Here is a 234,034-nt window from a genome sequence, read left to right on the forward strand (position 1 = left end):
TAGACACTTTTTCTCTTAGGACCCTCGGCCATTTTCAAAGAACTTGGTGAGAAAGGTGAGCTTCAATGAAAGTGCACATGCGCAGAAAAAGATAGCTAACAGAACAAGCATGTAGGACCGTCTTACGTAAACATATAATCAGAATGATCGACAATTAGGAAGACCACTTATTTAGATGATCCACCCAGATATAAAATGTCGTCCTCTATACCTTTAAAGCTGATTATTTTGACTTAATGTTGATATTTTTAGGTGAATTTTTGGAGCTGATTTTTTTTTTCCTTCCTCCATTTACAATATAGAAATTATACAATGACAGCAAATGTTGCACGTCTCAAGTTTTTTTTTAAAAATCCATTAAGAAATCAACCAAAACATAAGAAAAATAGCAAATGGAAGGAGTGGCAGTGCATGTGCTTCACTTGGCCTCAAGGCATTGATGCTGAATGCACTGATGAATCAGTCAACGCATGCACGTATTGGCGGCTACTGATAAAAGAAAGAAAAGTTAATATTAGCCAATGTATTGATCTATTATACTTCTGGGTGCCTGAGCTCTGGTTCCACTCTTAACACACAATCATGACTGCAACAGGGTGATCAGTAATAGATTCAGCTCCTTCATGCTGATGCAAAGATTCACCTTCAACCTGGCTGAAAGTAAAAACAATGTCTTGTTGTGGCCCAGTGCTTAATCTGCTTTGAAACCCGAAGCTAGGAATTAAGATAAAGTAACGAGGGCTTACAACCTTGAAGAGCTTTGGTTCATCATAAAAAATATGTTTTAAAATCTCAGTGGATCCAAGAAAGAAAGGATTTATTTTTCTTAGAAATATAAGAGGTTGGTGATATTCTTTTATTTCCTCTTGAGGTTTACGATAAGTCCATATATTGTCTAAGAAACTTAGTTTGGTATTTAAAGCCTCTATTGTTTACTTTAAATCAAATCACACAGTCCTCAGCAGGTGGAAATCAAAGAAAAACCTAATCTCTTATTGGGAAGGTGCTCAATGCATTCCACCAGCTGCTAAATAAGTAAATACTAAGCTGGAGGGTACTGAAAATACTGGGAGATTTCACTCCTAAAGGTTTTCCCATCATGTCTGTGACTACAAATACTCATCTCACATTCGCTGGCATTTATGGAAGATAATCCTATTTTTCTGTGACGGGAGTGAAATCTCCGTCTCTGTGAAGCTGGAAGGACTGAAAGACAGTGGGTTTGATGTCACCGACTCCCTGCTCAATCGATCCGCTCTGCAAGCCTAAATGAATGATGAAAGCTTGTTTTTAACAAACAAAAGGATCCCTGGGCCGTCAGGCACTCCAGCAAACATCGATCGGTACATCTGAGGCTAAAATCCCCAAACATCCTCTAATGGATCTGATCGAACACTCAGCTTCCAGTCAGATGTCTTATTCATCATCTCACGACTGTTATGACACCTCTTGAAATTATCCTCAGATACTATTGAATGAGTTTTTTCTCTGTTTTCAAGCTACTGTCTGACTAGTGATTAAGGACGAATAAGTGTCGGAAAAAAACACTAAAATCATTTGTCATAAAAAATCATATCAAGCTATTCCAATTTTAACTATAGCTGTGAGAAAAACACAAAGGCAGCTGATGCTTTGTGAGATTTAGGTGAAAAAAAAGCATCTAGGAGCGGCTAATTGTATTAGATAATTACCTGATCATAAAGTCGGTGGGGCACCTCTATAAAAGCAGACGTTTCTGCAGTTTGCTCTGGAGGACACAGGTTAGTGTTTGCAAAAATGCCCAGATGGAAAGGCAAAAGCATTAACCTTCAGAGAAGCATCTGTTGCTGGCCATCAATCTTGGAAGGGTTATGAGGCCATTTCCAAACTAAATCAAGTCCATCATTCTACAGACAGAAGGGATATTAACAAGTGGAAAACATTTAAGAGCTCTCAGCCTTCCTATAGGAGAGAAAGTTTTTCAGATCCACCCCAAGGCCAGACTTTTCTATGGTCACAGAAATGACAACCGAAGAACAACTCAGACACTACAGCACTCAGTTAATGCCTTAGTTGTTCAATACTAGACAGGAAATTGTGTTTAAATTGAATTCAGTTCAATAGGGCTGCTTGGTGGGGCAGTGGGTAGCACTGCTGCCTTGAAGCAAGAAGGTTCTGGGTTCGACCTCGGCCCGGGGTCTTTCTGCATGGAAATCTTGTTTTCTGAATGGAGTTTGCGTGTTCTCCCTGTGCATGCGTGGGTTCTCTCCGGGTACTCTGGCTTCCTCCACAGTCTAAAAACATGACTGTGAGGTTAATTTGCTTTTCTTAATTCCCCTTAGGTTTGAGATCATGGTTGTTTGTCCTGTTTGTGTTTATGTTGCACTGCGATGGACTGGCGACCTGTCCAAGGTGTACCCTGTCTCCCGCCCGTAGACAGCTCGAAATAGGCTCCAGCAACCCCCGCTTGGAATAAGCATGACGGAAAATGGATGTATGGATGACCTTTATAGAGAGGGATTTTTTTTTTAATTTTGTATTCTATTCTATTATTATAGTTAAACCAGAGACATAATCTGGGGGGTTTTACTGTCTAAAAACTATTTTACGCTACATTAAACAGACACTCGTGGAGCACTAGGACCAAGCGGAAAACCGCAAGTCAAGCTGAAGCCTGCATCCCTGAATTTAGGATGTTCTCAAGCTCCCTATTGGCCCTCCGTCTTTTCTTGTGTGATTGGCTGTCACTGCTGTCACTCCTGAGAAGCTCTCTTTACAAACGTCTGATACACCACTGAATCGGGTCTGTCAAAGGTTTAGTAGAAAAAGAGGACCGTTGGTGGGGGAATCTGCTGCTGTAAATTAGGGATTTTTTCTTCTCTTGGATCACATAATCTGGGTTGCAATATCAGGTGTATCAATTTACACAAATCTTTGAATTGATGAAATGTACATGAGTTTGTTTATTAGAATCGCAGCCAGGAATGTCTGAGAAAAAACATAGACATATGAGTGTTCTTTAAGAGTCAAAGTGTAAGTTACATTCAAAGAACAGTGTAGCACTCTGCCTTGGGGGGAATGTGCGGATTGTGGCGGCTGCGGGGGGGTTGTTAGAGTGGGTCGCTTACCTGGACTGCCAACAAGAAGCGGCCCTGAGCCATCCAGAGCGTACCTGATGCAGCAACCCAGAGAGGGATTCAGATCAGACTGGAACAGTATTGGAATCAAAGAGTCTGCAGTACTTTAGTTCTTACAAAACAAGTCTAAATCATCGCCCCCTCCAGCAACACTTACGAATCAGTTTGTTTATTTTTGGACAATGCAGCAACATGCATGTTCCTGATCACTGATATTGATGTGTTGATGTTGGCAAATACCATGAGCACAGAAAAGAGCAAAGGACTGAGTACACACCCCTGAGGTACGCCTTCATTAATCATGGTGTCTTCAAGCTTAAAAACAAGAGATGATCTCATAAATTATGATGGAAGTCTTCAGCCTACATATAGGGACCTTTACAATGAGCCGCGCTGATGTTTAACATCATGATAACACCAAATTTATCATATTTTATACACTAACACATTTTTGAGACCTCTATTTAAATCTTGTACAGAAACAAACAGAAAATCTATTTTAAAAAATTACATGGAAATCAGAAGTTATATAAATTAAACATTAATTTAACTTACATATAACTGATGTTTTTTTGTTTTTTTTCATTTTTCCTGGATGTCTAGTTACTAGTTAACTAGTAGTAGAAAATACTGGAAAAAACTATGACCTGTAAAGACATGAACACCTGATTTTCAACTTTAAAGTATATGCTGGAGTCAAACAAAAATATTATTAATATAAAGTGTCTAAAATCAACTTTAAACTTAATGAATCTTTCTTTTTTTTACGTTATCTTCCAAATGTTTTCACCCAATAATTTTTTCAAGGTTATTTTCCTGCTCATAAAGCCACAAGTAAGAAATTATTGTCCTGAGTTGAAATACAAACCAGACGTCTTCTTTCTCTGATTGATTTGTGGTGGATTCATGATGTTGCATTCCTCCACTGGATGGGCGAGGTAATCTCATGTTTCACACATGGTGTGGGGCACTCAGACAGTGGGTGAAGTGATAGCTTTAAAATCCAGTGTGTCTGTGTTGTGACCAGATTTTCACAGCATCTGTTCACTCGTGAAACCAAATCCTGGAGGGAAGAAACTCCTGCCTGTTCACTAATATTTGATTTTTAGTTTTTTATGATCTAGGTTCTTTAAAGCTATTCTGCTGTTTCTCTGTTCAGTTTGACTTCCTGTTCTGGTTTACTTCTTAAAGCCTGTTTAATCTGATCTATACACTAATACAGGGACCCCAAACATCCTGACATTGTTTGTAGTAATTTCTGTTTCAGTTGTGGTACACCAAATTTAATTTATGTTAATTGACAATTAATATCGTCAGTTTTCTAACTATAAATTTAGGGTATTAAGTGATATTATTCAATACACACAATATAATAAATAAAAGAGCCAAACAGAGCCCCAATATAATGCTGCCACCACCAAGCTTGACAGCTGATCTTAATTTTTTGTCTGGACTTCTCTTTGGAATTAAAGGTATTTTCATTTTTGAAATATTGCTTAACGCTGAATTTTCTTACTTTGGTTTTTCCTATAGATTGGTGTAATTAGCTGTATTACCTTGATTACCTTTTTAAAAAGTTACTTCCCTGAGTTTATTTTACAGCACCTTGCTTTCGACTTTTACTTGAGTAATTTTGAAGAAGTTATTCTCTTACTGGACTAAAATGTTTTGCTATCTATGTCTCTAGTTAAAAGTCACCCAGAAAATAAATTAAGAACAACAAAAACCAAAGACTGCGACTACAACAAAATTTTCATGACCATTAATGAAATGTTACATTTATTGAGGAGTATTTATTTCTACATTTCTTCAGTAATTGCGTTTAGGCTCTGCGAGTTTCTGAAGCCATCATTTTGTAATTTATGGACGCTGGCCTTACTTCAACCTTTATTTTTGCAGTTTTTGACTTCATGTGAAGTGAATTAGTACTAGCGAACAGTATTTGCTGATCAAAGTGCTCCACTAGTGACATTCCTAGACTTCAAGCATTGCTAAAATCTTCCTCACATATTTAACCTGTCATGAAACGCGGACAGAAGGACCCAGTATTCAAGGAGAGACTGTCAGTATGAAAGTTCAAAAAGGTTTATTAAATTAACAAAAACTAAAGTAGAGCTGTGGCTCGCGGACACTGCAGGATGGGGAGCGGGGCACCGCCCAATCACAGAACTCAGGTAAGTGACCACGATCATCTGACAGAAGATGATTATCTGAGTTGGCCACTTACCTGGTTTAACAGTCCAGTCCTAGAATGTCCCCAAGAGCTGCAGTCCCAGAGGACATGCTGGAAGCCGATCCTGATCAGGGATCCAGAACAGACAGGAACAGATAGGGACAGGATCCAGATCAGGCAGGAACAGAAACAGGAGGCAGGATCCAGACTTCCAGGCATCCACAGGCTCCCAGGAGGGTTCAGAGTGTGACACGGTCCAAAAGCGTGACCAGGTGGTCACGCACAGGAGCAGACAGAGTCTGCTCATCTGCAGACAGGTGCAGATGAGCAGACTCAGTGGAAGAGGGTAGCCGAGACAAAACGTGGAACCAGAACTTGATGCAGGACTTTAAACTGGTCTCCTCCCTGGAGCAAGGCTTACTTGGATAAAAACTGAACCTCCCCGCATATAGAGCCAAAAACCCAGAGGACTCAGCAGGGGAGGAACAGTGGACAATTAGGAGACGAGACAAACACAAGACCCTCTTTCCACTGGCTGCCAGGATCCAGGACATGAACCAAGAAATAAACTCAACAGACAGGCTAACAGAAAAACAGGTAATGATCTGGCCCTGAATGCTCAGGCTGAACTGAATATAACCAAGAGCAAACAGGTGAGAGGAATAAATTATAATTGAGGCACGGAGGGAAAACGACAGGTGAAAGGAATGTCTAATTAAGGGAGACCAAACAGGCCAGATCATGACATAACCTTTGTAAACACATTGGGAAAGCTGAAAGATATGTCAGAATATTTTGTAGTTTTAGGTTTTATTTTCAGGGATAAGATCAATTTAATCCAGGCAAACATGAAATTCTTAAACTGTTTCTTTCTGGAATCTGAGGGTCTTCTCTTGTTTAAATCAACCCAGAGAGAGCGATCTTGGATACACCAGTACACAATAATAGAACCCCTTTGTCTGGAAAATTTTATTGTTTTATTTTTCCACAAACAAGACCAGAAAGTAAGTATGTCAATGCATCTTTTTCTAGAATCTCCAGAGACCCAACAGGGCACCACCCTCCCAGAGGGTAATTAAGGTCTTAATTGAAAAAAAATATATATACAGTTTTCTTTCTAAGTCCTTGTACAGGAAACACCCTCCTAGATAAAAATTTCCTCTTGATTGAGATAGCTCTCTATCTATGTCACATGAACTAGGAAAACCTGAACAAAACAGCAGAACCACTGCTGAGTGGTATAGGAAGGAGATCAAATGATACCCTGCTTCAATGGTGGACTGAGATGACTGAGGGAATATCTTCAATCTAAGCATCATTATATTTTAAACAAGGGGATCCACCAGGAAATGCATGAATGAGCTTGTCTCCAGTAGGCTGCATTTTTCATGAGGTCTGTTAACTTCCTTTGCTCCTCCAAAGTGCCCTGAAGCGCAGCCCTTACTGTAAGAACCAGTTGGATCATTGCCGGAGACGGGAGCATGTCTAGAACCAAGTAAGAGCCACGTATTGATTAGTTCTCCTCATGCAGCCTAAATGAAAGCTTGCATTGTCTTCATTAGCCCTGAAACCTGCCTGCTAAACACTCCCAACACTTATACCTCGGTCAGGAAAGGAAAGTCACATTGTCTGCTTTTCACCCTCTGGAAAATATGCATCTTTATATAAAGTGTTGTGGTTCATTGCACTAATCCGTCCCGTTGTCTGCGGACAGCCTGCACAAGTTTCTCGATTAACACCTCCTCAGTATTTTGGGAGTTGATTCATTCATCAGGGAGTTGATTCATGCTACCCTTCATTTTTTTTAATTACATAAGAGACACAAAAAGTCAGTGAGAGAAATAAGTCTGGGTGCTGCCAGACAGACTGCTGTGCTCCTCCCCGGCTCGGAGACGGTGCTCCAACTCGTTCTTAAACACAATTATCTCTGGACAGGAACTAAAGGTGCTCCAAGTGGATTCTGGCGCCTCATAGGTCAACCTGGAACCCTCAGTATTATTATTTATAAGATGGTAAATGCTCATAAGCTCCCTCTGACTTGTACTTGTAGGAAATATATTTAATAGAAAGGTTTTCTAAATTTCCTTTGAAGCATATTGTTTTAATGTTTTGAGTTTGTTTACAGTTTATATCCTGGCTATCTGCTTAAAGTCATAGAGAAGTCATTTTTAAATGTCAAATCATTCTGGCTTAAACATGTATATAAATGTACTCTTTATCAGACTATATTGTCCGAAAATGTAGAACATTTCTAATAAAAAAAAATCCTCTCTTTAATCTTAAAAGTTGTTTTTTTTCGTTATCTTATGCAGGCCAGTTAGTTATACGTCAGCTTGTACCCTAAATTCGGACAATCATATATCAACGGCCATCTATCAATAAAAAAATTTCGGTCATAGCATCTTGATTCATATGTCGCAGCTAATATGCGCAACGGTTGAAATAACAATGATTTACTTTCCCATTGAGTTCCGTCCCAGTGTTCACGGGGATGGACGTCTGTGTCTTCAGCAGGCGTAGAGCTAACAGAACTGGCAGCGTTGCGAGGCAAGGGCTCAAACATGTAAGGCTGGAAGCCTTCTACACCAAACCAAGCTTCTGCTCTGGCGTCCTCTTCCACAACATCTTCGTCCCCGCTTTCCTCCTCTAAATAAAAAATGTTTGACGGAGGAGACTCATCCACGACCTCCGACACTAAACTCTCCTCCTCTCGCATGTTTCCGCTGTCCATAGCGTTCCGTGACAAAGTTGTCTCTAAAGGGCGGTTTATACGTCTGTAACTGCACACATCAAATGTTGCGAACCAGTTTTGCTGGTATGCTTCTCCAATGTTGGTCTGGAATTTCTATGGACTTACAGCAGTTTCCCACAGAAGTGCAAGGGGAAGCCTATTCAAGAACTCGCGAGAACTTCTGCGGATGGTCATGAGAACTTCTTCAGCAGCGCAGGCGGGAGTATTTATTTTCCAAAAACAACATGTCTGAGGCATCTTACAATGGTTGTACTTCCCAACCTCCTCGATCAACTTTTCGTCCTGGTTATCCATTTTTGTTATTACTCCTCTTTTTTTTTTAAATGGCGCGCCTTGGCACCGAATCGAGAAGGACGACCACACAGACAGCCGGAAAGGCATACCAAGGACCAACCACAGCTGCTTATTGTCTGCGCACTTCTGCTTGAGGTCTGCGCAGGTTTGCGACCGTCCAACGTGTAGTCAGGATTTATTTGAGGTGTGCGAGACGACGGTTGCAGAACCTCTGCGCTGGGGCGTGGTTGCCCGCGGAGACAGATTTGACGGTTGCAGAGGCTATGCATCAGAAGTATAAATTGGCCTTTAGTCACCAATTTACTGCTACTTGGTCCCAATGTAATTTCCCATTGGGAACCTACTAGCACTAAGTTGCTAACTGGTTAGCAAGATGAACCGGGCACTGTTGGGATCTGGAGATCTGCCACCTGTCTCCAGCAGGGTGCGCTGTGGATCTCCTGGGCTGGAGCCCTCCAGCACAGCTGACGTTCATCAGCCCATCAGGAGACCTGCCTATTTAACAGCTGCCAGACCTTCCTTCAACGCCGCAGTGTTGACCAAGTTTTGTTAGCGAACCTGAGCCTCTGTCATTTTTAGAGAATCTTAGTTGGCTCAAGTGAGTAACTAGATTCTAATCTGCCTTTGTCTTCTTTGCTCACAGGAAACCCAGAAGCTCTGGATGAGCTCTGCCTGGAAACCTGCCAGCCTGCCCAAGGAAGCCAAACTAGAAGATATCAGTCTGGGTTCCTCCTGCAGCTCTCAAGGAAGAGCTAGGAAACCGAGTCAAGGTCAGAAACCCAGAAGCTCTGGATGAGCTTTGCCTGGAAACCTGCCAGCCTGCCCAAGGAAGCCAAACCAGAAGATATCAGTCTGGATTCTTCCTACAGCTCTCAGGGAAGAGCTAGGAAGCCGAGTCGAAGTCGGAAACTCACAGGTCAGAAGCTAGACGCTGCTGCTGCTGAGCTCCCTGCTGAAACCATAGTCTCTGGACCCAACTGGTTCCCCCCCTCTCAAAGGATCTGCCAGAACCTCTCCAAGATATCAGTGATTCCAGTCCCGGACCTGTACCAGAACCTGATTATATTTCTCTGCGTGTGTACCTTTAATAAACTGTTGAACTTTTACCCCAGACTCCGTGGTGTGTTCTGCATGTGGGTTTACTTCCTTAAACCATTCATGACAGGCACAACCAAAAAGCTTGGAAAACTTCCGCCACAACAATCCCGCCCCCTTGATAAACGACCAATCACATTCAATTTATTCACTGGTGTAAAGTCGGGCACCACTTCGGAGAATTCGGAAATGCAACAGGTGGAACAGCCGTTTCCCTACAACTTTAAAGAATCTTCTTCCTTTGAGCTTAAATGTTGAATTTCCTGGTGAGTTCACGAATAGTTTGTCCCATGAATTTCATATTATTTTAATGTGACTTCACGTCATAAAACTGCAATGATTGGGAGCAAGTAATTCAAATGATTCTTGGATTTCTAATCTACACAAATAGACGCAACATTCCCACTAACAGAAGTATAAGTGTCCCTCATTGAGTTACACCTTGATTGGACACTTTTAATTACCATCAGTAAAGCTTTGGCATAATTGTAGCTGAATATTCAACCACTCTTCTCAGCTGAAGTGGAATAAATCATTTAAAGAAATGGCTTTTAGCTGTAGTTCTCAAAGATGAGTTCCAAAGATTGCTGTGAGGAAGCTAAAGTTAAGCCTTTTAAAACTAGTTTGGATATGTGCCCTTTTACAATGCTGCTGCAAAGGTAAAGGTGAAAATGCACACTAAAATCCTATAGTGTAAGGTTGATGCAATCATTAGTTTCCACTAAACTATATCCAGGCTTAATCTACATTCTAGAAATAGATGAATTGATGTTGTTCTGGATTTATTAGTTCAGTTTTCTCTATAGTCATAGTTAATGAAGTTGTTCTGGAAGAAATAACACATTCGAAAGCACAAAATCCCCAAATAATCAAAAGATGCAGATGCAACCCTATAAGTAAGTGTTGGGGCCGGATTAGTTTAAGGGGGGCCGGCCCTCTCACGCTGAAACTGGGACCGGCGCAACAGACAAATGCCCTGTATCACAGATTTCCAGTCCGAGCCTGTATGGAGATGATTTGTGGAATATTACAGGAATAGACAGAAGAATCACACACCAATTTAGGATTAATATAAAACTAAAATAAAAACCAACAGAAAATGTGTTTTATTCTATGCATCATTACCATTGCCACTGGAACCTACGGTATGATGCTGCTTCTGCCACGTTTTACAGCCCAATGTTATGGTTCTCATTTGTTGTGACTCTGAGTTTTCTGTTATCAGTTGTTTTGTTTTTATTTTCCATAATATTCTAGCATTCTTTAGTTACTCTCTGTTGCCCCCTTGTGATTGTTTTCTTTCCCCTTGGATTCCCTCTTGCCAGTTGCACCCACACCTGCTCCTCATTCAGCTCGTTAGTCCATCCTTTGTTTTCTTCTCCTTAAATACTCCACCTCTGCAGTCACTCAGTGCTGGTTCCTTCTCGTTGCTGTATTGTCTACTCTGCTCGTCTCTCCCCGGCTCCTCAGACTCGTTTTTTCCCCTGATGTCTCCATGGTTTTGGTTTGTAATATTTTAAGTTGGATTTCTGCCTCTGCTACCTTTGGTCTGCAATTAAACCTCTCAGAACTCATCTCTGCTTCACTCGTCTCTGCATCTGGGTCCTCAAGCAACCTCACCAACCATTGTTGACACCCAAAAAGTGTTCTAAAGTTTGAAAGCCTCACCTTAAATCTCCCAAACTGTTATTATGACCAAAAACTTAAAGTTCTTGATCTGATGATTTTCATGTCAGCTGGTTTAAAACTGCTGTAAAGCACTTTTCCAGCTTGCATAAATCCTTCTTTGGTCTTTAATGAGTTCATTGGACTTTCCTACAAATTTCAGAATAGGTTTAATCCTTCCTTTTTTCCCTGACTCAATCAGTTACAGTCTTCCAAGAGCAAATTTCCAGATATTAAAAGTAGAACTGCCATTATTTCTGACACACTTTGGCTCTCTGTCAGTCAGAAGGATGACTAGCTGTCTCATATATATCTGCAGAAATATCGTACAGCACATACTGTACTCATCTGTCTTTTCCTGGGAGGATGCGTGCTCAAATATAAACACATACGCAAGCATTTCATTTAAGCTTTAAAAACCACCATCTTCCTGCATTCATTACCTCTGTTTCCTAAAAAAAAAAGGCATTTTTGTATTTATTCAAGACTAACATGTTTATTTTCAGCCTCAAAACTAGAGGCGGTTCATTAAATGTCTCACAGCTGTCAGCGCAGCGTTACTAACCAGACAGGTTTTAACTCACTTGGATGTGGTTCTCATCAGCAGGAACAGCTGCACTCTGCAAATTCTAACAAGTAGAAAGAGGAGCGTGTTTGCCACTGTGTTGCATCACCTCCTCCGTTAACAGCCCCCTGGAAATGTTCGGGAAGCAACTGCTGCACGTTCTGGAAGTAAAAAGTTCTACTTAGATTTTAGCCTCTCAGCAGATCAGACTTTTTTGCTTTATTAATTTCATAATCATTTCAATTGAGTGTGTGGAGTGCCAGAAGGTAGCACAGAAATAAAAGGCATAATACTTCAATTGAAATCAGGTTAATGAACTATAAAACTGACAAATGGAAGATATGAAATATTTAAAAGTTATGTTATAGGTTTTTAAGCAAGGCTGCTATGGTAGGAATTAATAACCTCCATCAATGGTCCACTGGTTCCTTTAGTTCTCCTCCTTGCTAATCTAATGTAGCTTTCTGGTATTTCTGCAGTAATGTCCTGTTTATTAAATGTGTTATACCTTTTTACAAAGTTTACAAAATTATTGAAAATGCATTGATATCACTGCAGTGGTTGGTTTCTTTTATGCTTTACCGCATCCGTCTGGAATCAGATGGGGAGATTAGAAGGTAATTCTCTCTTTAGTAGATCTGATCAGCATCAAAGCTTTGTTAAGGCAAACACTAGTTTTCCAACACTGGTGTGTTTCAACTTTAAGACGTATTCCTGCTGTTAGGAAAAAAAATGCAATATTTTAATGTTTAAAACTTAGGTATTTGTTTCATGTTTTTAGACAGAAACAAATGGATGGATGGATGGATGGATGGATGGATGGATGGATGGATGGATGGATGGATGGATGGATGGATGGATGGATGGATGGATGGATGGATGGATGGATGGATGGATGGATGGATGGATGGATGGATGGATGGATGGATGGATGGATGGATGAGATCTGAGCAAATACTTTTTCATTGCTCTGTATGCCTTAGACTTTTATTGTGAAGGAATAAATGAAATACTTCCTGCATTTAATCCTGCACTGCTTGAATCTTCAAAGAACAGAAGCTCCTAAAAGATGAAAAGTTTAATGTTTTAAAATATGAATCAAAATGCATCTACTAAGTATGCAGATGCTCTCTGTCTGCCAGATGACGGGATATAAACTCATTGCAGCTCTTGGCAGCACTATTGGTATGCATCATCTAGTGTAACTAAAGGTAATAAAATAAACTAGTAAGCAATTGATTTACAGAAACAAGTTAATGTGGTTCACACTGCAACAGCAGTGGGAAAACTAACCTTTATAGCCAGAGAAGCAACAAGCATATAAAATTGCTTTGAGTAAAAAAATGCTCAATGAAATTGTTTTAAAACAGACAGAATTGAACAAAATAATAAAATATCAAGCATATAGAGCTTAGATAATGGAAATAAAAAGTAGAAACTGAAATTAAATTTAGAGTTAGATAATATGCTCTTCAAATGATGGAAATATATTTAACTTTTTGTAAAAGCTCGATTTGAAAAGAGAAACTACTGTACCTCTATCCACACATATGATTTTTTTTTTATGTTACAATTTTTTTCTTCAGTTATCCACTCAATCCTTAAAACCTGAGTAAATGAGGTAATCCATGCTTTAGAATATTTTTTTCTTCCACTCTAGTAAAGATAACTTGATCTAAAAGAAACCGAGGGGCGTGGACTCAGATTTCAGCTTTCCAAATCCTAAAACGCAACAATTGAGTTGATTCCTTGCCGCTATCATCGCAACCCAAACCCCTTTACAGGGGAACAGAGCACCTCGCCTATTCATCCAGGCCAACAATTCCCTTTAACGACCCCCTTTCAGAGACATAGACAGGTATGGGGCATTGCAGGCGAACAAAGAAGCCAAACAACCTCCATTCCAAAGGGGTGAAACCGTTCAACTGTTTCAATTTGCATGTTTTCTAAGCAAAAAAAGCTTTGTTTTGGGTATAAAGCCTCGAACTCAACGCTATTCGGGACATTTTGAATTGAAAAACTTCATGGATGGGAAGCGACACGTCTTCAAACTTGGAAACAAAGTCCAGTGGATTGTTTTTTTTTTTTTTTTTTTACTTTTTTTGGAATAAAAGAAGCCCAAAGGTTCCTTTGGGGCCCTAAGCAGTCGCCTTAGTTTGCTTTTACCTTGGACCGTTCTGGACCTCCTTTCAAACTCCTGTTGAAAACCTTCATCTGACATCTGCAGGACTGTCAGAAGAACCTCTGACAAAGAACTCTAAGAAAGAAGCTCTGGATCCAAACTCCTGCATAGTGAACAGTTGTCCTCCTGATGATGCATTCACATTTCACGTTCCATTCGCTCGTTCCCCCCGGTGGTTTCCCGGTGTCTCGGCGGCCGTGTTCATCGCCGCTATAACACTCCCTCCCCTTCATCACTGTCGGAGCACAGGGACTATAATGTGTGTTTGTGTTTCAGTTAATGCGTATGTAAGCACTGTTTCCTGTGGCTTTCTATTCGCTCAGGTGGGTTATACACACACTCTTTATTCAACCTCAGGGAATCGCAGTCAGCCAGTAGCTGTTTAGCTCAAACATTCATTTCAATTACAGTTGCTCTGCCTTTGATGTGTTGAGGGTGAAAGGAATAAAACAACAAAACTACAAACACCAAGCTGCCGTTTGGGCTCAGGAAGAAGCTCTTCTGGTGAAGGCCAGACGCCAGGCTGACTGCGAATCTGGTTTGAAGTTTTAATTTGGATTGATGACAGTGGCGGAGGTGTTGCAGCTGCTGCCATGGCAGAGCATGAGCAGAGAAACTGATAAGATTCTTACAGGTGAAGGTGCAAAAGAGAGGAATAAAAACAAGATGGAAAACTCTAAACGAGAAATTATGGATCTAAGCTTCTGTTTTGACTCTAACGTCTGTTTAAAGGAGAAAATTATAACAGGGGAGATGATATGATATTGCTGCTGAGGAGGAAACCGACCGAATCCAAACAGTTTCTGCCGACGTGTCAGAGCCAGATGATCAATATTTGATTCATGAACCAAGCCTCTCCTGAGCTGGAGATTGTTCACAGATTCTCTGCTGTGTTCAGAGGTTTGTGGCAGAGCCCAGAGGAGTTAGGACGAGGTGAAAAGGAGCCGTCAAATGCTGGTACAGAGAAACTCTCAGAAGAGGAGGAAACAAAACCCAAGGAGAACTAACCCACATTACAAGAACGGCATGGGATGAATAGAAATTGGAAATGCAATAAAATGCAATTGGCCTAATGCAATAGGCCTGGTTAGGGGATAGGGCTTTGAATCCTGAGGTTGTGAGTTTGATCCCCCACTCCCACAGACTGCCACTCTCGGACCCCGAGCAAGACCCTTAACCCTGTACCCAGGACGCCACACAATGGCGTTGTTCCTCAAGGGGATGGGTTAAATGCAGAGAATTCATTTCATTCCTCTGTACAGATGAATGACTATAAAGTTGAATTCCAAATTCTAGAAGAAGGGAGGCACAGAGATCCTTCTCCTCTGCAACCCTCTCCAGTTCTTTCCAAGGTGTTTCCAAATTTTATGATTTATAGAAGTATTTCTACTCCAGCTGCAGGTCTTCTGAGGTACGTCTCTACCGGTTTTGCACATCTGGAGACTGAAATTCCTCCTCTCTTTTTTGATTTGTAAAATCTCTCAAGGGTAGATTTTGTCAGGACTCCTGTTTTGTGTCTGTGTTTCTGTGTTTGTCTCCCTTCCTCCACCAGGAGGCGCCTGGTTCTGGTCCGCCTCCTCACACACCTGCGGATGGTTTCCTCGTTAAACGGAGTGTTCTTAAGCTGCTGACTGCCACTACTTCGACCCCAGAGTGTTTGCCAGTTTAGGGCACTCTATCCAAGCTGAGTTTGCGTAGTCAAGCTGAGTTTTTGTCAACCTGAGTTTAACTTTGTTTTGTCTTTGCCTCTTGGCAGGAAGTTGTCCTGCTAACTGGATCTTTTGGACCTTCACACCCTGGAAGGATAAACTGAGCTTCAAACTGAGCTGGGATTCAAACAGGAGGTTTGGATCCATTTTCTAGTGATGGGTTGATGAGGCGTCATGAAACGTTTCGACACATTACCAAACTGTATTGATACTGTGTCGATACTGTGTCACTGAATACTGACACCTGCTGGACATTAAAAATCCCTACAGGCAACCTAGTTGACAGAGTTAACTGACACTGATTTGATGACCTATTATATACACTAATATGATGCAATTCATTGTATGATGCATTGTATTATTATTAAAACATATTTGATATTTTAGAAACAGTCAATGAATAATGAGAACCTGCATCATAATTTAATAATCTCTAATCTGTATTTATTTGTCTATCCTCATCCCCCAATACATCTTCCTACACCTTATTTAATTGATTTTATTTTTCTATTGTATATACTGTGTCTAAATATCCTCTATTTTCTTGTATGTGCAATTTTTCCTGCTACTGGAAATACAATTTCCCGAAGGGAGTAATCCCAAGGGATTAATAAAGTGAAGTCTAAGTCTAAGTCTAAGTAAACATGTAGTAAATGAAGATGCTTGTTCACTGGTATTTTTTTTTTACAAATTTTTATTAAAAAAAATAAGTTTTGAAATTCAGTCTGTTGCGCTTTTTTGATATTAGTTCTCCAGCTGTGGAAAACACCCGGTCACACGGCACAGATGAAGCTGGAGTGCACAAAAATTTTAAGGCGAGGCGGAAGAGGTTTGGATAAACCGTCCTTTAGTTTTTCCAATATACAAGAGGATCCTGGGACCTCGCAATATTGCCCTCTGCCATGTATCTCTGCACCTCAAGGATGGCATCAGCTGTGGCACTTTTGGTCTGCCTCCCCACTTCGAGATCAAAATGTTCCCAAAGGTCATCTTAAAAAAAAAAAATAGTATTTTAGTACATGAATCAAGTGGAAAATCTGAGAGGAACAGGATGAAACAAGGAAATTAAAACAAATACCTTATTTTCCGAAATGACATCAAAGTGGTCCCACACGGCAGAAACCTTTCTTTTTGCTTGAGGAAGCTCCATAATTTTTGATGAATTTTATATTCGCAAAACACGCAAGATTGTTTTGGCAGATGCATCTCGTTGGCAGATGCGCATCCTTATAAAGGCTTGTCAATCAGTTCGAAACATCGGTCACGTGACCAATACAGGAACTGTTTCGGTCACGTGACTTTTCCGTAGCGATACACACGTCGACACAGGTTTCGCTCTATGAGACAGACACATGCGCCGACGCATCGGTGTTGCCCTACCCATCACTACCATTTTCCCCAAGAGATCGTTTGAGCTTTCCACTGAGAAAGGGATTATTCTCCACAATGACCTGTTCAAGTACCGCAGGAAATCTGAGTGGCAGTCAGTATCTCCGTTCTTCAACAATCAACCGCATTCTGGGTAAAACCTGTTCCGCCCTCCACCAATTCGGACAAATACTGGAACCATGGCACACAGACAGGAGTCAAGAATACAACAAGTTCTCTGGAATCGTGAGTCTGCAATTTAAAACCTCTTCTCCAAGTTTCACGAGTCAAATTCCCCACAGAGCCTGAACTAACCGCTGTGTCTTCCCCTCACTTTGCAGTTCCGGTAGAGCTGCATTCAGAGCAACACTTCTCCCCTTGTTTTACTTCTTCAACAAAACCCGTTAAACCTTTTCCCTGGTCTCTCTGTTTGGTTTTCTGCATTTTTGGGTCAGTACTTTGTAACATCATGACAGATTGCAGTTTGCACATGGCGGATCATCGGTCTAAATCATCCTTCTGCAGCTCTGCAGCGTCTCAGACCCAGTTAAAGAAAAATAAAAACCACAGCATCATGCTGCCACCACACCTTTTCAACCAAAGCAAATATTTTCTGTGTTCCAAAAATAAACATCTTCCTACTGCTTTCTTCTTGTTACTCTTCATTAAATTACAGATTTTTGGACCCCGGGGCTCATTTCTGTGCAGCCAACAGATTCTCAGGGTTTCACCTCAGGTTCAAGCCAACAAGAATGCCGTTGGTCTTCTGCACATATTTCATCACACGACTATTTCACTCTTTTTTCATCATCAAGCCAAACCGCCGCAGTAGCACTTGCACCATCACTCTTCAAAAATATAAACATTTTAATATTTAGGACTGTCTTCTGTTTTAGATTATTTTTCCCTCTCTGAGCGTGTTTATTTTTAGGGTCTCCTCAGAAAGGGATGCCTGCTGGTCTGCAGTCAGCAGAGAGCAGTCCCCATCAGTCAGCAGAGGTGTACTGCATCACCACACACCTGCTGACAGTTATTGCCAAAGCGTCCCTTTATTAGCTTCAAATGTTGCATCAATCATTTATTTCACATTAAATTATATCTTAGGCGATTCAAACTTTAGTATCAACACCAAACAGCTGGTTTAGGGGGAGGAGGGATTTTTCAGAATGGAAAGAATGAAGAAACAGCAATTGTATTCTAAAAGTAAGGAAGCACAGCCATAAGGAATAACATTTTGAATATTTTAGATGTTTTAGCACTGTAAAATGTAAATTTTTTCTAGAAAAAAGCCCTATGAATTTATTAAAAGTTTAGGAATTAAAGCATAACAGGAAAGTCGAAAGCTATTTTTAGATCAATAATCTGATACTGAACTCATGCGTCTCACAACTTCATCGGAGTTCCTGAAAGTTTCTCGCTTGCAGGTCAAATCATGACTGGTCAAGCAAAGGATTTTTTTCGATTTTAGGTGATTTTCAAAACAAGAACCCACCCATGACAGAGAAAATCCTACATATAACAGGTATGATGTTGAATGTAAAATGGGAAAACCTCTTGGGATCAAAGGGGAGATCGGAGTAAATAAACATGGCCAACGAGGAAGAAGCGATGGCTTTACTTTGGGGAGTAAATTTAAAAGAAAAAACATTATAATATGAAAAGGCTTTGGTTAAAAGAGTGGAGAATTGGTGCTACTTTGTTAATTTGGTGATTTATTTTTTTCTCCTCAGGAACTGTTATCTGATTGGCTTCACATAACGCTACTGTAGGATGCGTCCCCGAGTCGGGACATCTGTCTGAGCAGACAAGATCACTCTTAGTAGAAATAATTATTTTAACCCCTAGAACCCTACAGACCCACCGGTGGGTCCAGCTGCTACGTGACCTCGTAATTTTAACAAACCCCCAGTATTGATGTAAAAAACACATTTGGCACAGTTTGGTGACATTTATGGATAAATGTGCCAAAATGGCCCCTCCGCCTAAGAAATTTCTCACTAATACCATTCTAAAATAAATATGATTCATCTGATTGAGTCCAAATTTGGTATATTTTTACACAACATTTAGATTTAAAAGTCTGTACTACTTTTTTGTGCTATAAATAATATTTTGGTAGTGTTTTGCAATGTTTATTTCAAAGAAAATTTTGGCGAGGTTCAAAAAATGCAAAATATTTTGTATTTTGTCCCTAATATTTCAGGCAGGGTCAAAGCTACAATGGTGCTGACACCAGAAAACCATTCATGACATCTTACCTTTACAGACGTACCAAAAGTTTCTTCTTAAATCTAATAGCTGTGAGGCTATAAGTTATTTACTTTTGTGTGTTTTTGTCAGGCAGTTATTTACTTTTGTGTGTTTTTGTTAGGGTGTAAGAGGGCATTATGATACTGTTTAAAGAAGGAGCAGATTGATTAAAAATCAGGTTTTTCTTGTCGTGTGATCCAGCCTTTTTTCACACTAAATCTTTCGAAGGCTTTTAACTGTGCAAGAGTCCTGCTTCTTAACTGGTGCAAACACTGTCCAGAGCCATAAACTAAACTCATGGTTAGAACAGGCTGGATCCTGGAGCAGCTCATTTCCACAGTGAAACCCTGCTGGGCCAGCACCACTGCAGGAGGAGAGCATGTGGTGTAGGAGAAGAGCATTTGAGTGTAAGAAGAGGAGCAACTAATTTCCAGCTTAAATCCAAAGGGAGAAAAAATGTTTGAACTTTTGTGTGGAGCATTGAACAACTACATATGAAGACCAAAGTAGCAAGCAGACCTGTGTTAGACACGTTTCTTCTTCCTGCTTTGTTAACTTCTTAATTAGCAACACACAGAGACAATAAGGCATTATTTGGCCATCTCTGAAATCTCTATGTAAAGACCAAATGGATCAAATGAAGGTGGACATTTCCCGGCTCTTACCAATCCCTGGAGCTGCCCGGAGGTGTGATTGCACCCTGTACTGGTCCAATATCAACTATCAACATTAGGCCATTGGAACTGGGGACAGTATACTGGAACCCAACCACTGAAGCCTATTTTTACCCAACTGACACATGTCAGCAGGGATTACAATGGCTAAGAACAACTTCCTGAGCATTGCTTCTTGAGAGAATCTCACACAAAGCCAATAAGTGGAGCGGAGACAAAAGCTGAGACAGTTTAAAGTTACAGATGGTTAAGCTCATCTGGAGATCTGCTCTTCTAAAAGGCCAAAATGGCAAAGGTGAACATGGAGGCAGAGAAGCTGTGGGTCAAAACCTGGTTTGTAATCAGATGAGAAAGGCAGGAATGGGATAAAACGTGAGCTGCTTGGTGTTCACACTGGAAGGTTAATGGGAGACTGAGGAGCAAATGTGCATGGAGGTCAGCATCCTATTCTTTAGGCAGGGATTAAAGTTTAACATGGATTAGATTGTTAAGAACTGCCATGATCCAGGATTTCTGGGTTGTTCAGATCAGTTGTTGGTTGGTCACAGAAGCCCATCCAGAAGGTCAGAGAGCTTTCTCTCTGAGTCTATACCCTCCATGGACCAAGTTTGATCCTTCAGCTCTTTTCCTTCCAAAGCAGCCAGTTTCTTATAGTCTTTATAAAGCATGCCCCTTGGCATGCCACTTGTATTTCTTGACTCTATTTCCACTCTGTGTTCTTGCCTTTTCATTTGCTGGGAATTTATAAAACACCAGTGTAACAGAGTGGCTCAGGAAGAGCTGTTGAGATATGCCGAACAGCGAGCGTGCTGGAACTCGTCCTGGTAAAATCTGCTCCGATCTGAGCCAGCATGCCGGCCACGTTGCGCTCAGTTCTTTTTCTACACTCCTGCAAAACATCACACTCATGTTCTAGGACTGCGAAAGGCAGAAGCCACCTCCAGGTGAGTTTGCTGCCGGAAGAAGGAGCAGCGTGCAGGAAGTTGCAGGTTTCTCCTCAAACTGTGGGCAGAGTTTGCAGGATAAACTCTGTGTGCAGGAAGAGAGGAAGATTTGACTCGACCAAGCTGAAATGCTTGGCAGTGAGCTTTGTCAAGAGTCACACATTCTGGGCTTGCTGTGAGCTCAACGAGACATTTAGTAATTATTTTTCGACTTATATAAGATGTTTTGTTAGCTGCTCGGCATTCAGAATTTGCAGACACATTTCATCATTTCTTTCTAAACAGTAACAACAAAATCACAATGTGTTCCTCAATGCAAAGCATTGCTTCAAGCGGTAATACACTCTGTGCAGAATGCACAAGGCTTTTGCCTCCTCTAAACCCACTAAAATGCAATCAATTATCAGATATTCCAGGGGGACATTATGCAGTGGAGTCCTGCAGAAAATAATTCACAGCAGCAGGGGAATACTAATACGTGACATATGCATGAAAAGTAACTGAAAATATACTGTTAATTTTCTGTCGCTTGTACTGTCCCTTTTATAATGTCGCTCTGCGCAACCACCAATATGGCCCGTTTTTAAAAAAAACACCACTGGCTGCGTGGATTATCTTTGGACAAAATGATGGCAGGTATTTGTTTGGGGTCGTTTTCACATCGATATAGATTGAAGATAAAAACCCTTTTCAGTGAGGTGGAATGTTATGACCACTTCCAGCAGCTTTGTAGTTGGTCATGGTGATTAAAAATTGAAGTTGGTTCATAGAGGAGTTGACTCAACGACTCTAAGCTGTTTAACTCCGTCTTCTCTTCAACTCTTGGTAAAAAATTGATTCCTACGACATGCTGCTGCCACCACCATGCTCCATAGTAGGGATGAAGGGTTTAAACTGTTAGTATTACTCTGTATGTTAGCCAGAAAATTCAGTTTAGGTCTCATCTGACACCTTTAGTTGTGTCTCCTTCTGGTAAACTGAAACATTTTCTTTTTATTATTATTCTACAGATGTATGGAAGCGAATCATTACCATATTTAAAATGAAAAAGCATTTTCAGAAATGTTTTTTCATTTTAAGAAAGCCCGGTCAGCAAGGACCTGAGGAAGAGCGACTGCTGACGTGCCCGCCGCTCAGAATGCTTTTACGTTATCGAGTTTTGGACAGTACTTTGCTGGCAGACCACGAAAACAAAAAAGCAATGTCTGCTATTTTCTCTTTGATTATGGCATAAAATGTGCAGTCTTGAAGAAGAAAATGCAAATGCAAATAGCATGATTGATTACTAATTTCATTTATGAGTAATGCAGCCACATTCTTAAAATGAAGAAGCATTTCTGGAAATGCTTTTTCATTTTCAAATTTTACATTTCAAATTGAATTTTGGTATGTATTTGCTGGGGTACATTTTGAAAAATAAATCTCAAAACATTTTTTTTTTCATTTTAATTAAGTGAAATGATGAGCAGTCTTGAAGAAGAAAATGAAAATGCAAGTAGAATGATTGATTACTAATTTATGAGTCAAACAATGCAGCCACATTCTTAAAATGAAAAAGCTTTTCTGAAAATGCTTTTTAATTTTAAATATGGTAACGATTCGCTTCCATACAGATTCTCCCACCTAAGTAGGACATCTTTGCTGCTCCTCCAGATTAATAATGATTCTCTTAGTTAGTGAAAGGGACTGAATACAATTCGCCATATGAAATATATGTCATGACTCAGAACAGAAGACCCAGACAGTGGGATAATCAAAAAGTTTAATAAAAAACTGGCAGATGATTAGCCTCTCGAAACCCACCGATTTTAATGTTTTAAAGCGTTCACAAATAATAACTCAGAATGCTTGAAAATCACACTGGTAAAATGTTTTCCAATATAGATGTTAAACATCTTTGGAAAGCTTAGATTTTCCACAATTCCACCACCTAGTTCATTTTATGAAATAGCGAGCACCAAAGCACAATTAACACAGATATAGCAGCATGTCAAAATGTACCATGATATAAAGAAGCCAAAAGCAATGATGTCTTTATTACTGTTGTTCAAATAATACCTAATATATTTGAGGATAAAAAAAACAACTTTGAGTCATGTTTGAACTGATGCATCTTGGGTGTTTTACTCACTCAATTTTCATGTATATATTCAGAAACTAGAAGGAGTTAGCTTTCAAATAATGTATCACACATGTAATTTTGGATTACAGTTGCTAAGTTATTTGGTTTTCCATTTGGTATGCAAAATAGGTGAGAATTCCCCAAAATGAGGTTGGAAATTAAGAGGTTAGAATAGAAGCGGCTAGAGCATCTATCACGGGAAACTCTTTAAAAGGAAAAACGATGATATGAACGCCTGAGTCACTAACCTGGCTTAACTGTTCAGCCCGTGTCCTGAGAAAAAGGTAGGATCCAGCCAAGATGCACAGGGTGCCTGTCATGATGTTTCAAAGTTCTGACCCAAAAATGCAGAAAACCAAACAGAGAGTCCAGGTAAAAGGTTTAACAGGTTTTATTGAACTGCAAAGTGAGGGGAAGATACAGCGGTTAGTTCAGGCTCAGTGGGGAATTTGACTCGTGAAACCTGGAGAAGAGATTTGGTTGCCGACTCACGTTTCCAGTGAAGTTGTTGTGTTCTTGACTCCTGTCTGTGTGCTGTTGTTCCAGTGTTTGTCCGAATTGGTGGAGGGCGGAACAGGTTTTACCCAGAATGCGGTTGATAGTTGGAGAACGGAGATACTGACTGCCACTAAGATTTCCTGCGGTACTTGAACGGGTCGTTGTGGAGAATAATCCCTTTCTCAGTGAAAGCTCAAACGATCTCTTGGGGAAAGTGGATCCAAACCTCCTGTTTGAATCCCAGCTCATTTTGAAGCTCAGTTGATCCTTCCAGGGAGAGAAGGTCCGAAAGATCCAGTTAGCAGGACAACTTCCTGCCAAGAGGCAAAAGACAAAACAAAGTTAAACTCAGGTTGACAAAACTCAGCTTGACTCAGCAAACTCAGCTTGGCTAGAGTACCCTGAACTGGCAAACACTCTGGCGTCGAAGTAGTGACAGTCAGCAGCTTAAGAACACTCCGTTTAACGAGGAAACCATCCGCAGGTGTGTGAGGAGGCGGACCAGAACCAGGCGCCTCCTGGTGGATGAAGGGAGACAAACACAGAAAACACAGACACAAAACAGGAGTCCTGGCGGCGCCGCAATGAGTGTCCCAGACGCTGTAGCTCTAACAGAACAGAGAACGAGCAGGAGACCCAAGTCAGCTCAGGCAAATAGATCAGAACAGGAACAGGCTGGTTCAGACGTCCAGGAATCAAAAGACAGTTCAGGCAAACTGTTGAGATAGGAACAGTCACACTCAGTATTTGAGAGGCAGAACAGGTCAGGATCAGGTAATCATAAACTCTCAGGTATGCTAAAAACACCCTCACCACTGGCAGGAGAGAACGAGAATAATCTGGCCCTGATAACTGGATGCAATAACCTTAAAAAGAGGCAGGAGCAGGTGGATCAGGTGAGCACTGATTAGAAACCAGGCAGAGTTAGACAGGTGAATAGAAGTGACAAGATCATAATGATATAAATTATAAGAAGAAAGAAAAAAAAAGAATTATCAACAGGCTGATGGTATGTAAGATAAAAAAAACTGGACTGATTATTCATCAGAAAAACAGGAAAATGAAATGAAATTCTGTATTCTTCAGAGGAAGAAAATGAGTCCAAGGCAGGTGAGAAATGTGACTAAATCCAAATAACAAGAAGCAGGAGAACTGATTGACAAGGAGAATAAAGAAAAGCAGGAAAAAAAAAAGCTTTTAGAGGAAAACCTATTTCTTCAAAAAGCAATAAGAGAGAAAAAGGCATATTTATTCTATGTAAATTATTCACCCAAGCTGTGCTGCAGACTGATGGCTTTATGATGAAGGTACCTGACAAAAAATAAAAGACAAATAGATTCAAGGAAGGCAGACAGATTAAAATAGAGAATCAAAGAATGATAAGGTTTGAAGCACGATCGGTGTGTGAGGACTGCAGAAAACACCAAGGAGAGGGTGACATTTCAGCTTTATGAGAGCACAGGGGCCATGTTGGGTTCTCCCAGGTTCCTGTTTATCCAGTAATCTGCTGAGAAAGTCAAGATTAAACACTGATGGATCAAATTAATGAAAGAAATTCAATCAGTTAAGGTAAATGTCAGGAACCAGATGACCTTACTTCACTTTTTTCAGATGTTGTTTGTCAAAAAACTGATGAAAATCCTTCGTCAGTAACAGCTGTGGCAAATGCTGCCTCCAAGGACCTGCTTTTTATGCAAACACTGCCTTTTTTATGCAGGTTCTGAATAGATCCTCAGATCTTTATTGTTTCGCTGAAAAATGCGTACCCAGAATTCAACCTTGGACTCATTTCTTATTCCAGGCAATTTTTTTTTTTTTTCAGTGTTTATTCAGAAACTGATTGCACTTGATAAACCATGAGTGGAAAGCAAACGGCTGAAACATCTCAAGTTTAAACATTCTGACATTTCCCAAAACAAAACAAAACCAACTCCAAACTTCGGGAAGAAAGACATGAGAAAATGTCACTCATCTGAATCTCAGCAGCTGTGATGTAATCCTTCAGTTTCTGTTGGAAACAGTTGGTCAAACCACACCTGGCTCATTTATTTTATTATATTTTGATTTTTTTTTTTTGTTCACCTGTTTTTTATTTATTCATTTGTTCAGTAAATTAAAGTTAGCTGTTTTTTTTAGAAAACGTAATTCATTTATCTTATATGAATTTATTTATTTTCTTATTTTATTGTCTGTTGTATTGTTTACGGACTCAGTTTGGGCTCCTTGTTCATTCGCCATCTTTATATATATTCATATACACATACAATTCAATTCAATGACTTTAAATATTGAAAAATTCAGTTGTTTAAATTTAAAAAATTAGAATCTTATCTATTATAATCATTCATCACACATCAAAGCTTGAAGGATTATCAGTTTTAAGGCACTTAGATTTTGTCCACATCTGGTGTTTTTGTTAGACAGTAGTTAAAGCTTGCATGTTACATTAACAGGCAAATATTTTTTTAAAAGTAGTTTTCCACCATCTCATTCACAGTGGCTGCAAGATATTATGTCTTGTCTAAAACTCGAAAAGATCAGGTACTCACTTAAACAGTCTCTAATTTTTTGAAAATTTGAAAGCAAAATGAAAGCATTTCCAGCTCTTTAATTTCTCAGACAAGCTAAACAGCACTGATTCCATCTTAGGCGGGTCCTGAATGTTGTGGAGTGATCATATAGTTTTGGCAGTGACGGGTTGGGTGATGGGGAAGGGGTTATTTTGTTTGTTTTATTGTATTATATCTTTGTGCTTCACTACTTGACTTGTTTTATTGTAGTTGTCATGCTACTTTCTCTATTTGTGAAGCTTATATTTCTTTTACTTTAACAATTTTTTGTATGAGCAACTTGTTCAACTGGTTTCTATAAGCCTACCTTGCAACATCTTATAACTGTACTCTGTTTTTTGTTTATGTAAAACTCAATAAAAAATATCTTGAGTTAAAAAAAAAAAGTAGTTTTTGATGATTTGCTTTTTGCATTTCTGTCTATTCTATTCATGTTATCCAGTTATTCATTTAATTTGTTTGAAAAAGTCATACTTTTATTAAACAACACCGAATAATACATATATATACCAAACAACACAGGATGATTTCAATCATACCTTATCATAATACGTGTAAAAAAAAAAAAAAAAAAAACTCGATTTTTTTTGTCTTCTCAACAAGTTTTTTTCCAGTGTTATCTGTTTTTTCCTTCATTTTTCTACATCTGAATCAAATGCCACAATTCAGCAGAGCTATTCTAAATCTACTGCAGACATGAAGCTTTTAACCCGTCTTTTACATTTCCGTTTTTTTTCTCTTCCCTACAATGAAACACAAATTGCAGCGAAGGATGGGGCTGATTACAAAAAGGAGTGCTGCATGTCACCTTGCCCTCAGTCAGATTTCCGATCATCATGTTCCTGCAGTCCACCTTTCAACCACTCACTTCAGATTTCCAGGCTTTCACCTGCACACTTCTTTGAAACTACTGTAATATTTTTACTCCTGTATACATCTGGCTTGTAGGAAATGAAATCTGACAGCCTGAGAGCAAGAGGCAGGAAAAACAAAAACCAAAAAGAATTAGAAATGGTTGGCTGCTTTCTGAGCCTCCTGGCTGCCAGCGAGGACTCTGAGAGCGGGCCAGGGCCAGAACCCGCTGGTGGGATAACAACTCCCAGCTGGCCTGGGAGTGACCGCTGATCCCAGACCAGGAGGTGGAGGATGTTGTTGGGGGGAAGGACATTTGGGGCATAAAAGAACTTGGATGGGTTGCTTGATTGAATATTTTCCTGGGACAATAGACACGAGAAAAAATAGCCTTCCAAGCAACATTTTCAGTAAAAACAAACGTAAAAATAGCCTTTTGAGTCACTTTATGGTGTCTTAATGCATCATTAGTATTTTTTTCCCCCCTCAAATTTTAGGAATTTAAAATGCTGCAGCTTTTATTCAGCTAACATATGTGAGACATAACATTGCTTCCTTTGCTTATTTTAAGTTTCAAAAATAATTTATACTTTTTCTGTCTTGTTTTGCATAAATTAAGTTCTGACAATTTTCGGCGCTACCTTTTGAACGGTATTCATAAAGTACTTAGCATGGGTCATATCCACAAAAATATTGAAGTGGGCAAGTTATTGAATTTTTTATGCAGTAGATCGGACGTGGATATCTGAATTAGAATTTAAACAGACCTGCAAATGTAAAGTAATGTTTCTGTGGAGCTTAAAAAAATGGACTCCAAAGTTTTTAAGTTAAAAATGTCAGTCTTCTGGTGTTTCTACCTGGTTTTCTCACAGGATTATCCAGTTTACACTGGGAAAACGATCTAGAAATAAGTTAACATTTCTGAAATTAAGTGTATTTACCCTTAATTTGAGTTGGTAAATGAGATAGTTCGCCAATAGAATAGAAGGAGTATTTTTACTCTTGAAATGAGATAATTAGATAAAATGCACTTTAAAATGAGACAATGTAATTGTGTTTTCTTATTAAATATTCTTATAAAATGTAAATTTTCTTGTTCCTTTGGCAAAATGCCCCTTTTACCTCCTCAATACAAGAACAAATTCACTTATTTTAAGAAAAAAATTACTTATCTAGATTCAGATTTTTTCCAGTGTAGCTCCATCCGTCATTAGATCATCAGCTCAGACGTCAGCTTTTCTGTCCCTGATGCAGAAAAGCATCCACTACCCATCATGCAATTTGTTTTAACCTTTTATTAATAAAAATGTGGAAAACTATGTCATACATTGTACATTTTGTCCCAATTTATATCCATATGTCACATAAAATTCAAATAAATATACATTAAAGCCTCTGGTTGTAGCATTACAAAATTCAAAAGAGAGTCATTTCACTTCACCTACGTCTTTAATAATGTTTCGAGGTCTAAATATAAAAGCCTGCTTTGAAGCTCCACCAGAGCCGCTAACTGACATCACCATAAAATAATTTCTTTTTAAAAAACACCTGGAGGTGCAGAGAAGACACACATATTGTTGTGTCTGTCAGCTCTGATGCATTTCAACCTTGAAGAAGAAAAAGAACGAGTCCTTCCACTGAATCAGCTGCACCGCACTCTGAATCTGTGTAGATTTATTAAACATATCCGCCTGTTTTCGCTTTTGCTTTCTACTACTACTTTCACATTTAATTCCAACACGGATTGACTCACTCTTAGCTTATGAAGCTCTGACTCCAAAACATCTTGCAGCAAGATCCGAAACTTTTAATGATCCTTTAAATGAAAGTAGTCTCGACTGAGAACAAAGGAAGAAGCCTTCCTATGCATAATTTCCAATATTTTCAAGGGGGTTTGACATCCTGGAGATTTCACACCTCCATACAAGATGGCAAGCCTAACGGATAGGACGAGAAGGAGGAGGAGGAGGAAGTTCACTCTTCCTCCCTTTGGTGGCGGCGAGGTGAGGAGCAGATGGTGCGAGAGATTGGAAACATCGTTTGGAGTCGACCAACGCCGGCCTGATGGCAAGCTGTGCTGGCAGCGTCGAGGAGAGCGCGAGGGGTTTAAATCGCCTTACTGAGCAGAGCTGGCTCACTTTATTCTGCGTATGCACATGGGCAGAGTTCAGTATGCGTGTGTGTGTGAAGATTTTCAAAAGTTTGCAACAGTGTGAGTGGCACTAATGAAGAGATAAACAAGGATAGGAGCCAAAGAGTTTCTGAGTCATTATTTCTGCAGGCTCACTTTAAAATTAGCCTAAAGTTCGAAATGCTGCATTGATCATAATTTGGAGTAAACACGGAAAATGTCGGTGTGAAGATGGTAAACAAGCTGCAGCGAGGCTGTTTGTGACACGTTCATTCCTCTCTGCATGCTTGTGCTTCTGGAAATGAGACTTCAATTCTTTTGAATCACAAAGACCAGAAAAACCCTGGAAGATCATCTGCATATCCAAACAATGGAGAACAGAAGACATTGATTTCTGAACTGTTTCTTTATCAAATAAATTGGGTTAGCCATTTGGGAAGCCCTCTAAAACAGTCTGAGCGTTCTTTTGTGATCACCCTTTTAGCTAGGTCTGCACAATATATCACGAATTGCATCGTTATGAGATAATAACTGTACCTAATATGCATAACCAAAGAACTATTGTGGCAGCAGTAAATGTGAGCTCATGATTTAAACATAATGCATTTAGGCTCTCTCTGTCTGAATGGGGCATTATTTGCTTAATGCAGAATAAAAAGCTTTCAAAAGTAAAGAATGGAATTTATTTCATTAGAATCCTTTTTATCCAAAGTGTTCTATCCATCCATGAAAAGCAGCATCATTTTATTCATGGCAACCATATCTGAAGTCATGGTCTCCAGCTTTTTATCCCTCTACCATGGAAAGATGAGATGTTACCCCACAGAGGGGGGATATTAATTTGGAAGCACTCAAACCTCCAAATACTACACTGACTGTTAAGCATGGTAGTGGCATTATCATACTAGGCTGGAAATGCACCTCCCACTGATTCGTTATCCTCACATCTATGTGATTGAAATTTGAACTCAGTTGGGTGGACAACAGAAAATGATCACAAAACTTTCGGTCTGGACAGATGTTTGTTGACATTTCTCCTTGGCTCTACCTTATATTTATGCTGCTATATGTTTAGGCTGCTGGATAACATAGGGGCCACTTTTCCTCATGTGTCATAAAAACGGGACATATGGACCCAGTATTCAAGGAGAGACAGCTAGTAGGAAAGCTTAAAACGTTTATTAAGACAAAACAACACAACATAACAGAACAGAAAAGGGCTGCTGTGGATCTGTGGACCTGAAGCAACTGCGGGAAATCACTGACACTCTCTGGAGGAAGAAACCCAGGTAAGTGACCACGATCATCTGACAGGAGATGATTATCAGAGTGAGTCACTTACCTGATTAAACAGTTCAGTCCATCCTCTGCGTCGAAGGCTGGATCCATCTGAACCACAGAGAGCTGACAGGAGACCGATCCAGGCCAGAATCGGACAGTTCTGACATCCAGGAGTCCTAAGCTCAACAAAGGCTTCAGATCCACACAGGAACAGACAGAAACGGGGTTCTAGAAATTCAAAGAGCTTTCAGGCAGGTTGAGAGTCCAGAGTCAGACGGGTGCAGAAGCATGCCCACACAGACACCCACAGAAGCAGAGAGGCAGGGTCAGATGCAGAGGGCAGGCTCAGTTTTTGAGGGAACAGAGACAAGACGTTGTACCAGGATTCCAGCAGGACTTTAAATTGCTTTCCTTTTTGGAGCCAGGCTTACGGGAATAAAACTGACCTTCCCGCGTTCCAAGCCAAAACCCCGAGGGCTCCAAGGGGAAGGACCAGGACATGATCTGAAGACAAGACAGGCACGAAAACCCTCTCAATCCACTGGCCGCCAGGAACAAGGACACAAACCTTGGAACGAAACAAATACAACCAAACAGAACACAAGATGCAAAACAATGATCTGGCCTCGATAGCTGGGCTGGACCGAATATAAAGCAGAGCCTACAGGTGGATGAGATCAGAGAGGATTAGGAACTGGGCAGAACTAGGCAGGTGAGGGAAATTAGCAAATAGGGCCAGCTATCAGAGCAGATCATGACGTCATGTCGCTTCATTCTATTTCCAGACACCCCAAATCTCCCAGAAGTTCCGGGGGATTGCTTGGGGGGTTCGATAAGCATCTCCCTGAAATGAGTTTTTAGAACTTGTCTGTATTTCTATTCTCAGCATTTCTTAGGTTTCTCTCTCTCCGTTTTTTTTTCTTTTTTCTGTCATAGTAGCTTTATCTGGTCTGTTTCTATTCGGGTGTGACTCCATCCTGGATTGAAATATCAGCTTTGCTGCTGCCATTGACATCTTTTTTTGAAGATGTTGGAACTCGGCCTGTTTTTCAGTGTAGTCCTGTTTCTCTGACTGTGACTGGCTGGATGTGCTCTCTTCATCCTCTGACATGGGAGCTGGCTTAGAGCTTGTCTGCCTGGCTGTGTGTTTCCTGGACAGAGCCGCTTGTGGAGCTAGTTGACTGTTAACTTTTGTATTTCTTCTTCTTTTTCTATGTCTGCTTCTGTCTCTTGAAACCCAGTCATCCTCGGTTCTGCTGGAGGTTTCTTTCCTGTTAAAAGGGAGTTTTCCTCACCCCTGTCGCTACAGGCATGCTTGGTGTGAGGGATTGCTTTCGAGTCGTTAAGTGCAATTAGCTTGTTTTCCTTTGATAGGAAATTTTGAACCAATCTGACTGGATGACCTTTTTAAATTGTTTCTAGAAGACACATGTCATGAATTGAACTAAAATACACAACATAAATAAAAGCAACAACTGTTACTCTTGGGTATTTTATATGTGAAAGAGTTAAAAAAATGTCTGAAAAGTATTCAGGACACTTTTCCAACCATTACAAAAAAATCACAACAAATAATATTGCATGAGAAAGCTGCAATAGGGAAACAGGTTTCCTTCCTAAGACCAAAACCTCCTCTAATGTTTTTTTCCTCACGGATCATTTATAATAATCATAACCATAACCGTCCATTTCCTGAGTGACAAAACAAAGTTGACATTCCTCCAAATTGCCCAGAAGAATTTCTTAATTGTTCCCCTGAACTACTTGAGTTTAATAACACCAGCCAGTAGAAGGAAATGCCAGGGCAGCTGGGAGATCCTGCGGAGATAAGTGGCGCCAAAAGGCCTGCCTGATGTCACTTTCCTTCACTCCCTCCCTGCTTTCCTTCCTTCACCTCCTCCGCTTGGACACAAAAATGTCAAGTGAAGAGTTTGCTTCCAAACCAAAGGTAACGCTACTCCTTGCAGCAATGCAGAGTCCAGCGCCGTTCACCATTAAACTACTGAGCTCTACTCATATACCAGGTTTCGAGAACCAACTTTATTTAGTAACAGCATTATTAAATTCCATTAATTCCAACAAGACCTTTTGTAGAGTCAGACTCATTTTCCAGCCACTTAAAGATGAGATTTTCCTGCAATTCCTTTAATGTAGAGGTTGACCTTCACTGTTGAGTGTTGATGGTATCACACCAGTGAGAGACTCCTCAGCGCTCTGCTACACAAATCACTCAACAACTAAATATGTTTTGGTTACTGGAGCTTAAACATTCCATTCCCTATTAGTTAGGTAATTACATTTAGTATTAAAAGATTGTTTATATATAAGTTTTTTTTCTTTTTCGATTGAGCTACCAGAGAGAATCAAGTTGTAAAAAGACTGTGAGTTGGCAGGGGTGAACCTAAAAGGAATGAGAAGAAAAGAAGCAGAGCTGAACCCCTGACAGGGAGAGAAAAAGACCAGCAGAGATGAGAGGAAACAGAGACAGAGGAGATCCTTGGCAAAGCCTTGTACAGCTGCTGAATGCTGTCACACAGGCCAAAACTATTGTGTATGACTCCACACACACACACACTCTCTGAATAAGCCTCCAAATAACCATGTGACTAGATCCAAACAGGAGGCGCTAATTCAGCCCCTCTTCTTAGTGGTGTAAACATTCCTCATGGACACAGAGACTCGGCTCAGGACCAAGTCTCCGACCCACCACAACAACACTGCCACCACAGCCACTTCATCACTGTTTACATGGACTCCGAGTGTGGTAAACACCACTTTCCCTACAGATGCATTAGCCCAGAGAGGCTCGTAGAACATGTTTAATTCAAAACACACTCCACGAGTTTCTGGTTATGAGCCTTAATGCTGCTCAGATCAGACTTCCTCTCGTTTACGGTCAAATGAAATAATTAATCTAACTGAAGATGCCAAACTAAAAGCGTAGACTTATGAAGTCTCTATGAAATTTGCAAAAATTCTCAATTTTATGGTAGCTAAAGAAGCTAGAAAACATAGACATCTTTGGATTTCTGTGGATACATCTCAATGAAAAGATTTTTCAAAGTTTAAAAAGCTCAATGAAGCCTGCAGTCGAAGTAAATTTATAGCCACTGTATTACCTTATATGGTTCTTTGGCAGCAGGGGTTTAAATGCTTATTGCTGCTTCTGTTTCCTGGTTCTGCTGGAGGTTTCCACCAGTTAAAAGGGAAATTTTCCTCTCCACTGTCGCTACAAGCATGCTTAATGCGAAGGATGGCCTTCGAGTCAATGAGTCGATGCAATCAACTGATTTTCCTTAGATAGAAAACTTTGCCTGTATGATCTGGTGAACTGTAAAATGCCTTGAGATGACGTGTTGTGAATTGGCGCTATAGAAATAAACCGAATTGAATTAAATTAAATGTTGGATAAAGTTTCGTTCAAACACTTAAGATTCCAACTCTCCAAACCTTTCTATTTCTAACCACTTCCTCATAGTTTCCTCTCAGCACATACAAATGAAACATCAAAAGCATCAAAAGTTATTTATTTTTGTCCGCTTACTGTCAGGACTCCTGTCTGTGTGTTTGTGTTTCTGTGTTTGTCTCCCTTCATCCACCAGGAGGCGCCTGGCTCTGGTCCGCCTCCTCACACACCTGCTGATGGTTTCCTCGTTAAACGGAGTGTTCTTAAGCTGCTGACTGCCACTACCTCAAGGCCAGAGTGTTTGTTAGTTTGGGGTACTTTAGCTGTTTTGTGCACTGTCATTTGGTGGTGGGTAAACAACGTCAACTCACGGGTGATCAGGTGTAACGCAGCACAGCTGATTAGGTTGGAGGTGGCACTTACCTGGTTTGGTGTGCTGGCTTGCCGTTGGATGTAGTGTTCCTAGTGATGCGTAGATAAACAGGAGCGTGCACGCACAGAGACAGAATCGAATTGCATGGCTGGAAGAGCGACGCACATCACCGGTAAGGTGCTGGGTTTTAATATTCTCTCGCTGGTTGTTTTAAACTGCTTGATCGACTGTTGTTGCCCTTTAACTAGTCGGATGTTTATAACTTTTTCACTGTGGTCGCTTGGCGAGTGCATTGTTTTAATCCGCCGATTACTGTTAAAGTTTATTAGTCTGAGTTGACTGTAAAAACTTTTGAAACGAAGCGCGTTTGACGCTATGCGCTTACTTCCTGATTCGCGGTGCACTCTGGGTGTTGTAGTCGGGCCGAAGTCGTAGTTGTTTCCTGTAATGCATGATGGGAGATGTGGTTCACCTACCTAGCATTTGTAAATGGGCTCCTGTTGTTGTTGTTTTAAGCTGCTTTTTGCAGCGGTAGCTCTGGTGTTTGTATGTAATGAAATGGATTAAGTGTAGTGTCTGCTGTTGTGCATTCTATTGTTTATATTTATAGATATTGTTGGCTATGCTTTAATTAGGAATTGTATTTATATGAATTATTTATACAAGCTGCAGATTTTTATACAGTAGTTACTGACGCTTTATGGTGTGTCTAAATAAGAGTTTATAGCTTATGGATGCATTTATGTGTATTTATATGGATTTCTCATTGATATTGCAGTGAATTTGTATTAGTTATTTATGTAAATATCTGAACATGGCATCTAATGTATAGCACAACTTTGGTGTTTTCCACAGGTTTATAACCTGCTGTGTTTCAAGTGTGAAATCAAGAAAGAAAATAAACAACATTTGGACACTGAGTTGTAACCAAGTCTCGCTCTTCTAGCGACCCTTTTCGGTGGGGATAAAAAAAAAAAAAAAAAAAAAATTAGCCAAACTGAGTTTTTCTGAGTCAAGTTTTTGTCAACCTGAGTTTAACTTCGTCTTTTTCTTTGCCTCTTGGCAGGAAGTCATCCTGCAAACTGGATTTTTCGGACCTTCTCTCCCTGGAAGGATCAACTGAGCTTCAAACTGAGCTGGGGTTCAAACAGGAGGTTTGAATCCACTTTCCCCAAGAGATCGTTTGAGCTTTCCACTGAGAAAGGGATTATTCTCCACTACGACCCGTTCAGTTTCTCCATTCACTAACTAAAACCGCATTCTGGGTAAACCCTGTTCCGCCCTCCAACGAATCAGACAAACACTGGAACCACGGCACACAGACAGGAGTCAAGAATTCAACTACTTCTCTGGAGACGTGAGTCGGCAATCGAATCCTCTTCTCCAAGTTCACGAGACAAATTCCCCACTGAGCCTGAACTAACCACTGTCTTCCCCTAACTTTACATTTCCGGTTGAGCAGTGTTCAGAGCAACACTTCTCCCTCTGTTTAACCTCTTCAATAAAACCCGTTAAACCTTTTCCCTGGTCTCTCTGTTCGGTTTTCTGCATTTGGGTCTGAACTTTGTAACATCATGACACTTACAGCCAGGCGGTTTTCCATAGCTGTAGGATCTACATGTTTTAAGTCTAATGATCTGTTAGACAAGAGAGAAACACCAGAACTAATTTATCTCTATTGTATTCCAGATCAGATCAAAACTAGAAATGACAAGAGTTTTTATTTAGCTGTTTCTCCATCATAAAGTACTGTAGATTCACACCATCTCACACGTTTGCCCACCTGAAGGTTTTCCCTCTTTTCGGTTTCGATTTAACTTCTATTTTTCACATGATGACTGTTTGTTTGAGTATATTTCTCTTTCCTCTGTTTGCTTTTACTTCCTAATCTCCAGAAAAGGCAGAATCACCATAGCAACCAGTGACTTTGAATTACCTGAGGTTATATTTTCTGTTATATATTAATAATCATCAAATTAGTTCAAATCTTCAACAGGATAGCAGGTTTAATGCCTGCTGGATTCCAGGCTCCTCCGAACCATTTCGTAATTATAAACCAAAGTTAGATTAATCATAAACATAAGCAAAAAAAGAGAGAATTGTTGCATCTCCCAAACATTTGAATGCCTACTATTATTTTCATGCTGATGCCTGGAGGGGAACCTAAACTGATGCAGTCTGTAATAATGTCACGTCTCATCAGTCAGTTTATAAAAACGCTGCTGTGGTGGAGTGCAAAAATAAAAAGAGGAGCCTCAGTCAGCCCGAGGCATGTCACTTGTGCTAATAATGACCTCATGTATGTAACCCGTCTGACCCTGAGTGATCCTGCCAGCGAGTGTAATGTTAGATAATAATTGTCACCCTGATTGACCATGGCTGGATTACAGACTGAGCGTTTCAGGTTTACATTATATAAACTCAGGGTGTAATTAGTCACCTTATAAACAACATGATCAACATCTCTCAAGACACCAAATCTTGTAATTTGATAAAGTGGATCTAATGTTTCATGAAGGTCTTTTAAAGGTCTTCTTTTCTCTGTGTTGCTTCTCTTTTTCAGCATAAACATTTAAAAAACGGCATTAGTACTAAGTATTGAAAAGCACTTTCCTATTTTCAGTAACTTATTCAAGCATCGCAAATGAATCTAATCAAATTAGCAGCTAATTTCACCCTCTAGGAGGTTAATGCAACTGATTACAGGAGAAAAACAGAACTTAATCACAGCTCCTTTAAATGCCAGGAAAGTAGAAAAAGTTTTGATACAATGAGAAATTTGGACCTGGAAACGAATTCTGATTGTAAAGCTCCCAAAATGTGAAAGTGAAATTATTTGAGGGTAGGGGGATCAGTTCCTGCTGCTTGGCGTTGCTCTCGGATGTGGAAGCGCCTCGATAATCCCTGCCGATATGTCGGTTTGGATGGTAGTGGAAGAAGGATCATTCCATTCTTAAAGTCAAGCTGCCCTCAGGAATAAGAGGAAATCCTTCAGGGGTTTTTTTTCTCCACGAACAACATTTGGATCTGCTACAGAGTGAAAAACCAAAGAGCTCCTGATTTAATTGGGTTTTAAAAAGAGAGGTTAGCCATCAGAGCATCTGATTGTTGACAGTATCTTATGGTACAAACTGTAATGTCAGCTGTTTGCCCTGCTCGCTTATCCAAAATGGGTAACACAACCTAAAAATTTTCACTTTTTGCATGTTTTCCAATCCCTCCTTTCTAGAACCTGGAGGTTACTTTTAAGAACATGTCCTAAAACTTACAGGTCACCTTCCTAGACACCGGAGACGTCCTTAAGGAGAACACGGAGGTTGTTTTCTTGGAACAGGAGGTTATTTACCATAACTTGAACATTACTCTTCAGAACTTACCATGCAGTTTCTCAAAACTTGCAGGTACCTTTCCAAAATATATACAGTTGTTTTCTTAGAGTGAGAAAATCCAACTACTTGAACTTTGACATAACCTAATAGTTCATTTCAGCAAGAAACTAGTCTCTAAAGTTAAGAGGTTACTGTGATGATGATGGCGCTGATGACTGGCTGGATTACTAATTTCTTTCACCTGCCTAACTGCCCATTTTCTCATCACCTTTCATTTGTGTCACCTGCTCCAGTCTCTATTCAACTTTCCGTAAAAGTTCAAAAAATATCCACTGGACTTGGTTTCCAAGATTTGAAGACGTTTCGCTACCTCTCCAGGAAGCTTTGTCAGTTCAAAATGAGAAAGCTGTGGATATTTTTTAAACTTTTACGGAATGACTATGACCTGGATGACTGAGAACCTCCATCAGGGTCTCTATTTAACCTGCCTGCTTCCAGTCATCAGTGCCAGATTATTTAAGCATTTGGTGAGAGTACTCTAGCATACCAGATTTTTTTCTGATTGCCTGATCCTGACCCGTTCTGCTTTGGACCTCTGAGCCTGCCTGTTCCTGTTCTGATCTGTTTGCCTGACCAGGCTTCAGACTCCTGATGGATTCTGCCTGTTGATGACCCTGGATCTGCTTCCTTACACCGACCTGGATTTTTGTCTTCGGAACCTCTTCGGATCTCTGATCTTGTTCGATCTTCTGGCTTTGGCTTCGTCCTCTGGGTTGTCCTGCCTTCCTTCGGTGGTTTTGATCTGATCTCCTGCCTGTTCTGTAGTCTTCAAGACTTCAGCGTCAGGAAATCTCTGGCCAGCATTCGCCGTGTCATGTTGGCAGCCCACTGTCTAGAATCCACCTCTTCCTCTGGGCACGGACTGAACTTTAAGACCAGGTTAGTGACTCACGGGTTAGTTATCAACCTCCGTCAGATTAACATGGTCACTAACCTGTGTTTCCCTCCTGCAGAGGTTCCTGCCCTAGCTGCTACTGCCAATTCGTTGCTTTTAATTAAATGCTTCTTGAGTATTTAATAGTCTGTCTTGGCTGTAATACTGGGTCCTATGTTCTGAGACTTCACAACTTTATTAGAAAATGGATCAAGTTCTAGAAATAAGAAGTTACTTTCCTAAAACTTAGAGGTTATATTTTTTAAACTATCAATTCTCTAGACTGGGGTTTCACAAAATGAGGGTCTGGACCCTCTGATTGGTCGCGAGACACCAAATGGGGTGTGAAAAAATGGTTTTCACCATCATAGTGAAGTGATCCAAGGGGTATGGATGGACAAAATATTTATTAAATGTTCTATCAATAAGTAGATGTCATTACATTGTAAAAATACATTATCAAATTACTAAATGCCCCACTAGTAAAAAGGACAACTGTTGAAAATGTAATTTTACAATTATAAACAAACAGAGGTATTTTAAAGGGGTTCCCAGTCTGATGCATTGTTATTTTAGAGGTCGAAGGTTGAATGTTTGGGAAGCCCTGCACCAGATGTGCTTCTAACCCTTAGCGCTGCGTTTGAACCCGCTCACTTCTGTTTTCCTGTAGAAACTGCACTTTTATTTGCAGCTGCCTTCCTGAACGCTGGCAACAACTCGTCTAAAACGGTTTTGGTGTATCGAGTTACATTCCCCGAATATCACGGCCCGGTTGCGACGTTGCATAAGAGTGGCATCACACTGCAAGCATGCGGCCACCTAGGCTTTAAGGTGGTGTTATTTTCCAACCGGCCCGGTCATGCTGACACGTATGTTTGAGAGCAACGGGCATTAAATTTAGAGCTGTCAGCGCCAATCCGACTTCATCTGAGGTGGATGGGTTCATCTGTGTTTAACCTAAACCTCCAGCTCTGATGGAGGGATAGGGGATGCAAACAAAGGAATCTTGCTGGAAGCTGGGATACATTGAACAGCTTGACAAAGGTCAGGATTTGCATTTAGATTCAGCTGCAGTGGTCTTTTATATGAGCTCAGATTATTAAAAAGCACTTGAGCCTCACAGAAAGCTTGCCCTTCTTTGGCTGACAGAGCGCATCTTGCATCATCATCCATGGTTTGTTTATTCAAAAGAAGAAGGTTGTGTCCTCCTTATTCCCAATGCCCACATTAGTTACACTCATCCACCTTCGTCTGCACTGATTTGCCGTTTCCAGGCTGAACTCACCAACCTTTGGAGCAGCAGCACAGGCATCCCCAGCCTGGCGCTCCGAGGCTCCGCTGCTGACAGCTCCAGCATGTTTGGTTTTAAAAACAGTAGCTGCCACAGATCAGCGCAGGCACGGCGAGGATTAAGAAGGCGGATGATACCTGCCTCTGTGACAGAAGCTGTCGTTGCTGATTGACGATGCCTGTGCATTGATTTGACCTCAAGTCCTTGAAAACCTCCCTCTCTCTTCGGCTCCATCTGTGCGGACAGCAGCTCCGAGCAGCTGAGGGCTCATTTTCAAACTCCCCCTTCTGAGGTTTTACAGCACAGGTTCACACAAGGACAAGGAAGGCAGCTGGGTGCCAGATGAGAGCGGTAATTAGGCTGGTATCCACCGGGCTTTGGTTACAGGTGCAGATCTGCCTGCGGGGATGAACAAAGCTGTCAATGGAAGAGATCATTCATGCTGAAACAACAGAAAGGAGGGAAAGGGGGGTTTGGCCGGCTTCTGCTACCGAGCAGCGGTGCCAAGACAAGATAAATCGCTCTGAGTGGCATCACGACAAGCCCAAAGCAGGAGTATAAATCATTTTGCCCTGCAAGCTTTCAGAGCAGAAGGAGAGGCTTTTATTTTAGCCGCCTGCTTGTGGAGAGGGAAGACCCTTAATGCTGCCCAGCAACACGGACACATGACCTTTCACTGAAAATCCGGCGCCACGTGCCTTTTTTATTAGAATCAACATTAATTTGATGGACTTCTTTGTTTCTTTTCCTCCATGGTTAACTATACTCTTTATTTTCCTATAATCTAGGCTTAATTCTGTTTTCACATTCTATGTTTTCGACGCTTCTATGTTTTGATTATAAACAAAATAAAAGTCTTGGAAGGAATCTGCTGTTACTGGTATTTTATCTCATTGCCATTGCTCACCTTCCACCCAGAAGCCAAAAGCAAAACACCCTGAATGTTTAGTATTAACTCAGCTCTATGTCTTTCCTTATCTCCTTTTGATGCCTGAGTGCAAGGGTGTTCTAGTTAATACAGATCCATCCAGCTTTGTGTCAACAGTTTATATCAGGCTTTCTTTTCCTGCTGTGAGACGAAAAGCAAACATGTCAACAAAACCACCTACGTACTTTAAAGGCTTCGCCTGGCTTGTTGTGGACTAGAAAAGCCAGATAGGACTTATAACTCCCAAGCAGCAGGTCCTTCTTTTCCAAATAGACTCTTATACATTATCTTGATAGAATTGATTCATAATTTTGTGAAAATGTTCCAGAGATTGTGTCTTTTCAACTGTTTTCAAAATATCCGATCTAAATTAGTGCATTTATAAATCAGTTTTGGACCGTTTATAAACGTTTCTCATCGGATGAAGCTACAACTCTTTAAATACAGTAAACATTTCAAGATGATTATGCACATTATTATGCATGTAAACCTTTTAAAAAAGGTATGAATCCATAATTGTATGCATTATTTTATTTCTATTAACATTTTTGTCAGAGTTTTATCATATTGCAAAAATTTGCTAAAATAATTAAAAGTACACTGATTTCCTTATAAATTTCCTCATTTTTTAGGCTTAAAATGTTTATTTTACTTATTTTTTACCATATATTAGAGTAAAGGAGGAGTTTTTTTATGTATTTATTTGTTTGTCTTTCACTGTATATATTTAACTTTTCTCTCTTGTTGTGTTTTTTTTCCTTCTTTTTAAATCAAGCTTGCTCCTTTTTTCAGTTTTAGCTTTATTATCAAATTAATTTGTGTTTATATAGATGTTTTGGAAATGCTTTATCTAGCACATTAAAGTGCAAGTTACAGATATTCAACAGAATCTTCCTGTTATGATCATTTAACATTTATTTCTTCATTTATTCTCCTTTATTTTTCACCATTCATCATTTTCCTCAATGGTTTTTAATTAATACATTATCGAAATTTAAACATACATTTAATCAAAAAGTCCATATTATTTGCCTTGTACATAAATGTATGAATAACAGAAGATGAACTGCATGTAAGATGAAAAAAAATCAACATCGGTTTGCTTCTTTTGTCAAAATATTTGGTTTTAGTTTAATCAATTTGTACATATTTTAATGTTTTTGTTGGTTTTGTAGGGTCTGTCTTTAAAATTGTTCATTTAAACTATGTGACTACAACTGCATTCATTTATTATTCTTATATGATACTTATATAATTATATACTTATATATTATGCTTATATAATAGTATTATAGTATTGTTTATCTTTTAACTCTTTACTACTATTTTAATACACAGTTCTAAGATCCGTATTTGTGTGACCATTTTTTCTATAATCTTTTTGCTGCTGTAAACACCAGAATTTCACCATTGTGGGATAATAAAGGGATTTTCTATTCTATTTTGTAGAATAAATTCATTTGAATGCAGATCTTGCAGTTTGATTTGGCTTTTTCTTTGCCTCCGGTCCTTTAGCATTCATTATTTTGTAACCTTGGAACAGGTCATAGCAGCATTAAACATGACCCTTAGAAGCAGCATTGCAGCCTGATTTGAGGTCTGAAACTCGATCTTTCCATTCATCATTCATGCTGTGTCCACTTGGCCTCAATGCCGCCCTGCAGCTCCCACGGACACACGCTACAGACCCTCGATTGTTAACATTTCACATGTATTTACATCCTTTGTATCTCTGCCGTGCCGTCTGTGAGCAACCTGCTTTTTGTTAAAAGCCCTTTGTCGATAAATTTGACTTCCCTTGACACTCAATACGGAGTCCATTAAGCTGCAGAGCCTTGGGGTTTACTCTGTGCACAAGGACCAGTGGTTCCAGTAAGGAATATCTGCTGAGCCCTCCTCAGCAAGCATCATCATACGTAATTCAGGCCTGTAATGCCATTAGAGGAGATTTGGCATCTGATAGTTGAGTAATGGGATTAGCTTCATGGACAATAAATCTCCAAGACCAGGGATGGCAGGTCTTCCCCACTCAAAGGGAGACGGATACACGCCCAACATGCCACTTCCACAAGACAGTCATACAATTGTTTCCTTCTTCATGCAATAGACTGAGGAACAATTTAAGAAAAGGAAAGACATCTGCAGGTTGTTTTCGGTGTATGTATTCATGCAGGGTGGAAAAATCCTCAGAAAGTCACCCTACCTGCAACCACATGTGCAAAAGTTGCTGTATAAGGTGATCATGAGGATATTGTTTCAATGGCAGCTTCAACCAAACGGTGAGCACAGCTTAGATATAGTAAACTGGTAACTCCCAAGTAAAAGCAGAAAAGAGACAGGGATTCCAGGAATAGTTTAAAATGTAGTGCATCTCCAGGATATGACACCACAAACTGGGCTCTGTTGGTTTCTCCACCTTCAGGAGCGTGTCTTTTTTTTTTATTCTGTCAGAGATGAAAGCCAACGCTGTGATGTAGAACAGGTGACTCAGCTTCCAGCACAGCAGAGAAATCCCCTGAGACCTTTGACCCCCTAATCGTTGAGCAGCGCTTATAGCTGGAGATCTGCTCCAGGCTATTAGGGAGATTAGTGTCACACAGATTTTGGAAGCAGGCCAAGCCTATATTTGTTCTTCATGGCATTCTCAGCATTTATTACTTAGCACCCAACCCCTGTTGAAATCCAATATGTGACCTATAGTAGCGCATAGCTGCAGGTTGTGGTATGTATGCAGATTGTGTTGAGCAGAAGGGAGATGGACATAGCCTGCTCCTGGTGGGATAAAAACAGATTTGTTTCTAAAGTAAAGTTTGCTTTCTTTGTTTTCCTTTATGAAAATAATTGCGGGGGGAAAAACAACTTCCTTATCCAAGGGTTAGGGTTACTGATTATTTATGCAAACTGCTTGTAAACATGTAGCACATTTTGATCTAGGTGAATACTTTTTCATGTTTTTTTGTTTTTGTTTTTTGCTGTTATGAGGTCTTCCAACATAGACCGCCCAGCTTTTGTCGCATCGGGATAAACCAGAGTATAAAACAAGCAGCCTTTCCGAACAAAAACAATCCCTAAGCTCGTAAAGCCGCTCAAACAAGCTCCAGAAAGGTATTTCGCACCATACCGGAAGCTTAAAGATCTTACCTCCAAAATAAAACGGAAAGAATCAGCAAGAAAAACGATAGTCTACGTCTACTTATTAATATAATCTAGGCCTACATGTTATTAAAAAAAATATACATAAAAAGACTTAACTATTAAAACAAATTCTACTGGGTCAGAACACCATGGGTGGTTCTAGACAGGGGCCCACGGAGTCCAGTGCCCCTGTAAATAATGTCCTGGCCCCTGTTATGGTCCCTGTACTGAAATAATACTTAAAAGACAATCTAAGGATGATATGCGCTGGAACAGACATGGTTACTGATAGGACCTTTGGATCTATTTAATTTTTTTCTTTACAAATTATGTTTTACTAATTATTTATTATTTCAAAACAAATAAAAAAATACTCTAATTTTTACAGCTGAGTTTATCCGTTTTTCTTGAGTTCTGATTCAGATTTAATAGAAAATGGTAATTTTAAATTAAATTAAGTGAAAAATTTATAAAATTCCTAAATTATGAATATATATTGACCTTATAAGAAATTGAATTTGTATTAAACCTAATTGAATAGAAATTTCACTTCATGCAGCTCTCTTAATATATTTGAATCCCTTGTCCTGTTTTTATTTCATGCTTTTCTGTGCCCTCATGAAAACACACAGGCCCCCTCCTGGCCCCCTGGTACATTTGGTCTAGATCCGCCACTGCAGAACACCATTGTAGATCATTCCAGTTATTTTTTCTAATTTGACTAGAAATTCAGATTCCATATAACGAATGTAAAATAACATTAACCATTATTCTTTTTAGCTTACATTTTTCAGAGATGACTGACGTTTTAAATAATTCAATAATTCAATAATTGTATTTTATTTTGAAAACCAAAGCCGGAAACAGGATGGCTCAGTGTGGCAGACTTGACACAGACCAATGACTCCATCTTGAAATTGTCCCGACCCGAGGAGGAGACGGACTTGGAAAATCCAGGTCGTCCTACACGGATTAACTGTAGTTTACGCCAAAAATTCCGTCACAAAATAGTGTTTCCGCTCCTTTCATCGACTTATTTAAGCCGAACCGGTTGTTTGGGCCACTTTGGAGCTGCCTTTCACTCCGCTGGAAGCCTTTTAATCGGTTGTGTCCCTGCTGGAGCGGTCGGATCCGGCTGTGGTTGTGGCCGGGCAGCCCCGCTGGACTGTCGGGTAAAGCTCGAGCTTCCCCGCGGATTAAAAAGAAAAAAAAAAACTATTTTTTTTTTTTAATTCACTGTTTTCTTCAAAGGAGGCTTTGATGTTTTTTATTCAGCTGGAAAAAGATATTTTACGTCTATGGTTATGAGCTCAACGAGAAGTTTGATTAAGCAGCGGAGTGCGCTTGGTTTGGAGTCCGATGGATGTTAGCCCTGGCCGGCTGTGGCTCAGCTCTCTGCGCCGCTCAGCTTGTCTGCCCAGAATGCTGCTACTGACCTCGCAAGTGTATGAAAACAGCGGGTCTGGTGCCACCAAGTCGCCCTCCATTGCTTCGCTGTAAAACCTGGAAATACCACCGAGCATTCCCCCCTCCTCTCTCACCCACTCCTGGACATTTTTGGATTTAGCTTCCATTTTTAGTATAATATGTACATTGTCCAGATACTTTTCTCCTTTGGGGAGCAAGACATTCAATTTTAGATTGTTTCTGTGTTTTTTAAAAATCTTTTTGGAGGAGTTTCTGCTTTTATAAATCATCCTTTCTGTGGACACATTCGGATGGAAAATGGGAGACGCTACAAAACTGGCCATAGCCGTTTTCCTCATCTCCTGTTCTTCAGGTGGGTATCTTATGCATGCTCCTCCAATGCAATGTTTATTACTACTGCATAAAGCAATGCTCGGCTTGTGACAGGGTGTAAATAATGCATATGCAGACGCGGGGGAAGAAAAGCAGGGTGGAAAAAAAAAAGACAAATCCCCACAACCTTTCCTGCAGCCTCCTGTGTGGCTGTGCATGTTTCATATTTAGTCAGCTCAAGATGGGGCCTTAAGGCCCTCAAGGGGCCTTTGTGGAGCTCTGAGTGAGACATGCTGCTACATATTGGGTCTGTTTAGTTTAAGTTCATTAGGAAACAATAAGGGTCTGTTTAAAGAAGGGCTGTGCAGTGGAAAGAGATGGATTATAAGATTGAATTTAACATTAGACGGGTGTGATTTGAATGAGAGTCTACAGTGAGCTTTGTTGGCATATAGTACAAGTCAGTTATTACTTTCAATATGCGCGCTTGTTGAACTAAGGCAAACAAGCAGAAATTAGGTTTAGTTGAGATTAAACCAGCTTTGACCTAAATGTGTAGCCAGGAGCTTATTGTAACCCTCACTTATGCAGTTATACTAACAGAAACGGGCATTTCCAACTGTTTTTTAAATAAATCTATCTATCTATCTATCTATCTATCTATCTATCTATCTATCTATCTATCTATCTATCTATCTATCTATCTATCTATCTATCTATCTTGTGTGTGCATATATGTATGTATGTACGTATATATATGTGTGTGTATGTAGTTATATATATATATATGTGTGTATGTGTACATATATGTGTGTGTGTATTTGTACATATGTGTGTGTGTATTTGTACATATGTGTGTTTATATATATATATATATATATTTATGTGTGTGTATATATATATATATATATATATATATATATATATATATATATATATATATATATATATATATATATATGCATATATCTGTGTATGTATATATGCATATATCTGTGTATGTATATATGCATATATCTGTGTATGTATATATGCATATATCTGTGTATGTATATATGCATATATCTGTGTATGTATATATATATATATATATGTGTGTGTGTATATATGCGTGTGTGTGTGTAGATGTGTATATATATGTGTGTGTATTTGTACATATATGTGTGTGTGAATATGTATATGTGTGTATGTGTATATACACTATATTGCCAAAAGTATTTGCTCACCTGCCTTGACTCACATATGAGCTTAAGTGACATCCCGTTCCTAATCCATAGGGTTCAATATGACGTCGGTCCACCCTTTGCAGCTAGAACAGCTTCAACTCTTCTGGGAAGGCTGTCCACAAGGTTTAGGAGTGTGTTTATGGGAATTTTTGACCATTCTTCCAGAAGCGCATTTGTGAGGTCGCACACTGATGTTGGACGAGAAGGCCTGGCTCTCAGTCTCCGCTCTAATTCATCCCAAAGGTGTTCTATCGGGTTGAGGTCAGGACTCTGTGCAGGCAAGTCAAGTTCATCCACACCAGACTCTGTCATCCATGTCTTTATGGACCTTGCTTTGTGCACTGGTGCACAGTCATGTTGGAAGAGGAAGGGGCCAGCTCCAAACTGTTCCCACAAAGTTGGGAGCATGGAATTGTCCAAAATGTCTTGGTATGCTGAAGCATTCAGAGTTCCTTTCACTGGAACTAAGGGGCCAAGCCCAGCTCCTGAAAAACAACCCCACACCATAATCCCCCCTCCACCAAACTTTACACTTGGCACAATGCAGTCAGACAAGTACCGTTCTCCTGGCAACCGCCAAACCCAGACCCGTCCATCAGATTGCCAGATGGAGAAGCGCGATTCGTCACTCCAGAGAACGCGTCTCCACTGCTCTAGAGTCCAGTGGCGGCGTGCTTTACACCACCGCATCCGACGCTTTGCATTGCACTTGGTGATGTATGGCTTGGATGCAGCTGCTCGCCCATGGAAACCCATTCCATGAAGCTCTCTGCGCACTGTTCTTGAGCTACATGAAGTTTGGAGGTCTGTAGTGATTGACTCTGCAGAAAGTTGGCGACCTCTTCGCACTATGCGCGTCAGCATCCGCTGACCCCGCTCCGTCAGTTTACGTGGCCTACCACTTCGTGGCTGAGTTGCTGTCGTTCCCAAACACTTCCATTTTCTTATAATACAGCTGACAGTTGACTGTGGAATATTTAGGAGCGAGGAAATTTCACGACTGGATTTGTTGCACAGGTGGCATCCTATCACAGTTCCACGCTGGAATTCACTGAGCTCCTGAGAGCGACCCATTCTTTCACAAATGTTTGTAAAAACAGTCTGCATGCCTAGGTGCTTGAATTTATACACCTGTGGCCATGGAAGTGATTGGAACACCTGATTCCAATAATTTGGATGGGTGAGCAAATACTTTTGGCAATATAGTGTATGTGTTTATATATATATATATATATATATATATATATATAAATATCTTTGTATGTATATATGTGTGTGTGTGTATATAAGTATATACATACAAAGATATATATATATATATATATATATATATATATATATATATAAATATCTTTGTATGTATATATGTGTGTGTGTGTATATAAGTATATGTGTGTATGTGTATATATATATGTGTGTGTGTATATATATATATATGTGTGTGTGTATGTATATATGTGTACATATATGTCTGTGTGTTTGTGTATATATGTGTTTATATATATATATATATGCATATATGTTTTTTTAAACACAACAACATCCCCTCAGTTCATTTGTAATATTTAGATTTTTACCAATGCCTGAATGCAGTTTAGACCATTTTTTGTGTGCAATGCGCTGTGTTTACTAAATGAAAAATGTCAGGGCTGAGGACAGAACCTTGTGGAACTCAAGGAGTAATGATCAGAAGGTCAGTGATTTTTTTTTTTTTTTTGATGGGACAGAGTTTAGATGAGTCTTAAAGCAAACGATCATCTTTGGAAGACTTGTGTGGGTTAGACACGATGAGTTGCAGCTTTTAAATATGCAAATTGAAACCACCTAAAAAAAAACACAAAAATTTTTTCATTTTGAACATTAGCATGTTGTTAGGAAACGTTAAGCAGTTTTATTTAGATGCAAGTTTTGACTTTTTTTGAGGATATTTCATCAAATAATGTGCTTGAAGTACAGAATTTTCTGTGGTCTTTTCGTTTTTGTTGAAAAGATTTTTTAGATAAAAAAATCTGGATTTTAGGACAAAAACAGTTTGAAACATTTGAAGGAAACCATAGGAGAGGATCTAGCATCTGATTTTGGGAGAAAGAGAATTGGAAACATGAACACTCAAAATCAGGACTCTTATCAGGACATTTTAGGTCTACATTCATCCCTGTAGAGCAGAGTGGGACCACCACAGGTTCTTTTTTTTTATTTCTGCGTCTTTAAAGCGACTTTTCACTGTTAGAACAGCTCCATGGAAAATCTTTGCTGTCTAAATACCAGCACTAACCCCAATCTGTTAGATCTTTGTAGCCTTTCACAGATTTCAGTTCATTTTCCGCCCCCTCCTCCATGGTGGTTAAAAACCTGTTTGTATGTCCTCATTTTACCCAAAGTTAAACCGGTATCAGTAGATAATAAGGGTAAAAAGGTCGACCACAAAGTGCTGGTGGGTTTTTCTTCCTTTTCCGTTCGGTTTTCTTGCGAAACCTTGTTTACATGGATGTGTAAGCCAACTCTTGTGTGACGGCGAGATCTGCCGCTACTAGTCTTGACTTTTATCCATAAGTTGAAAAACATTGTGGAAAAAAATCTGTGAGATAATCGGGTTTCTAAGATTGGTACATTTAGATTGTGTTTTGTTTTTGATTTAACTATAAAATTTCAGAAAGATGAGGTTTAGGTTACTTTCGGTTCCTTTTGAACCTAGGTTGAGAAGGGATTTCGACTTGTGCTTTTTAGAGTGAAGTTCTTGTGTTACCTGATGCTTTGCCTTGAAGTGTGAATTGCCTAATCGAAGGTTGCAAAACAGAAATTAAGCCTGCAGGCATAATTTTCCTTACTGCTTTGGAAAAGGTCATTGTCGTCATTTTATTCCCAGAAAAACTGACTTTGTCAACATAAAGGCTGCTCCTGTTGAACCTCAAAGGGTGGGATGGGAGCGGGTTCTCTCGTCGCAGCAGGGGTACGCTCGCAGTGACGCACCTCGAGTGTCTGTGAACGTTTGGGTGAAAATGAAAAGCTTTCTGAAATTGGGTAATAGTCAGGGTTGCTCTGAGTGTGAGCCAGGTGCTGTCTGTGTTTTGCAGAGTGCAGCAGATGATTATTCTACTTGCTCATTACCGTCTGAAGTGGGGAAATGAATGGTTTCCACTCAGAGTGGGATAATAACTCTCTGGGAAAGCTGAGTGGAACTGGCACGGCTCACAATGGCACCAAGAAGCCGATGATAAGGGCAGAGCACTTGGCCGGGAGTGATTTTCATCTGATGAGGTCGGAAGGAACTGGCTGGGGTGGAGTTTTTGTTCTGGTTTATGAGTCAGAGCCCGTATATCTGTCAGATTTGAAGTAAAACCTCATCTAAGGTGGTCTCCACTCCATCGCATAAACGGCGTGTGAAAGTGCTCTTTTTACGGACCTCAAACCTCGTCTGTGTCTGCGCTAAAGGTTCTTTCAGGCCGTGATACTGAAAGGACGGCTGTGCTTTAGTAAGCTTAGTATGTTTTGATCAGGAAAACAAATCAAATGTTACGTTACGTTTTGTTTTTGATAAAAAAAAATATAACCTATAGTACACATATTGATTAAAAGGCCCATACCATGAATTTACGCTTCATGTGGTGTTAAGGCCAATTTATGGTTCAACCGTCTAATATGTCTCTGTGCGTGACCACGCCCCCCGGTGCAGAGGTTCAGCAACTGTCGTTGTTGATATATATGGGTTTTATATTTTATATTCTTTGACAATCATACAAGTTTTGTATCACAAATGAAGCACTCTTATTACCTAAGCACTCTCATTATCTAAGTTTCTGTTTCCTTGAGAGCATGATATCATTTGTTTCTCTACTCACGAGCTCTCTGTGCCATGCTCTTACCATGATGTAATAATGTTTTTGGTTTCGGCTGTCCTGGGTGGGTTCGGTGGGGGTGCCAGTACCATATTTTGGTTTCTGTAATCATGCGCTCCAGGCGTGAGAGGGAGCGATCACTTTTCCTGATTGGGTGAAAGATATTTCCTTTGAAGTGTGGCATAAATGACGGATGGCGGTTGGGACTAGCAGGGTCTGCTAGGGTTGCGTAAGTACGGGTTGCTGCCCTGCCAGGATCGACCGGCCCTCCGATCCTTATGTCACGGTAGGGGTACAATATAAATTGTATTGAGACAATATAATTTGGATTCAGCACCGTGCCTTGATTGATGTGCTTGCTTTGCTGTTTACTGTGGTGGAATAAAACGACACATTTTAATTCTAGCAGAAACAGTTTGTGTGTTCTTTGTGCGCATCTTTATTGCCGACCGCAGACCTCAAGCGGAGGTGCGCGGATAAAAAGCAGCTGTGATTGGTCCTTGGTATGCCTTTCCGGCTGTCTGTGTGGTCGTCCTTCTCGATTCAGTGTCGGGGCGCGCCATTTTTAAAAACCATGGGGAACAACTACAATGGACAACTACGACGAAAGGTTAATCGGTCTTTTTGCCAACTCCATTAACAGAACCTGTTCCTCTTCGATGTCTAGCAACTCTAGATCCATCTCCGTGAGCATGATATCTTTCGCCATGGTTGTTTTGGAAGATAAACACTCCTGCAGCGCCGCCGAAGTTCTCAAAAGTTCTCGAAAAGGCTCCCTCTTGTGCTTTGCCGGGAAAATGCTCTGCGTCCCTAGAAATTCCAGACAGACGTTGCAGAAGCATACCAGCAAAACTGGTTCACGACCAGACGCAAGCGACATTTGACGTGTGCGGTTGCAGAAGTCTAACCTGCCCTTAATTGTTGGTTAGATTGTTGTATTTTTTTTTTGTCTGGGTATTATAATAATAATAATAATAATAATACATTTTATTTGTATTGCACTTTACATTTAAAAAAAAATCTCAAAGTGCTACAAAATTCATAGTTAAAACAAAACCGTATAATAAAAACAGTATACATAGTTAAAATGAGACATTACAGTAAAATAACATACGTAGTAAAAACAAAACAGTAAAATAACCATAAAACCACACAGATAAAATACTAACTAATGTTCATAGGCTTTTTTAAATAAAAATGTCTTGAGGCCTTTCTTGAACGCCTCCACACTCTGTGGGACCCTAAGGGACTCTGGGAGGCCATTCCAGAGTTGTGGGGCAACTGCCTGGAAGGCCCTATCTCCCATTGTGCAGAGCTTGACTCTTGGCTGGTGCAGTCGGTGGGTGGAGGTGGTGGAGCGGAGGGTTCTGGAGGCGCTGTGAGGTGTGAGGAGTTCCTTGAGGTAAGCCGGGGCAGTTCCATGTATGCACTGGTGAGTGAGGAGGCAAAGTTTGTAATGTATTCTGTGTTGGATGGGCAGCCAATGAAGGGACCTGAGGACTGGAGTATAATCCTGCACGGGATAATGATTACAGCCCGTTAATCGTAAATCAGTCTATAAATCTTTGTGCTTCTCTCAAGTTGCAAATTATAGGTTTTAGAAAGTAAAGAAGATTGTCAGAACAAGCCTGTTTAAAGTTACCGGTACTCTGTGTCGGTATTATGCGTCGACCTCCATCCATTTACCTGCTCATCCATGCTGCAGTCTGTGATTAAGAGGTGTTAATAATTGTAGTTTTAACTTAAAGCTCTATAGGTAAAAAATTGTAAAAAATCTTAGAGAAAGAGGTGAGAAAGACCTGTTATGACGTTGCATTTAGCAGCCACTTACTGTAACAGGTTTGTTCAGGCTGGGAGTTTCTCTCCTCCTTCCAAGTGGCTGACAATCTGCAGATCTTCGTTTCTGCACATGACCTCTGCTGCAGGCTTATATATATATATATTTATTGCATCTTCATCTCAAACAAAGCGTCCAGAGATTTGAGCCTCCACTCTGAAGATTTGTTTTAATCCTCTTGTTACCACATTTCATGTTAGGAAACTGTGTCAGCGCATTAACCAGTTTATGTAGCTCACATCCATCCGGACTAAAATGTATATTAGAACGAAGGGATAAAGTGATCTTTCTATAATCACCACTTCTTTTTTATTTAAAATGTTGCTGAGACGTTTCTCTCTGGGTCATTTTTACTGTGTTTAATCCCCTGTAGCCCCACTAATGGTCTGATAGATGTTTAATCTCCTAATAAAATCAGTATTACTGTTGCGCCAGATGACAAACTTTGTGACATCCTTGGACTGTTAATCGTTAGACGACACGACGTGACCTAAATGCTAATCTAAACTGACAGAAACTCGTGTGTCTCTGCCCGTTGAGGTAAATATTTACCTATTAGAGACCCGATTCTCCCCCCCATCTGTTTCAGCACGCATTGTTTGACTTCAAGGGGTTTATTTCTCATCTTTACGGGGCTATTTTCTGTTGTCATAGAGGATTACCAGGATATTTTCTTATAAAGTTAATTGTAGTAATATTTTTTTCCCCTCATTAAATTAAAGCAAATCGCTCTTTGGAAGTTGAGTTATTTTCATGAAGTTTTATTATTTTTGCCAAGAAGCTAACATCGAATGTCTGTGCTATGATTTATTTTCTGATTAACAAAAATATTTGTTATTTTTGAAGATGACAGGTTTTATATATATATATATATATATATATATATATATATATATATATATATATATATATATATATATATATGTATAATGATTGCAAAACTGAGTGGCACTTTGGGGAAAAACTATTTTATCCTCAAAATAAACTCCCATTTATGCTCAACTTTAATTCATCATAAAAGCATTTGGGTGTGAAGTTGCTGGCAACTTCTCTTAGGGGTTTAATCTATCACATAAATGTGTATTAAACAGTTTCTGAGCCTGCAGGCCTTAACTGTTACTATTATTGCTCAGAACCCCTCCCCAATTTTTCAAGCTGCATCTTTGTAAGGGTTTGTCAAACCTCAGTTTCTTTTAAATTTGCTTAGCTTCTTGCTAATTAAGAAAAAAAACGTCCTGTTTTATATCTGTGAAGTTCCTCAAAATTACCCAAAATTAAAGTTGGGCAATTGGTAGCATTTGAAATATAATTGCAGTATTCCAAAGCGCAATTACGGTTACATTACCTTTAACAGGAGTAAAATCATGAAATTCCAGGGGACATTAATTATGCTGAAAGTGGGTTTGAGAGTTGCAGCTAGCATTTAACCTGACTCCGCCAGATGGATTTGCTCCGCATATCCATCTGGAAACCTTCCGTTGAAGTAATTTTGGGAAGGGGTGAAAATACTGGTTAGCTGATTGGCCTATGTTGGTGATAGACGGGCCAAATAAACCAATCAGATCAACGAAGCATATGACGTACTAACAGAGCGACGACGAAAACACAACCACAAGCCAGGCTACTCTTGCCGAAACCAGTCGGGAGAAGAGCAAAAACACCTTTACTCTGAGAAAAGCCTCCAGAGCAGTGTTTTGCTCTTCTTTCAGTGAAGAAATACTCTGTAATTCCGAAAAAACTTGCTCGATAGCCACGCTAACGTTAGTTTCATCGGCTGAAGCCGCCATGTTCTTTAGACTGAACTGTCGCGCTTCTCGTTGCGTCACACCTCAACCCGCCTCGAAGCCAACGCTGATTGGACGTTCGTTTGGTGAACGGCTCCAAATTTTCTTTAACAGAGAGTCTCCAGACTGATCTGCGAGTGAAACCTTGAAAGTTCGCGAGTTCAGGATGGTCCCACGAGGCTAACTGGCATTAGGGATGGGAATCGAAAACTGGTTCCCTGTACAGAACCGGATCCTCTTAGTGATTCCAGGCAGCACCAGAGCCTAGCGCTGGGCGGCACAACTTCCATCACGTTTTTGACGCAAGTTACGAACACTGCATTCAATAAGCAAGTACGATGTGACCAGGAGTAAGTCTAGAAAAGCAAAACAAAACAAAAGCGGTCAAAGCGATCGAAGTTTGGCTTGATTTTAAGGAAGAGAAAGATGGCAATGATGCGCTTTGCAATCATTGCAAAGTGGCGATAACATCCGCAGGAGGAAATACATCCAACATGCAGAAACATCTGCGCACAGAACATGGCATACATTTTAACAAATGCCGTGTTTTTTATGCTTCCGGACAGAAGCTAAAATTACAACCAGCATGGAAGGCAACTCTGGTGGTAAGTAGCTAGTTTTATATCACTGGCTGTGCTTAATGTGGTTCCTAGTAAATCAGATGCCATTTCTGGAAATAAGCCAATTTCCTACCTCTCTTTGGGGTTACTAAGGGAGTGTGCCTTTCTCGTTAATCCAGCCCTTCATTGCTAGCATGTTTAATTAGAACTACTGGTAGCTGGAATTCTTACATCTATCTATTGCAATGGATGTAACCAAACATGCTACGAAGTTGCTCCGCAGTTCAGGGAGCAAGAGAAAGGTGGCGCTCTTTTATTTAAATCAGGGGGAGATGAGTTTATTTCCCGAAATTGTTTAGCAATGCGTTTTCATCGAACAGAATTGATACGAGAATCTAAAAGGAATCGGATTCGTGAAAATCTTATCAATTCCCAACCTCAGCTAGCATGCAGATCCAATCATGCGAGTAGACGGAACAACTGTAAAATCCTGCAACAATGGACTCTGGATAAGCAAGTTTCATGTTCAGGAATACGGTTAAACTTAATATTAAAACACCTACATGCCTTTAGTTAATGCAAAATATGAAAATAAAATTGCAATGATTCATGAAAAAAATAGCAATTTTTATTTTTTGCTAAATCTTTCAGCACAACCGACACCATCCAGTTGAAGGAGTTGCTCAGGGAACCTGTTTGGCTACCCATACTTTTGTTTGTTAAAGAGGTGTGTTTGGATTTTCGTTAATTTTTTTGTGTAAAATAACCCTTTTCTTTGTGAGTTTTTTTTTTTAAACCAAGCAACCAATAAGGTAAAAGTAAAATTTCCCGTTATAGAAAAGTAAACACTCTCTGGAGTAAACTATAAGGAATTAGGTTTACAAAGTTTGAATTGGTTGTTGATTTTATCCAATCCTCACAGGATTTAAAGTTACACACAGGATTAGATATATAGCTGTACGGATGAGAGGTATCTAATATTTTTTTTTATTTAACAAATCTGCTGAAAAAGTGACCGGTCAACTGACTTTATGGAACAAGTAGCAGCTTCTAAATGTTGCTTCACTACGTTTTTCTCCTGCCGTGTTTTTTTTCTACCTTCTGAAAGAGCTCTGTGTCCTGTTTCTTCCCCTCTATCTATTCCTAATATGTCCTCTTGCATTATGCATGGGGCTCCAGCAGCACCGGTGTATTTGTTAAGGCCAGACCTAGTCCCGACGTCCCCCACAGGGCCCAACTAAGCTGGACCGTCGTGTCTCAGGGCCGAGTATCACTGCTGCCTCATTAGGGAAACAAAGCTGAGCTCAGGTTCGATGAGGTTGAAGCTTTGACTCAAAGCCTGCTGGTTCTGGGAATGACGATCCTCCACCGGTTCAATTTAGCGGCGATGGATGAAGGATTTAGTTTGAACCCAATTTGAACTAATTCTAGGCAAATTTCCTTTTAGTCCACATTCATTGCAGCTGAATGTAAACCTGTGTAGCAACCGCTGAGGGGATTTCTGAGCAGGACAGATTTATTCCAACCTGCTGCTTGAGGAAAACCAGATCAATGGAGATTTCTCAGGGTGCTGATATCGGATGCAAAAAGGTAATGTTTGCACATGCTGTTTGCCTGTTAGGCTTTGCCTCCTTCCAGGGGTTGTGTGTGTTTGGATGAAAGCATCCTCGCTGGGAAGAGTTTTTAGATTTGGAGGACTCTTTTTATCTCGCTGCACCGGTGCCTTGGCGATCGGTCCAGAGCGGCCTTTTACTGTAATTAATGCGTACTGCAGATGTTGCTTTATGTGCATGGGAGAGTTGGAGTCTAGACTGGCTGGCTGCTTCGACCAAGGGGGCCCCGCTTTGATCCCTGATTAAAAACTGCGAGCTGTACATTCATCATGCTCTCATTTCAGGCTTTATGCTCCCCTTCTTTCTCCGTCTCTTTGTTTCGAGCCATCTCCCGGTGCGCTCCAAGGGTGATAGGGATGGGAATCGAAAACCGGTTCCTGTTAAGAACCGGTTCCGTATTTTCCGATTCCATGGCATCGTTTGGCAGCTCGCTGAACGATTCTTTTTTCGATTCCCGCAGCTCCAGAGCCTAGAGCGCCGGCTCTGGGGAGCACGACTTACGTCACGTTTTTTACGTAAGTTACGCAAGTTACGTAAGCTACGCAAGTTATGCAAGTTGGAAGAACAATTCGAGGAGGAAGACAATGAGCTGCGGTCACTTTGTGAATCAAAGCCCCGTCTTTCCTTAGCCCAGAGGGTAGATCAGGAAATCCAGCTCTATAAAAGCTTGCCCTCCATCCCCTGCAGGGATAGCGCCACACTGTGGTGGTGGAACAAGCAAGATACGCTGCCCTTGCTATCTGGACTGGCTGAAAACTACCTCTGTGTGCAGGCTTCCTCCACCCCATCTGAGAGGGTGTTCTCCACGGCTGGAGACACCATAAGCCCTGAAAGATCCCGTATCCTTCAAAGCAGATATGCTCATCTTTCTGCAAAAGAAGTGTTAATTTTCCCTACTACTGTTTTATAATTAGTATTTTTTGTTATTTAAAATAGGTTATTATCCCATAATTTGTTATTAGACATTGTTGGTTATTAAGTTTGTTCTTGTATTCATTTTTCATTTAAACACAGATGTTACTCCAGTTTCACATTTCCTGTGGACATCTTGATCTTGTTGAGTTTGTAAGATTGTGCAATAGTTAAGTAAACAAAGTTGATTCTGATAATCAAACTGTTTGTTCTCCTTTTCCCCCCAAATTGGAATCGAAAAAAGAATCGATAAAGAATCGAATCGTTTCATAGAATCGAAAAGGGAATCGGAATCGTGAAAATCTTTTCAATTCCCAACCCTACCGGGTGATGCTGCGGGCTCGTCATCATGTTGTTGATGTTGCTCTTTTCTGCTCCACCTGTAATCTAATCTCAATAAAAAATGCTAGAGAGTGTCAGCATTTTATTTTGGCTATGCATCCTCGTGACTGGCTTCTCGTTAGTTCACACTAAATATACATGAAGGCTGGAGTCAGCGAGGTCATCTGATGGCTGCATGAAGAGAGCAATTTATTGACGCCTGGGCTCTAAAAGAGACGGCATACCTGTGCGGTGACTCATAGTGGGGCTGACTTTAGGTGGTAATTCTGTAGCATGGGTTCTGTCGTGGCATCGCTGTCAACTCAGCTCAGACCTGGAGCTCTGAGGCCAAGTCGCTTCAAAAACAAACCACCCTGACTGAATGTAAGGAGCTGGTACCCTACGAGAGATAACGAGGCCCTCCATGGCTCCCCCTGTGAAGAATGTGCGGTATGCAGCACGTCATTCTTGCAAGACTGCTTGTGCACGCTCTGCAGGTGCTCTCCGGACCTGTCCGACCAGAAGCTCCATCAGCACTAATTGAGGAGGAGACCGATGGGCTCGGGCATTCCAGCGAGGATTAGAGGGATTGGATTCAGTTGCTGAGTGTGGTGGTTTTTTAATGCCCGCCCCCCCCCTCCTCTCCTCTCTGCCATGGGAAGAGTGCGGTCTTTGTGAGCGGCTCAGGCGAGCCAGCCTCCCCTGCCGTGTCACAACAACGTCTGATTGAGCGTTAATGTAGCACTCCAGAGAGTTCCAGGCTGCTCTGTGAAAACAGTGGACTGTACACCAGGCAGGCCCTCACAGCTGCTGCACCCATTCAGCTGTTAAAGAAACATGGAGGCAGTGTATCCCCTGCAGAGACCTCGATCTTATCCTACGATCCAGCTCCTCAGAGGTCGGCATGTAAAACAAGACACCAAAGGAATGTTGTAGCAGCTCTCAAGCATGGTGGCGGCAGCGTCATGCAGTCGTTCTATTGCAAGAACAATGTTCAGCAGGATAATAATCCCAAACATGAATCTAAACTTGTTTTGGTTCAGATTAAACAGGCAGGTGTTCGGCTTCTCTTTCAGCAAACGTAACTTAAGATATTTAAACAAGATGCGCCTGTTGAATCCTGCTGGAAAGTCTTTGACCGTCTCAGAAATATTGATGAAGCACTTGTTTAGCAGGATTTTACAGCAGACACAGGGGTGGTCCCCTAAGTGAAGCCTGTGATATTCAGAGCTTTATCTACAAGCTGCCCTGAAGGAAAGTGAGGGGATGCATATCTAACTAGCTTTTCCAGTCAGGAGGCAGGAAGTAGAGAAGTGTAGTTGCCTTTTCTCTGATTAACTGAGCTGTTTTTTTGCTTCTGGGATATAAAAGAATGACCTGCAGAATTACAGTAAAGTCTAACTCCTCGTTTGTGTTTTTTTTTAACACTGTATGGGCTGAAGTGTAGCTGTTTGCCTGCAAAGTGTTAGGTGTCAGCTTGTTTTGACTCCCAGGAGCAGAAAGGGAAGGATGTGGAAACCAGCAGCTGGTGATTTGGTGCGTCAGAGGTTTGTGACTTTTTACACATCATTGGTAAATCATTCAGACTAGAAAATTACGCTGGACGGAGGCTTGCTGAAAGAGCTCCAAGCAGCACCTGATGGGGGAAATCTGGGCTTTTTGTTGTGGTGAACTTTGATCCCTCTCAGCCACTCGTTAACCAGGATGCTCTGAACAGACACCGCTGCACAGGAATGAAATCTAGACTGTTTATGGCCGCTGCTCTAACCGGGCCTGACAGCTTCCAAACCAGCTCAGCCTGAACCTCTCGTGACCCGAAAGGCTTGTCAATTCTTTTTATTCCCCTTTGCCTGTATCGCTGATCCGCATCCTCTTTTCCTCTCCAGTGCTGCTGCTGCTGCGCTCACTTCAAACATCTCAGCAAATATTTATTTTCTCCCTTTATTTACACAAACAGGACTTCAAATATATAGAGAAGAACTGGGGTTATGCTCTGTTCAACCCATAACAATCTGACCTTTTTCACATCTACAAACCTATCGATTATTTTTTTAATTCATTAAGCTATTTATTTTTTTTTATTGAAAATGGGTACTTTTTGTAAATGTACATATTTAATATAAGAAAAAAAGTTTTAAATTAGTATGTATGTGTAAATAAAATCTTAAAATAAAAAAATGGTAATGTTTAGGTTTTGCCCTAATTTACGGAAGAGGATTAGGGCCACTAAAAGTTAACTGATTTTTTTCAAATATTATTTCAGTTTATCATGGGGGAAAAAGTCCGAAATCTGACTTTTTTTCCCCTCGGAATTCTGACTTTGATCTAAGAATTCTCCCTTTTTCTCAGAATTCTGACTTTAATCTCAAAAGTCTGACTTTTTTCCCTCAGAATTCTGACTTTAATCTAAGAATTCTCCCTTTTTCTCAGAATTCTGACTTTAATCTCAAAATTCTGACTTTTTTCCCTCAGAATTCTGACTTTAATCTCAAAAGTCTGACTTTTTTCCCTCAGAATTCTGACTTTAATCTGAAAAGTCTGACTTTTTTCCCTCAGAATTCTGACGTTAATCTCAAAAGTCTGACTTTTTTCCCTCAGAATTCTGACTTTAATCTCAAAAGTCTGACTTTTTTCCCTCAGAATTCTGACTTTAATCTAAGGATTCTCCCTTTTTCTCAGAATTCTGACTTTAATCTCAAAATTCTGACTTTTTTCCCTCAGAATTCTGACTTTAATCTCAAAAGTCTGACTTTTTTCCCTCAGAATTCTGACTTTAATCTCAAAAGTCTGACTTTTTTCCCTCAGAATTCTGACTTTAATCTCAAAAGTCTGACTTTTTTCCCTCAGAATTCTGACTTTAATCTCAAAAGTCTGACTTTTTTCCCTCAGAATTCTGACTTTAATCTCAAAAGTCTGACTTTTTTCCCTCAGAATTCTGACTTTAATCTCAAAAGTCTGACTTTTTTCCCTCAGAATTCTGACTTTTATCTAAGAATTCTCCCTTTTTCTCAGAATTCTGACTTTAATCTCAAAAGTCTGACTTTTTTCCCTCAGAATTCTGACTTTTATCTAAGATTTCTCCCTTTTTCTCAGAATTCTGACTTTAATCTCAAAAGTCTGACTTTTTTCCCTCAGAATTCTGACTTTAATCTCAAAAGTCTGACTTTTTTCCCTCAGAATTCTGACTTTAATCTAAGAATTCTCCCTTTTTCTCAGAATTCTGACTTTAATCTCAAAATTCTGACTTTTTTCCCTCAGAATTCTGACTTTAATCTCAAAAGTCTGACTTTTTTCCCTCAGAATTCTGACTTTAATCTCAAAAGTCTGACTTTTTTCCCTCAGAATTCTGACTTTAATCTCAAAATTCTGACTTTTTTTTCCCCCTCAGAATTCTGACTTTGATCTAAGAATTCTCCCTTTTTCTCAGAATTCTGACTTTAATCTCAAACTTCTGACTTTTTTCCCCTCAGAATTCTGACTTTGATCTAAGAATTCTGATTTTTTTCTCAGAATTCTGACTTTAATCTCAAACTTCTGACTTTTTTTCCCCCTCGGAATTCTGACTTTGATCTAAGAATTCTGATTTTTTTCTCAGAATTCTGACTTTAATCTCAAACTTCTGACTTTTTTTTCTCAGAATTCTGACTTTGATCTAAGAATTCTGATTTTTTTCTCAGAATTCTGACTTTAATCTCAAACTTCTGACTTTTTTCCCCTCAGAATTCTGACTTTTCTTTCCCCTCGGAATTCTGACTTTATTCTTAGAATTCTGACTTTAATGTCAAAAGTCTGACTTTTTTTCTCAGAATTCTGACTTTTTTTTCCTCAGAATTGCGGATCTTAATGTAGATGGGCCCCATGAAGGAAGAGATGTGGAGCACTCAGCTTCAATGACAAAGATGTGAGTTGTTTGGGAGGGCCAGTGACACATTGGTGGAAAATGACGGAATTAGGCAACTTTTTACGTGGCCAAGGGGTCCCCGGTGATGCTATTTCATTAATGGAAGAGTAGAAGGTGATTAAAACAAGAGAGCTAGTTTAGTCTCTGAAACAGACATGGCTACGGCTTGTTGCTAACATGCTTGTTAGCTGTCAGAATTCTGAGATTAATCTCAGAATTCTGACTTTTTTCTCATATTATACTGAAATAAAATTTAAAAGTCAGTTAACTGTTTAAATTTTTACAGTGGCCCTAATCCCCTTATGTACTAATTGCTGCTATAAGTAGGTTGATGTTTTTTAGAGCAAATTGCCTGTTTTAGAGTCTGTCTACCAAATTAATTGATGTTTATATCAATAATTCAAGAGGCAAATGATTGTGAAGTGGAAGGAAACGCGAGTTTTATATCTGAAAAGTGTGGTGTGCTTTTGTGTTTAGCCCCTTTAGCTGGTGCTGGCCCTAAATGAAATCTATTTTACTGTGGTAAAGCTGCTTTTCTTGACTGGATTGTTTGTTTTTTATTTCAGAAGCGTCTATAGGGTCTTGTATTTGTGCTCAGTGTGACCAGGTCTCACTGCTGCTGTGATTAAAGATTTCTCCTGAATCTACACTCTTAGTCACACATGCTGGAGCTGTATTTAGCTGACTCTTGAGTCACATATGAAGGGGGGAGTAGGAGTGTCGGATTGCATCAGCGCCAACAACAAGCGTTGCCGGGAAGAAAAGAGGCAGGCTCTGCAGATAGAGCTTTGACCCGCTGACCCCGGACTAACTTTATTATTCAAGGCTTTGCAGAAATCCTTTAAAACGCACGCTGCAGATACCCACACAGCCATACATCAGCTCGAACGTTTCGCACCCCCCCCGCCCCGGACAGAGATGATAAGTTGATCCTTGGAACAATTTCCATCATAACGAACAATCCCCGCCGCTGGCAGCCTCACAAAAACAGGCCCTTGATGAATGAGTTGTTTACCTACTTTAGTGCAGCGCAGGCCCGACCCGCCAAAATGCCACTTCATTATGAGGCTCCAGAGCAGGAAACTGGATATTGCTTCATGTGTTTTAACAGGCTAAATAAGCGATATAACATCCCAGTTTTGATGCAGCCGTCGACCGGTAATGAGCTTGTACGTACAAGCTGTAGCTTCAGAGCAACAACAAAACCTCCCCGTGTTGGCTGGCTGCCTGCCAGAGGGGCTTAGCTGAAATTTCTCAGACATTTGGCAGGTGGTTGGTGGTCATTTCCCACCCAGCATGCACCTCAGCGGCCTGGCGTCAGATCAGACCAGAAGCATCTCTCTGCTGCGGGGCCTCTACCTTGTAAACCTCTCGCTTTGCTAACAAAGAGGCATCTGCCAGCAGAGCGGATCTGATGCAGCTCCTCCCTTGTGATCTTTAGTTTCTCTCTGTGGAAGCCTGGCCTCTGTTCAGCAGAGAAGTGCAGCTTGACCCGTCCTCGCAGAGAGAAAGGGAGTTTGTGCCTCGGCTCAGTTTGGGCTACTTACCGTCTCATGAAAGGAAACCCTTCAGGGAGAAATTACTCATGATTATGTTTCACAACTGAGGAAACACAATGGGTCAGAGACATAATGGGAAGCCAGGGGGACCACATCAGAGACCTGAACTTCCTGGAGTTCACCATAGATGTTTCTTTGTTTTACTTTCTTAAAATAAACCACCAAATCACATTATTTATTGTAATTTGAATCTCCCAAGGCTTTATTAGTTAATCAACTTTATTAATCAAGCTGTTCTGCTGAGAAAAGGCAGATTAGATTAAAACTCATGTTTGTTCTGTGAACAGGAGGCTTGTTTAAGGGCTGTAGTAACTCCACTAGGACTATATTCTTCCTATTTTGTCTTCTTTTTATGATAAAAATAGAAATACTGACACTTTGATGGTGGTAAGACTGATAAATTCAGAAAAACTAACAATGCATTCAGGTAAATCTAACTGGTGTTAAATTCTTTTATATATCGGGTCGCTTCAGCTCCATCAGGTCTTTAAAACGGCTGTTTGAGGACATTGTTATGGTGTTATAAATGTATTCCTTTAAGAGGACACTAGTCCACTTTTTGGACATAATGTACATTTGTTTTGGTCTTGAGGGACGGATAAATTGCTTTAACGAGCTGAATTTGTGATGTGCAGAGTTTGACATGTGATCTAACGTGATCTCTAACTGTGAGAAACGAAAAGTCTTTTAATGCAGGCTGCAGATGATTAGTGATCTCTACTTTCCTGGTGAGTTACATCCCTTACCTTCTTTCGTGCCTGCACGCTTTAATGTGACGTTTTATAATAGTTTGTGGAGGGTTCAGGAAGGCCAGGAGAAAACAAAGCCCCAGTGAAATGAAAAGTGGGTCAGGTGTTTAGACAATTTCCAGAGGAGGTGTTGCTGAAATGTCCCAAGCCGAAGTAGGTCGCGGTACGACTTGATAAATCTCCTGTTTGAGTGGAACAGAAAGATGTTTCTCAGCGAAATGCTACGAGGTCATTTCTTTCCACCCGAGGAAGGAAAATAGACTGATTGAACTTTAAGCTTGAGGGAAGAAAGAAAACCTTTTATGGAGGAAAATTGAGCTTGGTGTATTGTTGGAGTTTCTAGGACTCCTTCTTACATTATTTGTGTTCCCACAGTCTGCCGTTATTACCATATAAGTAGACAAAATGGTGTTAAAGAAACTGAAATCCGCTGTTTGTTTTTTTGTCCTGTGGTGATAAAATGTGGTAAGAATCTGTGAAAACGCTGTTTTCATTGGAAAGCGACTCGCAGAAGTGTTCATGGTCTTTGAATGTTTTCACTTTTTGCAGCATCATGCTGTGGGACACTTCAACTCATCAACAGTAGTTAAGAAATGTGGAAGCTTTTGTTTTAAAGTTGTTTTAAAGTTCACATAATAGTTTAAAGTCTGCCACTAAAATACTCTGTCGTTTTCACTTCTGTAAACAGCTGAATGAGCGTTTAACTAAAGCGTTGGTTATTTTCTTATATCCTGATTTTCAGTCGGCGGCAACACGTGGGGGTGGAGCAGGGCCGCATTTCGCTATACAGTCTTCAGGTTCCTGGCAGAACTTTAATCTGTCTGAACAGTGTGATGAATCTTTAATCTAATGCTACGTCAGACCGCAAGCAGCTGCAAAAAAGCGCATGCTGCTTCATTTTTTATGCTTGTATAAGTTTAGTTCTGACGCGCGGCTGAAGCATATTTGCTGCTCTAGCTGCGCGGTGGAAAAAAGTGGGTCTGATGCGTGTTGGGCGGAGCTACCCTATCCTTTCTTTGCCTGTAACAATGGCAGCTATATTTGCTGTGATCAGTGGGTAAAAAGTAGTTTTAATATTTTTTCCAGTGAGAAAATCCAGTTCATCCAGATAACCATCCTGCCTTCAAATATTATTTCTATCAGAGCTGCTCAGACCCCCACATACCGGCGGTGCGCTGTCAGTAGGAATCCCATTCAACAGCAGCCTCTTGCCCGGTCACCTTTCTACGGTTTGCCACGGCGGCTGGAAGGCGTTTTTCATCTACGTAATCCAGACTGCAGGCACCAGGATACTAAAAGTGAACGTTTTGCCTGCAGATTTCAGCATTTTAAGTTAATTTAGGCGTTAATAAACTGTTTCAGAGGAGTGATCATAGTGATCTGTATCATCAGCGATGTTTCTGTCTCCCTGCCAGCTTCTCTGATTGGTTGATGTGGCGTGTCCAGCAGCTAAAGTTCAATTTTTGCAACTCAATCAGCTGCTGCGTTTGCAGCGCTCGCCGTGCGTCAGTTGCTCAAATGCTCCCGACGCGTTGCTCAAAACGTGCTGCGGGACGTTTTGCTGCACCTTGATGCTCGTCAACCATTGACTTTGCATGTAGCTGCTCTGGCTGCCTTTGCTGCTTTAGGTGTGAACGTAGCATTATAGCTGGACGCTCGTCCAGACCTGCTGCATGGGTTTCAATTCTGAGAAAACCCATACTGAGTCTAAAAGCTTTAAATGTAATTTTGCTACAGCGAACTGATTGTTTAAATGTCTTTTTTTTAAATATATAAATCAAATGATCTGATTTGGATGTAATTAGGGACACAGGCGGAGCACTGATGTGAGAAGCTGGGACATCTAGGACTGGAGCCAGACAGCATAAAACACAAGTCACATATTTTCTTAGGGATATTTCTATCTGTGTCTGCATTATTCATATGGCTAAGGACTGCTGTAATTGTTAGCTACTATATTCCAACTGTTTTCAACCTGGGAGCTTAAGCCAAGTGGAAAGAATCTCACAGAGACTAAGGCTAAATCCCAACCAGCCCCTGAGCACTAACCCTCTGTTTGCACGCTCCCACTGAGGGTCCACCAAATTAAGGGCCATCCCAAGCCACTTAGTAGGTAGGGAGAGTGGACCGTTCAGCCTTTAATAGCAAGTCTGCATCACTGCTGGCTCACTGGAATTTGGCACAGGGTGAAACAGTGAACTAGTGCAGAGGAAATACGTGCATTCAAATGTGAGCTCAGCTGGTTTACTGCATCTTCATCACAATGACAGAAAAAAAATCACAAGTTAGGACAAAGAAAATAGACATCCTTTATCCCTAAATGGAAGATCCTCTTTGAAGTAGTTTTAAATGTTGTTCTGCGCCACAGAGCTATGGCCTCGTACATGGGGCATCTCTGTGTTGCCATAGGAACGGAAGTTTTCCCTTTCCGCTGGAGGGAAGAGGCCGTCCCATTCACGTTTATACCCCTCATGTACATTCCAGGCAACTTCCACAGCTGTGAGTGGGACTTTATTCTGAGTGACACTTGATAGTTAAAGCTATAGTGAAGGTTGCAATAAGTGGTCCTCCTAATTGTCAATCATTCTAATGATATGTTTGGACGTCCCCATTTTCACTTACCGGCGGTGAGTCTGACATAGTAAAAAAATTGCAAATCTTCTTTTTGAAAGTAAGCTGGTATGAGTGATGCAAACAGTAACTTTTAAACAGTGTGCATGAAGAGAAATGGGCTCGTGCACGCTCTCGCACGTGTTACCTCTCGGGAGCGGGTACATGGTTGTGCATGTGCATTTTATTTTTTTTAAAGTGGAGAGGGCGTCTTTTCCAGGGTTCCAGCGGGTCCTTAAAATGTCTTAAAAGGCATTTAATTCTTCAAAATAAAACTAAGGCCTTAATTGGTATTAAAATGTCTTAAATCAGTCTTTTGTCTGTCGTCATTTTTAAAACATCATAAATAGGATTATTTTTATTATGATTTATTTTTGTAATCTAAGTAAAATATTAACATTGGCCTTTTTTTTATTTAAAAAAATAATGGCTCGCCATTATTGGTTCCGTCCTGATAGCGGAACCAATAAAAGCGTTGTTGCGGCCGGGACATTTGGCAGATGCGCCATTTACTTTTTTTCAGCATTCTATGGACGTGTTAAAAAATGGCAGCATCATGATCGGAGCCTTTGTGTTGTTAGGCAGTAACCAAAGCACCCAACAGTCAGGTTAAACACTCAGCATAGATCCAAGGCTGGAACTGTTAGACGCATCTAGCTTCTGATATTTTTATCTGGACCAAAACCAGCGACATGCTCTGAAAGAGAGCAGAGAAACGTCGTTCTGTTTTATCTGAGAAGCATCAGTTTATCAATCCAACCACAGACTGAAGCGGTTTAACGAGCTAAGAAAAAAACAACTCTTGAGACATGAAGAAGTTTTCGTCTTTTGTTCCACACATCAGTTCAGACTCAATCCAACAAACTGATGAAGTTTTATTTCATGTTCATATACGTCAAGGTTCTCTCCATCACTGACAGTTTGAATTAGTCTGAGAAATAATGTATTATTTTCAATGCTTTCCATTATTTGCTGATTTTCTTCTTTTTTTTCCAGTTAAGGTAAACAAAGCGAGTCGGTCCGGTTCATTTTGTCTCATTCTTCCACTCGTGGGTGGAGGCCTTCGCACAGTTTCTCCTTTAGGCTCTGACGATATCCTCTTTAGTAAACTTTAGCATAAAACCTAGAAGATTGATTCTTCCACTTTGTGTCCTTCATATCCGCCATAGCGCCGGGCAGCTATAGCTCACCTATAGCAAACGGCCGCCTCTATTGTCACCTCGTCTCAGAGCTGTGATTGATTCCAGCTCTTAGCAGCCATGTTTGCACTTCACATGGTCCCAGCTCTTTGAGACGGCTCTCTGCTTTTCTTTACATCCAACAGAAAGCAGCATGGCTGGATTTCACACAGGGAAACCTTGACGCTGCGCTCAACCTCTGTTTACTCTACATATATATATTTGCAAGATTTCAAATGTATTTTATTTGTTTGATTTAAAACATATAATGGTATTGATGCAATTATTTACTATACTTTGATAAATGCTATTTAAGATGTATTTATTGTGGATTTTCTTGAGAGCTGTAGGATTTTTTTTTTTGGGAAAAATTTGATAATTAAGATCAGATTTCCATCCATGTCTTCATTATAATAATTTGTCGATTTCTTCATATTTTATGATCTAAAAAGATACTCGAGGTGAATGAACATCTCAGTAAACACCTTGAATAAGACAAAATTCATTGAAAATTTCAAAAACGTCTTAAAAAAACTAACTTTACACTTCAGAAATGCCGCTAAGGGCTCTGGATGAAGCAGACAAACAATAGTTTTTATTTTTCCTATAAAACGTAAATAATATTTATACGGTTTTGGCTTAATTACTCCTCTGAGTAGTTTCTCCTTTAGGAGGTTTATTTATTCTTTTTAGAGTCTGCAATTTACAGTGAGCTATTTTTAAATTACCTAATTTATCGAGTAAAACTTGTCTCCCAGTTACTCAGATACTAAAACAGATAAATGTAAACCATGGTTTGCAGCTTCTTTGGAGTCCTCAGTAAATAAAAAAGGTCATAGTTTAAAAACCACCAAAGTTTTCTGAAGTAGAAGCCTTTTTTTTCATCTTCTCAGACTATAATGTTGAGGTTGGGGGCGGCGGCAGCTTCATGACCCCTCCTGCCTCACACAGTGTCGCTGCTGAGCATCCCAAACTTCTCCTTGTCTTGTGAGTAGTGTTAATTTTAGCAGCCATTTTTAAATTAAGTTTCAGTTTTAGTCCACTTTCAGCATCGCTTGTTAGTTTTTATCACATTTAGTCGACATCATCCCATTTTTATTTAGTCTAGTTTTAGTCTACTATAAGTCAGAGCATTTTAGTCTTTATTTTAGTCCAAGAAAACATAATTTTATTCGTTTAGTTTTAGTCAACAAAAACCGTCAACATTTTAGTCTTGTTTTAGTCAGGAGATGATATTTAACATTTCCTAAAATTATTTCACTTTTCAACATTTTCTCTCATCTTTTTGATAGAAAAAAACACAAATTTAAGGAACACATGCAGACATGGAAGATGTTCTGACAATATTTTCATATTTATTTTGAACATTGTTAAGGTTCAAAGACACAAACACAAATGCTTGCATTAAAACAAATAAAATACACCTGACAAAGGAAACAAATAAATAAAATAAATTGTCTTACGAACTTTACACAAGTGCTGGCTGTTTAAAGCTAGTTCACATAGAATAATAAAATAAATAGATTTGAGATCAATGTTGTTTTTATGTTGTTTATGCTGTTTTTAAATTAACAGCCTGCATTAAGTGAAAGAAATACTGAGGCAAACGGTTTGATGATTGTGCTGGAAAACCGTTTCCACGGACAACTAAATTAAAATATGAGAGTAAAGATCTTTTTTAAATCACACATCTTTTTAATTTCATCAAAATACAGTGAAAGCCTGGTATTTTTACTTACTTTAACATGCTGTTACAATTTCCCACTAGCTCAGGCCTAAAGCACAACATATATTGTGTATTTTTGTGTGTCGGCTCAGTTTTAGCATCCATCCCGCTAACATGCAGTGCTGCTAAAATTCCCTGAAATGCGTAAAAACGGGAATTATTTTAACTCTGTAGAGCTCCAGGATTCCGTTTCCTCACTTCTTCTTGCTGGAGTAAATGGCTTTAACGCTGGGGCTGCTATCTTAGCTTTAGCTGCCCTAAGGTGCTAAATGGTGGGCTAAATAACAATCCATCAACGCTGTCAGATCAAAGGAACGTTCTCTAACCTCCGGATGCAGCCGTATTCCTGCAGGGGCACATCTAATGCAGTTATGCCCCCCCTTATTGTCTTGTTCTTTCCTTTTCAGCAGCTTTTCTTCACACATAATTCCTGTTGCGGAAGTGGGTGACTCGCTTTGGGGCGTTGCGGTGATGACAGATGTGTTTTTTTTTCTTTCTAGTTTTCTCAGTATAAAGCTGTTTTTGCCTTAAGTTCTGGCTACTGTTGTACTTCCAAATGCTTTACTCATGCAGCTCCATCTGATTATTTCCCCATGTCTCCTTGCTGCACGTATGTGGAGTAATCCAATTATTTCTGCATTTTTCAGCACATTCCGCTCGCCTCGGTCACATATGAAGCGGTTCACGACTGCACCTGTTGCTGGAAAAACGCTCCTGCGCTTTGCAGTAAAACGACGTGACGAGAGAAAAGCGCCGTCAGGCCCGGATGGGCGGCAGAGTGACCTCGCTGCCCTCTGCAGCTGTTCATGCTGGCTGTAAAGGGAGGCTGCAGGGCTTTTTAGGAAGGCGTTAACCGGCTTTACTTAAAGCTGCCTTATTGAAATATGCATTACGTCCTGATTTCTTTGAGCCGCTGGCTCGTCCTCTGTGGCCCGATTTCACAGCCATCTCATAAATTGCACAATTATTCTCGTATTTATTCTAATCTTTTTAGTCGTAAAAAAAATCAGTTGGAACACAGCAAATCAAGCAGGTATAAACAACCAACAAACCTTCAGTTGTGTGGCATTTTTCCTGTTTTCATCCATTACATATGGACCCTCTGTAATCACATCTTAAAAACCCCCGTCGGAGTGCTTTACTTGAGAAACCGGTGATTTTTATCACTCGATACCTCAGCAGAGCTTGTTGGAAATCACTGATTGTTCCTCATTTGAGCTGAATGTCGTGTAATGAGAGCTGCGGGATTTGGAGAATGGTTCAGTGATTTCAGGAGCCTTTTGATGTTTGATTTGCATGTTTTAAAAAACGGTTTCACACACAAACCCAAACCCTCCAACACATCAGAAGGTCACTATGAAACGTTTGCCGTTAAGTGCGAGTGTGGGAATCAAAGCAAGAAACCTTTTCATAATTTTTTTTCTCACATCGCTTCCACAAACTTTTATGTGTTCTGCTTGGTTTTTATGAGGCAATATAATGTAGAGCATGACTGTGAGTTGGAAGGGAAAGCACTCTTGGTTTTTATGCTTACTGTGTGTCGTATTCAGTCCCGTTGGCTTGATGTGACCCAGATTGTTTAGGCCTGCATGTCAAACACAGTGAACATGGCATCTCTTCAGTGAAGTATAGTGATGGCAGCATCATGCTGTGGGAAGACTTTTTGTGACCGATCAGTGTTGATGGGGGAAAATGGACATTTAGAGTCCTGAAATAATTAATCAGTCGGAGGTGAAGGAAATTCTACACTAAAACAGTCGGTCCTGTCCTGAAGAGAAATAAAAATATGTGTGAGAAGCTGGTAAAGAGACCCCACAAGCACAGACTTGGGGGGTCTGGTTAGAGATATATGCTTTCAAGGTTTTAATCTTCTCTCTCACCTCGCTGAATTTTCAGATTCATCTTTGAAAAATTGCTGCCTTTGCCTCCGACTGTCTTTAATGCCCAAATATACAGAAAACCACATCAGAGGCAACTTTCATTATTACTTTCCTTCATCTTATATATTGAGACTATTATTCAAATAAAACAAAGTTATCTTTTACTTCATTTTCTCTTCGCAGTGCTTTTCAGTTTCCCTCTTGCAGAGCACAAAAAAAAAAAATCTGAAAGGAGTCTCTCTGTCCTCCACAGGTGCCATTCTGGGACGCTCAGAGACGGAGAAATGCATCTACTACAACTCCAGCTGGGAGAAGGACAGAACCAACCTCAGCGGCACCGATCTGTGCTACGGCGAAACGGACAAGCGGCGGCACTGCTTTGCCACGTGGAAGAACGTCTCGGGCACCATTGAGATCATCAAGCAGGGCTGCTGGCTGGACGACATGAACTGCTACGACAGGTAAACGGGAAGACTGCTGAGAGAAGATGATACTAATAACCGTTTAACTGTTTCCAAGGTTGTTTGTCTCTGTTTTTAGTTTGAGAGCTTTTAGAAGAAAGAAATATACGGAACAGGATTAGGGCCACTGGAGAAAAAAAAAAGTTAACAGATTTTTACATTTTATTTCAGTTTAACATGGGGTAAAAAGTCAGAATTCTGACTTTTTTCTCAGAATTCTGACTTTTTTTTCTTTTCCATTTAACATCACAAAAGATCACTTATCTGGTTCACAGTTTAGGCCCCGTCCACACGAAGTCAAAACGAGCACGAAACGCTAATATTTTCCAGAACGTTTGTCGTAAAGATGGAGACGTAAAATAAATGTGGTCGTCCAAACGAATGCATGAAAACGCTGCAAAATGTATGCCAGGCCTGTAAGTGGCGCTGTGGTGCCAAAGCAAAAATAGGCAACGAAATGTTGGGCATGCGCACTAATATTTATACATGGTTGCCCTGCGGGTCCATTTTCGTGGTTCAGTCAAGTCAGGTGCTGAACTATGTCGTCGATATTGCTCTGTTCTTCCTGGAGATATTCCAGAAGAGGAAGATTCTGTTGTAAGCCCGACAGCAGGGTGAGTAGCATTAGCAGCAACGGCGCCATTGTTGTTGTGATACTGAAAAAAAATGCGGTTAGAGCTTAAAGATGGAAACGCGAAAACGGCGTGTCAAAATCTTCCCACTCTGAAGGCTTAATAAAAAAAAGATCGTTTACAGACCCCCGAAACGCCGGCTTCGTATGGATGAGAGGCTGGTTTGGTGAAAAATTTGTGCGTTTAGGCCAGGGTCTGACTTCGTGTGGACGGGGCCTTAGTCCCTGATTGTTGGAATCAGCATTTTTAACAAATTCAAGGTTGGTGTCATCATTGCCTGATATTATCCTAATTTATTCTGTAGCACAGGCATAAAGAGTGGGAGGAAGAGTCACTGAAACATCTTTATCAAAGACTAACTTAATCCAGCGCTCCCTAGTGGTTTGGTCCACAGATGCAGGCAAAGTAAAAACATTTGTAGAGCAACTGACCTGAACAAGGAGTTTGGTCACACTTCCATGATGTATACATATGAGACAGGCCAAAATCTCAGTTTGTGGCGAGCTCCCCCCTTTTAAAAACGGACAAACGCTCAGAAAAACTTCTTGAGCTAATGGCTGAAGCCCCCTCAGAGCATAAAGGGCAGATTATAATTCTGCATCCGCACACATCAAAGGTCGCTTGGGTCTGGTCACAATCAAGTTTTGCTGGTATGCTTCGGCACCGTCGGTCTGGAATTTCTATGGACGCACAGCAGTTTCCCGCCAAACCTACCTACCTTATACAGCTTACCTTTCTGTTTACAGCACCATAGGTTTTGGGCTATTTTAACCCAAATTGACAAAAACAAGTTCTGTCTTTTATTGGATTGTTGGTAAGACTATAGATAATAGCTCTACACAAAGAAAAACACATATCTGAAGGGCATCTGGGAGGAATAAAGTGTAGAAAATGATCAGCTGATATAAATGGTGCATATTTAAGCTTTTCTGTCTGATTTCTGCAGTATTCTTTACTGTTTTGACAAAAACTTCACTTTAAGTCGCTGTTCATCAGCTGTAAATGGATGTTTTTTCAGGCCTTCTATTTCTTTTGTCCGCCAGTTATTCAACTTCTTCCGTTTTTAAGCTCACACTCAACAGTTGGCTGTCTTTGTTTGCTACATAAGCTGACCTGAAGAGCAGCGAAAAAGCAGCAAGAAGCATAAAGAAAACTACTTTGAAAGACCTTCATTTAACCTGGTGCAGGGGATTTGAACAGTATAGATCAGCTTTTATAAAATCCAAGGTCTAGATATGTATGGAAAGTGTTTCTTTCTTTATTATCTAAAACATGAAAAGAAAGTTTCTTTAGTTTCAAACTCATAGAACAGATATTGTCTTGGGTAATTGCTGAGTTGCTACAAAAATAAAGCACTTTTGCCCTCTTAGATGACGGTCGTGACCGTAAGCTTGAGTTCAGGCGCTCTGAACATCATCTCAGTGTAGAGCCAGGTGTCTCTCGCTTTACATTTATCACCTACAGGAATCTCTCTATCAACAAGACAAAGCCAGCACGCCATGACTCACGGTGAACTCCAAACCCCTTTAAAATCACCTTGAGCACTTTGTTTTATGGCCCAGATTGCTTTCCATGGGATTGACTTGCACAAGGCCATGTTTTAATCACTGCAGCTGACATAAATGAAAAGCTTTCCTCTTGAAACTGATTCAACTTCTAAAAGATCTTTAAAAAAAAACAGCTTCTAATGAAGTGTGTCCTCATGGTTTCCTGCTCACTAGAACATGAAGTTGATATCAGGAGCTCGTTTCAGGCAGTTTGTGTTTTCCTTTGATTGCCAAATGATAAAGTTGCAGTCGGATCTGCAGCCCGCTCCATTCGGGTACCTCTGTTCAGACGGCGCCGGCTGGACTCCCTGGAGAGTGCAGAGCAAGTCGAGGGCGGCTGCCACTTCCTTTGGCTTTTATCTGATGACTCTGAGAGAGTGAAATGGAGAGTGTGTGCATATTGGCTCACGTAGGAGTTATTTAATAAATGTTATGTTTCATTGTCCTCTGTGGCTGTCAGGGAAGAAAAAGAAGAGAAAGGAGTGTGTATCGGTGTACGTTCACGCCTTCTGCACAACTCATCTTTTATGCTTGATGCACTTTGAATAATAAGTGCAGAATGGAGGGGGCTGTGTGTTTCTAAATCCCACCTTAATGTCCTCTGCAGCAGCGAGTGTGTGGAGAGGAAGGTGAGCCCCGATGTGTTCTTCTGCTGCTGTGAAGGCAACATGTGCAACGAGAAGTTCATGTACGTCCCAGATACGCAGGCGCCCAACGACACCGGCCATTCCACCGCCTACAGTAAGTACAGATCGGTTTGTAATGTCTACTGAAGTGGAAATAAACCAAAGCATATGCAGATTGATTAGATATCCACATGCAGATCGTACTCTGGGTTTGTTTAGCCGGGGAATTGTCCAGAAATGTGTGGGTTTTGTTGATTTATTTGAACCTATCATATTCTAGGTTGGAAAATTTAGACGTTAAACTACTTCAGTGGTTTTTAGAGCATACACACATATAACTTTAAGATAACAGCCTTTAGGCTTTGGCATGTTAACGTGGTTAAAGTTAGCTTCCTGCTGGGTTGCTGTGGAGTTGAGGATTTGAAGAAGGCCCACAGCATGATGCTGCCTCTTACGATTGTATTCAAACTACAGTCAACTAGCTTTAACATATAGCCTGATAAACCAGACTAAATGTGAGATTAAATGTGTAATTTAGTCCGGCCCAAATGAATGAGACATCGGAACATTGTTCATGAGAACAACTCATTGTTTTTCAAACCATGGCTATGCCTATTGGAAAACACTCTGAGCAATAAGTGCAACTACTGTGACGTTGTAAGAGCGACAGGAAGCTGGTGGGGGAGTGTAAACAAACAGCCTGTCGGTAAAAAGGCGAATATAGGGTTCCTGCGGGTCCTTAAAAAGTCTTAAAAGGCATTGAATTCTTCAAAATAAAACTAAGGCCTTAATTGGTATTAAAATGTCTTAAATCAGTCTTTCGTAGGTCTTAATTTTTAAAATATCATAAATAGGATTATTTTTATTATGATTTATTTTTGTAATGTAAATAAAATATTAAAATTGACCCTTTTTTTTTTTTTTTTTTTTAATAACGGCTCGCCATTATTGGTTCCGTCCCGATAGCGGAACCAATAAAAGCGTTGCGGCCGGGACATTTGGGAGACGCACCATTAACTTTTTGTCTGGAAAATATGAGCAAGTGTAAATGTAACGAAAATTGGCTCCAGCCAAGAGTTTTTTCCATGGCTAAAACCAGGGAACATACATGAGGCACAGTTTATTTTGTGCAAGAAACCATTCGAGCTGGGAACGATGGGAATTAAGGCAGTGGAGTCAAACACGCGAAGCACGAAACACAAAGCGTCAAAATGGAGTTACGGAGAAACAGCCGGTATTTCTCAGTTTAGTTCCACCCTTGTCTCTGCAACGCCTCCACTTATCACCAAATCAAACATACTAAGAAAACCATACAAAGAAAAACAGCTGCAAAAAAGACTTAGCACTGGTTATGTTGGGGCTTTAAAACTGATTTGTTTTGTTCCCTGCTAAAACAAAGTTTGTGAATTCAGTTAAATAATTGTTCAAATATATCTGTCATTTGTGTGTTTTTAGCTTTCTTCCTGTATGGGAAGCTTTTCAAAGTTTGAAACATTAGTGCAGTGGTTTATGTTCTAATAAACCTTTGGGTTAAGTTGTCGCAAGCAGGTTTTTCTTGTGTTTCTTGTGAATTTGGTCTTAAATTTTTATTTCAAGTGGCATTAAAAAGTCTTAAAAAGTCTTGAATTTAACTTGCCTTATGCTGTAGGAACCCTGGAATACGTCCTTCTTAAAAATGAATGAGCGTAGAGCCACTTCCTGTTCAGGTTTCAACGTAAACCCAAAGTCTAATCCTTCCAAAACTGATTCCAAAGTTGAGTCAAACTAGAACTGTCCAATAGTTGTTGCCATCTTCCTTGTTGTGTTTTCTCCAGTGTTGCGCACCTTTGTCGTCCCGCCCTCAAAACCCCGCCCGCTTTGCTTCCAAAAACACATCTCTGCGTTATGATTGGCCAGTAGTTCGAGGGCCTGGGGCATAGATCGAGGCTAGACCACTCGCAGGCAAAAATGATTTTCGCAGCTGGTGGGTGGGGCTAGTTCATTAGGCTATTTAACACTGGGACTCCCAGAATTCTGATCCTACTAGAACTCCCACTGGCCGTCAATTTGTCGGGTGACATTTTTCCCAATGCAAAGCAAGAGTAGTGATGATGTCATTTACTGAGATGGTTCTAGTGTGCAATATAAACACATTGTGGACATGTAAACCTTAAAACAGGTCTGATATATATTTTTCAATGGCTGTATTGTATGCTACTATTATTTGTGTTCTAAATTTATATCAAAAATAAATTCGTAGAGTAAGACTGTTTTACTACACACAACAAAAAATGCCTTCTAAAAAATAATAAAAAAAATATAGTGTTTTAAGTGAATAATTGCTTATTTTGAGCAAAATAATCTGCCAGTGCAGCGAGCAAATGAGACTTCTTAAAACAAGAACATAATATCCGAGTTGTAAGCATCCAAAAAAACTTAAATTAAGTATAAAAATTACTTTTTCTTTTACTCGTTAAGATTTTTTTTCTTATTTTAAGCAATTTATTTCCATTTATTAGTCATTATTGCTTAGAATTTAATAAACTCTAACCAATTATTGCTCAAAACAAGCATACAACAGGCTTTAAAACAAGGCAAATGTATTTGATACCAGTTCATTTAAAGGCTTAGAACTAGTCTGTTTTTCTTAGCTAGAATTCATTTCATTATTTAGGTGTAGTGAATGTATTGGAAAAATACACTTGACAAAATCTTCAAAACGTTTTTTTTTCATTAATATTTTAGCAGAAATGTCACAGAATTAAGCAAAATACAAGTAAAAATGTATTCACAGTCTAAATGTTAACACGACTCAGTCTGCAATGTGTGCTATTTTAAGAAAACAGCTGCTCAGAATTAGTTGTATTATCTAGTTAGGATGAAAAAAGTGAATTGTATTAAAACAAGTCAAATAATCTTAACAATATTCAGCCCTACTAAGAAAATACTTTGAAAAACAAGTGTAATATGACCAAAATGCTGAATTCAAGTTTATTACACTACACAGATTTTCCTTTTTTGGAGTGCACAGGTTCAAAGTTTGAAATTACAATTATTTTTACAGAAATTGATTGATTCCCCCCAAACATTTCCTGCTAAGCACCTTTTCACATTTTTTTTTTTTTTTGTCCATCTGTTTTACCAGTTCAAGGATAAAATATCTGCGTGAGATGGTGACATTCAAACAGCTCTACAACAAAAACAACGCGTTTATAGCTGACATGTCCAGGAGATCGTAAAATACAGCCGCAGGCCACCTTTGCGTTGGATCCGACACGTCCACCCCGACCTTTGTGTGATTATAGTAGACCACAGGCTCTGGTTTGGCTTTTGGGCCACTGAGTGTACCGGCTGAGGTGTTGGCAGTGCTAACCAAACCTTGAACAAAAATATTACTATTGTCTGATAGGTCAGTGATACGTCTACGTTTTCCCATGGGGTGGGGGATCATCCTCGGACTCGCTGTCAGAATCCGAGCCGCTTCCTACCCAGTCCTCCTCATCGGTCTCTCCCCCTCCACCCGAATCGCTATCGTCAGCATTTCTAAAGCCTGTTTCGCTGATAGATTTGCACTGAAAGCCATTATTCCGTATTAGCTATTAGCTATCCGTATTATCTAGGTAGGATGTTGGTTGCTAGGCAACGGTACCAGGAAGAATTTACAATGCAACTAATAGAGCTGTCAAAATGATGGTTGTGGGAGATCCAGGTAAAATTAACCATATTTATTTTTTAAGTTTTTATTTTATTGAAAGAAAAGAAAAAAACGACGTGAAAATGTAAGAAAAATAGAAACAGAAAAAGTCAGTTAACAAGAGCAAAATAAGAATAATTTTAAATAAAGTTCTTTCCCTTTAAAATCTCAGAACCCTCAAAATGAAGGCTTTGGGAGTTCTATTGTTAAGGTATTCCACTGACAGCAACAGAGCCACACAGCATTATGCTGCCACCACTATGCTTTTACAGTTGGTCCAGAGTTAGCAGCTTTTAAAGTAAGCTATTCTAACTTTATTTATATAAAGCCTTGCAGGGTTAAAGATCACCGAATGCCTCACATTCTCATTTTTTCAAAAGATGTGTTAACAAATGCAGATGTAAAAAAATTGAGTTTTTAAAGGAAGCTTCTGAATCTGTTTTTAGCTCAGTGTAGGAGGCAGGCCCTGATCACAGCCCCTCTGGGACCCACTCTGGATCTTTAGATGAAGCAATGCTCTGATAAAAACCTGAAGAGCTCTCCAAGTGAGAGAAATAATCCTGAAATTAAATTCTAAACACCCTGTAACTGATCTAAATAACCCAAGGAGGATCAACCAAAGCATGAATCATTCCCAGTTCAGGATAAGAGACTGGAGCAATGTTTGGCTTTATATCTGTAAGGATAAAAAAACTGGATCAAACCAGACTGGACTGGATTATCCAGAGTTAAACTTTAGCTTGTCAGGATTAAATGTCCCTGTTACGTGAGGTTTAGGCTTTGGGTATTTCTACTGTTGTTCTCAGCATCTTAACAGCTGCTTTCATCTGATGATTACTGTTTGCCTAATTTAATGTTACACCGATTACAAAATAAAAAATGTGGGATGGAGTCATGGTGGTGGCAGCGTCATGCTGAGGGACGGGTTTGGTTCCATGGTACTGATGGCTTATAGAAGTGGGAGGGAAACCTCTAAATTCTCCATTTTTACCTTGACTTCTTACTAAAGGGAAGGAAGTTGGACAGAGTTGGGTGATCCAACAACTCAAGGATCCCAAAAATGTTAATTGTTGTAATTTTCTTGGTCTAAAGTCCCAGAGATGCTGTTCAACTGAAAGGATCTGATTTAACATGCAAGGTCAGATACTTAAACCACATATATATTACGGGGGTGTATTTCAATAGCTGCTTAATAGAGATAGAATGACACATCAGTTGTAGGATGGTGGCTGATTGAATGAGCAGCAATCCTTGACATCATGTGGAGCGCATGCTTGGTTACTCACTTCATTTGCCTTGAATTGTTAATATTTAGTTTGATTTGGTTATATTTTTTGTTTAAATTATTACAGTTTAGATCATTTTGACCACGTAAATGGAGGATGAAAAAGCAAACTTGACTCTGAGAATCGGCACAAGAAATATTGACATCAAATATGGAAGAGGGGTTAGTCTGATGCCATAATAATTGGTATCAGGATCCACCTTTAAAAGCCTTTATTGGTGGATCTGTAAACATTACCTGATCCTTTAGTAGTTCAGGGTGGGTAAGCAGGTAAGTATCAAATAATACACAAGTTTTAAAACGACAATAAAGCCTGTATTTGAGAGTGATTGTTAGATTCATAGAACTCCTTTAACTGTTTGAGTCTCAAGCAGATCCTAATAGGAAGAATCCATCTGTCTGTCCTTAGAGTGGTGTGTTCTCCTCCACATGTCCTTGCACTTGTTTTAAAGCTATAGGGCTCATCTGTCTGCTTGTATTCCTTCCGATTTGACTGAGAGGAAACCTGCAGACTTTGTAAAAAGCTCCTTGCAAACAGCCTGAGAGGCTCACAGCGCAGCCGGTGAAGCCCTCCCTTCCATCTCTGCCGGCGGTGGACGGCTTGTTTCGTAGAGGACGGGCTGAGCCGACAGGCGTCACCGCTGCACAGTCGAATGGTGCAGGAAGCTTTGGTATTTCTGGCTGCAGGATTACGTTATGTCACGAGATGGATTGGTAATCCTGCCCCATGTGTGTGTGTGTGTGTGCGCGCGAGCGCTCTGATATGATCTCTAAGCACAGCAGCAATAAGCTCGGGTTAGTGCCGCCCACAGAGATGAAGGGAGCTCAATGTCAGGCCGATCGGATGCATTTCATTTTTTTAGTGTTTTTCATTCTTTTTTTCCAACTGCTTCCTGTTTCTCCCTGCAGCCACGTCCAACCCGTTCTCCCCGAAGCCGCCGCTCCTCAGCACCCTGCTGTACTCCCTGGTTCCCATCATAGGTCTGGCCGGCGTCGTCCTCTTCTCCTTCTGGATGTGGCGGCACCACAAACTGGCCTACCCTGCGGCGCTTGTCCCCACACATGTAAGTCATTTCCAGCTCCCCTGTCTGTCAGTCAGCTGGACAGCAGTGTCCTTTCTGTTTGTTTACCCATTTACTTTTATCTGTTAACTGCGAACACTGAGGAAATATAAACCCTCCCAGTTCCTCTCAGATTAGTTGCTTCCAGCATGAAGCTCCTGAAGACAGAAGAAAAGCTCAGCAGTTAAACCAGGGATTGTTTTTGTCTTTGAAATTCTCTTTATTGACATCCTTAAGGCCAATTTATGCTTCTTACACATAGCCTCTGCAACCGTCAAGGCTGTCTCTGTCAAAAAAAATCCTGACTACACGTCTGACGGTCGCAAACCCACGCAGACCTCAAGCGGAAGTGCGCAGACAAAAAGGCTGTCTGTGTGGTCGTCCTTCTCGATTCAAGGGGGCGCCATTTTTAAAAACCGAGGAGCAACTACAATGGAAAACTACGACGAAAGGTTAATCGAGGAGGTTCGGAAGTGCAACCACTTGTACGATGCCTCAGACAAATTATTTAAAGATGCCAAGGTCTCTGCCAACTTCTTGGAAGAGATTGTGAGATAAATAGGTGAAGTTCTCGCGAGTTCCTGAAAAGGCTCCCCTTTGCGCTTTGCCGTGAAACTGCTGCGCTTCCCTAGAATTTCCAGACCGACGGTGCAGAAGCATACCAGAAAAACTGGTTCAGGACCAGACCCAAACGGCATTTGATGTGTGCGGTTGCAGAAGTCTAATCTGCCCTTTATACTTCAATACTGGAACAAAATGAAACTTAAATAAGCCAATTTTCTTTTAAATAAGATAGTTTTTCTTCAACTGAGCAGGAAAGTGAAAAAATTTCCCAATGGAATAAGAAAATGTACATTTAAAATAAGAAAAACAACTGCTTTGCCTTCTTTTAAGTGCAGAAATACTTATTCAATTGGCTAATCATCTTATTTACCTGCTCAGGTTAAGAGCAAACACACTGAATGTTGGACATTTTTACTTCTCTTTAGATTGTTTTTGCAGCGTCCAGATCTATTTTTAGAAAGACAATGATCCACACACTCTCTCTTCCATTTCTTACAATTTCGGGTTTTACATTAACCTCCATACAAGATCAGAACACAAAAAGATCAATCTATTCATCCAGACTGACGTAACTGTGTATCATAGTTTTTTCTTTCCCTCCATTCTTCACCTTTAACCTCTGAACTCCTTGATTCCAGGTCAGATATGTCCCCGGCTTCAGTCGGAGTTGGTTTCAGTATTATTTGGGTTTATTTCTCACACTGAAACTAAAGAGACTGCAAGGTTTCCACAACCTGTAATTTATCTTGCTGCACTGCCACAGCTAAATAAAAGCAGCAAGACCTTCAAAAAGAGGAAAAGAAAAGAATAAAGTTATGTTAGAGTTTAAAATGAATTCAAATGTAATTAAAAGTTATAATTTGTTTTTATAACAGAACGGCTTCTGCCAATCTTGATGTGAAGCTGGCTAATTTATAAGGCTAACTATGCGCTGCGCTGCTTTGAGGACTTTTGAGTATTTTCAAGTATTTTTTTTTCTTTAAAAAAGTGACTAGTAAAAAATCTAGTGACTTTTCTCCGTGTTTTTAGTTTGTTTATCTACTTCACATTAAAGCAGCAATTATTCTATCATAACTGTCTCACAGGCAGTTGCTTCGTCCTGAAAGCTGCGCAGTCTGCTCTGCTTTCAGCTAATATATAAGGCATTTGCAAAGCTGCCATTGATTCCATCCTGGATTAAAAAGAGGATATAAATTAAGTGTAAATATAATTTTAACCCAGACTTTTTTTTTTCCTCTGAAACTCTTGAATTCAAATGATTACCCAAAGCTTTAAAGACTTATTCACTTTGTAACGCATGAGCAAAGTATTGTGGAGTTAAAAGTGAGGCCTTCGCTCAGGTCCTGTAGGATTGGGTCTAAATTCCTCTACATTAATGTAAAAGCGATTAACAGATAACAGCGACCTTGGATAGCTGCTGCTTGAAGTGCTTTTTCAAGCTTTTGCACCATGAGCTGCTTTTTATCATGATTGCGCGCTCACACGGGGGGGGGGGGGGGGGGACCTTTGTACCTTTATGCAAATAAGAAGGAATTCCTAGAAATATGTAAAAAAAAAAAAAGCTGTGAAATGGGAACCATGACTGAACTTCCTGGTATTTGCTTTTTCAGAAGGTTCCGTTTCTATTTATTCAAAAAGTTTTCTCTCAGAGCCAGGCATTCCCCCTCCGACTTTGAACTGAAGACAAACACCAGAGAAATACTGACAAATTCTTCATGCAGGTCGAGTTCAAATCAAAGTGTTGTCGCCTTCACCTGATGGAGCTCTTTCATTCCTCCACCTCATGGCTCCCTTTAATGTGAAAAAAATGTCATCGTCTGAACCTCTCTCTGCCTGTTTGAACCTTGGAAACGTTTCAGGCAAATAAACCGATCCTCCAAAAAACTCTGGATTTAATGCAGCTTGTTTTTGCAGCAGAGCTATATTCTCAGCAGCTCGGCAGCAGAGGGAAGAACGGCAGAGCTTTCTAGCGTATGGAAGAGGAGTCAGGGGCCTCTGCATTATTGATGAGGCTTTATATAGGCAAACAAAACTAAACACAGAGAGAAGCTCGCAGCTCTGCCTCCGAGGATGGAGGTGGTGGGTGGGAGTGTGGGGGAGGGAGGGAGCAAAGAGAGACGTGCCGTTCTCTCCACTTATTGTATTTGCAGAGTGCCAAAGCTTAGCGGGAGAGAGATAAAAAGACAGTTACACAATGCAATCTGGAAACAAAGCTGATGTGCATCGGAAAAAAACAACAAGTCTAAGAGGCTTATGGAGCATTTTTACCTGGAAACAGATAAAGAAAAAGGAAAAACACACACATGTATATATATATAAAACAGCGATATGCAGGAGATCCTGTGAGCAATGGGTGAATAAAATGAAATATATGAGCAAGTAGAGCGAATGAAGTCATGCTGGGCTTCTGTAATCGAGTTGAAGTGGATTATTGCATAAAGGAGTAGGTGTATGAGAGCAGAAGCCAAGGAAAAGGAGGTCACACACGCAGGAAAGTATTTAAAATCAGCTCATTGGGAATTCAAGCCGCTTCATTAAAAACTTTTCTCTCTTCATAGTATTTTTTTTTTTAGTTTTTTTTCTCAAAGCATTGATCTTCTCGTCAGGCTCTCTGCTTCTGTTCGGCAGGTGAAATCCAAACCGTTCATTTCCCAATCCTGGCGTCGCGTTACGGATCGTCTTGCCGCGAGTCAGTGAAACGTCAAAAAGCCAGCTTTTGTTTGTTGGAGCTTTGTTTAGTTTTTAATGCTTGGTCATGACTTGGCCTGCTCCATAATGCAGTCACCGGAGCATAATGCGCTGCACTTAGTCATGTATTTTTAATGTGACAGCAACAGATTGACCACATGTGTTGGATTTAAGGCATCCGGTGCTGATGGAAAGGCCCTCTTGGTATTAATTGAACAACATGGATGGAATGGTGCTTTTTTTTTTCCTCTTCGTAGATAGAAATCAGTCAAACATCAAGATGTGAATTATCTCCATCCTTTTAAGATTATTGTTTTTGTTTTGTTGGCAGGTTTTTCTCTGATCATTTTCTCTTGTGGGGGTCAATCTTAGAAAAACTTTGATTGGGTAACACATTAGTTAGCTTATTTTGTTTCCTTTGGAAACCGGTTAGTGTCCTATTTGTAAAATGTTTTATGTTGCATCTTTTCTGATGCTTTTCTTCCACCTGCAGTTTGATTAGATTAATGCTTTTTGGCTCTTTCATTTTTTTTCCCGTCTATATATTTTACCTTCCAGCCATGGCATAATGACACAATAGGCTCGTAAGCAACATTATATGAAGTACAGCACGTGATAAAGGTTCAGGATACGGCGACGGTTCCACAAGTCGGCCAAGAAGATACCATTATGCAATTCTCAGTAGTATATGATCACACATCAGGCACGGGAAAAATAGTGACTGCGCACCTTTAATGGAACCATTGGTTACAGCGCACCATCGCATATTACAGACATCGCAATTGCTTATCGAGTATTTTTAATCACTTATTTGTTCATAGAACTCACAGCTTACCTACATCAGCAGGAAGTAGGAGGTTTTATTCATCTTTAAAACATTTTGCTTGTTGTTGTTATTTCCTGCCATTTTAACATTGCTTTGGTGTGGAGTGCTTTCAGTATTATTCTAGGGGTGTAAATAATAATCGTTTTGTATCGATGCATCGATCCAACAGACGACGATCAGATGCATCGTTACGTCCACAAGAGTGTTGAATCATGTTTGTTTTTTCCCTCCGGTCTATTTTTATCCATTTGCTCCTGGGCGTCATTCTCCCTCCCGTGCTGCGGTGGCGCTAAACCTATTTTGCCCTCCTACCTCACTTCTGGTTATACTCTTACAGCAGTGTGTTGCAGTGAGCTTGATGCAGACATTTTTGATTTATGCTCAATATTGAAGCGTGGTATGTGCTACACGCTGTGGGTCTAGATACGGCCGAGGCGGTGAGGAAGTGGGGGCGAGTTTAGTCCGACAACGGAGGGACATGAGGGCCAAAAAGAGCGGAAAACCAGGTGGAAAAAGGGTCCCAGCGTTCTCGCGCAGCTCGCTATTCTAGCGCGTCAAACTTCACAAGTTGTTTCCCGCAATTTCAGTCATAAGAACAAAACAAGCCGGCCTCCTGTCTGCTGCGCTGTCTGCGGTCAGCTACAATATGGGAGAGGAGCAGCGGAGCGTCTGTGGAGGGGGCGGGACGTCTGGAGCCGAGGTATTGCACTGATTTTGTGCAGTATTTTTTGATGCAAGGCCTTTCAATCTATAACGCAGAGTGCAACTTTTCTACTTCTGTTATTTGCTGTTGTTTCTCAAAAAAAATGCATAACAATATTACAGCTTTCACTGATTTATTTCAAATTTGAAACATTGTCTAGCCTTTAAAGTGTAAAAAAAAAAAGTTACCAATGAATCGAATCGTATTGTGGTGTATTCTCGAGTATCGAAAAAAAATCGAATCGTTGGGTCAGGAAATCAATACTGAATCAAATCGCCATGATGCGTGTGATTTACACCCCTAATGGTGACAGCACACCATCGCATGTTACAGACATCGCAAGTGCTTATCGAGTATTTTTAATCTCTTATTTGATCATAGAACTCCCAGCTTACCTGCATCAGCAGGAAGTAGGAGGTTTTATTCATCTTTAAGACATTTTTTTTGTTATTTCCTGCCATTTTAACATTGCTTTGGTGTGGAGTGCTTTCAGTAATATTCTAGGGGTGTAAATAATAATCGTTTTGTATCGATGCATCGATCCAACAGCCGACGATCCGATGCATCGTTACGTCCACAAGAGTGTTGAATCATGTTTGTTTTTTTCCTCCGGTCTATTTTTATCCATTTGCTCCTGGGCGTCATTCTCACTCCCGTGCTGCGGTGGCGCTAAACCTATTTTGCCCTCCTACCTCACTTCCTGGTTATTCTCTTACAGCATTTTGTTGCAGTGAGCTTGATGCAGACATTTTTGATTTATGCTCAATATTGAAGCGTGGTCTGAGCTACACGCTGTGGGTCTAGATACGGCCGAGGCGGTGAGGAAGTGGGGGCGAGTTTAGTCCGACGACGGAGGGACATGAGGGCCAAAAGAGCGGAGATCCATGTGGAAAAAGGGTCCCGGCGTTCTCGCGCAGCTCTCTCGTCTAGCGGGTCAAACTTCACGAGTTGTTTTCCGCAATTTCGATCATAAAAACAAAACAAGCCGGCCTCCTGTCTGCGGCGCTGTTTGCGGTCAGCTACAATGTGGGAGAGGTGCAGCGGAGCGTCTGTGGAGGGGGCGGGACGTCTGGAGCAGAGGTATTGCATCGCACTCATTGCACTGATTATGTGCAGTATTGTTTGATGCAAAGCCTTTCAGAATCTATAACGCAGGGGAATTAGTATTTTTCAGTGAATGAGGTTTTAATAGGAATAGGTGGAGTGCAACTTTTCTACTTCTGTTATTTGCTGTTGTTTCTCAAAAAAAAAATGCATAACGATATTTACAGCTTTCATTGATTGATTTAAAATTTGAAACATTGTCTAGCCTGTAAGGTGTAAAAATAAAAATAAAAAAGGAACCAATTAATCGAATCTTATCGAAAATAATCGAATGGTTGGGTCAGGAAATCGATACTGAATCGAATCGCCATGATGGATGTGATTTACACACCTAATGGTGACAGCACACCATCGCAAGTGCTTATCGAGTATTTTTAATCTCTTATTTGATCATAGAACTCCCAGCTTACCTGCATCAGCAGGAAGTAGGTTTTATTCATCTTTAAGACATTTTGTTGTTATTTCCTGCCATTTTAACATTGCTTTGGTGTGGAGTGCTTTCAGTAATATTCTCAATTAACTCCTCCTTTTTGTTGTTATGCAGAAACGCATTGTTTGCATACCCTTCAAAATCCTCTCCTTCATGAATACGTGCAGCATAAAGACCCCTTCTGATTGGACTGTTATATGTATTTTCTTCATTTCCTGCATGCTGTTAGAGTTTACTATCATAGCTCTGCCTTCCTGTTTGGCTGTAGAGGAAGAGCAACAGAGAGAAAACTGCTGCATCTTCTCTTATATCTTTGAAATTTGCATGGGGCCGGGCTGGAGGTGGATTTAATAAAGCGGAAGGCTGATTTATCACAGTGCACAGGGGGAAAAAAAGAGAGGCATGTTGGCTTTTCTTCAGCACACATTTAATTTATAGACTCTGCAGGCCTCAACAGGAGCAGATCCAGGCAGAAATTCAGAGAAAGACACACAGTAATGAACCTGGGGTGTCGTCATGATTTCACTCCATCACGAGGCGCGTTTTTGTCACCAAAGTTTCATTATTCACGCCTCGGTGCCAAAGCGGAGGCAAACTGGAATTGATTGTCTGAGCAGACAGAGCTGCATAGACTTTTAGTCCTCAAACACTAGTCTGATCTCAGGCTCCCCATGTCTAAACAATCCTTCCTGGCTGCGGTCCTTTTTCTTTCTGTAACTAGTTGGATCGGATTTGGCTGCTTGGAGCCAGAAAACTGTCAGTCATTATATGAGTTGTTGTTTTGGGTTCATTGGTTTCATACCTCAGTTACTCATATCTCTGAAGACTCTCTATTGCCTTAAAGTGTCTTAAAGTCTTCAGCTTGTGTCATCTTATAGTCTACAGATATACAGGTATTCGGGCTGCATAAGCTTTTATAATGACAAATGTTATTCTATGTGTTTAGTGACTTAAAGGTGAAGAATCTCCCTCCCTGTGCTTTCCAAAATACCGCTAACTCTCTCTGATTAGAAAGGTAACATCTGGACTTTGACTAGGCCACATCCACTGCACACATATCCTAATTGTTTCCCATTTATATTCCACTTGGTCAGCCAACCCAGGAAGATAAAAGTCAGGTTCCATTTTTTTTCCCCCTCCAAAAAAACAATGCAGGTTGTTTATATGCACACATAGATAATCTGCTCTGGAGCCCAAACCGCCTCCTTAAACAGGCTGCATCACGCAGCAAGCATCATAAGCGGTTCTGCTAACGTCATACTCCTTCAGCACAGACTGTAAAGCTGTTTTCTTCAGAGAAAGTGAACTTTATTTCCATAATGTTGGACTGACTGCTGAATCTACAGGGTAACCTATCAATAAATGAGCCCTATGATTGTGGTGATGCTGAAACCCTCTTCCAGTAATATGTAAAGTGCTTGCAGGGCGGCAGGTAGAGACAAGAGTAGCGCAGCCTGAATCTACCCCCACCCCCCCTCTTAAAACTATGAACCCTGTCATAATTCTATCCTGAGGATCCAACTCTTGCAGCTAGCTTCGGATTCACCTACAGACAGCATGCTGTCTCCTAAACTTTGCTAGCTGAAGTGATATTTAGGACCAGTCCAGTGGGTAGCGTTTAGATGCTGCACGTCTTCCAGTTCTAGACTGACGCAACAGCCCGGCGCCTCCGCACCTGCGGCATCAGGGTGGAGCTGAGCGGCTGTGGATACAAAGTTCTTGCTGTAGAACCTAAAAGATCACATGTACGGAAAGCCAAAGGTGCCATAAATAGAATAAGTTTAAAAAGTGACATTTTCAGTGTAATTAGAGATGAATGCATCACATTTGTAAAATAATCCTAATATTATTTATTTATTGAATTGTTATTTTTACTTTGTACTCATGATGAAAGCGTCACAAATTAGTTTTAATTCACTTTAAGAATGGAAATCTATTCATGCCATGTGAACGTCAGCATAATTTGGATTTGTTAGATGATCTGCTACTGACTTTCAGTTTGTGCTTTAGCACAAAAAGGTTATTTAAAAACATACAGTTTTAGTAATAATTTGACCAAATAGTTCATTGAAATGTTTATTAAATGACTACATTGATTAATTAATCAAGGCTTTGCTTTAAATGTACATTTCCAAAGTGAATTCAGTCAGAATATGAAGCTTTTGTTGTAATAAACCAATCCTTGCTATTATGTCGTGGGTCAATGCAAGCCTGCTTCGAATGGAGAGGTTTTAGGTTACAGGGTTTCCGCGGGTCATTAAACGTCATTAAATTAAAATTTTTTCAAATTAAGGCCTTAATTGGTATTAAAAGTAATTAAATGTGAATATCGTGGCATTAAAAATGCTTTATTTAAAAAAAAAAAAAAATTTATTAAAACAATTTTGTCAGATATATCAGATATAACTGGTTCTGCGTGTTTGTGCGGAACTACCTCCGGTGGATCGTAAAGCTATATGTTCGGAAAAGAAGCTCGAGGTAGAAAGAAAATGGAGAATAGGGAAAATGCGAATTTCAACAAAAGTGGGTGGAAAACAAGGAATTAGGGACATTGCTGCAGCCTGTCAACGGAAATGATGATGAAGGATTTTGCCGTGTTTATATATATATATATATATATATATATATATATATATATATATAATATTAGAGCCATGGCTACCTGGTGATGGCATTAAAATTATTTCTAAGAGCATTAAAAAGAATTAAATTAGTCATACCTGTATAAAACCTGAGTTAGTACCAAAGTCAGAGGTACTTGGTTTGTGGAAAATACTCGCATGTTTTCTGAAATCATCAAAATGGCAAAGTATTGTTTTTGTTTTGTTTTTTAAATCTCTTTTTATCAAACACAAAACAAACATTAGTTACATTCTTGGCTCAAGATAAGTTTTTTTTTTAAACATTACAAATTACACCCCCCTCCCCTGACCCCTCAGAACTACTGTGCATCTACCCACAAGATCAAAAAGTAATAAAACATTAGTGAGTCATTTATATACACATATACACTATATTGCCAAAAGTATTTGCTCACCTGCCTTGACTCACATATGAGCTTAAGTGACATCCCGTTCCTAATCCATAGGGTTCAATATGACGTCGGTCCACCCTTTGCAGCTAGAACAGCTTCAACTCTTCTGGGAAGGCTGTCCACAAGGTTTAGGAGTGTGTTTATGGGAATTTTTGACCATTCTTCCAGAAGCGCATTTGTGAGGTCGCACACTGATGTTGGACGAGAAGGCCTGGCTCTCAGTCTCCGCTCTAATTCATCCCAAAGGTGTTCTATCGGGTCGAGGTCAGGACTCTGTGCAGGCCAGTCAAGTTCATCCACACCAGACTCTGTCATCCATGTCTTTATGGACCTTGCTTTGTGCACTGGTGCACAGTCATGTTGGAAGAGGAAGGGGCCAGCTCCAAACTGTTCCCACAAAGTTGGGAGCATGGAATTGTCCAAAATGTCTTGGTATGCTGAAGCATTCAGAGTTCCTTTCACTGGAACTAAGGGGCCAAGCCCAGCTCCTGAAAAACAACCCCACACCATAATCCCCCCTCCACCAAACTTTACACTTGGCACAATGCAGTCAGACAAGTACCGTTCTCCTGGCAACCGCCAAACCCAGACCCGTCCATCAGATTGCCAGATGGAGAAGCGCGATTCGTCACTCCAGAGAACGCGTCTCCACTGCTCTAGAGTCCAGTGGCGGCGTGCTTTACACCACCGCATCCGACGCTTTGCATTGCACTTGGTGATGTATGGCTTGGATGCAGCTGCTCGACCATGGAAACCCATTCCATGAAGCTCTCTGCGCACTGTTCTTGAGCTAATCTGAAGGCCACATGAAGTTTGGAGGTCTGTAGTGATTGACTCTGCAGAAAGTTGGCGACCTCTTCGCACTATGCGCGTCAGCATCCGCTGACCCCGCTCCGTCAGTTTACGTGGCCTACCACTTCGTGGCTGAGTTGCTGTCGTTCCCAAACACTTCCATTTTCTTATAATACAGCTGACAGTTGACTGTGGAATATTTAGGAGCGAGGAAATTTCACGACTGGATTTGTTGCACAGGTGGCATCCTATCACAGTTCCACGCTGGAATTCACTGAGCTCCTGAGAGCGACCCATTCTTTCACAAATGTTTGTAAAAACAGTCTGCATGCCTAGGTGCTTGAATTTATACACCTGTGGCCATGGAAGTGATTGGAACACCTGATTCCAATAATTTGGATGGGTGAGCAAATACTTTTGGCAATATAGTGTACTTCTTAGACCAAAAAACAAAGAGGAAAAAAAAAAAAAAATGCAGTCTTCACTACAAATACAAAATACAACCACTAAAGAATATCATAAACACAGAAAGAAAAATTAACAATGTATATGCATACTAGGGATGGAACAGTTTATGAAAACCGTCCAAACTGTTCGGTTCGACTGTCTCGGTTCGGTTCGCGTGTGTTGCGTTCGGTTCATGCGCTGCTCCTTTTTCTCATAGGCGAAGCGTTTACACTCCAGAGCAGAAGGTGGCGGTACTGCGACCAAAGCCAACCACCAGTAAACAAGAAGAAGAAGCGAAGCAGCGTAGCCGGGTGTAGCAGAAAAAATCAGTTGTTGTGGAGAATTGTGTGGGTATGGCGAGTGGGAAAGAACAGGAGTTGGAAGACGCGCCAGCAGCACTTTATAGGTCTGCTGTATGGGACCACTTTGCATTTAGAGTGACCTACGATGACGGCGGAAAGAAAGTTGTGGATAAAAGTGCAACAGTGTGCAAGCATTGTGCGACACGTTTTGTTTATGCTAACAGCAACATGACCAACATGTCAGGCTAACAATCAACATATACCGAACCGAACCGAAAACCGTGACCACGAAACCGTGAACTGAACCGAACCGAACCGTGGATTTTGTGAACCGTTCCACCCCTAATGCATACATGTAGGTCTTGGCCATCAGATTCCGATGCATTACTCTTAGGGATTCTCAGGAAGTGTCTTCAGCTTTTCAAAATATTATATTAATGGATTCCAAACACCATAAAACCGATCACTGGACCCTCTTAGTGTATATTTAATCTTCACTTCACTTTCACTTTATTTTTTAGCAAATAATCCAACATAAAACAAAAATATCAAAGCAGAACAAAGCCACAAATTTACCAAAAAAAGGAATAGCCTGAAGCAAAGCCTATTATTGCCTACCCTGTTTTATACTTACAACCTTTACAACCTACCAGGTTTTCTTTTCTAATTTGAGGTACAACATTAGATCAGACATCCATTCAGATCATTTTGGTGTGTAGAAGGATTTCCAGTGTAAAACAATTAATCTTCTAGCTATCAAAGTTGAAAAGTCTATTATATCTTTGAACCTAGAGATACCCATACCATCAAGTGGTATTGTTCCAAAAATAGAGGTATACATTTTAGGCTGACATTCTTTTCCTATGATTTCAGATATCGTTTTATACACTCCAAAGGATTGCCATGACAAAAACATATATGTTAAAGTTCTAAGGGCATTATGACATCTACTACAATTTTCATCCACATTCTCAAATATCTCTGCCAGTCTAGCTTTAGAATAAGGAATCCTGTGTAAGGTTTTAAACCGGATTAAGGCTAAACGTGCCCAGGATGTAGTCCCATTCACCGTACGCACAGCCTCTTCCCATATGCCATCTGGAACTGCCTCTCCCATTTTATTATACCACTTAATTTTCACTAGATTTCTCTAGAAATGAGGCCCAAACTGTTGCATTTCCAAAAAAATAACTGTATAAAATCTCTGCTTTGATTGTGGTGAGTCACGCCGTAATGCTGCTGGAATCATATTTACAGCTTAAGGATTAGAAGTATTTACATTTTTAGATTTTTTTTTTTTTACATTATCTCATCAACTGTGACCAATTCATTTGTATGCTCTAATGAAACGCATCCTTGGATGACCCTTGGGGATGTTTTGGGATAATGTCCACTGTTAGCTCTCTGTTTCACATGGCTTTAAGTCCTTTGGTCTCATCTGACCTGTTTAGACGTCATGTTTACTCATAGAAAACCTCTACCTCTGTTGTGAGAATAAACTACCCAGTCACCCAACACACTTTTCAGGTTTTCTACGGTAAATTTAAGATATTTTTTGTGTGGCTCTAATGTGAAAAAAGGTTTTTCCAGAGTGTCTCCATTTTTTTTCTTGTTTCCATCCGACAAGCTGATGTGTGCATGTTTAACATTAATGGTGCTCTGAAGTGCTTTTTTTTTTTCCTTCCATCATCTGTGAAACATTCATGCTCGTTGGGTTTCCATCAATCATTGAGGCTGGTTTTCAGTTGCTAAATCTGCTGCTAAAATATGACCAGATCCACAAGGCGTGTTCCCAGTCAAACCTTTGGAGCCCTGGATTGAGAAGAGGGAGCAGCTCAGCCTTCGGTTTAACCTGCTTCACTAACAGACAGAACGCAGCAGTAATCTCTCTTCTTTGCTTTCCTATGCTCCTTTTCCAACAAGCACGCCTTTCATATTATGGTGGAGGTAAGAGCAGTTTAATTGACGTTCTTTCGGGTTAAGGTTCCAACCTCTCCACCTCAGTTCTGCACCACCGTTTTGTTTGCTTTTGTCCAGCACCGCCTTGCTTACTCCAGCTCACAACACCCCCCACCCCACCCTCCCTCCCCTGCCTGGATTAATTGCATGAATGGATGTCTTTTGTTTGCTTTTGTGCATGCAGGAAAGTAGCCAACACTTTGAATGCAGCCCCAAGTTTTTACTTTTACAAACGTCCACTTGTGATGTTGATGTTTGTCATGTGGCCCACTTTTAAGGAGTTTTAGCTTATTCTACAGAAATAAGCACATCTTAGAGGACAGATTAGGTTTGTATAAACTAATTGATCTCTGGGCTGGTTTAATAGGTATAAGAAAATTTTTTTGGGGTTTAAAATTGTCATAATCCATGGATTAATGTTCAGGTCAGCTCCTTTTCTTTGGAATATAACATCCACCAGATATTTCTGAAACCAAGCTGGGTGTTTTGATTTATTTTTGCATCAACGTCTGCATTAAAACCCAAAGTGGGCGACTCCTACGGAGCCTGAAGGAGTCGTTTTCATGTGACAGACGGGGGCTGTAACCCGACTCGGCCATAAGAGACGATTATCGGTTTGGGAGAACGGTGTGAAGCAGCAGTTTCTGTTTTCCTGTTTCCTGTGGTCTGCTGACTGCGTGTAATCTGCGCCCTTCGACGGCCTTGGCGCCCTGCGATCGGACACAGATCCGGTGGCTCCCTTGCCGGGCCGAGCCTGAAACCCCAAAGACGGATCGTGATTTCTAGAGGCGAGGAACTCTGGATCAGGAGCAGAAAACCAGAAGCTGAGCTGCTCACACTCAGGCTGCCGCACTGGAATTCACCATTAGGCTTAATGATGCAATTTTAGCACCTTCATGGATCATTACCGTTTCTCACATCGCATTGGTTGCACTCCATTAATAGGAATTTCTCCTGGTGGTTCTCTGGCGTACTGACGAATGATTACAATCCAGCCAGGATGCTTGGAGGCAATGGCTGTCCTTCTTGTTATGTTTTTGGAAACTCAAGTAGCACTTCAGCTGCAGCTTACATTCCTCAGTTCTTGGATGATCGAGCAAATAAAACAGCCTGGAATGTGTGAGGAAAGATGGTTTTAAAAGTGGCTCTAAGGGGGTCCATGAATACCAAGAATCCCACCATCTTCAGTGACAGGAGCTGTGCCCTTCTAGTTCATCTAGTTTTATCATTTAGGTCCAAACTGGACCTAGAAACCTGTCAGGTCTCTGCGTCATCTTTGTCTTTTGATTATAAAATCTGGAATAGAAGTATTTTCAAATGGCACAAATTAAAATGATCTAAAACTGAATTTGTCCATAAAAAGCCGATTGTAAAACGATGGGACTCCAAACCAGATAATTAATTTCAAAGGTTTCGTCCATTGTAGACGTCTTAAAATTTTACGGTCTGATTCTTTCTCTTCCTCGTGATGATCACACATTAACTCAACTCCTTTAAGTAGATCCATTTATTTGGGAGAGTAGGAACGTTATCGGTCAGAAAAATCAAAACACCTATATAAAATACTTAAACAGCTACAGTGTTGAGCTGTTTAATTAGTTTAGATTTTGTAAATATTCCCTGCTGCAAAGAGGTTTAATTGAAGGCTTAGACACGGTGGGGAAGAATTATTCCTAACCTTCCAGATATCCTCTATTTTCCCCCTCATTTAACTATTATAAATTAAGATCATCAAACAGACTGAATTCTTAAATCTGTTGTTATTAAGGGATGGAAAAATGGGAAATCGACTTACTCCCTAAACCTAATAACTAGTTATACCACCTTTAAGGTGAAGCTTTGCCAACCTTAATTGCATTTGTTGTCAGACTTTGATTTTTTTTTTTTTATACATATATTCCCCCCTGCAATTTTTTCCACTAATTAAAATGTCTTTAAATCCACATTAACATGAATTCAACACACTGTAGTAAACAGATAAATGGAGGCAGAAGATGTCTTTCAGTCATCAATGCACACATTCAGCGACACACAGGAGCTCTTTCAAGGCACCGTTTCATTCACAGCACCTGTCCCATCAACCAGGAATCAGAATCAGAAATACTTTAATAATCCCAGGGAGAAATTACTTTTGTTACATTACTTCATATAGTGACTATAAGATCAGTTTAGGGGTCCTTCGCTTGGCAAATGTTGAAGACTCCTGGACTAGGCCGTTGAAGTCTTTGTGTGATTTAATGATCGACTTGCTGATCTGCTTTGCATCACGTCCTGATATATAAACCATTTATTCTTAAGTTAAAGCACCTGGTGGAAGAATATTCTCCTTCAGGATTTCCATGCATAGAGCAGAAGTCTTGCTTCCCTCAATTTAGCTTGTCTTGAAGGTTGAGATGCAGGAAAATCAGCCCCAGACCATCACATTACCAACCCCATGTGAAGTAAGTAGGACAAATCTCATCAATCCACAAAGTATTCTCACATAAGTCTTACGAATATACAAGATGTTCTTATTTTTGGCAAAGCAGAATTGACCTTACCTGAGGCAGTCAGGTCTACAGTGCTTTAGATGCTCTGGTTTGACCTCTTGGAGAAGTCATGGAAGCGCTGTTGGAGTCATTTTGATAGGCTGGTCTCCTAAGAACATTTATCACTGTTCCTTCTTTTCTGATTTTGTGGATAATGTCTCGTAACTGAGGCTTGTCTCGTAACTGGAGCCTCAAAGTTAAGAAAATGGCTTTATATCTTTGTTTTTCAACTGGTCTTAAATTATTTTTATGGATCTTTTTTCTGCTGCTGGTTTGGCAGCAATCACGCTCTCTGATACTAATGAAGAAGTCACCTTTCTATAAAATAAAGTTAATCACCGTTTTTATTTTGTTCATGTAGGTCAAAGTTGGTTTGGATGAATTTTCCTTAAATAAAAAACATTGTTCTAGCTTCATAAAGAGGGGATTTATTTAGCAAAAGAGCATTTTTATTTCTCTTTCTAACTTAACATAGAGGAATTTAATGAGAATGAAACATTAATCTGCCTATTTTTGTCTCCTTCAATCAACCTAAGACCTAAAATCTATAGCTACATATAAAGCCAAAAGACCCTTTTTAATAGAAAGTATAATATTTAATATCAGGATGAAGGTTATGATGATAAGGCATGATTTTTTTCTTCATTGAAAGAGGTTTATGGCTATATTTATTTAAGTATGGCGTGATTTTCTGATCTAATGCGTCTGTATAATGATGAGCTGCCGGACAGCAGTTCCATCTGAATGAAGACATGACGTCAGGCCGGTTAGAGCAGGAAAACTCCACGTATCTGATTTTAAATACTTCAGAATAAGGAAACTCTACTGGAAACAGATGCAGAGAGATACTGTGTTCTTATTCCGGTAAATAAATCATGTCTGTAAAGATGATGTTTGTGGTTTTTGATTGCGGCACCATGGAGGTCGCTGTGAAACCCAACCTGCTCGACCCAGCGGGTCATTTTCACCCTGATTTGGCCTCTGTTTGGTGTGAAAGCGGCATGCAGACAGCAGGTCTGCCTCACAGCTTTCTGAGAGCTTAAATAAACATTGAAATCCTTTGCTCACCCTCACACTCACCAGGGCAGAGCTTGCAGTCCCTCCCCACTGCATCTTTTCTATAAAAATACACATAAGAGGACATTTTTATTCTTTACCTTTTGATTATTTTCTTCCTGCTTTCACTGAAGTAACGTCTCAATCCTTTTTTTTACTCGCTCTGCTTTACTTTGTTCAAAGGCCAAAACTCTTGCAAACGGTAGAATTTCTTCTTGATAAAAAGCAGTGATAAACACTCCTGCCACTGAGCTTGTTTCAGTGATCCTGTCAGGACATGCCGTATAAACTCTGATGTCTTTCCTTTACTATGTGCGCAGTTTGGCTCTTGGTGAGCAGGCACGCCGAGGTTCGGTGCCAAACTTCACCGGTGAATAAATCACAGGTCGTACATGTCGCCTGAAAATCCTCCCTTTATTTCTCTGACAGCCAAAGTTGCCGCATTGGGGGGAGTTTTTGCCATCCATTAAATCACCTTGGTTTGATTCTGAAACTGAAAGGTTTTTGTTTCTTTATGAGAGGTTTGAAAAACTGACTCTGCCTGCCAAGCGTGCTCTCCTGATATATCATCCCTGTCTCTCAGTAGATCCCGTCGAGGCCTGAGGGACTTAAAAGTTGCTCCAGTTCAAGTGAAAACACGAATGTCTTTAGAGGCCAGAAGCTCTTTTTTTTTTCTTACAGAGGCGAGGAGTTCAAGCTGAGATTTTACAGCAGTGTATCTGGTTGCATCAAAGGCCATCAGTCATGTGCTCGTCTTTCTCCTCCACCTTTTATCCCTTCGGAAATGTGACTCCAGCACTGCATGCTTCTTTTTAACCTCCCCTCTCCTCACTGTTCCGGCGTCCGCCGTCGTCCTCTGTGAAGTCACATGTGAAAGTGATCAGCCTAATCCCGATCACCAGCTGTGTTTAACCTACTTTGGATCGGGAACACTCGGCTCCCCTTGCCTTGGCTTTTGTTTGAACGGTATTAGCATGAACACAGGACGCATGCGGGAAGTCCGACCCACCCGAGTCAGAAACAATGGCTCCTGTGTTGATGTTTTGTCCTTATTTAGAGTGACATGCAAACTTTAAACCAGTCTGGTATGTGCTATTATGTCTCTTTAACATGAAGCATCAAATCTTAATCTACTTGTTGTCACTGTGCCTGCTGCTCAGTTCAGGTGATTAGAAATATAAACATGATACATTTATATAAACCTTAATAACATAAATCCTTCAATATACCCTTTAAAAACACTATACCAACACCTGTTTTAAATCTATTAACAATAGTAGTGCTGGGATCAGTCCTGTCAGGGTCTGATTTTTCAAAACTATCCTTTACGCACCCGTAGAGTTCGGAACCAAGACCCAATCCATTACCGCCAATTATCCCCATTTAAAACATGGTACATTCACACTGCAGCCTGAAGTGACACAAATCCGATTTTTTTTGCCCATATGCGACCTGGATCTGATCTTTTCATGACAGTCTGAACAACGTGGCTATGTGGTCCCAAATCCGATACAAATCTGATCTTTTTAAATGCTACCTGTGTCTGAACGGTCAGGTCGCATTCATCCGACCTGAACGCAATTAATACTCGACAAAGGTCACTTTTCTGCATCTTCAAACACAGAAACGGCAAGAAAAACAACAACCATGGCTGACGATGATCTGGAGAGCAGTATTTATGTTTAACCATATTGAAAATATTGTATTTTTATGGTTGGGTAAGATCGCTGGATGCGCTCCGAAACTACCATCCATGTTTACTTCCGTAAACACAGAGCACGCCTGTGACGTCATTGCGTTCTCTACTGCGCATGCGAGACACTTGCGTTGTATGACTGCAGTTCACACAGGAGATCACATAAAAGTCGCATATATCTGGAAATGTGAGCGGCAACGCAAAAATAAATCGGATTTCACAAAAAAATCGTAATTGAGCATTAAAGTGAAATGTGTTGGTCTGCTGTATGTATCGCACCCCAGGGTCTAAAATAGAAACTGCAGTACAAATAATTGAAAAAATGTTTTCAGGCTATCAGAAAAGAGCTATAATAACAGGTGATCTGAACATAGACCTTTTGAACCCTAGCCATAATAAAAATACAGATGAATTTATTGAAATGATATATACAGGTGCTGGTCATAAAATTAGAATATCGTGAAAAAGTAGATTGATTTCAGTAATTCCATTTAAAAAGTGAAACTTGTATATTATATTCATACATTACATACAAACTCATATATTTCAGATGTTTATTTTGTTTAATTTTGATGATTACAAATGACAACAAATGAAAATCTCAAATTCATCATATCAGAAAATTAGAATATTGTGAAAAGGTTCAAAATTGATGGCCCCTGGTGCCACACTCTAATCAGCTAATTAACTCAAACCACCTGCAAAAGCCTTTAAATGGTCTTTCAGTCTAGTTCTATAGGCTACACAATCATGGGGAAGACTGCTGACTTGACAGTTGTCCAAAAGACGACCATCGACACCTTGCACAAGGAGGGCAAGACACAAAAGGTCATCGCTAAAGAGGCTGGCTGTTCACAGAGCTCAGTGTCCAAGCACATTAATAGAGAGGCGAAGGGAAGGAAAAGATGTGGTCGAAAAAAGTGTACAAGCAAGAGAGATAACCGCACCCTGGAGAGGATTGTGAAACAAAACCCATTCAAAAATGTGAGGGAGATTCACAAAGAGTGGACTGCAGCTGGAGTGAGTGCTTCAAGAACCACCACACACAGACGTATGAAAGACATGGGTTTCTGCTGTCGCATTCCTTGTGTCAAGCCACTCTTGAACCACAGACAGCGTCAGAAGCGTCTTGCCTGGGCTAAAGAGAAACAGGACTGGACTGCTGGTGAGTGGTCCAAAGTCATGTTCTCTGATGAAAGTAAATTTTGCATTTCCTTTGGAAATCAAGGTCCCAGAGTCTGGAGGAAAAGAAGAGAGGCACTTCATCCACGTTGCTTGAAGTCCAGTGTAAAGTTTCCACAGTCAGTGATGGTTTGGGGTGCCATGTCATCTGCTGGTGTTGGTCCATTGTGTTTTCTGAGGTCCAGGGTCAACGCAGCCACATACCAGGAAGTTTTAGAGCACTTCATGCTTCCTGCAGCTGACCAACTTTTTGGAGATGCAGATTTCATTTTCCAACAGGACTTGGCACCTGCACACAGTGCCAAAGCTACCAGTACCTGGTTGAAGGACCATGGTATCCCTGTTCTTAATTGGCCAGCAAACTCTCCTGACCTTAACCCCATAGAAAATCTATGGGGTATTGTGAAGAAGAAGATGCAATACACCAGACCCAACAATTCAGAAGAGCTAAAAGCCACTATTAGAGCAACCTGGGCTATCATAACACCTGAGCAGGGCCACAGACTGATCGACTCCATGCCACGCCGCATTGCTGCAGTAATACAGGCCAAAGGAGGCCCAACTAAATACTGAGTGCTGTACATGCTCATACTTTTCATGTTCATACTTTTCAGTTGGCCAACATTTCTATAAATCCTTTGTTTTTATTGGTCTTCAGTAATATTCTAATTTTCTGATATGATGAATTTGAGATTTTCATTTGTTATTTGTAATCATCAAAATTAAACAAAATAAACATCTGAAATATATGAGTTTGTATGTAATGTATGAATATAATATACAAGTTTCACTTTTTAAATGGAATTACTGAAATCAATCTACTTTTTCATGATATTCTAATTTTATGACCAGCACCTGTAGTCTCGGGTTTTATCCGATGATCACAAAACCTACCAGGATTACCCAGCACAGTTCAACATTAATGGATAATATTTTTTTACAATGATTCGGAAGACACTACTATGAGTGGTTTACTCGTATGTGACATAACTGACCACCTACCAGTTTTTGCAGCAATAGATGGTGAGAATGTTATAGAGCAAAATGAATATTGTATATATATAAGAAAAAAATCAGAACAATTAATTGCAGACTTAAGAGAGGATTTACTAAGACAAAACTGGAGTGAGGTTTATGAAGAAGAAAACGTAGATAATGCATATAGCATATTTCTTAATAAATTCAGTATGTTGTATGACAAGCATTGCCCATTAAAAAGAATAACTATGAAAATAAATAAAAAAGAAAATGTATGGATGTCAAAGGGGCTTATTAACGCTTGCAAAAAGAAAAATGTGCTATATAAGGAATATATTAAGGCGAAAACAATCGATGCTGAAAACAGGTATAAAAAATATAAAAATAAACTCACAAGTATTCTAAGAAACTGCAGAAAAAAATATTTTAGCTCCAAATTGGAAAAGAACAAGGATAACACAAAAGGATTATGGGCAGTTTTAAATACAATTATTAAAAAAGGGAAGAAAGCACATTCTTATCCAAATTACTTTATCCATGAGAATACAACAATAACTGATACTAAATGTATTGCTAATGAATTTAACAAGTTTTTTGTAAATGTGGGTTCCACTTTGGCGGATGAAATCAAAGATGATGATGAGGCAGAAGCTGAAGCTATTAAAAATGTGGAAATAAATAAGAATTCAATGTTTTTGAATGCAATAGAAGAGGAAGAGATATTAAAAATTGTGCATGAACTTAAGCCAAAAACCTCTGCAGATTCTAATAATATTGACATGGAATCTATAAAAAAATTGATAAGAGTAATTGTAAAACCACTGAGGTATGTGTTTAATTTATCCTTCCAAACTGGAGTATTTCCACAAGAAATGAAAACTGCCAAAGTGGTTCCACTATATAAAGCTGGCGAAAAACATTGTTTTACAAATTACCGTCCTGTGAGCATTTTATCACAATTTTCAAAGATCTTGGAGAAGTTATTTATTAAAAGATTGAATAGTTTCATTGACAAACATGATCTATTAGCAGAGAGTCAGTACGGTTTTAGGGTAGGTAGATCTACATCATTAGCTCTACTTGATTTGGTAGAAGAAATTACAGAATGTGTGGATAATAAGAAATGTGCCATAGGTGTATTTTTGGATTTTAGTAAAGCATTTGACACCATTAAACATAACTTACTCATCAAAAAAATGGAGCGATATGGAATTAGAGGCATAGTGTTATCATGGATTAAAAGCTATATGGATCACAGAAAGCAGTTTGTTCAATTAAATGAAATAAGATCAGACCTACTAGAAATAAAGAGTGGGGTACCGCAAGGCTCGGTGCTGGGACCGATTTTGTTTTTAATGTATGCAAATGACTTGAACAACATCCTGAACATGAAAATTGTATCATTTGCAGATGATACAAATGTATTTGCATCTGGTGAAAATCTTAAACAGACACTTGCATTAGTCACACAAGAATTAATGAAAATAAAGAGATGGTGTAATATAAATAAACTATCGTTAAATTTGAAAAAAACTAAGTTCATGATATTTGGAAACATTAAAAAAAGTAGTGAAATAAAGTTAAGTATTGATGATGTACAATTAGGATTAGTTGATGAAATAAAATTTTTAGGTGTCATTTTAGATAATAAAATTAGTTGGAAGGGACATATACAGCACATCCGGTCAAAGCTGGCCAGATGTTTGGCTGTTATAAATAAAGCCTGGCATCTTCTGACCAAACAAGCTTTAAACACATTATATTTCTCATTGTTTCAGCCCTATTTAACCTATTGTGTTGAAGTGTGGGGCCACACTTACAAAACAAACATTCAACCACTGATTATTATGCAGAAGAAAGCAATACGAGTAACGAATAATAAACATTATAGAGATCACACTCACTGCTTATTCCTAGATTCAAGAGTTCTTAAATTTGTAGACCTGATCGATTTCAAAACTGCTCAAATTCTTTATAAAGCAAGAAATAAATTACTTCCTGCACACATACAAAAATTGTTTACAGATAGAGATGGAAAATATAATCTAAGAGGAAAATTACATTTCAAAACTAATTGTGTTCGAACAACAAAAAGAACCTTCAGTTTATCAGTTAGTAGAGTGAAGCTCTGGAACAGCTTGCCTGAAAACATTAAACATTGTAAAAGCATCCAGCAATTCAAAAAACAATATAAGAAAAGTATTTTTGATGAATACAAAAAAGAATAATGCACAAAAAGTTATACTGTTTGTCTTACTGTAATCGTCCTTTACCACCATGACTTATGTAACTGAGGGGTAGGGTTTAATAAGCTTATGCTTCATCCTGCTCCTTTTTGAAACATGCTGTATGTTTAGGTAGCATTCTATGCAAACATTGTAAAATCATGTCATGTTTCAAAATAAATGAAATGAAATGAAATGAAATGAAAGCCTGCAGTGTGAACGTAGCCATACCGTTCAAACAAAAAGGTTTATGAACCTCTTTACTAATATAATGATGCCAGAAACAAATTTTCAAGATATGTAGAAGCTCTGCACTCTGATTCTGTCTGAACAATAAGAAAACATTTTAACCTGTAACTGGGAATCACGGTCCTCTGAGAAGCCAAGCTTTTTTAAGTGGTAAAGAAGAACAAACTGTTTTATCAAGCTTCTTGCGTTATAACTAGTGTTGCACCGATACCAGTACTGGGCAGGGCCCAAGATCAAGCACTTAAATGGTGGTATCGGTATCGGCGAGTACCAACAAATAGGGCAGCGATACCATTTTGAGAGCCAAAAGTTTATTAACTATTGTCACCCATTCCAGGTAGGCAATAAAAAGTTCTACTGAATTCACTTTGTTTTAGTTTTATTCCTGCTTCACAAAGGTAGGCAGCAGCTTGACAAAGCCATGATGGCAATTATTTTACATCCAAGTAGTATGCAGTTCTTCATATATACACTCAACATCAATTTCAAAGCGGTATGGTAGCGGTATGGTATCGGTCGATAAGCCCAATATCGGTATCCGGCCCAAAAAAATGGCATCATCGCAACAGTAGTTATAATACCAACTTACATAAACTTAGAATCTCTTGCCATTTTTAGCTGAATAACCTCCAGATGTCTAACGAACAGATGATTTTTCGGTAGCGTCTCTAATTTTTTTAACCAACCCGTCTCTTAGCTTTTACTTAAACATATATTGAAGTAGCTGCTGGTTAATATTCACTGAGTGCTGCTGTGTGACGTAGCTACTTTTTACACAATTAAATGCGAAGTCTGAAAGCGACAGATCTGATGATGTTACACTGATAGGTTGGACATGGGTTCAGCACGACAAAGGGAAAAAACACAGACTCAAAATGTTCTGAACATCGTTAGCTTCACCCAACCTCTGTTACATTTGGCTATTGAAGATGATCGGAAAGGGTAAAAAAAGCGGAAATTATTGGTGAGGACCGTCCCAAACCAGGCCAAAGTTGGTGGGGACATGTCCACAAACCTGACTCCGCCAGATGGATTTGCTCTGCATACCCATCTGGAAATCTTCCGTTGAAGTAATTTTGGGAAGGGGCGAAAATACTGGTTAGCTGATTGGCCTATGTTGGTGACAGACGGACCAAATAAACCAAACCGTCCAGAGCGACGACGAAAACACAACCACAAGCCAGGCTACTCTTGCCGAAACCAGTTGGGAGAAGAGCAAAAACATCTTTTCCTCTGAGAAAAGCCTCCAGAGCAGTGTTTTGCTCTTCTTTCAGTGAAGAAATACTCTGTAATTCCGATATAATTTGCTCGATAGCCACGCTAACACTAGTTTCATCGGCTGAAGCCGCCATGTTCTTTAGACTGAACTGTCGCGCTTCTCGTTGCGTCACACCTCAACCCGCCTCAAAGCCAACGCTGATTGGACGTTCGTTTGGTGAACGGCTCCAAATTTTCTTTAATGGAGAGTCTCCAGACTGATCTGCGAGTGAAACCTTGAAAGCTCGCGAGATCAGGATGGTCTCACGAGGCTACATGTCCACACCAGTCCTTCAGAAATGTAGGTCCGTGGGCAGTTGAATACTTGACAGTTGAGTTGGGAACAATAGTCTCAGATACGAGTATATAATCTAAATCTTTTTACACCGGTTATTTATGAAATAGGTAAATTAGTTCTATCCCAGATTTAAAACGTGTGTCTATGTGCTTCATATACCTAATATTTGAAACCACAGACAGACCCATATGGTAGAATAAAATGAAACTACACTTTTTTAGATAATAATCTGTATGCATAACGTATATGTGTGTATCTGCTGGAATTATTTTTACAGGTATCTGAAATTACTTGTGGATAATTTGAAATCAGTTTATGATTTCAAAATCCAAAATCTTAAAAGAGTTGAACTTTTATAAAATGTCTAATGTATAATTAAAGCCAACCTTATATATATTTTTTTGCAAAGTAGTGTGATTATCACCTTTTAAAAGTTTTTTTTTTTCGTATTGCTTAAAATGACATCACAGCCATTGAAACAATAATAACCTTAATGTCAATTAATGATCGTTTAGTTCATGCAGACAAGTAACTCCAAATTATACTGTGATATCTAGTTATACTGCAAAATGCTTATATTGGTTTCTTTATTATTAATAACGAGGATAATTAACATTTTTCTTAGATTCAAGTAAAACTTAAGACAAAAATATTAAAATATTAAATTCAAACAGATTGTTCTACAGACAGCCAATGTCAGCATTTCATATATCTCCATTTCTAAATGGAAAATTGTTACATTCCCATGCGTAGAGTTAAAGATATCTACATGCATTTTCTCAGCAAAGGGTTTAAAGTTTCCGACGTCTGCGAGGGCTTTTAAAGCATTAATAGAGGAAATACTTGGTATCCCTGCAGGCATTTTTGCCCAGTTTGCTCCAGCATGTTGTCTTACTTTTCATTTTGAAAACATTAAATGAAACTTATAAATTGTTCAGATTTTCTTTTTTTTTTTTGGAGTTGAAACCCACAGAACATAAAACACAATGAATGAAAGGTTTTGTGCTTGGGAGATAAAGTCCGAAGCATATCTGGGACATTCTTCAGCGCTGTAACTCTAAAAATGAAAATATGTGACGCACATGGAGCAGAAGTTGGCTGTTGAAGATAATGAAGTGTTTTCATGCAGCCGTTTCCTCTGTTTGTAATGTAATTAAATGGCAGTCAGCTGGAACAGTAGAGGTCAGGCGGAGATCTGGAAGACTACATTGAGGACAGATTGTAGGGCTGCTGGAAAAACGCCACGGCGATGTTAGAAACGAAGAGAACATCTAATTTATACGGTTCCCACACAGCCTTGGAAAGCATGGACTATGATCAACAAATCTACATGAATATTCAGAACATAAACTGTACAAGTTATCTGTTTTTCAGAACATTGTTGTTATAATAAACTCCGTGAAATAAATATATTAATTATTAGATTGATTCTGCCACAGCAAGTCATTGAAACTTGTTAATTGTCTTGGTAAATTCTTTATACTGAATTCCCTTCCTGATGCAACTAGGATTTAAACCCCAGTCCCCTGCAGTACTGCAATAGACTTTAAAAAGTTTATGAATTGACTTTATTTTGAGGATCTAAACTTAGCTTCAAGAGAATAATATTGCAAAAAATTAACAGTTCTCTTGTTCCGTGGAGTTTGATCACACATTGATTTCGTCAACCATGCAGCTTTTTCAAGTGCTGATTGCATCAGTGTCCTCTCAAGAATTCAAAATGTTAATATCGTCTAAAGGGGAAAAAGAATGTCTAATTTTGACTATTAAAGCATCCTGTTAACTAACTGGATATCCCATAGAGCAGAGGTCATGGATTAGCGGACCGCGCTCCTGATCCGGACCCACCTGCTGGCCAATGGCGTAACGACACAACAATAGGCCCGTAAGCAACATTATCTGGCTGGGCCCCTGTTACCCTCAGCCAATCAAAGTTCAGCCATCATGGCTCCCTCTATAAGAGAGTTGGGTTTGAGGCTGGCCTCCTCCTCAGCAAGTTTCCAAGATGGCTTCTAAAAAGGGAACACCCACAAAGGTAACAAACAATTCAAAAACAAAAGGATCATACACACACATTCTAGAACCCGAACTTTCCAGGAAATCTTATTGCTTCTTAACAGCCCCATATGACGTACAGCACGTGATAAAGGTTCAGGATACGGCGACAGTTCCATAAATCGGCCAAGAAGATACAATTATGCAATTCTCAGTAGTATATGATCACACACGGAAAAATAATAACAGATGATGAACGGAGTCATTGGTAACAATGGTGACATCCCAAGTTTCAAAAACTCATTTCAGGGAGATGCCTATCAAACCCCCCACCCCCCTTGAGCTTCACAGCCCCCCAAATTACCCACACTCTCTCCAAATAATTTCCTGGTCGCAATCTTTACTCTTGCAGCAGCGACGTCCACCTCTCCCTCTTCGGATCTTTGAAAGAACGTGTTTATTTTGGGAAGTTTTTTTGCGTTCTTCCAGCAGCGCTTCTTTCCTTTTTCTTTTCTGGAATCCGCCTTATTACCTCTTTTTGTTATCCATCTTCGCTAACACATCGTACGTAACGGTTATGGTTTTAATCTACGCTCTGGATTATCCATAATTCCAAGTCGTAGTGTAAAAAATAAAATAATCATTCTTTTAAGATCTTTATTGCGGTTTGAAACATATTGTATGAGTGTATTTTTTACCAACCGTCTAATGAACTATACACAGATATTAACATAGTAATTAAAAGTACCACTGTCTGCTTTGCTATTGGTGTCATGTTTAAACGGCTCACCATGATGTTGAAATCTGCCATGTGTTGCGGTATAAATACGGTCCAGTCCGGTCAGCTACTTCAGTATCTGGTGGGTTTAACAGGAATTTTTCGCACCATTACCTCTGCTAAGAGACGTCCTAGTCTACAATTGCGTAGGGGACCCACCAGGTGTCAGTGATGGGGCCCCTAAGAGGTTGTGGGCCTGTTAGCAACTGCTGTCTCTGCTTACCGATATTTACCCCCTTGCTGCTGGCTAATCCAGACCCAACCTGATTTAAAACATTTATAAATTACTGCATGTTGTCCGACGACAGTGTCTAACTTAACTTGTGTGGTAAAACCCTTCGGAGCGTCTTTCACCAGTCTACAAGCGATACAAATTAGCCATTGAGCTGCTGTCAGTCTGGGTTGCTGCTGCTGCTACTTTTAGACACAGCAGGCAAACCCATAGGAAGCCTGGAAATGGGAAAGAAGGAGAAGACTATGAGAAAAAGAGAGCAGGAAATTATATACCAAACTGAAAGATTGCTGTTCTCTTTTTTAAAACATTTTTTTGATTTTAAAATTGATTTTTTTTTTTTTTTTGTATTTCAGTGTTAAATTCTGTTTAAAGTGACAGATTATAATTAAAAATGTCTCCGGACCTTTACTGGTTGATGATTTTCTTTATTCAGACCCCGCTGATTTTTAATCAGGTATAGAAACTAAATATCTCGATGAAACAATTTTGAGGAAAACTGATTAACTCAATAATATATGAAAACAAACAGCATCAATATGGGAGGAAAATGAGCTAAACACCCATCGTTAAATAAAAGCATGACTAAATAACCTTAAGATCCTTTTTCAAGATGACTTCAGACAATTTAGGAATCTAATGACAAATAAATAAACTGGAAACACAGGTTTATGGTATTTCGACATGATGAGATAACACACCCTTTGTTAGATCAAAGTAGGGCCTAAAAATAATTTCTTATCTTTTTTATTTTTTTAATTAAATTTTTTTTTTCTAATCGCCACTGAGTGAAATTTTTTTTACTCTTAGAGACAGTGTTGTATAGTAACGAAGTAAAAATACTTCACTACTATACTTAAGTATATTTTGGAGTACTTTATACTTTCCAAGACTATAAATTTTTTTGAGAACTTTCACTTTTACTTCACTACATTTACGAACTTAATTGCATACTTTTACTCCGATACATTTTCAATGTTTAGTTTAGTTACTAAGTAAAAAAAAAAAAAAAAAGAGTGAGAGAAACGCAAGTGTTTTGACCCCACCTACTGACTACAAAATCAGGTCTTGCCTGGGCTTGTTCATCAACACCAATAGGATAATCCTGTTTCGCAAAGCCAGTCTAAATTTATCCTACACTTAGCTGTTTGTATTATTTTAAGTGAATTTAACCTTCAAAGTTTACCAAAATGTAAAAAAAATGTCATTCAAACTGCACTTCCTTTTTACTTACTGTATACTTTTCACTACATTACTTGAGTGCATCTATTTTTACAGTAATTCTTCTACTTAAGTACAAACCATTTCAGATACTTTTAAAGCTACAGTGTGTAATAATTACAGGGATATACAGTCAGAAAGGTAATATATTATACATAACTATGTTATTTATCATCATCTACGAGCTCAGCCTCTTAACCTTAATATTTGCGTTGCCTTAGAATTCGTTATTTATAATTACATAGGAGCGGGTCTCGCAGCCATGGAGGCAGATATCTTTGCACTACGGCAGCGCAGAGCCAACAAACTAGTGATTGCGAGATCGCCAAAACGTCACAACGATGTAGAAAAAATAACGGGTATACAGGTGCTGGTCATAAAATTAGAATATCATGAAAAAGTAGATTGATTTCAGTAATTCCATTTAAAAAGTGAAACTTGTATATTATATTCATACATTACATACAAACTCATATATTTCAGATGTTTATTTTGTTTAATTTTGATGATTACAAATGACAACAAATGAAAATCTCAAATTCATCATATCAGAAAATTAGAATATTACTGAAGACCAATAAAAACAAAGGATTTATAGAAATGTTGGCCAACTGAAAAGTATGAACATGAAAAGTATGAGCATGTACAGCACTCAGTATTTAGTTGGGCCTCCTTTGGCCTGTATTACTGCAGCAATGCGGCGGGGCATGGAGTCGATCAGTCTGTGGCACTGCTCAGGTGTTATGATAGCCCAGGTTGCTCTAATAGTGGCTTTTAGCTCTTCTGAATTGTTGGGTCTGGTGTATTGCATCTTCTTCTTCACAATACCCCATAGATTTTCTATGGGGTTAAGGTCAGGAGAGTTTGCTGGCCAATTAAGAACAGGGATACCATGGTCCTTCAACCAGGTACTGGTAGCTTTGGCACTGTGTGCAGGTGCCAAGTCCTGTTGGAAAATGAAATCTGCATCTCCAAAAAGTTGGTCAGCTGCAGGAAGCATGAAGTGCTCTAAAACTTCCTGGTATGTGGCTGCGTTGATCCTGGACCTCAGAAAACACAATGGACCAACACCAGCAGATGACATGGCACCCCAAACCATCACTGACTGTGGAAACTTTACACTGGACTTCAAGCAACGTGGATGAAGTGCCTCTCTTCTTTTCCTCCAGACTCTGGGACCTTGATTTCCAAAGGAAATGCAAAATTTACTTTCATCAGAGAACATGACTTTGGACCACTCACCAGCAGTCCAGTCCTGTTTCTCTTTAGACGCTTCTGACGCTGTCTGTGGTTCAAGAGTGGCTTGACACAAGGAATGCGACAGCAGAAACCCATGTCTTTCATACGTCTGTGTGTGGTGGTTCTTGAAGCACTCACTCCAGCTGCAGTCCACTCTTTGTGAATCTCCCCCACATTTTTGAATGGGTTTTGTTTCACAATCCTCTCCAGGGTGCGGTTATCTCTCTTGCTTGTACACTTTTTTCGACCACATCTTTTCCTTCCCTTCGCCTCTCTATTAATGTGCTTGGACACTGAGCTCTGTGAACAGCCAGCCTCTTTAGCGATGACCTTTTGTGTCTTGCCCTCCTTGTGCAAGGTGTCGATGGTCGTCTTTTGGACAACTGTCAAGTCAGCAGTCTTCCCCATGATTGTGTAGCCTATAGAACTAGACTGAAAGACCATTTAAAGGCTTTTGCAGGTGGTTTGAGTTAATTAGCTGATTAGAGTGTGGCACCAGGGGCCATCAATTTTGAACCTTTTCACAATATTCTAATTTTCTGATATGATGAATTTGAGATTTTCATTTGTTGTCATTTGTAATCATCAAAATTAAACAAAATAAACATCTGAAATATATGAGTTTGTATGTAATGTATGAATATAATATACAAGTTTCACTTTTTAAATGGAATTACTGAAATCAATCTACTTTTTCATGATATTCTAATTTTATGACCAGCACCTGTATTTATTATCTTAAGTCTACATGAAATCTATACCCTACACAGACTAATGAAATACTATCTGTAAAATTATCTATGTAAACAAACCTCATCACTTGAGAAGGTAGGTGATGCGGACGTCGTGGAAGACATTTTGTCCCGTAACGCTCGCCGTACTGTTGGGGGGAGAAGCGGTGGGGGGGAGATGTTCATGTTGCTGCAGTCTGCAGTCTGACCGCTAGATGTCGCTAAAAGTTACACACTGTGGCTTTAAGGCTTTTACTCAAGTAACATTTCAGTCAGTGACTTGGACTTTTACCAAAGTCATATTTTGGAGAGGTACTTATACTTTTACTTGACTCCGTACTCAGTACTTTATACAACCCTGCTTAGAGAAGTCCCAACCATCTTGCTAATTAACGCTAGCTTCCACAAACATTTCCGGTTGTTGTTTGGTATTTTTCTGGTTTGTTTTCATCACCTTTCAGCTGTAGGTGCAACGTCTGACGCAGAAAACCCAAATCAGTCCCAAACAACGCAGGATTTTATTCCTTTTTTTCAGGACTAATTTCCCAGGCTCACCGGTAGCCATGATGTCGCTTGCCGAACTGCTCCGCTCGATTAATACCACAACTACGAAAGCTCCCTGAAGCCAAAATTTTGGCATCATTACAAAACATTTTTTATTTATAATTTTTTTTAAATCACCTGCAACAATAAATATGAATTAATTACATTTTTCTTTTGTTTTTTTCCCCAGGCATAAATCAAAACAAGTACTTGCACTTGTTAAACACTTCATGGATGAAGCTTTTCTTTTCTTCTGATTGCTTTATAAACATATGGTTATATACAGTTGTGTTCGAAATAATAGCAGTGCCTCAACAGCAGCAAGAAAATCACTTGTTTTATTAACATTTCAAACTCTATACCCCAGATAAGTTTCTGGGGGGTAAAATAAAGGTATAGAAAACCAACAAACCCAACAGGACAGCCATGCATACTGTGGATTCTGTGAAATTGAATGATTAACTGAAAAGGGTGTGTTCAAAAAAATAGCAGTGGTGAGTTCAATTAGAGAGGGCATCAATTAGGGAGGGTATTCTGGGAAAAAAGGGTGTTAACAGGTGATCCGTATTTAAGGATCAAGACAACTGGCATGCTGGCTGTGCATTTGTCCTGAAAAAACAAGGAAAATGGGTCGTTCAAGACACTGTTCTGAAGATGAGCGTTTCCTAATAAAAAAATTGATTAAAGAAGGGAAAACATACAAAGAGGTGCAGAAAATCATTGGCTGTTCAGCTAAAATGATCTCAAATGCCCTGAAATGGGAGCAAAAAACTGAAAAACGAGGAAGAAAAAGAAAGACAACCCCTCGAATGGACAGAAGAATAGCCAAACTGGCGAAGACTCAGCCAATGATGGGATCCAAGAGGATCAAGCAAGACCTTCAGTTGACAGTGAGTACTGTGACAATCAGAAGACGTCTTACTGAGGTTAACCTTCCAGCAAGAAGCCCCCGCAAAGTCCCACTGCTGAGAAAAAGACATGTGCAGAAGCGTTTACAATTTGCCAAAGAGCACATTGACTGGCCTGAAAAGAAATGGCATAATATCTTGTGGACAGATGAAAGCAAGATTGTTCTTTTTGGGTCTAAGGGTCACAGGCAGTATGTCAGACGCCCTGCAAACACAGAATTCAAGCCACAGTACTCACTGAAGACCATTAAGCATGGTGGTGCAAGCATCATGATATGGGGATGTTTTTCATACTATGGTGTTGGTCCGATTCACCGCATACAAGGGATCATGGATCAGTTCCAGTACATCAGGATCCTGGAAGAGGTCATGCTGCCATATGCTGAGGAGGAAATGCCTTTGAGGTGGACCTTTCAACAGGATAATGACCCCAAACACACCAGCAAGCGAGCAAAAGCATGGTTCCAGATGAACAAGATTCAACTGATGGAGTGGCCAGCACAATCCCCGGACCTTAATCCCATTGAAAACTTGTGGGCTGACATAAAAAGTGCAGTGCATGAGGCAAAACCAAGAAACGCTGAGGAATTGTGGAATACAGTGCAATTATCCTGGGCTGCAATACCTGTGGAACGATGCCAGAAGTTGGTTGACTCCATGCACCACAGATGTGAAGCAGTCATCAGAAACCGTGGTTTTGCAACAAAATATTAGTTTAGGATACTCAGCTAGGTTCACTTATCAAGAATTTCTTTGTTTGTACAGTACATTTTTGAGTTTCCAAGGAAAGATGGCAACACTGCTATTCTTTTGAACATGCCATTTCTTACTTTATTTGAAATATTATTATTATTATTTAAGTTTTGATGACTTTGCACAATTGTTTTGCTTTGGAATAGAATGTACTGTGTCCCCAATGTATCTGTGTTCATTAAAGTACAATTTCTTTGAAGAATTTTGACATTTACTCATTTTTCTAAAGGCACTGCTATTATTTCGAACACAACTGTATATGGTTATATTTGCAGCAAAACAAGCTAAAGATCTTCTTATTTAGGAATGGTTGACAAACTTTTTGGATTTATGAGATATTTTGTTTTATCTTTGGATCAAAAGCATGAAGGATCCATGCTTTTGTAAAGGTTACCTAAAGCTGTAAACCAATTAGACAAACTGCTGGTTTTTATAAATAAAATAAAAGCATAAGGCTTGTCAAACACAGGATGAATCTCAGCACCTTCTGCAAAGAGGTTGAATTTAAACATTTCTATCAGCGGATTTCTTTCTTTGTGCGCCTCGTTGTCTTCCAACTGGCAGGTTTCCTGTCTCAGCTCGGCTTCAGTAAACTTGAGCTCACGCCGCCCTCCGGGGTTTGATTTAATTTGAAGTAAATGGTTCCAAATCCTGCTGGGTCTGCAGCCTCCTCTCAGCCAATTAAACCAAATAAATAAATAAATAAATGCACATATCAATGTGATATTACTAAAATCCAGGCAACTCCCGTACTAAACTCCCACCAGTCCAAACAGTAGAAGCATGAAGCGATAAAGAGACAGAGGCTGAAAATAGCTTAAGGAACAGGAGGGAATCATCACTTTAAAGCAGCGTCTAGAGGTGAAGGAGGCTTCTGTTGGTTTAAGCTCCTCAGGCATGTTGTCTCTGAGCCAAGAGGCCAGTCACCTGCACTGTCTTAACTAAAGGAATAACACTTCCTCTACCGTTTCTCCACAGGATCCAGGACCTTCACCTCCTTCTCCTGTTCTGGGCCAGAAACCGCTGCAGCTCATCGAGATGAAGGCCAGGGGGCGCTTCGGCTGCGTGTGGAAGGCCCAGCTGCTGAACGAATACGTGGCTGTGAAGATCTTCCCCATTCAGGTATCACTCATCTGGACTGGGCCTAGAAAGGTGAGGAGGGAGCAGAGGAGTGAAGCTAACGCCTGCATCTTCTTTCTCCCCTCCACACACAGGATAAGCTCTCCTGGCAGAACGAGTATGAGATCTACAGCGTGTGCGGCATGAAGCACGAAAATGTGCTCCAGTTCATCGGCGTGGAGAAGAGGAACAACAACCTGGACCTGGAGCTGTGGCTCATCACTGCCTACCATGACAAGGTACGCCGCAGGCATACGGCCATGTTTGGGAAGCCCACATTAGGTTAAGTGTGATTTCCGTCTGCGTCTGTGCTGCGTTCAGGGGCTGCAAGTGCCCGTGTGTTTTTAGGCTTCTTACCGACCGAGTGGAGAGCAATTTCTGTGCGCCTCGCTTGACTCGAGATCTAAACCTGCATTTTTTAACAGGCTTTCTTGCGTGAATAAAGGTATGAAAAATTAAAGGTTTCTTTTCTAGAAGTCATAGTAGAGCTCCAGTGAGACGTTTTAGCCGTCAGAGCGCCACTTAACCCCCCGGAACGTAGCTGCAAGTTGTGATTTTTCGCCTCCTAAGAACTTGTGGACACTTGAGTTTTTTCCGAAGCCCCCATTGCACAGTTTGCCTTCTTCTTCACAGCTGATTTATTCCTTGATATTTGATGCATCCAAGTAGCTTTCTGTGGTTAAGCCTGCATGCAGAGGCTTGTTTTAAATTTCCTGCAAAACTCCCCGAGTTTTAATCCTCTCAGTTAATCAAAACGCGGATATTAAAGACTGGATTCAAAGAGAAGATGACTGATGGTTAATTTGAAGGGGGAAAAACCTGCAACAAGAACATAAAGTCTGAGTGCTTTTTATCCTCAGGCTGAGCTGATCACTTCACTTATAGGGGCCATCTGCCCCCTAGTGGTCAGATCTATCCCTGCATCAATCTTTGCCTAAAAGAAATTATTTGTTTTTACTCTGAAATCTAAGCTAAATTTAGTTTTATTTGTTTTTATTCACAGGATATTGAAGCTCAGTGTATTAAAGTTAATTTATTTTCATGGTATTTAAAAAAAAAATAAACTATCATAAAATATCTTTGCTTATTTATTATATATATTATAAATAGTGAACTAATCTAATTTCCTTCATTTTTTTTTATTTTATCTAATTTATTTATTTTTCATGTATAAATGTAAGTGTTGAAATAAAGTAGCAAACAACAGATTCTATGGGGGTGTGTTTTCAATATTTTTATTTTTATGAGAATTAATTAATTTACTTTCAAAGGATTGAAATATTTATTTAATTTATTTTTACTATTGGTATAATGGTTATTTTCTATCAAAATACTTATTTTATTTATCTTTTTAAAATCTTATTCAATTTATTTGACTTTGCTTTTATTTTTTCTATTTATTTCATTTTTTATGTTGTATTCAAATTTTCTCATTTGTTTTGATAAACTTAATTTTAATCTTTATTTATCTGATTGTTCCTGCAGTTTTCCTTGTTTCTACTTTGATTGATGATTAAAAAAAAAACATATTTGGCTGCAGATGGAAAATTTAAACCTTTTTAGACACCAAGTTTGCAGATTAATTATTTCTGAGCTGAAACAATTAATTGGATTAATCGATTATTAAAATAACTAACTAATTTATTAATTGAATAATCATTAACTGGAGTGTAGAGCTATAAAACATGCATTTAGCTGACAGAGTGACCCACCATGAGTAGCAATCATAATAAAAATGTAAAAAATATATAAATATTTTACATTTAAGATAAAAAAAAAACTCATCTGTGAATATGCTTTATCCAAAATCCCTTAAGTGGAAAAGTCTTGGTTTCCCCTGGTTTAATTTCATAACAACTCTTCTTTAAGGAACCTTTTACTGTTCGATTATTAATCTATTAATTGAAAAAGTAAAAAACAGATTAATCATTTGCAAAATAATCATTAGTTGCAGCCCTACAGGGTATGAACTGATCACTAAACAATGATGATAAGCACAGTTTAAAAGCTGGAATATTCGACCACATAAGCAAACTTTAGGGAGCATCTCCAGATAAAAAACAAGCCAACTTTTTTTTTGCCGGCTCTCTATGATGCCGAGCCTCTTTATAAAGATCTAAATCTCTCTGTTTGCACGTGCAGGGCTCCCTGACGGACTACCTGAAGGCCAACGTGGTTTCCTGGAATGAGCTGTGCCACATCGCCCAGACGGCGGCCCGCGGCCTGGCCTACCTGCACGAAGACATCCCCCTACACAAGGATGGACACAAGCCGTCCATCGCTCACAGGTTCGGCCTTTATCCAGACAATCCCATCCTCTCACGCTCGCTGCAAAACTAGAGACGTGTTTTTAATTGTTCACCTCAGGGACATTAAGAGTAAGAACGTGCTGCTGAAGAATAACCTGACGGCCTGCATCGCCGACTTCGGCCTGGCGCTGAAGTTTGAGGCGGGGAAATCAGGAGACACACACGGACAGGTGGGATTAACTCCGCCTGTGGTTTAATCTGTCCTTCTGCTCAATCTACAATCATTTGACCCATTTCCTTTAATCTGTCAGGTCGGAACCCGCCGTTACATGGCCCCCGAAGTCCTGGAGGGCGCGATCAACTTCCAACGCGACTCCTTCCTGCGAATCGACATGTACGCCTTCGGCCTCGTCCTCTGGGAGCTCGCGTCCCGGTGTACCGCCGCAGACGGTGAGAGCCGACCTCCTCCTGCTTGTCTTGCTGCTGGAGAAGCTGTGTTTGACCTTTGTCCCCCGTTAACAGGCCCCGTGGACGAGTACATGCTCCCCTTCGAGGAGGAGGTGGGCCAGCACCCGTCTCTGGAGGACATGCAGGAAGTGGTCGTCCACAAGAAGCTGCGGCCCTGCCTGAGAGACTGCTGGCAGAAGCACACGGTGAGACATAAAAACAATGAGGTGTCGGCCATTTGTATCTCTGATTGAAGAGGTTTTAACACTTTTTGTGGAAAAGTTCCGCGCTTCTAATGTACGATGTATGACAGGCAGTTGCTTATTTTTTTATATTTACATGGAACCAAACAGAGGAGCATGCTATTGAACTTTTTTAAGTCGTGGCCTTCATATTTAGACGCCTGCTTCTGCTCTGGAACATGTTTTACCTTTGAGATCATTGACTTACATCAGCACCACACTGCGTCCATCTCCAAGGTAGCCTTCGTTTTACCAAACAGCCCTATTAGCAGAGGAGCGGCTGCTCAGCATGTTGCTGCCACCACCGTACCTGAAAGTTGGTCACATGGTCTCAGATTTGGAAACTTTACCCATTTAAAAAGCAAAATTTATATATATGGATTCATAGAGGAAAACATTTAAATATTTTATCCATGGCATAAAATATTGAAATATAAAAAAAAGACATGTCATTTTGTTGATTATTGCTTACAGATAACAAACTCCTACATTCAATGGGAAACACTTAAATATGTTGAAGGTTTAATGGAAGGAAGACATGTTATTTTATATATACACATATATATAAAATAAGTTGAACTTTATTGATCTCACGATGGAGAAATTAACTCTGCATTTAACCCTTCCCCTTTGGGCAGCAGTGGGCTGCCACAACCTCAAAACATTAAAGGAACACTGTGTAATCAGAGTATAGCATCAAGTTAATTAAACTTCTGGGATATTGATTGGGTCAGGTAAGTAGCAGAGGGGGTTGTTAATCAGTTTCAGCTGCTTTGGTGTTAATGAAATTAACAGGTGCATTAGAGGGGCAACAAGGAACGACCATCAAAACAGGAATTGTTTTACAGGTGGAGGCCAATGACATTTTTTCCCCTCCTCATCTTTTCTGACCCTTTTCCACCAGTTTTGCATTTGGCTAGGGTCACTGTCACTACTGTTAGCATGAGTCGCTACCTGGACCCTACAGAGGTTGCACACAGAGTCGAACTCCTCCAGGATGGCACATCAATACCATTGCCAGAAGGTTTGCTGTGTCTCCCAGCACAATCTCAAGAGCATGGAGGAGATTCCAGGAGACAGGCAGTTACTCCAGGAGAGCTGGACAAGGCCGTAGAAGGTCTACAACCCATCAGCAGGACCGGTATCTGCTCCTTTTTGCAAGGAGGAGCACTGCCAGAGCCCTACAAAATGACCCCCAGCAGGCCACTGGTGTTAATGTCTCTGACCAAACAATCAGAAACAGACGGCACGAGGACGGCCTGAGGGCCCGACGTCCTCTAGTGGGTGCTGTGCTCACTGCCCGGGACCATGGAGCTCAATTGGCATCGTTAAGCATGACCGGTTTGGTGGTGGGTCAATGATGGTCTGGGGAGGCATATCCATGGAGGGACGCACAGACCTATACAGGCTAGACAACGGCACCCTGACTGCCATTAGGTATCGGGATGATATCCTTCCACCCATTGTCAGAACATATGCTGGTGCAGTGGGTCCTGGGTTCCTCCTGGTGCATGACAATGCCCGGCCTCATGTGGCGAGAGAATGCAGGCAGTTCCTGGATGATGAAGGAATTGATAGCATTGATTGGTCTGTACGCTTGCCTGACCTAAATCCAGTAGAACACCTCTGGGAAATTATGTTTCCATCCGACGCCGTCAGGTTGCACCTCAGACTGTCCAGGAACTCAGTGATGCCCTGGTCCAGATCTGGGAGGAGATACCCCAGGACGCCATTTGTTGTCTCATTAGGAGCATGCCCTGACGTTGTCAGGCATGTTATACACACACGTGGGGGCTACACAAATGACTGAATACCATTTTGAGTTGCTGCAATGAAAATTCAGCAAAATGGACCAGCCTGCCGCATAATTTTTTCACTTTAATTTTTGGGGTGTCTTTGAATCCAGCCCTCTGTATGTTGATAATTTTCATTTCCATCAAATAATGTGGCATCCTTTTGTTCCTAACACATCACCCAGGCCATATCAGTATAAATAAACAGCAGGATTTATTGCCCCATTGAGATCTGATGTGTTTTCAAAGTGTTCCTTTAATTTCTTTTTTCCTTTAATGTTATTTTATATCAGTGATTGATTTCAGAAAATCTTCTCTGAATTTCTTGTTTTGATTCAGCCAAAGATGTAGGAATGATGATAAATCTTGTTGGACACACAGAACGGCTGCCTGTGAACCCTGCAGATGTCGCTGTGAACTCTGACCCCTGTGTTGTCGTTCGGTCCTGCAGGGTCTGGCCATGCTGTGCGAAACCATCGAGGACTGCTGGGACCACGAGGCCGAGGCCCGCCTGTCCGCCGGCTGCGTCGAGGAGCGCATCGGCCAAATGCAACGCCAGGCCCCCATCATCGGACCCGAGGAGATCGTCACTGTGGTCACCATGGTGACGAACGTTGACCTCCCGCCCAAGGAGTCCAGCTTATGATCGGCCGGTCGACCCAGAGGGGAAACAAACGTCCGACCCTGGTTGGTCGGCTTCCTGTTCCCTCCCCCTTTTTATTTTTTTTTTATGTTGGTCTTTTCTCCTTCTTGGTTCCTCGCCGCATCAAGTCGAGATCCGCCTCATTTTGATACGTGTGCCTGAGGATTTTAATGTTTGGAGGGTTTTTTTTCTCTCTCGCCAGGTGGGACGACGATGCTTGGAGATGGAAAAAAAGAAAGACAAACCCTGGTTTGATCATGTATTGTTTTTATATCCACACACGAGACGAACACGGAGTAATTTCACTGAACTCTCAGCGCATTTTAATGTTTCAAAACAAGAAGAAAGGATAAAAACAAAAAAAGACGAGCGCGTGGCTCCTGAAGCGTTTGCTGTTCTTCTTCTTCTGTGGACGATCGTTCTGCCAACAAAGCAACAGCTTCTGAATGTTTATAGTGTAATGCTGCTGTACATAGTGAATCACGGAGCCGGACCACCTGGTAATCAGCTCATTGTAACGGAGGAGGGGGTCCATTTTCAAACCATAAACCTCCTTCAGCCGGCTATACCTCAGTTCAGACGGACACCGTTGTTCCAATCCTCCCCGCTCACCGCTACGACCCACCAACCGCCAGCTGTCCCTCCCTGCTCCCGTTCATTTGAACTTGTTGGTAGATCCATGAAGTTGTCCCTTTTTAAAGTGGTTTCTTTTCTTGTTGATTAGATGTTTGAGAACTGGATATCTGTTGTTTAATTCTCCTTTTTTTCTTTCTATCGTTTTTCTGAATTAATCTCCAGAAAAACACAGACAAGACAAGCCGCTCAGTATTCGGTTTCCCAGCCTGGCGTGCTGTCAGCTGAGCCAGCTTGCTTCGGATTCAGTCGCACGCATCTTTTATCGTTTCGGGGGTTTTAGTACTATCAAGAGTCTCCGCTGTCTTTTTGATACACCTCAGGAATCTTTGCTACTCGCCACGCCCAGACCCGAAACCGATTCCTCCCTCTCTTCGGCTCGCCGCTCGGCTCATTCAAAAGCCGTTCCTCTTCCATGCTTTCTTCTCAGTCGGCTCCCAGGAAGCGGTGAGTCGAAGCAAGACCAGGAAGAATCCCCCCAGCTTCCCTCCTCCATCCTGGTGCCATTTCTACCTGTCTGTATTAGTTACTCTCGTCGATGTCAGGCCAAACGGATGTACTAGACGTTTTGAGGGACGTTGAACACTGGTGCCGGCATACCTGCAGTCTCTCCTCAAGCTTCGGGGCGGTTTCCAGTGAGGCGGTTTGCAAACATCAAGAGTGAAACATGAGGAAACTTCTCTTAGAGGATCATGCTTTGAGTTTTAATAAAACACTGTTTTGTAACGGTAGAAAAGAGCCAATTTAGTCACTGTAAACAGCTTTAGGTTTTCTTAAACTCATCATGGATATAAATGCCTTTAATTTCCCGTAAGAAAGTATTTATTTAAATTATTTACAATCTACTCATAGCTTGGACAGTGTTTCTAAGTTTTAAAGTCTCCCTCAAACAATTTGACCCTCAATATTACAGCTTCTTTTCATCTGAAAGCCAACGTTTGGTTCATTTTTCAGGCCATGGCAAAGTGGGGACACTTTTACTTACGGAGCCCCTAAAAGGACATGGAGGGAAATAATCATCTTTTGCGAGATCCCGCAAAACTTTTGCAAGATCTCGCAAAAAATAAACTTTTGCGAGATCCCGCAATACTTTTGCGAGATCTCGTAAAACAATTGCGGGATCTCACAAAAGTATTGCGAGATCCTGCAAAAGTATTAAGGGATCTCGCAAAATTATTAAGGGATCTCGCAAAAGTATTAAGGGATCTCGCAAAAAATAAACTTTTGCGAGATCCTGCAATACCTTTGCGAGATCTCGTAAAACAATTGCGGGATCTCACAAAAGTATTGCGAGGTCCTGCAAAAGTATTAAGGGATCTCGCAAAAGTATTAAGGGATCTCGCAAAAGTATTGCGAGATCTCGCAAAAAATAAACTTTTGTGAGATCCTGCAATACCTTTGCGAGATCTCATAAAACAATTGCGGGATCTCACAAAAGTATTGCGAGATCTCGCAAAAAATAAACTTGTGAGATCCTGCAATACCTTTGCGAGATCTCATAAAACAATTGCGGGATCTCACAAAAGTATTGCGAGATCCTGCAATAGTATTAAGGGATCTCGCAAAAGTATTAAGGGATCTCGCCAAAGTATTGCGGGATCTCGCAAAAAATAAACTTTTGCGAGATCCTGCAATACCTTTGCGAGATCTCTTAAAACAATTGCGGGATCTTGCAAAAGTATTGCGAGATCCTGCTAAAGTGTTGCGGGATCTCGCAAAAGTATTGCGGGATCTCGCAAAAGTATTGAAGGATCTCGCAAAAGTAATGCGAGATCTCGCAAAAAATTTACTTTTGCGAGATCCTGCAATACCTTTGCGAGATCTCGTAAAACAATTGCGGGATCTCGCAAAAGTATTGCGAGACCCTGCAATACTTTTGCAAGATCCTGCAATACTTTTGTGAGATCTATTGCGGGATCTCGCAAAAGTTTTGCGTAATCTCGCAAAAGTATTGCGGGATCTTGCAAAAGTATTGCGAGATCCTGCTTAAGTATTGCGGGATCTCACAAAAGTATTGCAGGATCTCGCAAATGTTCTTTTTTTCCCCCTCCATGTCCCTTTAGGGGCTCCGTAAAAACTAATAATCGTCTGTAGGGATTTATTTAAGACTTTCCAAATTTGTATAAACATATTTTTTCATACGCCCCAAATTAAATTAATTTATGTTTGACTTGATGAACTTTTCCCCTGTTAACTAAAAAACTAACGAAGTAGAAACGGTAAGCTTGAGATGCAAACATCTGCACACGCTTTTCTCGCAGCAACAACGCAGCAAACCTGAAGGAAGTCGAAGCCATCACCTTATTTTACACACTGTAGCAAGAGAACGGCATCCGCCGCCTCCTCTCTCTGCCGCTGCCGTAGAAACGCAGCTTTTCATCAACGGTCAGGGATGAGAATCGCTGAAAATGAAACGAAAAACCTCCAGCAGCCCTTCAATAAGCACTACCTCACTCGCAGGGATTTCTTTTTGGGGTAGAAGAGTGGCAAAAAAAACAAAATCAGGAAGAAACGTAAAAAGGCGACAGATAGCTTCCATCAGAAAAAAAAAAATTAAGTTAGAAAGAAGTTTCCTCGTTTTCACTGCCATAGCCCAGAAACCAACATCATAGAGTCGTAAAATGCAAAAAGTCACGCAGTATTTGAGCCAATTTGGATTTTTAACCGCTGTAAAAAAAAAAAAAAAAAACAGAGGAGCAACTGAAACTGCGATCAGGAAACCGACCCCAGCTGATAAACACCATTCAGGGATTCAGTACTATGCTCTTCTAAGTTCTAGCGAGTTTATATGCAACCAGTGCCGCAAACTTTACCCTACGCTTCTGTAGGATCTGCTGCAGGAGTGGCTTTCAATACACAAACACACAAATACCTTGTAGCATTTTAATTTGTGTCCCCTTCTTTCTTTTATTATTTTTTAATCCGTGACCTTACATATTGATATGTCGTATTTATTTTTATTGTTTTGTTTTTCTGGTCTGAGGTTTCGGGGATCAGAGCTCAGGTGCAACTCCAGATAGAGACACGAGGAGTTGGCACGTTTTGCGGATGTTTGTCGTCGTTATTATGGGGTTGTGGGTGGGATCTAATTCAGGAAATATTTTCATTAATTCAAAAAAAACAAAAAAACAATAGATATAAACTATAACATGCTTCTTTCTATTCAGTCTATGGACAAACGACCGAAAATGAATGTTCTACAGACTCCTGGATTCTATATAAATATCTATATATATATATGAATATATATAAAGTGTGTACTTTGATGGATTGAGCCTGGCCCTGTGTAACACTTAGAGGGCCTCGTATTCGGCTGGTGTCGTGTGATTGTGCCCTGTCCTGTAGGAAACGGTAAAAGCAACCCGCCTGGTTGTTCGTTTATGCAACAAACAGAAGTACAGTCAAAAGGAGCAATTCAGTTGATCAAAAAAAAGCTTAATTAAAGCAATCTGGATGAAATAGTTTGCCATTTTGCCAAACAAACCCCTCGGTTTCCCTCAGGTCTTGTTCAATCTGCCACATAAAGGCGTACTAACGGCTTTCTGAGCGGGCAGGCTTTTACCGTTTCCCACGGCGACCTTCCTCCAGCCCAGCACCTCACATTGCTGTGCATATAAACTACCCGTGAAACATTTGTGTCTTGTTGCCTCCCACTATTTTAAGCAGTCTATGACCTGTACAGACATAACTACCCGTTCTCGACTATATACTCTGAGCTGAATCTTTCTAAGTGTGTGTTGAACTTCAGTGTTTCCTCTACATTCACTTTGTGTGTGAAAGTTGCCCTGTTACTATGCTAAACCTTTTCTTTAACATAGCATACGTTTGTGAAGCCATTCAATTGAAAGGAAACAACATTCAGCCTGAGGAGTTCCTCTAGGAGGCTGTTTAGTTACCCTGACTTTTGTTGTCAAAGAGCCATTGCAATACTTCCTAATGTGAAACTACAGTCATCTACCACCAGTATTTCCAGGGTTCCTACACAGGGCAGAAACTTAACTAATAATCTTGTCCGTTTTTCAATAATCTGGATTATTATTGCGTTAAAATGGGTGTTTGAGCCTTTTATCTTGTGAATAAACACAATAAGATGATTAAATGCCTCATTTTAGGGATTATTTTGTCAATATTCTTTTCTTAAGACAAGAAAATAAATTATATTTTAACTACATAATTTAAAACCTGACTATGACTAAATGGTGTTTATAGATAATTTTATTATTTTCATGAGAAACATGAGTTTAGTTCTGATTTTTTTCTCAAATAATCTTAGGAAACCCGTTAAATAAACAGAAGCAGGACAGATCATTTGTTTTAAGATAGTCTAAATCTTAAAAAAAGCAAAAAACAAAAAGAAAATAAGCATACGGCTTTAAAGTAATATAAATTCTGAGATATTTTATCATGACTTGATGGGAAAAAATGTACCATAATTTAATGAAATACTTTTTATAATCTCACCGATTGATTTATACCAGCACGTTCTTATTATAAGTGAATAAAATGTATTTATAAAGCGCTTTTCACAGATAAAAACCACAAATTACTTAAAATGAACACAGTAAAACATATTGGGAAAGAAAAATATACAACAATAAATGTAGTAAAAGTAAGAATCCACTATGGAAAGACTTTATATGCGATATTAAAACTGTAATTAAAAGAAAACAATAAAAAAAATGGGATTCAGATTTCACAACAAAAATTTCTATTTCCTATTTCAGTTTTACTGCTAAGAAAATTCCAGCTTTACTTCTTTTAAAAGGAAATAATCGTAAAACAGGCTCATTATCTTATTTCTAGGTAGAAAGCCGCACTAAAGCCCAGACAATAAATTTACTTTTTTACCATTTCACCTCAAAATATCTGGTAAAAATAGCCTGAAAAGAAAGATGAGTAGGAACCCTGTTTCATTCCAGCCTTGATCTCCTTTTCTTTCCCCCCCTGTCAGGATTTTAGAGGAAACATTGAACCTGGGTGACCACAGAAACACAAACACTACAGCTGTTTTTCATTTCTCCAGCCTCTGGAGCCGCAGCGCTGAGCTGAGATCTGCTGTGACCCACTCTGGCGATGGCGTCTGAGGTTCAGGGTTTTTGATTTCGGTCAAGAAAGGTTAAGAAAGCTGTGACTGTAGATTTCTTGGTGCTGATGAAATAATGTGAAGATAGAAAACATAAAAAGCTGGATTGTTGAGAGGAAGTAGAGAAAAGCGACGTAGGAACCCTGGAAACATCCCAGAGGAAATGACTGATCCCCGATCAGCGCTGTGGCTCTCTGCCAACGTTAGCAGACCATGGTTTTTATCAGCTGAAGTGATCCACATGATGTAAATAAATGTGTTTTTAGATTGTGAACCTTTCTTCTGTCTTTTTGTGTCTCTAATTGATTTGTCTGAAAACTAAAAGTGGAATAAATATTTAGAATAATTTGGTTAAATCAGATTAAACACCCATTTACATGAGCTCCTTTTAACCTTTAATTAAACTTATTTTATACAGATTTACTGTTTAAACATTTCTTATTTTCTTAATCTCACCCTTACATCCAAGCTATTATTTTAATGCATTTGTTTAGTCAGGCTAAAGGGTATAAATAAATCAATTTTTTCATTTATTTTCAAGTGTTTTGCAGAATCAATAACTGATTTTGTTTCCTATTTAATGAGCTTCATGTTCAACCAACACTAATCTGAAAAGTGTGGCCTGCACTGGAAAAAAAATCGAAATATAGATAAGTGGTTTTTGCTCAAAATAAGTGCATTTGTTGTTGAATTGAGGAGGTAATAGAGACATTTTGCCAATGAAACAAGACAATTTACACTTAAAATAAGAAAACACAATTGTATTGTCTTATTTCAAGTGCATTTTATCTAAATATCTTATTTTATATTAGTAAAAATACTCATTCCTTTGCAAATCATTTCATTTACCTGCTCAAATTAACCCTTTAAAGCCCGATCCAAGAATAAAACAAAACAGAAAATTACTTTTTTTTTTTGGTTTGAAGTCCTTATTTGGCCTTTTAGCAAAAAAACAGAAATACATTTTTGATATTAATAATTTATTACTATGCGATAAGTCAAAATTATTTTTTGTGTAGTCTTCTACTGGCTGTTATCAGGTATATCTGATTGTGCACAATAGGATTTTGAGCAAAGTTTTTACCATTAAATTATGCAAAAGGTGTCAGATGCAAAACATTTCAGAAACTGTATGTATCAAATACGATACATTTGGCATTACAGGGTTAAGGATAAATTAACACTTGATTTGAGAAATGTTTACTTATTACTAGATTGTTTTTCCAGTGTGCAGTTGTATTCCCCTCCCCCTGCGTTCTCCCTGATTCGTCTGCTGTGATCCTTAATCTACAGACGTTGTTCTAAAATGTTCTTAAACACCTTCAGAGCAGCTGAACTTGGATTACTTCATGTGGAAGGACACAGGACTCCTCTGGAGGCACCTGACTATGGATGCGAATCGTTACCATATTTAAAATGAAAAAGCATTTTCAGAAATGCTTTTTCAATTTAAGAATGTGGCTGCTTTGTTTGACTCATAAATTAGTAATCAATCATTCTATTTGCATTTTCATTTTCTTCAAGTCTGCTCATCATTTTACCGGTACTAATTAAAATGAAAAAAAGACATTTAAGATTTATTTTTCAAAATATACCCCAGCAAATACATACCAATTTTATTTATTTTATTTATTTTATTTATCCTTTATTTAACCAGGTAATACCCATTGAGATTAAAAATCTCTTTTGCAAGGGAGACCTGGCCAAGATAGGCATCAAAATTACATCACATCATTACATATGTATAAAAGACACACACATAAAAGCCAAATATGCACTTACAATAAAATTTCAATTAAAACATTGACATGTGAGGGAGTCTAACTCAAAACATCTAATTCTCAACTTAAAAGTATTCAAAGGAACCAATTTACTAAGTTTCATTTTATTTTGCAGCAAATTCCATGTAAAGGGAGCAGAGTAAGCAAAGGCCTTTTTACCCAGCTCAGTACTGACACGTGGGACAGAAAACAAGACAACAGCCTGAGAACGGAGAGAGTAATGACCAGTACTTTTTTTCATAAGAAGTGAACATAAATAAGATGGAAGCGCACCAAGAATAGCCTTATATATAAATATATACCAATGACAAAGCCTCCGTGTAGCCAAGGCAGACCACCCTACACGAGAATACAGCTCACAGTGATGGGTGCGAGCTTTACAATTAGTAATAAATCTCAATGATGCGTGATAGGCTGCGTCTATCATCTGCAGGCATTGAGCAGATGAATGCATATATAATATATCACCATAGTCCAGCACAGTTAAAAAAGTGGATGCCACCAACCGTTTTTTTACATTAAAAGAAAAGCACAGCTTATTTCGAAAGTAAAAACCCAATTTTAGTCTCAACTTTCTCACTAGACAGTGAACATGAGGCTTAAATGATAGGTTGTCATCAATGACAATACCAAGATACTTATAAGTTGAAACTATCTGTATTTCACGACCATCAAGAGTAACCACTGAAGGAACATTCAGTGGAATGTTCCGAAGGTCTGTGAAAAGCATACATTTAGTTTTTTCTGCATTGAGCACAAGTTTCAACTGTAGCAAAGTATTTTGGACCACATTAAAAGCATTCTGTAAGTGTGCAATGGCTTGTTTAAGAGAAGGTGCACAGCAGTAAATAACTGTATCATCTGCATAAAAATGAAAATTTGCATCAGACACATGCCGATTAAGATCATTTATATAAATAGTAAATAAAAGAGGGCCTAATACAGAGCCTTGTGGAACCCCTTTAAAGATTGGTAAAATACCAGATTGAACACCATCATGCTTAATGCACTGAGTTCTGTCACTAAGATAGTTTGAAAACCAAGAGACAGTTTTCTTTGAAAACCCTGATTTAAGAAGCCTAATCTTTAGAACATCATGATCAACCGTGTCAAACGCTTTTGACAAATCAATAAAAAGTGATGCACAGTGCTGCTTCTTGTCACGAGCAACAGAGATATCATGTATCACCTTCATTGCAGCTGTGATGGTACTATGTTTTTTTCTAAAACCTGACTGAACTGGGGATAAAATGTCCTGGGCGTGCAAGAAGTCTTTCATCTGATCACTCACCAGGGATTCAAGCATTTTGGCCAAAACAGACAAATTAGAAATTGGTCTATAATTATTTAAATTTGACGGGTCACCCCCTTTCAGTAATGGACAAACAAATGCAGATTTCCAGATTTTAGGAATAGTGTTGCTCTTTAAAGTAAGGTTAAAAAGGTACGTTAGAGGCTGTGCTACACAATCAGCAGCTATTTTTAAGAAATAGGGTTCTATAAGATCAGGTCCTGGGGGTTTTTCAGGAACCAGTCCTTTTAGGGCTTTTTGAACGTCAGCCACTGAAAATGGAACGAGATTAAAAACACCCGTAGTGACTGGCACATCTCCACAGGGTGTCACAGCATAAGGACAAACAGTGTCAAACAAAGAACCTGACTGAATAAAATGCTCATTAAAATGATTCAGTATCTCTAGCTTGTCATAAACGACTACAGACTCTTTCATAATAGAAGAAGGAACATTGATACTATCTTTGTTAGAAGAAAGTAATTTTATAGCCTTCCAGAATTTTCTGGGGTCATTTAAGTTATTAGTAGTGACTGACAGATAAAAATCAGATTTTGCTTTCTTAATAGAAGAAGAACATTTGTTTCTTAGCCGTCTAAAAGCAAGCCAATCAGACGAAGAGCCCGTTTTTCTTGCTTTGGCCCAAGCTAAATTGCGGTCATGAAGAATATCTCCAAGCTCAGAGGAAAACCAGGGATTATCCCGCCCCTTAACTCTAAATCTCTTTAGTGGGGCGTGTTTATTTATTACTTGCAGAAAACTATCCCGGAAAAAGATCCAGGCTGACTCCACATCGGGAATCAGCTCCATTCTACTCCAATCACAATTAAACAAATCATGGCAAAAGCCCTGTTCATTAAAATTTTTAAGATTTCTCTTACATATTACACGAGGTTTACCTTTAGGCAACTTAGTATTCCTTACAGCAGTGATAACGCAGTGGTCACTTAGGTCATTGCAAAAAACACCAACAGCAGAAAATTTGTGCGGGACATTAGTCAAAATTAAATCAATTAATGTGGATTTCTCATGGCACTTAAGATTTAAACGAGTGGGAGAGTTGATTAATTGTGTAAAATTGACAGAATCACAAAATGACTTAAATTCATCTGAGCAAGGTTTTAGCCAGTCCCAGTTTAGGTCACCTGCTAAAATAATTTCAGAGTAGTCCAATCTGGATAAGAGTTGAATAAGTGTCTGCAATGCAGTACTGAGGGCAGAAGGAGGCCTATAACACCCGACAACAGTAACATAAAGGCCCTTGGCCAACTCCACCCTCACTGCCAAAAATTCCAGCTGCTTACCAACTGATTCTGAATGGACTAACTTCATATTAAATTTAGATTTAGCATAAATAGCAACCCCACCACCCTTCCTTAATCTGTCAGTACGAAACACATTATAACCATTTAATCCGATGTCCGAATCAGTAATTGATTTTGTCAGCCAGGTTTCAGACAGCACAACAATATCTGCATCTGTTAAATTCACCCAAATTCTAAGCAGATCCATTTTGGGTAACAAACTGCGAACATTTAGGTGAATTACACTCAAACCAGACATGGATTTCACATCAGATGGCAATGAAATACACTGCAACTCAGGACCTGGATTTGGCTGAACGTTGCCAGACAAAAGCAGCAATAAGAATATTAACCATCTCTGTTTACCATCAGTATACAACAGATCTGTAGAGTTTTTAAAATGAAATGACATTTCAAAATTAATTTTGAAATGTAAAATTTGAAGATAAAGCATTTTCAGAAATGCTTTTTCAATTTAAGAATGTGGCTGCATTATTTGACTCATAAATGAAATTAGTAATCAATTATCCTATTTGCATTTTCATTTTCTTCTTCAAGACTGCTCATCATTTTAATTAAAATGAAAAAAAAAAGACATTTGAGATTTATTTTTCAAAATATACCCCAGCAAATACATACCAAAATTCATTTTGAAATGTAAAATTTGAAGATAAAGCATTTTCAGAAATGCTTTTTCATTTTAAGAATGTGGCTGCATTACTCATAAATGAAATTAGTAATCAATCATCCTATTTGCATTTTCTTCTTCAAGACTGCTCATCATTTTACTTAATTAAAATAAAAAAAAAGACATTTGAGATTTATTTTTAAAAATGTACCCCAGCAAATACATACCAAAATTCATTTTGAAATGTAAAATTTGAAGATAAAGCATTTCCAGAAATGCTTTTTCAATTTAAGAATGTGGCTGCATTGTTTGACTCATAAATTAGTAATCAATCATTCTATTTGCATTTTCATTTTCTTCTTCAAGTCTGCTCATCATTTTAATTAAAATAAAAAAAAAAGACATTTGAGATTTATTTTTTATATTCAAAACGTACCTCAGCAAATACATACCAAAATTCAATTTGAAATGTAAAATCTGAAAATGAAAAAGCATTCTCAGAAATGCTTTTTCATTTTAAGAATGTTGCTGCATTATTTGACTCATAAATGAAATTAGTAATCAATCATCCTATTTGCATTTGCATTTTCTTCTTTAAGACTGCACATTTTATGCCATAATCAAAGAGAAAATAGCGGACATTGCTATTTCGTTTTCATGGTCTGCGAGCAAAGTACTGTCCACAACTCGAAAACGAAAAAGCATTCTGAGCGGCGGGCACGTCAGCGGTCGCTCTTCCTCCGGTCCTTGCTGACCGGGCTTTCTTAAAATGAAAAAGCATTTTCAGAAAATATGGTAAAGATTCGCTTCCATACCTTAAGGGAACTGATGTCACTGGACATGATTTTCAGAGGTAATAACGCTTTTAAAAAAAAGAAACTGAACTGTTTCCATATAAACACCACTAGGTGGCAGCAGAGCGCACCTTTAAATGCTCAGAACATTATTGAAGGCTCATTAACATCTATAAAAAAAAAAAAAAAAGTTTTTTTTATTCAATAATTTATTTTGAAACATTCAAACTTATGACAGCAAAGCACATGACATCCAGAGTCTAAGCGAAGGCTGATGTTGCCCACTGCTTGAGGTCGGTGGGGCACTGAGGGTACTTCTGCAGCGCCTCCATGATCTGACTGTGGTCCAGCATGAGCCTCATCAGCTGGTACTCCCTCTGGGTTTTGGCCGAGGAGCTGTCGGCCGGTTGGATGAGCTCCAGCTGCTGCAGGTGCTCGAAAGCCTGCAGGCGAAAAGGCGCGGTGCGTTACCTCACTGCTGAGTTTGGTTTCCTTAAAGGGAGGAGGGGGCTTACCTTCATAATGACCGGCTGCTCAAAGTTGTACATGGAGTTGGACTTCCTCTGCAGGAACTTCTTAAACTCTAAACACGTAGAGAGGAGAGGAAAAACCAAAGGATCCATGATAAAAGGTTGACCAGTTATTTTTTTCTGTTGAGTCTAAGGCAACGTTTCAACGTTTTCCAAGGACCCCCTAATTATATATATTGTATGAAATTGTGTTACATCAAACTGGTCCTATAGTCACTCTATTACAGATGGAGTAATGTAACTAAAGTAATTTCTCCCTGGGATTATTAAAGTATTTCTGATTCCTGGTTGATGGGACAGGTGTTATGAATGAAACGGTGCCCGGATTGGAAGATCACTGATGACTGAAAGACTTCTGCCTCCATTTTTCTGTTTACTACAATGTGTTGAATTCATGTTAATGTGGATTTAAAGACATTTCAATTAGAAGAAAAAAAATTGCAGGGGGAATATAAAAGAAAAAGGCTAATCAACCAAATTTTTTTGGGTTCTGACTTAAGCTGGTTAAATAACCAGGACGATGACGAAAATATTTCGTTGACGCCCCTTTTTCCCGTGACGACGACGAGACGATTAACGCACAAAAATAGTTTCCGGAAAATAAAAATATGACGAGAATAAAAAATGATTTTCATTAACAAGACCAAGACCAGATGAAATTTACAAGCCATGGACTAACGGACATTAAAAAAATTTAAGTGTTTATAATTAATTTGAAATTTGTAATTATTAATATAAGTGTTTCCTGAACTTCATAGAAGATTCCGCATTGTTGCCCTGTTTGTCCCTACATGGCGCCTTCCAACAGAGCCTCGCGCCGCTCAGCCAGTAGAAGCAGAGGTATAAGGGCAGATTAAACTTCTGCAAAAGTAGACATCAAAAACCAGTTTTGCTGCACAGAGACAGATTTGACGGTTGCAGAGGCTGTGCTTCAGAAGCATTAATTGGCCTTATGTCAGTCGTTTATTGAGCAGTAGTAGCTTGAATCCATCCTGGAGAGAAATATCAGCTGTGCTGCTGCCATCAAAACTGTTGTTTATAGATGTTTGAGATCTGCCTTTTTTTTCAGTGTAGTCCTGTTTCTCTGACTGTGACTAACTGGATGTGCTCTCTTCATCTTCTGACATGGCAGCTGGCTCAGAGCTCGTCCTCCTGGCTGTGTGTTTCCTGGACGGGGCCGCCTTTTACAGCTGCTTTTTGTATCTCTGTTTCTGTCTCCTTGTTCACACTGAGCCTGGTTCTAATGGAGGTTTCTTCCTGTTAAAAGGGAGTTTTTCCTCTCCACTGTCGCTACAAGCATGCTTAGTGTGACGGGCTGCTTTTGAGTCGATGCAATCAGCTGGTTTTCCTTAGATAGAAAACCTTAAATCAATTTGAATGTAGCCCTGATGCAAGGGTTTCTAACCTAATTAGAGTTAAATCTGCTTTTAAGTCTAGAATTTTTAAAATTTGCTCAGAAACCTTCATCCTTGGATTTTTCTGAGCTATTTGGAGTTGGACTTTCTGGTGTTCCTTGGATCAGCGTCCTACTAATGAATAGTGAGACTGAGTGGAGTATAAACATGATAGAATTAAAGATCTTTCCTCTTATGGCCCTACCGTTGTGAACCATCTGCAGATTAAACGGCTCTCCTTCATAGACGTCATTGAGGTGTTTCATGGCGATGATCAGGCACAGCTCCAAGATGGACAGACCTACAGAAAAGAACATTTTAGATCTGATCCGGGTCGCAAATTCTGGGTGACAGTCGGTTGGGCTGTTTTACCGTGGAGCATGTTTGCCTGAGCGTCGGCCAGACACGAGCGACTGGCGTCCAGGAAGTCAGCCGGTGTGATGACTGGTTTAGCAACTGAGACCCGGCTCAAGCACAACATCTAAAGGGAAATTATTAAGTTAGGAAGTTTCCTTCTTTATGGATCCATACATGTTAAGGAGGGTCATCTCACCAGCAGCATGAGCAAGGAGCGGAAGTCCTTACTAGAGTTGAAGTGTCTTCGCAGGACATCCTCCACCGACTTGTCTTCACAGAGAGTCTGGAGAAGAAGACGGATGAAAGATCAAGACCTGGAAAACCCATTTCTGTTTCAGGGGTGAAGCTTATGGGCTCACAGCGACTGCGGCGTTCCACTCCCGGACAAACTTTCCGTCGGGGAAGTCGTCCGGCAGGCTGAGCTGGGTTTGGACCCGCGCCACGTACTGAGGGAAGGTCAGGGAGCTCAGCAGGTGGATCTGACGGTGGGAAAACCGCGACTTTACCCGCTTCTCCAACAGTTCCAGCACATCCTGGTGAGAAACCACAAATAAAATGTGTTGCAAGTACACGGTTCGATCCTCACAGCCTCAACTCTGGGTCCCTGAGCAAGACCCTTAACCCCACACTGCTCCCCAGGCGCCGCACTATGGCAGCCCACTGCTCCCCAAGAGGATTGGTTAAATGCAGAGGTACATTTTATCCAATGTGGGAATCAATAAAGTTAAATTATTATTAAATAAAAACCAGCAGAATGTTTCACACCACTGTTGGAAATTTTATTTTGTATAGAGGAACATTTTAAACCCATTCTATAGAGCTTTGTTTTCTTACAGAACTTTATTAAAGGGATATTTACGGACGAGGATTAGGGCTACTGAAAAAAAGCTGATTTTTAATTTTTATTTCAGTTTACCATGGGAAAAACGTCAGAATTCTGACTTTTTTCTCAGAATTCTGACTTCAATCTCGAAATTCTGACTTTATTCTCTGAATTCTGACTTTAATCTCTGAATTCTGACTTTAATCTCTGAATTCTGACTTTATTCTCTGAATTCTGACTTTATTCTCGGAATTCTGACTTTATTCTCGGAATTCTGACTTTAATCTCGGAATTCTGAATTTATTCTCGGAATTCTGACTTTATTCTCGGAATTCTGACTTTATTCTCGGAATTCTGACTTTATTCTCGGAATTCTGACTTTAATCTCGGAATTCTGACTTTATTCTCGGAATTCTGACTTTAATCTCGGAATTCTGACTTTATTCTCGGAATTCTGACTTTATTCTCGGAATTCTGACTTTATTCTCGGAATTCTGACTTTAATCTCGGAATTCTGACTTTAATCTCGGAATTCTGACTTTAATCTCGGAATTCTGACTTTATTCTCAGAATTCTGACTTTATTCTCAGAATTCTGACTAATCTCTGAATTCTGACTTTATTCTCAGAATTCTGACTTTATTCTCAGAATTCTGACTTTATTCTCAGAATTCTGACTTTATTCTCAGAATTCTGACTTTATTCTCAGAATTCTGACTAATGTCTGAATTCTGACTTTAATCTCAGAATTCTGACTTTATTCTCAGAATTCTGACTAATCTCAGAATTCTGACTTTATTCTCAGAATTCTGACTAATCTCTGAATTCTGACTTTAATCTCAGAATTCTGACTTTATTCTCAGAATTCTGACTTTATTCTCAGAATTCTGACTTTATTCTCAGAATTCTGACTTTATTCTCTGAATTCTGACTTTAATCTCTGAATTCTGACTAATCTCGGAATTCTGACTTTATTCTCAGAATTCTGACTAATCTCGGAATTCTGACTTTATTCTCAGGATTCTGACTTTATTCTCAGAATTCTGACTTTATTCTCAGAATTCTGACTTTATTCTCAGAATTCTGACTAATCTCAGAATTCTGACTTTATTCTCAGAATTCTGACTAATCTCAGAATTCTGACTTTATTCTCAGAATTCTGACTAATCTCTGAATTCTGACTTTAATCTCTGAATTCTGACTTTAATCTCTGAATTCTGACTTTAATCTCAGAATTCTGACTTTAATCTCAGAATTCTGACTTTAATCTCAGAATTCTGACTTTATTCTCAGAATTCTGACTTTATTCTCTGAATTCTGACTTTAATCTCGGAATTCTGACTAATCTCGGAATTCTGACTTTATTCTCAGAATTCTGACTAATCTCAGAATTCTGACTAATCTCGGAATTCTGACTTTATTCTCAGGATTCTGACTTTATTCTCAGAATTCTGACTAATCTCAGAATTCTGACTTTATTCTCAGAATTCTGACTAATCTCTGAATTCTGACTAATCTCTGAATTCTGACCTTAATCTCTGAATTCTGACTAATCTCTGAATTCTGACTTTATTCTCAGAATTCTGACTAATCTCTGAATTCTGACTAATCTCTGAATTCTGACCTTAATCTCTGAATTCTGACTAATCTCGGAATTCTGACTTTATTCTCAGAATTCTGACTAATCTCTGAATTCTGACTTTAATCTCTGAATTCTGACTTTATTCTCAGAATTCTGACTAATCTCAGAATTCTGACTAATCTCGGAATTCTGACTTTATTCTCAGAATTCTGACCTTAATCTCTGAATTCTGACTTTAATCTCTGAATTCTGACTTTATTCTCAGAATTCTGACTAATCTCAGAATTCTGACTAATCTCGGAATTCTGACTTTATTCTCAGAATTCTGACTAGTCTCGGAATTCTGACTTTATTCTCGGAATTCTGACACTAATCTCAGAATTCTGACTTTATTCTCGGAATTCTGACTAATCTCGGAATTCTGACTTTTTTCCCATGTTAAACTGAAATAAAAATTAAAAATCAGTTAACTTTTTTTCTTTTTTTTCAGTGGCCCTAATCCTCTTCCGTAGATATTATTTCCCATATAGCCCCGTTGATAATATCAGGATGGGGTCTTAAAACGTGATACTTTTTAAAGACCAATCAAAGGTGTAAGAATGCATAAATGAACCGAGTGAAGTGTGACCCACCAGCCTGCAGGTGAGGCCGACCACGGCGACAGGTGCCTGGGCAGACTGGGAGACGTCAAACAGGTTGTAGAGCAGGGTCTGGTTCTTATGGTGGGCAAACAGATCGAACTCGTCCAGGACGAACAGGACCGGACGGCTGCTGCTGCGATCCCCTTTCTTCAACGCATCCAGAAGGAAAGCCAAGTTTTCTGCAAAGCTTCCCTGAAACCAAACAAAACTTGTTTTTTCCTGCATTTTGTTTTTTCCTACTAGAAACGTTCATTATGACTCACAAACACTCTGTCGCCAACAACGTTCTCAAGATGCAGCTGCCTCGTTATCTCTTTCAGCGCTATTCTGTCATCCGTCTGCAGAAGACCTGGAAAAGCCACAGACGGATGCATGAAGACCTCTTTGCTTTAGATCAGCACTTAAAGCTACTGAAGCTTACCGTTGAGGTGAACCTGCAGGAGGTTTTTCTGCACCTCTGTTACCTCTGACAGCTCCCTCAGCACACTCCTCAGCAGCTGCACATAAACAACCACATGTTACGCCTCAGTCAGAATCGGTCATTTCTCTTGCCATGATTTATTGGATGCTCACCGTGGTTTTTCCAGCTCCTCTAGGGCCGACAATGAGAACGGAGTTGCTCTCGCCGTGGACCGCTGTTCGCTTCAGCAGCTCCACCAGGTGTCTGCAGGTAAACAGGGACAAGTGAATCACATCATCTGTAACGTAATAAAGTTATTCAAATGTGGGATAAATTCACTGACTTGTGTTGAGCCTCCACTCCTTCTAGTTTATCTGGAAGCTGCTGGTGGCAAAACCTCTTCCTTAAAATCAGATGGACCTAAGAAAAAAGGTCAATTAATGCGGATTTATAATTCTAAAAAGCATAAGCAAAAGGAAGGAAAGAAAACAGGTCCCAGTGTGTAAAATGTGAGGGGCTTTGTTCAGAATTTGTTATTGTTCACAATGGTGTTCCACAAGGATCTGTTTTGGGCCCCCTCTTATTTATCCTGTACAGCGACAATTTTTCTGATGCTAATACAGGCTATTTATTCCCTACAGAAAGCCTTTGTTGCTGTAAAGTATTAATTTCTTAATCTTACATTGTTTTTTAATGCTGACAAAGCAAAGTTAATGTTGTTTTTTAATAATAGGAAGGTGTCTAAAACCCTGCCAGTAGTGTCCACTCTGGAAGGGAATGTCATTGAGGTGGTACATGAATATAAATACCCTGGAATTTTAATTGATAACTCCCTCACCTTCAAACCTTTTATTGATAAACTTGTGAGGAAATTAAAAGTTAAACTGGGCTGCTTCTTCCGTAATAAGACATGTTTTTCTTTTGGAGTAAAAAAGCGCCTTGTCTCTTCCAGATTTTTAATCTGACCTTTTTAATAAGAATGCTACTTCTTCATGTCTTCAAATGTTGGACTCTGTTTCCCATGCTTCATTAAGGTAGAGCCATGACATCACTGTGACCCATACGGTCAGGTGGGATGGCCTTCCCTCCCCAATAGAAGGCGAACTAGGGAAGTAAGCCTTTAGCTACGCAGATAATTGTGCATGGAATTTTTTATTTATTTTTTTTTTTACAAAGAAACTGGAAATTGACTTTTTTTTATTGAGTTTTCTCAATAAAAAAATGCTTTAAATGCTTTTAAGTTGAAAGTGAAAGAATTTGAAGCAGCCTCAATGATCTGTAATTGTTTTACTTGATATGTTTTTTTATGTACCTGCCATTTAATTTAATGTAGCTCTGTTTATTATATAACGTTGCTGCCTCTTGGCAAGGACTCCCTTGAAAAAGAGGTTTTTAATCTGAATGGGATTTTTTTTCGTGGTTAAACAAAATATAGAGAAGAGGATTAGGACCACTGAAAAAAAAAGTTAACTGATTTTTAAATTTTATTTTAGTTTAATATGGGGGTGGGTGGGGAGTCAGACTTTTTTTCTCAGAATTCTGACTTTTTTTCCCCTCAGAATTTTGAGTTTTTTCCTCAGAAATCAGATTTTTTTTTTTATCTGATTTTTTTTTCTCAGAAATCCGACTCTTTTTTTCCCCTGAATTTTGAGTTTTTTTCTCAGAATTTTGACTTTTTTCCGTCAGAATTCTGACTTTTTTTAAATCTGATTTTTTTCTCAGAAATCTGACTCTTTTTTTTCTCTGAATTTTGAGGGGTTTTTTCTCAGAATTCTGACTGATTTCTCAGAATTTTGACTTTTTTTCTCAGAATTCTGACTTTTTTTCCCCTCAGAATTTTGAGTTTGTTCCTCAGAAATCTGATTTTTTTTTATCTGATTTTTTTTCTCAGAAATCTGACTCTTTTTTTCCCCTGAATTTTGAGTTTTTTTTTCAGAATTCTGACTTATTTCTCAGAATTTTGACTTATTTCTCAGAATTTTGACTTATTTCTCAGAATTTTGACTTTTTTCTTAGAATTTTGAAATTTTCAGAATTCTGACTTTTCTCACATATTAAACTGAAATAAAATTTAAAAATCAGCTAACTTTTTTCTCAGAATTTTGACTTTTTTTCTCAGAATTCTGACTTTTTTTAATCAGAATTCTGACTTTTCTCCCATATCTACTTGAAATTTTTTTTTAAAAATCAGTGAACTTTTTGCGTTTTTGTTTTTCAGTGGCCCTAACCCTCTTCCGTATAAATAAAATAGAATAAAAAGGAAAGCGTTCTTCTTGTCAAACCTGATCGATGCATTCCCCAATAGGCAGATGTGCTTCTTTGGCTTTTCTTTTACTCATGATGCGAAGGAAAGAAAACTGTAAAACATATAAATACATGGATTATGAAAAACCGACAACTTTTACAAACATGTATGTTTTTGTGTTGGTAAATATTCTGTATCAAAATAAAATCGGCACAAAACTAATGGTTAAATAACTTATTGCACAGAAATCCAAGTTGAGTTTATCAGGGACTATTAATTGCTTTGCTATGTAAATAACACATTTTCAATACTTTACTAAAGTCTAGAAAGGATATAATACAAGCCGAATTTAAATAAGGGTGTTACTTTTTAAGAATTCTTCCTAAAAATTAACTGATATTGGTTAAAAAGGTCGGAAACAATGTAATATCAACATTCGCTTTATTTAAGAACTGGGTTTGGTGTAACTTTCAGTACGCTCTCGGTTGATTTTAAATCAGTGCGCAGCTATAAAGTTCCGAGCAAACGGACGTTCAGACAATATATCTAACATAGTGACGTTTAATGCAGTAATATGCACAAAGATTTATTTGATAAAAGCGGTCTCCTACCTGACGGTAAAAACAAATGTGTCCCGATCTTCGCGGGACCGAAGCTCCGTCACTGATGACCACTTCCTCCTTTGATTCCAGCTCTCCTCTGATTGGTTGAAACACGGACCCAACCGGAAAGCACACAAAATATAAAAGGATAGAGTGAAAAATAGATAGTAAAACAACAAACATAAACAAATAAATAAAAAGAGCAATCTATTGTAAAAATAATAGCAATAACGCTGTTAAAACAGACTGAGAATTGCTGTTATGGAAAAATAACGCAGATGGGGAAATGTCGCCCCCTACGGGCGAAGAAAATATAACGTCGGCGTAATAAATGTTAAGCAAGGTGTTTTACAGCAAAATAAGATTAAAATGATTATATAATATTGACCAATATAGTGCAATTATTTTTCTGATATTTACTTGGTGGAATATTTATTCTAATTCATAATATAATTCTGAAATAACATGTTATAACATACAATGTTTTTTTTTTTAGTTCAAATTTTTTATTGTTGTAGGCAGGAAGCAGAGGCGTAGCCAAAAAGGTTTTATAAAGGTGGCCAGACAATAATCAGTGTACACTGAGGGGTGGCTGAAAGTGAAAAGGTGCCAGAATGTCAGGGTCAAGCAACACTGTTTCAACAGGAAAATTAATGAGCATAAAATACATATTTTCTAAATAAACTATCCTTTCCTACTGCCTTGCCAACAAATAGACGCACATATTTAAACATCCGTGCTTTCTAGATAAAAGGTACAGTGGATGAAATTCTTTCAGGTTTGAGTTCTGGTTTGAACATCTTTTCCATTGTCAATACTTACCTACTTTTATCAACAATCATTCTGCATAAAATTGATATTTACAAGCACGAATATCTACATAAATTGATTATTTAATACGTTTTTATTAAAATAGTTATCTATGATTTCACTAAAGACTCCTAGATAACTTGCAGAGGCGTAATTTTCTCTTTACCCCATAAAACACAAAATCTAGTTCTGAAAAGAGCATTAATTCTGTACATATAATCTTTAACGTTAGTATATTGATGTGCATAATTAATCACAGTGTTTTTGTTATCAAGTAATTGTTAATATATGAAAAATTTAAATGTTTTGAATATTTCACTTGAGAGTATTACTGCTGACACCATCTGTGTTAGAGGGAAAAAATGGTAGTGGTGGCCAATGATTGACTAAGGGTGGCCATGGCCACCCCTTGCCACCGATCGAGCTCCGCCTCTGGCAGGAAGGATCTCCTCTCATGACATCTTATCCGTAATGTTCTTAGTTTCATGAAGCATTCCTCTAAATAAATCAATTTCCAGAGGTTCTGTTCCCAAAAAAGGAAAGGCCTTCTTTATTACCGTAGATTGTTTTACATAGATAGACTGCTGCCCTAAGTAGTTTCACAGTTAGATCTGCAGTAAAGTCTGTTCTCCAGTTGAACGCTGAGGTTTCTATTCTCCTCTTCCATCTCTACGTCCCATGAAAGCCCATTCCTATCCCACTGAATCTAATCAGCTTTCTAAAAATTTAAAATACACATTTTCTTTGACTGTTCCACTGAAAACCGTATAGAAATAACACAATATATTTATGTTATTGTATTTTTTGTAAATGTATGAGTCTGACATTATTTTGACTTTGATTAAACCGGTTTAGGTGTTCACTCCTCCACAGTAATGATAAACCTCGGACGATGCTTCAAATGCTCGGTGCAGCTTCGAGCTGATGGATGAAAAGAGCAGAGCAAACTAGCAGATATCTCAGAAATCGCCTCCTTCACATTATGGTAAAATACGACCTTCTGCCGACACACCTAGCCCTCTGTCTGCCCTTAAATAAACACATAAAGAGCTTTTTTTTTTTCTTTTTGTAACTCTGGCTGATTTCCTCCAGGTTTGACCTTCAGAGTTGGAGCTTCCTCACAGTCACACTCCTTGTTTTCAAGCTTTCATTTGTTTTACTGATCCTATTTTACAGCTGCAAAGACCAAGGCAGATAATGAGCAACACTGCAGCTCAAGCACACATTGAAATCCTGTATAACAGGATGTTTTTTTCTGTAAGAAACAAATTAATTGATGATTCATTCTAGTGATTTTTTTTCAGACCAGAAAATAATTTATGACTCACATAACTGAAAGAAACATGTTAAAGAGGAACAGATTTGCAGCAGTACCAGTGGGTACATCCCTGCTGCTCCTCAGGATTTAGGAGCTTAATGATACAGTAAATTAACTGATTATCATCAATGTGTTAACATAATACTGGGCAGAAAAACAAACAAACAGCCTCTATTGCTAGATCAGCCACTATTACTGCCCTTTAGACTATTGTTTATTGATAAAATAATGTGTCAAGTGTTCACAAGGCCAACCAGTTTATTGCACCAACTCCTCATATCAACTGCAAGCAAGGTGGTGGCGGTATGATGCTTTGGGCTTGTTTTACACCCACAGGAGCAGGACACCTTGCAGTCAATCTGCTGATCTAGAGGGAAATATCAATCCTTCTGTCTAACATATGAAGCTTGGTCATATGTTAGATATGATTTGCTTTGTTTGTTTGGTTTTTTTCCCTGAAAAATACTCCTATATGGCGCCCCCTATAGGAGAAGTTTTCTTTTGTTTCTGTTTTGTCATTTTTTTCCAGTAGTATTTGGGGTATGACTTATATGTGTGTTTACAATCAGTTTAAATGTGTATAATAAGATGATAATTAATTAGAATGTGTTCTCTGATGTTTATGCTGCTATTTTTTTTACAAATGATTATTTTCTTAAAGTTGTGCATGTTGTTAAAATTGCATTTTATGAAATTGTTCGTATTTTTTCCACACTAATATCTCAGGTGTTTTTCATTGCCTTGATTTTTAAAAACGTGCATAAATGTTGATTTGTTTGCTTTCCCAGCTGTTAGGAGGGCGTAAAAGTCTGTTGTGTTTTCCTAATTTATGCATTTATTTTTATGCATTTATTACAGTTTTTTTTTTTTTTCATTTTAAAGTTTGTATTTGCACATCTTTTTTATTCTCCTATTTGTCAGATTATACTCTGTATAAAGTTTTGTTCTTGTTTGGGTTTATTTATTCTGCATCTCACATTTATTTGACATTTCCTTTGAAATATGTTGGTTTCAAATATAGTTTTCTATTTGAATTTTAAATGTTTTGCTGTGAAATTGATCAAATGTTGATCCCGGTGAGAGGCAATTATTATTTGAACTCCTCTGTGTTGAAAATGCTTTTTGAAAATTTGAAAAATGTTGTACCTTTTTTTTTATCTTGTAACATTTTGAAATATTTTTTTCTTTTTCCCCAACAGCATCCCTAATTGTTTTTTTTTTTATTTTATTTTATTTTTATCTGATATTACCACTTATTTATTTGTTTACCTTGTTGAGTTTTAATCTATGCTCTGTAGATCTAGGTTTTTGACATTTTGTCTCAGGTCTGATCAGTATTAATTGTTTCACTGTGACTCAGACTCATGAATATGGAAGAGCATTAGGGCCACTGAAAAAATAAATATTAAAGGTAACGGATTTTTAAATATTATTTCAGTTTACTATGTGAAAAAAGTCAGAATTCTGACTTTAATCTCAGAATTGTGGATTTTAATGTAGATGGGCACCATGAAGGAAGAGATGTGGGAGCACTCAGCTTCACTGACAAAGAAGTGAGTTGTTACGGAGGGCCAGTGACACATTGGTGGAAAATTATGGAATTAGGCGACTTTTTACGACCCCGAGGGGTCCGCGGTGATGCTATTTCATTAATGGAAGAACAGAAGGTGATTAAAACAAGAGAGCTAGTCTCAAAAACAGATATGGGTACGGCGGGATGCTAACATGTTTGTTGGCTCTCAGAATTCTGACTGAATTCTGAGATTAGAGTCAGAATTCTGAGAATAAAGTCAGAATTCGGACTTTTTTCTCATATAATACTGAAATAAAATTTAAAAATCAGTTACATTTTTTATTTTTTCAGTGGCCCTAATCCTCTTTACGAGATTAAAGCCAGAATTCTGGGATAAAAGTCAGAATTCTTACTTTTTTCTCATATTATACTGAAATAAAATTTTTAAATCCGTTATTTTTTTATTTTTCAAGTGGTAATAATCCTCTATATGAGATTAAAGTCAGAATTTTGAGAAAAAAGTCCGAATTCTGAGATTAAAGTCAGTATTGTTAGAAAAAAGTCAGAATTCTAAGATTAGTCAGAATTTTGAGAAAAAAAGTCAGAATTCTGGCATTAAAGTCAGAATTCTGACTTTTTTTTCTCATTATACTGAAATAAAGTTTAAAAATCAGTTAACTTTTTTAATTTTTTCAGTGGCCTTAATCCTCATTATGAGATTAAAGTCAGAATTCTAAGAAAAAAGTCAAAATTCTGAGATTAGTCAGAATTTTGAGAAAAAAAGTCAGAATTCTGTCATTAAAGTCAGAATTCTGACTTTTTTTTCTCATTATACTGAAATAAAGTTTAAAAATCAGTTAACTTTTTAAATTTTTTCAGTGGCCTTAATCCTCATTATGAGATTAAAGTCAGAATTCTAAGAAAAAAGTCAAAATTCTGAGATTAGTCAGAATTTTGAGAAAAAAAGTCAGAATTCTGTCATTAAAGTCAGAATTCTGACTTTTTTTCATATTATACTGAAATAAAGTTTAAAAATACATTAATCTTTTTTAGTTTTTCAGTGGCCCTGATTCCTCATTATGAGATGAAAGTCAGAATTCTGAGATTAAGATAGTATTCTGACTTTTCCCATATTATTTAATATTATTTAAAAATCAGTTACATTTTTTTTTTATTTTCTCAGTGGCCCTAATCGTCCTCCGTACATGAAGCCCCCTCTGTTTGCTGTTGTTTCCTCCCTAAACTTTGCTGCTCCACAGCTCCTGAATGCAGCGTCTGGAGTAAACGTGCATCACCTCTCCCATCTGCTGGCGGAGCGCTCCGCGCATGCGCACTGCGGCTCTCCATCATCTCCAATATTCCAGTGTAGGAGAAGCAGCAGCAGCAGAGAACTAATGGGTAGGCTTCTAATTCTTATTTTTCTCCTCATTTTAAACGCCCCCCTCGCTTCTTTCTGTCACTCTTTCAGCAGCGGGATGCACTCACCGGGGTGTCCGGGTAAGTAGGCTCGCTTTTCGGCCTGGTTTTCCACGGACAGGAGCGTTACAGAGCCCGAAAAGCGTCTCCCTCTTCATCTGCAAACGCAACGGGTTAGCAAGGCTATGAGCTAGCATGCAAAGCTAACGTGCTAACTCGGCCTGGCCCTGGCCTTTCCTTGCCCCCATTTGGCTCGAAACCCCAACTGGGCCCTTGCTTAGATTTTCTTTCTCGATAAATGAGAGTCGGAACCCGGGCTGCGGCTGCCGGACCCCCCCTTCCCCTCCGAACCCGGTTCCGGTTAGCAGATTAAAAACCCAACGGCTGTTAGCTTTAGCTGAGCTCTTCGTCTAGTGCATTTTCCTTACAACAAGCTAGCAGGCTAATAGCTAGCTCTACATAGGCTCCAGAGCAGCAGAGAGCCCCCTGACTGGTCCCAGTCCGCTTTTCTGACATCGAACTGGTTTTACTGGGACCGAACAGACGTTAGAGCAGATAAACAAAGCAGGTTGCTGCTGTTCAGCTCGGCTTACAAAGCTATTTATCTCACCTACACTATAGGCTCTGCTTGTTTTGGACATGTACACAGACGTCTGTCATGTTCTCCAGGTTTTGGGGGTAAACTGCTGTCATTTAGCCAACAGTTAAAGTTGTCAGGTTTGACTCTTAAAGCTGCTTGATCTTTAAAATCTTTAAATTTCCCTCAACCAGCTCGGATTGATTAGATTCTGAATATAAACATAGAGCATCTGCATGTTTAGCAGAACATAATGAGCAGCTGATGGTCCTGTAAAGGATGGCTATTGTAATCATTGCATTCATTTGTGTTTTTTTTATTTTGTTTATCAGCAAATAATTCAAAGGGATTTTGTGAAAACAAGCAGTTTAATTCCCTATGTGCAAAAATCATCACCAGCTTTCAGACCTTGGGTCACAAAAAGATTATTCTATTGTTTTCTTTTTCATTCTGTTCGAAATCATGAGTGTCAGTGAAAAACAGGCAGCTGGCGTGTTTTAAAAAGCGTAAATATCAGGGTTATTTATGACAATGATATCCGTAAGAAGTTTTCCAGTAGATCTATGTCAAATATAGATGTTTTCTGCTGCATTTTACATTGAAATAGTTGACAGACTAGTTTAATGCTTTACTTTACACCCCAAAGCAAACATTTCTTTTTAACAGATTTGAGACTGCTGAGAATGTTTACTTGTATAATTAAATCAAGCAGGGTGCTGTTTCCCTTCATGCTGCTATGTTGGCGTAATATCTGTATCTCAAACATTTTAATTCCAGAGGATCTTTTCAATTTTTTGCCACACTTTTTTTCTTAAAAGCATAGATCCTCACAACCTCACCTTGGTTTAGACCAGAGGTCACGGATTAGCGGACCGCGGTCTGCATCCGGACCCACCTGCTGGCTAATACAGACCCAACCTGATTTAAAACATTTATCCACTGCATGTTTTCCGGCGACAATTTCACTTGCACCGCTTCTCCTGTTAATACGGTAAAGCCCTCCGGAGCGCAAATGCCACCTTCAGTGTACTCAAGTCAATCAATCTTTCAAATCTCAAATTGATTATTTCCATGGTAGCATAATGATGAGAGTTCTGAACCCTGATGTTTAACATTATAATATACTCAAATGCCAATGGCAAAGCCACAAAAGGTGGAAAAAATTAAATAAAAAACCTTGTCAAATCTACGAGAACCAGCAGAAGAATGTTGCAGTTCTTTTTTTGGCCACTGGTGGCAGTGTTGTTACTAAACTCGGTAATGCATATTTAAAACAGTGAAGCAAACTATAGAGCAGAGGTCACGGATTAGTTTCACTTTTGCCGCTTCTCCTGTAAATATGGTAAAGCCATCCGGAGCACCGGGACCAGGCTACCCATTATACAAATTGGCCAATGAGCTGCTGTCAGTCTGGGTTACTGCTGCTGCTACTTTTAGACACAGCAGGGAAACCTGTGGCAAGCTGGGCGAAGGGAAAGAAGGAGAAGACGGGGAGAAAAGGCAGAGAAAGTGTGGACTGCTGGAAGAACTGCGGTGAACTGGTGAAAGAAAAGTGTAATGGCGTGCTCAAAGATGACCCTACACATTTAGAGGGTGTTTGGCTCAACCTGCTGCTGTGAAGCAGGATTCTCCACCATGAACAGAATCAAAAATAAATATGGACCCAGGCTCAAAATGAGCACCTTGATTTGTGCTTTAGAATGGCTTTGTCTCCATTCAAACCTGGTTTAAAGCCTTGCAGGGCAGCATAAAGCCCACTGCTCTCATTAAGTCCAGTGGCGGTCGGCCCATAGGGGGCGCTGGGGCACCGCCCTCCCTGATAAGAAGAGAGAAACGTAAAATATATTTTTAGAAATTAACTCATAAATGTCAGTTTTACTCTCTAGACTGTGTACCTATAAGCAAAACAAATTATATAAACTACATTTCCCTATCTACTGTCATTCATTTGTGGATTTCCACAGACAGACTCCTACCGTCTCTGTTCTGGGGGCGCTGATCAGACTGACCCACATTTGCAGAGAATCTGTCAATCATGTACTATTGCTAGGTGAATTTAATGGCCAATCAGCATCTCGGAACTTTATGGTCTTGGGGCGCTGAAAATACTGCGCTTTAACAGGCTTCTGAACCCAAGCGCAGGTGCAGACAATTAGAGGGAAGATGGCGAATGTAACGACCGAGATGCAGCTTCCACCAAATTCGGTGAGATCCTTATTTATCTACCCGTTTGCCAGAAGAACATCCCTGTTGTAGGATATGAACATTTCCTGTCATGGTTATTGTGACTGTGACGAATCCACCTCGTCGCTTAAAACAACCTCTCTAACTTTGCGCGCCACACACACATTCCTGTTATACTGTGTTTGTGAGGACCAATACACTCGCGCTGAGACCAGTAGCTCCATGAACTTAAAACACACAAGCTGTTCCTGGTTACCTGCTGGCATATTGAGGGTGCACACTTAATATTTCAGTGGGGTTAGCCGTGTGTGTGTGTGTGTGTGTGTGTGTGTGTGTGGGGGGGGGGGTGGGGGGGTGTACGTGTTTATGCTACGGGGACTTGTCATCTTCAGTCTGGCTGCGTCTTTGCTGGGTTCAAACCCAGTTTGGTGTAATTGAGTAAGTCAATGAATCTGTGTAAAAGAATTAAGTTGTAAAAATTATTTGTTTTTGTACATCAATTGTTTGTGGAGGTAATATATGGACAAAACTGATTAATGAGAAGAAATCAGAAATAAGAGAGCCTGAGGGGAGGGGCTTAAACTATTTAATGAGGGCTGTGGGAAGAAAAGCGGCAATTTTTGTTTTCTGTTTCTTTGTTACATTGCTGGTAACTGGAGGGAGGCTGAGGCCCAGAGTATCTTGTATGTTTAGTTTCTTTTGCACCCTGTTTTGAGTTTTTGAGCTCAATAAATCACCAACACCGGTAACCCGACTGAGACTGGATTCTTGGAGGCCAAAGAACCCCGTCACAGTGACCCAAATCATCACTGTTACTGTTATTATATAGTAAATTAAATCATTACTGTTAAATTGTATGTATTGTCCAATTGTTTATTTGAATTCTTATTCCGGATTAGTTGGAGACATACACTAGGCTATATCAGCCCCACCAAAAATATTTTTCACCAGCCGCCACTGATTAAGTCATAAAGAAGAGAGAAAAAAAATAACAAACGATCAGTTCAGGTGTTTTATAAAATATGTGAATCAGAAAATTGTCTATATACCAAACTAAAAGATTGTTGTTCTCTACACAAAATGTTCTATTTTTTTTTTATTTGGAATTTCAATTTATAACATGGATGCATAAAAACCTCACTTTATTTCAGTGTTAAATTTAGTTTAAAGTAACAGATTATAATTAGAAATGTCTCCGGACCTTTACTGGTTGATGATTTTCTTTATTCGGACCTCGCTGATTTTTTATTTTTAATTACCCCTGGTTTAGACAGTAAAAAGTGTAGCGTAGTCTAAAAAAAAAAAAAAACCCTGCTGCCTCTGTGACTGTAAATTCAACACTTAGATTAAAGGTGCTTTCCTCACTCTAGATCTTTTGATTTATTTGGCCTTTATTCAGAATGAAAAAGCTAAGAGATTAAATCACAGAGAGCATTAAGACATAAAAAGTCAACCCAAGAGTTGAGTTTTATAGGGCTCGTCTATTATCCAAAAGGTTTTACAGAACTGCAATTAAACTTTCTCTTTTATTCATTAACACTTTTATAAAAAAAAAAAAAAAAAAAAAAAGCAGAATATCCTGTTTGTGATCTAAATATCTGTTTGGTGGTTACGCTGTTTAGCTGAATCGACACGGGAGGACATCCTTTTCTAAACCATATAAAAACAGCTGTACTCATAGAAAGTGCTAGAAATAGTCTGATGACTGAGGTTCTTCATGATGTGTTTAGTGTCGAAAAACAAACAATTTTAAACACATTTGATCCTGCTTTGGTTGTTAAAGTTCTATATTCATAAGTAGTACGCTGATAATGCCATCCTACAATGATTTCTTTTACCGTCTTTAATGTAGAAGGTATAATTTTCGGTTTTACTAAACTTGACCTCTATGCTGAAGACTTTAGGTACTTTTGCAGTAAAAACGGCAACACATAAAATGTTACTTTAAGATCAAAATAATTTAATGCCAAAGTAAAGGGATGAAACATAATCAGGAGAAAAGTCTGAGAAATGTATTTGCCTTTAAAACTGCCTGGTCAACCAAATGGTTGACCATTTGCTCTGCAAAATGCAGGTTGGACGTCGACAAGGCAGTTAAGGGGTTAGGACATTTTCACATGTGAAGTGCATTTCTCTTTAAATATTAATTTTCTACTTTCATTTTCTACTTTTCACAATTCAATTCAGTTTATTTCTATAGCGCAAATTCACAACAGATGTCATCTCAAGGTACTTTACAGTTCATCAACATTATAACCCGTGGTAAAAATGTATGGTTTTTAGCCATTATTAAACAACACACTGGTTATTTTCACACTCCATCAAATTACTGTAGAGGTTACAGAGACATCTTTATTATTCTACATTTCGTTTGAACTAAAATTTAGTGCTATGTTGTTCATTTGTATGCGGACACTGCTAGCAACATGTTGCTAACTGCTTTTGATCAGTTTGGTAAACATATGCCTGCTTTTATTTTCTAACCATAAATGAACCTTTTACACTAATGCCGTTTCCAGAGAACAAGGAACAGTATGCCAGTTCTTTGAAAGGTATCAAGAACCGCTGAAACCTTTGTTCCATTGAACACATTTTTGGTTAGTGTTAGCCCCTGTTGCTGTGCTCTGCAAGGCCAGCTGCCTGAAAGAAAGCTAGGAAATGCATATTTGACTTTTGGGAACCATTTTAACAACAAACCGATTAACTGGAAAATATATGGGTCTATTTTAATATTGACGGAACTACCAATAACCCTAATTGACTCTTCTTTTTCTCTCTGCTTCAGTTAATAAACACCCAACAAAAACATACACACCATTTAACTTTAGGTCAATTTTTCTGCTCTTCCAGGGGAAGTGTAGTGAATTTTACCTACTACTTTACAGTAGAAATACAAAAATATATCCTCAATTTGCTGAAAAGGCTGCAGTGGAGCAGCCTTGCTGCTGCTGATTGGTCAGTTAGAGAAACTGATGGTACAAACCTGGAAAATGAAAGGCAATAATAATGTGCTTGAAGTTCTTTGATGGCGGTACTGGGTTAGAAACCAGTAGAAGATGGATCAGCTTCATCACATTCCTGTTTATGCATCAAATAATACATCCATTAACTTTGCAGTATTTTTAGAGCTGCACTATCAGGAAAACATGCATTTACACAGATGGCATTTCTGATCAACCAATATGTTCCTAACTCTTCTCTTTCTTAACCCTAATCATGTTATCTCTTTTAAAACCGTGAAACATCTCAATACGGAACAGCAAAGATATTCCATATTTAAAAATAATATTGCAATTACATGCTGACGGGACATTTTGCAGCAACAAGTTAGTGTTGTTTCACCCATCTTTAGGTAATATCTTTAGTTCTTTCTGATAAAATAAGCTGCTGTACTTCACGTCTTGGGTCCTGTCACAGATTCTTGGTAGGACTTAAGGCCAATTTATGCTTCTGATGCATAGCCTCTGCAACCGTCAAATCCGTCTCTGTGGGCGACATTTCATGTATGCGGTTGCAGAGGTCTAATCTGCCCTTTAGGTTTAGACTTTGACTGGGCCATTCTAACCTGCTCAACTTTCATCCGGTCCATATAACGGTGTCTCAGGCTTTATATATAGAGTGGTTTTGCTGGTAGAAGACGAACCTCTGCCCCTGTCTCAGCTCTTTGGCTGCCTCTAGAAGGTTTAGCTCCCATTTACTGACCAGTTTTGCTGCCCTTGTTGAAGAAAACGTCACACATGATGCCGCCACCACCATGTTTCATTATAAGAATTGTTGTACAGGTCGGTAGATTCTCCCACCTGAGCGAGGAGCTTGAGCAGCCCTTCTGATGAATGCTCTCCTTGCCCCACCTCTCAAATAGTTTCTGCTCTTTTTGTGTTCAGAGGATTGATTCAGCAGTGAGATCCCATTTTCTAACCCAAACTGAGATTTAACCTTTATCTGCTGGTTTCCTTGGTCTCTATGATGCTGTTTCTTCTCTTTTGTTTTTCAACAAACCCTTGAGGAAAAAAAACGCATTTAAACTACAAGCCAGTAGGTAGCATGAGATGTAATTTAGAAATGCTGAGAACCGTTTTTTTTTTTTCCTTTTTCTTCCACTTCACTTTAATGCCGTTATCAGTAGATAAGAGACGGATTATGGGGAAAAGGCCAGGCGTACTGGTAACCTTAGGAAAAAGATTTGGATAAAACGAACCCTGAAATATGATTGTTCAAATCTGGTATTGAAAGGATAGCTCACATTTCTCTGAAAGTGGTGATCTACAAAGCTGTATGATGGTTACCTTTACCTGTAAGAGACTAATCCCAACTCACAATCCGATCAAGCAATTACCAGATGTTTTAAATTATCATTTTAGATCATTTAAAATGCTCTCTCAAGATTTTATAACAGATTTAATCTTTTCTTTTTTTGTAAAAAAAAAGAAAAAAGTTATCCTCCTAAAATAACTTATTTGGTTACATTGAAAACGGTAACGTCAAATCTCACTTCGCACCTTAATGAGCTCTAATCAGCAGTGATTTCTGCTAAGAGGCGTTCAGGTTCTGCTGTCTGTGTCTCTGAGGTGGTGATGGATTCATACTTAGCTTGTCTATCTCCCCGTTTGTTTGTCCACCCAAATGTTTCTCCATGATTTCATCGTTTTATTTAGTATTTTTGTACCAACTTCAAAGCGAAGCTGCATATTTCTATATGAGCATTTATAATATTCATCTATATTTATTCCTATTCTCAGTTCTTATCTCAAAGCACTGTTTGGAGTAAAATAGTTGTTTGTTGTTCAATATTCCATCACATCTTGAAGGATACATCCTGCGTTTGCTACTGGGTGAAGGGCAGGCATTTATTCTCGAAGGTTTGGAAAACCTTTCTGAAACCCCTGCAGAGTTCTGGATAGTGTTCACACGTGCGTGATTCGCTCCAGAATCTGTTCTCTGGCTGTTGTTCCAAATGTTTGGTGTGAAAGAGTCCTAACTGAGCATCTGCCATATTTCACTGTGGTTCTCTCTGATTTGGTCTCATCAACATTTTTCTTTTTTTGTTTTTCAGTTAGATTTGCTGCAAGTCTTTGGCAGTTGTTGGGGGGTTTTTCTGCACCCACCTGTCCTCTCTGTGGTGTTTTTTGTTACATTTGGATTTAAACAGGAGTTAATCTGTTTGATGTTGATCTCTAAATATTTATTCCAGGTTTGAAACTTGGGAGGGGCGAATATGACTAATGAATGACGATATAAAAACCTTTTATATCAGCCCTTATTGATGTATGTATGCTAAATCTCCCTTTAGCCTGTTGTTTGCACTGATTTAACATCCATGGCTTCACGTCAATCACTGCCACCTATAAAGACTTCACTTAGTAAAAGCTCCAGCTCCTTTTGATGCCTGGTTCTTCTAACCAAAATATTTCGAGCGTATAGAAGCATCAACAGGGCCTTTAAAGGAGCTATTATCTCTAGAGTCACAGATAATAAGTACCGCCTCCTTTATATGTAAAGGTAGATTTGCACAATCCTATTTCAAGTTCAGATATTATTCTACATTTGAAAATGACAAATATTAACAATGAGGCCCCCAGAGCTTGTTTTTTTCATTTGTGTTGGAAAATTCCTCTCAGAATAGTCAGAAATCATGTACCCAAAACCCCCTTATTAAGCCCTCCTGGATGAGCTGCTTTTGCGTTTCACACCCCGACCTTCAGAAGGCCGCTCAACCATGGCAACCAGTCAGAGTTCATAGAGATAGTGGCTAGGAGAATATAATAAAGGGCAGATTAGACTTCTGCAACCGCACACATCAAATGTCGCTTGGGTCTGGTCTTGAACCAGTTTTGCTGGTATGCTTCTGCACCATCAGTCTGGAATTTCTAGGGACGCACAGCAGTTTCCTGCCAAAGCACAAGGGGGAGCCTATTCGAGAACTCATGCTAACTTCGGCGGACGGTCGTAAGGACTTGTCGGCACCAGTGGGAGTGTTTATCTTCCAAAACAACAATGGAGCATCTGCAAGATATCACGGTCATGGAGATGGATCTAGAGTTGTTAGACATCAAAGAGGAACAAGTTCTATTAACGGATTAACCTTAGTCATAGTTGTCCATTGTAGTTGTTTCTCGCTTTTTAAAAAATGGCGTGCCCCTGTACCGAATTGAGAAGGACGACCACACGGACAGCCGGAAAGGCAAACCAAGGACCAATCACATCTGCTTTTTGTCTGCTCACTTCCGCTTGAGGTCTGCACGGGTTTGCGACCGTCTGATGCATAAACAGGATTTTTTTTTTTTTAGGTGCGTGACTGACTGTTGCAGAGGCTATGCGTCTACATTGGATGAAGACCAGAGCTATTATGACATCATAAAGGGAAGGTTTTACAAGCAGAGTATTTCGAGCTCACTAAGAGGTAGAGAAAGCCAATGATAGAGGGGAAACGTTTTTTTTTTTTCATATATGAATCTCTTTCAGGACTCATATGACTGTTAAAGTGTTTAAAATGTGAATTTAGCATAACATGGGACCTTTAAATCTGACCCCACTATAAGTTAATTAGGAAACAAACAATGATGAGCCATCTGAAAAACTGAGTGCACCCTTACTGCTTTCTGTGGGTTAAAGAGAACAGGTGTTGCTTATTAAAGTAACTACTAGTGGAGCTCCTATGCAGTCTGGAAAGGTTAGGAATTCAAATTAAGGACCTGGAGAAGTATGGAGAGATAATTTTATTTACACCTATGCCGTGATCTTGTAGTTTTTTCCCCTCCCACCTACAATCTTCCTCCTTTATATGTTTTTTATTCCAATTTTCCTCATATTTCCTCATTTCTGTTGACCCACCTTTGTTCCATTCCTTCCTTCTGTCCTTGCTTTCTCGCGTCTTCCCTAAACCTCCTCTGTTTTTCATTCCTTTTTCGCATCCAAATGTCGCTTTCCTCTGTCCTGATTTAATTGCTTTTTTCTATCTTTAAATCCTGCTTGCTCAGTCAGTTTATGGTCGACTTTAAATCTAACATTAGGCTTTAAAAAATCTGTAGTTTGTGTTGAGTCCCTATTTTTTAACATCCACAGAAACATTTGCTGACTGATATTTTTGAGAGATATAATTATTTTTTTTTTTTGTTCTTGTATCATTATAGGTTGAGAAAAGCTGTCTTTCTGCCCAACTAAAATGCTAATTTTAAGCAAAGTTTTCAAAGTTTTCTTAAAATGGACATTTGCGACATTTCCATTTTGTTTGAAGCGAATTAACCAAGTAGCACAAAGCGCACTGTCGTCATACACCCTTGATGCATTTAGGTTGGATGATGATGAAGAGCAGCAAAAATGACTAAAATCGGACGTCTCTTTTCTAAATCCGCCATGCAGCCTGCAGCAGCATAAATAACCTTGCAGATGAATCACACTTCTAGTCTCTCAAGTGCTACCTTTATTGCCTCTGTATCCATGTTGTGTTGTTATGCTACGGTTGTGCATCAGGTCGACGGCGCTTTCAAGGCTTTCGGTTATAGGCTGTTGATGCACGGCGCCAACAGTTGCAGCTTTGCCACCTTGATCACAGAAAGCTGTTAGAAAAGCTTTAGATGTCAGGATCTGGGGAGGTTCAATTATGGCTGAACTGACGCTGCATCTTTTGGGGGGGTTTTGTCCGGAGTCACCTCTCTGCGCTGCTCTTTCTGTCCTCATTCAAAGAACAGTCTGTATGGAATCACCATTTTTTAATTCTATATAATAAATATTGACAAATTAAGCAGATAATTTTCTTTATTAATCTAAATCATATCGCTGTAGTCTTCCTCCCTTCATTTACATCCTTTCATGTTTTTTTTTTGTTTTGTTTTACATTCCAACACCTCCATGTAATTCCCTCCTTTCCTTACTCCTCCTCTGACCTCCCTCCCCTTTCTTCTGTCTCTTGGGGTTGCTGGTTCTAATCCTCCCTGTTCTAAATATATCCACTTTAATTTCCTAGTAAACTTTTGCCTCTGCTTTGTTCAGGAAGTCTGCTTTAAAGCTTGGGTTAGGAATAAACAAACACTTTTACGATTTCATAGAAGCAGAGTTGTAGAGCAGTGAGCTCTGTCTGAAAAAAAACTCCTTTTCACTAGCAATGATGCGATTTCGGTTCAGCTGTCTTAAACCAACGTAGAGCGGCGGGTAATTAGATTGTAATAATGCGGCTGTTCCACTTGTACGATTCCGCGGACGTCTCCTGAGATGGTTGCTGATAAACAGCTGCCCCTTTCCTCGGTGCCCACCTCTCTCCCTATGTGGTCACATCACTGCTGCTCCGAGGCCCGTTATGAGTCAGCATCACCACCAGCTGGGAGCAGCGTGGAGCTCCGTCATACTGACTTAAGGTCTTAAAGCGTCGACGAGTCAATGAGCTTAATGGCCACAAACCAGAACTATTAGATCCAGCAAATTATCTCTTATTAATAATTACGTGGAAAAATTATGAATTTTATTTTCTATTTTAGTTGCCATAATGTCCTTTTAACATTGGGTAACAGTTTTCATCTCTTTTGTTCAAAGGATAATACATACAGGTTTAACTGAGATGTTACTATATCCACTCTGATTTATAAACACTGATTTTAATCAGGGCTGTTTAAATTTTCTACCGTCTTTATGGCTCAGATCACTACTTTTACTTTATTAATTTGCTGTTAAATGTTAATATACTTATGTTTTCGTGTTCCCTAACCACCCAGACATGTTATTCAGGAAGCTACTAAGAATTTTTTTCCAATACTATCGTTTCAATTTGAAATTGGAGCGAGAAGAATCAATTCTAAATGTTAAGACTAGGAATGAAATCGACTAATGAAATTTGAATCAATATCCAGCCCTAATTTTAGGATGTTAATCAGCCTTTGAAATCATGTGGCTCACATCGCTGGTTCAAGATCAGTGATTTTTATGAAAACCGTCCGAACCGTTTGGTTCGACTGTCTCGATTCGGTTCGCTGCGTTCGGTTCATGCGCTGCTCCTTTTTCTCATAGGCGAAGCGTTTACATTCCAGAGCAGAAGGTGGCGGTACTGCGACCAAAGCCAACCACCAGTAGTAAACAAGAAGAAGAAGAAGCGAAGCAGCGTAGCCGGGTGTAGCAGAAAATAAATCAGTTGTTGTGGAGAATTGTGTGGGTATGGCGATAGGGAAAGAACTGGAGTTGGAAGACGCGCCAGCAGCACTTTATAGGTCTGCTGTATGGGACCACTTTGCATTTAGAGTGACCTACGATGACGGCGGAAAGAAAGTTGTGGATAAAAGTGCAACAGTGTGCAAGCATTGTGCAACACGTTTTGTTTATGCTAACAGCAACATGAACAACATGTCATGCTAACAATCAACATATACCAAACCGAAAACCATGACCACGAAACCATGAACCGAACCGAAACGTGGATTTTGTGAACCGTTCCACCCCTAGTGTTTATAAACACCTGATGCTGATGGTAAAAGTCCTAGTGTTTACGAGAGACGAGAAACGTCTGCTTCCTGTTAGTTTTCTCCTGTTTTAATGCATTTTTCTTGCACCTAACTGTTTTGGAACATCAGACACCTGTGACCTGATAAATTAGCCTCATTTGAAGCTGTTTGGTTCCGAAAAAATCTCCAGATTAAGGAGGATTCAGGTCAGTTTCTTTGACTCTAATTGTAAGTTTTTTTTTGTCCCTTCCAGGAGCCATGGGGAAACCACTACCCAATTGTGTTTGGGGACAAATATGCTGAAAAGACGTCGTTTGTGTCTGAGGGCTTTTTATCCCTGGGAAATGGACAAATGTTGACGTGCGAATAAAAAGGACTTTTCTTTGGAAGAACTCGGCACTCCTGACCCCTATCCCTCCCCCCTTCGGCCGATCGGATGGCTCCGAATGACAGCATACAATAATGGATGTCATCACGCCGTTCAGTACTGTAGCCATGATGCAGCTCAAAGGGTAGGGTCAGCCGTGAGCTTGTCTCACCCGACCCTCCCACCACCCCTTTAGTTCCTGCAGGGAGCCGACTCCCCCTTCTCCCCCTCCCCCCCCCCCCCTCACTCCCCCGTCCTCATCTCCCTTCGAGCACCGACACCTCCAACACGGCTTCGGAAGACGGAACATGACGCCGGTTCATGTCTGATACACACACCTCTGAGGCGTTGAGCGTAAAACCAGCGGAGCAATGAATGGCGGAAAGGATTGCGAGGCGGGAGATGAGCGGCAGGCCGTCCCTGTCCAGGTCCCCATTGGCTGGCAGCGCAAGGCGGAGCACGGCGGAAGCGTCGTGTATGTGAGGTAAGGACTTGTCTGCAGATTGGGGCTGTTTTTATGCTGTTATCTCCTCTTTATGGTGGAAAAATTTTCAAAGTACCGTATTTTCACGACTATAAGGCGCACTTAAACGTCTTTTTTTTCCCTCAAAATGTGCGGTGCGCCCTTTGGTGCGGTGCGCCCTATGTGTGTTGTAACTGCGACTTTTGAGACCACCTCATTGAGGAGATGATGAAAGAGTGGCTGAATGCAAGGAGACCAGGTGTTTTTTTTCCACTCATCACCATCGCTGTTAATATGTGACTCCATGCGTGCCCATCTCACAGCTGATGTGAAAAACATGGGGAAACAAATTAACGCTGTGCTCGCTGTTCAACCGCTCGACATCGGTGTGAACCGGACCCAGCAGGTGCAGCAGAAGCAGCGAGTTTACATGCAAAGTCAATGGTTGACGCGCGTATAGGTGCAGCAAAAGGTCCTGCAGCGCGTTTTGAGCTGCAGGTGCAGCACGTCGGGAGCGTTTAAGTATCTGACGCACCGCCAACGCGCTGCTGCTGCTCGAGATGGAAAAATTGAAGTTTTGCTGCTGGACGCGCCGCATCAACCAATCAGAGAAGCTGATCTGGGAGCTGACAGCGAGACAGACACATCGCTCTGATGACATTAACGCAAATGAAAAAGGCTGGAGATGATGAAAGGCAGGTGTATGTGAGGAGACCAGGTGCTTTTTTCCACGCATCACCATCGCTGCGTGCCCATCTCACAGCCGATGTGAAAAAAAAGGTGAATCAAATGAACACTGTGCTCGCTGTTATCCCGGGGGTCTGACAAAGGAATTTCAACCGCTCGACATCAGTGTGAAGCGGCCGTTCAAAGTAAGGCTGCGAGCGGCGTGGGAGCGATGGATGACAGACGGAGACCACAGTTTCAGGATAAGTGGAAGGCAGCGCCGGGCAAGTTACGCCACCGTTTGCGGATGGATTGTAGATGGACTAACGTGTCTGCTGGCTCTGTTGTTCAAGCTTTCGCAAAAGCCGGCATTATTTCTGAGGAGCCACGCTGCACGGAAAGTGACTCTGACAGCGAAGAATGGGAAACTGGCATGTCTGATTTAGCGCAGCTGTTTAATTCAGAAACAGAGGATGATGACTTTGATGGGTTTGATTAATACTTTGTAATAAATACATGAATAAAGCACAATCATACTCAGTTTTGCTCCCGCTCTATTTTTCTACCTGAAAACTTAATTCAACAGCAGCCTCTGGGCGGGTCTCCTCCTCTTCACCGCGGCGGCTGACAGGTGTTTTTTCATCTAAATAATCTAAATCTTGCAGCTATATTTGCTGTGATCAGTGGGAATAAAGTAGTTTTAATATGTTTTTAAGTGAGAAAGGCCACCTGAAAACTTAATTGCAGTCAGTTCATCCAGATTATCTATTTCTGTCGGAGGCGCTCAGATCCCACATACCAGCGGTGCACCGACAGTAGAAATCCCTTCAACAGCAGCCTCACCGCGGCGGCTGGCAGGTGTTTTTCATCTAAATAATTTACAGTGCAGGCACCAGGATACCGGCAATAAAAGCGAACATATTCCGTCGGCAGGTTTCAGGATTTTAAGTTAATTTAGGAGTAATCACAGCGCTGTGTCATCTGCGATGTGTCTGTCTCACGGCCAGCTCGCAGGTTTGATTAATACTTTGTAATAAATACATGAATAAAGCACAGTCATACTCAGTTTTGGGCCCGCTGTATTTTTAAAATACGCAGTAGAGGTATTTAAAGGTAGTAGAGGACATGTACCTGTATATAAAAAATGCGCCCTATAGTCCGGTGCGCCTTATGTGTGTGTTAAATACAGAAATGGGACACATAACTGAGACTGCGCCTTTTAGTACGGTGCGCCTTATGGTCGTGAAAATACGGTAGTAATTTAGCTGATTTTATTGAAGTAAAGGTTATCAGTTTAATGCCAAGTTAAAGTTAAGGGTCTCTTCTAAGGGATATCTGCCTTCTATGAAGTCAGACCAAACCGATTCCAGTGTTAAACTGCAGCCGGATCTTCAAACAAAGCAGAAAACCAGTTTGGTGCCGTTTAGACGTATCACTCTGTCTGGTTTTCTCTGCAAACTGATGCTTCATCTTTAAATATTGTTCTAGTCAACAACAAACCCTTTTAGCTTCCTGTTGTGTTTCTCTGATCTCTAATTGGGTTTTATAAACTTCACATACAGGTTAAGGTTTTTTTTTTTTATTAAAAACAATAATTGATTTGAGTGTTTTGAGTTTTTCTTAGGTTGGGATTAATGCGGGTATGTGAGTATTTTTAAATCTAGACGCTTCATGGGATGTGTATCCAACTCCATCCGTCCATTCTCATCTCTCTTCATCCTTCCACCCATCTTTACACCTGTCAGTCCATCCTTCTATAACCCCATCAATCTTCCACACTTCTTGTTTGTCTTTCTGTCCATCCATACTTTCATCATCAGTTTACTCTGATCTGTCCATCCTCTGGTCTTTAAGTCTGTTGCTCCACCATCCACAGTAAGGTTAGTCTGTTTTGTCCAGGATTCGCATCTAAAGTCCAACCACTGCAGAAATATTGACGGTAAAGTCTTACATTTGTGTTTCTGTATGGACTAGGGGTGTAAATCACATCCATCATGGCGATTCGATTCAGTATCGATTTCCTGACCCAACGATTCGATTATTTTCGATACTCAAGAATACACCACGATAAGATTCGATTCGATTAATTGGTTAATTTTTTTTTTTTTTTACACCTTACAGGCTAAACAAAGTTTCAAGTTTGAAATAAATCAATGAAAGCTGTAATATCATTATGCATTTTCTTTAGAAACAACAGCAAATAACAGAAGTAGAAAAGTTGCATCAAAAAATACTGCACAATATCAGTGTAATGAGTTCAATGCAATACCTCGGCTCCAGAGAAACTGTCCAACATATTTTTTTAGAATGTAATAAATATACTCAGGAAAGAGAGATGTTGCGTAGAGAGTTAGACAGGAATAAAAATAAACTACATATAAGGGAATTGTTTCAAATGTCATCTGGGGATGTAGTTTTTGGTAGTATTTTAAATTTTCTAAGAAGAACGGGTATTTTAGGGAGAATATAATAGTTTGTCTGGTCCATACTCCATTCTGGAAGGTGGCGGTAATGCACCTATAAGTTGTTTGCCAACCGCCATAAAAAAAAAAGAAGAAGAAGTGACGACGTCACCGCCCCTTGAGAGACGCTCTGCTGCACCTCTCCCAGATTGTAGCTGACCGCAAACAGTGCAGCAGACAGGAGGCCGGCTTGTTTTGTTTTTATGACCGAAATTGCGGAAAACAACTCGTGAAGTTTGACCCGCTAGAAGAGCGAGGTGCGCGAGAACGCTGGGACCCTTTTTCCAGCTGGATCTCCGCTCTCTTTGGCCCTCATGTCCCTCCGTCGTCGGACTAAACTCGCCCCCACTTCCTCACCGCCTCGGCCGTATCTAGACCCACAGCGTGTAGCTCAGACCACGATTCAATACTGAGCATAATTTAAAAATGTCTGTGTGAAGCTTGCTGCAACACACTGCTGTAAGAGTATAACCAGGAAGCGCGGTAGGAGGGCAAAATAGGTTTAGCGGCACCGCAGCACGGGAGGGAGAATTACGCCCAGGAGCAAATGGATAAAAATAGACCGGAGGGAAAAAAAACATGAATCGATTATCTTGCGGACTTGTCGATGCATCGGATTGTCGGCTTTTGGATCGATGCATCAATACAAAACGATTATTATTTACACCCCTAGTATGGACTATTATTATTTAATCCAAAATTAGATAAATGAAACATCAATGAAATTCTAATAGCACAGTGTTTTTATTGGTGGTTGTTCTCCATGAACATACCTCCAGCTGCAGATTGTTTTAGCTGGAAGTATGGGATATTAAAGGGGTGATAGAATGATTCTATAGGGCAGGCATCCTCAACCTCGGTCCTCGAGGCCTGCTGTCCTGCAGGTTTAAGAGGTTTCCTTGCTCCAGCACAGCTGATTTTAATTGAAAGCTGATTAACAGGCTCTTGTTCTACTGCAATCATTATTATCAGCTGTATTAAAGCAGGGAAACCTCTAAAACCTGGAGGACAGCAGGCCGTGAGGACCGAGGTTGGGGATGCCTGCTATAGGGTATGTGGTGCAGGTCCTTAAGGTCTCTGAATAGGGTGTGTAACATCTGTTGGGCTGTAAATGGCATATTAGCTGTTCTATGAGCCCTAATGCAAGCCTCGTTAAAAGCCCTAGAATGAAACGACAGGTTTTCATGCTTTTATGGTATGATCATGAAGATTTAGATGAGCTGTGCGCTAATTGGTTGGTTTACAACGAGGGAAGCTGCTTGACGCATCATAGCAATGAGCACTCACTCACCGAAACATCAAATTGTTGATATGGTAGGGTGACCAGACGTCCTCTTTTTCCCGGACTTGTCCTACTTTTCATATCTTAAAAAATGTTTGGGGGGAATTTCAAGATGTGCTGCACATATGACCCATTTAAACAAGATATCAGATCTACATCAGGAACCAGCAAAAATATCTTCTCAAATCTCCATCCTTCTCTAAGGTTCGAGTCATAATAAACCCGAAGGCAACAGGCCCAAATTTTTCCACGTAGACCTGAGGAAGACTATCAATTGCAGACATTAATGCTGTTAAAGCAGTCTGATATTTAACATGACCACTAGTGCAAACTAATTTCTGTTTAATGGCCAGCTGAAGATCCTGCATTTCTAGTAAAAAACTGTTTCTCACATTTGGATCTTTCTAAAGCTGGTGAGCATCAAACAGTAATGTCATATTACACCAACTGACGTATTTTACCAGCTTGATGAGTACTGCTGCTAAAAGAAGACCGCTTTAATAGAGGGAATTTCAACATGAGGCTTTAGAGTCGGCGGTTTGAATCAGAAAGCCCCCAGCAGGTTTGTTTACTGTCCACACACGGTCGAGCTGCTCTAATTGATCGGCTCTGCAGGAAGCAGACACAAACGCGGCGGCGGTTTGACGCTGCTGCTCTCTCTGTCGAGTCATGCTCGTTCCCTCTCCGTCCAGCTACGCCGCAGTGTGTCTGACGTCTGCTCGCTGCTAAAATCTCCCCAGCATACTGTGCCTTCAGAGGCTGCTGATTACAGTTAACTGGACGGGTCCGTTGGTGCAGAATCGCTGCAGCCCGCATCATCACACTCAGGATAAAGCTAAGGCTTCATCCTTTCCTTAAGAACCCTGCCAACGAACCAGTGATGTTACATTTCTGTTCTCATCAGAGAGGTGGGTCAGAAACTTCCTCACTCGTGACCATGAAGTGTGCAAAGCGTGCACCTCGGAGTGTGATGTAATGAGACTTCAGACTGGCTCTACCTCAGTGGGTTCAGGCAGAGTTCAAACAGGACATGCAGAGTTCAGAATACAGAGACGGTGAGTGATCATGGGATCATCACCAATACAGTGACGTTTCTTCACTCTTAACACAGATATCCCCTCAGAACATAGCAGATGCTTTAGTTTTGTAAAAAAAATACAGCATTCATATGTTAAAACATGGTAGTAGCTGTATTATGCTGTGGTAATAGTCTAGAGTTAAAGAGATGTGAATATTTTTTCAGGCAACTCAAGGTGCACAGTTTTACATCCATCAACTGGATAAAGAAATAAAACCCAGCCATGGTTTCTGCTAGGCTATTTTCTGCTTTCCTGAAGGATTCTCCCTACAATTTGTCTGGTTTCAAGACCTTTGGTTCAGTGAAGTGCAAATTTGTGCAGAGTGGATGGATTTTTACTGTTTGATTCCAAGGTCGCAGTTGAAGATACTGTGAAGTGGATCCACTTCATTCTGCATTGGTTGCCTTTCTTAAAATCCAATAAAACCCACGAGCCGTCAGTTTAACCCCCCTCTCTGCTGTGTCTCAGTCCCAGTGGTTCGGTGCTGTCCAGCTTGGAGCAGCTGAAGACCTACCTGCTCACAGATGGAACGTGCAAATGCGGCCTGGAGTGCCCGCTCATCCTCCACAAGGTAATCTTCTTCTTGATTGCTTTTGTGGTTCAATGAAATGCTTTCGTTCACTGAAATAGGCCTGAAATAGCTGATATGAGGCTTCCAAACTACTAAAGGAAAAAGGAAAGCCAGTGAAAAAGGGCTGGAGAGGTAAAACAGTTACAGCTTCCACATACAAAAATTAGTCTTTGTAACTTTCTCCCAGTTAGAGGACAACAGTGGTTCTTCCTTAACTCCTGCCTCATTAGTCGAACTCTTGTTTTTTAAACGGTGTCATCTATTCCAGCTTAGCTCTCTTGGTCCACTCCAGCTGTTAGAGAACTTTGCACAGCTGCAACACACTTCTCCCTCAGTTTGAGTTGAAAACATAACCACTGGTTGGTCAGCAAACTGCCATCTGTTCCTATAAGGATCCTTCAAATTGCCTTCCATGTCATATGATACAATGCATTAGTACAACATGCTACTATTTATGCACCCTTTTTTCCCCCCAACATTGATGAGTGGATTTCATGAATGATGAAACCAGATCCAATATATATATATAGTGGGATAACATATGCTGTCGGTTGTCAGGTGTTCAACTTCGACCCAGGGGCGGCTGTTAAACAGAGGACGGCGGAGGATGTGAAAGCAGATGAAGACGTGACCAAACTCTGCATTCACAAGAGAAAGCTGCTGGCTGTGGCCACGCTGCACAAGAGCATGGAGACGCACCCGCCTCTGGGCCTCACAAGCCCCGGAGGAGGAGGTAAATTTACCTTTTCATGACTTTATAAGTATTTTGATTGAATAAATACAGATTGTTAGCCTGATAAGCCAGACTAAATGTGAGATTAAATGTGTAATTTAGTCTGGCCCTCATGAATGAGACATCGGAACAACCCGTTGTTTTTCAAACCATGTCTGTGCCTATTGGCCAACGCTCTGACCAATGAGCGCAACTGATTGTGACGTTGTAAGCACGAGAGAAAGCTAGTGGGGAAGTGTTACCTGTTCCCACTGCCACTAAAAGCCAATGGTTCCTGGGTTTAAACAGGTTTTTCAGCCAGTGGGAAAGGGATATAAGAGTAAAGTTTATGTACTATTTCGGAAATGTTAAAGATGTGTTCGTTTATCATCAGTTGCTAGTTTTATTGAACTTGTAACTGATTTATTTTCCTTTTAGGTACATCATCTGTGGTTGCTGTGCATTCCACAGCTCAGCGAGTAATAAGGACTAAAGCCCACGATGGGTTGCCAAATGCTGTTGGTTCTGAGTGCAAGAACCCGTTCAAAATGGTGATGGCGGCCGGACAGCAGCAGCAGAGGTTGTATCCACATCAGGAGGCTAGTGGAGCCCCGCAGTCTGAGCTTTACTCTGGATACCCCCGGGCGCAGAGGCTACAGAGCGGGGATCCTGTAACTAAATCTCCATATCGTGCCGTGTATGGAGGCATGTTGAGCCCATCTTCCTCCAGTGCTAAACTGTATGGAGATGGCTCTCAGTCTCCCAATACAGAGACTCTGGGCAGCCCTGAGGGCTTTCAAAGGACCAATCCTTGTGGATTTCCAGGAGCCGGTAGTCCCAGTTCAGCAGCCATCCATGGGAACTCTAGAACTCCTCTTTCCCCACCCAGTGTAATGCTTCACGGCTCCCCTGCTGGCCAGTCATCCTGTGCTATGACAGGAAGGACTAGCACGCCCCTCTCCCCTACGGCCACAGCCAAAAGCCCCGTCATGAACATGAACATGCCGCGGGGGAACCTCCCAACCGGCATGGATCTGCCGAGAGCAGCGTTTCATCATAAATCTCAGCCCCCTGTGCATCCTGTACCTCCCCCGCCATCCATACCACCACCCTGTGCTCTTCAGAAAAGGCAGTTGACCTCTGAAAAGGACCCCCTAGGCATTCTGGATCCCATCCCTAGCAAACCAGTTAGCCAGCCCCCAACCCATGCCCCCAACCCTTCCAACTTCCAACCCAATATCCACTCTCAGGTACAAATGATGAATGTAAACATCCCCCCTCCTGCCATTGTTCCTCTGCCAAGCAACTTGCCTTTACCCACAGTCAAGCCTGGACCTGTGGGCCACGGTGGCAATTTGCAAAGGACTCAACAGGGCGGTCCTTCGTCCTCGATGCCCCCCTCCCCTGTGACTTCCCCCGTTCACATGACTGGGCCAGCTCTAGGGAGAATGGAGGCCTCACCTCATCGCTCGCGTTCCTCCTCCACCTCCTCAGAACATGGAAGCTTTGTAATGCCATCTGGTCACCAAGCCCCATGTCCCACCATGAAGGTTCCCCCGCGTTCTCCCAGGTCGGCGATGGGGTCTCCCCGGCCAGCGATGCCCTCAAGCCCCTCCACCAACAAAACCGATCCTCTGCACCAGTATAAAGACTCCCAGCTGCTGCCCGGAATGGGAAACCCAGTGGGCACCCATCAGCACAGCAACTCCATGTATTCGCCCACCTCTTCCTCCTCTTTATCCTCTCTGGCAACTTCCAGCGCTTCCCAGAAGGGCCACCCCGGACTCCTTGGGATGCCCCTCAACCAGATTCTGAACCAACAGAACGCCGCTTCCTTCCCAGCCAGCAGCCTCCTCTCAGCCGCAGCCAAAGCACAGCTAGCAAATCAAAACAAACTTGGCGCTGGTGGCAACAGCACTCCTGGCATGGCCGCTGGCGGTGCGGTCGGCATGCCGGCCATTGGGGCAGCCAGTGGAGGGAACGGTGGGGGCGTCGGCCCTCGAAGCGTGGAGGGACACAGCACTTTAAATCCCATGCTCCCGCCAAACTCCACCATGCTGCTAAACACTCCAGAAGGTCAGAGCGGCCGGGCGGCGCTTAGAGACAAACTCATGTCCCAGCAGAGGGATCCCAATCGGAAACGGAAGCAGTCGTCTGGCAGCGCTGGGAACCACGACGGCGGTAACAACATGGTCTTCAGCATGCTCAACAAGCAGGGCATGGGAGGACCCCACATGCAAGCGCCCAGCGCTACGGAGCAACTACGAAAGGTGGGGCGGATGGGAAACCTGCACCCCAACGCCTCCATGGCTCAGCTGCTGCAGTCCATGAGCTGCCACAGTTCCCACAACATGGCAGGAAACAGCCATCGCCCAGGGCTCAGCCCCGGTTCACACGGAGCGGCGCAGCTTCACTACAACAACACAGCGGGGATGCTCCCAGGTGGCCGTCAGCAGAACCTGCTGGTCCAGCAGAGACTGCGGCCTCCAGGGGATCCCATTCAGAACTGCCAGAATCTGGACCCCTCTGCCTGCCACCTGGTCCCCCGTCAAGGCCAGTTCCCCGACATGATGGCTCAGATGCAGGCGCAGTCCATGAACAGCTGTGGGCCAATAGGACCAGGCGGAGGACCGATCGGACCTGACGGCTTACCGCTGGTACGCCCCAACACTAACCCCCCACCGCTGTCCCATCCAGGCCCACACCCCTCACAGCTCCACAGTATGAGGAGGACTAATATTGTGCAGCATGGAGGGGGCGACGGAGGCTGCAACCAGACGGTTTCTGATTCAGGTGAGACTTCTGAGCAGTGGAAATTTCTTATCTGCTTGAATTATGATCTAAATGTTCAGAGACTGTCACTGCCTGTTCAAAGAGCTGCACTTTTGGCTGACTGATGGAAATTTTGGAGGAAAGAAAAGTGCGTTGCAAAAAAAACATGTAGTTTGAGTTAATGGTTGCACTTCTGGCATAAATATTTTGGTGTCAATTCAGTATATCATTAGGATCCCAGTTAGTTAGATAAACCGTTTCCCTTTTTGGTTGGAGGATGAGATTATGAGTTTAGTTTAGCAAAAATAAACATTTTGTAAAGAAATTAATGTTGTCAATAATATGGACCACTAGGATGGTAAGGGTTGTGATGTAGAGTTTCTACTAAAAGTTAGACGGCGTCATTTTTTACAGCCTTAAAAGAAACTGAACTTTGAATGTTACTTCAACACAGACAGTAAAGAAACTTTGGGCTGAGAAATAAAAAGTCGTTGATCATCTGCATAAAGCAAATTTTTGGTGTTCCTGCTCACAACTTTAGAGAAATGTAACCAGAGCTATGATGACTAGATCAAGTAAAGGCACTCTAAAGGCCAATTTATGTTTCTGATGCATAGCCTCTGCAGCTGTCAAATCTGTCTGTGTGGGCGACCACGCCCCCTGCGCATAGGTTCTGCAACCGTCGTCATCCACCTAAAAAGAATTTTCCCAACTACGCGTTGGACGGCTGCATACCTATGCAGACCTCGAGCGGAAGTCCGCAGCTGTGATTGGTCCTTGGTATGCCTTTCTGGGTGTCTTTGTGGTCGTCCTTCTCTATACAGAGCCAGTGCGCACCATTTTTAAAAACCGAGGAACAACTACAATGGAAAACTACCAAGAAAGGTTAATCGGTCTTTTTGCCAACTCCATCAACAGAACCTGTTCCTCTTCAATGTATAGCAACTCTAGATCCATCTCCGTGATTACTTGCAGATGCGCCACTGTTTTTTTTGGAAGATAAACACTCTCGCGAGTTCTAGAAATTCTAGACCTACGGTGCAGAAGCATACCAGCAAAACTGGTTCGCGACCAGACCTGAGGCCCTTAAGGGTCACACCTGTTTTTAAAAATAGAAACACTTTTTTTTATTGATCAGATTGAACCAGGAATTAAGTCAATAATTTTGATCAAAATGACCAAGTTTAGGCAACACTACATATATCTGCAATAAAGAGCTAAAAGCTCTCTGTGTCGATCGTTTTTTTTATGAATACTTACTTGATGAGTTTTGGTACTGCAGAGAAATAAATGGAGTGAAACATTCTTTAACCTTCTCAAACAGTAAACCATCTGGATGTACACAGAACAGAAACTGAAAAACTATTAAAAATACAAGGATTTAATGACAAAGTACTTAAAATGTCAATTAAATTAGTAAAAAAACTGATATTATTAGGCTATTTTTTTTATCCAGCTACACCTACTAAGAACGAAAACAGTTTAAAAAACTAAGAAACTGAAGCAAGATATTGGCAATATCTGTGTATATGGATGAATTGGAGCTAAGTTTGTTTTGAGGAGTTGGGAATGAAGCTAAATTAACCCTGAAAGCTAAAAAAAGAACAGATCCTGAGTGTTCAAGCAGCTATTTCGCAATCCAAAGCAGTAGGGAAAATAAAACATTATTTTAATGAGCACTTGCTGTATAAAGAAGAAGTATTTTTTAGATAACCGAATCTTAATATCACATAATATTTACATTCCTAATATTAATGTATTCGTACCGTTAGCTATGCTATCCCTGCCCACTATCGTTGCGTCGACCTCCCTCCTTTTTTCCTTCTGATAAGCTGCTGGCTTATCATGATGAAGCTGTTTTCTTTGCTTGTGAGTGAAGTTAAACCAAAGCAATTGGGTGATTGGGGCCCCAAGTCAAGATGATCTGGCTCCTCCAGTTTCTCAGAGCTAACCAGTGGGGCCCCTCATCTCTGGCCGCCTGCTAATTGTCAGTCAGCCAGTGTTTCTCTTTGTTTTATTTCTATTCTAACATCAGTTGATGGCGTAAGAAGATGGAAATAGGATCTGCATCACGCTTTAAGGGAAGCAACCCAGATAGGGAGGTGTAAAGAGCTTCTCCCATAAAGCAGGTCGCTATAGTAACGATAGACCCTGAATAGAGACCAGAGCGAAGCCTTTGATGACAGTTTAGGCCGGTGTGCGTGTTTGTGTAGGTCTGCTAGTACATTAGAGTGTGCTTCTGTTGTTTTCTATGCTGGTGCTTGACAGGCAGTGGGACTGTATTTGTGTGATACAGTCACCCCCACCTCCCTTCTTGCAGTTGGACCGGACTCTTTTTATGTATTCGATTTGCGTCCTGGCGTTTATTATAGAAAGATGGCCGAGGTCTGCTGCAGGCCCCCCTGTTCTTATCACAAGCCGCTCTGTATTTCTGCCACATGAATTCATTGAAATTCAGGCTTGTTGGTGGAGCGTGGTGTTTCTCATCTCTGGGGATTTTTAACATTTCATCATCCTCATTGTGAGGGACGAAACGGATGTTTGAGGTTGAATTAAATCAGTTGTCAGGGAAGCTTTTAGACCCACCAATGCAACATACTCAACAGTTTTAAACACCTTCAAACCACCATTTTAAAATAATGTTCCAAATGTGAAATTAAGATTTAAGATTGAAGAAACCTTTTGTGTTTTTTTTAGTAGTAAAGTAAAAGAAAAAACACAGTAATGCATTTTTTTAATGAAACAATATAAATATAAATTTGCCATTTAATTTGCTATAAATGATTTGCTCCTTTCAAAGATGTTTCCAGCAAAAAAATTTAGCTATCAAAGATAATATTAGGACAATAACAGCTGATATCTCAGGAGGATTTTTATTTCTTAAGCCCAAAGCTCTATTTTCCAAAAAAGTGTACATACACTTCATACGAACTTTCTAAACTTGTACTAGGGGTGTCAATCACACCCATCATGGCGATTCGATTCAGTATCAATTTCCTGACCCAGCGATTTGATTATCTTCGATACTCAAGAATACATCACGAAATACTTACACAGAAATGACTTGAACCCGCAAGGGGTGTGTAAGTCATCTTTTTCCTCCGCCATGCCTGTCTAGCCTACTGTTTGCGAGCGGAAAGAGGGGTATTGGCTAAAGGAAGCACGGTAGGAGGGCAAAATAGGTTTAGCGCCACCGCAGGACAGGAGTCAGAATTACACCCAGGAGTAAATGGATACAAATAGACTGGAGGACAGGGAAAAAAATGGATCTATACTATTGCAGACATGTCAATACATCGGATCGTCGGCTGTTGGATCGATAACCTGACTCCGCCAGATGGATTTGCTCCCCATATCCATCTGGAAACCTTCCGTAGAAGTAATTTTGGGAAGGGTTAGCTGATTGGCCTATGTTGGTGATAGACGGGCCAAATAAACCAATCAGATCAATGAAGCATATGACGTACTAACAGAGCGACGACGAAGAGGAGCCAATTGATAGATCAAACTCTTGCCGAAACCAGTCGGGAGAAGAGCAAAAACATCTTTTCCTCTGAGAAAAGCCTCCAGAGCAGTGTTTTGCTCTTCTTTCAGTGAAGAAATACTCTGTAATTACGATAAAACTTGCTCGATAGCCACGCTACCGCTAGTTTCATCGGCTGAAGCCGCCATGTTCTTTAGACTGAACTGTTGCGCTTCTCGTTGCGTCACACCTCAACCCGCCTCAAAGCCAACGCTGATTGGACGTTCATTTGGTGAACGGCTCCAAATTTTCTTTACCGGAGAGTCTCCAGACTGATCTGCGAGTGAAATCTTGAAAGCTCGCGAGATCAGGATGGTCTCACGAGGCTATTGGATCGATGCATCGATACAAAACGATTATTTATAACCCTTACGTGTACACTACCTAAATTGCTAATGTTATGAACATCATCCTTCAAGACAAAAAGCTCCTGAAAGATCATGTGAAAATTTGAAAGTATATTGTTCTGGTTAATTAGATTTAAAATAGCCAAAAAATATGACTTCCACCTTAATAAAAAAAAAAAAAAGATCTTTACATAAAAAAGACTATTTTTCCTGTAATGATGGAAATAAACATAATAAATCGCAAGTACAACATCTTTGTTACATATGTAGCAAGTTTGGTGTCTGTCCAACAAGCAACTGAGAAATACGGTAGAGGATTAGAGCCACTGAGAAAATAAAAGAAAGTTAACTGATTTTTTAATTTTATTTCACTACAATATGAGAAAAACAAATCAGAATTTTGACTTTAATCTCAGAATTCTGACTGTTTTATCATATTATACTGATATAAAATGTAAAAATCATTTAACCTTTTTTTTCTCTTTTTATTCTTTTCCTCTTCCGTAGAGAAGTTATAAATATTTTAATTGAAAAATTCAAGGCGGGCCTTTACTGTGCCCTTTTTGGACTGATATCAGAAATTTGTAATTTATTCTTTAAATTGAACATTTGAAACGCTGTAATACATTTGGTTATTAAACACAGTTTTCCTCCCCAAAAAATCTGAAGTTTTATTTTTTTCAAGCACTCTATTTAAACACTGTAATTACTTCTTTTTTAATGTTTTATTCCTTTTATCTTTTACCCAGTTTGTGTGAATGCTATTTTTACCCATTTTTTTTAAAGTTGTTTTGTTTATCATCTGTACTGTTTTATTTTATTTCTGTACAGCACTTTGGTCAGCTGTGGTTGTTTTTAGGTGCTTAACAAATAAAATTGAATTTTACTCTATATACAAAACTAAGCGGCAGACAAAATAATGAAGTATCTAAATAACCATTTTTCCAATCAGGACAGGGTTTCCACAGGTCATTAAAAAACCAATAAAAGTTATTTTTTATATTAAGGCCTTAAATGGCATTAAAATTCATTAAATGTTATCTTGGCATTTAAAATGCTTTATTTAAAAAAAACAAAAACAAATGCGTCAGATGTATTATATTGCGATATATTCGCGGGTAACTGCTTCTGGTTGATCGTAAAACCGTATGTTTGGAAAAGAAGTGCGAGGCGGAGAAAAACCTGGAGAATTGGAAAAGGCTATTTTAAACAACAGTGGCTGGAAAACGAGGAATTTGGGACATGGCTGCAGCCTGTCAATGGTAAAGGTGAAGGATTTTGCTGTGTTAACATTAAAATGATTTCTAATAGCATTAAAAAGCATTAAATTAGAGTTAGTCATTCCTGTATAAACCCTGCAGGAAGTTTCATAGCTCTTTGGAAAGGTTTCATTCAACAGAATCCAATGATATGCAGCAATTTGAGATGAACAGAAGCACCAGCGAATCACACGCAAGAGCAGCAAAGGTCTCGTTGATTTAGCCACAGGTACAGATTCCAAAATGGGCATGCTGAGCTACTGTATTACAGAGATAAGAATAAGCTTTTAGCTGATTAATAAGCTATTCGTTGGTTATAAGACAGACACAGCAGAGGAAATATTTAGATGGGGGGGAAAAAAGCAATGTTATTGCAGATTTTATGAGCTTTGCTTGGTTTTGCTGGTGTTTTTGGAAGACTGATGAGTGGTCAGATGCAAATGATCAGATTTTTGCTAAAAGGTTTTACTTCGGCGGACTCGGTGTCTTGATGATGCATCATTCATTGCCGCTGCGTGTTTTATTGAACAAAAAACACAAACTGAACAAACACAAACTGAGGGCCTTTTGGCGCAGACAGGTCAGTGGATATTAGAATGTAGTAGAAGGTCTGGACGTGTAAGTGTGTATCAGTCTCATAGTTGGTAAGCTACAAGCTTATTATTGTTGTAAAAAAGCTCCAGTCCCCTTAAAAGAGGATTAAGCAATAAAACTCCCCAAAGCAAGCTGACCCGACTTGGAACCAGAACCCAAATCGCTGCCACTCTCCGACCTGGGCCTGAATATGTGCTTTGGATGTCTTCCCACATAAACCAAGTTATCTCAAAGTAAAGATCACAAATCTCTTACTGGAAATCCTCTCCAGGATTTAATGCTAGAAAGCAGAATTTATGTTTTCATTACCTGTAAAGATCCTTAAACACTTAAACAACCCAGACTATCAAACTGGCACCACTTTGTTTCAATGCGGGTATTTTTTATTTTTCTGAAAAGGTCATCTTTTTACTGCAAATTTATGGTTTCCAAAAGAAAAAATAAGTCATTATTTCACAGATTACTCTTTATAATCAGCAGGCTGATTTCACCTTGGAACTCTCCTATGGAGGCTATTTTTGTCCAGCCTCTTCCTTATTTTTTACTCATGACCTCTGACCTGAAATTATGTTTATGACATTTGCAGTGCTTTAGACGTTTCTGTTATTCTCACAACCTTCTTGATAAATCTTAGTTTCGACCCTTATTATTTTAGTCCGCCAACCACTCTTATAGGTTCTTCTATTCCAGGTGTTCTCCAGTGTTACATATGGGTTCGCTGTAGTCCAAAAGCTCTAGAAAATACTTTACCTTAAGTTTCCTTAAATTAGAAAAGCTTTATCTAAGTGAAATTGAATTGAACTAGTAATAAAATTGAAAAAGCTCACTATATCAGTGCTTTATTTGGTGTACCCCCCCTCCCAGTTAAGGTCATTAAAGGGTGAAAATTGTCAGAGATGAACTGTGCAGCATTTACATTTTCAGTTAAACCAGCTGTGTAGGGATCTAAGATTTATTGCTGATGATGTCGTTATGGATCAGTCTTTTTTTTTTTTTTTTGCTGGGTTATAGCAAGACAGGGTCATTTTTATTTTTTCCCACAGCTTTATATGAGCCTTAAATTAAGTATTTGCACATAATGTTGGTTAAGATCTGTATTTGATCAGGTTTGACATTTTGGGCCAAAGTTTCCATCTCTGCGCATCAATAGCATGTAGCTTTAGCTCTTTCAGACCAACATTAGGTCATGAGGCTACATCACAGTATGATCTTTATGAATATAGATAAAAGTTGGATTTTATTCTAGGCTGTAACAATTAAAAGCGTTTAACAGTCACAGACTGGGAGCTGGGTCGTGCCATCTGAGATGTAGCCTTAAAGGAATAGTACACCCAAAACATGATTAGCCTTCATTTTCTACTCACCTCCATGCTGAACAACACTCTGGAGTACTTTTTTGATATCTCAAATGCATCTGGAGATCTGGGAGGCTTCTTGCTGTCTGCTGACATTCAAATAATGGAGGTCCATGGCGCCCGAGACAGAAAGGTCCATAAAAGTCCACAAAAACGTGTCAATATTCCTCCATACTGCTCGTCCAATGTAATCCAAGTGTCCTGAGTGGGTAGCATCCAGAATTTACTCGAAACGAAGTAATTTAGAATGTTTTTAGAGCATAAACAGTAGTGTATAGGATTTCCTAATAGCGCCCCCATGCGCGCTCACGATTCTACGGAAGCCGGCAGACCAAACCGGAAGGAAGTGCGCATTCAGCGTCTGGTCTGCCGATAATGCAAGCGTAGAAGAAGAAATGTGCTGTTTACCTGTGCAAAGAAAGAAACAACGAAAGAAAAATGTCTGAGGACTTCAGTGTTGAGGAAGAGCATGAGTTCTTTGCCGAGCTGAATGCGCTGGTTTGGTCTGCCGGCTTCCGTAGAATCGTGAGCGCGCATGGGGGCGCTATTAGGAAATCCTATACACTACTGTTTAGGCTCTAAAACGTTCTAAATGACTTCGTTTCGAGTAAATTCTGGATGCTACCCACTCAGGACACTTGGATTACATTGGACGAGCAGTATGGAGGAATATTGACAAGTTTTTGTGGACTTTTGTGGACCTTTCTGTCTCGGGCGCCATAGACCTCCATTATTTGAATGTCAGCAGACAGCAAGAAGTCTCCCAGATCTCCAGATGCATTTGAGATATCAAAAAAGTACTCCAGAGTGTTGTTCAGCATGGAGGTGAGTAGAAAATGAAGGCTAATCATGTTTTGGGTGTACTATTCCTTTAAACCATCTGTTTCCATACAGCTGCTGTGCTTTGAACCCACCCACTGCCACTCACTCTACCGCCATTAACAAATACTCAAAAGTTTATTGTAAACTACCCCCGACCCCCTATATCCAGTCGACCGGGGCCCCCCATCCCCTTTCAGACTAAAACTGCTCCACCCGACCCTCTTACCCCCACCCGCCCTCGTCATTCACCCACCCCTCTCCCCCAACAAGCTTCCTGGCTGTGGACAGCACCACCAATCATCACTTGGTTTCCATGGCAGCGTCCCCCAGCAACAGCCGTCACTATATCATAGCACCAGCGGAGGATGTGGGGAGGACGGGGGAGGGGGTCAGCCTCGTAGTGGCTCCTCTGCGTCGGAGGGAGGGAGGGGGGGGGGGGGGGCGGTTAGGAAGAAAAGAGAGCACACACAGCTGCCCTTCAGCGACGTAGCATCAGACCAGCTGCTCCAGTCGCTGCCTGTCCACGTTCCCACCCACAAAAACATGTCGGGCCTTCCAGATTCTGTATCTGCTGCCTGTGCTTTGTCTGCGTAGCCGGGCTCGCTCCCTTATTCATTGATACATCTGTGGCCTCCATGTACTTTGTTCACGCGCCGTCCTTCGATGCTTCGCTGACAAGCCTGGCCGTACTGTTCATCTGGTAGCTCGTCCATCTGTCGGTTTGGGCCGCAACAGATTGTTAATGTGCAACTTTTCCCTTTTGAGAGTCTGGATGCAACAGATATTCTTTCAGCCATTGATTTTTCTGGTGGAATAAAGTGACTCAAACTGAAGTGGATGGAAAACGATGAGCTTTATCATGTCGGTGGAGTCAAAGAAATTTTACAGTTAACATCTTTACACAATGCATATCTAGGGTGGTGGTGTTATTATTGATTTATTAACACCAGGTCCTTCTATATGAAAGATCTGTGCAGAAATTAAACTGTATTTATAATATATATTTGAGATTTCAAAGCTGGATCTATTGCCCATTTCTTGCCGCAGTAATAACCCACTAAATAAAGTATTGTGGTGTGTAAATGAGATGTATTCCTCCTCTGGTTTTCAGGCTGTGGCATGGGCGCCCTACAGCCACATGTCAACGCCGTTGGAGGTCAGATGTACCAACAGCAGGTCCACCAAGGGATGCCTCAGGCGGTATCTACACACCCAGCCTACCAGGGCCAGCAGCACTTCTCTGACAACCCACACTACAAAGACAGCAGCAACGGGGGCCCCATGTCCTGCATCTATCCCAACTACCAGGTAGACATTGGTCCTTTGGGTTCTACAGTTTCTGACAAAGAAGAAGAAATAATGTTTGTTTTTGTTTCCACAGCAGGGGATGTTGTCTCACCCACAGTTTGTGGAGGAGCAACAGTCCGGAGGTGAGGGGCTTCCTGCATGTCCGCCTGGCTCTGAGAGGGGCCCCGGCGGAGGGCCGGAGGTGGTGGATGCCATTTACAGGGCAGTGGTGGACGCCGCCAATAAGGGCATGCATGTAACCATCACCACCACGGTAAGCGGGACCACGCAGGCCAGCCCGGTACCCGCCCTCAGTGCCATGAGTGCCTTCAATGCCAACATGGGGGACCCCGTCAATGTCCCCCAGGCGGTTAGCGCAGTCTTGCACGGGCACCAAGATGGAGAGACGATACCCCAGCAAACCAGACAGAGGCAGGTGAGGCTAGGACGCGGGCAGAAGAACATGGATCAAGGAAAGAGCACCCCGGACGGCCCAGAGACCAACGACTACTTCCGCTCCCCTGGCCGCGGAACCCCGAGAGGGCAGTGGGAAGGAGAGCTGCCACACCCGGGAGGCTTTGATACACAGAGCAACACCTGGGGTGGGGAGGAGTTCCTAGAGTGTTCTACCCAAGTAAGAAGCAGTCCTCTCATTGAGAGACCTGCCAGTCTGGCCCCCGCCCCACCCTGCCCTGCCGAGGGGTCCAATGACCACGGCCTGTCGGTTCCCCACGATAAAACCTTTTTCGACCGGTTCAGCAACTGCAACCGGACGCCGGCCAATTACAAAGAACGTCTGGAACAGACAGTGGAACGGTGCGCTCACATCAACGGCTCCACCCCTCACTTTAACTCCAGGGCTTACGGAGAAGTCCTGGGCCCCCCACGGCAGGAGCTGACGGGGGACGACCAGTCACCCAGCTCTTCCACCAGTCTGGAAGGGCCTCTGGCCACGCCCAAAGACTACAGCCACTACAACGGCCATTTCAACGGCATGGCCGCCAGTCCGTCAGACACCAAGAGCCTGAGCAGCGAGGAGGACCTTCGGCAGCCCGACTCGCCCTCATCCGAGCTGCTCCACTACCGCTCCAGGACCTTCAATATGGGAGAACTGGTCTGGGGCCAGCTGAAGAGCTTCCCACCCTGGCCTGCCAAGCTGGCCGGGGACGATCAGGTGCACTGCGCAGCAATGCAGCTGCGAGAGCAGGCTAAGGTGAGACTCGACATCTGTCTCCTTTCTACTGGGCAGGACTGAAAAACACGTCAGCAGAGGGTTTGATACTAAAGCTGAATTTGGATTGAATAGAAAGTTTCCTTTAATGGAAGCTTTTTGTTTATCTGCTGGTTACAGTGGCAGATAGAAGCCAGTATGAGCAGGAATCAGCCTGGGCTGATTTCTTGAAAACCCTTTATCATCTTTGGAGTATGATAAGAAAAGGCTGGAGACTTCCTGTCCTTCTGTTGCCCTGTTGATCACAATGTAGCAGAACCGCCTTTGACTGTAACCACTGCTGAAACTCTTTTCTGGTTAAACAGTCTGTGTCAGACTAAAGTTTAACCTGTTTTCACGTCAGCACAATAGTTTTCTCCTGTGTTTACATCTGGACTTTGACTGGGCCATTCCCACAGGGGCCTCATGGTTGGTCTCCACTTACTGCTCTACTTGGTCACCTGTAAACTAAGGGGGGTGTCCATGATTTGATAGGTTTGATGGTCTACCCCTTTATGGATTAATCTCTAAAGCTGGGGGTTTTCAACATTTTCCAAGCCAAGGACCCCCAAACTGATGGCGAGATGGAGGAGGGACCCCTAATTATATATATTGTATGTAATTGTGTTATATCAAACTGGTCCTATAGTCACTCTATTACATACAGAGTAATGTAATGAAAGTAATTTCTCCCTGGGATTATTAAAGTATTTCTGATTCTGATTCCTGGTTGATGGGACAGGTGTTGTGAATGAAACGGTGCCCAGCCTGAAAGAGCTCCTGTATGACGCTGAATGTGTGCATTGATGACTGAAAGACATCTTCTGCCTCCATTTATCTGTTTACTACAGTGTATTCAATTCACGTTAATGTTTATTTAAAGATATTTCAATTAGTGGAAAAAATTGCAGAGTGGAATTTAAAAAAAAGTCTTAATCATTCAAAACTTTTGCAACCCTCGTGCAGTACCTCTGTGGAACCCCTAGGGGTCTACCTCTGAGGCCAAAAAACAGACCATATCTATTTTTACTGAGATTGATTTATCCTCAGATGGCCTCTAATTTCTAATTAAGTGTCAGAAGATAATTGGGCGTGCTAGATTTAATTATAATGCGAGGTTTAATTTAAGCATGCTCTACTCTTTGATGTTTAAGTTTACCTTTTCTCTGATTTCTAAGTTTAGAATAAGAAAAATTAAATGAATGTAGGAAGTTTTGGTGCAACCCAGACTAACAATCCAATATGGCTGCCATGCAAAGAGAACTTAAATGTTTTTTTATTTGTACTTGAAATTATTGAATCCGACATGTTTTTTTGTTGAATGAAGATAAATATTAGCTTGTTTAGCTTGCAATAGTTAGCCTGGTTTCAGTATTTGAAATCCACATATAATTTTTGATCGAACGCTGGCAGTTTTTACTCCAAAGTGTTTAACACACCTTATATTTTATCTCCTCTCATTGCAGGTTGAGCCAGAGAAGCTAAAAACACTAACCCACGACTTGGAGGCACTTGACCGAGTCGCCAAGAGAGGCTTAAAGTAAGAAGCACATAAACATGTAGAATGTTTTGAAACTCCTGCTGCTGTTAATTTGACAATAGTAAAATGTTCTGTTTTCTTGCAGACCCAAACTGAACAACCCCCTGCAAGCTGCTCTCCACGAGGCCATGAGTGAGCTTGATAAGATGTCAGGCACAGTGAGTATCTAAGACAGGTTTCTCCCTAATTTTTACCAAATGAATGTCAATGTCTAACCAAGGAAATAAAAACAAAAAGTTTTAAATGGTTCCTTCCAGTAAGGGGTGGGTGATATATTGAATGCACTGGATGTCGAGTTTCACCACGCACAATAGTTAAAATAACTATCGCAACCATCGAGTACAAATCCGCATGACAACATTAACCCTTTATTGGGCAAGGTAGAGTTTTTGATCATTTACATAACCCCTACAAATGGAGTCCCCGTCCCCCGTCTGTCAGTGAGGTCTAGAAGCACAAGATCTATATCCAGTTACTCATCAAAGACTGCTACATGGCTGTACATCTTATTTTGGCATTTGACCAATTAGAGGAGACCTTGAACGATATATTACCTATATTACCTACTGTAAATCAATTTGGTAAAAGTTAACAAGTCAAGAAAAAAAGGTAAAAATCTAATTGAAAAGTTAAAAAGTTACTAAGCCTAGTTAACAATTATATTAGCTTTAGAAACAAAAAAAAAATGTAAATGCCAGTATCAGGATTAATGCCTCTAAGGTTATTTTGGACCAAAAAAAATTTTTTCATTAATTTCTTATAGAAGCACTTAGTTATTTTTCCTAATATATAAAGAAAAGACACGGCTGAGCAAACGTGACTTCTACAGTCTGTCAATTTTATTGAAATTTAATTTCATCCGCACACCCGCCATGCTTCTGGGTTTACATCTGAGAGGAAGAAGAAAAAAAGATTAATCCTCGTTTACCCACTGAGCGATTTGCACACGACGGTCGGGAGAAAATCAAACGTGGGATTTTCTTCCGACCTCACGATTACTGATCGGGAGGTGGTCATGAGGCTGATCGCCCCTCGTTACCACCTGTACACTACACCAGCGGTCCCCAACCATCGGGCCGCGGACCGGTACGGGTCCGTCAGTCATTTGGTACCGGGCCGTACAAGCAGGATTTTCTGCGGTTACAGAAACCAAAACAAAGCTACCGAGCAGACAGGACATTAGGAGCACACTTCGTGTGTCATTGTCTCCGATTACGCCTAGATGGGCTCGGCTTGTTTCTGAGAAACAAGCTCAGGGCTCTCACTAATTCATCATAATGGTGAGTTTTATTTTTATGCTGCTAGTATTTAATTTTATACCAGTCGTATCATTTTATTTGATCGTATTTACCCCCCACACTTTAATTCAATTCAATTCAGTTTATTTATATAGCGCCAAATTCACAACACATGTCATCTCAAGGCACTTTACAGTTCACCAGATCATCCAGTCAAATTGATACAAAGTTTTCTATCTAAGGAAAACCAGTTGATTGCATCGACTCATTGACTCAAATACAATCCCTCACACTAAGCATGCTTGTAGCGACAGTGGAGAGGAAAAACTCCCTTTTAACAGGAAGAAACCTCCAGCAGAACCAGGCTCAGTGTGAGCGGCCATCTGCCGAGGCCGACTGGGGTTCAAGGAGACGGAAGCAGAGACACAAAAAGCAGCTGTAAAAGGCGACCCCGTCCAGGAAACACACAGCCAGGCAGACGAGCTCCACGGCAGCTCCCATGCCAGAGGACGAAGAGAGCACATCCACTCAGTCACAGTCAGAGAAACAGGACCACACTGGAAAACAGGCCGATCTCCAACATCTATAAACAAGGGTGTTGATGGAAGCAGCACAGCTGATGTTTTCTGATGTTACTTTAGAGGCCGGTCCGTGAAAATATTGCCTAACATATAACCGGTCTGTGGCGCAAAAAAGGCTGCACTACACGACGCACGATCAGGGTAAAACAAGGGCAAAAAGTCGCACAGTGTAAGCCCGACTTTAGGGACCGTCAACAAATCTTTGAACCAAGCACTCTTGAGAAACAAAAACCAATAAATTCCAAAGACCAAACTAATATAAAATCATGCCAATAGATAACATAAGTAAGGCACACTTGCTTTTATGCAATTTTAAGCTATTTTCTACTTTTGAGACATTTTTTAAAGATAAAACACTTAGACTTCTTTATTTGTCATTTTGTATGCACAGAGTGCATACAGAACAAAATTGCGTTGCATACAGCTTATGAACATTGCATTGATATTTCAAATGAGATGAATACCTTTCCGGATTGTTATACAAAAAGTGCAGCAGTGGTCAAAGTGTAAACAGTGCAGTGGATAAAGACAGTGTGCAAAAAGTTGGGGCTTTTCATCAATAGCTTCCAGGTCATGTGACCCACTGACTCTAAATCTATGTCAAATTCTTCTACTACATTAGCCTGATGAGGCACACTCTTTTTTTATTCAATTTTAAGCCTTTGTTCATTTTGAAAGATTTTTTTATAATAAAACAATTTGATATTTCTTCAATAGCTTCCAGGTCATGTGACCCACCGACTCAAATTCTTTGTGAAAATATTTTACTACATTATCCTGATGAGGCACACTCATTTTTATTCCATTTTACGCCTTTGTATATTTAAAAAAAAATGTATTGGAAAAATAACTGATATTTCTTCAATAGCTTCCAGGTCATGTGACCCACAAATCTATGTGAGATTGTTCTAAAAAGTGTCCTCCTTTTCAGAAAGAGAAAATCTGGTCACCCTACCCCTAACCCCCCTCCTGCCTGTGTCTCCAGCTCCCTTCCAGGGACCGTCAGCTGATGCTCCCCAAGCCCAAGAGGAGGAAAATATCCAGATAACATTGAATGTGTCAGGCCCGAGAACGTCCTCGGAGCCGCCCGGAGACTCGGCCAGGCCATCTGAGCTCTTCAACAGGTGCTACACATGGACTCTCAGTGGTACAAAAACCTCGATCCATGACATCAACTTGACTTTGTGACTGACCACAGAAGGTGCTGGAAACTCCAATCACCAATACAGTTTCAACTGTAGAGAGAGAGAAAAAAAAGAAAAATACAAAAAAAAGAAACGCATTAAAAACAGTTGCAATTTGTCTACAGTTCACTGAATTAACTATTTTTTTCTAGTATAAGATAGTAAAATAAACAAAAAAAAAAAAAGCTACAAGCATTACCTTACATATTTAAGAAAAATAGACAGTCCAAATATTTCTGATACATTTTCAATATGTATATAGATAATCCTGAAATTTCCTGCTATTAAGAATTGTATGTATATATTGTACAATGTCATGTACAAGCGTACCTAATGCACATTTTATCTTTTATTGTACAAAAACAAAGCAGTAGAAGTGTACCAATGTCTTGGTTTCTATCCAGACGTGCGGCTGCTTCGGGCCGCATGCATAGGACAAATAAGATGACAGCCTAAAGCTTTTATATTGGGAACCGTAAGTCGTGATGTTCTTCTTTTCTTCGGTCGAGGACGGGGCTTCAGGCCGGCTTAGTGTTCGTTTCCAAACTAAACAGAATGAACTTTACCAGCAGAAAGTGTTCCATGTTTATTTTTCCTCCACCAGCTTCATCCACGACAGGAAAACCACCATGTTTACGAATCAAATGTGGCGCTTTTAAGAAGGAATAATCCCCCTTAAATCATTGTTTCTGATACACTGTGAGGTCTGTTAGTTTCTTCAAAGCAGAAATCATGACTTCTATTTACTCTGTCGCTTTTTTACATCTCAAGTTGATGTGATTTTAAGATTAAACCATCTGGTTTGAGTTTCTGAATCAATTATCGTTTATTTTTAAACCAAATTTGGTAAATTAGGTGGATTTTTCCTTCACAATTAATGTCACTGATTGAGTTGTTCTCATGCTCGTCTGTACAGTATTTTAGTTACTTTTACCACAAATATAGCTTTAGGTGGACTAACCAACCTCAGAGTTTAGACCATGGAAAGGAAACACTAACTTGACGAACCCATTTGTCTTATTTAGAGGCCTTTTTGTTTGTTTTTCATTGCTTGTTGATGTAAATTATTTATGTACAGTACTCCATATTTATTTTAAGCTTTACAAATATGCTAGATGGCAATAATACTACCAAGAGTTGAGAACTAAAGCCTTATATGTGTATATGTATGTGATATTTTTTTTAAACAGGTGGAGAATAGATCATGTATGCTTTTTTTTTTTATTTAAGAAGTTTGGCGCTCAGATTTCTCATTTTGTTACACATTGTGTCATGGGCTGTTTTGGTTTGAAGACCATGTTATTTATGAATACTAACCTCTAGAAAAAGGCAGACATGGAGGTATTAAATGCAGTTTTAACACTACAGTACTGACAGTATCGGAAACTCTGTATTAAACTGCTGCTCCTCCAGATCAATAACCTGAAATCGCTACCGAATGATCAAGTGCAATAAACCAAGCGATGGATCAACATCTTCAGCAACCTTCAGTTTTGGGCTTTTTCCTTTTATCTACTTCCTTTTCTTCATACTTCTCTTTACTTTTTAGAGACACGTAACACTTCTTCCACAGTAACTTTTCTGAGGGCGTTTCTTCTGACCGAAGCAGTTCCTGTGCTAAACTGGTTCGTTTCCACGGTTACAGTAGGGTTTCCTACATATAGAGCAGCTGAAAGCAACATCATGTATCTAAAAACACCTCTACCATTTGGAATATTCCACCGACCTGACTTATAAACCCTTTAAAACAGTTTATAAACAACGCTGCAAATAACTGATCTAAGCAGTTTTATATCAGTGATCTTAAGATAACTGACAATACTTACAAATGTTACAGCTTGGAGTTACATGTTCAGTTTCAAACAGGATTTATAAACATCAATGATATTTTGGACATTTTGTTTATAAGCAGCGCTTGAAATGGGAGTTACAAACGCAGTTGTAGGATTTCTAAATGCAGGCTAGTGATATTTAAGTATCATTTTTCTAAAGACCTCTGTAAACCAGTTGCATACAATGCTTTATTTGTAAATTTATAAACACTAGATAACAAAAACTGTTTATAAACAGCACATTAAACACATTAACATATCCTCTCAAGCAGGATTTATAAATGGCTGTTATTTAAATATCTGAAATTATTTCCCAAGAGCCCTGCTAACAGTTTGTGCTGCTACACAGTTGCAATCTGTTAAAGGCCTGATTTATAAATGCCAACTGATAAGAATTCACTGTTTATAAACTGAGAAAAAGGAAATGTTTATACACACAAGCTGGTTATATAAAAGAACTTGCCGAGGATATGAAGTGCTCTATTAACAGGAACATTTCAAAAAGCCTTAAATAAATCCAGCAGTGTTTATAAACTCAGTGAGTTTATTATTTGCGGTTGAATTAGTTTTTAGTGCAGATTTCTTTGTATGGAAACAGATTGAAAAACTTAATTGGGAATTTAAAACTTTGCATTTTGATCAGTTATTGGTCTCCATTGTTCCCCCTGCTGTTCTTTGAATGAATTTATATCATTTTTTAGATCTGTGGATCAACACAGACGGCTGCAAATCAAGCACAGATAACATTTTAGCTCTGGAACTGGTTGGTCGGAAAAAGCTCCAATGTGAAGCGCTTTGGAAATCAAATGTTTGGGAAGTCTAATATAATAACCTGCTTAGTAAAACTTCTGTAAGTTAAACAAGACACTACATGATTAAAATCTAGAGGATATGAGGAAAAGCTCTGGTCCAGTCCACCGAGTCGACTGCTGCACAATTTATTTTTTCCAACCATCTTCTTGATTGTTTTGAAGAACTTTTAAATCACTTTGTACTGTAATTTATTCACATGCGCTCACTCATTTCTGATGGTATAATTTTTACCATTATTTGTGAGGAAATCTGTGCTCTTTGAAACACATGAGCTCTTTTGGTAAAGTTCATTCTGCTCCTCTGTCCCGGTTTTTTTGTTTGTTTTGTGCAATGATGAGCAGGAGCCCAGTCTCATGTCAGGAACCCACCTTCCATCACATTCATGTTCTCCGTGGTCAAACGTTGGAAGCAGTTTTTGCCTGTGAATCTGTTGAGGTGTGAGTGTCATTTTTTGTTTTTGTTTCTGTCAGTATTTTTCTTTCTCTTCGGCTTGTAATTAAGTATATATTTTCTCCATTATATATACTTTACAAAAAGAATAGATTTGCGTGAAGTACGGTGTGCACTTGTTTGCTTTTATTTCTTTCCTTTCTGCATTAATGTGGGTTAGGAATAGTGTGTCAGAGTCCATTATTTTCAGATTGTTTGGACTTTTTTTTTTTAATGGTTTGATGTAAGCAGCATTTTGTTTTTGTAAATATTGTGAAACATTACAGGTCATGCAGTGATGTAACATTTGGAATAATGTTGCACAGATGTTTAAGATATTAAAAACATGTTCACTCTTACTTGAATTTTGTGGACTTTTTGTATGTTTCTTCTGTTTACGATTTATTTTCATCCCTCGCACAAATCTATTGAAAGGTATAATGGAGGATGTTCCTTTTCCGGGTGGATCATCTAAATAAGTGGTCCTCCTAATTGTCAATCATTCTGGTGATATGTTTACGTAAGGAAGTCCCACGTGCTCGTCCAAATTTTCTTACCGCTGGTGAGTCTGAAATGGTGGAAAAATTACAAATCTTGTTTTGGAAAATAAGCTTGGATGAGCGATGCAAACTGCAACTTTTAAACGGAGCGTGCACGAGGAGAAATGGGTATGTGCACACTCTCGCACAGGTTTAATAGGCATTCCGTCTCAGTATCGGGTACAGGCTTGTGCATGTGCATTTTTTTTATTTTACTGTAGAGGGCGAGTCTTTTTAAAAAAACAAAAAAACACTAAAATCCTCCTCTATACCTCTAAATGTATTAGTCCAAATCCTTAGTAAGCCCTTTTGGGGTTATTTTGGTTTCATGCTGCCCTCTAGTGGCCAAAAAAAGAAGGCACAATGAAACTACTACTTTTCTCTAAGTTATATAAAAAGATGAAAAGTAAACTCCTGCTTCAGGACCTGGTGCTCCTGAGGTTACCTTTCAGAAAAAGTTTATTAGTTATAAACCAGGCTCATGCAGTTTTCCCTAAGCTCAACCCTCAGCAGCAAAAATAAACTAAAGCGTAAGCAGAAACCAAAGTGTTGGAGCTATTTATTCTTTATGCCTCTATCCATTGGAATTGCGTAAATTCCTATATTTTTATTTGTTTGTATTATTTAGTGATATTATTTGCAGGTTAAAAATTGTTTATTCTATTTATCTTTTTTCTTTCTTTTTTTTTGTTCTGAGGTATGACAGGAAGTGATGTGGATCAGTCCACTTCCTATAAGTAGGTGCCTTGGAAAGAACCAGCAGGGATTTGGGGCCTATATGGAGAGCAATTGTTGGCAAAAATAGAAAATAAACCATCCAGAACCATCATAAAGACTGTACATTGAAACTTATTTTTGCCTGTGTATAGAAACTTCCCCCCAGTGCCTTAATGGTGGCTTAATTGGATCTTTAATTGGATGTTTGGCAAACAATCACCACTAAACAAAAGTATTCATCCAGAAATAATATTTTGGTTAAATATTGAAGAGAAAATCTGATTTTTCCACCAATATTGTACAAATATGTGACTGAAATAGTAGCTAGAGGGTTAAAGCTCAATTGGAGCTGCGCGTCCCCGCTGCGGTGCTGATGCGGGCCCTTCATGCGCGCCGCAGCAGCGCACAGGAGCGCGCTCCGTTCTCAGCGGTCCAGGGCGATGCGGCTGTCCTAACAGAGCAGATCCTCCTCCCTCTGCTGCTCCTCGCATTCCTCCTCCTGTTGGGAGAAGCGCTCAGATGAGGAGCAGGAGGCGCGCAGACACCGAGCCGTGAGCTCCGCATTGGGACGCAGCGCTGCGGCCATGACGCAGATGAAGAAGCTCTGTTTAAGCTGGAAACTTCATGGAAGCCAGGAGATGATGCGTTAAAGTTTGCTGACCTGTCCATGACGCGCGGCGCTCCCAGGGGCCCCTGACTCCTCTCCTGTGTTTTTCTATATTAGAATAGGAAGGTGCGCAGCCATGGATGCAGCAGAGTGCGGAGTGAAGGTGATGTGCCGCTTCAGGCCCCTGAATGAGGCTGAAATCAACAGAGGAGACAAGTACATACCCAAGTTTAAGGAGGACGACACCGTGGTGATCACTGTAAGTGTGACTCATTGTGCTGCTGATGCAGAGGAAAAGGTGCGCAACACCTAGAGCTAGTAGCCTAGAGCTTTATACATAGAATAGATTTAGTTTCATTCACAGAAATCTGCAGTCAACTCGAATGATGCTGAAGTTAATAAAAAAAATGTGTTTATCAAACTAATATTAGGTTTCCCTTTTTTTTTCTTTTTCTTTTTTATACATAGGGGCCCTTCAGGGGCGGAGCTAGATGGGGGGCCAGGGGTGGCCACCCTTAAGGGCTGGTTATCCTCCTGCAGCAGTGTGTTGCAGTGAGCTTGATGCAGACATTTTTGATTTATGCTCAATATTGAAGCGTGGTCTGTGCTACACGCTGTGAGTCTAGATACAGCCGAGGCGGTGAGTAAGTCGGGGCGAGTTTAGTCGGACAATGGACGGACATGATGGCGAAAAAAAAGCGGGGATCAAGGTGGAAAAAGGGTCCCAGCGTTCTCACGCACCTCGATCTTCTAGCTGGTCAAACTTAATGACTTGTTTTCCGCAATTGCGGGCATAAAATCAAAACAAGCCGGCCTATAGTCTGCGGTCAGTTACAATTTGGGAGGGTGTCTGTGGAGGGGGCGGGGACAGCTTTTTGTTCATTGCGACACCTACGCAGAAGACCTAGTTTCAAAGTATAAATCAGCCTTTAGCCAATCAGCTAGGAGGCTGGCTTGTTTTGTTTTTATGACCGCAGTTGCGGAAAACGACTCGTGAAGTTTGACCAGCTAGAAGAGCGAGGTGCGCGAGAACGCTGGGACTCTTTTTCCACCTGGATCCACGCTCTTTTTCGCCCTCATGTCCCTCCGTCGTCGGACTAAACTCGCCCCCACTTCCTCACCGCCTCGGCCGTATCTAGACCCACAGCGTATAGCACAGACTACGCTTAAATATTGAGCATAAATCAAAAATGTCTGCATCAAGCTCACTGTGACACACTGCTGTAAGAGTATAACCAGCCCTTAATACAGATGATAGCAGCAGTCAGAACTACATTTTGAGTTATATGGAGTAAAGATTAAGTAAATTCAGTGAAATCATAGATAACTATTTTAATAAAAACGCATTAAATAATCAATTTATGTTGATATTAGTTCTTGTAAATATACATTTTTGGCAGAACGATTATTGATAAAATTAGTTAAGTAATACAATGGAAAGAACTCAAACCTCAAAGAATTGTATCCACTATACCCTTTATCTAGGAAGCACAGATGTTTAAATATACTTGTCTATTTGCTAGCAAAGGCTCTAGGAAAGGATAGTTTGTCTTTATTTAGAAAATATGGATGTTATGCTCATTAATTTTCCTGTTGGAACAGTGTAGATTGATTGGTTATTGCCTGGCCACTCTTATAAAAATTTTCTGGCTGCACCTCTGGGGCCCTTAAACCTCATGGTGAAAGATTGTGTAAATAAAAGCAAAAGAAAAAAAACATTTTTTATAGAGTTTATCGAATTCTTTTATTTGGTATAAAATGATCTTCATCCAATTCAAATGTCTATGTTCATTTGAAAATATTGATATTTTATCAATATATTTTATTTAATTTATTTAAAAGTAAAGGGGATAAGATATTTAAAACAGTAGCCATAGCAGAAAGTTAATCACAAATCATAATGTTGCCCCTGCTATGCATGACAGTAAAGATGGTGTTTTTTCAGCTCACGCTCTGCGTTTCTGTTCTCCATCATTGCACCTTGTTTCAAACCTTGAATAATTTAGATATTTAGTAAGAAAACTAGGGTGGGGATCATGCAGTCTACCAGGTCTGAACCGCATCCCTCAGGAGCTGCATGGTGGAAAGCTACAGGACAATCTGTGGGTGATAAACTCTATTGCTTGCTTCTTTTCTCTGTTTTGATATGACTTGTTGATAATCGGGTTTTATTTAACATATAAAGAGTTGCTCATAAATTTAGAGCTTTGCTTTTTACGTCATTAGGAGCCTGGCTTGGTCTAAGAACAAAGACCTTAATCTCTAACATTTTTAATCCATTTACAGAGCAAGATACAGTTTTTGATCACTTACATACCCCTTTCAAATGAGATCTAGAAGCACAAGATCTATATCCAGCCATTCAGCAAAGATCCTGCTACATGGCTGTACATCTTATTTTGGCATTTGACCAATTTGAAGAGCCCTTGAATGATATATTACCTACTGGAAATTAAGTTGGGAAAAGTTAAGTCAAGAGAAAAAGGTAAAAAGCTAATTGAAAAGTTAAAAAGTAATGTTACTAAGCCTAGTTAACGATTATATTTAAGTTTATAAGCTAAAAAATGTAAGTGCCAGTATCAGCTTTAATGCCTCTAAGGTTATGTTGGACCTAACAAAATGTGTTTCTTTCAATCAATTTCTTAGAAGTTATTTTTCTTAATATATTCGGGGAAGTTGGGGTTTCCTGTTATTACATTGACAATCATTTTTGCCGTCAGAATCTCCATATTTTTTAATGTTACAAAGGAAATCAGGTCTTGTCCTGGATTCCAATAACACTATTTGCTTGAAATTTGGATTTTCAAAGTAAAGCGCCCTATAAAGGGTTAAGAAAAATTACATCAGTTGTATAGAAGAAAAAATAAACGGTCAAGGTTTATATCAGTTTGATGGGTTTGAAAATAAATGTCTGAACTTTTTCTTAGTAAAACAATTAAGAATGCAACAAAAACATTCATTATTTAAATACAAAAATGGCTTTATGCTTAATTCTTAATTATCTTAAATAGAAATGTAAAAATGGCAGGCAGAAATAAATTGCGGCAAAGAAATAACGAGGTTAAAAAAAATACAAAGGAAGAATATTATAACATGCACATAAATAAATACTTAAAAATATAAGTAATTAAAAAATAAAGTTGAAGATTATAAAGGACAAAAAATAAATAAGGTAAATATTACAAAGGCAAATAAATAAAGAAGCTAATTAAAAGAGTTATATACATTTGTCTCACTGTATAATTTAATTTCTACTCACATTTATTTGTTTATTGTATTTTTGACGGCAATTAATTGTATGCTTATTTATTTATTGAGCATTTTTTTATTTCTGTATTTATTTTTAAATATGGCAGAGTTGGTCCTCCATATAATCCAGCTTCTCTGAGTGTTTATACTATTTTTTGACAGATTGGACATAATGTAGTATGTCGTGTTGTCTGCAAGTAGTCCTAGAGAAATATTTCTATAGAAACTCTTCCCTTTGATGCTTTTACATCCTGAACCTGCAGAGCAACCTTCAATTCAATAATTTTTGTCCTAATTGTAACCCTAAAACTGTTGTTTATCCTGTAATCCTGGTTTGCTTTAGATATTGATGCCATATCTGAAAGAAAAATGTTTTCATTCTGTTTGTCTTTTCATGGAGGATTTGAATTCTCCAGATTTAGAAATGGATCTATTGAAATAATCATCAACTAATTTAGTAATCGATTAAACATTAACTGGAGAATTGAAAAGTTTGAATTTCGCCTGGTTTAATTTCTGTAGAAAGTCTTCTTTAAGGAATCTTTCACTATCCAATTAATCGAAAAAATTATCAACAGAATAATTGATTTGCAAAATAATGGTTGGTTGCAGCCCTACTGCAGTAGAACTGAACCAACCCAGCATAATGTGACCAAACTGCATGAATCTGCTTCCTTCCATCAATCATAAATGCACCACCAGCATACAGACAGAGTTGCTATCAGGGGTTTCTCTGCTTTATTTTAACTCTGTAGGACGGTCGGAGTGCCGCTGCAGCTGCTTTCTAAATGCTGAGAGCAGCTGTTTGCACAAATGAGGAGTTTACCCCTGAGATTCAGGAGTTGGATTATAGCTAAGGCAGCGAGGAAAAAGCCCTATGTGTATTAAACATCAGCTCTTTCTATGTCTCTATAGTCAATGCTTCATAGATATTTAAATGCTCTGTGTTTAACTGTTTCTAGAAGTTCATAAAGCATCTGTTGGTTTCCTATAATTGTAGAAATGTGCAGGAAAAGGGCTAATGTTTGACCTCATGTTGGATCCTGATCTGTTCGCTCTTAAAACAGGGGAAACCATACGTGTTCGACCGCGTGCTGCCGCCAAACACCACGCAGGAGCAAGTCTACGAGCAGTGCGCCAAGCAGATAGTCAAAGGTACGGTGGAGAGAATGAACATATATTACGCTACAGAATACATGTAGGATTGATCTGTATTATAAAATACAATTGTTAGGTTTATTCAATGATGATTATTAAATTAATGTGTGTTTATGAAACATTTGTGCAAGGGGATGCTCCACTCCTATCTCATGATCCAGTCAGGAGACCATCCTGCCTTGTCATTCTAATGGAGCATTCTGTCTTTATGAATTGATCAATTGTTCTGTCAGAACAATACTCTGTTTGTAACCATGTGTCATGTTCTGTTAATAAAATAAAAGTTTATTATTTAATTACTAGTAAAGTATCAGGAAATTACCAGATGAATTCTACTAAAGCTTCAGCAAAGATGCTTGGTAAGAGCTACGGAGCCCCTAAAGGGACATGGAGGGGAAAAATAAACTTTTGCGAGATCTCGCAAAAAATAAACTTTTGCGAGATCCCGCAATACTTTTGGCAAGATCTCGCAAAACTATTGCGGGATCTTGCAAAAGTATTGCGGGATCTCGCAAAAGTATTGCGAGATCTTGCAAAAGTATTGCTGGATCTCGCAAAAAATAAACTTTTGCGAGATCCCGCAATACTTTTGCGAGATCTCGCAAAACTATTGCGGGATCTTGCAAAAGTATTGCGGGATCTCGCAAAAGTATTGCGAGATCTTGCAAAAGTATTGCTGGATCTCGCAAAAAATAAACTTTTGCGAGATCCCGCAATACTTTTGCGAGATCTCGCAAAACTATTGCGCAAAACTATTGCGCAAAACTATTGCGAGATCTCGATCTCGCAAAAGTATTGCGGGATCACGCAAAAGTTAATTTTTTCCCTCCATGTCCCTTTAGGGGCTCCGTAAAGATCCAAGAGAGTTGTTGGGGGGGAAAAAATGTTAAAGTAATAAAACAACCTCTAGAAAATCAAACTTTCTGTAGAATACAAGAAAACTTTAGATGGATTTTCAAATTGCTTACAGTTTTAAATTAAAATAGTGGTGCTTTGGATCACTACTTTAACCCTAGCTGCTCAGAAAAGGCAGAAATCAACATAGAAAGCGACTTTTATTTCACCACTCGGCACCTTCTTGTTACAATACTCATCACTGGACATCATCTATATAAATAAGATTAGAAAAACTTTTCTCTCTTGCCCCATCTATCAATATCTTACAGTGTTTGCTGAAACTGAATTGCAAGAGCAGAATATTTATGTGCATAAAATGCCATTTAACTTAGCACAGTCATTAGTAGTCAAATGAAGCTGCTGTTCTATTTAATTACCTCCATCTGGCTGATATTCTTAGGTTCAAAGATCTATGTTTCATGGGGAGGAATTACATCTGTTGACGATAATGTAGTGTTTTAATTATTGTCTCTCTGATCCTAGATGTGCTGTGTGGATACAACGGGACAATCTTCGCCTATGGACAGACGTCCTCTGGAAAGACCCACACCATGGAGGTGAGGTCTCGCTCTCCACCAGCCACAAGCAATGAACCCATTGATCACGATGGGAAACTGTGCAAAGATTAGGGAAGAGTTTGAATGTAAACTTTAATCCACAGTGTGAGGATTAGAGGATTGAGTAACAGAATTATGGATTAATCCTTTGAGAAAAGCCCTGAAGCCTCATTTTAATTCCCTGATCTGATGTGAGGCCTTTGTTTTTCCATGAAGTTGTAATTCCACTTTATTCAGCAGATGTTCGTCTTTAAAGGGGTCATAGAATGCAAAACTCAGTTTCCATTTTCATAGAAGAATAACGATAGATCAGTGGGTGAAATGAACGTACAGAGAAGTTCAAACCCCGTTGAAACGTCCTTTCTCTGCAAATCTCACAATTCTTCCACCTTAAAATGGGCGAATTCAAACGAAGCCCCGAATTGACGTAAACTTGGGGATGTTGCCTTGTTTGGTTCAGGCCAGGGGAAGCATGGGGTTCCGGCTACCGTCACCGGGTTGGGTTGGGTTTGGTCACTCCTTCCCCGCTGGCTCCCTGCCCCCGTCTACAGGAGTTCCCGGACCAGCCCCAGAACTCACGGCTCGGTCCTGCTGCATTGTAGTCGACCGAAATCCCGGACGATTTTAAAATTCCCCCAGACATTTTTTTTTAGGTATGAAAAGTAGGACATGTCTGGGAAAAAGGAGGACGTCTGGTCACCCTACCATATCAACAATTTCATGTTTCATTGAGTTAGTGCTTGTTGCTATGATGCGTCTTTGCTCAGCAGCTTTGCTCATTGTAAACCAACCAATCAGCGCACAGCTCATCTAAATATTAATGATCATACCATAAAAGGAAGAAAACCTGTCGTTTCATTCTAGGGCTTTAAACCAGGCTGCATTAGGGCTCATAGAACAGCAAATATGCCATTTTCAGCCCAACCAATGTTACACACCCTATTCAGAGACCTTAAGGACCAGCACCACATACCCTATAGAATCATTCTATCACCCCTTTAATTTTTACAAAGTTGATTGGAAATCGTCGTTGTGTTCAGGGCAAACTGCATGACCCTCGGCTGATGGGAATCATTCCTCGCATCGCCCAAGACATCTTTGACCACATCTACTCCATGGATGAGAACCTGGAGTTTCACATCAAGGTAAAGAGCGACTCGTTTCATCCAAATTCACAGAAAAAAATTTTAAAAATACCATAAGAAATGTGTAAAAAAGGCTGAAAAGAAATTAATGTTTTATTGAAATAGCATAAACTCACACAGAAACAAAATTACAAAAACGACTTTTTTATTTAAATTTATTCAGTGATAACATAAAATAAAAACCAAAATATTAAAAATTTTTGTTAAAAATTTTTTTTTTTTATTACATCTATTGTTATACTTTTAATAAAGATAAAGATTTTGGTTTCTAACTAAATACTAATAAATAGCACAGATAAGAATATAGCTAATAATAAAATCAAATTAGTAAAGTAAATTATCAAGAAAACAATATAAGAAATCCATCACAGTGAACTTATAGTTACATGGACCAGTTCTTCTTCTCCTCCTTATCATGAGGAAGGTCATGTTTAGGATTAAGGGCTAGTTTTACTGCTGCAGCAGTGTGTCGCAGTGAGCTTGTCGCAGATAGTTTTGATTTATGCTGAATATTGAAGCGCGGTGTGCGCTGTTATGGCACGCCACAATGCAAGAGGGACAATCAGGAACTAGCTGTGGGTCTAGATACGGTCGAGGCGGTGGGGGCGAGTTTTTGCAAAAATGGAGGGACATGAGAGTGAAAAAGAGTAGCGATCCAGGTGGAAAAAGGGTCCCAGCATTCGCGCATCTCGCTCTTCTAGCTTCACGAGTCGTTTTCCACAATGTCGGACATACAAACAAAACCAGCCGGTAAGATACCAAACAGGAAATACGCATAGTGTAGAGCGGATGTCGATTTGGACAATCGGAGGCCTCCTGTATGTGGCACTGTCTGCAGTCGCCTACAATATGGGAGAAGTGCAGCAGAGTGTCTGCAGCTGGGGCGGGGGCTCATTTGCATTCACTGCGACACGCAGACCACCTGGTTCCTGAGTATAAATCAGTCTTAAGTCTTATGACCTTCCTCCAAATTCTTGAATGGATTCTGCCTGGCAATCCTCTTAAATCTCCAGATATTCCTATTCATGCACCTTTTCCTATCAGACTTTTTCCTTCCACCCAACTTTCTATGAATATAATTAGCTACAGCGGTGTGTGAATACCCAGCTTTTTTAACAAGGATTTTTCTATTTTACCTCAAGGGTGTAACTTTGTGATGAAAGTTGGTGGGGGCACTCTAAGGGTGCAGGTTGATGCACCTACAGTTAATCGACCCGAATGCTTTCAGTAGGTTGTTGTATTTTCCAAAAATTAGCTAAAAGATATATTTATTGAATGCTTTCCTTTTGTTGAGAACACAAGAGACCCATAATACACTGATATTTATATTTATAGAGAGTAAGAGAGATGCCTTTTAGTGCATTATATATATATATATATATATATATATATATATATATATATATATATATATATATATATATATATATATATATATATATATATATATATATATATATAGGGCCCAAAAACATTAATATATAAAAAATAACGTATAACAGCTGATTTCGATGCCAAAATCGATAAATCATGCATCCCTAGAAGAACAATTTCAATTCCATCCATCCAGAAAAATATAGATATGCTGCATTTTAAATATAGCATATCATGTTTTTTTTTCTTGTAAACTTTGTGGTAAACATGGAGATATATTTTATTGCATGTTGCATATCTGAGTAAATCTGTTTCACCTTTAAATCTGCATCCCTCCTTACTTCTCTCTCTGCTGTTTAAAAATATTTATGAACCTCTTTATTAATTTAATGATGACAGAAACAAAATTTCAAGATCTGTAGAAGCTCTGCAGTCTGTACAATAAGAAAACATGTAAATTTTAACCTGTAATTGAGTCATGGTCCTCTGAGGAGCCAAGATTTTACTTTACTTTAACTAGTAAAGAAGAGCAAACTATTTTTTTGTTTAGGTTCTTGCATTATATTACTAACTTGTATAAACTTACATTTTGATGCCATTTTTAGCTGCATGTATAACAAACAGATTTTATTTAGTGCTATGATCTCCTAACTTTTACTTAAACATCAAAGTAGCTGCTGGTTAATATTCACTGATTGCTGCTGTGTGTCTCTCCTCCTCCACTTAGCGACTTTGTGTGCAGTGAAATGCGACTGCAAATCAGATGTCTCAAAGCGACAGATTCGATGATGTCACACCGAGAGGCGGGACAAAAAACATGGACTAAAAACGCTCTGAACAGAGATAGCTGCACCCAACCGCTGTTACCTTTGGCTAAATTAAATAAGAGGAAAGGGGAAAAAAAGCAGAATTATTGGTTGGGACATGTCCACACCAGTCCTTCAGAAAGATATACCTGTGTCTTACCTTGCAGCGTGAATCACTGGACATGCGTCTCTGACACAGAGAGAGTTTGGAGTTAATTAGCTGATTAGGTGATGTAAAGAAAATGTAACTTTCTTCTATTACTCTATTATATAGTTTTCTAAAAAAGTGAATTTGGAGTTTTAATTTCTGTCATATTCATTAAAGGTTTGAAATATTCTAGTCATTATGTAAAGAACCGATCTAATATCGGTTCCTCTTTCTGAAATGAGTGACAAAAACAGTAAAAAAAAATCTGTATCTGTTGTAGCACAGTTGTAGTTTATTTTCTGGTCTTTACAGCTTTTTGTACATGTTTCCATGCTTCTGAACGTTATTTTCCAGTTTCTTGTATATTAAACCAAAGTTAACGTAGTGAGACTCTAAAGTGGAGACTCCTCCCTGCAGGTTTCTTACTTTGAGATCTACTTGGACAAGATCAGAGACCTGCTGGACGGTAGGTGTTGCTGCAGGAAGTTTACAAATTTCCTCTTTTTAACATTTAACCAACCACATTTTATTAAAGACTTGTTAAATCAGGGACTGACTGATTTTTATGTTGTTTCTGTTCGAAGTGTCAAAGACGAACCTTGCTGTGCACGAAGACAAGAACAGGGTTCCCTATGTGAAGGTCAGTAAGACGAGCTTTTATTTCATCAGTCATTACCGTAGATTAACTGCGGTGCAGATTTTCATCTTACTTCTCAATATTTTAAACAGCAGAGCTTCTGTCTGCAGATATATAACAGAAAAATATGTTAAACCGGACGTTGGAAGCTTTGTTTGCACATAGAATAACAGAAGAATAAGAAATCAAGCTGAACTTTAATATTTAAGGACAATTAAAAATTAAACCACGAACAGCACTGTTTCCTAAAACATGGCGTCTCTGTCTGACAAACAAGGTTTGCTTGTTGGACTGAATGCATTATTTCTTGGCTCCCACAACTGAAATAAACAACAAATAATCCCCAAAACAGCTTCTTTTTAGGTTAACCACACAAAAAATAAGTGAATGAATGTCAATCCAAGCCATTCTTTGAGTCTATAAATATAAAAGGAGCTGTTTCATTCAAAATTAATAATGATTATTGCATTAAATAAAATTACGTAGCCATAGAATGTTGCTTATTCTGGCATTTTATTAACTTTGAGTTTTACTGATATATAATGTGTTTATTTCAAGATTTATTTATTGAATGACACTTTTTCTTTAAGGAAACCCAGAGACTAACAAAGATAGGAAAATGTTTTCCTGCAAAATGAGCCCTAAGAGCACTGCTTAATTCCAGATTTAAATGTTTGGTTCATGGTTAACCATACATGTAATTTAAATGTCTTTATGTTGGCTTTATATATGGAGCATCTGTTTTTGCCTTCAAATAATTAAATGTTAGTTTTGATGATCTCCATGCTGTTTCAGGGCTGCACTGAACGTTTTGTCTCCAGTCCTGAGGAGGTGATGGACGTCATCGACGAAGGAAAGGCCAATCGTCACGTGGCAGTGACAAGTATGCACTGGGCTATTATAATGTATAATAAAGGTGTAACATATTTAAGCTAAAATTTCTTTTTTCAAACATTAAAAATGTAAAATCAACCTTTTTCTTAACTGTTTAAAAAAAAAAAAATCATTTTTTTTGCACTTTTAATGAGCTGCTGAATGCTGCCAAAAAGATACTAAAATGGAAATTTAAAAAAGGAGAAATAAAAATGACATAAACAGCACTGCAAAATGCAAAAATGTGAAAAAACAATTTGTGATTCTTTTAAAATATCAGAGGCTTCTTTCCATTTTCTTTAAATTAACGTTTCCACAACTAATTTAATTGTTGAATTTGTAAGATTTTCTTCTGAAAAGACCAATTCTGGTGGAAATACAAAGGATTTAAGGTTTTTATTTCTTCCAGATATCTTAAATTATGCTTCTCGAAAATTAAATAGAAAATCTAGTTTTTCTCAACAAGAATATTGTTTAGTAAATATTTTATATCAACAATTGCTGCAGAAAATGGCTTAAGTTATTAAGTTATTGATTCTTAATGGGAATTTTCACCTTTTATCACCACTTGTGTATTTCTGCACATAGTGACTTTATTTACCATTAGCATATAAACATAACAGGGCATGCACCTTAATGCAGGCTCATCCACACACAGCATGTTTTTACTCCACACAACAAAGCTTTAAATAGTTGGCCCAAGTCTCTGCCTGGAAAATAAATAAACTATTTAAATAAACTAGTCGGCCTCAGCAGATGGCCGCTCACACTGATCCTGGTTCTGCTGGAGGTTTCTTCCTGTTAAAAGGGAGTTTTTCCTCTCCACTGTCGCTACAAGCATGCTTAGTTTGAGGGATTGCTTTCTAGTCAATGAGTCGATGCAATGAACTGGTTTTCCTTTGATAGAAAACTTTAAATCAATTTAATTGGATGATCTGGTGAACTGTAAAGTGCCTTGAGATGACATGTGTTGTGAATTGGCACTATAGAAATAAACTGAATTTAATCATCAAATAAATAAAACACAATAAAATAATAAAATATTGCATACAAATATAAAATTAGGCAGTGATATAAATTTGTTCAAGCTAAATAACCAAGGTCCCAACAACTAAGTCCTGCCAGTGCTAAAGCCCAGTGAATAAAATTCATTTTTGAGCCGTTTTCTTTTTTCAGCTCTCATGACCTAATGGTTATTTCCTGTTCTTGGTCCCAGACATGAATGAACACAGTTCCCGCAGCCACAGCATCTTCTTGATTAACATCAAGCAGGAAAATGTTGAAACAGAGAAGAAACTGTCAGGGAAGCTGTACCTGGTCGATCTTGCTGGCAGCGAGAAGGTCGGCCTGTGATTAACGAGGTGATCTGCTGTGCTGTGTGATTCCTATAATCTGTGAGATTGGCTGTTTGAACAGGTCAGCAAGACTGGAGCTGAGGGGGCGGTGTTGGACGAGGCCAAAAACATCAACAAATCTCTGTCTGCGCTGGGGAACGTCATCTCTGCTCTGGCTGAAGGGACTGTGAGTCTTCAGTTTCTATAGGGAATCCCAGTATCTCTGTAAGATGGTGGTTCAAATCTTTGTTTGTTGACATCCTCAGAAAACCCACGTGCCCTACAGAGACAGCAAGATGACCCGGATCCTTCAGGACTCCTTGGGAGGAAACTGTCGCACCACTATCATCATCTGCTGCTCGCCGTCCATCTACAACGAGGCAGAGACCAAATCCACACTTATGTTTGGACAGAGGTAAGCCTCCGCCATGGAGATCCCTAGAGCTGGTGGATATTAGATACCCTCTGATCCTCCACCTTTGGTTTTAAGGTCCCAATAGATCAGTACAGTTACTGTAGGTCACTTCACCACTTTCATCCTCAGTTTCTTTTAGCAAGGCAGCGGTTGTCTTTGAGACGCTCTGCTTTTGTCTTTTACATACATAATGGTCCTTATGGTTCCCTCAAAGAACTACAGCTCCACACAGCTGACAGATTCCATGCAGCCCCACATCATGATACTCCCAACACCATGCTTGACTACCATCTTGGTCTCATCAGAGCACAGGATAGGGTTCCATGTCCTCAGTCTGTTTGTCTTCGCTTTCTTCTGTGTCATCCTGCTGCTGTAGTTTCTAGATTTTGGGAAACCTTCTTTATGGAGAGCAGGAATTCAATTTTCAGATCCTAAGAGAGTTATTTGCCATCATGTTGGGCTATCAGTAATAATGTTTGTGGGTAATAACCTAAACACACCTCACCTTCATTTACACCTGAGACCTGGTAACACAAAGGAGTCACATGACTTAAAGGTGCTGTAGGAGATCTTGGAAAGATGGGTCCAGCAAGCTATATTTTTGAACATTCACAACCATGCCTCTCCCTTCAGACCACTCGACAAAACCACACCTTCAAAACACACACACGCATGCTGTCTGCAGCGTGTCTAGAGCAGCCCTGATGATGCAGAGAGCTATGGACACTCCTCTGAAACAGTTTATTTACCCCTAAATTAACCTAAAATGCTGAAAGGCAGATGGCCGCTCACACTGAGCCTGGTTCTGCTGGAGGTTTCTTCCTGTTAAAAGGCAGTTTTTCCTCTCCACTGTCGCTACAAGCATGCTTAGTGTGAGGGATTGCATTCGAGTCAATGAGTCGATGCAATTAACTGGTTTTCCTTAGATAGAAAACTTTGAATCAGTTTGACTGTAAGATCTGGTTGAACTGTAAAGTGCCTTGAGATGACGTGTTGTGAATTTACACTATATAAATAAACTGAGTTGAATTTAAATCTGCTGGCAAAACATGTTCGCTGTTATTATCCTGGTACCTGCAGTTTGGATTACTTACATGAAAAATGCCTTCCAGACACGCAGCCAGAGCAGCAAAGATGCTTCAACCGCACATCAGAACTAAACTTTAATGAAGCAGCGCATTTTTTGCTGCTCTTGCTACTTTAGGTGTGAACGTAGCATAGCAGTGGCTAGCTTCCAGCCATGGCGTCCTGCACAAGCATTTGGAGGTCGATTCATTCATGTGTCAGGGTACGCACACATGGGGGAGGAACAAGCAGACCATGATTGACGTGTCATGTTAACAATCGTGTACAGCGGACCGTCTTTTGTGATTGGTTGGGGTTATTCAATGATTTCTCACTGACTATTTATTTTAGTTTCACTTTCAGACCTTCTATTTCACTGCTTGCTAAGCGGCTGTGGGGAGATCTTTAAACCACATGGTAAAAAATGCATCAGAAAAGATCTCCTACTGCAGTTTTAAATGAGGAGAAGGAATAGAGATCCTATATTATCTACCCTTTAACTCAAAAAGACAATATATTAAAACACAAGCATAGACATGCCTCTAATCAGATGTACACTGTTGAACAAATATGTGGGTGATAAGTGTCAATAAAAACCTGGGTAGGTATCTGAATTTGTAAATATAAGTCAATAAGTTTGGTGGAGGGTCTTTGTCTCAAGTGGAGGAGTTAAAGTATCTTGGGGTCGTGTTCAGGAAATGGGGATGGATGGGTGCGGCTTCGGCTGTGACCCGGTCAGTGTATTGGACTATCATGGTGAAGAAGGAGCTGAGTCAAGGGGGAAAAGTCCACGATTTACCGATCATCAACGTTCCCACCCTCACCTATGGTCATGAGACCATAATGACTGAAAGCACCCAAAATGAGATTCCTTCGCTGGGTGGCTGGGTGCACCCTTCAAGATCAGTTGAGGAGCTCAGTTACCCGGGAGTCGTTGTTCCTCCGCGTCGAAAGGAGCCAGCTGAGGTGGCTGTAGCATCTGTTCCTTTTGCCTCATGGTCGCCTCCCTCAGGAGGTGTTTCAGGCATGTCCTATTGGGAGTAGGCCTTATGGAAGGCCCAGGACACGCTGGAGGGACTATGTCTCTGAGCTGGCCTTGTGTCGCCTCAGGGTGCCCCCAGGGCAGCTAGATGAGGTGTGTGTGTGGAACGGGAGGTCTGGGCATCTCTGCTTAGACTGCAGAAAATGGATGGATGGATGGATGGATCGATGGATGGATGGATGGAAGTTATTAATTAGGAATGATTTTTAAAATTCGTATTTCAGCTTGTAACAACGTGACATCAGGTGTCTCACCTGTAAGAATAAAAGTTTTGTTAAAAGTTCTGACTTTGCCAAACGACATGCAAACCAATTTTATGAGTATAAATCTACAACCCCTGATGAAGCTGTTTGACTCCTAACCAGTTGATGGCAGTAATGCACATGAGGGTTGTTTCCAGCTGTTATTAAAGGAATCAAAAAGAAAACAAAAGCAGAACCGTCGATCGAACCTTTTTACTTTGCCTGGATGTTGTTTCACAGCATGTGCAGAATAATCTTTCACTCCATCGTTCTGTTTTCGTTTTCTTCATCTTGTTCTCATTAATAAACCCCATGCACACAGCGTAAAGCTGCATTACCCCGACCAACTGCTAAGAAGTGAAAAGCTTTGTCACAGTAGATTTATTTATAATCCTAACTTGTATTCAAAAAATCTAAACTTGAATTCATCTGATGTCGCATGTAAATATGAGCCGCTAAGAAGGGAAAACATAAATCTTACATTTAATAGTTTAGTGACCTGTATTTATAACTTCAGACGCTTTAAAGATTTTTGACAGTCATCTTACCCCATATGCATGCTGTACACTGACTGCTTCCTGTATTAAAAGATAAGGATTATATCTTCAGTTGTTTTCCATAAAAATATATAATAAGATATTAAAAAACTGTGAAAGGTAAGATATTTGTTTACTGTCTGGGTCAGTAAACAGAGACTGACGTCAGTTCTGCAAACCTGCAAGCAGATGGTCTACAGAGCTTCCTGCTGTGTGACTTTGTTTATTCCTATTTTTATGTCCCGTCTGTCGAGTTTCCCTTTTTTTTACCCTTTTACTGTCTTTCCTGGGAATTTAAACCAACACACTTCTATCCTTTGAGGTATTTCTCTGCTTATGACGCATAAAATCAGACATGGATCAGAATCAGAATTCTTTATTTGTCATTGCTCCACAGGGGTGCAACGAAATTACTCGAAAGCATTGATGACGAGGAGATGATGATGGGAGATCAGCAGAGGCCATTTTACTCCAAATTCCACAAGAACAATATATTCTGCGCTATACGTTTCTCATTTTTGGTGGAGTGTTTATGTTTGAAGTGTTTGTCTCTGACACGGTTGATAATGTTTGCGATTCAGAGCGAAGACCATCAAGAACACGGTGTCTGTGAACCTGGAGCTGACAGCTGAGGAGTGGAAGAAGAAGTACGAGAAGGAGAAGGAGAAGAACAAGAGCCTGAAGAACGTCGTCCAGAGGCTGGAGGCAGAGCTGAACCGCTGGAGGAACGGTGAGAGGAAACGGCTCTGCTTAGTTTTCATCCTAATGCTACGTTCATACCAGACGCGCTCGGGAAGCAAAAAACCACCTGCTGCTTCAGTTTTGAAGCTTGAACACACAACTTCAGCATCTGCTGCTTGTGAAGCACGTCTCGTGCCTCAGATGTTCATATGCGGTGCATCTAGATGCACTGCTCCTGCTGCTTGAGACCCGCTGCAGGACCTTTTAACACTCCCCCTCAGTGTGCGAAATACCTGTCAATATTTGGGGGGGTCCCCATCTCCCGATTGTTGTGCAATACCGATCTAAATTTTCTCAACATGCAGTAGGCCTATAACATTTCAAAGTCAAAGTCAGCTTTAATGTCAATTCTTCACATTCACCAGACATACAAGGACTGGAGAGGACATTTCTCATTCACCAACAGTGAAACAGATAAAGTGCACAGGCACAACAGATAAGATCAGTTCCTAATACTAAAATTTAAACATTCAATTTCACAATAAAATATAAAATGTACAACAATATAAAATATGCAATACTTATGCTAGTGCAAAAAGGCAGATGGTAATGGCAGCAGAATAATAATAATTTTTATTATTATTATTATTATTACCAATTATGTAAGATATAGTATCTGTAACAGTAAAAGTGCAAAAGAACAGTAAATAAATATAGTATTAATAGTAGTGCAGGAGGCAGTTTATCAGAAGTGATTATTTTTTGAGGGGGGCTCAGCTTCCTGACAGCTTGTTGATGAAGCTTTTTGTGAATCTGGTGGAGCGGGCAAGAGCCTGAACAGACAGTCAGTCTATGAAAACACACACACACACACAAAGACTGTCTGTCTCTGTCTCTCTGTCTGTCTCTCTCTTTCATGCATGCACATGTCCTGCTTTAATCCAGTTTCTGACAAATGGAACTGGGTCGAATTTGTCCAGAGGTCCGTTGAGGTCCACAAACAGGCGTGAAGACCTGCTGTGTTCGCGAAATCTGTTCCGCGTTGCCCGTGTTATTAACTGCGGAAAAGCACATGGCTAATTTGCATACGCGAACAGGATTGGCTGGCTCCACTTGGCTAAAAACAGAACATATTTGTGAATAAAGGTTTTGAATTTTAATACTGGACACGTTGAGCTTAAAAACATTTTAGTCACAATTAGTGACAAAAAAATATTTAAATTTTTTTGACACAAATTAAGACCCCCTTTAAATTTTGCTTTTGAGGCTTTCAGGGGGTCTCATGGGTTATTCGGGGGGGTCGATCGATATAGCCAATGTCTTCTAAAATCTCCACATTTTATCCTCAAAATATCTGAAAGCAGCTCTCACAAAGAAATTAATTGGTATTTCTATTTACATTAAGACTTTACATTGCCTTTTAATTTTTTTGTGACTGTCATCTTAAAGCCTTTTGATTTATTTCATATTCTATTGATCATCTAGTTAAATAACTTTATTTGACTTTTTTTTAAATACATTTTCTGTATTCTGTATTTTTTTTTCTGTTGAAGACTTTGCTGTAACCTAATTAAGAAAAATCCGGCTTTTATTTTCTTTATTGTGTCTCACATAGTAACAGAGGTGTTTATTTACAGGGGAGAACGTTCCTGAGGAGGAGCGGCTGAGCTCTAAAGATCAGAAGAACATCGAGCAATACGACAACACTCCCATCATCGACAACCTGCCGCCAGGTGGGGGAGGAGTCTCTGGCGAAGAGAGGAAAACATACAACGAGGATATCAGGAACCTCTACAAGCAGCTCGATGACAAGGTGAAGATGAGGAGGAGGAGGAAGGTGGTCCAACACACCTTCATTCTAAATACAATGAAATAGATCAAAATAATTATTTTTGTTTTATCTAAACTTTACTTGAACAAATTAATGAGACCTATATTTATTGAACTCTACTTTTAAACAGAAAAGAATCAAACCTAAATGGACGAAACTAAACATCAGTTATTAGAAAGTAATAGAACAGCGCTGGATTTTCAAATAAAGTTAACAAAACTTAAAGGTATAGTAGAGGATGTTCTTTTTCCGGGTGGATAATCTAAATAAGTGGTCCTCCTAATTGTCAATCAATCTGGTGATATGTTTACGTAAGACCATCCTACGGGCTCGTCCCATATTTTCACTTATTGTGGAAAAATTGCAAATCTTCCTTTGGAAAGTAAGCTTGAGTGAGCGATGCAAACAGCAGCTTGCATGAGGAAAAAATAGGCGTTCCCTCTAAGGAGCAGAGTTGTGCATGAGCATTTGTTTTTAAAGTGGAGAGGGGGCGGATCTACTCAAAAATTAACAAAAATCCTCCACTATACCTTTATTTACATCAGATAGAAGTTCGTTTTTCAATCTTAACTGAATTAATCTGGATTAAACCGGTTAAATTAAAGTTTATTTGATGGAACAATCATTTGAAAATAAATAAGCTAGAATTATAAATCCAGAATTCATTTTAATAGAATTAAATCTATGCAAATGGATACACTCATTATAGAGTTAGTTCTACAGAATAAACCCATTTAAATGTAATGATAAAGTAAATAAGCATCAAAACTTTGAACCACTTAAAGGATATAATTTTTTAATTTTTCTTCTGTTTCTGCAGGATGATGAAATCAACCAACACAGTCAGCTGGCCGAGAAACTTAAAGAGCAGATGTTGGAGCAAGAGGAGGTCGCTTTGATGTTTTCTTCTATTGACGAGGTCAAGTTCGCAACCTCTCATTCTGTTTTTTCTCTTACAGCTGTTGGCGTCTACGAGACGGGATTACGACAAGATCCAGGAGGAGCTGTGTCGGCTTCAGACGGAGAACAAGCTGGCAAAGGAGGAGGTGAAGGAGGTGCTGCAGGCCCTGGAGGAGCTGGCCGTCAACTATGACCAGAAGAGCCAGGAGGTGGAGGAGCGGGAGCAGCTCAACCAGCAGCTGACCGAGGAGCTGCAGCAGAAAACCGTGAGTTTGTTGCCCCAGATGTGTGTGGGGCAATAAGCAGACAGATGCTTTTATCCAGTCGTGTCCACAGAGTCTGCTGTCGGTGGTCCAACGGGAGCTGATTCATCTGGAGGAGCTGAATGGTCTGCAGAGGAAGAGAGCCGCGGAGGTCCTCAACCTGCTGCTGCGAGACCTCAGCGACATCGGCGCCATCATCGGCACCGGTGACATCAAGGCGACCTCTGTAAGGAGAATGCCGTACAGCTATATAAATCAGGCTAACAGTTGGAAAGATTTACCAGTCTGACCAGTTTGCCCCGTCACTCAGTCTGCAGAGACCAAGGGGAACGGCTCGTCAGTGGAAGAGGAGTTCACCGTCGCTCGGCTCTATCTCAGCAAGATGAAGTCTGAGGTCAAGTCTCTGGTGAACCGCAGTAAGCAGCTGGAGAGCAGCCAGGCCGACGCCCACCGCAAGATCCAGGCCAACGAGAAGGAGCTGGCGTCCTGTCAGCTGCTCATATCACAGGTGGAAACGACCCACAGCACTGTGCTAAACTCTTTAATCCTCCCTCCAGGTGAACATTCCTTCTATTCTGTCCTTTCCCTGTCCCTGCAGCACCAAGCAAAGATCAGGTCTCTGACCGACTACATGCAGAACATGGAGCAGAAGAAGAGGCAACTGGAGGAGAATCAAGACGCTTTGACCGAGGAGCTCGCAAAACTGCAGGCTCAGGGTCGGTGCATCACAGCAAGCTGAGACTGATGAGAAAACCTAATGCAGAGCTGCAAAGCTCTCTGTCAGCCTGACCGCCGTTTAAAGTTTAAATTGATTATTTCTCTTCAGAAAAACATCATCAGGCGCTGAGGGAGGACCTCCACAGGCTGGATGGAGAAGAGGTGCTAAAGGTGAGTCAAACGGCTTCATGAAGCTGAGATCCAGAGGGTTTGTGGGGCTTTCGTGTCTCTGATGTGTTTATTTTACATCCTGCTGTAGAAAACGATGGAGGAGCAGCTGGAGACCAACAGGGAGGCTCATCAGAAGCAGCTCAGTCGCCTGAGGGACGAGATCGAAGACAAGCAGAAGATGCTAGATGAGCTGACAGAGTGAGGAAATCTCTATGAAACAGAAAAACCAAAAAGAGAAAAAACCAAAAACAAACTCAGTTTGTAAATAAATCTGAAGCTCAGATTGCAGGTCATCATCAATAATCCTAAAGGTATTCTAGAGGATGTTCTTTTTCCGGGTGAATCATCAAAGTAAATTGTCCTCCTAATTGTCAATCATTCTGGTGATATCTTTATGCAAGGCTCGTTGTCAGGTCTAACACCTAAAACACTGTAAGACGACAAAAGAAAGGCAGAGAGTCAGAATTCTTTTTACTCGCGAGGAGAGTAGGAAGATACCGTGCAGGTACATCTCCACCCCACTCTGCCGGTCTTCAGCTTTCTCCTCGCTATTTATTAAAGCCACAGGGGGGTTCCCTAGTTACACAAACTGAGGTTGCGCTAAAGGAATAGGAAACAAGAAATACAACTCAATTTGCAGCCTCAGTGAACAGGCAATTTGCATTTAAATGTCTTTCGGTCAAATGGTCCGAGAACCTCCTGGTTTAGTTAAGGTTGAGCAATACTTACTGAGAGTTGACCTATACTGCTTTTGCAACACCTCTCTGGAACAGTAATATGTCACACATTATACATCATAAGAACAAACTTTAAGTATCTTATACATAATTATTACAACACTCGTCCACATTTTCATTTACCGGTGGTGAGTCTCGCAGAGTGGAAAAATTTAAATCTTATTTTGGAAAGTAAGGGTGTATGAGTGAGGCAAACAATTAATTAACAATTAATCTGAATTAATCTACTTCCTGCCTGTCCAATCTACAGAATGGGCTGGACTTCACTCTTTCTGACCAATAAAATCTAATCTGCTATTAAACCCTCGTTCTGGAAGTAAGCATCTTTCTGTTCTTCTAGTAGCCTCCTTTGAGGCATCAGAAAAGTCAAATTGTTGGTCAACATCATCAAATCAAACCCTAAATGGATCCATGTTTTTTTTAAGGAATCCTGTTTCATAGCAATTTCTGTTAGACTGAAAACGCTTTATATTGCTTTTGAACTAGAGGACTGCCCTCATTTTAAACAGACAAGGAACATCTGGTCTATTAAATCCAGATTATCTGTATTTAATGAATGGAGGCCTTCTGTCCTGTTAAAAACCTCTGATGGTTATATTACGGTAGAGGACAGGTTCAGAGTTCTCTGCTGAAGATATCGAGCCTATCCTAATTATTAGGGACATGTATTCAAGCTTAAAACCTCCAGTTACCACATATGTGGCTATAAAATGGTTTAAACAGAATACTTTACTGTCTGTCTGGACTTATTTTAATGATAACATGTTTTTCTTCTAGTCTGAACCAGGGTCTGCTGCTGGAGCAGGAGAGACTGATGTCGGATTATGAAAAGCTGAAGAATGAGGAACAGGAAAAGGAATTGAAGTTACAGAAGCTCATGTAGGAACCAGTGAACACCACCCTGTAATAATGTTTAATGTCCTAAAGCTTCATTCATGTTGGTTTGTTCTTTTCTCTTCTGCAGGCTGCTGAATGAGCACAGGGAACAAGCCAGAGAGGACCTGAAGGGGCTGGAGGAGACTGTGGTGGGTGACATGCTGTAGGATTAATAGCTGATATCTCTGAAGTGGGCAAATTGTCCATATGCCTGGAAAACCAAATAAAGTTGGAGTGAAGGAAAGACACAAGGAAAGAAGATAGGGCACAGGAAAGGATTATAGAAAAGGCAGAGGGAAGGATGATAAGGAAGGATCCAATGGACAAAATAAAAGTAACAGACACAAAGAGTGAAATAAGGAAACCGAGAAAACAGGACAGAGCTTCAACACTGCAAAAAAAGAAAAATCTAAAAATATTACAAAAATTCTTAAATTATGTATGTTTACCCTTAATTTGAGTAGTTAAATGAGATGATTGCTAATGAAAATAGTATATTTACTCCTAATAAGATGATTAGAAAATAATCACTTGAATTAAGACAAGGCAATTGTTTTTTCTTATTTTAAATATAAAATGTCTCACTTACCTCCTCTATTCAAGAAAAAAAATACCCTATTTTAAGAAGAAATTACTTATTTAGATTAAAATTTTCTGCATTGAAGAAACAAAATGAGGCCAAAAAGTATTTGATTAAATAAAACAACCAAAAATGATTATCACTGTTGCAACGAAACGTTAGTTGCTCTTATTTCCAGGGTTCCAGCGGCTCCTTAAAAAGTCTTAAAAGGCATTGAATTCTTCAAAATACAACTAAGGCCTTAATTGGTATTAAAATGTCTTAAATCAGTCTTTCGTAGGTCTCAATTTTTAAAACATCATAAATAGGATTATTTTTATTACGATTTATTTTTGTAATCTAAATAAAACGTTAAAATTAACAATTATAGCAGAACCAATAAAAGCGTTGCGGCCGGGACATTTGGGAGATGCACCATTAACTTTTTGTCTGGAAAATATGAGCAAGTGTAAATGTAACGAAAACTGGTTATCCAGCCAAGAGTTTTCTCCATGGCTAAAACCAGGGAACATATATGAGGCTCAGTGTATTTTGTGCAAGAAGCGATTCCAGCTCGGAACGATGGGAATTAAGGCAGTGGAGTCACATATGTGAAGCGTGAAACACACAGCGTCAAAATAGAGTTACAGAGAAACAGGCGGTATTTCTCAGTTTTGTTCCACCCTTGTCTCTGCAACGCCTCCACTTATCACCAAATCAAACACACTAAGAAAACCATACAAAGAAAAATAGCTGCAAAAAAGACTTGGCGCTGGTTATGTTGAGGCTTTAAAACGAAAGTTACGTATGTAACTACGGTTCTATGAATCCCGGATGACCGCCAGAGGGCGGTGCTGAAAGCACTGAATGTTCCCTTCGGGCATGCGCAGTTCGAGTAATTATACCAACAGAGTCACACCTGTGACACCGGATGACCACTCAGAAGCTATATAGCCTGGTGTCATCCTTTGCTCTGCTCCTACAGAATCTTCTCGCAAAAGCAAGGATTCTGAGTGACAGAGAAGCTCTGGCGGTCATCCGGGATTCATAGAACCGTAGTTACATACGTAACTTTCGTTCTATTTCATCCCTACTGACCGCCAGAGGGCGGTGCTGAAAGCACTGAAGGACTAATGCCAATGATGTCACAAGGAATCCTGAGCACATACCTCACAGAGGAGGCCCAGCAGAACCTTGTAAAAGGACCTGACCCAGGGGATGAGGGGCAGCCACATTGACACTGTAGAACCTGGTGAAGGTGGTTGGGGAAGCCCATGAAGCAGCAGCACATATAGCTTCCAGCGGAACCCCTCTCAAAGCAGCCCAGGAAGCGGTGACGCTCCTGGTGGAATGTGCTCTCACACCGACTGGCAGGGAGCAGTGACCTGCAGCGTAGGCGTGGCAGATGACACTCACAATCCAATGGGACAGACGCTGTTTAGAAAGAGGACAGCCTAACCTTGGACCCCCATAGCATAGGAAAAGCTGGTCCGAGCGTCTCAGATTGGCGGTGGCTGCAATGTATGCCTCCAACGCTCTTACTGGGCACAACAACTCCGACTCATTCTCAGTTGTACCAGATTGAGGCTGAAACCGAGCGAGCCGCAATGGCTGGTTACGGTGAAAAGGAGACAACACCTTAGGCACAAACGCAGTATTAGGCCACAGGGTAACACCAGAGCCATCTGGATTCCACCTGATACACCTAGGGCTGACAGAAAGAGCATGTAGCTCGCTGACCCTCTTGGCTGAGACGATAGCCATCAGGAAAGCAGCCTTGCAGGAAAGCCACTTGAGTTCTGCTTGTGCCAAAGGCTCGAATGGAGGGTGGCACAGAGCTGTGAGAACCAATGGCAGATCCCAATCTGGGGCTCGTGGGGCTGGCCGCTGGCACAACCTACGAGCACCACGCAGAAAAAGTGAAACCAGTTCATGGCGCCCCACTGTACGGTTGTCAACAGTTCGGTGAAGACATGAAATTGCTGCAACATACACTTTAAGGGTCGAAGGAGAGCGGCCCTTATCAAGGAGAGACTGGAGGAACTCCAAAATAGTGGGCACCGAGCAGGAAAGCGGGTTCTCATTGTGGGCAGAGCACCACTGAGAAAAGAGGCGCCATCTGTTAGCATACTGCAGCCGAGTGGAGGAAGCCCTAGCACTCAATACGGTGTGTCTCACGGTGTCTGAACACCCAGTCAGCCTCCCAGGGGCCATGCCCACAGCTGGAGACGTTGAGGGTTGGGGTGCCATATCTGTCCCCCCAACTGAGACAGCAGATCCCTCCTTGCTGGAAGACGCCATGGAGTACCGTGACACAGACTCCAAAGCAGCGGGAACCACGGCCGCGCTGGCCAGAACGGAGCTACCAGCAACACTCTGTGGCCCTGCTCGAGAACCCTCCGTAGAGTCGGCCAAACCAGTGAGAGGGGTGGAAAGGCATACAGGAGAACATGCGGCCATGGATGAGCCAGTGCATCCTGGCCCAGTGCGCCCGCCATCCCGGTTAGGGAATACCATAGGGGGCAATGGGTCGACTCCTCTGTGGCAAACAGATCTACCTCTGCCTGCCCAAAGAGGTTCCAGATTATGCGCACTACGTCGGGGTGAAGAGACCACTCTCCCGGAGCAGGTGCCTGGCGGGATAGAGAGTCCGCAACCTGGTTCTGCCGTCCTGGCAGATACGCTGCGCGCAGGGTACACAGACGGGGATACGCCCATTCCAGGAGATCCCTCGACACCTTCAAGAGACGTGCTGACCTGGTGCCACCTTGGTGGTTTATATGATAAACAACAGAGGTGTTGTCTGTCCGAATCAGCACGTTCCTTCCCTCTAGGTGGGGCAGAAGGCACCTGAGGGCCATGTGCACAGCCCGCAGCTCCAGCACATTTATGTGTTCGGTGCGCTCCCTTGGGTCCCAGAGACCCCGAACAGCTCTGTGTTGCCACACGGCACCCCAGCCCATGAGGCTGGCATCCGTGGTGACCACCTCCCTTCGACACACTACTAGCCCCATTGGAACACCACTGGACAAAAGGGTCCCGTCTCGCCAAGGAGCTAGGGCATGGAGGCAGCTCCTGGTCACCATTAGCCTGCGATGCCTGTGCAGCCTGGCGTCTAGGCGAAAGCTGTTGAGCCATCGCTGCAAAGGACGCAGAAGGAGCAGCCCTAAGGGCACGACACGAGTGACTGATGTCAGTTTGCCCAGCATTCGCAGGAAGGTGATGTAGGGAAACTCCCTGCCCAGTCTGAATCGACGGACAAGCTGGAGTATGTCGTCCACCCTGTGAACAGATGGACGGGCCATCATGGTAGCAGAGTCCAGATGCATCCCAAGAAAGGTGGTTGTCTGAGATGGAACCAGACAACTCTTTGCCAAGTTGACTTTGAGGCCTAACATTGACACATGAAGTAGAAGCTGGGACGTATCCCGAGAGGCAGCTACCTGAGAGGGAGCACAAAGAAGCCAATCGTCCAGGTATGGCAGAATCCTGACTCCGGAGGCCTGTAGAGGAGAGAGGGCTGCTTTCACGCATCGAGTAAACACCCTCGGGGAAAGGGAGAGCCCGAATGGGAGCACCCGGAATTGCCAATGGCGCCCCCGATAGGCGAACCTGAGAAAACGGCGATGTTCTGCCGCAATAGGCACGTGAAAGTAGGCGTCTGTCAGATCTACTGATGTAAACCAATCTCCCGCCACAATGGTCTGAAGGACCTCTGTTATGGTGAGCATGTGGAAGGGAAGGACCTTCAGGTACCGATTCAGTCCCCTTAGATCTAAAATGGGGCGAAAACCGCCGGTCTTCTTGGCCACAAGGAAGTATGTGGAGTAGTAGCCTCTGGGTTGCTGCAGAGGATCTACAGACTCGATTGCCCCCTTGCCCAGGAGGGCGGAAAGCTCCTGGTCTAGTGCCTGAGATTTCACCGGGTCTGTGATGACAGTCATCTTGACCCGGTGTGAGAGGGGGGGCCGCCGTCGGAACTGGAGCCTGTAGCCATTGGTTAAGGTGGCAACCACCCATGGATCTACGGCATGAGCAGCCCAGAAATTCAGCTGCTGATGGGAAAAATGTCCGACGGCTGGCCCGGTGGCATCATCTTCTATCCCCACGGCCCCTGGGGGCTCTGGGGGGAGGGCGTCCAGGATTTGAGGCCCGGGTCTGTCTAACAGGGCGGCAGACTGGCTCACGAAAGTCCCTTCTCGGTCTCTGCCGCACATCATGGGGATAGGAACCAACAGGTCTGCCACCAGTCTGAGGTCGTGGCTGAACGCTGGGGGTAGTGGCAGGGCGGCCCGAACGCTGGGGAAAGGCAGGTATGCTCCTGCAAAGGCCGGAAAGCTGCTGGCTAGTCTGACGTGCCTGAGCAGTCCGTTCCAGCGCCTCCAAGGCAGCTGATCCAAACAGCTCCCCTGGTACAACCGGGACACCCCTGAGGGTCCTACGGCATGCTTCAGTCAGAGGAGACTGTGCCAACCAGACCTGTCTACGAGCTTGGACAAGGAAAGACATGACCCGTCCAAGCTCTCTGGTCATCAGCGCGAAGGCCTGCAGCGCTGCGTCACTATAACCAATCGCCGCACTTGCACCACCAGTGTCCTGAACAGATGCAGACAGGGCAAACATGAGGTGCGCCAGGGAATTGCCAAGGCGGCCAGCACGCGCTCCTGCATTGTACGCCTTACAGAGGAGGTCATCTGTAACCCGACATTGAGTCCGCGGGCACCGGACATCAGGACGCAGGGCTTCATCTGGTGACACAATCAGTGAAGCAACAGCTGGTTCAATTGCTGGCATACGGTCCAGGCCGGCCTTCACTGACTCATGCATGGCAGCTAATACACGACCATCCGAGGAGAGACGCGATAGCGCTCTCGGTTCCCGCCAACAGGCGTGTAACTCCTTCAGGTACTCCTCTGATGGAGGTACAGAAAAAGGAGTAGGAGCCCTTCCACGTCTGAAAAAAGCACTGCCAGAGCTGGATGCCTCTCCTTGTGGGAGTTCCAGCTGCAGCTGCTTCAGGGCCATAGACATGACCTCCCGCATGGAACCGTCACCGGCCTCTCCAACCGCACTCTGAGATGAAAATGAACCAGCCTCAGAGGCTTGAGAGGACCCTGCCTCCTCCTCATCTCTAAAATGAGAAGCGGAGGCAGCCAGAGAGATAACGTCATCCTCTACAACCAGCTCGGGCATTGGTGGGGAAGAGAGCCCAACCACTGGGAGCGAGGGATCAGATTGCCGTGTCTGCAACAAGGACTTCATCTCTGCCAGCTCTGCTGACAACTGCTCCACCCTTGTGGACAGGCCCTGGTCAGGTTTGGCCCGCTTCCTCCGGGGGAGGGGCACAGATGCTGTGGTCCCACCACGGCGCTTAGAACGCTTGGGGGGAACCACCTGCCCAGAGGGCGGAAGGTCCGAGCCCTCCTGGGGGCACAACTTGGCCAACCGGGCCACCCTCACTGCATGGGGCATAAAGCTGCAGTTCATACAGGGGTTCTCAGACAGCGCCTCCAAAAGGTGCTCATGTCCAAGGCAGGTAGGGCACAGGTCGTGGCCATCCTCTGCCTGCAGGGCAGCCCCACAATCTATGCAGCTGTGAGAGCCATCCATGTCGAAGGCCGACAAGGCTTAAAGAACAGAAAGTTATCGAAAATCGGGAGAGGGGGCGCAAACGCAGCCGTCACCAATTACAGCAGAGAAACGAAAGAGGCTGCGAGCACAAGGCAGCCGATACTGGGAGAGGGGGCGAGAACCGCCACCGTCACCAGGTATAAAACCAATAAACCAAAAAAGCTAACAACGTTAGCTGTATGGAAACTTAAGTTGGAAGTAGGAGCGAACAACGCTGCCGTCACCAATTATAGCGGATAAAACAAGAGAGGCTGCGGACACAAGGCGGCCGATACCGGGAGAGGGGGCGAGAACCGCTACCGTCACCAGGTATAAAAGCAATAAACAAAAAAAGCTAACAACGTTAGCTGTATGGCAACTTAAGTAGGGAGTAGGAGCGATAAACGCTGCCGTCACCAATTAAGAGAGCAGACCAACGAAAAGGCTGCAAAAAAAGGTTGATATTGGGAGAGGGGGCGAAAACGCTGCCGTCACCATTTATAATTAAGCAGACCGATGAAGAAGGCTGCAAACAAACCAAAAAAGGCTAACAACGTTAGCCGTCTCCAACTTCGGCAACGAAGTAGACCACACTTGGTTGGGAGAGGGGGCGAAAACCGCGGCCGTCAGTAATTATAGCAGCGCAGACCGGTGAAAAAAAGGATGCAAAAGTAGGGAATATACTGGGAGAGGGGGCGAAAACCGCTGCCGTCACCAGGTATAACACCAACAAACTAAAGAAGCTAACTACGTTAGCCGTATATAACTTCGGCAGTGAAGTTATTCACACTGGGAGTAGGGGCGAAAACGCTGCCGTCACCAGTTCGGAACAAAACAGCACGAAGCTGTAGGTAAAAAGCTAAAGTCGTGAGCCGGGAGAGGGGGCGCGGACGCTACCATCACCAGCAAACAACTCACTTACCTTCCGTAATCTTCAGAATCGACCCGTTGCAGCCCTGGGAGGGCGGAGAATAACCGCAACTCCGGTCAAGAGACAGGGGCTTCAGACAACGGGGAAGTTAGCGAACCGCTTGCGAGAAGAAAAAAGGAGCAGAGCAAAGGATGACACCAGGCTATATAGCTTCTGAGTGGTCATCCGGTGTCACAGGTGTGACTCTGTTGGTATAATTACTCTAACTGCGCATGCCCGAAGGGAACATTCAGTGCTTTCAGCACCGCCCTCTGGCGGTCAGTAGGGATGAAATAGAACTGATTTGTTTTGTTCCCTGCTAAAACAAAGTTTGTGAATTCAGTTAAATAATTGTTCAAATATATCTGTCATTTTTTTGTTTTTACCTTTCTTCCTGTATGGGAAGCTTTTCAAAATTTGAAACATTAGTGCAGTGGTTTGTGTTAAAATTTACCTTCGGGTTAAGTTGTCACAAGCGGATTTTTCTTATGTTTCTTGTGAATTTGGTCTTAAATTTTTATTTCAAGTGGCATTAAAAAGTCTTAAAAAGTCTTGAATTTAACTTGCCTTATGCTGTAGGAACCCTGATTTCAGTCTATATATCATTTATAAATCAAAATCCATTTATTTAATGGTCAGGATATCCTAACTATGAACGTTGATCTTGTGGGTTGATTATATTCTGATTTGATTAATTTATTCTAAAAGATTTTAAAAATGCTGGAAGACTCAGATATGAAGCTTTTGGAATAAAATATCAAGTGTGTTTAACATGTTTTTTTTAATTGTTTTTCTGGCATTGTTAATCAATTGTTGAATATGTGTGTTTAACACCAGACCTATAGAAATGAAAGAAAGTGGGATGAATATACGCAGTGACAGACCTGGGAGATTTAAATTTTTTTTTATCTATGCTTTATTATGTGTCTTCAGGCCAAAGAGCTGCAGGCTCTGCACAATTTGCGCAAACTCTTCGTTCAGGATCTCACAGCACGAGTTAAAAAGGTAAATTTGTCATAAACCCTTAAACCAGCTGCATTAATGTGAAATGTTCTGCTGATGCTCTGACCTGTTGCTCATTGTGAAGAGCGCTGAGATCGACTGTGAGGAGGGTCTCGGTAACATCGCTCAGAAGCAGAAAATCTCCTTCCTGGAAAACAACTTAGACCAGCTCACCAAGGTCCACAAGCAGGTAAACTTAACTTATTAATTATTCCATTAATCTGGTGAGGGTTAAACTCCCGGACGAGCCCCCAAACAATATTGCAGGGACAGCATGTGTTAATGTTCTCAAGGATGATTTATCTAAGATCAGAGTTCCAATGATGTGGTGGGTGCAGACTGTGACATCTCTCGTTTCTGGTGTGCCTCCCCAGTTGGTGCGAGACAACGCAGACCTACGCTGTGAGCTCCCCAAACTGGAGAAACGTCTGCGTGCCACGGCTGAGCGAGTCAAAGCTCTGGAAAATGCCCTGAAGGAGGCCAAGGAGAACGCCATTAGGGACCGCAAACGCTACCAGAAAGAGGTGGACCGCATTAAAGAGGCAGTCCGAGCAAAGAACATGGCCAGGAGGGGTTATTCTGCACAGATTGGTGAGTCCTGCCCTTCCTTTATCTCAGCAAGGAAAGCTGAGAGAGAAAATAAAAGATTCTGTTCTTCTTGTGTTCAGGATTTTAGACTTTTCTGTATGCATCTCTAACCAATTTATATTTCTACTGAGACTAAATGCTTCTCCATAACAGTAGAAGCAAGAGTGGAAAACACATAAGGTGATTGTTGTTGAAGCTTTGAGGATTAAATTTGCTCTAATGAAATGCTTTGAAATTAATGAAACCTTTGCTAAGATGAAACTCTTGAATTTCCCCCTGTAAAAAGATGCTATATCCACCTTTGGTTCATAAAGTTTATTTGATAGTTTTTTTAACAGTCCTCTAATTCCTCAAAATAAAACTCTTCTACTTAATGAAAAACCAGACTAGTGTTTTGTTGCAGTTAAGGTCTTTTATTGTTTAATTGCTTTTGTATCAAAGTTTAACAGATTAGAGACCAATTTTATTGATCATTGTTTTTACAACTTGTGTGTGTGATTGTTTCAAAAGTATTATTTTGCAATTTAAAGTTGCATATTTTATGCAAACCAAAGATGTTCTTAACTTGAATTTTAAAAGGTTTAATATTTTTTATTAGTGATTATTTTAATTTTAATCAGATTCAAAACAAAAGCATGTAAGTCACTGAACATTTTCTTCTCTCTATTTTCAGCTAAGCCCATCAGGCCAGGCCATCATCCGCTATCGTCTCCCCTCATCGGTAGCACCAGAAATGGAGGAATCTACAATCATAACTGAAACAGGAAACCTGTGAGAGCTTCACTAGATTCTTCCTGGGTTCAGACAGAAAAGCTAAAATCCATTCAGATGAAGTTTATTTCTGACCAGTATTGTTACTTTTGTGCAAAGGCTTCACTTTAATCTCTAGATAAAGGGAATTTTTTTTTACTTTTCAATATATTTGTTTGGACCCCGATATTTATTATACGTATTTTGGTCAAACAGCACTGTTTCTATGGCTTTCAGAATCTAAAGGGGAATGCTTAAACAGCAAAAAGGGTCCAGAAATAAGTAAACATTTCTTAAAATAAATGTATTTACCCTCAATTTGAGCAGGGAAATAAGGTGGTCTGCTGATGGAATTAGTATTTTTATCCTTAAAATAAGAGAGTTAGATATTATGCACTCGGAATAAGAGACTACAATTGTTTTTTCTTATTTTAAATGTAAATTTTCTTCAAGAAATAATGCACTTATTTTAAGAAAAATTGACTTACCTAGATTTAAAGTTTTTGGTGAAAACTCCACTCCGGGTTTTCCTGGTTACCTACAACAACTTCAGCATAAACATCTGGGTGAATCTTTACTGCAGGCTGCGGGCAATACCTGAACCACCACCAAACACAATCGACTTTAGGAGTTTCTTTACAAAGACATGGAAAAATAAGTGGGGAAATATTTTTAATTGAAGGTTAGTGCAGTTAGATGGCTGATAATACTAGATTTTATCTTAATATATCTTTTTCTAACTCCCTGTGATGTTATAGGCGTCACTGAATGTCTCTCCTTTCCCTGAATTGATTAAATGGAAGCAGTCAAAGATTATACGCAGAATGCTACACATAACCAATGTGACGTGCCAGGTTACCGGTTACCTTTGTTTGCAGAGAAATTGACCTTAAAAGATCAGGTGTAGCTTGAGAGAGAAAGCCTTCACTTTGTGGAGAGACTTCAAACCAAAACAAGGATGCCAATCGATGCAGACCTGCTGGTGTTGTTGTTGTAGTACCAGATGTACTAACCTCTGTTAGTGGTACTATTGAGGCTTTAGAGGGACTGATTTCTCCACTAATTCATCATCTTTTAAGCTTGACAGTGCGTTATAGCTCTGAGGTGCTTCCTGGTCATATGAAGGGCAGGCCATGTTTCCAACAGTGCTGTTTTCTAAAGGTCCTGTAGGGGGAGCTCCACTTGATCCTGCAAAATTCAGTTATGATATGAAGTCAATCACTAAGATTTTTTCAATAATAATACCAAGAATCCTTAATTTTTTTAATCTGTTATGTTTTTTTATTTTTATCAATCAGTATAAAAATAAACAGGACCAGTGAGTTAAAGAAATTAAAACTACTCCTTAACTGAGGTGTAACTATGTTATTTTTTATATTTTTACTCATAAAATGATTAATTTTAGGTGAAAATATAAAACAAAAGTGTAATTAATCTCTATTGAAGTGGGAGCTTGACACTTAGACAGCAGATAGAGCATGTAGGGACAGTGAAGACATGTCTTTTATCTGACGGATGAAGTTTGCACGACCATTGCGTTCTAATGCAAACCTATTTGTGTTGACAAAACTGAAATAAGTTTTTGTGTCATTTCTGTGTAAACTTGTGTTATAAAGGCTGCATGATGCTAAATAGAAGAATAGAAACAAACAAAGTTAGAATGATAAATAGTGTCACATTTGCAGCAATTGATGTGAATTTAAAAACAGGCTATTGCAGTTGAATAATAATGAATCTTTCTCTAAAAGGTCACTGGATATTTGCTTACTAATTTAGGGAATCATTTGACCTGTTTGTTATTTTTGCAAGCGGTTTGATTACTCAGATTTTTTTTTTTAAGTATAGCAAAAATCCAATCAGATTACAGCTCTGTGTCTTGCGTTGATTAAATCACATGCTGTGTTTCAGATTGCGATCAGTTTGCCACATAATGACCACCGATCTCCCCTCTGACTCACAAGCTACATGCTTTTCCTTGGATCGTCGGTGGGACGCCTCACAACAGATTCTCACTCAGAGAAACCAAATTAATCTTCTGATTCTGATTAGATTGACCTACTTTAATCTTCTGACTCTAGATACTTCATGTGGTGATTACTTTAGCTGTAAATATTTAGAATAATGCAAAAATTTTGTTTTATTTTTGTACGAACCTTGTGGAGTAAAGCAGAAACTCCTAAAATTACAGTCCACTAGGTGGCGATAAACTCCAAATTAAAAGGAAGATCCATTATGCAAATACTGCCTTTGAGTTTTTGGGACCTTTGGTAGGTAAATAAGAAGGCTCCATGTGTAAATGTTCCCGGTCCGTCCTCTAATTAGTTGTTAAAACTTAATATCTTTCTATTAATATCTGTTCCACCCCCTCTGACCCTGATCATTTCCTATAGAGTTAGTGTTTTATGCTTTTACATTCAACAATTAGGCCTTCGGCAGCAAGGAGTACATCAATTAATCGCACGATAACAATGTATCGCATGATAAATTAAATTAGCTCAATAGTTTCTTTTAGCATGATTGTCTGTTTTCTTTTGGTGTCCTTTCCTTTCTGCTGGAGAGGCATCACTTCGGCGCACTGGTCTCCACTCAACCCAACCTTCACATCTCCTTAGGCATAGCGACTGTAGCATGAGAGCCTCCTGACTGAGGAGTAGTAAGCCAGAAAAAAGGGCAGCTGAGATATGGAAAAATAGATTTGAAATGGTTTTAGAGCCCTTGAACTTCTAAACCTGTGTGTCGCATTTGTTATTAATCAGTAGCAACTAAACGCAGCACTAGAACAAACATGCATCTGCAGGTGAAACATAATCATTCTATGCAGTTTGCTATGGCGGGGGAAAGTTAGGCCTTTAATTGAATTCCAGACAGTAGATGATCCATCAGCATTTAAGAAACCGACAAAATGCTAAAAATGGAAATGGGAAAATGGAGCTAACACAGAGAGGAAAGTTTGCTTCATCTCTGAAGAGACGTTGCCCTTTAAGAGTGATCCAAAGCCAGCTTTTCCAAAATTGTTGCAAATATTTGACACCCGTTATGAATTGTCTGGTAAAGCAAATCTCGCCCACATCGAGGCGTCTGCGGTTCAAATAGAGTTTTTAAGTTAGTTTCCACTTCTTTCTAATACAGGCAGTTCTGCCTGTTCTGATTAATAAGTTAGAGGTTAGCAGAGGTCTTCAACAGGGGGTCCGTGACCCCTGGGGCGTCCACGTAGGTCCTGCATGGGGGTCGCAAAAGTTTTGGTTGATTAGACTTTTTTTATATCCCCGCTCCAATTTCCACTAATTGAAATGTCTTTAAATCCACATTAACATGAATTCAACACACTGTAGTAAACAGATAAGTGGAGGCAGAAGATGTCTTTCAGTCATCAATGCACACATTCAGCGACCCACAGGAGCTCTTTCAAGCTGGGAAACAGTTTCATTCACAACACCTGTCCCATCAACCAGGAATCAGAATCAGAAACACTTTAATAATCCCAGGGAGACATTACTTTAGTTACATTACTCCATACATAATAGAGTGACTATAGGACCAGTTTGATAGAACCCAATTTCACCTGATATCTATAATTAGGGGGTCCCCGCTCCATTTTGCCATCAGTTTGGGGGTCCCTGGCCTGGAAAACATTAAAGTTTTAGAGGATTTTGTTAGAGGATTGATTTTGTTTACAGATAAATTATTCTAATTGTTGTTTGTAGTTTTTATTTTTATTTCTGGTTTATTAATGAGGTTTAGAGTTTTTTTTTTCATTATCGATATTAAAAATAACTTCTAGCTATAGTGTTAAATCTTAATCTTCAAATAGTGTACTTGCATTATTAAGCGTTTATCATCATTTCAGTTTAAACCAGTCTCCAAACAACAATATTATCATTTATCGCCATAATTTCCAATTTATTTACTTTTTTTTCCAGTAAAATTATCATGGCATTAAGGAAAGATAAAGATGGAAAAGCTTTTTTGTCCAAAATGGTGCAACGGTTTAGGGAGCTAAGAGTGCACTGAACGGCCAATCAGATGTGCTCTGGACTGAAAAAGTGATGCAGGTTTGGGTTTCCAGCATTTTTTTAGTGCGTCTCAAAAGAGTCCATAGATTAAATAATTTTATCTTCAAACTTTGTCCACCTAATCCATAAAAATTTTTTTTACTAACCTAAAGAAAAGCAACACATATTTCTGTCTATCCTGTTTATTTTAAGTAACGTACGAAAACCAATGTTCTCTTATTAATGTAAGAGGATGGCTGAGAGTTTGCAACAAAGGCATGTTCAGGAAGAGCTGTCCAGCGTTTATCTTCTTCTAACTTGTGTTCTCAGTTTGATAAACCGACTAATTTGTTTTGTTAACAGATGCAATGTTTGTCTAAATATAACTGCAAATAAAGATGTATTTAACTTGATTTCATTGTATTGTTTTGATCAAAGACTCTAAATGATGCTCTACACCTGATGGTAGATTTGACAAACATTTGTGAAGGGCCCCCTCCTCCTAGTTTGCTTTAATATCAGTCAGGCTAGGAATATTTCATAGGGTGACACCTTGATGTATCACATTTTTAGGCTTTGTGTGACATCAGCATTTTACGGAAGAGGATTAGGGCCAGTGAAAAAATTTACAAAGTTGTCTAATTTTTAAACTTTATTTCAGTATAATATGAGAAAAAGGTCAGAATTCTGACTTTAATCTCAGAATCTTAAAATGCAAAGGTGACTTTCCGTTACCACGACGCTGGATTCATTCTTAAAGAGGCTAATCACCATGGTAACGTACTGTGAATGGCAAACCTGCAATCTTTGAGGATTGAGTTCAACCCTAGAAAATGCTCCACCAATCAGCTGATCGAGAAACAATGACAATAGGAAAAAATAAATAAAACAACATGACAATAAAGGAACCATGAAAACCAAAAGCAATTAAAACAAAATAAGTTCTTTACAAATTGAATTTTTTTTTTTTTAATATTTTTTCCTTTTTGGTATAGTACCAGCCGAGATCCTTTGGATCACAAAGGCGATTATGATATGACCAATACAGGTTTTCAAAGACCTCATGGGCATAAATAAGCCAGATCCTGGAGCCAGCTGTGAGACCTGCAGGAGTTTAGTCCTCACTGTATCACAGACTGTAGTATGGCTATGTGATATAATGCAACAGGCAGCTTCATGAACACCCCCGGGGACGCAAGGTGGCTTGAGAAAAATACATTCTGTGGAGATGTGCATCAAGTGTCAACCCACCTGATGCAGCAGATAAATTAATTCATTATCCATCATGGCTATTTGCCTGTACATCCTTTAACTGCTACCTTTAGCTTTATGTTTGCCTCTAAGCCTGCAGCTGTTCATATGCAGGCACACACACCTGGCTCCTACTCAAGATTTGAAGACGTTTCGCCACCTCTCCAGGAAGCTTTCTCAATTCAAATTGAATGACTATGACCTGGATGACTGAGAATCTTCATCAGCATCTTTCCAGAGTGTTCTGGGTTGTCCTCTAAGCCTCCTCTTAGTGGGACATGCCTGGAACACCTCCCAGGGGACATTCGGAAGAGACGTCAGAGCCACCACAGCTGACTCCTCTTGATGTGAAAGAGAAATGGCTCCACTCTGAGCCTCTTCCGGATGACCGAGCTCTTCATCCTATCTCTAAAGATACTTTCACCAGTATGGCAGGTGGAGCAAAGGATTTCCATGTCATCTCTATGAGGAGGGCAGCTCTACAGTGGAGCGAAGTGAAGCTGAGCGAGGCAAAGGTGTCCAATTTAGTGAGGGGACTGGCATGATTTTGGCAAATTGTGCAAAATTTGATCCCCATTGCGTCTTTGAGTTAAGCAAAATTAAATTTACAGGAGTTTTAAAAATCTGAACATTTGTTCACATTCATGCTGCAAAATTAAACGATGGACTAGATCGGGTGTGAATGCTCTTTAAAAGTTTCAAGGTAGCATTTAAAAATATCCTTAAACTGACTGTCATCCAGTCATAGCTTCTGAAGGAGGATGTGGTTTTCTGGTTCCACCTCTGGAGAATATATTGTGGTGAGCAAAACTGGCAAAAATGCAGGTTGCACTTCTATTGGGTGACTTCAGCAAGCACACAAGCAGATATCGGGACCCCCTGCAGTCTGATTATTGCCATGGAGTTGGAGTAGAAGGTGCGGTTATACACCTGCTTCTCACTTCCCAGAGTCATTTAGTTCTTTTGTTCTTTGTTTTCTCCAGTACATTTAACATGATTTAGTCTCTCTTTCTTTGTGAGAAACTTCAGAGGACTCGGGTGGAGACATCAACAATCGCCTGGATCAAAGACTACCTGATAAACAGACCACAGTTTGTTAGACTGAAGGTTCAGCTGCCTGATCCAATATTCAGCTGCACAGGAGCAACACAGGGGACGGTACTCTATCCATTCCTTTTTACTATGTACAGCTTTGTCTTCCAGTCATGTCTTCTCTGGGAATACTGGGACGACTCTAGAATCATTGGGTGCATCAACAATGGAGAAGAAGAAGAGTACAGAGAGGTAACCAACTGCTTTATGGCATGGTGTGGCAACAATCATGCAACAAACTAGACTGGAGAGACAACTGCGAAGCCAATAAATTCTTATATTTTCAATGGAAACTTGTGTATTTGTTCCATATCTGTGCAAAGTTATATGTTTGATGATGATTTGAGCTTGACTCACACTCTTATTTGCTGTCATAACTAGTGTTACACCGATGCCATTTTTTTGGCCCCGATACCTGGCTGTGCAGTATCGCCGATACAGATACCATTTGTTTGAAATTGATGTGAGAACTGCCTACTACTTGGATGTAAAATAATTGCCATCATGGCTTTGCCAAGCTGCTGCCTACTTTTGTGAAGCAGGAAAAAGACTAAAACAAAGTGAATCCAGTAGAACTTTTTATTGCCTACCTGGAATGGGTTACAATAGCTGAATAAACTTTTGGCTCTCAAAATGGTATCGGTGCCCTATTTGTTGGTACTCGCCGATACCGATACCACCGTTTTAGTGCTGGATCGGGGCCCTGTCCAATACTGGTATCAGTGCAACACTAGTCCTAACACACAGCCATTCAGGCATGAGTCTCCAAGTTATTTTATTAAATATTAAATTGCATAAAATTAAAACGGGAGCAACTAAACTAATTTTTTCATAACATTTATCTGTAACACTAAAAACAGTTATTTGACAATAGGTCATTATTATCAACAATATTATTGGTCTAAACATAGTTTTGTTGTTAAAAAAAAATCCCTATTTGGTTCCATATTTTCCAATTACTGACTTTTAATTCTGTTGATTCCCACAGCAGGTTCGAGTCTAGCAGTTGATTAAATTTCAAAAGGGTCCAGTTTGCAACATAACATTTGTAGCAAATCTGAGAGCAAGATTTGTTATTTTGTTGTATGTTAAGATTTCTTCAAAAGACAAATTGATCAACAATTATTTATAAATAAAATAGTTTAGTAGCTCAGCCAATAAGAAGTCTGGCTGCTTATCTAAAGGTTGATGGTTTCAGACTCTTTCCTGAGAAAACACCACTTGAAACAAACTCTTTAAATAACACTTTACAATGTTAATGAATTAAAACATGACAGCGAATTTAACAGAATTTCAGTCTTACTCAGACAAGACAGGTCTTGTTGCTGATTTCCTCTGACATGTTTATGACTTCCACCTTAAGTTAATACCTCTATTCACAGAATCTTTATTTAAAAAATATGGTTATCTGGATCATCACCAAAACGTAGTATTTTGTCATAAGTCACAATATCCACCTTCTCTTTCAGCAAAATCTGTCCATAACCTTTTTATTTATTTTGGAAACATACAAACCAAGGCCAACACTGGGAAAAATGGAAATCTAGATAAGTAATTTCTTCTTAAAATAAGTGCATTTGTTCTTGGATTAAGGAGATAGGAGACATTTTGCCAATGGAGAAAGACAATTTACATTTAAAATAAGAAAACACAATTGCGTTGTCTTATTTCAAGTGCATTTTATCTAATTATCTTATTTTAAAAGTAAAAATACTCATTCCATTGGCAAACTATCATTTACCTGCTCAAATTAAGATTAAATATATTTAATTAAAGAAACTTTTACTTATTTCTAGATTGTTTTTCCAGTGAAGGTAAACATAACATGAAACGGACTCCTGTTGGATGGAAATGAATTACACTGGAAAAAATATCTAGAAATAAGAAAAAATTTCTAAGATTAGGTGTATTTACCCTTGATTTGAATAGGTAAATGAGATATTTCACCAATGCAATTAATATTTTTACACTTAAAATCAGATAATTCGATAATATGCAATTAAAATAAGACAATGAAATTGTGTTTTCTTATTTTAATTCTAAACTGTCTTGTTCCATTGGTAAAATGTCTCTCATATCTTCTCAATTTAAGAAAAAATATATATTTATTTTAAGAAAAAAATTACTTCTCTAGATTTAGATTGTTTTCCAGTGTAGTGATCTTGGTTGATGTTGAGTTGAAAGCATGAAGGAGACTCTGCAGGAGGTTCTGATGAAGTTCAGCCCAGAGCTTAATGAGCCTCAGGAAGGTAAACAGATCAGGAACAAGTTGAGTTTATCTCTGGAGAAGCTTTAGGACTTCAGCAGCTCCTCCTCTATCATGACATGGAGCAAAGAACTGATGGCCTTCAAACCAACCAACCACCTCCTGATAAAACCTCTTCCTCACCTGGAACTGCGGCTTCAGGAAACCTTTTTCTTTTTTTTTTTGACACATTTTGTAGAGTTTCTAATGATAAATATTAACCCAGAGCTGCTCCTAATGTGTTGAGCAGTAGCTCAGAGGAATAAGAAAGGAGCTGGAAAGTCACAGCCTCCTGGTTCAAGTCCTGGATTTAATCTCTTTGTTTTGCTGATTTTTTAAGAAAAGGTAGCAAGAGCCATGCTGGTATTGAACCATCAACCTTTATATAACCATGCAGCCTTCTTACTAGTTGAGCTACTCACTCATCTACTTTAAATAGCCTTTCTGGTAAATTTGGCATTTATTTTGGTATTTTTGAGCAGAAATAGACATCTGTCAGCCAACGGCTGAACGTTTCACTTCCAAACCCTCGTTTTCTCCTGGAAAAGTGCTCAAACTCTCAGGCTTCCTAACCCAGAGGTCTGAGCAGAGCTCTCTACAGCTGCTTCTGATCTCACTGCTGAACATCTTGTTAGGTTTGATCTTCTGCTCTGGATTCACTTCAGAAGCAGATTGTAGGACCACAAATAAACATGTTCATGTTTAGAAGAACAGATTGTTTCACACTAAAAACAAGAACTTTATTCTTAGTTCATCTCTTCATCATACATTCTTTAACCAATCAATCATTTTAAAGAAAATGAGGATTTAGTTTTCACACAATATATAAAGTTAGAAAGCAGGAGGTGATGGTATCAGCTTAGGCAGCTCCAACACTGATCTAATTGGATTTTCTCTGCAGTCATGTTTATTAAATATATGCAGATAAGTAATCTTAGAAATATACTAAAACATTTCTCCTCACATAGAGGGGAAAAAAAAACTAAATATAGGGTTTAAAGGATTTTCAACTCAAGGAAATGAAAATAAGATGAAGTCAAACCCAATAAATGTTTTTTAGTTTTTAAATTACTTAAAACAGAAACTTATTTACCCTTAAATACAAAACCTATATTAAGAACTATTTTATGTGTTCTTAGATGAACAATAGGCGTGTCTGACCTCAGTAACCATGGCGACATCAGCCAGACACCTGGATTAATCAGTTTGTCCAATAATGAAAGACAAGAAGCAAAGGAACTGGCTGAAGTTCAGGAAGTAGTGGAGTTGGACATCTGATCCATTGTAGTGAAAAGACAGACATGCAGCTTCTTTTTCAGTGTTTTTATTTTTTGGTTTGGATTAAAACCTGAGTGATGCAGTTTGCAGCATTATAACATCCAGAAAGCTGCAGCCAAACAAACGTCACATGGTTTGGTTCTCATCATACTAACCATCAAAGTCAAGGCAGAGGCTGAAGATTCCACAGGTTCTTCTGCTTGATTAGTAACACATATCAGCTGTTTGTATATGTTACGACACAGAAAAATGATCAATCGCCTGCAGAATCTTTCACTTGTGAAAGAGATTATAAACAACAAACATAATTACTTTCTTATTTTTTATATCATTTGGCTGATTTCTTTGGATGATTTATAAGGCGTATAAGGATTTTAAGCTTCATCCTCAAAATCAGGGTTATAAGGATGAGGAACCATTTAAATGAAGCACTGAAGTCCTCCTGCTTCCTGTTTTCAAAATAAAAGCATCAAGAGTCACCTTGTTTCTTTTAAGATTCAAGCCAGAAAAGGAAATAAAAACAAAGATTTATCAACTTAGAACAATGATGAACATGGTCGGGAGCTTTTAAACAGAAGGATGGTGTGGTTGCTGAGTGTCAGATGTTTGCAGGATCATTCCTCATCCAGCAGCCTCCATCACAGCATCATGAAACTACTAATTTCAATTAAATGTAGAGTTCTAATCGCTGAAGAGGTAAATGATTTTGAGTATCAATTAGTTCTAATCATGGGTGAATTATCACACTAACCAGCGTGTTTCTCTACCTGCAGAGGAATCAACACAACATCCGATGTTGGTTCAGTTTGTTGTATCAATAATAAAAATGTCTCAACTTTAACCTTTAAGCACATAAAAATGCTCCTAATCAAAATAACTGTTTGGTAAACAGGTTTTGGAAATGTGAAAATGTCACAATCTGCTATTTTAGTCAGTTAAATAGAGGTTTGGATCTAGAGTCCTGCTGGGTTAGAGAGCTGACTGCATGGTGCAGTGGCAGCATCAGAGGGTTGAGGTGTTAAAGGTACTAGGTTCAAGTATGACTGATGATAAGTTAAAGATTTTGGTTACTGCTAACCAGCTTCTTTATATGTTATATTCAGAGGGGAGAGTTTAAAACTCTCAGAGAAGAAAAGAAAGAAAAGATTTGACTCTGTGGTGTAGAGGAGAAGTTGTTGATCTGAAGATGCTGCTTTGGGAAATTCTGGGTTCAAATCTCCTCCATTATAAAATCAGATGTTTAGTTTGGTGAACAAACCCAAGTTCAGCATTTTAATATAATACGTTCTCAAAGAAGAGGATAAAATCTTTCAGAGAAGGAGAACAAAAGCTGAGCTGACTCCATGGTGTAGAGGAAGAGTCTGTGACCTGAAGATGCTGGTTGTGGAGGTTCTGGGTTCGAGTCCTGCTGAGACAGATGTTAGGAAACAAGTCCCGCTGCAGTGAGTGGGTGAGGGGGCCGTGTCCCCTCCCCGGGTTCTGGACACATAGATCCAGGGGGTTATGATGTTTTTTTGGAGCTGCAGGACAAAATGCTTTAACTGCATGAACTGTATTCCTGCTGTTGACCTGGCCTTTTATACCAGTGACTTCTAACTGGAATTGGATCAAACTGACTAGAAACGAGGAGTTAAACTGCTGAAAGATTAATAAAGTTTAGATCTGAGTTGACCTGCTGCTGGTTTCTTTACCTTCTAGATCTTCTAAATAAATAAAAAAGTTTTAGACATTGCATCACAATAACGTTTCTAACAAGCAAACCAGATCATTCAGATTAGTTTAAGATCTGATCTGAGTTTAAACAATTGATACAAATGTCAGCAATGGCATTTAAAGCAGAACATACTGAATTCATCAAAAGTGTTCAGAATAAACTTTCAGAAACTCAACATCAGGCCAGAAGAAGCAGCCATTAAAGCAAGAATCCAACATTTCAATCAGTTTCATTGAGCTCATCCAGAAGCCAGCGAACCAAAGCAGCAGATTAAAGTCTACTCATCTCTAAACTTCATTCTCTTCTGTCTCCATTTTAACTCCACATTCACAGTCAGATTAATACAATCCCAGATTAAAAGCCACGGATGGAAAGATAAATGCAGTTACCTAAATGTTTGCTCCATGTGCTCCCTCCATCAGAACCAGGACAGGTGAAAGGTCAGACTGTCAAACAGGAAGTGGAGGATTCCTCTCACATTTATAAGATAATGGGCATGATTATAGCTACACTGCCACCTAGTGGACTGGAGTGTTATTCAGAGCTTCATAAAGCCAGTTCATTGGCTGCGTATGGAGACTTGCTTTGATATCTGAACCCTGGACACCCAGCTTTATCACACTATTACTTCAGGAGTTTAGAAGGAGGAAGATTAAAAGCAATCCACTGGACTTGGTTTCCATTCCCATCCAGGACACTTTTTCAACTCAAAATGTCAGAAATAGCGTTGAGTTTGAGGTTTTATACAGTAGTCCAACAACAGCTGGTTTTTGTTTGGAAAACATGCAGATTGGAGCAGAGGAAGGGGTCCACCCATTTGGAATGGGGGTCATTTGGCTTCTTTTGTTAGACTGCAAAACTCATGAAGTTTCATCAAGCTTCTTACAGTGGTTTGCTGGAGTTTTGACCAATTCCTCCTGACAGAAGTGGTGTAACTGAATGAGATCACACCTCAAAATCCTTGAACATTTCTCCCTTACCGACAGTGTAAGTCATAGTGCGGGTCCGCATTCATATCCAACTTTTACGTCCTGGCTGAGCGTCTGAAAGGTCGGTTGTTAAAGGGGATTGTTGGACTGGCTGAATAGACAAAGTCCTCCATTGTCCTGTACAGGGGGTGGGGCTGCGATGATAACAGGAAGGGATTAACTGCATTGTAAGTTTTTGAAAGCTGGAACCTGAGTCCAGCCCCTCTGTTTAAGGTTGTTTTTCTTTCTTAACATGTATGGCTTCCTTCATACCCCTCTCAAACCATCTATCTTCTTTACACATTTAAACATTCCGGCCCTCAAAAGAATGTCCTTTGTCCATAAGCTGTAGATGTACCACAGAGTCTTGTCCAGAGGAGGTCGCTCTTCTATGTTGGGTCATGCATCGGTGGAGAGGTTGTTTGGTTTCTCCAAAATAAAAATCAGAGGATTCCTCACTGCTCTGAACAGCATATACCATTATGCTTATATTTGGTTGGGGGTTTTGTCCTTAGAATGTACTAGCCTCTGTTTAAGGGTCTTGCATCCTAGTGCATCCTAAGGAGAAAACCCCCAAACCAAATATCAACTCTGGTTTTAGTTAAAATGTTGGTTTTTGTTTGAGGGCTGCTTTCAGTTAAGCTTTTGGATCAAGTTCTGACAGTTTGGAGATCATTTAGCGCAGGCATCCCCAACCTCGGTCCTCGAGGCCCGCTGTCCTGCAGGTTTTAGTGGTTTCCTTGCTCTAGCACAGCTGATTTTACCTCTAAAACCTGCAGGAAAGCGGGCCTTGAGGACCGAGGTTGGGGATGCCTGAGCATTTAGGTTAGAAAAGGGAGGTTAGTTTGGGGATTGAAGGGGATAGAGGATGGAGAAAGTTTGAAAGAGGAGAATTTCAGCCATGTTGGAATCTGTAGTTGCACAACCACATCCATCTCCCTCCTCTAAGTTCCACCAACACTCCCTGTCTGTCTGCTGAGGCCCATCATTTCTCTAAAGTGATAGAACATCGTGCACAGACTGCATATAAAACTGCATTTCTATCAGAAAATGCACACAGAACATGTTCAAATTATTTCATTATGCATTTGCTGTTGAAAAGATAAATAATGAATTACTGATATTTCCAAAGGGCCCATGTTCTTTGTTTTTTTTTTTTATCCTTTAGGGCCCTTAATTTAGTGGCCTAAATAAAATACAAATAAAACATTTGAGAAAAATAACTTTAACTTATTTTAACCATCCTGAACCATTGAAGTCATAAATATTTTCAAGTGTTCAATAGAAAAAAGACAAAATCTCCAGTTGGACCTTTATGATATAATCTTTAATCCCTATACATGTATTTCCCCTCTGTTACATTGCACATTATTGTCATCATCATCATCATCATCATCATCATCTCTGGACAAAACAGACATATGTTGGATTTTGGTAAGATCACAAGTAAATCAATATAAAATAAATAATAGAAAAATCTGCTGCCCACAATCACATATAAATTTCTACATAATTAATACAACAATGCAACAGGACAGTTTTTCCAGTCTATCTGTACAAATAGATTTTCACATATTTTTTTGCACATATTTCACATACTTTATGATATAGTTACTGCACTTGTGGCAAACATGAAGTGATGAGTTACAGTCGTAACTCGGATTCTCGGTCTTTAAAGGTTCCCCAGAGAGACGACTAGAGTCTCCAAACCAGAATGTTTTCTTTGTTCAGGCATCTTTTATCCTCGTTGGGATAAATCCCTGCTGTTCCTCTTGTGTCCATAATAATAGCGGCAGACAATATGTTATAAAACCAACACACTTCACATTTTTTTTTACTGCAGAGGAAAATGAGTTGGTTAACATGAACAAACACTCCAGTAAACAGTGACGTCAGGGCTGTTTTAGTCCTTTTCTTTTATCCTTTCTGTTACGATATGCACCTCTTGACAAAAGTTTTGTTTCCCCAAAAGATAAGACAAAAACAATGTAAAAAAAATACCTCCAAATTATAATAAAGAAAGCCACATTGTATAGATACCTTCATCATATCTAGAAGGCCACAACTGGGCTGAAATAAACAGCAGATGCTATGAAAACTTTTATAAACTAAAACACAATGGATTATTTGTAGAATATGAAGCTATAAATCTGAAAAAAATCATTTAACCTTTTAATTTTTGGTGTTTTTTTTTGGCATCCCTTACTCATATTTGTAGATATTATACATATTTTTAATCAGAGAGATAAATTACACTTATCATATTGTAATGTGTTTTAAAAGTATCTTTAGCTGAACTTTTAACCCCCAAATCTCCCAGATAGATTAGTTTGCATTAATGTATATTATTGCTTTTTCAGTAAGGATCATCATCATGCAAACCAGAGGAAAATAATCCTAATATTTTACTGCATGTTTATGTACAAGAGATGGTTATATTAGTGGTTCAGCTACTTAGTAGAGCCAAAGATTTGAAAAGTGAGAAAAAAACTATCAAGACCAATCTGGCCCTTTATGAATGCTTAATGAATCAACAAATTTCTTGGATAATTTTCACTTCTAGTTGTGATTACTCAAGAAAACCTTTCTGCTAAACGATCTAAAAAGTAATCTAAAGTCTTCAAGCCATTTTGAAGGTTATGGGACTCCAGAGAACCACAGTGATTATTCACAAAAAACAAAACATGGAACTAAGAACCCTCTCCTGCACTGTAAAAATATAAAATATAATAAGCAATTTTTCTTGAAATAAGTTCATATTTTTCTTGAATTAAGCAGGTGAGACAATTTTCCGAAGAAAGAAGACAATTTTCATTTAAAATAAGAAAGAAAAATGCATTGTCTTATTTGAAGAGCTCATTCCACTGGCAGATCATTTTATTTACCTGCTCAAATTAAGGGCAAATACACTTATTTTAAGATATGTATACCTGTTTTTAGATAGTTCTGCAGTATGAGTGGCTGGACTACCCAAACTACTTCAAAAGGGCATCAATGACTAGGGTTGGGAATTGAAACCATTGTGAAACGATTCGATTTCTTATCGATTCTCTTATCGATTCTGTGAAACGATGAACTTGGTAAGTGCACGTTGACATGTGTCTACCTTTGCATGGGACATTCTATTTCTGCCTGCCTCGGTGAAAACAGAAGGCAGTGAACGGGAGCTGCCAGCCTCTGAGCCAGCCAGGCTACACGTCTCGTCACAGTCATTTAAATCTAATGGAGAAGGCAACCGTTTAATGAAAAAGCATTGCTGTGCAATTTCGGGAAAT

The 234,034-nt window shown here is 40.1% G+C and overlaps 4 protein-coding genes and 1 long non-coding RNA gene across 6 annotated transcripts; 3 read left to right on the forward strand and 2 right to left on the reverse strand.

The window, feature by feature from the left end:
* Positions 1-16,413: 16,413 nt before the first annotated feature.
* On the reverse strand, positions 16,414-16,782 carry LOC119794416. Its single transcript, XR_005282215.1, has 2 exons — positions 16,630-16,782; positions 16,414-16,541 (listed from the first exon to the last, which is right to left on the reverse strand). It is a non-coding gene; the product is annotated as an uncharacterized LOC119794416 (long non-coding RNA).
* Positions 16,783-44,540: 27,758 nt separating this feature from the next.
* Positions 44,541-120,929, forward strand: LOC119794423 (activin receptor type-2A-like). 2 transcript variants are annotated; one of them, XM_038301977.1, is made up of 12 exons: positions 44,541-45,417; positions 71,323-71,530; positions 74,317-74,450; positions 80,203-80,357; positions 93,168-93,191; positions 114,051-114,194; positions 114,287-114,430; positions 116,334-116,479; positions 116,559-116,670; positions 116,752-116,890; positions 116,963-117,093; positions 119,374-120,929. In XM_038301977.1, the coding sequence occupies exons 1-12, from the start codon at positions 45,363-45,365 to the stop codon at positions 119,566-119,568; spliced, it is 1,587 nt and encodes a 528-aa protein (XP_038157905.1). In that variant the 5' UTR covers positions 44,541-45,362; the 3' UTR covers positions 119,569-120,929. The 2 variants fall into 2 exon arrangements, with proteins under 2 accessions (XP_038157905.1, XP_038157906.1); XM_038301978.1 differs by lacking the exon at positions 93,168-93,191.
* Positions 120,930-131,270: 10,341 nt separating this feature from the next.
* Positions 131,271-139,737, reverse strand: orc4 (origin recognition complex, subunit 4). The gene is made up of 13 exons (XM_038301971.1): positions 139,662-139,737; positions 139,088-139,162; positions 137,149-137,225; positions 136,979-137,069; positions 136,827-136,902; positions 136,669-136,754; positions 136,397-136,597; positions 133,720-133,893; positions 133,557-133,643; positions 133,376-133,484; positions 133,209-133,304; positions 131,595-131,662; positions 131,271-131,522 (listed from the first exon to the last, which is right to left on the reverse strand). The coding sequence occupies exons 2-13, from the start codon at positions 139,142-139,144 to the stop codon at positions 131,340-131,342; spliced, it is 1,305 nt and encodes a 434-aa protein (XP_038157899.1). The 5' UTR covers positions 139,145-139,162; positions 139,662-139,737; the 3' UTR covers positions 131,271-131,339.
* Positions 139,738-157,490: 17,753 nt separating this feature from the next.
* LOC119794421 (methyl-CpG-binding domain protein 5-like) lies at positions 157,491-182,317 on the forward strand. The gene is made up of 9 exons (XM_038301975.1): positions 157,491-157,746; positions 163,683-163,785; positions 164,344-164,518; positions 164,936-167,290; positions 176,281-176,477; positions 176,551-177,669; positions 179,133-179,206; positions 179,292-179,364; positions 182,011-182,317. The coding sequence occupies exons 1-9, from the start codon at positions 157,634-157,636 to the stop codon at positions 182,071-182,073; spliced, it is 4,272 nt and encodes a 1,423-aa protein (XP_038157903.1). The 5' UTR covers positions 157,491-157,633; the 3' UTR covers positions 182,074-182,317.
* A 4,615-nt stretch (positions 182,318-186,932) lies between these two features.
* On the forward strand, positions 186,933-218,392 carry LOC119794453 (kinesin heavy chain-like). Its single transcript, XM_038302035.1, has 25 exons — positions 186,933-187,405; positions 191,463-191,550; positions 192,934-193,007; positions 194,048-194,152; positions 196,898-196,946; positions 197,065-197,120; positions 197,913-198,000; positions 199,207-199,331; positions 199,407-199,511; positions 199,591-199,739; positions 203,206-203,354; positions 204,943-205,118; positions 205,957-206,025; positions 206,096-206,302; positions 206,373-206,525; positions 206,610-206,807; positions 206,898-207,015; positions 207,126-207,187; positions 207,276-207,385; positions 208,702-208,803; positions 208,889-208,949; positions 216,813-216,884; positions 216,967-217,071; positions 217,256-217,472; positions 218,143-218,392. The coding sequence occupies exons 1-25, from the start codon at positions 187,283-187,285 to the stop codon at positions 218,226-218,228; spliced, it is 2,847 nt and encodes a 948-aa protein (XP_038157963.1). The 5' UTR covers positions 186,933-187,282; the 3' UTR covers positions 218,229-218,392.
* Positions 218,393-234,034: the final 15,642 nt, after the last annotated feature.

This window comes from Cyprinodon tularosa, unplaced genomic scaffold, assembly GCF_016077235.1.
Source record: "Cyprinodon tularosa strain WSP-4 unplaced genomic scaffold, ASM1607723v1 ctg48, whole genome shotgun sequence".
In the NCBI taxonomy this organism is placed as follows: domain Eukaryota; kingdom Metazoa; phylum Chordata; class Actinopteri; order Cyprinodontiformes; family Cyprinodontidae; genus Cyprinodon; species Cyprinodon tularosa.

Bases quoted from the DNA above. Each gene is read 5' to 3' on its own strand.
- LOC119794423 (XM_038301977.1), top strand. From the start codon at position 45,363: ATGGGAGACGCTACAAAACTGGCCATAGCCGTTTTCCTCATCTCCTGT. The intron at 45,418-71,322 runs GTGGGTATCTTA...TGTCCTCCACAG, and splicing joins CCTCATCTCCTGTTCTTCAG to GTGCCATTCTGGGACGCTCA. The intron at 114,431-116,333 runs GTACGCCGCAGG...TTGCACGTGCAG, and splicing joins TCACTGCCTACCATGACAAG to GGCTCCCTGACGGACTACCT.
- orc4 (XM_038301971.1), bottom strand. From the start codon at position 139,144: ATGAGTAAAAGAAAAGCCAAAGAAGCACATCTGCCTATTGGGGAATGC. The intron at 136,903-136,978 runs GTGAGCATCCAA...GTTTATGTGCAG, and splicing joins GAGGAGCTGGAAAAACCACG to CTGCTGAGGAGTGTGCTGAG. The intron at 133,485-133,556 runs GTGAGATGACCC...ATTTCCCTTTAG, and splicing joins GCTCCTTGCTCATGCTGCTG to ATGTTGTGCTTGAGCCGGGT.
- LOC119794421 (XM_038301975.1), top strand. From the start codon at position 157,634: ATGAATGGCGGAAAGGATTGCGAGGCGGGAGATGAGCGGCAGGCCGTC. The intron at 177,670-179,132 runs GTGAGACTCGAC...CTCTCATTGCAG, and splicing joins AGCTGCGAGAGCAGGCTAAG to GTTGAGCCAGAGAAGCTAAA. The intron at 179,365-182,010 runs GTGAGTATCTAA...CTGTGTCTCCAG, and splicing joins TTGATAAGATGTCAGGCACA to CTCCCTTCCAGGGACCGTCA.
- LOC119794453 (XM_038302035.1), top strand. From the start codon at position 187,283: ATGGATGCAGCAGAGTGCGGAGTGAAGGTGATGTGCCGCTTCAGGCCC. The intron at 193,008-194,047 runs GTGAGGTCTCGC...CGTTGTGTTCAG, and splicing joins GAAAGACCCACACCATGGAG to GGCAAACTGCATGACCCTCG. The intron at 206,026-206,095 runs GTCGCTTTGATG...TTTCTCTTACAG, and splicing joins AGATGTTGGAGCAAGAGGAG to CTGTTGGCGTCTACGAGACG.